Raw genomic sequence first — 253,608 nt, 5'->3', positions numbered from 1 at the left:
AGTCTTTCTCGGTTGGCTACACAAACACGTTACTGTTTAATTACCCGCCAACAAATTTAGAAAAAAGAGAGTATCGTGAAGAAATGCGACACTGTTTAGGTTACTGTGCAATCCAAGTAAGCAATCGTGTCCGCTTCCGAACCACGCCACCGGACGCGGCAGTCGCCGTCGGTCACTCTCCATTGAAAACAAAGAGAGAGAAACAGAGAACAGAGAAGAGTGGAAGTCTAAAGGATCATTTAGTGCACGGCACCAATGTTTGGTGGAGAAAGAGGAAAGTAAGTATTACTAGTTCATGTCGTGAATGTTGTTTTGGTTCAGTGCATCTGTGCTTCCACTGGTCGAAGTTAAGTGTCTGCATCTGCAACGAAGGATATACATGGACGACGACGGAGTTCTTGACACCAGCGATTGGTTCTTTGTCGTGCGAGAATTGTGAATTTTGGTTCTTCTCGGCGAGAATTAGGGCCAGTGGTAGTGGAACAATCAATGACGCTAGGCGTTATATAACTGCCCAGTTTATGGTTAATTGGGAGCTTTACATATATGGTTGATAGAAGGGGGATCGAACCGGGGAGGGGATAAGATACCAGTCAAGAGACTCAAACTCGAGACCTCTTGGAGAGCATGGGCATGAAACGCACCACGGCTCACCACGAGATAGGTATCCGGCACTGAAACCTGTATGTACCTTTATCTCCTGAGGTTTGCTGATCGGTACGGTTGTGCTGTTCCTCTCTTATGGGGGCTGAAATGACCATTCCACCCCCTGACCAAATACTGCCCGGGTGGGATCTACCACCTTTTTATTAGAGGCACTAGGAAACCGTAACGAGCAAGGAACTGTAGGTGATAAAAATTCCATTCTTCTTCATTCATGGAGATGATTTCGGTCAAAGGTAAGCTAAGCGGATTTGGCAGGATTTGGCATGTTTTCGATTTTGATTCAGCATTGGAAATGTTATGGGCTTAATGTGAGGCCCACTCTAGTGTTTGGGGTCTAGATTAGACCAGTGTAGTATATGATACGTTAAAAACTTGATTTAACGTCTTCCATTAACTATAGAACTTTTGATACTCAACATTTGATATTAGAGTCAATCATCACGTTACGGACTCGAGTCAGGGAAAGGGTTACCTAGGAAAAGGACTAGAGTGAAAATCCTCAAGAAAATACTATCTACCACCAGAGTGAAAACGTTAGATTGGGCGAGCCTATTAGCCAAAATAAATGATTCGGTTTTTTGAATCGAAGGAATTCTGTTGCCCAAACAATAGCTTTAATTAGTCATCTATCAAATTTCATAACTTAATTCATATATATATATATTTTCTGATTTCAATCTAGATTGGCCAATTTCTTCCCTAATCTTAGTTTTGGTAAGGGAATCCATGAATCCTGATCAAATACTCTCTTGTGTATTGCCAATTGACATACACCTTTGTGCATGTCCATGCATGCCTATGGGCTTTTAGGCCCTATCAGATTGAATCTGATCGAATAGATGCTTTGTGATTTTGATTTTGGGGTGTAATGAGATATGTAGGAGTTGGAATTTGAGTTTGGATGTGAAGGCGCTGGTGGTGCTTGAAGTTCGAAGGAAGGAGGCGAGGATGTGATGAGGGCTTTGGATGGTGACATATGTAGGAGTAGCTCACCATTGTGCGGGGCATCACGTGGCGGAGACTCAAACCTAAGGGAAAATAATCTTCTCCAATTCCCTAAAAGTGTGCAGTGCGACAGTGCTAGGTGGAGATGTCGACACCTAGCAGCTCAAACATCCAACGGTCCGAGTTCATTGATTTCTGTTGAATTCGAATCGTGGGATGTCTAAGGTACTAGGTGTCGATATCTCCACCTAGCACCGTCTCACTGCATATTTTTAGGAATTGAAGAAGATTAAAATCCAACTTAAAGCCACATGAGCAAGCCAAGCACGTGATCGGTTATGCCAAGCTCATAACCAAGATTTTTCATGTGGCTAACAAACTAGGTCAAATTGAAGGTTACGTGAACTCAATACATTTCTCCCTCATCTGATAAATAAAAGAATAGTACTCAAGTACAAAAGGTGAAATCATTCAATCTTAAGGCTATTGCTCTTTCTGCCTCTGTAACTATTGTTTCCTTGAATTCTGACTTAGGCATAAAAAAATCCCCCTAACCCACTCCAGTCATCTCTGTTGTGTGCAAGTTCTCCTCACGCAGCTTTCTGCGGCAACAGAGGGCATGATCATTTTGGCCATGGTAACCTTCTTTGTCAATTAGGTCACCCGTCCCCAAATTTTCATATGCATTTTTAGTGCCGAATTTAAAAAGATATTACCGTACCAAAAAATATTTAAAAAGATATAATTGAAATCAGGAAGATTTACATATACGATGTATACAAACACAACACAAACCAAGCCCCACCCTCCACCCCTTTTTTTTTTTTTGCAGTATCTAAACTTACCATTTGTGTAGATGGGAGTGTTGGACTGAGCAATCTCATCATTCGGAATTCAGATTATTTTTTTTTTCTGATTTTAATATCCATATCCCCTTTAATCCTCTTAATTTTTATATGAGAATTCTGAATATATTTTATGGGAAAGAGAATGCTACCTAGGGCGAGGAGTGACTGTTTCTACGCCCAAAATGACTGTCGCACCCCAAGAAATTTTTGCCTTTTCATGGAGACGTGATGGTCATTTTGCATGCCCCCTGTATCTGGACGCAGCGCCTAGGTAGCATTCTTTCTTCCATACTTTATTTTTGGCAAGCAAAAGTTTGACCAATCAACAACATCCACCGAAAAACCATTAAACTTTTGGAAATGATCTAAAGAAGTTTAAGGGTTTGGTAAACCTAAACACCTCCAAATTAAGAGGTCATGAGTTCAACTCTCATTACACATTATGATTGTGGACTTAATATCAATCGTCACTTCATCAGCTTTTGGAGGACTAATCCATGAAGTATAGATACTCTCCCACAATTTTGGATTGGATTTATTTACTGAATTCTCAGTCCTCTGGAGGCCTTTCTCCCTGTATTAGCCTTGGTGATCCAATGCCAGATACCATCTGATGGTTTGAATTGAAACTTTTAAACTCATAGCAAAATTACCGTTTCTTCATTTCCATGGGCAAAAAGAGTGCCATCAGACCCACAACAATTCTCTTCTTCTCTATTGCAATCACAGCAAATTTTGTTCCATTTAAAAACAAAAAAAGAGCCATCCACTAAAGATGCAGTCAGACTGAATTTATCATTATTTTGTTCTCGGATTCTCCCATCATCATGTATAAAACTTCTCAAAGCCATGTCAAGATCACTGTGCATCTCAAACCATGGACCTGACATGAAAGGTCCATGTTTGTGCATCTTTTATAGAAGAAGAACATAGATGATGAACTTCACCCACTTGAGGCCTCCTATTTACGGGGTTATTACCTTCAAAGCAGAGACGTCTTCGTCCCAACTCTTAAGAAATGTCCTGCAAACCTTGAGGAGCGAGCTTTGCTGTGTGATCTTGATTTCCCCCTTGACCACAACCCTGAGTATGAGAGCCAACCTCTGAGGAAGTGAGCTAATTTGAATTCTGTGTGGCAAACGATATCTCCGTTCTTGCCATCTTCAATTCGGAAGTACTTATCCATACTTTCTTGATCACCACTACAACCAGCTTGATCCTCATCATCTGCATGCCTCTGTTCCTCCTCTTCAAGAGAATCCAATCCTGATGAGGAACTGAAGACAACCATTTTAGGTACATTCTAACCATACTCACATGTAAAAAAAATTATATAGAAGAGGATTTGAGTTACAACTTCAAAGTGCTGACTGAGTTGGAGAATTTGCCATCAATGCATGAACATTATAATATTAATATTTTGGGAAAAGGAACGCTAACCGGTGCTGCATTGTGGCGTGTACCTGTGCCGAGGCACAGCCGCATGCAAAATGACCGGCGCGGCCCTGGTCCTTTCCGCCTTTCCAGGGGGGTGTGCCGGTCATTTCGTGTGTGGCTGTGCCTGGGCGCAGGTACACGCCGCGCTGCAGCACCGGTTAGCGTTCTTTCTCCCTAATATTTATATGCCTAAACCAGTGGGACTCTTATGGGCTGGGCTATTGGAGAAGATTTAGTGCCCACATCACTTTGAGAATAGACCCTTGATTTTGAGAACATATACAGAGGAGTAACGAAGGGCCAGTACTGATCCACATAGTCCACTACACATATACATTAAACTGCTATTGATAATGAAAATACATAACATGAAGAAGCTTACGTCGTTTCTTCTTCATAATAGGCATTACAACTTTTAGATTTCTTGATTGGGCTGTAGTTGATTGAGAGATGCCGAATAAAACAAAGCTGCACGAAAGCAAATAGAAGTTAACACATGAAAAACCCTGAACCACTGTTTAGCATGTCTAAAACATGAGAAAGCAATGCACCAAGATCCATAGAGGGGGAAAGGGGAAAAAAAAAGGCCATGCATCTGACAAGAAGACATCAATGAGACCAGTACACAAGAATGATTGTATAGACCAGTCCATTCTCCCACTGGTTAATATCACCCATGTCCATTCCAATCATATTGCAGATGCACCATACATTATGAAGACAGAAATATGTTTAATTCACAGTTACAATTAATAATTACTTCCATTTAGCACAAACTCTCCAGTCCATTTCCCTAGGGCAATAAAGTCAATGCCATACGTGCTCATTCAAATCAACATGCTATCTTTACTACTGTTACTCAACAAGATGGAGGTTAGAAGACATCTGAATCTTCTCTATCCTTCATGCAACTGCAACAAGTCAATAAGAGTTTCCACGAGTATACCAACCAGCCATTGCAGGAAAGACTCACCAAACAGTCAATTGAGAAGTCTTTGCTTCATCTCTTATCAATGCAAAGACACGTATATCAAGTGATAATTTCTACTATAACTTGGGAGATTTGTTTGAATAAGTTTTGTCAAAAGACAATGGAATGGCCTCTTCACAATCACATAAGTATGTTTTTCTACAACCATGCAAAGAGTTAAATCCCATGAATCCAGTCTTCCCCAGTAGAATAGGAAAAAACATAGTATCTACTTTATTAATTCCTCAGGAAACAGAGTACCTATTAAAGTAGTTGTACCAATGAAAAAACCAACGATAGATATTCACCAAAATACTTGCACATGAACCAGACAAAACCAAATGAGAAAGTTGTACAAGCTAATACCTATGAAACAGTTAGGGAAGTAATACTTAGAGCATAACTTTGCATGTTTGAGGGAGACATAAAAATACCATGCATATATCAGTACTTTTTTTTTCCCCCTTTAATTGGTCACAGAATTGTTAGATAGAAAGAGAGAAAGACCAAGCTATGAATCAACACGAATAACTGAAAAAACTCAGGAATCGAGTCTCCAATATGCAAGAAACATATTTAATAATTACTACACCTAGTGAAACACAACATGAAAGACAACTAGTATGACAATTAACCAAAACCCATTATCCAGAGAGGGAGAGAGAGAAGCAATGAGAATAATAGATTAAATCCAAACACACCTGGTCACCATCATTGATCCCAAAACTTCTGATATAAGCCTTGTCGTTAACTAGTTTCTGATCTTCAAAGCTTAAGCAGAAATGACCCCATACGTGTGACCTGCATGCATGGGATTGAAGGGAAGAACCAAATCTCAATCCAGTGTAATTTCGCAACAAAAAATAAATAAAAAATCTCATCCATATTCATGGCAAAAGAAGCAAAACGATGGTTTTCAACCACAGACACCAAAGTTGACAATTTTAAAAGACATATCGGATCAGATTATTTCAATGAATCATCAGTTATTACCTCCTGCCCTTTTTTAACTCAGATTGTTGGAAGAATTATTGTATTGAGAACAGTAATGTGATACAAAATGAGATGAATGGCATTCAACCTTACCAGGAGATTTTGCCTTGACCTTCCTTTGGAGACAAATGAAAGAAATCCTCTACCGCCTGCTTGAGTTCAGCGACTGAAGCCGTCTTCGCAACTTGAACATCTGAAGAAACCAAATCCAAATCCAAATCCAATTCAATCCAAATAATTCATTGCAATGCAGAACATATGGAGAGCGAAAGAGAGGGAAGCTACCAAAAGAAGAACCATCCAATTTCAGAATAGAGAGCTTGAAGAGAACTTGAGGAAGTTTGTGGTAGGAGAAGCTCCGGCGACAACCAATATCGGTACATGAGTTAATGAAAGTCGGGGAATCTCCTCGAAAACCATCAACAGAAAACCTAGGACTGCCAATTCGCACAATGCTTGACATTTCCTAACCTCTCCTACCTCTCTGTCGATTCCCAACCAAACCCCTAACAATTCGACGAACCTCTTATTCTTTTTTGTTCGTTCGACAGGTTTAACGAATTGGGTTTGGTTGAGAATCCTAAGCTACCTTAACTAGCTTGTGATGAGATCCCTGGAAGAAAGCAACACGCATTCCTTTTGAAAGGCTAGGGTTTGTGTTTCGCTTTTTCCCATTATATTTCTGCTTTCCCTCTAGTCTTCACAGTTTTCTAACGAAGGCGAAGAGTTGCAGAGGCAAAGAAAATGGTTGGAGGAGGCGAGAGAGAGAGGCCTACTATTTTTTTTTTCTTTTCTTTTTCCACTTTTTATTTTCCCTTTGTTTTCCGGTAGTTTGTTCCGCTTGGAAATCGGAAACGGTTTTTAGGATACCCGAGAATCTGTAGAAATACTGCAATGTTTATACACCTGAAAAGCAATGGGCCCAACGACTACATTTCATTTTTATTTTTTATGGGTTTTCCTTTCCTTTCGTGGGCCACTTAAAAACCTTAAAACCAGCCTCTTTTACTCTTTTTATGTCTTTGGTTCGGTCCGGTTTGGTTAGGTTGATAATAGACCAAACTAAGCCGTTAAGTTAAAAATCGGTTTCGGTTGGTTTCAATTTTGATCGGATTTACATTGATTTTTTATGGGGTTAATATGATGGGCTCTTATCAGGCTTATTTTGGGCTGCTATTTGTTCGGTTTTGGTTTTTTATAGACTAGTAAACTTACACGTGCATCTAGGGGTTAATATGATGGGCTCTTATCAGGCTGTTTTTGGGCTGCTATTGGTTTGGTTTTGGTTTTTTGTATACTGGTAAACTTCCAGGTGCAGATGCACGTGGGTTTTTGTTTTTCATTTTGAAAATACAAAATGTTCAAGGTTGACATCGATATGTATTGATCAAAATCGTTGTAGATCGATCAAACATTACCAAAATCCAAACTTTATGGGATCAATTATTGTATGGGGAAAAAAATAAAAATAAAAAACAATTCTAAAAAAATGGTAATCATTGTTTTTACGGGGCATGCCTAATCCCTAATTTTCTATTAAGTTTATCTAATCCCTATTTTTGTGTTGAGCCTATCTTTTCCACCTCCTCGACCTCACCAACTACCGCCATTATCTAAAGAAACTCCAACTTTAATTCCTAATAAAAAACGGTAAGATCCCTCTATGGTAAGATCTCTCCCTTTTCTCTCGATCATTTGAAGCTCTCAAATCTCTAAATCAGGGCGTGAAAGGCTAGGATGAAGAAGAATTAAAAATTTGAGTTTTAAAACCTTAACCACCTTAAACAGATCTATGTGTACATGGAATAAAGGTAAAAGTATGGGTTTTAAAACCCTTCTCTGCAAGTAATGTGTATCGAATCGGATCGCCTGTTTCAAATGGGTTATCCGATCTATTTACCGATTCACAAAATCTGGTCAGGATCGATCGATGTAATATCAAGATCGGCCTCGACCAATACCGATCTGATCCGAGATTACAAACCATGGTACAAATCCCCCCCCCCCCCCCCAATATAACATAAATAAATATTAGTGTATTACTTTTGTAAATAAGAATTTTTTGTTAGTTTTGCATTTCCCTGCAATACCTAATCATTGACTCTTTATGCCAGTCTATAATTTTTAGAATGAATCAGTCAATTTTGGTCGGCTCAATCAATCAGTTGGGGATAGAAATTGACACCCCTACTTATGCCACTCAAATGTTTTTTTTTTTTGAAAAATGCAACCGTACCTTCTCTTCATAATGAACCTTCCTTTAAGCTTCCTATATAAATAAGGAGATTCAAGCTTTGAAAAACTTGTAAATAATAACCTAAACCTAGTATTGGACATGGGATGGTCTGCATTGACTCCGATTTGAATCAGATCAAAATTGGTCAAAATCATCTTGGATCGGCCAAAATCCCTATAAGATGGAATCAGAAAGAAATCACGAAGATTTCCATAGATAGATATTGACAGTTTTTTTTTTTTTGGATAGAAATATTGACAGTTTTTCATTCAAAAGTCTTGGAGGTCTTTTTTTTTTTTTTTTCTTTCTATTATTTCTTTTAATTAAAATACGGAAAAGAAACTAACAAACATAAAATCTAAATGCATTAAGTTCAAAAGTGTTGGAAATCGAGCATTATCGGAATTAGAGTCAATCGGAATGACCACGGATTTGGGTCCTCTGTAGTGTGACATGGTGTGTAGCGAATCATTTGACGGCCCGTCGTGTTCGGGGACGTAGCCTAACACACAGGCGGGGTGTTGGGCGTGCCCAAGCACTGTGGACTATTGGATGTGCGCTAACACCATATTGCGCTACAGAGGAGCCCAACGCAATGGCCACCTCACCCCCATGATGCTTCTGCATGTGCTCTCACTGGCCTGTGCATGTGCAGGCCACCCAATCCTACAGAGAATCAAAATCAACTGAAATGACCACCCCGCCCCTATGATGCTTCTGCATGTGCTCTCATTGACCTATGCATGTGCAAGGCCATACTTCCCACAGAAAATCAGAGTCAGCAAAAATGACCACCCCACCCCCTAATGTTTTTGCATGTGCTTATTGGCACGTGCATCTGCAGGGCCACACTCTCCCCCCCCCCCCCAACTGAGAACTCGCTCTCTCTCTCTCTACCAATTCGTTTGATGTGTAAAATGCTAATATACCCTGTTCGCATGTTGATCTCTCTCCCTAACAATCAATAGGGTTTCAAAGGTGGGTTACTTTTTTTTAGAAAGTAATTTGCTTATATGTTCCACATTTAAGATGGATTGGGTTTAGAAATGGAAGCATCCGCCGCCCTTGTACATATTTCTTTATACCCTTCAACAATGGAATTCACACTGACATTTTCTCTCCTATTTTGACCATATGAGCCCCAAGTGGACCTCATATGGATAATACCATTTTCTAACCCATTGTTAGTATAGTATGCAATTTCCTTCTTACATTGCACTTGTAGGAAACTCTCTCCCCCATAATTTTTATGGGGCTCCTTAGTTCAAGGTCTAGACATGATTTGTTTTTAATTGAAAACTGATTTGGTTGTTTTAATTTTTTTTATTTAAAGTTAGTTGGTTCAAAACACAATAACCAGATTGGAATTTTATTATGGAGAAAGTTTTCCTCCACCCATAAAGGACGGTTCACCCACCATCCTAGGGTTCACAAACCTTTATAGGATTTAGTATTTTCCCAAAACACCCTCGCGATGCCCTTTGCTGCCCATCCAACATCCACGGTGAATGAAATCGTGGGTGGAGGAAAACTTGATCCTTTTTTTATTATTATTTTTCTTGATGAAGCAAGTTAAATTAAGGAAAATGAATTTAAGGTTGTGTTTGGTGTGCATTCTCAAAATAGATTTTGAGTCTAGAACGTATTCTGAAGTGAGAGAGAATAGAGAAAAATTAACTTTCGGAATGCATTCTAGACCCAGAATCTATTCCAGAAATGCATACAGAGAGAGATGAGCGAGAGAGAGAGTTGCAGGTTGGTGCAGAAACAGAGAGTAACACAGAGAGAGTGAGCGAAAGAGAGCGAGCTAGTGAGAGAGAGAGTGAGAGATAGCGAGAGAGAGAGAGAGAGATGAGCGTACCATGAGAGTTGTGCAGAAAACTTACCGTCTCCCTTCAGATCGTCTGCAAATAGGGTTTTCCCTTTACTTCCTTTCCCTTTGTTTGAGCGAGAGATGAGCGAGAGAGATGCCTTGTGTGATTTTGTCGGGTAACAGTTTTTGACATTGGGTTACAAAATGGTAATAACAACAAATAGTTGTTATGCCAAAAACATTTTTTTGGACATAAATTGTTAAAAATTTTGATTTTTGTTATCAAAAACACTTGAAACAAAACGGATTTATCAATCGGTTTTTCTGTGCCATTTGTGTGCTGGGAACATTATTGGCACAGAAACAAAACGTTGTCAAACGGTGCTTAAGTCTATATCCACATTTGTCATGTTCCCAGAATTTGCCTTCTTTTGCTAGCCAATGACCTAACTCCAAATGATCTACCAACATGGTTTGGAATACAATCATCCAAGCTTTTGAAACATTATATAAGTAATAAGTTAAGGGAAAAATCTTCACCAAAAAAAAAAAAAAAAAAATTAAAGGGAAAAGGCTCTCTAAGCCTAAGATGTACACTGCGCCTTCTCACATCACTTATTATGTTAGTTTTGGGAAAAAGAATGTTACTTGGTTGCACGCCCCTACCCCCAAACACAGGGTTGGCGAAATGACCACCCCACCCCCACGTTGGATGCTTGGTAGGGGTGAAATAGGGCCGGGTTTTTTTCAAATCCTTAGCCCAACAGCCCCAACCTTGAGTCCTCTTAGCTCAACCCAAGCCCAACCCGGCCCTAGGTCGGGCTGAAATATTTCAGCCCAGGGTCAACATATCTCAGGCATAACCCAACCCAGCCCGGCCTTGATTGACCCTGATTGGGCCGAGTTGGCCCTAATTGACTTGATTTTTGTTAGGACTTGGTTGGCCCTGATTGATCAGTCTCATGTGATTGAGTTTTGGTTTGTTTCCTGACCTAAGGAACATTGTATTTCGTCGGATCGGTAATGGCCTTACTACATCTTGTTGGTTTGATCCCTGGATCCCAGTTAGGATTGCAAAGGAGTCACCCCAGGTAAAATTCCCTTTACCTAACTACAGCAATGTTAGTGCATTTATTTCTCATAATACCTAGAATATTCCAACTTTAGATGGTTGTTTTTATCAATTCACTGTGCATCTGTTTTCATTGTAACTTGTTATTTTGTATGGTCTGAGCGGAACAAGGTGGTAATGTGTAATGTTATTGCGGACCCGATTGTGGTCCTTAACAATGTTTCCCGCTGGTTAGCGGATATAACTATTTCCCCCCCTTCTAAGGCTTGTGATGTGGCCACTTCACAATTATTATTGCCATCTACTCTTACTAATTACTCGCTTAACTTGAACTTATCTGGATTGGTGGTCGCATGAGTTTTTGAACTAGATTCTCAATTAGTCCGGTGGGATTATAAGGTTTTGTTAGATGATCAGGCTATCTTGACGAATACAGGTTTTTTGGACACATCAACAGCTCTGGACGCTGAAGTGTTTGGCTTATGGGAAGGCTGGGAAGCCGTATAGTAGCATAAACTTTCGATTTCTAATGTCTGGGTCTCAAATCCCACTCTACTTAAGATGCTTAATTTTCTTATAGGATCCCACATTTCACGAACTTATCTACCCTTTTTGCTTAGTTTTTTGGATACCACTGACCGTTTAAACGGTCTAACTTGTCAAATGTATAGAACTGATACTTCCTCCCAGCTCCTAGGATGTAATTACGTTACTTAGCTATATAATTTTTGCTTGCCATAAAAAAAAATAAAAAAAAAAAAAAACTTTGCCCAATCCTAAAATTTTAAATACTTTTGTTCAATAAATAATTAGTCTTTTTTTTTTTTTTGGGTAAACCAATAGATAATGAGATGCTAATAAAAAATTGCAAAATGTAATTAATAAATTGTAAAGCATAACCTTACACAACGTCGGACCGGGCCTTGTGCTTAGTGTAAGGCCTCAACCCTTGCCCAGCCGACCCTGATCCTGGTCCTGAAAATTTCAACCTTAATCTGCCCTCAAGGTTGAAAAATCCAGCCCAGGCCCTATTCGGGCTCAAGGCGGGTTAGTGAAGGCTCGGACCAACAGGGCCAAACTTACACCCCTAATGCTTGGGCATGCTCTCCCATTGGCCCCATGCTGACATAGGGACCACGTGACTAAGCAGCATTCTCTCTCCTGTTAGATTTTTGAAGGAAAGAGAAACAAATGATTTTAAAAGCACTGTAAGAGGGTGGAGAGTACCTGCTTGCTCCGAGAACCCTCTCTCATAAGTTAAAAAGTTAGAAAAATATTGACTATAGAGTTCGGTTCCTCCAACAGGTGAACGTACATGTGAGAGCCAGCCACCTGTCCTATTTTTGCCATTTACAAGGGGTGGAGGGGTTTTTATGGAAACAAAATTAAAATGTGATTGGCTCTGAGATGTAAGTTCACCTGTTGATACGTGCAGATGATCCATTCTCTATTCCAAGGCCTTCCATGGAACTGATACGCGTGAAGATCTAAAACTTGATCCAATGAACTGATCCAAGTAAAGAAGATCTGTAACTTCTTAACAGTTTGAGAAGATCTATAATCCTCAAAGTTTCTTGGGAAAATTACATGATTAGCTACTTTTGGGTTTTTATTTACAAAACTGTCCACCTTATGTTTGAGTTAACAAAAATAGACAAAAACAAGTTTAGTTTTACAAAACTAGACAAAACAGTGACTCTCCTTCTTTCCTCGGCAGTTCCCCTCTGAAAAAATCTCTTTTTTTCCCTCTATTACTTGGGGTAGCAGAGAATGGCAGTGGCAAGGACAAGGGTAGGGTTGCAGGGAATGGAGGATGCCTGGACGAGAAGGCAATGATAGGGGTAAAAATGTCTAAAAAAGTAAGTGTGGGAGGGAGTGACACTATTTTGTCTAGTTTTATAAACCTTAACTTGTTTTTGTCTATTTTTGTTAACTCAAACATAGGGTGGACAGTTTTGTAAATGAAAACTCAAAAGTAGCTAATCATGTAATTTTCCCAAGTTTCTTTGCCTCGGCCATCTCATCCAGTGCTACTCATTGTCCTCCATGCTCATACACAAAACGTATGCAAAAGTTATGCTTATCCTACCCAACAAGGCAATAAGTGAATTCCAATTTATTTATGATTCTGCTTTAAACCTTAAACCCATTAAAGTTTTTGTTATAGAACTCCATAATAGCATGGTTGAACTTTTCTTTGACAAAGATGGTAAATTGTGCCTAAACCAAATTAAATAAATGAAAAAGGAGGAGAGGGAAGGGGGCAAGTTGTGCTCATGTTCGCATCTTGGAAATAATTTATGGTAAAAGGTTCTTTGAATCGATAGTGCAAGGTATATTAAGCACCTCTGTGTTTGTCTCTCTCTTATTCATATGAGCTGACCTCGTTGTCCTCCTATGTACGATACCAATTGATCACATTTCAGTGGTGTGCTCTCTCCTATGCCGCTTGCTCAAATAACCCTCTCCATTTATTTTGGTCATGTAAATTTGCAGTAGTCATGAAATTCACAGATTACTTGTTAAAATGATGCAAAAAAATATGTCCAATTAAATCATTTTAGCCCAACTTTTGAGAAACTTACTTTGTTTTGCTCCCCAACAGCCCAATCCTATCATTAAGTCACTAATACACAAGGTGCTCTTCCCTAATTTATTAATAAATTTACAAATATAAATAAGGAATTCTATCATACCTTGACTCAGAAACCTCTTTATCACGCTCAATAATTTTTAATAACATCTGCATGGATTGATAATTTGGCAAGATGATCATTGGATAGACAAACTACCCCCCTTAATCGGCCATCTACCAAATACAATTATATGGTTCACCATGCATGGGCATGTCAGATTGGTTTACCCCCCCCCCCCCAACACTCCCACACACACATGTACATATATAGGATGTGGACATGTCCACTAAATTTGGGCCCATACAAACTGTCATTTAGTAATTATTCAAGGCATGTTGGAAGAAGTTTTGGATCCTCGTGTGGTGGAATCCTACTCCGTTTATCTATACAACTCAATTCAATTCAACACATACACATACACAAAAGATGTGGACATATCCATCAAATTTGGGCCCAAACAAACTGTCATATGATAGGTTATTCAAGGCATGATGGAAGAAGTTTTGGATCCTTGTGTGATGGAATCCTGCTCCGTTCATCTATAGAACTCAACTCAATCTAATCTCAACTAAAAAGAGTCAACTACATGGATCTTTTTTTCTTCAATCAACTTTATTCAAAGTCATACTTGTTACTAGTCCTAAGTTATGCATGTCTTTCCTCGTCACTTTTCCTAGAATCATTTTAGATATATTTGTGGCAATTTTAGCTCTTTCAATCTGAATCAAATCATCCTTCTATACTGGAGCATTCGAAGGCTTCTCTTGTACATGTCCATGCCATATCAAACAATTTCTCGCAGCTTATCATTTATCAGAGGCAAGGTTCAAAAACTCGTCCCGACTCGGTGTTTCGACCGAGTGAGACAATGTTTGTTCTTTTGGTTTGATATTTCAGTGGGCAAATGACCTTAGTGTGCTCCGAAACTTTAAAAAGAAACTTGTTTTAGGCTTAATAAATATATTTTTTCTTCTGGTTTGATATTTCAGCGGAAAATGATCTTAGTTGGCTCCGAAACTTTAAAAAGAAGCTTGTTTTAGGCGTAATAAATATATTTAAATCTTCAAATTGTGACGAAAAAAGAACACCGTTGATTGGCAGTAAACGTTGAACCTTTAATGTAATATTGCAACATGTAAATATTAAACCTAATTTTCATTGGAAAACTCAAATACAATCTCATCCCATATGGTTAAACATATCACCCTGGCCAGGCTAACCGGCAAAGAGCCAATAAATGGGTAATAGCACATTGGGTTTTAAACCCCATGCCCAAGCCCAAGCCCAGCCCAATTAGTAAACTAGGTAGGAAGTAGCATCTAATGTCCACACCCTACGTGAAGGTAAAATAATTAATGGTAACCCATGATTAATATTTGGAAGTCCTCAATTTGTGGACCTAAACCTTGGAAAGGGTTTAGTTTCAGAATCTTCTATGATGGGGGTTTCAATGGAAATGTTGTTATGTTTTCATCATCTATGGGCTACTATCAGTCATTACATGTGTATGGATTAGTGGATGAGTGTTAACTGATGAGCTTGTTTGGATGAAACTCAATATAGGAAGTGGTCTCCTTAATGAGTAATATATAGGCTTTCTAGTTAACTCACTCTAGCTTGTTTCATATGTGTGGGCCTATTAACAACTGAGCCCATTATGGGAGAGACATAAGTTGTTCAATCTGACAAGGTTGGCCCTTGCTCCCAGTCTATTTAATGTTAACAATACTCATTAGTTGTTAACCCTAGAAATTATTTGGACAAGAGAGCAAACAAGATCAACAAAAGGAGAGACGAGGGTCGCGAAGAATTCTTTGCCAAAAGCTATGGATCTAGGTACAAATTTCTTGTCGAATCTCATGTGTAATTTCTTGTTCAATGATTCAACATGTTGATCCTATAAATTTCTAACAAATGTTTGTTCCAGAACCGTGGATATTTGGATAAAGATTAGATGCTTTCTGTCTGTTTGGAATTGTTTCTCTTGAAATGTTGTCTTTAGATGGCCTACATGTTAAGCCTTGTATAGTTGTGTGGCTTCTTGATTGTGCTTTAATTTCTTTCTTTTGTCTGTTAAAAAAATTTTATGGATCAAGTTTTCCATCATCTATAATGAAAAGAGAATCGATCTCTTAATGTAATCAAAAGGGACTCATAAAATAGTGTCAAGGGCATTTTGGACATCATATGATAGGGGATAGAAGGAATAATGACACCTCAATGACTAGATTCCCTTCCCCACGATGAAGAAAAACTTTCAACAAATTCTATTGTTATAAAAATGAAGGAAAAATGCAATTGATAAGTGCACAACTTGTTTTACACTCTCCATAATCGTTTTTTCTACTCCTCAAAATGTTAATGCACCCCCCTTTAAAAAAACCAAACAAATATATATATCCATGATCATAATCTTTTAGAACATGTCAAAGGTGAGATGGGTTTTTTGGGTTTTCTCTTGCCTTAAAGAAATGACCTTGTAGGTCGCTCATGCTCTTATCCAAACATGTCACATGGGATATAGAAACTAAGATATGCGTGTTTAAAATTTTGAACAAATCTGGGTTGGGTCAGGCGTACGTACGTAGCCTAATCCAAAATGGAACCAGCCAACTTAAGAGCCTTGTGGCAAATTTTGAAGTTCAACTCTAGATGGACTCGGAAGTGACATGAAACAAACTTGATTCAATGTCGATCATGTCATATTCGACTTTGACTCGCTGTCAAAGGAGTTTTCCTCACGTTGAACAGAACCCATCCAAAGTTAGAATTCGAATAGATGGGTGTCAACACCCTCTAGGCTCTGTTCGACATTGAATGACCCTGAGTCAATGTCTCGAGTGTGCCTTCTTCATCGCATGTTAGACACCTAAGTTCATGCTTTGGAAGTTGAACTTAGCCCATTATGCATCGAATTCGGGGGTTTTCCAGAAATGTAGACTCTGGATTTTGCCGCCATAACACATTGAAACGATCTTAGGGATCCTAAAGCCTACCTAGGTTCATCCTTGGACCTCCAAGAAACACAAAGGACATCATAAACCACCTTATCCCATGAATTTTAATTGGTCAAAGGGTTTTATCCCTTTGTGAACCATTGATCGGAAACCACTTGGTTCTCATCCAAAATCTGACCATTTTGTATGAGATTTGATCAATAGCATTACCAAGAGGCTTGAGGAGCCTTCTAGTTCTTTAAATAGACCCCTCCCCCACATTTTCAAAAAAAATTGGATTGATTTTGGAAATCCTTGGAAGTGAATAAGAAATCCTAAACTACAACTCAAGTTTAAGGGCTTCGAGAAACTAAAGCAACCATCTGCCTGAGTTGTGGGCACCCTCCGGCCATCCTACTTCATGATTTCATCTACTAAGTATCATATTTACTTCTCTTATTTTGTTTTATTTCATTTTATATTGTGTTTTACTCATATTTCTTTCCTCACTTTGTATGATTCAAGGTGTGTATCAGATTTTACCCAAAAAAAAAAAGTGTGTATTAGGAAGTGGTGGCAAACACCATATTATGCTTTCAAATATGTTGTGATAATGTTGTTTATTTTGTATTCTAGATTGATTTTGTGATTAATCTATTTATGTTTATTGTGATTATTCGATCACATGTCTTCAAATCTTTGAATGATTTTGTTCTCTTCATTTTTTTTTCCAAATTTCATTTATGGTTTTCTCTATGTTAGTTCATGTATTGTAGTTTTTATGCCATGGTAAGGTTTTCTTTTCATCCATGCATGCATGATTTCAATCATTTTGATGGATTTATAATAAATTTTTCTTTTCATATTTTTTATGATTTTCCTGCATTTTATCTAGATTTACTAGGCTTCATTTAGTCCTAGTGATATTTTCGTTATTTTCAGCATATTTTATTATGCACGAATTTCTTATCATTTTCGGCATTTTAATGTTATTTTAATAACTGTTTTGAAGGTAATTTCCTATCTTGTTTTAGTTTTTACATGCTTTTAATATTTATTTCAATATTTTCATGACATGCATCATTAATAGTTTTGCATATTAATGGCATTTTTATAAATATATTTTATTTGTTGTTTTATTACATAATTATTTTATTTTAGTTTTCAATATACTAATCTTTGAATTGTGGTCACTCTAACCCTGTCCTTCTATTTATTTTTCTTATATTTGTTTGTTTTAATTTTGACCAAGTAAATAGGAAGACCGATTCAACAACAGGGTAGTCCAAGCTGCCTAACACCTTCCTTGGTCCGCATCTGACTCAAATCTATCCTTTGATTTGACTGACAACCATTGGAGCCACATGAAGTCATATTTTGTTTTGTGGATCGACCTAAACCCTAATCTAAGTGGCGACTCCTTATTCCTTCTCTCTCTCTCTCTCTCAAAGAGATTATGATATTTCCTATTTTGGGAATAGATTTTATTGCTCTCACAAAGGCCTGTTGAGACTAGCTTATCGAAATTGTCCACTATTTAAGCCATTTTCTGGGACATTGATTCTAACAATTGGATAGAAAGGTCTAGGTTTGGATTATCAAAAGGTCAAATTTCAGGATCTAATTCAATCAAATACCCTCCCATTTATTGGCATGCATCCTTGCATTTTTCAGCCATCCATGTGCCCATGCACCCTTCCATAGTCCCTAGAATTTCGAAAGTTTATTATGCCACTTTGCATTTTGTGTTTTGTGCTAAAACTTGACATGTAAGCAGGGGACCCCTGAGTCTATCTGCCCACAAAATGTGCCCCATCCGATGTGGCACATGGCAAAATATTTGGTCCATCCAGAAAAGCTTTGCCCTTGTCAAAATGGGCATGTAGGAATGGAAGCCTATTGTGGGTACATAAGAACACCATTCAATGCTTCATGAACTGAAAGGTAAAGAGAGATAAATGAAATGAATAGTCTCTTTACAGTCTACTAAAAAGCAAAGCTTCCATCTTAGGAATATAAGTCTAATAGGTTACCTGAAAGAAATGTAGTAGTTAGATGGGCTGTGAGTTTGCAAATCTTGTTCACATCTGTTAAAAGTATCTCCTAAATTCTAGCCAATGCATTCACCTTCAAATAACAGAAACACACAAAGTAATGTTAATTAAAAGCACCTTTTCTTGATCCATATTAGACTTTGAATCACCTTTCCTGTACCAATTTTCAGGTCAATGGTTTTTCCATAAAGTGGGGATCATAGAGGATAAAAAAATGAAAGCAATGTTTGATTCAAATTGCTCCTACCAACAGCAAAGAGAATATCTTTGAATCAATTCAACAAAAAAAAGCTATATATACCACTTGTCTGCATGAACACTATCATGATTATGAAGACTAAGATGAGAGGAGAAAAAAAAAGATAGAAAAAAAGTATAATGGAGATGGTACAAGTCAACAAAAGTTCCTAAGTGGAGAACCAGCTTATTTTCAAGAACAACTCCAATATCTATGTCACTTACAGAAGAAATGAAAGTGTGAAACAGACATCCACCAAATACTTTCTCAGTTACCCATTTATGCTGTTCTGTTTGGTTACCTGAGTACAGACATTTCTCAATTCAACCTAAAACAAAGAACCAAAGGAACAAGTATCTGTACTACTCGTAAACTCAATAGTGGCTAGGTATCATTCATGAACCCTAGAGCTACTTATGCATAACAGAATGACAGCTAAAGTAATTATCAAACTTTACAGGAAATCTAGTCCTTTCTCTTTGCCCTGACTGCTTGTACTTACATGAGTTTAGGGATATAGTTAATTTAGAAGATCAGTGACAAAAAAATATTTGGAAACCTATTACTTACACACCTCTTTCCAATTTCAGTAACCTCAGGTTATAGGTTACAAAATACTGGAATAATCAAGATCTCACCATTTAGTTTATTTCCATACAATGCTGCCGATCAGACCATCTTTCCCTTTTATATTTGGTTGTCCATGCTTAACACAAAGATGGAAGCCATTCACTTGTTCTGACATTTAAGCCAAAAAGAAAGAAAGATTAGTAACTTTTAATGAAACTCATATTGCATGCTTCTATAATAGCAAACCTGTCTCTCCTAAGCAATGAGCACTTGGCTGCCTTTTACCTGCATAACAGTGACAATTTTTTTAATGTTACAACCAAAAGCTATTGTCAATAAGAAACAGAAATGGTTTTAATATTAAAGTAAGAATCTTTTATCATCCATGTTTTCTGCAAGACAAGCTTGGTTCTGCATCAGAAGCTCTGGATGATATCAGCAGTACCCAAATTAAATGAAAATGAGCAAAGACAGAACAGATAAATAGATAGAATAGACTGATATATAAACATGGATGATCTAGAAAGTGAGTAGGGAAGGCCGAATAGGCGAAATAGGAAGTGATATTGGCGCGGCTCAATCAGAGATCGATTTACCATTCAATTGTAAAGCCGTCTTCGGATTGAACCGCACCAATATCGCTTTCTTTACTTCCCAATAATTCACAAGAAGAGCTCCTACCATGGCTGCAGCAACAAGGAATATATCATGGTGGTATATATGAACCATGTGTACTAATAGGTTGTTGGAGTTGTAGTTTTCAGGTCACAGGATCAATACCAACTTTCCAACCAAAAAAGGGAACATGAATGAATGAATAAAGGATATCCAAATCGCCCGTATCACGCGAAAGGACAACAGTATTATCATTAGAACTACAGGCAATGAAGAAAAGAGATAAGGTGGTGGAGCATTAGTTGGTGAAGTTGTTATTAGTGGTTAAGATGGTAGTGATGCCATGGGAACACAGAATCAAGTTTGTGAATCTAGGGTTGAGCCACTTGACACCCCCTCAGCAACTAATAAGGTATATAGTGACATGGGTTTTATCCTCTTGACCTCCTAAGCAAATAACAAGATTTAGGATATATAACTTGACCATATATACACTGAAGGGGAAAAGGAAGAGAAATTGGATCAAACAGGTATGAGACAGTTCAGTTGATGATCATGACATAGATCATGATTGTGCAATTTGAATAAATATTGTGGGGTTGGATGATTCTTTTGGTCTTCTAAGCTTTTGATGGAAGATTGATGATGATGATGATGATGATACCGACGATAACGATTGATCAGACAACTTTCATGGATGTAGGGTATATGACAATGAGAAAAGAATGAATATGATCCACTGCACTTGGTAGGGGTTGAAAAAACTATGACTTCAATGGTGAAAGTTAAAACAAAATAACTAAATGAATGAAAGAGGTCTGGTAATGAACTAGAAGGAATTATGGGTTAGGAAGGAGAGGGGCAGAGGTGATAAAGAGTAGAAGAAGAGATGAAGAAAGGTGGAAGATGAAATGGTGGTTTGTGGAAGTGAGGAGGAGGAGGGGAAGGAGGGGAGAATGTATAATGGATAGGGTTGCCTCGGGATGGCAAGGTGGAGAAGGTGAGTGGAATGATGTCAAAGGGGAGCAACTTACTTTAGTGTGACATGCTTAACTAGTACTCATAAAATCAAACTTCCCTTGCGCATGCACCTGCAATATTCTCCACCAAAAAAAACACAAAACCATTCCTTTTTGCTTGTACTTCTCTTTCAATTATTTTAATCACTCTCTCAATGTCTCATATAAACATTTTAACAAATACATTATATCTACATAAGAAAATTTTTGTATGGAATCATCTATAACCACTATGTTGTACTATTTTTAATGTAAGTGTGATTTCAAAAAATGGGTAATTCCCCTTTTTGAAAAATTAAAACTTTGAGTGGTTAACCCTTTGATCTCATGAATTGAAACACTGGCCTCATTTTAAGGGAATAAATAGAACCATGAACTACTTGGGCGTTGGGACACATTCCTTATAACCAGGTGTACTTTGTGTCATCCTTTGAGATACAAATATTGAATCTGTATGTAATAGTAGTAGTAGAGGTAGACAAAGTAGAGAGGAGGAAGAGACGGAGTAAATTAAGATGGTTAGAAATAATGATGGAGGAAAGAGGAGAGAAATGGGGGAATCTTGGAAACAGAAACGCAGAATGTCAGCGAAGGGATTGTCTAGAAATTAAAGAAGTTTCGGAATTGAAGGTACGTACAAATAAGCTTGCTGCTTTCTCTTATTAATTTTTAAACTCTTATGCAATCGCCAACCCAAAGCGAAGACACCGGCGCTAAAAGAGCCCTGCTTTGGTCCTGCACTAGGGAACACAAACATTGGGTTCCTCTCCTCAATTCCTTAGCTCCTTCATTTATATATCTTCTCTCTCTCTCTCTTTCCCTTTTGTTTTTCTAAAGCCTTTCTTAAGCCTTACCCTTCTCTTTCAAGATTATGGGAAAGGCCAAAAGCTCCTTTTAAAAGCCTGTTGAGAGGGAAAAAATTACGAGGCATCCTTCATTCATGCTCTCTCTTTCTCTCTGTCTCTCTCTCTCATGATTTAGGTGGCTCAGTTCGCGTGCCACCACCCAAACAGATTCCCCCACGCCTTAAACCATTTCTCTCCTCTTCTCTTCTCCTTCCCTCACTAGATCCTAGGACTCTTTCATCTCTCTCTCATATGGTGGGCCATTGAAATTTTGTTTTCTGTTTAACATTTTACTACTAAGAAACTAAAAATATTGTCCACATTAATTTAAGTGAAAGGTTTCATACAGAACCTTGTATGAACAAGTTCAATACTTCAGCCCTTGGATAAGAATACTTGATTCTCCTGTGCTAATGTTGACCGTATTTCATACACAACCATGTATGAAATCTGATCTCTTGATTTTACTTGGGTAAGATTACTTTCCATATTAGTATTATAGTATATCAACAAGAAGTGAACATATAATGGGAAAAAGAACTCTTGTGGGGGAAGGAAGCATGCATGCTGCGCTCAGATATAGAGGGGGTAAAATGATCAACTCACCCCCATGGAAGGCGGAAATGCCTCACAATTTGATGCTTCAGTGTGTGTTCCCATTGGCCCCGTATATGTAGGGCTTACTATATTATAATGGAGAAAGTTTTCCTACACCGCATGGGAAGGATTCAGCCACCATCTTGAGATCCTAAAATATCCCCTTTTACGAATGATTGAACATACCCCACTCGATACCCTCTCATGTCCATCCGAAAGCTGTAGTCAAAGGAATCCCCTTCACCGTGACTTAAGGAAAACTCGATCCTATTTTATAATCTCATTGTTTCATTTTGAACTGTTTTTTTCTTCTCTTCTTTTTTGTTCTTCCTAGACCATTTTCCATTTTTATACTTGTAAGTTCAAACCCACTAAATACTATTTCGGTATTTGGAAGAATCATTTTGATACCCCATCTCTATATTTTTCTAGGAGGCCCTTCTGCCACATGTAGCCTTATTATATTTCATTATAAAAGCATACCCTTGAGTGCTAATTTGAGATATCTTGAATATCCTTTTAGATTTTTTTTTTGGTAAGATATCCTTTTGGATTTGGATTGAGAGGCAGAATCTCTCTCTCTCTCTCTTGAGCAATGAAATGAAATCATAATATATAGACAAAATAAAAAGCTTTTCAAATATGGGAATGTTTCAATTATGGAGGGCACTTAGGCCAAACTTACTTGTCAGCTTGTGGAGACAAGAAAGACACCTCTCCCTCCACGAACTCGAGTTGCTACGCATCATAGAACCACTTTATACCTTGTAGAGTTCCTCATTACCCAGATTCTTCACTTCTTCTCCTTACAACAACTACTTGTACTACTACTATTAACTGTTTCTAGATGTAGTTTCCACACAGTCAAACAACCTTTTTCCCACTCCATTTTCTTTCTCTATTCCCTTATCAGTTCATTATAGATTAGACTTTTCCTTTCTACAAATTTAGAGAGCCTACCCCTATACTACCATCCAAGACATTTTGGAAACAGGGCAAGGACAAAGACACCACATTCGTTGGTCTGGAGTCTTGACATCCATCTGATCAGCCATCTGATACTGATCAGATGGTCTATATCTCCCAAGCCCAGCCGACAAGTGGGCATTATCTGTCTACCGACCAAGTTCTCTATATTTGAATTGGAATAAACAAAAAGGAAAAGTTTCTGTTGTCTTTGGGAGAGTGCAGACCATAGCCCAAAAATCACGTTGATACTCTAAAGTTTTAGGCTTACTTTTCGTCCCTACCATTAACCAAATTTTTCCAATTGCATTGGGAAAATTGTAGGGAATGATCTCACATTGACGAAGTTTGAGACCTTAGGTGACTTCATATACCAACTGGGCCTCGCCAACCAGCTTTTGGGTTGGATACTTTAACATGTTATCAGAACCATTACACCCAGTGTGTTAATGATATATCTTTGTACAGTCACTAAAAAGAGAGGCCATCATCAGATGGGTAGACTGGATTTCTTTGCTAGTAGATCCAAACGCAATAAGGAGTTTAGGTTGGATGTGGAGGCCATAATGTGTAACACATAACAACCCACATAACTTTAACAGAATCAAATCCAACAGATGCTGTCTCCCTTCCCAAATTTAACATTCCATGTCCTGCTCCTGAGTCCTGACCAATAATATGAAAACAAGAACTTGGACCATTCACCAAGCAAATCAATTATAAATAGGCCATTCTAAGTAAAAGTCCAGGAATAATGTAGCAGCAACTAATTACAAGAATGACAATGTTATATGATCAATGGTTACTCAAGTACTAACAGTCTACGAAATTTCAAGGAACACATGAGATACAGTTCAGAGAATTTAACTTGAACCTAGAAGACTCAGGTTTTTAAGAGTAAGATGTAAGGATGATGGTGTAGATTGTAGAAGAGTTCAATTTTAGCAACAATAAAGATACTCCAATGCCAAACCACAAAGGGACTGAGTTAATTAGACGATATCAAAATATAATAGAAAAACATATTTTAAGACTAAATTTGAACCAGTCAATGCATCTGATCAGAAGCCTGTGAAAGAAAACAGCATAATATTAGTATGTTTCACACTGAGCATAAATAAGACAACAGTACCAGATATCAGTGGATTATACAAGAAACTTGAGAATTAACTTCAGGGGTTTGCATGACATTAGAAGAAGAATCAAGAAGCAGAACAGAGAAAAAGCTCATCAGTAAACTCCCATCACTCAATATGCTTCAAAACCTGTATTCCATTGATACACCTTACCCAGAACCAGAAGCTTAATTAAGCCTTCCTCTACCCTAAGAACAAAAAATATATTAATTTAAGATCTCAACCACGTTGCACAACTCCAGCACAATAGGTGATGAGAGCTGAAGGTGCCGGCCAGCACAGCCAATAAGGTCCTCTGCTGGTTGTGATGAGGTCTTAGGATCAAATCTCACCTTCACCATGGAAGGGGGAGGTCAGGTTTTAGGTGATTTTTTCTAACCCCAACCCCCGCCCCCCCAAAAAAAAAAATGAGAACAACCTCCTTGATATGGTTTCTATATCTGTATATAACATGATAGACTTTTCTCTATATAATTTAACCTAAAGAGGCAAACCAATTCCAGCAACAAGTGCTTCAAAATCATCCATCATTGCATGGAAAGCCTCCTGGTTTCTCAAGGACTATAGCCAGCTAGCAAAAATTTTGATCCAACCCATTAGTTTAAGTTGAACTTTCTTCTCTAGACATCCATGTTTTCAACCCTTCCAAGGAACACATACAACCACATTTCAGAATCCTTCTCACCTTTATCAATGTGACATAATGTAATAGAAATCCTACATCAGATGTTACGTAGCAAGTTCTGTGTTGGTCAAATGATTAGAAAGAAAGAGCAAATGCGATTCTCATCTCACAAATGAAACGAATAGAACAGGATATGATCAAATTTGTGCACTATAGGGGAACAATGGCATTGATCACCAAACAGTATAAAGACTGAAATAGTTAAATATCCAATATGAGGTCCCAAAAACACAAGGAACAAGCATTTGTAACAGGCTTTCCATCATGGAAACCATCTTAAAGGTGACAACATGGAAGCTCTGTCATGAAATAGAACATTGCTCCCCAGGTCCACAACAGCTGATGCACTAAAGTTTTAATGCTTCATTGTGACCCAAAAGCATTTTGTAGAACTACAGAAAACATGGTGTCTTCTCTTGTAAGAGAGATTTGAATCCATATTTGCACCATTTGATGAATCATCAGGACTTCTCATTTCATCCAATTTTTCTATTTTCACAATTTTTTGGGAATAAAAGTTAGAATTAAAAAAAAAAAAAAAAAAAAAAAAAAAAAAAACTATATATGAGCAATAACCACCCATGAAATTCAAAATGAATTGCATCAGGTGGCAATCAACCATTTCTAAATTTAAGTTCTTATTCCTGACCCACTATAAATATTTCAAACGAGGGGCAGAAAAAAGGCCCCTATTCCCCTGTTACTAGGAACAGCTACTCACTTCCTATGCAAAAAAAGCTCTTCTGCCGCCATAAAGAACCTGGACCTACTCATAACTTATAAGGCAGTGACCTTTCAACCAAGATTAGGAGATGATGAAGGCATCAGCATCACCAACCCAAGTAGTACTTCCGACTGAAAATAAGCTCCTGAAGAATGCCTTGCTACTTCCCCTTGAGTTTACAGAAGGCATATAAACCAGAGCCAAGGAAGCCAAGAAGTTGCCCAATAACGTTCAACTGGAAAAAGAAAAAAACATGGCAGATAGTTTTCATGAGAAAAAGAAAACTGTGGCTAGAGGACATCAAATAAGACTGAAGAGAAACTTATACATACAAAATCAAATGGAAGACCACCAAATAGTAGCCAGCCCAGTCCGACAGTAAAAAGATCCTGCCACAGCAAAAAGATAAGCAATGCCCAGATCATGTATAGGGAATGATTAACTGCGCCATAGTAAATGTAAAGTCTAGTCTTATCTTATTTGACATGAAGTGAACTGATGGGATGATTGTAATTGGTAAAGATTCATATATGAAAATCTGCAGGACCATACAACATCATTTCTCGGATATCTGAAGGAATGCAACACAATGTTTTCGGTCATCCATCACATCAATATGTGAAGATAATCTCCTAGAGTCATCCTACCAAAGATGTCGACTCCATGTGACACATCTGAGCATACTTTGTTCATTATTGTCGCCAGAACTGCACAACCAGAGTCCGGGGGCAGCATATTTGGACTTCTTACCCAGTACACCTATCCCTAGGTGTCACCTCCCCAACAAAGAAAGCGACACAGGTCAGAGATGGAGAGAAGACTTTTCTTCTAATATTTCTACTTTATACAGTTTAATTACTTTCTTGATAACAATCTAACATCATTTCACTGTTGGGTTGAACAACGGGCCAAGAACAAAACTGTGGCTGACTTAACTTGCGATCCAGGTTTTAGAACATTCATTACATTAAAATTGTCTCAGGACCAAGATGGGATTTGATATGTATGCATACACATATAAATGTGCAAGGTACTACAAGAGATACGTAAACAAACCTTTAAATTACCGCACATTGTTTGTGTGAGTGCTGAATTGAGAGTTGTATTCAGAAATATACTGTAGTTCAATAAGAAAGCCATTATACAGGAAAGAAGCATGACAACCTGCCAAAAAATGCACTAGTTCTAGTTAGACCCACTGAATTATAATACATACCACAACAAGAACAAACAGCCTAGAAAATTTTTCGCTCTTCTTCTATGTTTAAACATGGAAGTAAACTGATTGCCCTGAACTGTGTGATAGGAACAATGCGAATTGAAGATTGAGATAAATGTACAAAATGTGAAATTTTGAATTTGTTCTGCAATAAGAAAATGTACAACACAAAACTCAACTTAAATCAAACCAACAAAGCCTTATGACCAACTACTTCAGGTTGGCTACTACAATCCTTTTCAGCCATTTCACTAAAGGTAGGGCCACACCTTATGTTAGATCATAAGCAATGCATTTCTTTTCTCATTACTTCAAACCAAGTTGTTAAGTTTTGTATATGGTTCCGCAGGGGTTAATATCGGGTTTTCATAAATTTCACATAACATAAAAGCTCATCAGAAACAACCTGATTTCCGACCTCTTGAATTGCATTACCATAACAAAAAGATAAAATCTATCATTCACTTAACCGCTCGGGAATCCCTAGATGCATTCCCTCATTTCATAGAAAGAAGAAAATGAGGAGAGATGGTGAGGCGGATCAGTTGTTCGCTTCTACATCCAAACTGATCCTTGTTAGAAAGAAAGGTGGTTTTGGACTGATGCCCATCTTCCTCATCATTGTCTTGACCGTTTTATTAAATGTTTCGACATTTGGAACACCATCTGAGACAATTGGCCCTGGTCGAGTTGCTTGTAGCGGGCGGGGTGAGGGTGATTCTCTTCTTCATCCCCAAAACGAAATAAGTGAGGGCTTAGTTGACTTTTTGTTTTCTCCGAAGCTTTTTTTGAGTTGGAAATGGGTTGGGCAGTGACACAAAGAGCGCCCGTTGAGGTGCTCAAGGCCCAGATCCAAAATCTTGCGGCTGAGTTCATTGTCCTAAAGAGGGCTGGGGCAACTACAATTAGGAGACTCTTCATTAGTGAATTACTGTCAGACCCTGCGGTAATCAGTTTTAGTTGGTTTTAGTCTTTATTGTTTAGTCTAACTAGTCTTCTACTACCACAAGGACTGAAGAGTATCCTTGTCCTTGCGGTATTGTAATTGTTCACCCTAATATCCTAATATATTGTGGTGAGAGGACTGCTGCAGGGTATGGACTGTTACTCTTTCTTGCGGCAGTCTTTTCTTCTTCTTCTTCTACATTGTTAGTTCTGGTTTTCTGTTTCTGGTATTGTTTCATGCTATCAGAGCATGGTTAATCAGTGCTTGCAATCCTCTCCATCTCTGCTCTGAGAGAGTATTTAGATTTCTTTCTTGTGGTGTGCAGCCACCTTTTGCTGCAACATTCTACTATGAAGACCTAGTTTATATCAATGAAAAACTAGTGTTTTTCTTCGGTTATGCTATCTACATGAATGATATTTCCTGCAAAAGAGATTCCATGCAGTTATTGATCTACGGGGATCAAATTACATTCAAAAGAGATTCCATGCAGTTATCTACGGGGTTCAAATTACATCAAGATAATTGCTCTTCTATCCTAGCTGTACCTTGTTTTCATGGGTTTGTACCTCTGCTATTTTTAATCTGCCCATCAGTTTTATCTGAATCTGTTGGGCATTATTGGCCCCACAGTTAAGGCTTTTCAATCCCAATTTGAGGTTGATCCCAATCTCTTTGCTACTGGAATATTCTGCAGGAAATAGGTCATGCAATACTCTGTTTTTGGGGTTTATCTTGGATCTGACCATCAGGTCCTTATGAGTTTTTAGGGCACTGTTTCCCTCCTATAATAGGTCCTTTGACCTTGATTTGGTTTCCATCTGACACCAGGATTTTCTGTTATTAAAAAATTCCCATATTCTGGTTTTTCAAGGTTCAGATTTGACTCTTTGTGCTGCTGGCATTTGAGTTCTCATCAGATAAGTGTTGGATTGAGGGGTTTGTATCCCCTACTTCTCTACTACATATCTCCAGGCTTCAAGACCAATTAAAGTTGCATACTTTTTTTGGTGAACTATTACTTGCTGGCCAGAGGTGTTTCTTCCTGGCTGTATTGATTCCTTATTGTATTGTTGCCGCTGTGCATGATGGCTGATCCCAAACCTACTTCGGACGATGCTAATGTCTAGATTACTACTATCAAACTCAATGGTGTTTCTAATTACTTGTTATGGGCCCAGACAGTTAAGGTTTTGATATAGAACAAAACATGAAAAAAGAGAGGCCAAAACACTGTTCACGTGAACAGTGTCACAGCCCCTTATTTTGGGCTTGGTGAGAATATTCCTTAAAGAATGTGGGGGCAGATTAGTCTTTTAAGTATTAGTTATTCAAGTCCTTAAGTTAAGGGCAATTTTGTCGTTTTTCTAAAGCTAATAAGTTGAACTGATGGAGACCACCGGCTGGAGATTTTGGCTGCAACAATAAGTCATCCAAGTGGGTCCCACAAGGAGATTTGAAGACTTAAGAAGATTTAGAAGATTTTATTATGTTTCTATTTTATTTCAGTCCTAGTTAATTAGAGTAGTTTCTATTTTCATATTGCAACTTATTATGTTAAGTTTCTACTTTCTTTTAACTTGAGATGCAAGCATAGCTCTCTATATATTTGTAATGGCTAGTAGAAGCCCCCCACGATTTCTATAGTTGAATGAAGATTGCTTTTAGCAAAATATGATACCTTTCTCAAGTTTTGATTGTGAACTTGAAGGACTGAAGGAGCCTGGCTGTGAGAGCCTAATCCACCTATCCCCCCCTACTTTCTAATTCTCTTCTTCTCCATTCTCTCCATCACCAATCGAGATTCCTGAGTGCTGCTACTGTTGCTGGACTACTTCAAGTCCTGGAGCTTCCCCTGAAGGCTGCAAACTCACCAACAACAAAGGTTGTTGTTGCTGCTGTTTTCCTCATTTGAGTACAGGTTGCTGTGTTCCTGGACTTGGATTTCTGCTGCAACTTCAGAGTTTGATATCTCCATTTTCCTCCACCAAACCCTGCTGGGTTTTGAAGCACAACACCACACCACACCATCCTTTCTACTCGATCCCCACTTCCATTCCATTCCATTGGCTAGAATCCTCCATATTCACAAACCATCTATTTTCATTTCACCTCCATAACTCCACTTCCATCCATCAGAACTTCACCAAAATTGCAGCAAAGCCTTCCCTCTATAGACCCTACACTTGATCCAAACTTGAGCCGGGTGGCTGGTTTGGCTTGAAGAATTTTAGTTTCTAATTTTGTGTTGCTGCCGTATCTTCCAATTCAACCATTAGAATCAAGTGAGACTTTCAGCAATGTTGCTCTGCCATACAAGCAGCATTTGATCCAAACTTGGTTAATTTCTCATGGCTGGTTTGATCTCTACTCACTAAGTTACTAAATCTGAGTTTGCCTTCTATTTTAGTGACCTGCTGGTATCTCCCTCTTCAGCCATCAATCGAAGCTGAGATTTCTAGGGCTTCATCATCCTTATTGGACCTTTACTTGTTAGTAGTATCAGTCCCATACGAGTTGGAACAACTGATTCCGGAGTTAGCAATTTTTTTATGCTAAACCTCCGTTTCAGACCTGCAGTTGCAGTGCTTTGGCTGCTATTTGGTTTTTTGTGTTGTGGGTAATTGGGACTAGGTTAACCCTAATCTAGTCTTACATTAGGTTTATATTAATATTAAAGGGAAGATGAAGTATCTCAAATCTTACCACCTTCTGATTCTGAAGATTATGAGGAGTGGATATGTGAGAATGACCCTCTCATCATATGGTTATGGAATAGTATGGGCCCCGCTATTGCAGCAAATGTCATGTTCCACACCGCTGCTAAAGGGGTCTGGGATGACTTGAAAGAAAGCTTCTCCCAGGAGAAGAATATTCTCATATTTATGATCAGCATGATACATTTTTAACTTTAAGAAGGGGGACAAATCTTTGAATGAGTACTTCAGTGCCTTTAAGGGGATGTGAGAGGAGCTCAATATTCATCAACCTCCCACTACTGATCTGGAACAGTTAAAGTTAAACAGGCTGAAGTTTAGGTTGCAAAATTTATGGCCAGGTTAAATTCTAATTAACAGGCTGTTAAGAGCCAATTGCTTGCTGGGGAGACAGTGCCAGCCTTGAATGAGACCTCCTCTTATCTTGAGAGAATTGTTTCTCTCATATGGAGGTTCTGCATTTGTTACTGGTTGTGGCCGAAGTTCTACCTTTCTTGGGAGAGGTCGGGTTCATGGGGAGATCGTGGTCATGGTACAGGTGGACAACAAACTGATCGATCCTCCAGATAGTTTTCTTTTTGTGGCAAGCCCAATCATACAGTTGAGACAGTTGAGCTAAAGATGGTAAACCAGAATGGGCTCAACAATTAGTTAATTCTGTTGTGTCAAATGGTAATACTGAGAAGGTAGTAACACCACCTTTGCCTCTTCATCTAGAGCTTCTCCATTAGGTTTTGTGTCTCGAGACGACTATAATCAAATAGTTGAACATCTCCAAATCTTGAGTCATCCACTGCAACTTCCTCATCCATAGCCACTCTGGCCCACATAGGTATGTCAACATTTCTTACTAGCACATCTTTGACTCCGTGGATAATTGATCTGGTGCTTCTACCCATATGACTGGCAAGTCAAAATTGTTTTCTTCCTTGTCCAAATCTCACAATCCTTCTCCTGTCATTTTTTGCTAATGGATTTTCTACCCATGTGGTCATAGTACGGTTTCACTGACTTCATTGATGATCTGTCCTCTGTCCTTCATGTACCACAATTACCTTTAAGTCTTATATCAGTCAGTCAACTTACTAAATTTCTTAACTATTTAGTCACCCTTCTATGTCCTATCCCTTTTATTTTGTTTTCCAGGATCTTCAGACAAGGAGGGCGATTAGTGGAGGGCTTAAGTAGGATGGATTATATTATCTTAATTGTGTTGACCCGCTATTGTTGCTACTACTACTTCTGGTGGTCTTTCCACTTTTCAATGGCACTTTCAGTTGGGACATCTAGCATATGGTACCTAGTTGCAAATCTGTCTCGCCTTGAGTGTGAAGCGTGTGAACTCGGGAAGCATCATTGGCCGTCTTTCCCTCTTGTAGTGTGTCTAGAAGTCCTTTATTTTCTTTAATACATTCTTATATTTGGGGTCCTTGTCGTGTCAAAAATAGGTTAGGATTTTCTTACTTTGTCACTTTTGTGGACGATCATTCTTGTCTAACATGGTTGTATTTATTGAGAGATCGTTCAGAACTTCTTTCTATTTTTAAATATTTTATAGTGAAATAAAGACTCAGCCTGATGCTTCCATTAAAGTTTTTCAATCTGCCAATACACTTGAGATATTTGTTTTTTGTTATGCTCATGGTATAATCTATCAAACAAGTTGTTCATATATACCCCAACAAAATGGAGTTGTTGAATGGAAAATAGACATTTATTGAAGATTGCTCGGTCTTTAATGATTCATATGAATGTTCCCAAACGTTTTTAGTGTTGCAATTCTCACTTCTCACTGCTTGTTATTTGATTAACCGAATTCCCTCCTTTGTACTAGATAACCGAACACCTTTTTCTATGGTGTTTCTCAAATCTCCCGTATTTTCTTTGTCGCCTCAGGTTTTTATATGTGTGTGCTTTGTTCATGATTTGCAATCTCCGATTGATTAGCTGTCTCCTAGGGCTGTCAAGTGTGTTTTTTCTTAGTCACTCCAGAACTCAAAAAGGCTACAAGTGTTATGATCATCTTACTCAACGTCAGTTTATCAGATCAAATAAGGGAATCAATATTTGCAGAGAAAATTTGTTCTAGACCTATTGAAAGAAACAAGAATGTTGGGGTGTAAACCAGTGACCCAATTGATCAAAATCACAAGCTTGGTGAAGATTGTGGCTCTCCTCTTATAGATGCAGGGAAGTACCAGAGATTGGTTGGGAAACTAATCTCTCTCCTTGACTCGACCAGACATCACTTATGCAGTTTAAGTAGTGAAGCAGTTCATGCATGCTCCCAAGAGTAGGCACTTGGATGTTGTTTATTGCATCATCAGGTACTTAAAATCTTCTCCAGGAAAAAGCCACTTATATGCCAAGCATAATCATTTGAGGATAGAGGGCTACACTGATGCCGATTGGGTTGATTCAGTTTCTGGCAGACAATCTACATCTGGTTATTGTACCTTTGTGGGTGGTAATCTAGTTAAATGGAGGAGTAAGAAACAACCAGTTGTATCTAGATCCAGCGCAGAGGCAGAATTTAGAGCCATGGCTCATAGAGTGTGTGAATTCATATGGCTGAGGGGGTTGATGCAAGAGTTGGTGTTTGACTTTGAGGGACCTATGCAGCTCTATTGTGATAACAAGGCTGCTATAAGTATTGCTCATAATCCCGTGCAACATGACCGAACAAAGCACATTGAAGTTGATAGGCACTTCATCAAAGAAAAGTTGGATTCTAGTTACATTTGTACCCCCTTTGTGAAGACAAGTGATCAAGTGGCAAATATCTTCACCAAATGTCTCATTCCTAACCAATTCCGTACCCTCTTTTGCAAGTTGGGAATGCATGACATTTATTCTCCAGCTTGAGGGGGAGTGTTAGAGTTTATGTTGTTAGGGGTACTTTTGTCACTAGCTTATTATAAGTCATGTTAAGTTGTAATTTTATCTTTTGTTCTTTTTATCTTTTACCTCCCCATGGAAGCATATGTAATTTCAAGAAGTTGTTAATGAACAGAATAGGTGAGTGAAGTCTATTCTCACTCACCACAATTTCTCCCAACTCTTCTTCTCTCTCCTTCTTCTCTTCTTCTACTTCCCCTAGCTGTTAATCCTAGTTCCCTTGTTAGAATCGATCCACACCTAATTTCTAATTGTCAGACCTTGCAGTAATCAGATTTATTTGGTTTTAGTCTTTATTGTCTTCTATTGCTGCAAGGTCTGAAGGGTATCCTTGTCATTGCGGCATTGTAATTGTTCACCCTAATATCCTAATGTAGTGTGTGGTGAGAGGACTACCGCAGGGTATAGAATATTACTCTTTCTTGTGGCAGTTCTTCTCTCCTTTCGGGTTTTCTGTTTCTGGTATTGTTTCAGAAGTCATTTTAGGCCTCGCACCTATTATTTTAATGCCTTGAACTTGAACCACGTCAATGTTAATTAAAAAAATTCAAAATGAAATAGTTTGCACCATATCACTTTATTGGTGCATAATGGCTTTTGTTCTACATGACTGAAACATATCAATTGTTCCCTCATGCCTCATCTTGTCTACTGTTTTTGCCAAAACAAGGTACCACAAATGCCTACAGCCTATGTTCTACATGACTGAAACATATCAATTGTTCCCTCATGCCTCATCTTGTCTACTGTTTTTGCCAAAACAAGGTACCACAAATGCCTACAGCCTATATTTCTAGTTACATCCTTTGAAAGCTTGCCACTCATCCTATCATCCATATCAATTTCTGCCTCTCAACTGCACTACTTTTATGCATGCATCGTTTCTTGGTTGCCAAACATTCTGCTCCATACAACAAACCGGTCTTATAACCCTATAAATTTCACCCTTAATTTTTTTTTAGTGCAGTTAGAGTCACTCCAAGGATAACCTTGTAAACCATAATACCTCCCTACTAAGAGAAAATCCTATAGCTCTTACTTGATCCTCTTGTACAAATCATTAAGTACAAGAAAAGTATGAGATATAGTAAGAATAAGCAGAAAATGGCAGAACAAACAAAAATATAAAAAAGAGAATCATCAATCGGCCCAAAGAAAAAGGAGCAGTTAAACAGAAGCAAAAAAATTGTGGCCCTTGTCCAAAAGTAACATCATCCCAACACCTTCAAGGTTCCCCAGTCATACAAAAATATGCACACAAAAAAAAAAAAGACTGTGAACAGGAAGCACCTGAAAGCCAGGAGTATATAAATGAGGAAAATTCATTGTCATCTCCAAGTCACCTCGGATAAATGTCCAAAACAGCAACACTGGTCCACATATTATCCCTATAAAAAATATTGGTAAAATCTAAGCTAAAGCAATCACAGTTTTTAAACTTTAGATGAACCAAGTTACCGAAAAAAAAAATATTGATCAGCTTAAGATACGTCTATCTCACCATTGCACCACATTAGACCAAAGCTATTAAGGCCACTAGATTTTCCTGTCAAAATAATAAATACCATTAGAATAATATAATGGTAAACTTCAGTAGGAGAGAATGAAACATTGGAAGATATAAGAAATACTACCAAGACGGGCTATGGTTGCAAGGTATATTGCTGTAGTGATGTTGGCAATGAATACAATAGTATAGCCATAGGAGTCAAATGACAAGTCTCGAGCACCCGCAATAAATGCACCGAGAACAATCAATGCCACACTGATGAAACCCTTGGATTTACCATCAAAAAGGAATTAGAAACATTAAAAAAAAAAAGTCAAAGACTTCATGATGACTTCCACCAAAAGAATATAACATGGACATTCTATCCTGAACTTTATACACAGCATGCTTCTGCAATTATGACTTCATATTAAAGCCGCTAAAAGAAATAACCCTGTATTACAACAAGTAATATAGTCTTTATAACATGGTCCACCAATCCACCTGACCAAGTATGACTAAAAGACACTTGTCGAAGATAAGTACTCTTTCCACTCCTGAACAAAATAAAGGGGCAACTAGACATCAATAAGCAGAAGCCATTTTTAAGACTATCACCATCTTAATAAGTTGAATTGTTGAAATGGAGTAAGATGGTTGCTTGTTTGATGAAAAGAGCTTAGATCTTCCCCAACCATGCGTGCCAGCCGCCATGGCTGGCCTCTCTGGTGTGGTGCAGTCACCACCCAGACCTCCCCTTTCCCACCCACCCTATCCCTATCACTGTTTCCCCATCTCAGGGAGGGATGGCCTGGATTGTAAAACCTAACACGATGTAGAGAAGAATGGAAATCGCAAACACAATCACACAATGCACACAAAGATTTACGTGGTTCGGCAAGGTTGCCTACGTCCACGGTGAGATGAGATCTGTTTCACTATCAATGGAGAATAGGGTTACAGTCGCTCGTTTCTCACACCTCTCTCAGATTTTCAATACAGAGAAAGAACTCTCGCTACAGATTTATAGCGAAACCCTATACAGGAAATTTACCAAAATACCCATATAGTCCTTAAGCCTCAACATGGATTGCACCCTTCAGTCAGCCCCCATTCGCCTTCAAGGGAGGGCCTTCCTCTCCACTATGTTCTCCTTCCATCGTCAGGACATCTAAGGTTGCCCTATGCCCGGTTGGCCTTCTGGTATCCTAAGCTCGCAAATGGGAAAATTCCTTGGTCAGACATCTCATCGGTAGTCGTTCTCCCTTCAACCTTGTCAAGCTCTCTCTCACCAAACAATGGGAAACTCATGGAAACTTTGATACTTGATGGATAATAACGGGTTCTTCATTTCAAGTTTGCCAATGAAATTGATAAGATGTGTGCCCTTGAACAAGGATCGTCTTGTATAAACCATAATTTGTGTTGAAATTTCTGCTGAAGACACTCCGCCATCCTCTATCAAGGGTTTTCTTTCAATCCAGAAGTACTCTACGAATGGCTGCCTCTCGCTGAAGTTGAGGTACCCCTCCCAAATGGTATCCTTGCCGTTGATGATGATATTCCCCTCCCTACTAGTAAGGTAGTACCCTTGTCGTTGCAACTGCTACCCCCATTAACCATATCTCCACCGTCTACCCTCCACCTCCCCCTTCCCTCACCAACCCTAAACCTTCTCCCCTCTCTGGCAACAGCTCCCTCAGTTGTGGCTGACGCTTGATTCGACAAGCAGCAGTAATCGTCTTCGTGGAAAAGCTGCTTCTGGCTCCCCATATAGCCATGCTATTGTTCCCATCTCCCTACCTTCAGTCCATGAATCTGCAAGGACCGATGGTATGAACCATTTTTTGACCTTGCAAGTACAAGACGACATCTCTACTGTCGATTGCAGAGCCATCTCTTGCCCTGAGCCCTCGACAGAACCTGCTTCTGGCAACCTCTCCCCTGTTTCTGCCCCAATCAGTCACCATCCAGCCGTCTGTCACTTTGATTGCTCATTTCCGCAACCAGTTCCCTCCCTCCCTTTCCCTGTTCCTCCGCCATCGGCTTCTCCGTCTTCCCCTTTTTCTGTCTCGAACCTCTTTCCTTAAGGATTCTCTGTCCCAAGGTCTACCTTACTCCCTCTTTTAGCCCTACCTAATCCAAATATCGGGGTGGGGCTCATGGTTGAGGTAACTCCCTTGCATCATTATATTCTACCATCCAACGGCCTATCCCTCTTGTTGACCCATCAGCCCACCCCAAGACTTCTTCTCATCATGACTGCAACTTTGCCCCATCTCACTTGGGCCAGTTGCCCTCCCCGGCCCACCGCCTTGGCCCAACTAGCTTATACCTCTCAGTCCAAGGCCCTCATACACCCAGTGGGCTGGGCCACAATCACCCCCATCACCCGTTGGGCACTAACTTAACATCTGTAGATGTGGAGCCATTACGGACCAACCCGTCCTATACTCCTATCAACCAACTGACCCTTTGTGTTCGCCCAACCCTCTGGGCTCTCCTCCCTCCCTCTGTTCAACGCCTCACCCCCTCCTGTCCTTAATCGTTCCTTGTCCCCCATTCAATTTTACAGCTGGTGCCATAAAAGCTCCCTGCCCTACCCCAAGAAGTTGTTCCACCTGGCCTCTTCCTTGCCCAGTCGTGAGAGGTTTTTGGTACTACCGGTCCTCCCTGCCTCACGATCAAGGGGTCATCTGGAATTCTCAAGATCTTTATTCCTCATCCAAACAGGACGAAGTACGATCTCATTTTAAGCTCCAGTGCGCTGTCCTCTGCTGCCTTGGTGAAGGATTTTGGCCTTCATTAGAGATTGGTTCTCCGTGGCTTTGTCATTTGCTGGGTATTTTCGCTATGTTATGTTGGACAAGCCTGAATTTATTGCAGCTATCTACAATTTCTGGTTCGAGCGCAATCTCTAACGAGGATCCGCAAAGTCCAGACCTGTCCAACAGATTTGGGTCTCTTTCTCATTTGATGTTAGTTCATTGCTAGCTTCGGCCCCCTGAATTAGTCTGTTTATAGTTTTGGGAGTCTTTCCCCTTCTCTTTTGCAGGCCCTTGCCTCCCTCCCTCAGTAAAGGCATGATCTTGTAAGTTGTATGTTGTTTGTCTCTCCCCTCCCCCTCTCCCCTCTTCTCTTCCTTCGGTAATGAATTTTTTATTCATCCAATATATATATATATAGTCTTTATAACATGGTCTACCAATCCACCTCATTTATTACATTATTAGGTTATCACACTCTATGACAAGGAAAAAAACAAAAACACACATTAGCATGTTTTCAATACCATCCGCATGCTCAATGAAAATGGACAGCTTATCTTCGAAGAAAAGATGAATATTAGGGAGAGAGAGAGAGAGAGAGAGAGAGATCAGAATATATTCAACACCCCAAAATATGCATCCTCTACAAGAAAACAACAGTGAGAAAGGGCCATTTACCTGCCAACAATAGAGGATGCATACTTCTGCCTTGTCAGAAGATACTCCACAATCATTGTAAATACCACAGTAGTCCGCCTAAGGGTTGTGTACATGGGAACATTAACCCCACGCACAGACTCCATTGACGCCAGCTTTCAACAGGTAAATATGATGATAGAGTAAGACATTATTTGAAGCTGACATAAGAGAACTTATAATTCTTCATCAAAGAAAATTGAAAACTGTAAGTAAAACCATACCATGTAAAGCAAATAAGTTATTGCAAGAGGTAATGTCTGAATCAATGTCTTAAGGGGAACAAGAGTTGGTGAGTTATCGGTCAGAACTCGGGATTCACCACCCATGAAAGAAATAATTTTCCACCGTCTCATTGTATAGAGGAGGGCACATGAACATATTATCTGTTGCAAAAAAAAAAAAAAAAGATAAAGACACTTCAATAAAATTGAGTAAAATTCTGTGGGGTATATTTCAGCAAACAGTTTTTTTTTCTTTAAGTTGAAAATCAAATTCTGGAATCAAACTTCAAATTATATGACTTGAAAAAACTGTAGCACAAATGCAATAATAGAAATGTCAAAAAAAATAGCTAATGAGATAAAATTCAAGAGTAAAAGGTATAGTGGAAAAACATTGAACTCTTCCCCCCATCCCGGGCTCTGTGAGTGTGTGTGTGTGTGGCAAGCTCTTGCGGAGATTTGCTGGTGTTGCATATATGCATCCATCAAACCCCAATTAAGCGTGTTAATTTGCATTATCATTTTATGTGAGATGCGTTCTCCTAAGGTTATACCTGTCCACAAGTAAGGACAATATTGGGCATATTGTTCATAGGATTGTCACATTGTATATTTTTCAGAATGAGATTCAAGAATATAGACGTGAGTATTCATATTGTGTGTGTGTTGGACATGATCATTATGAGAGTCTTGTATGGATCATCGTCAGTTGCTTATGCAACAAGGCTCTCTGATAGTTGTTTTTGTCTCCATACCTGAGAGGTCCCTACCACTGTAGGTATACTTTGTGCATCTTGGTGTGCCAATGATTGATGCCTACACTGGGTATATATCGGTAGGCCAAATTCATGATGTGTATCTGTGAGTGGAGGAGATACTCAATAGGGAATCCACTTCCCGGTCAGGAAGAATATCCTGAGAGAATTTACAAAAATGATTGGATGAAATTCCAAGCTCGGTGGCAATTTTGAAAAATGTTTGCAAATGCACTTAAATATTGTTATTAATAAATAATGATAGTATGAAAATGTTTTATATCCAATCAATGGTCAAGATTCTCTATACTAGCTGTTTCGACAGATTAAGGTTTTCGACAGCTGTATTTTCCATACCCGAAAATCCATTATGTGGTGTTGTTAAAGTGGAGGGACTTAAATGTAATGTTTTCTATCACTTAAGGGTTTACATGTTATTTCCAACTGTTGTTGTATTTGTTAATTAGTGTTATTTAGTGGGTAAATAATACTAAGTACTGTGGATGAGTTAGACTTACCTTGTGCAACCACAGTAGGAACACCCTATAAGGTCACACCACTTGGCTGGCACACTCAGCATGGGAGACTGTTAGATGGCAATCTATAAATACGTAGCTAGGGAAGAGAGAGACAAATCACATCATTATTAGCCAACGATTTTAGGGTTTTAGAATCCCCAAATCGTGGCAGCCTCTCTCTCTCTCTTCTCTCTTCAGGTTTGAGAGCTAGGGTTTGTGAAACCCTAATTCGGGAAGAACGCCTCCACTGCATTGATCTCCATCACCCATGTAGAGTAGCCATTTCAAGTGCTACAAGCTTTCAGAAAACCTGCACTTGTGGTTTTTAAGGTAACCCTAAACCCCATTGTATGTATTTATTCAAACCTATGTATTGCACATTCCTCGGTGCAGGAATGCAAAATTTTTGCCGGGCATTCCCTGCTGCCAACAGCTGGAGTCTATAATAGCACTTATTGACAATCTTACAATGAAGTGATGACTGCCTCTGAAGAGTTTTCCCCTCTATAATTCACAATGTTTTTTGACATCACAACCCAAGGTTTTTCATGCTTTAATAGCTATTTTAAGGGTTATTTCTATAGGATGCATAGTTGTCAAGGTGGCTAGGCGACCTAAGGCGGTGGAAGGGGGAAAAAACCAAGGCGACTGGATGCAACCTAGGCAAGGCCTAGGTGACCAAGGACGCCTTGACAACTATGACAGGAAGGAAAACCTATAAAGTTTCCGAGAGGGCTTTACATAGACACCCTTTACCAGCTTTATTCAGGATTGGTTAGTCAAAGGCAATAATTGCAAGAACATGGCAGCCCAAGTTTACTATGGACACACCCATGATATTGAAGCTTGATAAGCTTGATGGCCACAAACGAGTTATTCTTAGTGGATAACATAGAGAGGCAAACTTTTTGTTTAAATGACGAAGTGATACTCAGGTTTGCAGACCTAATGTGCGTCATGAACTTGAATCTCTTCTTTCTTTCAAAAGGGATTGGCTTCACTTCAAGAAGTTCCCAGGGTTGAAAGTGATATGGCTATGGCCAAGGTCTACATAACACTAAAGAGAAGACCCAACCCACCTAGGCACATCATTACCATTATTTGCATGGATATATAACGGTCTTCCCAGGTTTCATATTAATTTGTATAAAGTTGTCCTAATCATCTGTTAGATGACTGGTGTGCTTGTAAACTAGCAAAGATCCTATTCGTCATAAAGGACCTCCTTTAACAAGCTATTATGCATCAGCATTAAGTAATAACAACCACGAGGTAAATAGCATGAGCAACAAAAACTGTAACAACTCAACTATAGGCTGCAAAACCACAAGAAATTAGCTTAGTGAGAAGTTACCTGAAAGAGTGTGATGACATTTGCACATGGGAAGCTATATGAAGAAAGAGCAGCTTTGTTAAACATTATCAGCAATACTGCAAGCAGAAGTTGAAGTGTGGTAGTCATAAAGGTGGACAAGAGTAAACATGTTGGCAATTATAAAAACACAGAAATGGATCATAATCAGGATAAAAACAAAAGCCCCAAGTGACAAACAATAAGAACAGCATTTTCTGAAAGCAGAGAACAAATTTAATAGGTGAAAGCAAACCATATTGAAGTAACAGGTGTCATCTAAAGACTACTTCAAAACCGTACATCAAAAAATAAATAAATAAATAAAGGACCCAAGTCATTCACAAATGTGTGATAAAAAAGAAGAAGAATGGAAGAGGGAACCAAGAAAAACAATTAAATAATAATTCACCAAATGAAGCTATAAAATTGATCAGTTTGGAGATCCTAATTGAGAAGGTAAAGATCAATTAAAATGGAGAAATGTAGGGGGGAAGGATCAATTAAAATTAAGAACATATTTTTGACTAACAAATTATTTTTAGAATTAAAGAGATTTATAAAGAGACTGACGCAGATAAATCAGTAAAACTGGGCTTATTTTTAGGAAATAAGCCTTAGGTTGGGTTTTATACAGGTTGGGCCTTTGGTCCAATGGGTTTTTATTGTAATAGGCATAAAGGGTGGTGGGCCTATAATATAGATAGGAGGAACCAAATATGGATTTACTTTATTAGTTTGTCCAGTAAGAGTTATATTTCTTCATTTTATTTGTTATTAAGTGTTTGAATTAGGCTGGAATAGGTCTCTAAGAGTCCAACCTTATTTCAGTCTCTCTTTTGAGTTTGAGCATGTTTTTGAGTCTTCTATATAAGTTTGTAAAGGACTATAGCATTGTACACAAATTTGATGAATGAAAGATTAGCTTTTGCCTTTGGTTCTGTGGTGAATCAACAGGTTGGTTGGTGGTGATTCCAGCCCAGGCAGTGATTCTCAGGTCATATGCTCCTTTCTTCCCATCTTTTTACCTTTCTAAGTTGCTGAAACTCAGGTCAGTACAGAAAACTTTCAGTTCCTGCATCTACTATTCTGGTTCTGTTTGTGAATCTCAGTTTCGGACCCTAAAGCTATTGTTTCTGTTACCTATTTACCGGTCAGTCTTTTTATTAAATCCTATGCTGATTCACATCCGTGAATTACCCCACTACAACAACCGGAACTCTGTTCTAGTTGAGTTTCCTTAACTAGGATTCCTTAATACCTAACAATCAGACCATCGGAATTTGCTAATATTTTCTAGGGAATTCCTCTGTTTAATAGTTCTTTTAATCTGTTTTCAGACCAGATCCAACTATTGGTTACTGGTTTATGAGAGTCCTCTGCTTTCTGATCCTGCTGTTAGGTTGTGAATTTCCATGATTGAATAGGATTCTATCAGATCTCAGAATCTAACCGTCTGATCATCTTGAGAATTTTATACGTTATTCTCTCGTACCAGAACAGTCATACAGTATTCAACCAAAGTTTCAATCACATCTGAGCCTTTGGGTCCGTGTTATTGAATTTCCCTTGAATCCAGTATATCTTCCATGTCTGCAATTCTAGCTTGTTATTGGTGTTGGGGGTATGATGTCTTGTATTCCATCGCTTGCATTTGTGGGTTGATTCCGAAGGGCCGTCAAGAAGCCCAAGACTTTGAGGCCCGGAAATTTTTTAAGGACTATATGAGTATTTCGGTAAAATTCCTATATAAGGTTTCACAATAAATATGTAGCAAGGGTTCTTTCTCTGTAATGCTATCTAAGAGAGTTGCGAGAACGAGCGGCTGTAGCCCTATTCACCGTGGACGTAGGCAATCTTGCCGAACCACGTAAATCCTTGTGTTCATTGTATGATTGTTGTTTTCGATTCCCATTCTTTCTGCATGTTAGGTTTAGTTTTCTACAGTTGGTTTTCTGAAACCTAGTATTAGGTGGATTAGAACCACATTAGAGACTCGAAGGCAGGGAAGAGAGGGAGGTAAGCGAAGCTGCCATTAAACAAAGATTTCCTTGCACACCCTCTTGGACAACAAGTTGTTGCAAACATTAATGAACCTGATGCAGTTCATAAGTGCAGGAAAAGAAGAACTGTTTGGCGACATCACAGCTGTCACAGCCATTGTGACAGCCTGGGTTACTGTTCACGCTTACTATTCATGCCCAGTTTTTATTTCCTTACTATAATTGTTATTTAAGTGTTTTAGTTGGGCTGGAATAGGTCTCTATGAATCCAGCCTTGTTTAATTTATCTTGGTTATTTATGTAGAATTGTAGAGTTTTAGTCAGTTAAGACTACCTCCATAGCAAGCCATTGGATAGAGGAGTTTTAAACTTAGTTTGAGTCATGTTTCGAGTCTTCTATTTAAGCATATGTAACGGCTATGCCCTTCCTGATTAACTTCATGATCCTTGAAATTTAGCTGGTCTTACTGCATCTAATAGAACTGTTAAATATTTCCTTAAGTTTGATTAGAATGCACTGGCCAAGTGACAGTCTAAAATAAATCTCCACTTATGGCCACAACTAAATTTTGAGAAGATAATTGTTGATGTATACATTGATGCTGCCCTTTCCTAACAGTTCGAGCTTTTACGTGAAACAGTAGCGAACATGGTATCAGAGCAGGGAGTCAAGTGTTCAACTCCTGGGAAGTGCATCGGAAGAGTTTTGCCGACATTTCATCTCCCTCAGTGCCGTGTGAGCTCCACATACAAGGACCATGGGATCTTGGCCTACACGTGTGGGGAAGCGTTGATGTATACATTGATGCTGCCCTTCCCTAATAGTTTGAGCTTTTGGGTGAAACGGTAGCAAACAATAACCTCAAATATTTCTATTTTCGCATGGATTATCAAACAAAGATAGGAAAAAGGTTACTTCTGGCTATCACCCTTCAAGATTGCCTACTTCTTCAGACACTCTGGCTGAATTTCACTCTATTCAATCTGTGTTTGTCCAAATAAGTTAAACCCCTTCATTCCAATGGGAGTGACTACCCCTTGACCTAATATGCTCATCTTCTCTGTCTTCTTTTTTTTGGAGGTGCATTAACTATTATCTTAGCATGCAGGCATGTTTGATGAAAACACCCTCAATGTGCCCTTTCTTTCCAGCACACGAGGAAAACATCCACATGAAGTTACAGCATACAAAGACTAACCAATGCTAGGCACATCAGAAGGATCACATAGCGATTGTTCCCCTGATATATAACTTCACCGACAGCTGTTGAACAAGGAGAACAGTCACATTAATACAACTTCCCAGCTGTAAACCTTGCCAGCATGAAGACAAACTGGTCAGTGGTTTCTGATATTCATTTTACTTATCTTAATTGTTGCTCCACCACTATCTCCATGGATTTACAGTATAGTATCATAAGATTGATTTCATACTATTTACTGCAAATTTTGCATAACTTTTCTCCTAGTAAATCAGCACCCTAATACTTCTCCTAAATTGGTCTGGCATTATCTGATGCATACATCAAAATTCAGGATAACTGGTTATCCATAAGGGTTTAGCAAGCTACATCTTTTGCCCAATAATGATACATTTTAGGCTACCATGCTACAATTTGAAATAAATCCATTAGCCTAAAAGTTATGACTTAGGGACTATAGCAAACTTGACTATCTGCAATTGAAGGAGTATCGATAAAAACCACGTTTATGACAAGAGAAGTTACAAAAGCCAGATTTATTGATTAAATGGGGAACAAACTTAAATATTTCCAAATTTCAAGAATGATGAGGCAAGCTGCTCAATTAGAATTGTTAGAATACGAAACAAATGAAACTCCAGAGACACTTCGACAGAATCAAAACAAAAAAAAACACTTTTGACACAAGGATTGATTCTAACAGAGATTTAGAAGTTAGATGAGTCAGCTATAAAGGTGAAAAATGTGTAACAAAAAAAAGATTAATTCAAAAAGAAGAGAAAGTTTGGGGAATCATGTCCTGAGAAGGAACGAACCTGCACAAGCCATGTACGAAATTGCAGCATAGGCCCCCTTTTTACTCATGCCAGAGCCTTTGAAGAGGCTCTCGTCGCCTCTCGGAGGATCGGAAACTGGCAGCAACAGATTCTTCGATGAACCAAAGGACGCCATGGCGAGATATCTCAGGGGAAATCTCTCTCTTTCCGTTTCACGGATCAGAAAATCATGAACTCTGCCTCAATCCTTAATTCGCACAGTTGAAGGAAAGATTAACGACTCTCTTCTTTTATATAGCCTTTCACCGAACAACAATTATGCTACGTTCTCCTTTCATTTTAAATTCCAACTATGTTTCTCAACCAGCAACTCCTTGGTTTCAGTTGACTTGACCTGGAAAACGATGTTGACCAAATACAAAATAAATGACCCATGGGAGGATAAATTTCAATTCTTCCATGCTAGTTTTAGTGGTTTTTGGCAATATATCTAGAGAATCTACATATTTATGAGGTTTTTCCCTGGATCAAGTTTTCCTTCAGCCATGGTTGGTTTTAAAAGAGAATATCTCCTAAGATAGTGTCAATGATATTTCTGTAGAATAAGGGGCAGAAGGAAAGGAATAATATATCTCAATGGCTAGATTGTGTTAACCCGAAGTGAAGAAAAATATTTGTCTTTTCTTGAAGTATTGGATTCGATGTATCAGTTTATTCATATTGGTAACGATCGTATTGATATTGGTCGTGACTGATACTAATAGACGTCATAAAGGTTGTGTTTATCTAATTTACATATTGATATCGTAAATTCATATCGATATTAAAGTGACTAATATCGATACCATGAACTATCCTGCCTTAGTCGCCTTGCGTTACTTTTTCGATATGATAACAAAAATAGTCATATTGGACTGACTCACCTAGACTTGAACTAACTAGATTAAGCATAGTATGTGTAGAATCGATGAGAATTAGCATAATCAATTTCGAGTCGAATTAATCGATTTCATTGGTTTCGATTCGAATTTTAAAACCAAACACATATACATGCTCACACACCACATATTTGTCTAAAATTAATCCAATTTAATGTGTTAATAATTCCTCTTTTAATTTAGGGGATAGTATGGTTAACGAAGCACACAACTCAATGGTTGGGGATGTGGTTGGGGAGTATTCAAATACTTCATCCAATAGGGGGAAGTATTATTTGGGCATCAATTGCAGAACAGGAAAATTTTTCTCCTTTAATTTATATCCATTCTTAGTAGAAAATATTTCCATTTATTTCTATTGCCACAATTGTGAATTGTCCACTAAATATAAAAAATAAATTATTTCTCTCTAGCCCTGTTTTGTAAAGACATTTTTTGAAAGAGAGACAAAGTAATACTTCGAGTATCTATTTAAACGAATCCCTTTAAATGCCTATCGATCCTTCATGTTTAAGGTGTGGTGCTACCATGGAAACCAATGACTACACCTTCCTGGATTGTCGTTTTGCCAAAGCAACGTGGTTCGAAAGCTCATTTTCCATTACGGTTCCCACTAATGAAGGCCTAAAGTTCTCTTTGTGTCTCAAATATTAGGGTCGCATATCCAAGGCAAGAAGAAAACTGAGGAGGCCCTTAGCCTTTGCTCTATCATTTGTTGGTTTTTGTGGATCGCAAGGAATGATCTCCTTTTTAAGAGGAAGGTGTGGGCCCCGATTGATGTTTTCTAGGTCGGCCAGCGTGCTTTTGAGGAGTTTTGGGCTGCAAATGACCTTCATAAAACTCCTCTAAGTCTGTCGTCTTCCCAGTCACAAAAAGCTCATCAACACTGCAGGTTCCTCCTTGTATGGGTTTTTGGAAAGTAAAGTGTGATATTGCTCTCTTCAATAGAAAACATCCCAGTCCGGCATTGGCGTTATTGCCAGATCCACCTCTGGAGCTCAAGTACTCTTCAACCTTTTAGATCCAAGCAGCTTCATTGAAGTCCGCACGGAGGCTCTAACAATTCCTTTGGGTTTATCTTATGACATTCAGGAAGGTTTGTCTCGTATAAATGTTGAATCGGATTACAATAGTGTAATCCGGTTCATAAAAAATCCAACCATTCCCCCCCCCTCCTTCCTTTCGAGGCATAACTGATCCTCAATGGCATTATGCACTTGGCCACATCTTTTAAAAAAATTCAGGTGCATAGTTGTGATTAGAGTATTCATAGGTGTGCATGACAATACAAAACATATTTGATTGAGGGGAAAGCTACTGCTACAGCTAGAATGAGCAAGTGCGGTATAACACGTGGCTCCCAGGAGTTCTCGATTTTGACCTTCCTATTCCATGTCAAGTCCCCTCACCCTTATCCACCTTTGTCCCCTATAGATATAGGAGTGCATGGAATTACCGCCCCTATCCTTGTGAAATAAAAGATCACATCCATGTTAATGCCCTTGTGCACACTCTCATTAGCTACCATGCTGGTACAGATGCCACCAACCAGGCAAAGGTCTCTTGTTCTTGATTGAACTAGACTTTTTGAAATTTGCCTCGTGTCCAATCAAACATGTTTACTCTATCCAATTGTTAGAATAAGATGTCATTTCTCCACTTGCCAGAATGAGAGAGAGAGAGAGTCAAATAGGTCTTCCTACTTGGGCCATGCAAAAGCTTTTATTACTCTTATGAACTTAGGGAGAGGGTTGGGTACGCCACTAGCTTTCCTGGAACTAGTGGTTGTGCCCAATGGAGATGGTGGAATGGGGAGGGTAGGTGGGCCGTTCCATAGAGGGTGGGAGAGAGACAGTCTCAGGTTGGACACAACGCCGGCGTGCCCAACCTTTACCCATAAACTTATTATGGACCCAAAAAGTTTTGTGTGGGATCAACATTTACAACAATGAAGCATACAATGGATTTATGGCACAGTTACAATTTGGGTGATCCTTGAACTGTAGGCTAGCCCAAGTGTCCAGCTGACTATACCATACCATATCATACTTTAAATGTCACTGATTAATCATAGAAACTATTCTATCTGGACCAACCAAAACTAAAAATGTTTTTTCATACTCAAATTCAATCAGACACACTCCCATTTATTCGCAAATTCCTTTATATTTTCAATTCTCCATTTGTCCAACTTCATTTTTTTATTGAAACTTGACATGTGAGCAGGTAACTTTTGGGTCTACTAAGGGTGTCAAAACCTAGCTTGAATCTTTGAAACCAATCGAAAAAACCCAGACCGAACCGATCCAATCCTTATTGAATTGATTTTGGACTGGGGTACGGTGGGACCGATTGAAAAATGGACCGCACTGAACCGATCGATAACAAACCAAAAACCAAACCGAATGAAGAGGATAAAAATATCAATGAGTATAAGGTTATGAATAATTGAATTGATTTCAATATTAGTGAGCAAATTTATGGTTGTAAGGGGAATTGTTACAAATCAATGTGTAAGAGGTTATGAAAATAGGGAAATTGATTTGGAACAATGCTTCTTCCATTGATCTCCTTTTAAAGTGTGGGGCTAATGAAATATTTTATATAGTTGAAAAGAGAAAGAGAAGAAAATAGGTACAAACGGAATCCAACCCATTTTAAAAAATCTGGTACCAAATCAATTCAAAACGCTATCAACCCGTGATCATAAACGGAAAGCGACACGAAACCAAACTGCACCGAAACTGAGCTGAAATTGAAAATTCTTTATTGGTTCGGTTTCAGTTTCCCTAAAAGCCACATTAAAACCCAAAAAACCATCCCGAACCCGGACCGAACCAACTGATTGACACCCCTAAGGTCTACCTATCCATAACTTTTCAGTTTTCAGTCTTATTTGGGCCACAGCATCTACTCAGCTGAGCCCATTATTAACCAACCTCAAAGCCCACGGCCCTCAAGCCCCCAACACCCAAGGCATGAAGGTGAAGCCGTAAAGGCGGTTTCGAGAACCACATTCCACAGGCACAGCCGCACCGTCGGTTCCCGAAAGTGCTATATATATAAGCGTACCCAGTGTTTCTGCTGTCAGCGTGGGAATCTCGGGGGTTGCAGTTTGCAAACTTTACCCCGGCGTAACAGATCGAAACCCTGAAAGGTAGAGAGGCAAACGCCAGAGCCTCGAAATTTTCTTCAAGTGCAGAGCGGCGAAGATTGCACTTCGGCTCTGAAGAGTTCTCCACTGGACAGTATAATCGACTTGGACTATTGCAAAGTTTTGTGGATTAAAAACATTCACCAAAGCTTCGAGAGTTTCTCTGTCGAGGAACGAAGATTATTTTTTCTTTTTGGTAAAAGAGGAACGTAGATTTTGATAGAGGTTTGAAGAGGTTTCCAGTGACTGTAAAGTACATTTGGATATTGCTGAGATTTGGTAAATTGAGGAACGATGTGGAATAACGGGCAAATGGCTCCTCCTGGAGCTGGGGCAATACCTCCTCCACCGGCGGTGCAACCATCTTACACCGTCCCTCCGTCTCCTGCAGAGGCGGAGGCGCAGCTTGAAGAGAAGGCTAGGAAATGGATGCAGCTCAATTCGAAGCGTTATGGTGATAAGAGGAAGTTTGGGTTTGTAGAGACGCAGAAGGAGGACATGCCCCCCGAGCATGTTCGGAAGATCATAAGGTTAGTTCATCTCTTCTACACTCGTTCAATCAGTAATTTTGTCGTAGTTAAAACAAATTCTTCAACTTCCAAAGGAAGGAAAACTTGGGTTTGTGTAGTCACCTGCAACGCTTAATGTTCACGTTCTCATTGTGGTGTTAGTGTGTTACCTACTCCTTTCTATGGGTTTTAATTGTTAAATGATTATGGCAAGCCCAAGTTCCAGAATCCCTTCCATCAGACGACTTATTTTAATTTTCAACTTTCTTCTGACGCTTTACTTTAGAGAGCCGAGTTCCTTTCAAGCTCTGCTTCATTGCAAGGAAATCGAAAACATAGAGCGGATGTGGAAAACATATTATCTAGGAGAACTATAAATGGGGCACCAAATGACACTCAGTGTTCATCTAACCAAAATAAAAATTAAAAAAAAAACTCTGGGTTCTGAGCATAATTTTTGTACACCACCCGTTTGAAGTCTTAATAACTTTTATTTAGATAGTATCTGTACTTGTAACTGCTCATTTTTATCTTGGTAGAAGGACGGAACTTGTGCATACCTTCATTCTAGCTGTTCAGGAGTCTTAGCTTTACTTCGATTAGCTTATAGCATGGTCATGGGTGAGAGTTGGGAAGTGAATTATTTATTTTCTACCGGTGGTTGCTTTTGATGGAGTTGATTGACTATTTTGGTTTTCTTTATAGGGACCATGGAGACATGTCTTCGAAGAAATTTCGTCATGATAAACGTGTTTATCTAGGAGCCCTGAAATTCATCCCACATGCCGTATACAAGCTTCTTGAGAATATGCCAATGCCTTGGGAGCAAGTATTCATCTGGCTTTTTGATTGCTCATTTGTTTTTATCAATGATAGGCTACTTTAGTGTTTGCCATTTAAGTTATCTGACATGTATGTGGTAATTGTAGGTCCGCCATGTGAAAGTTTTATATCACATTACGGGAGCAATCACATTTGTCAATGAAATTCCATGGGTTGTTGAACCTATATACTTAGCTCAGGTATATTCTTGCTCTTGTTCCTTCCCACATTCTTATACCTTTGAATTCGTGTATGATTATTTATTACTTCTAATGAATCTGTGCAGTGGGGTACAATGTGGATCATGATGCGAAGAGAAAAAAGAGATCGCCGGCATTTTAAGAGAATGAGGTTTCCACCATTTGATGATGAGGAACCTCCATTGGATTATGCAGACAATTTATTAGATGTGGATCCATTGGAGCCGATACAACTAGAGATGGATGAAGAAGAAGATTCTGCTGTTTACACTTGGTTCTATGATCATAAGCCTCTTGTGAGAACCAAACTTATCAATGGTCCCAGCTACAGGAGATGGCATTTGTCTCTACCTATCATGGCTACACTTCACCGGCTTGCTGGGCAGTTACTTTCTGATCTGATTGATCACAACTATTTTTACTTGTTTGACATGGAGTCATTCTTCACTGCAAAAGCATTAAATATGTGCATACCTGGTAAAGCTCTGACATTTCCTGATCAAAGTAAAATCAATTGTACCATTTTAATCCTAACTTCTATTATGAGTTAATCTTTCTATTTGGACAGTTATCTTCTGTCATCATCAGTCATAAAAACTGTAGGATTAGTTTCTTATGATATTCAGAACAAGATGCTTGATATGTAATCTTATCTCTGGATAGTTTATTAGTGAAATACTATTATGAATTGCATAATCTATTAATCTTTTCTGGGATGTGTTGCATAAACCAGGTTTTTTAGATTTTGTTTTCCTTTCCATTCTACATCCTATAGATTCCCTTACTCAACCTTACTTTATAGAATCCCATTCCATTGCCAATTTTTATTTCTTCCAGAATAGTAGCTGTATTATTGCACATTCAAAAAGATAAAAAATGGGTGCAGAACTATATACATTACATATGTTGCACCAGTATGCTCAAAATCATTGCTGGTACTTTCCTATATGCTCTTTGGTATGCACGGAAGTCAAGCAGTTCTTCACTTCATTGGTCTATTGCAGGTGGCCCCAAGTTTGAGCCTTTGTATCGTGATATGGAGAAAGGAGATGAGGACTGGAATGAGTTCAATGATATAAACAAACTCATCATCCGTTCACCACTCAGGACAGAGTATAGAATTGCATTTCCTCATCTTTATAACAATAGGCCCAGAAAAGTAAAGCTTTGTGTATATCACACTCCTATGGTAATGTACATAAAAACAGAGGATCCTGATTTACCTGCATTTTATTACGATCCTTTGATCCACCCGATAACCACTACCAACAAGGAGCGGCGTGAGAAGAAACTTCACGATGAGGAAGAAGATGATGATTTTTATCTGCCAGAAGGGGTTGAGCCTTTGCTTGAAAGTACTCAGCTCTATACTGATACTACAGCTGCTGGCATTTCATTATTGTTTGCCCCACGTCCTTTTAACATGCGATCTGGTCGAATGCGAAGGGCAGAAGATATACCACTTGTGTCAGAGTGGTATAAAGAGCACTGGTACCTTTCGTAGCTTTGATTTATACATTCCCCCCCCCCCCCCAACTGCTTATATATGATATGTGCCTAACTTTCCTTTCTGTCTTCTTCCTCATTGTAGCCCTCCATCATATCCTGTAAAAGTGCGTGTCAGTTACCAGAAGCTATTGAAATGTTTTGTGCTGAATGAACTGCATCACAGACCGCCCAAGGCTCAGAAAAAGAAGCACTTGTTTCGGTCTCTGCAAGCTACTAAGTTTTTCCAAACCACAGAACTGGATTGGGCCGAAGCTGGTCTCCAAGTTTGCAAGCAAGGGTACAACATGCTGAATCTGTTGATACACAGAAAAAATCTGAATTATCTCCATCTCGATTATAATTTTAATCTGAAACCTGTGAAGACTCTGACCACAAAGGAGCGTAAGAAGTCACGTTTTGGTAATGCTTTTCATCTGTGCCGGGAAATCTTGCGATTGACCAAGCTAGTAGTAGATGCCAACATCCAGTTCCGCTTGGGGAATGTCGATGCCTTTCAATTGGCTGATGGTTTGCAGTATACATTTTCACACGTTGGCCAGTTGACGGGTATGTACCGTTACAAATATAGGCTTATGAGACAGATCAGAATGTGTAAAGACTTGAAGCACTTGATTTATTATCGCTTCAATACGGGCCCTGTGGGTAAGGGACCTGGATGTGGTTTTTGGGCACCGATGTGGCGGGTGTGGTTATTCTTCCTACGTGGTATTGTGCCTTTGCTGGAAAGGTGGTTGGGTAATTTACTGGCACGGCAGTTTGAAGGGCGCCATTCAAAAGGAGTTGCAAAGACTGTCACTAAGCAACGTGTAGAAAGCCATTTTGACTTAGAACTTCGGGCTGCTGTTATGCATGATGTTCTCGATGCAATGCCAGGTGATTATTTTTAAGTTTATATTGTTTCTTGAGGTTATGCAGTCTGTTCTGCTTTACTTATTATTATTACCCAATGAATATTTACCAACCCTTTGTTTAATAACCTTAAAAAATGATTACGTCACAGAGGGCATTAAGCAGAACAAGGCAAGGACTATCTTGCAGCATCTCAGTGAAGCATGGCGCTGTTGGAAGGCAAACATACCTTGGAAGGTACAGTCTTAAGTTTTAGATGATACTGTTCTTGCTATGTGTTCCTCTTTTTTGTATTGTCATCTCACGCCAAAAAAAATCCAGGTGCCTGGTCTGCCAGTTCCCATCGAGAACATGATTCTTCGGTATGTTAAGTCAAAAGCTGATTGGTGGACAAATGTTGCTCATTATAACCGTGAACGTATAAGAAGGGGTGCAACAGTTGATAAGACAGTTTGCCGAAAGAATCTTGGAAGATTGACCCGCTTGTGGCTGAAGGCAGAACAGGTATATACTTGTTTCTCATCTTCCTTGCATTCATCCCATAATATTGTAATGGTTACCTGCTGTGCAGTAGTAGGTGATGGACCATCATTCATCCAGGCAACCATTTATTTACGTTCCATTTGTGCATGCTTTATGGTATTTATTTAACTTTCTTGTTATTTAGGAACGACAACACAATTATTTGAAGGATGGTCCATATGTCACACCAGAAGAAGCTGTTGCTATTTACACCACCACTGTGCACTGGTTGGAATCAAGAAAGTTTTCCCCCATACCTTTCCCTCCATTGTCCTACAAGCATGATACAAAGCTTCTTATCCTTGCCCTTGAGAGGCTTAAAGAATCTTATAGCGTTGCTGTGAGATTAAATCAGCTGCAAAGGGAAGAACTGGGGCTCATCGAACAAGCATATGACAATCCACACGAGGCATTATCACGAATAAAGCGTCACCTTCTTACGCAGCGAGCATTCAAGGAGGTAAATTCTTTGTTTCTAAGAATCAATTCAAGACTTTTAACTACTCCTTGTTGAATTTTATGAGTTTAAACTGCATACATTTGTCTTGCAGGTTGGTATTGAGTTTATGGATCTTTATAGCTATTTGATACCTGTCTATGAGATTGAGCCTCTTGAGAAGATCACAGATGCATACCTTGACCAATATCTATGGTATGAAGGAGACAAGCGCCATCTCTTCCCTAATTGGATAAAGCCTGCAGATTCAGAGCCACCTCCGCTTTTAGTCTATAAATGGTGTCAAGGTATAAATAATTTGCAAGGTATATGGGACACGAGTGAAGGACAATGTGTTGTGATGCTTCAGACGAAATTTGAGAAGTTCTTTGAGAAGATTGACCTCACAATGCTTAACAGGTTTGAAATTTTATTTGTAGTTCTGCAGGTGCAGTCCATTGAAGCTTGATTTTCATTAAGTGATGACAGTTTTATCTACGATGATTTTGCAGGCTTCTCCGGTTGGTTCTTGACCACAACATTGCAGATTATGTGACTGCTAAAAACAATGTTGTTTTGTCTTACAAGGATATGAGTCACACAAATTCATATGGTTTAATTCGAGGTCTGCAGTTTGCGTCGTTTGTTGTTCAGTATTATGGGTTGGTCCTCGATCTATTGATTCTTGGTTTGACTCGAGCCAGTGAAATTGCGGGACCCCCACAGATGCCTAATGAGTTCATTACATATTGGGATACCAAAGTGGAAACAAGGCACCCAATTCGGTTGTACTCACGGTACATAGACAAGGTGCATATATTGTTCCGCTTCACCCATGAAGAGGCACGTGACCTTATCCAGAGATATCTTACGGAACATCCAGACCCGAACAACGAGAATATGGTTGGATATAACAATAAAAAATGTTGGCCTAGAGATGCAAGAATGAGGCTTATGAAACATGATGGTACTCTCTCTCTTCCCCACCCTTATCTTTATTGTATGGATGATTTTCATGAGAGTTGTGTAATATTGAGTTTTTCTATTTTTTTTTTTTCTTCCAGTGAATCTAGGGAGAAGTGTTTTTTGGGACATGAAGAATCGACTTCCTCGGAGTATCACGACATTAGAGTGGGAAAACAGTTTTGTTTCTGTTTATAGCAAGGACAATCCAAACTTGCTTTTCAGCATGTATGTATTTTCTGTGAACCCACTTCCTATTTGGTCTGTATGGTATTGCATCCTTTGTTGAGATGTTAAGTGAATGAACCAGTTAGTGTATGTTTTCTTTTGAGCTAGCCATCTAGGTTATTTCTAGGCGTGGTATGAAACTTTAGGTGTTTGATACTTTGGTTGATTATATGTTGTATAAATCATGTGGTTGGTAATATTCACTAGAACCATCACGCCTTTACAAAATTCTTTTGTTACAAGTCTTTTGGTGATCAATGGAACTGAAGCCTTGTTGATCTTGACCTGAACCTAGGATTAAGATAGCTTTGTTTATGATGTTATTTTAGTTTATCCTTTTTAAGAGAGCAGACCAATGTAATTGTTAATTCATATTGTTTTTTTTCTTCTTCAAATTCTACACCTTGGCAATGAAAAAGGTTGGATTAGAAAATCCACATTTTTCTCAGTTACATTATGGCTTCCTAATCCTCTTCTTGATCTTGACATATTTCAAACCTGAACTTTTGGGTATTGTTGAATGAGCTTGTCTTATGATATTCGCCTTTAGACCTCTTGCTGAAGAGTGGGCAGCGAAAATCCAAATTTAGGTTGTTTTAGATTCCCCTCCCTCCCTGGGAAAGGGTGTTTTTTTTTTTTTGGGGGGGGGGGGGGAGAAGGGGGGAGATAGAGAGAGATATGGAGGAAAATGTCTTCAAGGAACCCACAGTTACTCGTGCTAGCTGTTTCTTATTTCTAAACCTCTTTTTTTTTTAAAAAGTTCAGCGGTGCATGTTATTTTGGTGGTTCATCAATGTGACCGACTTATGAGTTCCTGTTTGAAGACTTGAAGCTTAGATTGCTGTAGCTGTAGCTGTAGCTGTTACATGAGCAAGTTATCTTCTCTTGTGTAGGTCTGGATTTGAAGTTCGGATTTTACCAAAGATAAGAATGAGTCAAGAAGCTTTCAGCAACACAAGAGATGGGGTTTGGAATTTGCAGAATGAACAGACCAAAGAGAGAACTGCAGTAGCATTCCTAAGGGTTGATGATGAGCACATGAAGGTGTTTGAGAATCGTGTGAGGCAGATCCTTATGTCATCTGGATCAACAACATTTACAAAAATTGTCAACAAGTGGAATACAGCCCTTATAGGTAAATTGTTATTTTCATAAATTTTAATTCTCCATTTCAAACCCTCAAAGAATTTAGAAAAAGAATATTTGTGCGACTTTCTTTTCTTTTTTAGTAGTCAGCTAAGAGCCAAAGACCACATTTATTGATAGCTTTTTTTTTTTTTTTTCTCTTTACAGGCCTCATGACATATTTCCGTGAAGCAACTGTACATACCCAGGAGCTGCTTGATTTGCTGGTCAAATGTGAGAATAAAATTCAAACCCGTATCAAGATTGGATTGAACTCAAAAATGCCTAGCAGGTACTTTTTGGTTTATACTGAAACCGGTAGTGTCTCTTGGTAATGTGTTCATGTTTCTAATCATGTTCTGTGCCTCAGATTCCCTCCCGTCATATTCTACACTCCTAAGGAAATTGGAGGACTTGGCATGCTATCAATGGGTCACATATTGATTCCACAAAGTGATCTTCGGTACAGCCAGCAAACAGATGTGGGTGTCACTCATTTTCGGACTGGTATGAGTCATGAAGAGGACCAGCTCATTCCTAATCTTTATCGCTACATACAGGTACTGTTATAATCTCTCTCTCTCTCTGTGTGTGTGTGTGTGTTACTGATATTCATGTTGGTTTCTCAACAGCCATGGGAGAGTGAATTTATAGACTCACAGCGTGTTTGGGCTGAGTATGCACTGAAGCGACAGGAAGCACAATCTCAAAACAGGCGTCTAACCCTTGAGGATCTGGAGGTGAGTTTTGTGCTGTGAATTGAAAATAAGTTGCTGTTTTGTATCTATTGTGATGACAATGGGTTGGGTTCTATATGGTGCAATCCCTCATGGCTAGACCACCCTGTTTGGCAATCCTGGCATCTGAGTTGCTATAATGAAATCGATAGAGTGATGAGCATGGACCTGGAGTTCTTGACAGAACAAATCCCCTAACCTGATAAGAGGTCCTTACCAGTCCTAACCTTGAGGCCCCTCCTTCCGTGGGAGTTTGCGTCATCCTGTTGCCATCACTATCTTTTTAATTCTGGACAGAGCATCTTCTCTTCTTGCTTGTTCCAATGCTTTATCACTTGGAAAATGGTACTTTTAGTTATTCTGCCACAGAACTGAGATACCAGGGGCCAATGGCAGGCTCGTTCAAGGGTCCTGCAAACCACAAGCCCCAACCCTGATCATGATTTGGAAAGAAAAAGTCCCTTGAGACAGTTGCTCAGCCTGTTTTCTGTCTGCTGAGCCAAGAAGAATCCCTCTTTAATAGATGAATGATGATCCACTCCAATTGCTTCCCTGATTCTCATGTCCTTCCGTACAATTTTAATACAGAATTTCATAATTCTTCTCCACGCACCTAGCCTCTCTCTCTCTTTGGGGAGGGTGGGGGGAGTGGTGGAGGATCCCCTACTCCAAAGTCCAAACCAAATGAAGCAATATAGTTTTAGAATAAACTTAACCAAACCTCTCAGTTACACCTTTCTGTTACCACTCTGTATCCCACTTGATTCCATCGGGACATGTTTTATGGTTTGTGATAACTGTCATGAGTTTATCATGGAAACAAAATTAGAAAGATTATCAATGTTGCATTAATATTATTGTGCATAGGTTCTTGATCAATTTTAAGGCTTGCTTTAATTATTTTTACAGGATTCTTGGGATAGGGGGATACCTCGAATCAATACTTTGTTTCAAAAAGATCGGCACACTCTGGCATATGACAAAGGATGGAGAGTACGGACAGATTTTAAGCAGTATCAAGTTCTAAAACAGAATCCATTTTGGTGGACACACCAGAGGCATGATGGAAAACTATGGAACTTGAACAACTACAGAACCGATGTCATCCAAGCTCTTGGAGGAGTCGAGGGAATTCTTGAGCATACCTTATTTAAAGGAACATAGTAAGTTATCTTCCATTAGTTGGTCTTTCTGTTTCATTTATTTTTTCAGTGAGGAGGAAAATTTTCCCCAAAAACAAGAAAAGTCCTGCATATGCATGGCAAAGTGCCTGCTGTATTTTGTACACTGGACCAATTTATACAAACCAAGAACACCTCATTTTAACAAGTTAGTGTTTTGTCTTCTAAAATTAGGTCTAAACTATAGACCGTGAACTACCTTTCAAATTATTTTTGTATAATTGACTCATGGTAATTGGCATTTCAGCTTTCCAACTTGGGAAGGTCTTTTCTGGGAGAAGGCATCTGGTTTTGAGGAGTCCATGAAGTATAAGAAGCTGACAAATGCACAAAGATCTGGGCTTAACCAAATCCCTAACCGTAGGTTTACACTTTGGTGGTCACCTACTATAAATCGTGCTAACGTTTATGTGGGCTTTCAAGTTCAATTAGATCTGACGGGAATATTTATGCACGGGAAGATTCCAACATTAAAGATTTCGTTGATCCAGATTTTCCGTGCTCATTTATGGCAGAAGGTACATGAGAGTGTGGTTATGGATCTATGTCAGGTTTTGGATCAAGAACTGGATGCTCTAGAAATTGAAACTGTGCAGAAAGAGACAATCCATCCTAGGAAGAGTTACAAAATGAACAGCTCTTGTGCCGACATTCTTCTCTTTGCTGCCCATAGGTGGCCTATGTCAAAGCCTAGTCTGGTAGCGGAGTCAAAGGATGTGTTTGATCAGAAAGCTAGCAATAAATACTGGATAGATGTACAACTTCGTTGGGGTGATTATGATTCTCATGATATTGAGCGTTATACTAGGGCGAAGTTTATGGATTATACAACTGATAATATGTCCATTTATCCGTCTCCAACTGGTAGGGCTTTTTGGTTTCTCTTCGTGCTCTTCGATGCTTTCCTTTCATATTTCTGGCTTTAATGACCACCTATTTCCTTGCATTTACTTGCAGGGGTAATGATCGGGCTTGATCTGGCTTATAACTTGCAATCTGCTTTTGGGAATTGGTTCCCAGGGTCAAAACCATTGCTTGCTCAGGCAATGAACAAGATAATGAAGGTACATTGATTTATTAACACTGACTGTTCATAGTTTCAAACTTTCAATATATATCAAACTTTAGCTGTTGGAACCTAAAAGGGATAGTCAATAAATGGAATATTGGTATTAACATGAGTTGAGTGTGATGGACTTGGATGTCTCTCTCTCTTTTTGTACGACATTTGTCAATGTCTGCAATGGATTTGTATACCTCTTGCACTAGAAACTTCTATTGTCATTGTTTAGTGTAGCTAATGTCCCATCTTCATGTGCAGTCAAATCCGGCTTTGTACGTTCTGAGGGAACGTATAAGGAAAGGTTTGCAGTTGTATTCTTCTGAGCCTACGGAACCGTATCTGTCATCTCAAAATTATGGAGAGATCTTCAGTAATCAAATAATATGGTTTGTCGATGACACAAATGTGTACCGTGTTACAATCCACAAGACCTTTGAAGGGAATTTGACAACAAAACCTATCAATGGTGCCATCTTTATTTTCAATCCAAGGACAGGCCAGCTCTTTTTAAAGGTTTGTTCTCCTTTTTATGGTCTTTTAAGTTTTTGCAGCCTTGTTGCTAAGAGGCAATGTGGATTCTTGCAGGTTATCCACACGAGTGTGTGGGCAGGACAAAAGCGTCTCGGTCAGCTCGCCAAGTGGAAAACGGCAGAAGAAGTAGCTGCTCTGGTTCGGTCTTTGCCTGTTGAGGAACAGCCAAAGCAAATTATTGTGACCCGCAAAGGAATGCTGGATCCTTTGGAGGTCCACTTGCTTGATTTTCCGAACATTGTAATCAAAGGAAGTGAATTGCAGCTGCCATTCCAGGCATGCTTAAAGATTGAGAAATTCGGTGATTTGATTTTGAAGGCTACAGAGCCTCAGATGGTCTTATTCAACATTTATGATGATTGGTTGAAGAGTATATCATCCTACACTGCATTCTCCCGTCTCATTCTGATTTTGCGTGCGCTTCATGTAAACAATGAGAAGGCAAAAATGTTGCTGAAGCCTGACAAAACAATCGTCACTGAACCACATCACATCTGGCCTAGTCTCTCAGATGATCAATGGATGAAGGTAGTGTATAAATTTGCATTTGGGTGCATATTTGAGTTTGTAAATGTGTGTGCATATCCATGTGGCCCAAGTGTAGCTAACATTGTTTTCCGGTTTTCCCTTAGGTTGAAGTTGCTTTGAGAGATCTTATACTCTCGGATTATGCCAAAAAGAATAATGTGAATACATCAGCGTTGACTCAGTCTGAGATCCGTGATATCATACTTGGGGCTGAGATAACTCCACCTTCACAACAGAGACAGCAGATAGCAGAAATTGAAAAGCAGGTAACATGTTTGGTTCTTTTGGTTGGTATGAGCTTAGAGCCATACCCTGCAGATTAGGGGTGTCAACAGGTCGGGCCTTAATTAGTCCTACACTTCTGAGGTCCAAGACCTAAACCGATTGATAAATTGATAATATAATCAGTCCTCGAAGCCAAAACTGAAACCGGTTAATAATCGACCGGTCAGTTATCAGTCCTTAATTGGTTTTTACTTATCGGTCTTAAGTCTTAACTGGTCAATCGGTTTTCAGTAATTGGTCAAATCAACAGAGTCATCTCACTGTATGTTACTTTCTCCCTTTGCTAATTTTTCTCTACTGAAAATTTGTGCAGGCAAAAGAAGCAAGCCAGTTGACAGCAGTCACAACAAGGACGACTAATGTTCACGGTGATGAACTCATTGTGACCACCACAAGTCCCTATGAACAGGCAGCATTTGGGTCCAAAACTGATTGGCGTGTGAGAGCTATTTCAGCTACAAATTTGTATCTCCGAGTCAATCACATATATGTGAACTCAGAGGACATCAAGGTACTGATGGCGCTCCTCCATTTAATCTCTCTCTCTCTCTCTCTCTCTCTATATATATATATATATATATACATATTGTGACATCAGGTATACAGGCAATTATTGAAATTGGGGTTGTGACTTGATAACAGGAGACTGGCTACACATATATCATGCCCAAAAACATCTTGAAGAAGTTCATCTGCATAGCAGATCTGCGGACTCAAATTGCAGGTTATCTCTATGGGATAAGTCCCCCAGACAATCCTCAAGTTAAGGAAATACGCTGTATTGCTATGCCTCCACAGTGGGGAACTCACCAGCAAGTTCATCTCCCATCTGCCCTCCCCGAACATGACTTCTTAAATGATCTAGAGCCATTGGGATGGATGCATACTCAACCAAATGAGCTTCCTCAGCTGTCACCACAGGTACTTGTTATAGTCTTTGTATGTCATATCCAATTTAAAATATTGTTGGGTAAATTGTGGTAGTTATTGCCAGGTGATTTGACCAAGACTGGTATCCCTCACTTTGGAAATTGCTTTTTGCAGGATCTCACTACACATGCCCGGATTCTGGAGAGCAATAAGCAATGGGATGGGGAGAAGTGCATTATTCTAACTTGCAGTTTTACCCCAGGATCTTGCTCATTGACAGCATATAAGCTTACTCCCACAGGTTATGAGTGGGGCCGAATAAACAAGGACACCGGAAGCAATCCTCATGGTTACCTGCCTACCCATTATGAGAAGGTTCAGATGCTTCTCAGCGACCGCTTCTTAGGTTTCTACATGGTATGCACTAACCAGTCCTATCCTAAATTTTGAGCTTCTAAGACTAGCATGTTCTGCTTGTCTTGTTTTAGTGACCTTTTTGTTATTACTTCTAATTAGTTGCACCTTCTCACATCTGTTTGAGTAATTAACTCCATCATTCTGGTGGTTGGCAGATTCCTGACAATGGTCCTTGGAATTACAACTTCATGGGGGTGAAGCACACGCTGAGCATGAAGTACGGGGTCAAGCTTGGAGCACCTAGAGAGTATTATAACGAGGATCACCGACCCACACATTTTCTGGAATTCAGCAACTTGGAGGAGGGAGAGACCGCTGAGGGAGACAGGGAAGATACATTCTCGTAGACACAAGATATCACCGGTGACGGTTTAATTGCAGGTTGTCTAACTGGTTCATAGCACAGAAATATTGTTAATCCACGGGCTAGTTGAAGCACCATGTTTTTGTTGTAATGGTGTAGGATTACCTAATTTGCTTGCAATGAGCAAGGTCAAACTTTCAATTGTACATATACTTGTTCTATAGCTAATTGTTACATGATGATAATTTTACCGTACTTTGCCTGTATTTCACTGAGAGCTGAATAGCAACAACCATTGTACTAATTAATTGCTATCTTTAAGTAACCATCAACTTGGCAAATAGGCCTAAAAGTCGGTTAACCTTTTGGGATTGGTGTGTGGTTCGTGTAATTACACTTTCATAAAAAAAAACTTGGCAAATAGGCCCCTTTTTTTGGTTTGATACATGGTTTTGGTTATAAGATTATAAGGAAATCTACAATTGTTGATTGTTTTCTTCTCTTCCCCCAACCCCTGGTGCAATGTGGTTATCCGTTCATAGTCATTTTGAATTTTTTTTGTAGTTTCAGTCAAGTCGCTTAGATGGGATCTGCCCACAGCGGGTGCCAAATCGTCATCATAGAACACATAGCAAGCTTCAGGTTCCAGGGGCTCATATCCTGACCAATCCACCTAAACTTACTGAGGCTGGAGTCACTAGAAACCATCAAGCAACGTCTATTAATATGTCCTTTATTCTCCATCTTTGTATTTTTCCATTTTCTTTTTAACCTTTTAAGCAATGAACACATTTCACATGAAACAACCCCAAGTTTTCAGGTATACACTAGTCTTTTTGGTAACCAGTCTACTATTGAAATTTGCTGCCCATCAGAAAAGAACCGACAAAACAAACTCTCCAGCCATTAAGACTATTAAAAAATCACATTACAAAGCCTGATATCATATCCACACAAAAAAGTTCCAAAACAGATCTCGAAATAGATATTACAATAGCTAGTATACTGACCAACCTTTCGCTGTTTAAGAAATTGAATGTAGGTGGTAGGCTTCAACCACCAACACGTTTTGGCTTTTCTTGAACCTGATAAACAAGGAAAAATTACAAACGACAAAACCACACACCTGACACTTTTAACCCAAAACAATGGTTTCAAATGGGCAGGCAGCTATACACCTGGCTATGCTTTTAAATGGGTAGCCAGTGACACCTTCCTATGGTAAAAGACCTTCAATACTTGCAGGTCATACTTCAGATCAAGCAGATTGTTTATACAAATTAATTATCTAAAATTTGAGAAAGTCGGGGAGCTTTAAGCTTCAGCTGCCATTAGACCCCTCAATCTCAGTTCGCGGGACTTCTTTAAACTCTTTTGGTTCCTTTTCTTCTGAGATGAAGTCTGAACCATCCTCTTGATGACCCTCTGAATCTTCCTCTAGACGTCCTCCAGCTGATGTCTCCCTGAATAATTCGTCATTCTCTAGATTAGCTAGTTTTTCTTTTGAGTCTCCCTTCAGCAGGTCCACAACCTCTAGCATGGTGGGTCTCTTCTCAGGCCGACTTTGAGCACATTTTAGTGCTACAAGAACTACCAGCTTCAACTCTTCTTCAATGTACTTACCGTTCAACTTTGAATCGACCACTTCATTGAACTTCTTCTGGCAGGCCAATGGCAACGCCCAGTCAGAGATTGTGCGCTTCATCGACACACTGAGTTTATCTATGGGTTTCTTGCCACTGGCAAGCTCCAGCAGAAGCATGCCAAAGCTGTACACATCACAGCTCTCTGACACTTTCCCAAACATGGCATATTCAGGGGCGACGTAGCCAAGGGTGCCCTTGACCCCTGTTGTGACATGTGTTGCACCGTCTGGGATTAGTTTTGCAAAGCCAAAATCAGCTACCTGGGCCTGGAAATCTGAATCTAGCAACACATTGCTTGCTTTGATGTCCCTGTGGATTATATGTGGAATCGCATGATGGTGAAGATAGCTGCATCCATTAAACCATAGGTTAATGGGAACACAAAAAAAGAGGGAAGATAGAGACGAGGGAAAAATAGAAATAATGCACATGGATTCTTGACATACGCAATTCCCTCCGCGGACCCTATTGCAATTTTCATCCGCCGCTCCCAATCAAGAAGGCATTCTGTGGAGTGATGGCCATGAAGATGGGACATTAAGCTCAAGTTAGGCATGTAGTCATACACTATAAGGCGCTCTTGCCCTTCAGCACAGTATCCACGTAGACTCAGCAGATTTTTGTGCCTGACTTTGCCCAATATTTCAACCTCAACAGAAAATTCTCTCTCGGCTTTATCACTCCAGACTTTCAACCTCTTAACAGCTATCTGTATAATAAAAAATGATAATTCTTTCCAGCAGATGGCACCTTATTTATCCAAGACAACTATAGATACTAAATGATATATAAAAGAAGAGTGGTTTGCATATACGAAGCATCCAATTGGTTAGAAATGAAATGAGTGAACGACCAAAAGTGAAGTAACAACTCACATATTTATCTTCATTTCACATCAAATTACTTTCACCCAAACATCCAGCGATTTTATTTCCCAATCCACATCACTTGCAATTGAAAGTTTTACTTCACTTCACTAACTGATCAAAAGGGATAAGTGAATATAACAAGAGAAAACAAAGAAAGGGGAGCATTAAGAGAGTCAATTTTGATTTTCTCTTAGTTTGTAAACTGACACCCATGTAACCAAAGGTATCAGGAGGAGACAGAAGTCACAGAACCCCAGCAAAGGCTACACGAGCTGATGGGATGCTTCTAGCGACTCCGAAATCCATAGGAAAGATTGGATCATATAAGCTGCTCAATGAGATTGCTTCTCTCTTTCTTTTTTTTTTCTTTTTTTTTTTTTTGGGGGTGGGGGTGGGGGAGGGGGGATTGGAGGGGAGGAAAGGAGAGCCGAATTAAAGGAGGAAAGACACTTAGGAACTTATATATAATAATAAAAGAGAACTAGAAACAAAGTTCACTATCATGAGATTAAACTTACAAGAAATAGTATGAATTGAAAGCTTGAATTTATTCTTACACAATATTGAAGCTATCTTCTTAGATGACAATTGATAGAGAAATCCTGGAATTGAGGGGGAAAGTTGCATGATATTTTTTAGTTTGTGATAGACTGTTGGTTTTTTCCCAATAATCCATAAAACCATACTGGTTGGTAATAACGGTATTAAAATTCCTTAAAAAAGGGCTAATACAAGCTTCTGTGAATCATTTCTTTTTTATTTGGCTGAAATTCCAGCAGTCCTCTCTTATATAATCTTTTGAATACCTCAAGTATAAAGGATTTGTCACTGATTTATTTGGGTATCCTTGCAGAAAACCTGAGGTCAGTTGGTTGTTTGAATCCCAAGATGGAGAAGCGTGCTATGAGGCTTACTCTAGTGAGAGGAACTATATCTCTATACGGGATAGAATAATCACCTTGATAACATCAATTATCTAATTTGTTTCTTTGTGCTTATAGTGACCACATGGGAAATTTGGAAAGCACACAACTAAATGCTTTTTCAAGACCGGTATCACAATAAAATAAAATAAAAGTGGTAGGTAAACCATTGGGCAGCTACTAGCGACATATCCTGAGGACGTCCATAGTCGATATGGTGAGGAATCGTCCAACTCATGCGCTTTCTCCTGATGGTGGTTAATGACTGATCACCTCCTGCAGAGGAGTGCATCAAATTCAATTTTATGGATGCTGACTGTGTAGCTCAGTGCCGTAAAGGCATTCTCAAGTCTCCCATGGGTTCTATGGGTCATGTGCATAGTTTTCTATTGTAATGGGCCAATTCTATATGCCTAAATATGAGGGATTTGAGAACTATAAGAAATTAGGTGTTTATTTCTATTTTCCTAAAGTAGCTAGAGATTTTCAATCTTCAAAAGTTAGGTTGCGATGGCACTTTCCTTAGCCTGCACATGGAGAGTTTCCTAATTCTATTTTTCCTTACTTCAATGAATAAAGAGAAGTTTTGATGCAGTATTAGGCCTTGATTTAATTCCTAAGCAGACCCATATTTGGGCCCATGTTTTGGGATGATTTAAGCACTGGTTAAGCCCAAGTTCCTGATCCAAGACGGCCATCGAACGGCAGGTCCAGTGGAATATTTGTCAGTTTAAGTGGGGTCCAGCTTGGCTATAGCGTGGGGGTATCTTGGGAGCAAGTTGCTGCCCTGCATGGTAAAGATTCTTAGAATTTATGTGTGGGCCCATAGCCAGATATATGAGATAGCAAGAGGGTAGAGTTTCTATTTCAATAGGTTGCTATTTCTTTTACTTTCTAATTTGTAGAGAGGGGGGATCTATATTGGGTTTAGCAGCCTACTATAGGCCACACATGTACTGGTCTCTATTTCTGGTTTTCTCTCTCTGTAATTGCAATCTATTAATAACAAGAAGGCAGAGAACCCTCCCTACGATTTGAAGTTGAGGAAATTGGCTTTGCCATTAAATGCTGTGAGAGGCCCTTCCCTGTCCCTCCTTCCCTTCTTCCTCTTTGATTTCTTTTGTTCTTATTTATTTGTTCTGCAATTATCAAGCACCTGTGAAGCAATGGAAGCCCTGCTGTGCTGCTGGACTTGTTGGATCTTTGAAGACTACCCTGTTGCTGATACGTCAAGTGCTGGCTGGAGAAGTCAAGAATAAGCCCTGAGGAATCTGGTATTTGAAGTTCTATTGCTGCTATTTTTGAATCCAAGGAATTGTCAATCTCTTGATCAGATGCAGCCCATGTTTCAGTATTATATTACCCTGACATAGATCTTCCTTCAACGGAGAAATTGGACTGATCCAATGGCTGGAAGTTGTTACATGCTGTGTGAGCCACAAATTTCAATTTTACCTTCTAATTTCGAAGACCTGTCATATCTCAATATTGAGCCATCAGAAGAGGCTGAGTTTCTTAGGAGTTCAACCATCCTAAAGGCACTACGACAGGAAGCTCTACTTCATCCAGTGTGCCAGTTGCTAATTCTGATGTCTGGTCATATCTCAGCACCCAACCATTCGATGAGGCTCTAGTTTTGACGTTTTAATCAACTTCTAAAGACCTATCTTCAGTAGGAATATCAGACCCATCCAAGTTGTCGACTTTCCCAATTCTGTTACTTGCTATTGTCTGGCTGTTGATGTGTTACTGTTATGTTCTGTTGCTGATTTATATGTCGTGATCTGCTGGAATCATTATGGGATGATCCTATTTTTGACATTATTTCTTTTTTGTATGGTTAAACACTGGTCTTCCACCAAGCTTTGCTTTGTTGTTCTGTGAGAGACAGCCTGGTTCTGTGAGATTCATTCAGACCTATTCTACTGAGGGATTCAGTAGAGAAACCTAGTGAGATTCTGGGATTGGAGCTAGGTGGGATTCCTGCCCTGCTGTTCAGGTCGGAAGCTTGAACATATCTTTTTCTCCTCTTTTCTTTCTCTTCCATTAACTGAGGTTAGTTTTCTGTTTACCAAACCTGTGACTGGTGAGTTTATCCTTCCCTGGTTCTGTTGGTTCTCTCCTCCATCGATCCAGGTTGCTAATGGTTCTGTTTGCTCAGTTACCATTGGTTTTTTGTTTCATTAGTTATTTCGCTGTTCTCATATCAGTTTCTATTTTCTGCCCAGATTATTTTCTAATTCTGATCCAAGTTTCTATTTTAAGTCTGACGCTTTATTTCCTGATTTCTGATTGTTATTCTTGTGACTAAACCAGGACTTGAAACCAGTACCTGTGATTGTGAAGAGAGAGAAAGGATGTGCTGAACCACGATAGGATCAACTTAGTCTATCGTGGTACCCTGCAGTTTATTTCTAACTTAGCAATTAGACTGTTAGTAGAAATCCTACTAAAAGCCAAAGTCTAATTACAAGAGGAATAAAAGTTAAGACTTAAACTAACAGAAAAATACTAACTAAGCTAACTTATATAACAATGGGACACTCCCTCTATCGTAACTAACTACTAACAACTAATGTACTGCAGTACATTTATTAACACTCCCCCTCAAGCTGGAGTATATATCAAAGGCTCCAACTGAGTACAACAAGAACATATATTAACTGCAGAGCCAGTCTTGAACATATATAGCAGTCGTAGACACCAATGAGCATAAAGAACTTCATTCTGGTAGCAATATCAACTCAAGCACACCAATCATCAACAACAATAGTAGAAAAAATCTGTGTCGAATAAATCCAAAATCCAAAATCCAAACAGCAACGAACAAAATAAACGGCAAAGAATACCAACTGCAATCCAAAATATCATAGCAGCAACAACAACATCATAAGTCCTACTCAAAGAACGCAAGCAGTAAGTAGTAATCTTCACAAAGAAGATAGATAAAAGTGCAGCATGCAACAGGTACATCATAAGCCCTTCTCAAGGAAAACAGGTAGTAAGCTTCACAAAGAAGATAGACAAAAGTGCAAATATCGATGCACTTATGAGCACCAAATAGAGGTCATAGATAAAATTGCAGCATATGTAGCTGTGAATCAAGTAAAAATGCAGTACAAGTTTGGTTTGTTTCTATTTCCCTTGCTGCTGGTTCGAGTCTGGTTACCTCTGCCATCAAGGAGCTTCTTCTGTTGTTCTTTGGAGATCTGAGACACCTAAAGAGGAAGCCCCCACTCGACCTGTATTTGTGAAGCAGCAGCCCTCAGATCTGAGAGCTATCAAAGTTCTCCATCCTTGCTGCTGGCTGGTCTGTTCTGTAGACCACTGATGCTGCTACTTCGAGGAATCATAACCCAGCAACCACTTAGTGGATTGAGCCCAAATTTGGAGGACTATCCTTACACCCTAAGGCTTTGATCCCAATCTGGCCCTCTTCTGCTGGCTGGTTTGGTCTATACCACTAACCTTCTATTTTCATTTCCTACAAATATCTCTGAATTTACAAGTCGTATTGGCCAGATATTTTCAGCAATACTTCACCTGTAATAGACTTAAACTTGATAGGGATTCAGGCCCTATTCCAGACCTACAGCTGCTGGATCTAAGGGTGTTAAATGGTCCGGTTCGATTTAAACCATTAAAATAAATGTCTCAATTTTGAAACCATAACCAAACCATTTATTAAACGGTTTCCTGGTTTCGGCTTAAATGGTTTGGTTCAGCTTCGGTAAACAGTTTATGTTTGATTTTACCAATTTATGTACATCTAAGATTAACGTTTAACCGAATAAACCGTTTTAACATTCTTAGACTAAGAATGTTAAAATGGTTTGTTCGGTTAACCAGTCCAGTTTGTTTGAACCGTTTAATTAATTTTGAAACCAAAACCGAACCATTTATTAAACGGTTTCACGTTTCGGTTTGATTTTGACACCCTTAGTTGGATCTGAGTTGAGTAATTTCTAATCATATACCCCTATTACAGACTTGCGGCAGCCCTATTTAGCTGCTGGTTGTTGAATCATTGACCTCTATTGTTGGGACTGTTAGACCTTATTGTGGGGGATATTTGGGGTTAGGTTACCTCTGTACCTAGCCTTACATTAGCATAAGGTTGCCGAGAACCAGACAGCATAAGGTTGCTGTGAACCAGACAACAAGGTTGTTGTAGACCACTGATAAATTGCATTGTTGCTGAATACCACAAATAACATCTTCATAGATAAAAAATTTTTGAGGACATGAGAAAATGACACGAACAAAATAATAATAATAATCTTCAGCTGATGACTTGAGCAAATAATAATAATAATCTCCAATCTCCCCCTTACGTGTAGCATTACACATGGACAAATAATGCAAAGGATGCAATAAAGAATAATCCTGATACGTGCAAGATAACCTAAAATATAAAATAAGAAAAAGAAGAGAGAAATAATAGGGAGAGAAAGAGAGGAGTTTGGCTTTACAGACAAAGCCTGACGTCGCGGCACAATTAGGAGGTCGCCAATCCTCTTCTCAAGATAACTCTAGAGATGATTTAGGATTTTCGTCCTTTTTCTTCTCTATTCGTAAGAGCCCATATAAATTGGCCTCCCATACGGTTACAACTTACTCGGTTACAACTACACCATAATCCCGCGTACTTCGCACAATCCTACAACTACTCCCCTCACATACATACAGTACAAATTTAAATAACTACACCATCGACGTAATACTTAAATTCCTAGACTCTTAGCTATACCATATCTCCCCAACATTCCATACATGTGCACTTAACAAATCCACCATCATATGGCAGCAATAACCAGCATCACGAAGGAGGAGCATCACATAAATCCCATAATCAAGAGCATCCGCAAATAAGATCCCAATAAAATAATCTCCAATCTCTCCCTTACAGTAGCCAAAAAAATACCAGATAGGCCAGATTTAAATAAATCTGAGCAAATAATCTCCAATGACAGCAATAACAACCATCACTACATGCAAGTATCAATCTTTAAATCATTGCAACTCCAAACTGGTGTGATCTAGGCCCACCAAAGCAATAAAATTGCAAATATACAACTAATGAAAATTCTGTAAATTTTGGCCACTTATGGAATCACCCAATCAAATATACCAATAATGCAATTTGGGGTTCCAAAACCCCGCATGGATTTCTTATGGGCCCACCCAATCAACAAGACTCCAAGTATTAAAAAGACAATGGCAGTTTGGTAAACAACCATAAATTAGCAATGGATATGTAGGGTATTAGTATTTATAGATTGGGGACAGATTTGGTAATAACATAAAATAAGGATGAAACAAGAAAAGATATTAAGGACAAAAAATATCTCACGCAACCGGCACACCCCCTTCCGAGAAAAGAGAAGAAGCTTCTTCATGAAACCAGCAACTGGCTTGGTTGAAGACAGTCATGCAACCACAGTCCACAGGAAACCCATCAACTACTTCAACCTTGCAACCGATAAACCAAACGAAGGAAAGAAGTTGCAGCAGAACCACGGAAAGAGCAGGAGATATGATGTAGATAAGTCACCTAAAGGGTTTATTTTATTGAAAATAAGCTTTGGGTTGGGTTATATATGTAGTGGGACTTTGATCCATGGGTTTATTTTGTAATTGGCCACTTTAATGAGCCTAAAATAGGATTAGAAAGTAGGAAAACGGGATTTACTTCAATAGTTTAGTTATAGTTCTGTTGAGTCTGTTTCTTTCATTATTTTATTTTCCTAGTCAATTTAGGTTACCTTATCAGTTAGGAATTGGGTTAGGCCTTTCTTTTTTAGTGTCTAAGTCTATTTTTGACTCTTCTATATAAGTTTGTAAGGGAGACCAACATTGTACACGAATTCAATTAATGAAATATTGGCTTGAGCCTTTGTGAAAATCCTGAGATAGGATGGGTGAGATGCCCAGGCTGAGATAGCCAACCCTTTCTTTTCCCCTTCTTCCCTACTCGATCCCCGTTCTTCTTCTATTTTCTGTTTTTTTTTACAAGCCATCGAGTGTGTATTCTGAAGTTTGCATCAAGCTTTTGAGATCCAAGAGTCATTCACACCACTGGTTCGATTGTTGCGACTTCTCTTTATTCAGAAGATTACAAATTTGTGGGTTTTTATTTGTCACTTCAACCAAGAAAATTGTTCTCTCATTTGAGTTCCCATTGTTCTCTTGGTTTCCTAATATGATTTTAGTTCCCATTGTTCTCTTCGACCAAGAAACCAGATTCAGATGGAGACAGCAGTGGTTATTTGTCCCTCAAATAACCACGAATCAACCTTGGCATAGTAATCTTTCCAGACTCTGCGAGCGGTCTGATACTCTGATGTCCTCCTAAATCGAAGGCCTTAAACTTAATTTTCCCAATACTCAGTTCCTCCAATGTTGGATACTGCGCCGGCTGATGCGGAACCAGTCTCATCTTTCAACATATGAAGAAGTTGTTTTCCCAGCATTATCAAGCCCTAGAAACAAGATCTTGGCCTCCTTCTGGCAAAGACCGAAAAAATGCAAGGACAACATAGAACCAATCGACAAGAAACATGATTCCTGACAAGATTTAAGACCCACTAATCAAGTAAATCAGTCAGAATCCACTGTCGAACCAACCAGAATCAGGTCAGAAGAACTACCAGATCAATGAATTGAAGACCTTAAGTTCATATCTTCGCTTGAATTGATTTATTTGAATCGATCAACAGCCAGAGGTAAGTTTTTTTTTTGGGGTAAGAGCTTCATACAAATATGAAACCCTAGTTTTTCTTCTTCTATCAACTAGCGTTTCACAGAGTGGAATGGACAACATAGGTGGTTGAACACCTCAAACCAGAACTTAGAACAACTCTCAAAACGGCTATCAAGGATAAAGCAAGTACTGGTTACAGCTATGAAACCATGTGACTAAATCAGGACCTGAAACCAGTACTTGCAATTGTGAAGAGAGGAGAGAAGAGAAAGAGAACAATAGGAGAGAGGATGTGTTCAACCATGATAGGATCAACTTAGTTTATCGTGGTAGCCTGCAATTTATTTATTACTTAGCAATTAGACTGTTAGTAGGAATCTTATTAACAGCCAAAGACTAATTACAAGAGGAATAAAAGTAAGACTTAAATTAGCAGCAGACTATTTACTAAGCTAACCTATATCACGATGGGACACTCCCCTATCGTGACTAACTACTAACAACTAATGTATTGTGGTACATGTCTTAACAATTTTCTTTCAGTTACTAAATCTAAGTTTCTATTTTGGTTACTTGCTATTTCTGTGCCTGCCCAATATCTTAAGATCGGACCATCAGATCTGGATCAGACTTCGTGGAATTGATCTCCATCTATAACAGCCTACTCAACCAGGTTTCTGGACACATCAGGCTTGTTTTGCTCCTGTTAAAATTAAATCAGTGTTTGCTGGTTTCTAAACCTGTAACTGTGATTCTGGTTTCATTGGTGTTCTGAACCCTAATGCCTAGGTGAATTAGAACCCATTCAATAGTGCATTCTTTATCTGGTTTAGTCTGCAACATGGATTTCAATTGAGCTGAGCCAGGATCTTATAAAGGCAGTTTTGATTGGTTTTTAGCAATATAATGGCAGGGGTTTGGGAATTATGGAGTGCTGGGGAAATGGTGGCTAAATGATAGGGAGGGTGGGGTTGGTTCATCTAGTTACAGTGCCTGCTTTTGTTAGTGAAAATTGAAAGGCATTCTCATTGATGAAAACTTGCTGGGGTTGGCACCTATCCTGTGAAATACATAGTTAAATAAACCTTCAACGAATTCCCAATCTATCTTATGTTGGATTATCTCTTCTATGCTATCCAGATAAAGAAGGTTACAATCAATCACTTTATTGATATTGGATTAGCTCATACCTGTACTCCAGAGAGACATTGAGTAATTATGCAGTAGACTTTCGCTCCTATAAATGATGCCAGAGTACCTCTTCTAGATACAAAGCTCCCAAAGGAAGAGACCAAGATTTCAGGGCAGAACAACGATCATGGCCATAATGGTAGCTGCAGGATTTCTAATTATCCTACATTATATACATAGAGAAGGTTTTCGCTGAGGTTTGGTCCAATTTTAATTTTCCCTTAGAGAAGAGGGACACTTGCTGCTGGAAAAGCGACCACAATGGAGAAACTAGGCCAAGATAACCAAGGTGATGATCAGTTTGTTAAACAGTTAACCTAGCCACACTGCAGAAAATGACATGGTACACTTACTTTTGGCACTATATTCAAAGTATTGGAGAAATGACTCCATGATGAAATTACAAGGTTTATCTTGAGAGTAAGGGATCCAATTACAGACAAACTGCTACTCAGCTCAGTGAGCTATATTTGCAATGGCCCATTGGCCATTGCTTCTTACTCTAATTCCAAGGATCATCAACTGCTGCCCCAGTAACAAGAAGGATATGACTATTAGTAGACAGCTCCAACTGTTCCCACCTTGAGACAAAGTAATGTCATACTGTTCATTATGTCCATCATTGGAAAAGGAATATCCAAGTTTCACTTTTCTTACATGTTCTCAATCTCCATGAAGATAATAACTTGTCTAAAATCTAGATATTACAGGCTAATTACATTTTTGCAGCTGAGGAAGTGGAGTTTGCTGTGAAAGGAGAAGGTGGGACGAAGGGGTAGATGTTTTATTGGTAGTGCTGTTTGCAGGGTTTTTCTCGGAATTTTTGGGCATTTGAGAGCTCTTCTTGAGTTATTTGGCTCTAGTCTTGGGGATTCTGCTGCCTGTCTCTGCTCCATGTTCGAGTTAATTTGTTTGATAATGACAAGGAAAAAAATGGGAGGAGGGCCAGACCATCTTTTGCTTCTGATGATTTTTCAAACAAGTCTGCTTTAAATAACTTTGTCTGTAAACACAAGCACCATTGCACTCCTTATTCAGTGAATGAATGTCCAACATTAATTTTTTTGTCCTTTCCAGAAGGAATCAGATCTCTCACTATCAGTTACTATGGACAAGGGACCATGACCCTCAAATGCTGATCAACTTAAGAAGCAAAACATTCAAGTTTTTTCATCATCATTCATGTTGAGTGTCATGTTTCTATCATGATTTACAGAGACTAATCTTCACACAAGTGATAATTGAGAATCTTTGGACAGACGTTGCCATGGTTACCAGATCACACTCTGACCTTCAATTTGAACATGAAACTGAACATCAAACAATTCTGAGCAGATGGGAACAACAATCAGTCCAAAACAGCTTATTTAAAGCAGCATTGATTAGTTCACTGAAAGAAGCATACCAATCTAAAGCTTTCCATGAGTTAATAAAATAAGATTTTAGTTTGATTTGCTAAGGAACTAATATAAATGAACACAACTAATAGTCTCTTTATATACTTCTTGACATAATAGACTTAATGATCAGTGCTCAGTTTAAGAGCCAATTTAGCTTTAATCAATCAAATACCCAATGTTTAAGAGCCAATTTAGATTTTTTCTAACAAATACCCAATAAATTAGTAAAACTAGCAGAAGAAATATAAGAACTTTACAAATGCAATAAAAGAGGTTTGAGTCATTACTTGAGATCCATCCCATAGCTGTCCCCAGTAAACGCTGCCAAATCCCCCTTCTCCGAGCTTGTTATCATAATTAAAATTATTTGTAGCTGCGTGCAATTCCTTCAAAGAGAATACCCTCCAAGTTGTCCGATTCTTTTCTTGCTTTTTCCTGTATAATCAGGTCTATCATGCATCAGACACCCTACAAAAAAGACAAACACACACACACACCCCACCCGCGGAAGAAAACAAAGGGAAAAGACGTCACAGCTAATCCAGTACCCTTTTACCATTAAAACCTATGCGGGCTTTCCCTGTTAATCTAACTTGACATCAGTCTACATTACATCCCAATGCACAAGTTATATATACATCCTTAATTACTTCTACTTTCGGAAAAACCAAAGATATATCCAGGAAGTAACAGAAGAACAGCCCAACTCAAACAATCATTCACGAACCGATCCGAATGCTTCCCCCCCCCCCCCCCCACCACAAAAAAAAATTGGAAGAAATCAGATCAAACGGGTAAGGGATTCTGATACACGCACCGATCCGAATGCTTCCCGCAAAAGAACTTAACGCATCCGAAAGCCATGAAAGTGTGACGAGGTACACACCGAATCAAGCAGAGTTGGTTTCTTTCGTCTCTATTTATTTTCTCTCTGACCACTTCCAGTCTTCCACCAAGTCTTCAGTCGAGTTCAGTCCAAGCAGAACTCGCTCAGAAATCGTAACGTCTCTTCGTATGTAACTATCACTCGCTTGATTTCGCTAATATGTCACTCTCCACAATCGGAGATATGAGCTGAACTGGAAACCCGCTTTTCGAACAGAGAAAGAGAGATTACAAACTTGCAATATACGAAAACGAAAACTTCTCCGTCTCGTTTGTTCAGCCTTTTTATTTTCAAAAAAAGGAGTGGGTGGTGGCCTAGTGCGGAGTGGGGTCCGATAAAGAAGAAAAATGAGGATATATATCTGATGCTGTCCTGGACTCCTGTCCTGAGTAAGGTAGAGAGAGAGAGAGAGAGAATTAGGATAGAATTATAAATTTATTATAGTTCCCAACCTCACAGGACACAAGAATGAATAGAACGAGAAAGAAAAAATATTCTGTGTGAAAAGGATTACGGGCTTATGAAACTTCTTAACAGTCAGATTGGCATCTGGAGATTACGGCTATGGGTTGGATTCTAATCTGATGGCAATTACTGCACTCTCTTTCTCTAGAGTTGTTAGGTGGGACCCGGATCCTCTCTCCAGTACCCAGCGTGCATCCGACGGTTATGCGCACGGCTCTGTTAGGTAAGGCATCCAATCATTGACATGAAGATGGGAGTTAAGGGGATGGAAGACAAGTCAACTAATGGACATATCAGGTGAAAAAAAAAAAAAACAGAACTTGGAGGCTCTGTAGCTTCTGTTACAGAGCTGATGTGTTTATTAATTGGTACTGAGGGAGGTTTTTAATAGGAAGTGGAGGGTGACAGTTAAAAAATTAGTTACGAAAGGTCAAGTAACCGTTGGAGGCATATCACGATTCACGCGCCAGGCTACTAGTGTCTTGTGGCTCCGGTTCTTTGGAATTAAGACTGTGAAATGGATTTCGTTTGTAGAATTCTAAAATGAACCTGCCCAATTTGAACCGGGCCAGGACTCAATGTGGTTCATTTTTCCATTCTGAATTGGCCGGAATGAATCAAGAATCAAGAATCAAGAATCAGTCAGAATCTATTTGAAGAATCGGAACCCTAGAAACATAGTGTGAATCGGCTGTTCTAGAGTGAGAGGAATCAGTATCGGTTGAATTTCGATTTTTTAAACCATGGTCCAACCTGAATCAGACAACCCAACTTACCCGACCTTTTCATTCTCAATCTTAAATTAAGGGGAAAGGCGGTCCCATTTAAAAGAGGGTTTTGCCAGGATGGTGGCTTCCGTTGGCAGTTTGATAATGGTTGTAATCCATGGTATCGGCACCAATGTCATTGCCGGTGATATCAATATCAATATCGATACGTATCAATTTTTTTAATTGTATTGGATTGATATTAATCACGATTTAAGATCTATATCGATACAAATCTGTAAATCTGCGAATACATTCAATTCAATACCGATACCTAAAACCATGAGTCCAATTTGACTTTTCCTTCCCAATGCTTCTCATGCTTGATGGTTTATTGATTTTTTTATTTTTTATAAAGTTAAAAATAGGTTGATAGTTGATTCGTTTAGACCTGGTTTTCTTTCTGCCGGCTTGACTTCCGGTCTTAGATGTCGGTCCGAAATTCTTGGCCAACAGCCACTGAAGGAAGGGTTATTGACACAAAACCTATACATGTCTTAACACCATTAGATAACAAAACAATAAGGTCCAATGGCCATCCTTTCTTATTGCCTTGAGTCAACCAACCAACCATCTCTTTGCGATTAGTCCAAATGTCTATCTCTTCCCATCCTTGCATTTTGCTTCGTGTAATTCCTGTAATATTCTTCTGATTTACGAGTCATATATGTTCCCTATAAATCCATGACTCATGGAGTTACAAGAAATTGAGATTTATGAAGTAAAAAACAAATGAACATATAAGTCTTGCTTGTTTTTTGATCATAGCGCGCTGTCATCAAATAGAATAACCAGACAATTTGCAGGTGTTAATCTTTGGAGTACCTCAAGATCAAAATTATTTGACATAGTCACAACATGATCATTGTAGGAGCCAAATCACCTATAAGATGAAAAAAAAATTTGAACTTGGACATAATGTAAAATTAGTTGAAAATTTTTTGTACGATTATGATTGAAATTTTTTATCCTCCTCAGACTGTGTAGTGGCGAGAGTCTCGTGCACTGGGTACACCCTTTTAATATGATTGAGATTTTTGAACACCACTTAATTCTTAATATACCACAAAATAAAATTTAAAATAATAGCAGCCACTGAAAGAACCTATCATGAAATAGCTGAAACAATGTCAAAGTACTATAAGATGTTCAGTTCAGGACCCTAATGATCCTACTGTCCAAATACGTTTACTAAAATCACATGATTACAAAACATGCCAATTTAGTTTTCTTTCCTTTTTTGTTGACGCTTTTACTTCCCAGGGTTCTCAGAGGGATGATGATTTATTGCAATTTATTCCTTGGTTGGTCACCGAAGAAGATAATGAAAATCTTCTTTCTCCTCCATTATTAGAAGAAGTGAGGAGAGCGGTGTTTGATCTATCGGCAGACAGTGATTCGGGGCCAGATGGCTTTTTTGGCTATTTCTTCATTGCTTGTTGAGAGATTGTGGGTAATGATATGTGGGAAGCGGTCAAGGATTTTTTTGCTGGTGGTTTCTTGCCCAGAAGTTACACTTCAGTTCATCTGGTTCTCATCCCCAAAAAGGACTGTCCGAAGGTAATGTCTGATTTCTGCCCGATTAGTCTTTGCAATTTTTCTTACAAAATTATTGCTAAAGTCATTTCCTCTAGATTGGCTTCTATTATTCCTTTCATAATTTCTAAAGAGCAGGGGGGTTTTGTCCAAGGCCGTTGCATTCATGATAATATTGCCTTAGTGCAGGAGGTAGTGCATGACATTAACAGGAAAACTCGAGGGGGGAATGTTGTTCTTAAACTAGACATGGCCAATGCTTACGACAGGTTGGAATGGGAATTTTTGTACAAAGTTTTAGAAAAAATTTATTTTTCCAAATTCTGGATCAGTCTGATTAAGAAAACTGTAGAAAATTGCTGGTTTTCTTTAATTATGAATAGAGGTCCTAGGGGATTCTTCAAATCCTCGAGGGGAGTGAGACAGGGTGTTCCCCTCTCTCCTTCTCGTTTCATTCTTGCGGAAGAGGTATTAAGCAGGGGCCTTCGATCCTTATTCTTGGAAGGAAGAGCGAGGTATTACCAACTGCCAAGGGGGTGTCCAGGAATTTCACATAGTCTCTTTGCGGATGACACAATCATATTCGCTAAGGGTTTTAAAAACTCTCTCAAACAAATCATTGGCTTTATTGGCAGGTATGAGGGGTCGTCAGGGCAGCTTGTAAATAGGCAAAAAAACTGTTTCATTGTGGGGAAGAAAACCGATGACATTAGATGCAGAATGATTGAGATGGTGACAGGGTTTTCCAGGAAAGATCTCCCATTCACCTACTTGGGTGCTCCAATGTATTCAAGGCATCTTCAAGTTAATTTTTTTGATGAGTTCTTGGCCAAAATGCAAAAGAAAATTTTAGGCTGGAAAGGCAAATTGTTATCTGCAAGGGAGAGAGTTACTCTAGTAAAGCATGTTTTGGCTTCTATGCCAATTCATATTATCTCCACCCTAAATCCCCCCAAGTCTGTAATTTCTAAGTTTAATGTCATCTACACTGATTTTCTATGGGGTCACTCTGAATGGAGCAAGCATCATCACTAGGTTGGATGGCAAAAAATCACTCAACCGGTGGTAAGGGGGGTCTTGGCATTCGCCGGTTAGAAGACACTAGTAAAGCCTTGAGAATTAAAGGCCTGTGGCGCATAATGACAGAGAATTCTATGTGGTGTTCCTTCTTTAAGGTGAAATTTTTAAAAAATCAGCATATCGCCTTGGCGGGGATCAGGAAAATTGGATTGATATCTTGGAGAGCAGCTTTACAGCACAAAGATTTTCTTCTTGTAAATTCACGTTGGCTCATTGGATCGGGAGACATCAATTTTTGGTTAGACAATTGATCCGGTTGGGGTCCGTTAATGGATTATGTCGATGGAGCATTAAATCTAGACTTGGAAATTCGAGTTAAAGAAGTCCTACACTCTGATAGGTCTAGGGGTGGTGAAGTCTTGAGGCAAATTGATTCCCAAGCAATTAGGGATAGCATTCTGAACACTAACTATTGCATCACAAATAAAGAAGATAAATTGATTTGGGCTCTGCAAAGTGATGGATCTTTTTCTACTAAATCAGCTTGGAATGAAATCAAGGCTACCGGTCAAGTAAAACCTTTTGCAAAATGGCTTTGGAACAAATCTCTCCCCCCTAAGATTGGTTTCTTTCCTAGCAAATCATGTGCGGAGATATCCCAACAGATGAGTCTCTGAAAAGATTGGGTATTCCTTTAGCATCCAAATGTTCCTGCTGCGCAATTCCAGCTTGTGAATCATCTTACCATTGCTTGATTGAGGGCGTGACAGCTACCAAGGTATGGAAATGCTTCTCTATAATATTTGATGTTGAGATTATCATGGCCCAAGGTATAAGAAGTAGAATGTTGTTTTGGCAAGAACACACCAGGAGAAAAGGTCTATGTGGGAGGATTATGGGGTTGATTCCTTCTCTCATCGTTTGGGAAATGTGGAAGGAGAGAAATGGCAGGAGACATGGGGAAAAACCCCGCCCTGCCAGTTCAATTGTAGAAGCGATTGAGGGTTGGGTGAGAGAAATCCCTGAAATTGGCCTCTTCAAAAAGACTCCTTTTAAAGAGAATCTGATCCTCCAAAATTTTAAAATTCCCCATTCCTAGAATCATTCCCATAGCCACGGGCTATCTATTGGTGCCCTCCTTTCAATGCCATAAAGCTCAATGTGGATGGTGCATGTTAAGGTAATCCTGGGATAGGTGGAGGAGGGGGTATTGCTAGGGATGGAAGATGTCAGGTGTTGGCTGCATTTGCAAATTACTATGGAGAGTGTACTAACTCAATAGCTGAATTTAGAGCAATTCCAGACGGTCTTTAGATCTGCACTGAGATGGGTCTCTTGGAATTCCATGTAAATTTTGATATTGCAATGGCAGTACACTGCATCACTAAGAAGAAGTGCAAGGTTTGGAGGGGGTGGTACTAGTTCCACGAAATTTTGTGCCTGATTCAATCTCTCTGTCCTATGATTTCGTTCACCTTTAGAGAAGGTAACAGAGCTGCGGATTGGTTGGCGAATTAAGCTTGTGACTCGTCCTCCAACACAGTGTTTCATGACTGGGACGACCTTCCCCCGGCTCTGAAAAATATCACACAGGAAGACGTGGCGGTCCTTCCAGTTATTCGTAGATGATTCTCCTTTTTTGTTCGGTTTTTTTGTTTGGGTAGTTTGGTTTGGTCCTCAGGGCCTATGGTGGTGGTGAGTAAGTGTGCATTTGTATCCTCGGCTTGGGGTAAGGTGGGTATGTCCCTCCCTTGTATTCTTTTGATTTAGTTTGAGTATTAATAAAATGGTAGGGGCCAGCCTGGGTCCCAGGTAATATTTGGGTTTTAAAAAAAAAAGTATATATATATATATATATATAAAATATAAAAAATATTAGTATTCATAAATTTTGAAATACAATGCTTAGTACAAAGACCCTTGTGTAAACTTTTTCCAAAAAATAAAAACAATTTAAACTTAAGATCAATGGGTAAGGATCAAACATATTTCTATAACCCATTAGTCATAATATTACTATTACCACTATCATTATTTTTAACTATACATTTTGCAACAGACTGAGTAGTAAGAGAATCATTTTAAGATATTCACCCATTTACTAGGCATGAAATTTGGTACAATAGGTATCATCAAAACCTCTTTATAAATTGAAACCGAAAAAAGGAAATTTAAAAGTGAAACATTCCATGTACCATTTAATATTAGCTCACTCATGCAAGCGAAAGAGGGATGATAAACTTAACTTTTATAGCAAAGTGAAATGGAAGTAGTACACCCGTCTCCAACCCTTTAACACACCTCAATCTTTAACACAAGTAAAATAGTGACAATACTATTTCAAACCAAAGAATCTCATATTCTCCAAACCACCGGATTTAATAGATCATTAATCCTAAAATATTTTGCCTTTAAAACTTGGCTCCATAAAGAAGATGTACCAGTAAATAATCTCCACCCTAATTTAACCAACAATGACTTATTATGAACCATCAAATCCTTAAAAGTCTAAACCACCTAATTGTTTTAGTCTACATACAACATTTCAAGCAGTAGGAGATCACTTCCTGTTATACCCGCACCCCGGGAGTATAATTAATTATTAATTCTTTCTCGTGACGTGTAGTTATCACTGCCACATATGCCGGTGAGTTGTTCTCACTGGTGGTCAAACCCAGCTATAAAATTATTGACCATAGTACGAGTTTGCCTGTGGAAACTAGTCGGGATCACGGAGGTTGCACCTTGACATGTCAGGGGTAAGTAGTTGACCAAATTTATTGTGTGCTTACTACCCTCTCAAAGCCCTCGAAGTGTGGTCCAAAGGCCCTGACCTCTTATGATGGGAACCACCTTCCTACTTGCATCGGAGGCAAGGTTACTGGCTGCCTCCGACCCTGCATCCAATGTTGCTGACAGGGACCCTTGTGGGTGAGACCCTGTGGCTAAGGTACTATTGGTGCCCTGCCATGTTTGACCCTACCCAAATAGATCCTAGGTTACACTTATGAGGCCTTATCCAAATAGGCCAATAAAGGTGCTTTTCTATATGAGAGAGATGAGTAGTACTATTCCTTATTCTCTTTTTCTTTCCTAACCTAATCGTGAAAGGAGAGGAGAGCTTTGAAGAGAGGAGGCAACAAGGAGGAGAAGGAGGGGAAGAAGAAGAAGGAAACGGCTGCTGGGTTTGGAGCTTTAAAGAGGGCACATCTTGTGTATCTCAGACCAGGTAAGCCAAGTGCCCCTTTTCCCCCCTTTTTTCTCTCTTTCCCCCTTGCTCGTTTGAGCTTGGGTGGTTCTTTGGTTGCAGCCCCAAGATGGGGATTTCTTTTTGGAAACCCAAAGGATTAGCTCGAGCCATGTGTAGTTTCCCTTGTGGGATGCTGTCTTATTTTCTTTACATCCCTTGAGATCTCCAACTAGGTCTCTTGACCTAAGGTTCCAACCACCAAAGGAAACCCCAAATCTGGATTTTTTGAGCTTTTGATCCTTTAAACTCCCCTTAAATCTTTGGATGTTGGGTGTTTCTAAGACCCAAATAAACTCCAAGACACCCCCTCCCTAGTCCCTTGAGGCTTAGAGAACCAAATGGGACAACCCTGGGCTTTTAAAGACCTTGAAATCACACTTGGGTTGCATCGGAGGCAGAGTCTGCGTGAGTCCGATGTTGCCTCCGATGTGTCCTGAGCTTGCAGGGAAGGTCGGAGGCAAGACTGCGTGAGTCCGATGTTTGCCTCCGATGTGGCCTGAGCCTGCAGGAAGGTCGGAGGCAAGCCTGCTGAGTCCGACGTTGCCTCCGACGCAGTTTTTAAGGCTTATAACTTATGTAAACTGTGGGGTTTCTCTATGAGGCCTCCCATACACTCTCTCACACTCTTATTCACTTCCATAGGCGCCAACATATGTGCAATGGAGTGATTTTGAGCGGGAATCGTTGCGCTTATACAAATTCTATTTGAAGTAATTGGTGAGTGGGTTTGGGTGACTGTTTGAGCTTGTTTACTATTGCTTATTCATGCATTTATGAATTATATTGTGACATTATCATTCAAGGATGATTGCATATTTGCATTTATTCTTATTCGATGATGATGATGATTGATTAGGATGATATGGATTTGTGTTGGGTTACGGTGCCAAAAAGTACTGGCACCAGAACCCCCGAATTACGTGGAATTATATATTGCATCTCATTCTTGCCTGTATGCGCCGTGTTGTGCTGGTACCCGGGTGTTAGATGGAATGAGACGTTGACACACCCGGATGTACCTCTCAACACTATAGGATTCATGTAGTATATCTGTGGTTAGGCTCAGTTCCCTATGCTACGACCCTTACCAACAGGGGTTTAGGTGTTGGGTAGCCAGAGCACCTGGCTGTGGAGAGTTAGAGAGGCCAGGCCAGGGGTAGTAATGGTTATCGGGTCCGCCTGCGGGTGGTGATGACTACGACCGGCACGGGCTCCATAGTAATAATTGAGGTTGCATTATGGTGAGAATGGAAGGATCCACAGTGTCTTCCCGAGTTATTGCAATAGCATATACCCATTGACTTAGCATTGTGTGTTAGGTGGTAAATGAATTAATAATGGCATGCACCATGGACTATTTGTGATTGTGTGATTGTGCATCCCCTTTTCTCTCTCACTAGCTCGATGGAGCTAACCCCCGTGTACACATTCTTTTTAGATTTTGATGCAGTTGATTACTGTGGAGCCAGAGACCGTGACTGAGGATCATGGCGATGGTTGCCCATGATGATTGTGCCTACGGGCTGTATTGATACTTGGGACTTGTTCTCTTCTTTTGTTTTTTTTGGGGCGACGTGCCTTGTATAGATATTTATTGTTATACTTGTTTTGGGGTAGTTATGCTATGGTCATTCGGGATATCCATCCAAACTATTTATGTATCACTTAGCCGTGTGAACATGAGGTAACTACTGTAAATGCTTCCGCTTATTTTATGATCGTTGGAAATGTAATATTCCTTTGTCTTTCGCACTCTGATATTATTGTATTGTAATATTGGTTTATGACTGTGAGTTAGCCACTGCATCGAGATCCTGGCGGTGAGGTGGGATGACGCGTGTCACCCCAATCATACCCTGATATTGTATCCTATCCCTTGTCGGGATAGGGATGTGACACTTCCGATACCCCAATTCAACACCTCTACAAAAAACAAAACAAATAGAATTTAAAGTATTACAAGTGTAACTGAGCATTAAAAAAAAAAGACATCCAATAGGTTGGAATCAAATTGAGAATTGACTTAATCAAAATCCCATGCTCAACTTATGATAACAATATAAATTTTCATTTACCCAATTTCCTCTTAATTCTAGAAATAACTTGATTCTAAAGAAGAGACATGATTCTTATTAAGAAAATAGGTGTACCCAAATAAGTCGTAAACTCATCAATAGTTTAACACATAAACATTGAAAGACCATACTTCTAGTAGGCTAAGATACAAAATTACCAAACAATACCCCACTTACAACTATTACTCTTTATATCTATTGTAAAATATGGGCATTTTTCTTCACCCATAGTGAAAGAGGTAACTTTTCACCTTAGGTAATGATAGTTGTGGAATGAAGGTCAGAAAACAAGGGAGTCTTTTCAGAATTTGTTCAAAAAAGGGAGAGTAATAATAACTCTATAGATATATGGGTTTTCTTTCTCCCATGTTGAAGAAATTTTTTTTCATAAAAAAATATATGTTGTCTTAGCCTCATCAAGGTCTTTGGGAGTCCTTTTGTTCGGAGGATGTTCTAATGCTTGTATGTATGTTTTTGTCCAATGAGGCCTAATAATATTTCCCTCTTTATGGTCGTGTTTGCACAAAAAAAGGGGGACTTTGTAAGCTAATCTTTTTTCATGGGAATACATGTGGGGGTAACTATACAAAGTGATAAACATACAAAGCGTCTAAGGTACATATCGATAATCATGCTAACATATTTTGAGATAAATTTTATATAGAGGAAGACAAGGTAGTGCTTGTGCATGAAATTAAGGTATACAGATAGTAGGTTCGAGGACTAGAAAATATGGCATGTGTCAGGAAAAATCCTATGAAACTTCAATGCTTAACAACAATGAAAACAAAATGATAAAAAAAAAAAAAAAGCCAACTTTTTTAAGATTTAATAATTTTCTATTATTTAAATTTTAATACTTTAATATTTTCCTTACTTTTTTTTTTTAAAGACCATGTTTCTCTTCACTCACAATGTTAAGAGAACATATTACACCATGACATCTAATTTTTGGATTGAAATGGAAATTTTGACTTCCAACAATATTGAGCAGGGGTTAATGATGAAATCCACCTGCCTAAGAGTCCAATCATAAAATCACATCATTGCAGATGAAGAGATTTTCTCTCCATCGTAGGTGACAAAAATTTTTCACCATTCTTAGTCTTTGAACTTCATTAGTCCATTGTACAATGTTTGTTCATTACTGCTCCACAATATGCGGTAGGCAACATATATAACATATCAACTAGAGGTAATTTATGAAAATATAAGCCTAATGTTTCGTTGTTTAAAAAATCTTATCCATTAGTAGTGTATAAAGCCATTAAAGCAATTTTAATAAAAGCATTGAAACGTAAAAAAATAAAATAATAAAAGCAATCATAATATAACAAAAAACATTATAACCAAAAAAATTGACTTGTATTTGAGAAATTTCAGTCGCTTAGGTCCATATAGAATAATCCAAAACACAATTGACAAAAAACAATAAATTCAACTTAATATGCAAGCATGTACAAATAAATAAAAAAAGGCATACCCAATGCATGAGGCCTCCACCACTACGGGGTTTGGGGAGGGTCATAATTAATATATGCAACCTTACCCCTACTTTCGCAAAGAAGTTATTTCCAAACTCGAACCCTTGACCACTTGGTCATAATGGAACAACATTTACAATTGCACCAAGGCCCCACCCTCTATGCATGTACAAATTAATAAATAACAAATAAACCTTAAGACACAAATCATAGAACCTAATAGTAGTCGCTACTTTGTGTAACACAAAATAATGTCCATGGCATGTTGTTTCCATGGTATGATACAAATTAAGTTCCTTTGAAATTTTGTAAATTGCTTATATTGAAGCTGGTAAAACAATGATGGATTTCAAGTATCAGTATAGTCTCATAGCATATTCAATACAATTAAATAGTATAAATGTTGAGATCCATATTGTGAAAGAACCCTACTAGAATGAACAATGATGTGAAGCCAAGACTTTCGAAGTCACTATTATAATATATTAAAAATCAATTGAAAACCAAGTTTATGTGGAATTGAAACCACATTAAGGTAAACTATGTTTTTATTTTATTTAATTTTTATGCTATATGAATATATAAAGTGAGAAAACAACTTAAACATTAAATTGCAAGTTTATTTTTCACTAAAAAAAAAAAAAATGGAAATTTAATAATATATTATTAGCATATGTTAGTTGAATATGAAAAATTGGAATTCACATGAAATTTGCCTAGTCATTTTAAGTAGATGAAGTGAGAGATAGCGAAATTCCTTATTCGTTAAGTTTCAACCTATATAAAAGTTGTAATGATAATAAATAATGTTGTACGCAATTTGCATTGGAGGTGTCAAAAGTAGGTTTAATCGAATCCTACTTATTAAACCCAAAATTGAAACCAGACAATTATAATCACTTAGGTTAGATTTTGTATGATTTATATTTCAATTTCAGATTGATTTCATGAAATAATCAATAAAAAAAATTTTGATCAAGAAATTAAAAAAAATAAAATTGCATTTGTAATTCAATATGAAATATTTCAAGAATAAAAATTTGCATTTGTAATTCAATTTTTGAGAATAGATTCTCTATATTATATATAGCGGTGGGGTCTTCTCCAATGGGAGATCGCCCAATGAGGCATCCAACGGCTGGCTAGCAAGCATACATCTTGGTGTGCGCCCAATCAGCACAGTTAGGCAGCCCAACTGGTGGATGCTCATTGGGCAATGCTCTTATTTGAGAGGATTCTATTCAGTTCAGATCTGCTACCTACATGGGGAAGGGTGGGGACAGATCTGACCCTTCCATGGGGGTGTGGTGGAGGGGTCAGATCTGTCCCCTCCCGTCCCCATGTGGGTGGCTGAACCGGATTCGGGTCGGTCTCCAATGACAGAAATTCAGATGCTTACCTAGAGATTCTTTTCCAAGCTGGCGCCGAGGACTTTTCCTCAGTTTTAATAATAAGACAAAAACTGCCTGTGTTTCCAATATGTCCCGTCTTGTCACGTTTCTCTCTCCTCTCTCGCGCTCTCTATCCCTTCGTGACTAAGAAAACCAGAGCTCCATCCCTCAGTTTCTCGTTCAGCGATCACTTCGTTCGTCACAAATCACTCGTGATGCACGAAACGGAATTGCACGATTTGTCAGACGATTCAGATTACGCTGCTTCACAGCAGCAGGTAACTGATCTCTTGATTCTCTTCCAATCTCTCTCACTTTTTCTCATTGCAACAAATTTTCTAGTTCGATTGCTATGCTGTTTAATCCTTCGTAAATCTAGAAACTGAAATAAAATGATCGAAGTTTCCTACAGAAACGTTGCATTGATTGTATACAGGCTTCCAATCTTATCGTAATAGAACCCCGAGCTTCAAAGTTTACAAGTAGTATTGTACTTCTTTCCCAATTGTTAATCATTTCCGTCTGTGTTTAAAGGGACCAGGAAGTATTTCACGGACTGATAGTGGTAGAAGAACTGCCGCGCACGTACCTGATGGAGCCGAAGTCGTCTATTCCAAGGATAATGTGACTATTCATCCGACCCAATATGCATCTGAAAGGATAAGTGGACGGTTACGCCTTATCAAGCAAGGCTCTTCCCTGTTTTTGGTATTACATCTGTTGCCCCTTCTTTAACTTTCTGATATTTTGTTAAATTTTTCGTGTGCTCTTTGATAATCTCCGTCCTCATGTATTTGATTCCGGTAGACATGGATTCCTTATAAACCCAGCCCAAGTTCGAATGAGGGTGCAGGACAAAGCATTATATCCGACAGAGGTGAGACGATACTTAGTGATGCTACGCATTACATTTATTTCATTGAAGTGCTAAATTAATTGATGTGGTACTGGTCCCTCATGCAGATAGGAATCTATATACTATTAGAGCTGTCCCTCTCACTGATATACGATCTGTTCGTCGCCACACTCCAACTCTAGGCTGGCAATATGTAATTATTGTGCTGTCAACAGGTTAGTTCTTCACCTCCTACTTGCAGATTTCTCAATTATAGACTTTTTTTGTCTTCCAATTAATTTGTTCATTAACTTTTCTCGTGGTTACTTGGTGAAACCTATACGTATGGTGTTTTTAATTGTACCACTTTTCGACATTTTGTTTTATCCTGTCTGCAATTTGTATTTATAGATTATTTCAGATATCCAGGTCTGACTAGTTTGGAACGGATATTCTGTACTGCTAAGCTGGTTGAATCTGTTCTACATGGACCCAACTAATTCTTGTGATCTTCAATTAACTGACTTCCTGACTGGAGCTTTTGCTAGAAGAGAAAGAAAGAGGCAACAGGTTGCCCAAGGACTAGATGATGGATCTTTTTCTTGATTTCTGCATGTCATTCGTACGCAGGGGCCATGCTAATCTTCTTTATTTGGTTCATCATATATCTCAAGGAAGGCATTAGATGATGGGGCTTAAAAGGTGAAAATTAATGACTCTGGAGCATAGTTGTCAAGGCGTCGTTAGGCTCCTTGACAACTATGGTTGCCTACTTGCCTTGTTCGCCCAGGTGGGCGCCTTGGTTGCCTTGTGCTCAGGCTTCCCTCCAATGCCTTGGGTCGCCTAGATGTTGTGACAACTCTGCTCTAGAGAATGGAGATAACTAATAACGGGAAGTGCAAAAAATATTATGTGCAACGAGATTTCTGGAACCTGAGTATGGATCGATCTCTACTATTACCGGGGAACGGAAGCCTCTTCTATTTATAGTGCGGGCCAAGACCGTATTAAAAAATTTGTAAGGGAAATTTTTGGACAATCTATAGAAAATGAAGTTCAACTGAGACACTTGGTTGTGGAATGAATAATTTCAAAATTGCCGTAGAATTAAGAGGCATAGTCTTAATGCATGACAAGAAGCTAAAAACAAAGAAACTTAGAAGTGTCTTAGGTTTCTCAGAGAGAAGTTAGGAAAGAAGTCGAGTCAAAACCGAGGCATGTGAGTATGTTATGATAACTTTAAGTTCCAGGGATAGCATGAAATATGTATGCGAACTAGCTGGAATGGGAAAGAGGAAAATTAGAGACTGAAATCATGACCGATGGCTTAGACCAGTTTTGGTATGATTTCTATTTCGATTTCGGATTGATTTCATGAAATAGTCAATAAATAGATTGTTGATTTATACATTTACGCTGCACTTTCCTAACAGTTCAAGCTTTTTGATGAAACTGTAGTGAACATAGATTTTTTTTTATCAAAAAATTGAAATTGTTTTGGTTGCATCAATCTGAAATATTTCAAGAATAAGAAATCTATTTGATAGTTCATTAATAAATTCTCTATATTTCCTTGGGAGAGGATGGAGGTGGTGTGGCAGTGGTGGCAGGGTGGTGGTGAGACTATCTTAAGAAGAAGAAGGGTGGTGTTTTATTTTTAACTTGAAATTACTGTTTTATCCACAAATTAGCCATGTGCTCATTAAAAAGCAAGAGTGAAATCAATTTCAATTTCAAAATTGAAAGAGCTCTTTATCTATTTCAGAATTTCTGTTCTAATTGATTTCTATTTCACTGAAATGAGGTGCAAAAATCAAACCAAACAATTTTCGAAAGAGAAATCATCCCATGAAATTGAAGTAAAAATCATACCAAATCAGGCATTAATGCTTTATGGATGACGAATAAGGAATGACATCAAAGGATTGGGATATTATATAAAACTAGATGATCTATTTCCAGCAACTACGAAATGAAACCCTTAAGGGAAGTGACACTTTAGTGGAAATCAGTCGTACTATAGAAACTATTAATTTGGATGTCTTCTGAGGACTGTTATGTTTTTGTTGAACTGTTCAATCCGGTGGTCAAGTTTGGCACTGTTGATGTCTGAAATCCTTGACTAATTTGGAAATTCATGAAGGAAATAAAGAACTAATTACTCGTTGACTACTGGAAATATTAATACTCCTTATGACTAAGGGAGTACCAATAACCAATTGATTGATGGGGTATGCTAATGCATTCTTGTTAACAGCCAGTCATATTTTCTGAGTTTTGAATCTTTTCTTAATTAATTGGGTTATTAACAACCGTTGTGAGCCTTGGCGCAATGGTTAAGTTGCGCTATTGCAACCATCAGGTTGCTGGTTCGAAACCTGGAAACCGCCTCTTTGCGAAGCGGGGGTAAGGGTGTGTACATTGCCCCTCCCAGACCCTGCAGTAGCGGGAGCCTCGTGCACTGGGATGTTCGTTTTTTTTTTTATTAATTAGTTTTAACAAAGAAAAAAAGCCATCCCGATTTCTGGGAATTTAATAGGTTTTACGAGAGAGATAATTGTGCTATTGCAACCTGTTGGTTGCGGGTTCAAAACCTGGAAACAGCCTCTCCTGCAAAGTTCTGGATCACCAACAGCTGTGGTGCTTTTTTCAATTTAAAAATGCCTAATATGCTCTAAAGCTTCAAGCTATTTTATATCCCTTTAGGATTTTTATGCTGTTGAATCCTGAAATAGCCAAAGGAAATTGTAGTGTGACTCTATTTTTACTATTCTTCCGATGCTAGTGTGATCATCTACCATCATCATATTTTCTTGTCCTCAAATTGCCATCCATGATACACCAAATACCAATGACACCTACATTTGACTGTAACACTGTTCCGATTCTTGCCACTTATTTTGGGCTGTATTTGGTTAATGCATTTCCAAGTTGACTTTTGCATGCTCATACACTGATTTTCTTAGCACAGGCTATGAATTTGAAGTTTCCATTCCTTGTCTAACTGGAACTCTTCTGCAGGACTTGCATTTCCTCCTCTATACTTCTATAGTGGAGGTGTTCGTGAATTCCTTGCAACATTAAAGCAACATTTTTTTCTTGTGAGGTTGGTTCTCTTTGTCCTTTATTATGCGTGTCTGTTAATGTTTCTGCTCTTCTTTCTTTTTGTTATGAATACGGCTATACATGTTTAACACAATGTTTTACTAACCTGAACTAGATGGGCAACATAGGAGGCAGGTCACATATAGAGTTGGTTTCATAACTGATCCATATAGTAGGACTGTAATTTGTACTTGTTGTAACAGGTTGAGCCAACCCAACCCAATCTAGTATCTCAACCTGTGCTGACAATCTGAGCTTAACCTGATTTTCCGACTTCTCAATGAAAGGACAAATCATGTTGTTCTCTTTAGGCCAAATAGGATTGTCAGTCAGGATATCCTTGTTTATCTCATAAGTAAAAAATTCCTATATCTTTTAAATATGTTAGGTTCAATTTCTCTTGTTTGGAACAGAACCATAGGGTTTGACTGTAAGAGCAATGAGAGGGATCTTTTAGTTAGTGACAAGGATTTCATTTTAGAAACAGTGGGAAGAGGAAGAATATATGTTGCATGGCTGTTGACAACAACAACAACTCTTCCTTATGCCCTTATCCCAACTAAATGTTGCTTGGCTGTTGAAATAATGTTATTTTCCTTCCTGAAATTTTCACCTCCAATTTCTATATTATTATTATTATTATTATTATATATATATTTTAAATATTCAGTCTTTCTTTTTTGCCCCATCCTTATGAGTTTGGCCAATGTTATCAGGTCAACCTTGTTTGACCTGAAATTGACCCTTGCAGCTCAATGGAATGGTGTGAGATGCAGGTTAGGTCTTGAAATTGGTTCCAAGAAAATGTCGGTTTGGTCTAAAAATGTAGGTCTTCAAAAATTTCAGTTCAAAATGTTGACTAAAAATTTAAAATGTTGCATTGCTGGCTGGTGATGGTTTGTTGCCTGTGATGTTCTTTCGCAATTCTCTGCTCTTTGCTTGTGTCCTTTTTTTTTTCTGCTAAATAAAATTTATTTTGTTGTTTCTGATCAAAGGAAATTTATAGTGATATAAACTTCTAAGCATAGTTCGAAAACTCGCTGAAATTTTGCTAATTTCGACCTGTCCGAGACGAAACAGGAGGCGGAATCCAGAATCAGCACTGTTTCGCTGAAATTTTGCTCATTCTGGTCAAAATGTCACTTTGCTCATTTTGGTCGAAATTTCGCTCACAAAAAAAATGCTCTGTTTCGTTGATATTTCAGTCGTTTGCCCCCTGAAATGGCCTAGCGAAACTCACGGAAAAACTACACTGTTTCGGCAAAATTTCGGTATTTTGTTCATTACGATCTGACCAAAATGAGATTTTGAACTATGCTTCTAATATGGTATGTTAATATATTAATAAGAATATATTATGAAGGTCTACTGTTTAATTGTCATTTTCTTTCATGGCAATCATTCAAACCAAGGAGAATCAAGGATACGAATTTGTTGATTATCTTAGAACTCTTTACTACATTCATATTGAGCTTTTGGTGAATAGCCATTATAACTTCAATACATTTATTGCTATTGGATATACCAAAACCAGCTTTATTGGCTTCTTATTGTAACAAACATATTTCCAGGTCAGCGGATGATGCAAATGTCTTTCTTGTGAATGATTTCCAAGATCCTCTGCAGGTAGGCATTATACTGCTTTAGTTACTAGGTCTGTCCCCTGATCAATTTTTTGTTAGTCAAACAAGAATACTACTCTTTTTTTTTTTAGATATAAGGAAACTGTAACATGTATCTCAAGTATTTCCTTTCTAAAATTTCATGAGATTCTGCATCTGGAAACTTCCATGCCATCTAAGATACCTTGTCTACATGGTTTGCATTTGTATTTGTTAATGCATATTTTTTATTCTGTTCAGTATTTCTTTCTGTCAAAACTGCCTGTATGGTTTGTATGGTTTCTACACTAATGTTTGATGCTGATTTTCTTTCCTTTGGTTTTGTTTAAAGTGAAGACTGAAGGTACAGAGTTATACCTTTGTTGTCCACCCCCCCCCTAAAAAAAAAAGGAAGAAAAAACTTCCGTGTTTGAATAGTTCGAGAACTTGCGAGATCTCGGCGAGTTTTTCGGTTTTTTGAGAAACCGAGACGAGATGGGATATGATTCAAAATAATACAAGATCTCGGGTTGACCCATGGAAACGACCCATCTACTATGTATTTACACCCCATTAGCAGGGGTAGTGGCCTAACTCGGCAGTCAAAACCTCATTTGTTGGGGAAGCACTAACTAGCCCTTATGTCCCATCTGACCTATGAACTGCGAGATTCCCCTGGACATCGAGGTCGCATCCGCATCAAACTCGATCAGGGTGAAACACATCGATTTTTCTATGGAAGAGGGGCTATCATTTATGCACCCAAGTTAGTGAAGTTACTACGTATATACTGGAAGAACTGCACTATCATGGGCCAATCTTCCTCTCCCGTATGGCGCCCCACTCGACATATCTTGGCAAGATCTCGGCGGGATTTCGGATCTCGGGTCGACCCATGGAAATGACCCATCGACTATGTATTTACTTACCTAACTCGACAGAACTCTTATATGCTTGCTGTGGAGCACTATATGCAACATTACAGCAACACTATGTCATGGGAAGACTATGTGACACTAGCGGGGACTGAATACTTGATTCAAAGGCATTTTATGTGATGATAGTTGTAACACTGTTAAACAGTTTGATGTATCACTTTAACATTTCTAATTCTTATTTAAGCTGTTTAGCTATTAATTGAATGTTTTGCTTGCTTTCTATTACTAAATTATGTGTAGAGTAGGGTATTTTAGTACGTCATCACCTACCAACCTATGGTCCGAATCGAAACTTATATTTGGACTTTGTTTTTGCAAAATCTGATAATGCCATTGTGTTTAAATGGCCTAAAATAGGCTGAATACCAAGTTTAAGACCTAAACTAGGTCTAAAACCCACCGAGTTGAGGCTTCGAGTTGAAAAAAAAAAAATGCACCAACTCGGCGAGATCTCGACTCGACTTGGTTTTTCCAAGGGCCGAGTTGGTACCGAGACCTGAGTTTTAGTACCTTGGTTTGAAGAAAGCCTGATGTAAAGCATCATCTTTTACATTTCTGGTCTCGACCAGCATTAACTTCTGGTATCAAAGATGCTTGGTAAGTTTTGGTTTATGTGATTGAGAGAGGTAGGGGACAAAAAAAAAAAAAAGCCTCAGTTGCTCAAGTTTGGTTGGAAACCATGAGACTCATTGAGCTGATCGGAGAAGTTCTGGATATCAATTTAGCTTAACCAATATGAAGGTAGTAATGATTCTCATGGCACAAGAAAGCGTAAACCCAAGTAAGTTGTAGTTCATGGCTCTGCACATGAGAATAAGTTGGAAGCCAAGTCTTGCAAATTTGATGTGATCATCACCAAGTTGCAAGGCTGTTGAGTAGAACTAACACTTTGTAAAGTTTTGGGAGCACACTTATAAGATATAATTTGGTGTGGTGGACTTTATACAGAGCTTTGCCACTTGGTGCTCAAGGTCATCTTTGTGCTTATGATGAATTACAGAATTTCTTGCAAGGCATATAAAGAATGCATTATTTTCATTCTCTTTGTTTGAAAGGCCAAAGGTTCATGTCCAGGGAATGTTGCAGTCTGATTTGCCTTTCAAAGTTCCAATTGAGGCAAGTCCTCCAGCCTTTGAGAACTTAGGTTTCCTTCCATTTGGGGATGATGAAGATGTTGTTGTCAGAAATTTTGAAGAAAACATGCATTCACATGCGATCACCATGTTCTGAGAATCATAGGATCAATGACCATGGGCCCACTTCTTTACTTTTTAGAACATCTTTAATGGTATCAATTGCATGAATACCTCCTTGTATTAGTATTTTTGAATGCGTGAATGGACCTCAGATGTTGTGCATTAGTTAAGTCCTTTGTCTACCTTCTAAAGAATTTAGATTTCTTGAATCTTTATTTTCTTACCAATTTCTTAATGAATAGTAGCACGAAATTCTTTGGCTAAAGATAAAATGGTTAAAGAGCTTCTCATTTTCTAGTCTTAGTCATAAGGTGCATATTGGCCTTGACCTTACATTACACCTTTATATTTATCATGATCAAGGTATGTATGAGGTCACGGTAACTAGCAGAAAACTAACTTGTGGGGATATGATGCAGGAGCATCTAAGACTACCAACACTAGTACTTATTTTGGCTGTAGTTCAAAAGATTTATCTCCATTTAAAAGAATCTATGAGATTCTAGTAGCTAATGGCCTTTTCAGTTCACTCCAGCGGCTTGTATTTGCATTCTGGAAAGGTGAAAGAGATGTTTGAACAGATATAAGGTGTTTAAGAGCTGAAGGTTGCTCCATTGTGAGTCTGTGACCAAGTGGTCACGGGTTCAAGTTTGGAAACAGTCTCTCTGCGAAAGCCAGGGGTAAGGCTGCGAACATTATGACCCTCCCCCAGACCCCACAGTGGCGGGAGCCTCGTTCACTGGGTACGCCCCCTAATGTAAGACTAAATTAGGGTTCATGTAGCCCCAAGTATACCCACAAATCCAAAATAGAAACAAAGGCAGAATTAGAACGTTTAGGAAATTAAGCCAAACCAGCCATGGAATGCAACCCAACTTGGATCGAGTGTAGTAGTAAGTGAGGGGAGCCTATGCTCCAAATGTCATCCAATTCTGATGGTTGGATGCTGAGATATGAAAGAACTCCAAAATAGAAGGTCATGGAATATCTCACAAACCAGCACTGTATTTGGCTCCCAAGTCCCAATGAAGATCGAGTGTAGACATTGATGGTGAGAAGCTTTGCTGCAAGTTCGGTTCAGTTCTGATGGTCAGAATTGGAGATGGAAGTTAAGAATGAAAATAGAAGGTTAGTGGTGTAGGGCAATCCAGCCAGCAGAATAGGATAGAATTGGGATCGAGTGGAGGGGTAGGTGGTATGGTTCTGTGCTCCAAAACCCAGCAGATTCTGTTGGTAGGATGCGGAGTTATGGAACTCAGGAGTGGCAGCAACAATTCAACTTGCAGCAGCAGCCTCAATTGAATGGGAGAAACAGCAGCAGCAACTTTGGTTGTGTTTGGAGATTGGTAGCAGCCTTCAGTTGATCTTCACAGCAATGGTATTGATCACTGGTAGTAGCAACACAAAAAGGAATCGATTGTAATGGACGAGAAGATAAAGAAGAGAAGATAGAAGAGAAGGGGCCAGGGGTATGGCTCTCTCAGCTTGGGTCTCTCACCTATAGCTATCCCAGCTATTGAAACATGGAATTTCTCCCATAACCGATGGCAACATGGCCTGAAAATTCTAGGATATAGAGAAGATAGAAGAGAAGGGAGTAGGGGAATGGCTCTCAGCCTGGGTCTCTCACCCATAGCTATCCTAGTTGTTGAAACATGGAATTTCTCCCATAACCGATGGCGACATGGCCTGAAAATTCTATTCTCCAAATTTGCTCCTTCCTTACAATAGGGGGCCTATTAATAGCTTAGGCAAGCTCACAATAAAAATAGAAATTTTCTAAATAGAAACTAACTGAAAATAGAAAGTAGGGAAATAGAAACGACTAAAACCTAACTAAAATAGAAGGTAACTAAAATTAGAAACTACTAGGCTTTATATTTCAGCCACGTGCAAGAATAACTAAAATAGAAACTGTTGAATTATTTATCCACCCATGTCCCCCTTTGGATAGTCCACCGTGTTAGAGCTCTTGTTTGATATACATATTGTTTCCTCCCTTTCCTACAAGGTTGGCCTTTTAGAGGAAGTGGTTCCAACATGGTATCAGAGCAGGCATGGGTCACGGTATCGAGTCCCTCTGGGAGCGGGCAGGTGTTGAATTATTTATCCACCCGTGTCCCCCTTTGGATAGTCCGCCGTGTTAGAGCTCCTGTTTGATATACATGTTTCCTCCCTTTCCTACAAGGTCGGCCTTTTAGAGGAAGTGGTTCCAACAAAAACTAATATATTTAGTAACTAAATACTTCTAAGAGAATAGTAACAAAATAAAATCAGACCTTCAAGTCTTCTAGCAGCTGATCCTCCTCCTTGTCAAAGCTTGGATTCTCATGTGGTCCCCACCAAGGATCTTCTAAGAATATTTTCACCAAGGAAAATAAGGGGAGGTGACATTGTTCGCGTGAACAATAACGTGAACAGCATTTTGGCCTCTTTTCTTCATGTTTTGTCCTACATCACCCCCTAAGAGCTTAAGGAGCCATCAGGTATTTGTGTTCTGGTTTAATCAGATCATCCAAGCCTGATGGCTGAACTGCTTGGCCTTGGGGTAGTTGGCAATATATGTCGTACTAAAAATATTTTTTTGTAGACACGTGGTTGTGGGGATTTTTTAACTTAAGACCTCCAACACCACAGAGCAATAGCTTAAGCTTGGACTGGGTGGGCCTTTGATAGTCAATGGTTTGTGAAGGACATCCAATCCTTGGAGTGATATGGACTGGGAGGTTTGGCCCTGAAGGTTTAGAATGCTCTGACCTGCAGGGGAACCACCTAGTCATCCAGAACCCTAGTTTGAACCTGTCTTGGATCACTGGTTGGGGATGTGATTTGATGCATGTACTGTTCATCATATTCTTTATTTGTTCTCTTATGACTGGTATTAGCATTATTCTAGGGTTTGTTTGCCGATGTTTATTTCCTATTAACTTATGATTAAATAATACAATCAGTGATATTATCTGTTGACTAACAGTTAATAGCATTTTCTTTTTGTTCCATTTTATGCAAATCCTTACTTCAGAGAAGTTTGTCTTCTTTGGAGCTACCGAGGGCTGTTTCTGTTACAAATTCCCCACCAGCATCAATAGCAGCCAGTCATGTTCCTTCAAACGAAAACTCAGAGACAACTATGGAGGATTCCTATGGTGGAAGTTCCAGTTCCCAATACAGTGGGAGGCCTAGGCAGAAGATACATGATCCTGCTCGTGATCTCTCAATTCAGGTATTGGAGAAATTTTCCCTTGTGACAAGGTTTGCCCGGGAAACAACAACACAACTCTTTCGTGAAAGTCATGGTGACAGCTTAAGCTCCAGTGGAAGAAAGAATCAGCACCAGTATCTTCCAAATAATATCCATGAGACGGGGCCCAATCATTCACAAAAAGTACCAGAAGAATCTTCAGTTGCCCCAGATCCTTTGGAGGTAACCATTTGATCCTTTTGGTAGTTTATTTTGAAATTCTCTTAGTAGTGAAATCTTGTTCTGAGCTACACTGGATCTTTGTGCTTCCAATGGATGTCAGTCACAGTGGATATAAATATACTTTAAGGTTAACATGGTTTGAAACTCTGACTGAGATTTGATTTATAATTGGATGTTGGATCATACGCTGGTATATCGTGAAATTTATTTTTTCTAGTTGTTTAGAATTAAAAAATGAGTCAAACTGGGTGCTTCATTAAAGGTTTTAAGTTATATATTCTAGAACTGTTATAGGTGTGGATTAATTTTGTAACTTTTGTTTGATAGACAAAAAAGGAAAAGATAAAATGAGTCATACTGGGGGCTTCATTAGAGGTTTAAGTTCTATATTCTACAACTGTTATAGGTTTTGATTAATTTTAAAATTTTTTTTTTTGATAGACAAAAAGGAAAAGAAAACTTTATTACGAGAACATGTAAAACTATTTACAACTATAACAGTGCGATTTGCCCCCTTGTCAAAAGGGGAAAAAGGAGCATCAAAGGTTTACAGTTCAAAACTGCACAAAAGGAAATTCTATTGACTTTTCTCTTATCAGTGTATACAGCCACAGGGTGCCCCTTGGGAAACCTTCCATGTGATGCAGTTACTCGTGGAACATTTCAGTTATTTTTGTAATGTTTTATACTTTTATCCTTTTATTTTGTTGATTGATAGAGTCGTAGGCAAGGTTCTAAAATTTGGGTTTCGACCAGCTAGAAACCGAGATATGGTCGAAACTAGTTGAAACCTGTGATTTTTACCCAGCCAACTCGAGCTGGTGGTTTCGAGGCCCAAAAATGTTTTTTTTAAAAAATCTGATTTTTTGTATACAACATATTTTTGACATTCTAACCACAATGCATGAACAATTTTCACACAAAAAACAATCAAAATAGTAGTTGTGGTTTTGACCCAAGTTTACTAGTGTACGCGCCGTGTACTGAGGATCGTAGTTGTCAAGACAGACACTTATTTATGCCAAATATCATTTAATTATATGATTTTCAAAATATGGGTTGTTTCGGTTGAAACTGATCGAAACCAGACTTTTTAAAAGCCACCCACATCTCGTCTCGGTTTCTTGCGAAACCAAGATATCTCGGTGGTTTCGACCGAGTTCTCTTTCCATGGTCGTAGGAGATAGGGTTGGGGAGTTCGATTCAAACTCTAGTACTGTACTTCATTCGTTGAGTTTGAATAGGTTTACTTTTTGTTACAAGTCTGTAAATGCTCGTGTAAACTATCGTAATATTCAGATTGAAATTTAACAGACTTACTTGAGTTTACGCTGCTGTTGTGAAGAGTCGGAGGTTGGTTCGACTGGTTCTTTTGTTCTCTTCTCTCTGTCTCTTCTCATTCTCAGGTTTGTTCTTCAAACCTACGCTCTATTCTCATTCCTAGTTTTCCCTTGTACCTTGTTTCCCCTTTATTCCTGCTATTTGCAGTACATCTGGGTTGGGCATAAATCGATAAAACTCCCTGGTTACTTGCCCTTTAAACCTGGGATTTGTACCTAAAGGAGCCTTCCCTTTGGTGACCAAACCCCTTGAATCTCAACCCATAAAACCTGCCCTGTTGTGAGAATCAATTTGAAACAAGAAGCTGGTTTTCCTCTTACTGCTGGACCTGAGTTGCTTGAGTATTATCTCATCTTGTGATTGCTGTTTGAGTGCCTATCAATTGGAATCGACAGATCATTGAGTTTCTGACCATCTCCTGTAATTTCAGCTCTATCAGAAGCCGTATGAGTGAGTTCCTACATTCGAACCTGCCCTGGTTCTACCGCCCGTAAGGTCAAGAGGTTGGAGAAGAAGAAATCATTCTACACATACGGGCCTGATTTAAGGACGTTACATGAAAGCCCTTATTTCTTTGAGTTTTATTTCTACTTTATCCCATCTTTACGTAAAATTCCAGAATTGTTCACTTCTCTTTAGATTAATTCCTGCTTAGTCCCATATTTTGTTACCTTATTCTTAGGGGTCTAGTTTATCTCGGAACTTATGGAACTGTCACTGATTCTTATATTTTTAATTTTATTCACTTGAGTGGGCCATAGTGGTCGTAAATTGGGTTTTGGGTTCTGTGGTGGCATTGATTGGTATCAAAGCCGAATTTCTTGTAGTTCAAACTATGACAGCATCTCTTACCTCACCAACACTGAACTCCTCAACCTGTACAAGGAATTACAGGAAAATCAGCGAAGGAGTGAGGCAAAATGTGACAATTTCATGGAAGAAACTCAAAGCACTCTCGTTGAGATTTTTGCCTTTATGAAGAGAACCAAAAAGCGAGGGCTTTACACCAGTTCTCCAGTTTGGTACTTTACGGATTGCGGATACGCCTCCAAGACAGCAACCTGAGGCAGTTATTTCCTAGGATGTCACACGACAATTCTCCAACTGGGATTATGGCATCAAGATTGAGGTTCCAGAGTTCGTCGGTGAGGAGGGAGCCAAGGATTTTCTTGACTAGTTGACTAAAGTTGAGAGGTTTTTTTTGCTTACAAATCCTTTCTAGACGAAAAAAAGTGCATGTGCATCCTCACTAAATTCACTGGGTATTCATGTGTGGTGGGAGGATGTGCTACAATCAAAGCTCATTAGACGACTTGGATCCGTCACAAATTGGGAGGCTACGAAATAGATATTGAATGTAAAATTCTTTCCTCTTAATTATGAGAAGATGCTCCTCCACAAGATGGTTAATTTCTATCAAGGTAGTAAAAATGTGGATACCTACACCATGGAATCCCACAAATTATCTTTTAGATGCATTAGACGAATCAATTGCATGTATTGAGGTACATCAGTCAGCTGAACACATAGATCCAGTTAGAGCTTACTAACGAGGATGTCATATCAGTTGATGTGGCTGCTGCATATGCCTAGAGCCCTAGACTACTGCATAAAAGTACAGTCATCTAAAGGAAATGATAAGACTTCCTCAGCCCACTGATTTACAACCACGACCGAGGAAAGGAAGATTGAGTCTCGTAAAGTTGATGAAAAGAAGCCAAAGATCTCTAGGGGTAGCGAGTGGCTAAATAATATCGTGTGTTGCAATTGTGTTGAGAAATATCACTTCAGGAACAAGTGTCCCAACAAGACCCATCCTCTAACCATAGTTGAGATGTTGGAAAATATGGACGATAAGGATGACATGGAATTTTATAAGTGTTGTTCTCCTGAATCCTGATCCAGATGATGACACTGATTATGGTCATGATAATGAGGTTGAAACCAATTCAGCTAGCCGTACTTCCTTCTCCAATGGACTAGTAGAGAAGGCTCCCCTTTTCTGACCGAAGGGTACTCTATTATATGGTGAGGATTCGACGATAGTCCACATAGGAGCGAAAGCTAACCTCATCTCCGCAAGCTTAGTTTGAGCACTTAACCTCCTGCCAATGCAGTTTTTAAAAAAAAAATTATGTATGAGGTTTTGGGCCTAATGCTAGAGAAGAGGCCGGTGTAGTGACCTACATTTTGGGCTGCTTCACTGCTAGGTGTCTTGTCTAGTCAGCCCCCTAGCGCATTATGACGTTCCATTAGGGTGACCTTGGCAACGAAAGGCTGGTATTCTCTACGATGGTGTACAGAACACCATCAAGGTGAAACAAGAAGGGCGAAATGTTTTGATGTTTTCTCATGCATTGATGTACGTGCCTCGACGGCAACAGTTCTCTCTCGTCCAACTATGGTTCACTCCTCCCCACTCATGGAGTTGTGGTTTGACCGTCTTCCTCGAGATATGTGCCACCTTAAGCTTGAGATCACTATAACGATATCTTGGGTTCATGACCTAACTTTATGGAGTTCAGTTCTTTTAAGAGCAGAAGAGCTGATGCAGTTACACATAGGAACATTTAGGTTATTTTTGTAATTTTCTTTTATGGGTTGTGGAGTTTGATTCAAACTCTACTTCAGTGTGTTTTTTTAGGTGAATAACCAATATATTCAATGAAGCACAGAAAAAGGAAAAAGGGGTGCCTTACAAGAGAAGTTGGGGAAAGCCAAAAGGAAAAAAAAAAGAGAAAGAAAACCTATACAACCATGACACCACCTTTAAGAAGGGGAAGCAACTGGAGCCACTAGCGAGTAGGTAATTCCAAGAGGAACCATGAATCCTTTACGGGGAGTATCCAAACATGATTCTTGTAGAGCTTGCACCTTATCCCTAACCTCAAAAGAGATCGAATCCCAAATTTGGTGATAAGTTCTATACCGCCTAGCCCAATTCTGAAGGTTCCACTCCATCCAAATATGATATATGGTAGCACCAAATGCTATCTTACCGATGGAATCTAAACAAGACTTGCCTTTGAGTTTTTCCTAATCCACCTCTACTCAACCTCAAAATCCCCAATCCTCTGATTATTGGACCAACATTTTTACACAGAGTCCCTTCCCAGAGAAACATTGAGAAGGGGGCAACAGCAGAATAAATGATGGATATCCTCCGCAGCATTCCAACAAAAACAACAAGATGGAGAAGGAACTTGACGATCTTGAAGGAAGGCTCGAGTTGGAAGAGATTTAGTCATGACTCTCCACACAATAAAACTGTCTCTAGGGATGTGGTTCTTGAACTAAACAACATCGAACCAGGGCACCGGCTCAGTCTATGTTCTCACCAAATTCCAAGGGGACGAGGAGGAGAAGCGACCATTATGGGAGGCACTCCACTTAGAGATGTAAACGGATAGTCGAAAATCCGTATTCGATCCGAGTTCGTATTTGTTTATGAGGATTCGTATTCGAAAATTCACTATCCGGAAACTATCCGAATCCATCCGAAACTAATCAAATACAAATATGGTAATCCATGTTTCCGATCTATTATTATCCGATTCGTTTAGCTATCCGACGGTATTAAAATATCCAAAATAAAATATTCGTATCGTCTATCCGATTAAGTTGCCTTCTTGGATTTTGTATTTTATTTATATTTATAACTTAGTAGCTAATAAGTTAGAAAATATGATTGTTTTACATGTATTACTACTTGACTATGATAGATGTTATCATATACCTATTAGAAAAACATATAAAAACAAAACAAAAAGTAGAAATACATAAAACAATGTAAATAAGATCAAAAAAAAAGAAGAAGAAGGAATTAGTAAAGCCAAAAGTCTAGATGGAAAGCCAAAAGTTTCGATGGAAAGCCACAAGTAAAAATGTAAATAAGACAAAAAAAAAAAGATAGGAAAGCCAAAAGTCTCGATGGAAACTTGGAAAGCCAAAAACCTCTTTGAAAATTGAAATCTCGGATTCTCGGTCTCTCAATTCTCAACTCTCAAGACTCTAAAGTATAACCCTAAAGCTCAACATTCTCTTTGCCTTCATCCGCTGTGACTACAAATCTATAATCCCTCTCTCTCTAGTTTCATATACATATCGTTTCATGCCTTCCTGCGCACATCTTCGTTGTTACAAGAGACGTCGTTCTGCATGCGCAATCATCACTAGCAACTGTCAAAGGTAACTCTCTCTCTCTATTGTTTCATATGCATCATTTTCTTCTTTATAGCATTACCCCTGATGCCATTTCTACCATTCTAATTTCTAGCGAATCCATCTCTTGGATCGTCCTCTGAAGTCCCATAACTCATTGTTCAGGTTGTCGATCTCAAGCCTGTCAACCATGATTTACGTGAGTTTCTATCTTTCGATTCTTTTTTTTTTTTTAACGTATGAATCTGGTTGTTGTATGTTGGATTTGTTATTAGTCTTATCTACAGTATCACCTATTGCTTTATATTTGTTGGGTTGTTCCATATTCGGATACTGCAGGTTTGGTTGGGTTTTAGATTAGGCTTTTCTGTTTTATTATATTCATGAGTGAAATCTTTAAATTGGACTTTGGAGGAACTTGCAAACAGGATTTAAGAAGAAATAAAGCTCAATAAATAGAAAACAGTAAGCGGACAATCGGATAGAAACATTCGGATATTTGGTATCCGTTGCTAAACGAATCGAACCGGATAATATCCGGAATCCGTTTAACAAGTCGAATTCGAATTTGATATTATGTTATTATATTCGGCGGATATTCGGATCGAATTCGGATAGCGGAATTGTAAACGAATTCGAATTCGGATAGTACCCAATCCGATTCGAATTCGATCCGTTTACATCTCTAACTCCACTCCACAAGATCCTTAGATCCACTAGGCTTCCTACTAATCCCCTCACAACCTCTACGCATCTTAACCATACTAAAGAGGGAACACCCAACCTAGACACCAACGGCCATCTATAAGAATGGAAGATTCCTTGGCAAGTTTGTCGGCATTGGACATGTAACGAATAGAATAACCATATATATTTATTAGGTTTACTTTTTTGTTACAATTCTTTAAATTCTCATGTAAACCATTGTAATATTCAGATTGGAATTGAACAAAATTACTTGAGTTTACGCTGCTGCTGTGAAGAGTCGGAGGTTGGCTCAACTGCTACTTTTCTTCTCCTGAAGCACCATCATGAACGGTACCGTGTGTCCGTCTGCAGTGCGGTAAGGCACCACCCTGTTGTGCCAGCAGCCAACTCCCGCGTGTCAGCTTAGTTATCCTCATCTAGCCACTTACTTGATGTTTAGCTTCCCAACTGGAAGACGGTTCCTTCGAAAGCCGTATGGGTTAATTCCCACACTCGAACCTTACCTGGATCTACCACCCAGTTGGTAAGGTCGAGACTTGAGAGGTTGAAGAAGAAGAAAGGATTGTTTTTTTCTACACATAAGGGCCTGATTTAAGGAAGTTACATAAAGCCCGTATTCTTTGAATTTTATTTCTGCTTTATCCTATATCTACATTAAATCCCATAATTGCCCTTGATAATTCCTGCTTTGTCCCATATTCAGTTACCGTACTCTTAGGGTTTAGTTTGTCTCAAAATTTACGGAACTGCCACTGCTTCTTATATTTGGAATTTTATTCAATTGTTGGCCCATAGCGATCATAGTTATCAAGGTGGTAAGGCGACCAAGGCATTGGTGAGGGTCCAAAATCTAGGTGACACCAACAAGGGCGCCTAAGGAGCCTGGATGCTTGGCGATGCCTTGATAATAAAGTCACCAATAACAGTAACTATATGAGACCAGTTTTGAGTCTTTTCATTGTAGATATGCCCATTCCTCTCATTCCACAATGCCCAAGAAATTCCAAAAGCTAACAATTCCCACACAACCATAGTTCTTGCTTTGAGCTTTGGAGAAGGTTAAGAGGTGAGGATCAGCTTCAACTGAGAGGGGAACCAACTCTAAGGGAAGAAACTCACATTGTAGAAACAAAGGGTCTGTCATTGCCGTATTACGTTTGCAGAAAGAGCATCTATTGGTCCGATTTGCTCCCCTAGATTGAAGTAGTTGTAGAACTTTGCACTTTTCAAGGGAACATCCCATGCAGATTTTTACCTGCAAGAGCTTTTGATTTCCGTAAAACAGCCGTCCTATGATTAGGCATTACATTGCACAGGGATTTTGTAGTTTCGTATGGATAGTTAAAGTTTTTTATTTTCCATTTTTTTTTCTTCTTATATTAATTATGGATTTAATTAGATCAGTCCTCCAAGCCTTCTTACATTTACTGGTGTGGTATCTATGGTATTCCTAAAGCCACCATCAAGACTATGGAACACCTTCTCTGTGCCTTCCTCTGGAAAGGGAAAGAAACTTTCACATTTCTCCACCCAATTAGTTGGAAATCCATTTGTCTTCCCAAAGCTGAAGGAGGCCTGGGCATTCGCCGCATCCGCGACTCCAATACCGCGGGTATCCTTAAGCTCATTTGGAAAATTTCCTCCAAGCATGACTCTATCTAGGTTAACTGGGTTCACTCCCATCTTCTCAAAAGGGACTCCTTTTGGACTGCCCCCATCCCCTCTGACTCGTCTTGGATTTGGCGTAAGATTCTCCTCCTTCACCCCCTCGCCCTTAGAGCCATCTCCCCCTCCATTGTCAACGGATCCTCCACCTCTCTTTGGTTTGATCCTTGGCATCCTCTCGGAGTACTTTACAACGTCTTTGGGCCGAGGTCGATCTACTCCTCTGGCATTCCTAATCTGCCCCTCTTTTAGTCATTATTTCTCAAGGCTCTTGGTCCCCTCCCTCCTCCCTCCCCACCATCCTTTCTCAGATCTGGCCGTCCCTCCTCCCCGGGTCATGCGGATAAGGTTATTTGGCTTCCCTCCTCCAACGGCCTCTTTAGCTCCAGTTCGGCTTGGAACTTTTTTAGGAACTCTGGCCCCCCCCTTGTCCCTTGGCACAAGCTAGTCTGGTTGAAAGGCCATATACCTCGCCATAGCTTCACTGTTTGGAGATCCCTTAGCCTTTGCCTCCCACCCAAGCCTTCCTCCACCGTCACATCCCTGTCTCCCCCTCTTGCATCTTTTGTTGGAATGGCTCCGAGGACTTAGCCCATCTTTTCTTTGCCTGCCCATTTACCTCTACCATGTGGAAAAAAGCCCTCACAACCATTTGGCCGTGCAGCAGGAGACCCCTCGCCTTTGATAGGGAATGGCTCTGGTTGGATATGATCTTTACTAGAGACACTATATGTGACACTGTCGGAAAGCTTGTTTTTGGCTCTGCTATCTACCACATTTGGATGGAAAGAATCTTAGGAGATGGACTTCCAACTCTAGATCTTTTGATATGATTTGGAAAGCCATCTCCTTCGATGTCTCCTCCAAGCTCAGTTTTATCCCTCATAGATCCATTATTGATACCCCAAGGAGCAGGAATGTTGTTGTATCCTGGGGTCTTGATTTTTCTATTTTGCAAGCCCCCACCTCTGCGTAGGTTGGCTCTCGGCTGCCCCCCCTCTCTCTCTCTCTCACCCTTTCCTCTTTGTATACCCCCTTCCCCCCTTTTTTTCCCTGCCCCCTCCTGGGGTTTGGTAATACATTATATTCACCAAAAAAAAAATTATGGATTTAATCGTGTGAGTATTTCGAAGATACTGAGTTTGAGTCCTACAAGCATTTTGTAAGTTGCTTTAATAACATATAATATATCCATTTAAGCCTAACCAACCTTGACCCAATGTAGCCCAGGACAACCAGGTTCAAGCAACAGATAAGTGGATAATTATACTTAGGAATACTGGGTTCATCCTTAGGTTAGAGGTTTACCTTCCCTTTTCTAGGGCTTGGCTTGTGTTGGTGTTGATCTTGACTTCACTCCCTTGAGTTGACCTCTAAATCACCTCAAGTTTCTAATATGTTATGGCATTTATTTTCTTGTCACAAGAGAATTGACAATGATGTGTAGTGAATCAAGTGGTTCAAGTTTGAGTTGGTCCTCTAGTTAATTCCTCTTGCATGATAATGAGTGCCAACAGACAACTCTCAACTGTTTGTCCAAACTGGGTAGATTGGGTAATATTTGATAGATCTACCTCTTCTTCTGTACGAAATCTTTGATTTTGGAGAATGCATTGTTATCATGCCTTTGCTTGGACATGATTTGGAATTTATTGAATTGGGTGGGGTCCTGTTCCAGTTGAACTTCCTAATTTTATGCATTTTATATACTAGACCTTTCTCATCAATTCTAAGGAGATATGGTGAAGATGTTGCGAGTGTCATGAGTGTCAAGACGGTCGAAAGTGCCTGAGTTCTGAAATGCTGTCCAAATAGTATGTTAATGTAATGAAATATTGCCGGCCTGTTGAATGTTGGCCCACATAAATGTTTGTCCTCTAGTTCACAGTCATTGCATTATTAGTTTTTAAGGATTTAAACATTCTATTTGGGAAGTCTAATAAAGACCTCTCGCCTTGTTAAACAGAAAACTACATGTAGGAAACAAAACCATGCTGAAGAAGCAGCCACCAGAGTGGGAATTTTTGAGCTTGTTGATTGTAAGGAGGTACAGAAAGGAGCCTTCAGTTCTGTTCAATTTGTTTAGTCTCTTCTCTCTCTCTCTCTGTAATCCTCATGGTCAGTTTTATTGTAAGAACGTGTTGTCAATGGTTATGAGTTATGTTAAGTTTTATTATAAGAACATGTTGTCAATGGTTATGAGTTATGCACATGTCACATGTTCATGAAAATTGCTCTTGCTGTCAGCCATCAGTTTTTCCCCCTATTGCCAATGTGTCAGACTCTCAGCTCAATGTCAGTAACTGGTGGATTACTCAGAATTTGTTGGTGTACGTACCGTGGTCCTCGGGACGAGGGTTCCTCAGCGTTATGGCGACAGGGATTGACTTCGGATGAATAATGGCGTATCGTTCCGATATATCATCATGGGGATTGGGATCATGCTTTATAAAGAAATGGAGTCGCCACCTAGGATTAGGGCCTAGGACCTAATGGGTGTAGCCCCGTCCGGGGTTAGCGGAAAGGGCTACGTGATTCCATATGGTCTGGTCAGAGATTCAGAGTAAGTAGTTAGGTTACGAGGGTGGGAAGGTGTTAGGCACCCACCTCGCCCGGATAAACCGGTCTTTCTACTAGATGCTGGTTTTCGAATATTCTCCCTTGATAATATATCCTATACTAATATGTAAGGCTAAGTTATGATGCACTAATCTTGACGAAGAAAGAAAAAATCATTTATTATGTACACTAAACGAGTTGCTTTAATTGTCTACATTATGCCAAAAATAATGAGAGGAAAAGAGACAGATATCTGTTTAGAAATACAAGAAATAAATGAAAGCGCACCGAGGGCGAAATATGTGATGTCCTGCAGCTCAGGTGGAGACGGACGATCGGCTTGTCTCTCTCTTTTCAGACAGAATGAGGCTATACGAGATGAGTTTTGTCACTCAGACTTCGGGCAGAGTAACGGCTATATAAGAGATTCTCGTTATCTGTATACAGACAGAATAACTGTTGTGAAGGGGGTTTTTCGTTATTCGTACACTTACGGGATAACAATACCTAAGAGCAGAATCGCTCTATGTTTGAATGGGTAACCGAAGGATCTACCCACGTCAAAGAACTCCACTCATTCACATACTCATGAGGGAAAGGCGGGGGAAAAGAGGGTGAAAAGGGGGCAAAACAAGCCCTGGAGTGTCTCCTTACCTGAGAAAAGCTTGTTGGAGGGAGGGGGACCCTCCTATTTATAGGGGAGGGTCTGTCCTCCACGACGCCGTGTAGATGTCCACGGCGCTGTGGGGGACTTTTCCACGGCGCTGTGGGTAACGTCAGCAGGCTGATGTCACACCCCTCCGTGGCGCCTTGGAAAAAGTACACTAGTGCCGTGGTGGGCCCCCACGGTGCCGTTGAAATGTCCACGGCGCCGTGGGAGCGCACTGTCACTTTTCCTTGATTTTGGGTGAGCAGTACCTCCTTCAGCGTTTAGTAAAAGGGTCTGATAAGTCATTTTAGGGATGTTAGGGTGATTTGGTTCAGATGTAGGGACAAGAGTCCTTCTTGAGAGAGATACCGATGTCTGTCCGTGTCCTGTTGCCATCATCGCCATGGGGTGACAAAATTCAGCGTCTACAATTGTGGTTGACTTATATGCTGTTGTATTCAACATTTTGGAGCCCTGTTCTATTCTGCTGAATAATAAATCTAGCAACATAAAAGGATTTATGGGAATTCAAACCAAAAATAAAGGGGATCAATTGGGGGAAAGGATTAGAGGGTTAGAAGAAGAAATTGGGTGTCAAACTTACTGGAGATTCTACTGGCAGCAGCTTAAACAGATGTGAAGGATAGAACCACCTTCGAATTGAAGAAGATCCTCCCAGCCGTCACGGCGTAAGGAGTCAACCGGATTCCACCAGTCCCTTACCACCTTGATAGAACCACAAGGATGCACACTCATAAGGAGCAACACTCAACAGAGCAGGGCAGCAGCAATAGCAGCAAACAAAAGCTTTTCATTAATCAAATTCGTATCTAATGCTGGCCTCCCTTACAAACTTATATAGAAGACTTAAAAATAGACTTAGACACTAAAAAGGAATGGCCTAACCCTATCCCTAACCTATTAGGTAATTTAAACTGACTAGGAAACTAGAATACTAAAGGAAATAGACTCAAAACATGGCTGGACTTATAGAATCCTAATCCAGCCCAACTTACATCACATGACCACTTAACCAAGTCACATGATCACTTAAATTGAACCAATTAGATGCAATCAATTTGAACTGGTTCAATTAAAAAACATAAAAATAAACTAAGTATTGGGCTAATCCCGTATGCAACCTATATACCCCTAGTTTAGGCTCATTAAAGTGGCCTATTACATAGAAAACCCTTGGGATCAAAGGCCCAACATATATATATCCCAACCATAGATTTATTCCTAATAAAAGAAGCCCAGTTTGGTGATAATTCTGCATCAATAGCTTTGCCTTTGTCTGACCTTGCTAAGTTGCTAGTGACTCCAATTATATTGGAGTAAGACTAGATAAGACATGAGAATGGAGTCACCACTTTAGTTGAATAATCCATTGATTCCAAATTGACATGGATTCCCACGGATAGCAATCAAAATGAATTTGGTGTTATCCCTTGGTTATAAACTCATTGGAAAATCACCTAGGCTATTAAAAGCCTTTGTCCCAGAGATCTTTGGACGTTTACTGGGAAAATTCCCAGTATATCTCAAGAGGCATAGAACAATTAGAAATTCAGACCATTGTCAAGCCCATGATCTCTTGGGTAGTTCTCTATCTCTAGTAGTCTTGTTCCTTCGCTCTTATATGATGGTCCATAGACCATTCACCAGAGTAAGCCCCATAAGAATAGTTTACTGCTTTTGTTGGCTGAGTGGAAAGCCTTTTAATGATCATAAATGCATATGAGCGGGAGTATACCGTGTTGTAAGAAGAGATGATCAAACAAACGTTTCAGCAGATGTCAATTGGGACTCAGCTACTCGTTGAAAATTAAGGCTGCGTTTGGAAACGTTCTTCGACAAGAACGGGTGTTTTTTCCCAGAAAAGATTTTTTTTTGCTGTTCTTGGTCTTGAACAGTGTTCTTTGTCTGTAATTGACCATTTGGCAAATCCGTTCCAGAACTGGTCTCAGAACAGTTTTAGAACAACTATGGTGTTTGGTAAAACCTGTTCTTAATAATTTACCAGTAATTACAGTAATGCCATTACCTTCATTATTATACCAAATAACACTTGTGAAAGCCATTACTCCCTTAACCAACCTTAACACAAAATTACAAAAATGTCATTAACATTCCAATGTCCAAAATAATTATAAAAATATGTCAAATTCTCGTTTTTCAATTGAAATTACAAATTGGAGCACCTAAAGCTAGAAGCATGCATGAACAGCTAAGAAAACACAAAGAAGAACAACCATTTTACACTAATCTACAAATAAAAAGCTAGAGGCCTCGGAAGATGCATCCACCTCCATTTCTATCAAATTCAAACCCAAGGTGCAATCTAAACATTTTTTCCCCTTCTGGATAAGCAACCAAATTTTATTGATAGAAGAAGAAGAACATAATGGTACAAACTACGAAGGACAGCAATCCTAACCCCTCTCTCTTCCTTATCCTTGCACAAAAATGGAATTTTAGTTCTGAAGAGGAGCAGTTGCAGACTCTGAAGAAATCAAAATTAACCCTTCAACCACATCTATTAGAACAAACACCAACCAAAAACACGAACAGAAAACAAAATAGGGCAAGGCGACACAGAGATTTAACTGGGTTCACACACCAGTATGGTGTGCTGTGTCCACGGGCGAAGGCGAAGCTGTTTCACTATGTAAATCGGAGAAAATTACAATGGAGATCTCTCAAGGACACCCAAAACGGCGCTGCTTCTCTCTCCCAGAAACCCTAAAACGAAAACCCCAAATCTTCACTCTATACAACAAAGCGGGTAAAGAACATAAATACTCCTCCATCGGATCCGGGTCGATCCATCGGGTTGGGTCGAATCGTACACGGGGGTTTCGCCCCCGCACCCCCAATGAGATCAGTGATGGGCCCAAGCCCTTCGCTACCATCATAGATCTCAGAAAAGTTCCATTCGGGTCGCCACCAAAAATGTCGGAGCGGGTCATTCTTCGAAACGGGTCCAGGAATTCAAGACATACATAACAACATCTCTACATGCAACAAAATTCATTCAAACTATCAACAAAAAAGAAAGGAAAAAAAACACAGTAGCAACTCAACTGCCTCTGCCAGTGCCAATTGAACTCCATCATCTCCTCTCTGTCATCAGAATCAAGTGAGACACAAGAACTTCTCTGATCCTCTCCCCACTCTCACTCTCATTCCCCAACCCATCAAACACAGGAAACCTTTGGTCCATCGACCAATCTTTACTTTCATTGGGTATCTACTCTTTACATTTCATCAGAAAATTATGCAGCAGCCAGGCAGTAACAATCACAAATGGCAAGAACTCCATACCCTATTCTTTCCACCTCATCGAAAGAAGCTTCCACCGTCCCTCAACCCTCCTAAACTCCTTATCAACCAATTTCATTCCCCTGCTATGAACAGAATTAAATGACTGTTGCGAGGAACTGAGCTCGTCGTCATTGTTTAATTCTGAAAAGGTGTAAGAAGCCATGGAAGTAGAGGAAAACAAGAATCTCCCAGAATGTACTGAGGTACTGATTTGCCATCGCCAAGCTCAAGCGCATACCCATTCAACAACGCCTTCAATTTCTCGACTCATAGAAATAGCTTCGTCTTGCGGAGAATTGTGTCTGGTCTCATGTAACTCGGCCAACCAGTGGAGACATGCAAGTACCTCCCTTCCGCATCCACCAAACCCTGCGCAATATGGTCCCATCTTTCTTCCCTAACGCTCCTCCATTGATAGGAAACCTGCTGAACCCTAGAATGCCACAACAATTAGGGAGTGAAGTTCAACCAAAACAATCAATGATCCTCCTCAAATCCGAGGGGAAACCAAACAAATGCAACAATTGATCGTTAACTGCCTTGCAGAACGTATAGAAAGCACGGCAAGCAGAGGCTGAATCAAGCCCAAATTGCCTCCCAATAGACTTGAAGGAAGCAGCGTGAGCCAAGCGGAAAAGGGCAGCTCCGAGGGTGTAATCGAGAGGGCAGTCCTCCAGTTTAGGGTTTCAAGGAGGAGAGTAAAAGAGGGTTTGGACATTCGAAAGGCTTCGATCCAACGGGGATCAGAGTCGTCAGAGGCAATTTGAAGAAAGCACTGGAACCAGCAGGAAGGGGAGAGAGAGTTTTGCCAAACATAATTTACCTGTTCTTTCGTTCTTGTAGAACGAAAAAACACAAAAACACATTCCGAAGAATGTTACCACACGCAGCCTAAATGTTTGTGTTTCATAAATGGTGTTCTACAAACCAAAAAGCTGTCTGGTTCGTTCTTTAGGAACAAAAAAAAAAACAATTTTGCCAAACGCAATTTGCCTGTTTTTCTATTCTTGCAGAACGAAAACACGCAAAAATACGTTCTGAAGAACGCTACCAAACGCAGACCAAGTGTTTTCATCTACTGTTTGAATCTGTATAATGTTCTGCTAAAGATAGTATAGGTTTCTTAGGAAGTGGGTAGTAGAGGATAATCTTCTGAGCTCCTTGACCTCCAAAAAATGAGGAGTTGGCTTACAGTTTGGTAAAAACTGGGTATTGTCTTTACAGGAGGCGAAGATTTACGCAAATAAGCTCTTCACTAGTTTTGAGGAGAGAGATGAGTCGCAATCAGTAATATTCTGAAGATTGTGTGGCCTGGTTAAAAAATAATTCAGATGAAACTTCTAGTTTTGCGTACTGTAGCTGTCTTTGAAGACCCTCGTATGACACAATATGGATGGATGGACACACTTTTTGAGTTTTGTAGTGACTCGTCATTATCATGAAGTGGTAGAGGTTGTAGGGACTAGGTACAATTCCCCAGACCAAACTTTTGTCTTGTGGTTCTTCTCTCTTTTTGGTTTAATAAAGGTGACTTGGATCGAAACATGAAGAATAAAAGACCAAAACACTGTTCACGTGAACAGTGTCATAGCCCCATGTTTGCCTTGGTGGGAATATTACTAGGACATCCTGTGGGGTCCAAGACCAGATTACATGAAGGCTTTATTAGAAGGTTCAATTTTGCTTATGCATGGGGGTAATTTTGTCAAATTTTTAAAGTTGTTTTAAGTTCTCAGCTGGGCCGATGGAGTTGTTTTAAAGGTGGGGACCACAAGACACTAGAGCCGGCAGCAACACTTAAAGTTATTTTAAAAGTGGAGACCACAAGGAATCAGAATCGGCTGCAGCATCTAGAAGACTCCTAGAAGATTTGAAGATCTTAATTAGTTCTATTTTGGTTTTTAGTAACTTAGCCAAGTTAGACTTTCTATTTCAGTTACTTACTTTCTAAGTCAGTTTATTGCTTGTAAAGCAAGTCTCAGCCTTATAGGAGACTGCTATTTTATTTCTTTCTATTTCTGACTCAGCCTTTTGAGTCTAAATATTTGTAACCGTCCATGGAGACATCCCATGATTGTGTTGGTGAATGAGAATATGCTTTGAGCATTACTATTGTCCTGGTGAGAGGATGAAGGGCTGGAGAGCCTGGCTGAGAGAGGCAAAACCATACCCCCCTTATTTTCCATCTTCCCCATTCAAGTTCCACCTTCTCTGTTGTTTGAGACTGCAATCGAGAGCTGCTGGTACATCTGTGAGGGACTAGAAGCCATTCTAACCAACAACCAGGCCTGCTGTTGCTGATCAGAGTCAGGGAATATCTTCAGTACACCTGCGGCTGCATCCCTTTCTATTTCTCTGTTGCTGCAATCGAAGGGTCTTGGTCCAGGCGTCCAGCATCCTCTGCTCCATCGAGGGTGATATTTGGAGGGTTGATTCAGACCTGCAAGAGGTCCACTCGAATCCAGTTTCAGAGCCTCCTGTTGGCTGGATTGATCTGCAGCACCTATGTTCTATTTTGGTGTTTACCTTCTAATTCTGATTTGCTTCAATTATTGATGATCTGCTGCAATTATTATCGATCCTACTGTAGAGTGGTTCTTAGTTGAATCTCTTCTGCATTAAAAGGGGCTTTGTTCTTACCTCAACATAAGGTTTTTTTATTCATTATTTTTTCATGGGTGCTGGGTTGTTTCTTTTTGTGGGCAACAATGAATGTGGAGAAAGTGAGATTCCTCCTACCCCCGGTGGGGGGTGGTGGTAGGTGCTGTTGGCTCTTGTTGGAAGTATGATGCTGATGTTGAAGTTATGGTGTGTTGAGATGGTGATATTTTGGTTGGGGGCCTACATCTTCTTCCTTTCTATTTGTGTTACTTTTTTCTTTGGTTTTCCTCTTTTTGAGACCCCTTCTTGCCTAATTGTATAGATTATGTCCTGTTTGATGTAATATAATTTTTTTTGTTTCTATTCAAGACTAAAAATTTCCTTGAGCAAGAATATATGCAACATTTGATATTGAAATTTTAATATACAAATTTTTAGGTTTTAATTTATTCACGGATCATTGGGGATTTCATATGCTTTCCTCCTTCCTGTTTTAAATATAATTTTTTCCTTATCACCTCAGATTATTTATATTTCTTTTCAATTTTCCTTTTTACAGTTCGATAAATTGTCGCTAGTATGGGGAAAACCACGACAGCCTCCTTTAGGGTCTGAAGAGGTATGCCTTATTGTTACACCTTATTTGTTCTTCAGATTGTTATTTCAGGTGTGAAAACTTTAGCAAGTCTTCCGTCATCTTGCCAAAAGTAACTGTCTTACAGAACATGATGAAGTCATTGAGTCGATATTGGATTTGGCACTTGATGCTTGAAAAATCATAGCAATTTCTTAGAGTATTTCTTGTGATAATTTCTTTAATGAACTTCTATTTGAACCTTTGTGGAATTTCTGCTTTAGCATTCTGTGCTTCTGTTGTTGATAGAAAAAATATGCCTTTCCATTTGTTTCTGTTCTGGTTTAAGTTTTTTCATTTTCCATTTATTAGAAAGGTGTTGAATAGTGTAAACCAGAATACCGGGGGGGTATTCTGGTCTTTTTGGTGTTTATTTTTATGTTTTTAAGTGTTTTATGTACTGTCTAGCTATGTCGGCTATGGCAGGGGTATTTTTGTCATGTGGATGTAATTTTTAAAGTTATAAATAATAGGCTTGGCTGATCACAATCGATCATTCAAGCATTCTTCAGTTCTGGTTTTGGTCTAGCTATATCGGCTATGGTAGGGGTATTTTTGTCATGTGGATGTAATTTTTAAAGTTATAAATAATAGGCTTGGCTGATCACAATCGATCATTCAAGCATTCTTCAGTTTCTCGTTTTGATAACATGGTATCAGAGCCATCTTCTCTGATCTAGGGTTTTTCAAAACCTTCCCCCTCCATTGTTCTTCTCTTCCATCTTCTCCATCGATTTCTTCTCTTTCTCTTCTTTCCCCTTCCTTGGTTCTCTCCATCCTTCAAGGGCAGCACTAATGAGGTGATCCTATTATGATCCAAGTGCTGCCCTCCATCACACCTCAAATTTAATGCCCTAACTACAGATCACGATAGCTGCTGTGTTTTCTCTCTGCGATTTTTGGACTGCTCCTATTTTTTGGAGATCGACCTTATAGACTTGGAAGGTTGATTGTTCACCTTGAAGCACCACTGGCAGGCCTCTGGACAGCATCTATCACACCTGAATCATCACAAACTGAAGCCCTCAAGTTACAGCCCCTCTTCTCCCTTTATCGATCTCAACTGTTAGGGTTTTTCAAAACCTTGACACCTTATCGATCTTGGCTTTCTGGGTTGCTGTTTGAGGAGATTTTTTGAGGGATAATTCCCTAATTATACTGCTGCACTCGACCTGTCTTTCAGCTCCAACTGCTGCAGTTTTTTTGAAGCTCTGATTTTTCCAATTTAGAGGATCGATTTCTGCCTGGCTGAAATACGGGTGACTCAGAGATAACTTCGGCTACTTCTGGAGGAGATTAGACTAGGACTGATTTTCTTCCCTATGCTGCTGCCATTAAGCTTGATGGCACAAACTATTTAATTTGGGCCAGATCATTATCCTTGACCGTGGCTGGTAGGGGACTCGCTGGCCATCTTACTGGCACCACCAAATAGCCTACTGAAGAAGGTGCTGCTCGTACTAAATGGGCTGCCAATGATGCAATGGTGATGTCCTTTGTTCTGAACTCCATGACCACTGACCTCTCTAGTTAGTATCTTCTCTTTGACACTGCTACTTAGATATGGACTGCTGTCAAGGGTACTTATGGTCGTTCAGGAAGTGGTGCTCAGGTTTATGAAATCAGGAAGGCACTTCAAAATACTACTCAGAAGGAGATGGCTGTCACTAAATATTATGCTGCCCTCAAGTGTTTATGGCAGCAATTGGATCACTATGCTCGGTTCCAGCCTACTACTATTGCTGACATTGCTGCCTACCACACCTATGTAGATCAGTTTCGGGTCTATGACTTTCTGGCTGGCCTCAATGATGAGTATGATCCTATTCGGGTGCAAGTTCTTGGTCGGGTTCCTTTCCCCACTTTAGAGGAAACCTTTTCTTATGTGCACAGTGAAGAGACAAGGAGGGCTGCTATGATGATTACTCCTAAAATTGATAGATCAGCCTTACAGACTGCTAGCTCCACCCCTGATACTTCTTTTGACAGTGTTGCTGCTACTGCTACAGCTAAAGAGCCTGTGAAGTGTGATCATTACCACAAACCATATCACACTAAGGCTCAGTGTTGGAAACTTCATGGGAAGCCTACCGATTTTGAGGCCAAACGTGGTCGTGCTAAGCCTAAAAACAAAGCCAATCACACTGAAAGTGTAGCTCCAGCTCCCACTACTGACGTTGAACACATCCGCTGCCCCTACTACATCTGCTGCCAGTTCAGGTTCCTTCTTTGCTCGTACAGGTATTTCCTTTGCTGGTCATTGTGCATCAGTAGTTTCCACTCCTTGGATTATAGACTCCGGTGCTACTGATCACATGACAGGTTCCTCCAGTCTTTTTAACACATTTTCCTGCTTCTTGTAAGGACAAAGTTGAAATTGCTGATGGGTCCCTCTCCTCCATATCCGGGAAAGGATCCATTGGCTGTTCCCCTTCTCTTACATTGTCATCTGTGTTGCATATTCCCAAGTTTACCACTAATCTTCTCTCCATTAGCAGTATCACCAAATCTCTAAATTGTAAAGTGACTTTTTTTTCCCATTCATTGTGTTTTTCAGGAACTGGACTTGAGGAAGATGATTGGATCGGGTAAAGTGCATGGCAGATTGTACCTGCTTGATGGAGATCCTGCATCTACCCAGGCTTTACCTTCTAGGCTCTGTTCCCCAGCATCCTTCTCTTCTGAACTACACATCTGGCACTCTAGACTAGGACATCCACCTTTAGGTACTTTATCTACTTTATTTTCAGCATTAAGTAATAATTGTAATAAGGAAGTTTTTTTTGTGAGCCTTGTGTCTTGGCTAAACAGACACGTTCCAATTATCCAATTTCTAATAAAAGGTCATCTTCCTTATTTCATATTGTTCATACTAATGTGTAGGGTCCTAGTAGAAAAGTTTCTCTTTCGGGTCATCGGTGGTATGTAACCTTTATTGACTGCTATTCTAGGTTCACTTGGGTCTACCTTATGCACACCAAAAATGAAGTTTTTTCCTGTTTTTAGCACTTTCACCAGCTGGTTAAAACTCAATTTAATGCCCCTATTCAAATTTTGAGGAGTGATAATAGGACAGAGTATATGGAAGGTCAGTTCCAAAAATACTTTTCTGCCCATGGAATCCTCCATCAGACCAGCTGTGTTGATACTCCAGCCCAAAATGGTATGGCTGAGAGGAAAAACCGCCACCTCTTGGAGGTTGCCAGAGCTCTTCTGTTTGCTCGCAATGTCCCTTCCGTTTATTGGGGGGATGCTATCCTTACTGCAGCCTATTTAATTAATAGGCTGCCCAGTCGGGTCCTTAACTCTAGACCCCCTGTTGAGCTATTACTTGGCTCTTCCTCCTTTATAGTTCCCCCTAAGGTTTTTGGCTGCGTTTGTTATGCCAGGGATACAAGGTCCCCTGGTAAACTTGACCCACGTAGTCTTCGCTGCATTTTCTTAGGGTACTCTGCTACACAAAAGGGGTACAAGTGCTATTACCCTCTATCCCGCCGGACTTTTGTTAGCATGGATGTCGTGTTTCATGAGAGTGTTTTATACTATGTGTCCCCACCTCTTCAGGGGGAGAGTGTTAGTGAAGATGTGCTGACTATAGACTCTCCACCTCCACTCCAGTCTATTTACAATGAGTCTGAACCAGTTCGGCCTGCTCCTAGTACTTCCCCTGAGATTGCTCCTAGTACCCCCCCTGAGTCAGGGGGAGAGATTCCTATGCAGGGGGAGCAAACTACCCCAATCCAGACTCCTGTCCAGAGGATTATTAGTGAATTTCAGAGGAGGATTGATGCTATTAACATGAAGACCTATGCAAGGAAACATAAGCAGGTTCAATCAACTGTTGCTCCAGTACCCATCCAATTGCTGAACCTGGATCCAACACCTGCCTCTCCACCTGGGAATGTTCCTTCTCCTGAGTTACCTATTGCTCTTCGCAAAGGTGTCAGGACTTGCACTCAGCATTCCATATCTCATGTTGTTTCTTATGACTCCCTTTCCCCATCCTTTCGTGCTTTTGTTTCTTCTCTTTCTTCTGTTCGTATTCCTAACAATTGGCAGGAAGCTCTATCAGATGGAAAGTGGATGGCAGCCATGATGGAAGAAATGGAGGCTTTGAAGAAAAATAACACATGGGAGCTTGTGGTTCTTCCACCTGGGAAGAAAATCGTTGGATGTAGATGGGTGTTTGTGATGAAACAGAAGGTGGATGGCACTGTGGATAAGTATAAGGCACGGCTCGTGGCCAAGGGGTTCACTCAGACATACGGCATTGATTACCAGGAAACCTTTGCACTTGTTGTGAAGTTAAATACTATTCGTGTGTTGTTATCATGTGCAGTCAACCTTAGATGGGATTTGCAGCAGCTAGATGTCAAAAATGCCTTCCTAAATGGAGCACTGGAGGAGGAGGTGTATATGGACATTCCACCAGGGTTCTCTTGTGACAGAAATAAAGGAAAAGTGTGTAGGTTGAAGCGTGCACTGTATGGGCTGAAGCAGTTACCTCGAGCTTGGTTTGGTCGATTCCACAAGGCCATGATTTTTGTGGGCTATAAGCAGAGTAATGCCGATCACACACTCTTTATCAAGAGGGTTGGTGAAAAACTCACTGTTCTTATAGTCTACGTTGATGACATAGTGGTTATGGGCACTGATGGTGATGAGATCAGACGGTTGAAGACCTTCCTTGGCCAAGAATTTGAGATTAAGGATCTAGGGAAATGAAGATACTTTCTTGGGATTGAAGTGGCAAGATCTTCTAAAGGCATATTTCTCTCCCAAAGAAAGTATGTCCTAGACTTGTTGGCTGAAACAGGGTTATTAGGCTGCCATCCTTCAGATATTCCTATGGATCCCACTGTTCGGCTCAAGGAAAATGAGGGTGAGCCTGTTGATAAAGGCCGGTACCAAAGACTTGTAGGGAAGCTGATTTATCTTTCACACACTCGTCCTGACATTGCTGTCGCCATAAGTGTTGTGAGTTAGTTTATGCATGATCCCTACACTTCTTATATAGAGGCTGTGATGCAGAATGATCACCAAATAGGGCTTATTTCTTTAGAAATAGGCCTAGGGTTGGGTTATATACATGTTGGGCCTTTGTTCCCAAGGGTTTTTTATGTATTAGGCCACTTTAATGAGCCTAAACTAGGGGCATATAGGTTGCATACGGGATTAGCCCAATACTTAGTTTATTTTCCTATTTTTAGATTGAACCGGTTTAAATTGGTTGCATCCAATTGGTTCAATTGGTCTAATTTAAGTGAAGTGATCCTATTGGCTAAGAGGTTCTTATATCCTATTGGCTAGTAGGGAATCTTCTTTATTTTAAGTAGTTTAAGTTGTTTTTAAGTCATTAGGACTCTATTTTGAGTCTATTTTAGTTTCCTAGTCAGTTTAAGTTACCTAATAGGTTAGGAATTGGGTTAGGGCTTTCCTTTTTAGAGTAAAAGTCTATTTTTGAGTCTTTTATATAAGGTTGTAAGGGGGCAAAGCCTTGAACACGAATTTGATTAATGAAAAAGCTTTTGCTTGTTGGCTGCCATTGTTGCTGCTCCTGTGCTCCTTGTGAGTGTGCATCCTTGTGGTTCTATCAAGGTGGAAAGGGACTGGTGGAATCCGGTTGACTCCTTACGCCGTGACGGCTGGGAGGATCTTCTTCAAATTCGAAGGTGGCTTTATCCTTCACAACTATCGAAGCTTGCTGCCAGTGGAATCTTCAGTAAGTTTGACGCCAAAATTCTTCTTCTAATCCTCTAATCCTTTTCCCCAATTGATCCCCTTTATTTTTGGTTTGAATCCCATAAACCCTAACTCCATTAAAGCCCAAAACCTGCAACTCAATTCTGTCCAGAATTGCAGAATTTCAAAACTCATCCAAACCCTAACTTTTTTATACCATATTGACCCCCTAGACCTGCCCATTAATACCCTATAAACCCCATTCCCAAATTCCCATCCTAAACCCTAATTTTGCCCTAAAACAGCCCCTAATCAGCCCTAAACAGCAGACTTACCCTAAGCTTGGTTCTACTTGGTTCCTAGTGGGATTAATTCCTATTCTAGGACTACATTAGGCTGTTCTTCGTATTTTGCACTATTTGAAGTCAGCTCCTGGAAAAGGCATTCTTTTGTCTGCACATGGTCACCTACGGATAGAGGGATACACCGATGCTGATTGGGCTGGTTCTGCAGATCGCAAGTCTATTTCTGGGTATTGCTCCTTTGTAGGTGGAAATCTTGTCACATGGCGTAGCAAGAAGCAAAATGTAGTTGCTCGTTCTAGTGCCGAAGCTGAGTTTCGAGCTATGGCACAAGGTGTTTGTGAGTTACTTAGGCTTAAAGGTTTGCTACAAGATCTTGGTATTCCTATTCGCCTTCCTAAGATGTTGTATTGTGAGTCTGTGACAACAAGGCTGCAATCAGCATAGCACACAACCTAGTACAGCATGATCGTACCAAGCATGTTGAGGTGGATAGGCATTTCATCAAGGAGAAGTTAGAAGATGGGCAGATCTGTATTCCCTTTGTGACGTCTGCTGATCAGCTTAATGATGTCTTCACCAAGGGGCTGCCTGGAAAGTTATTTCATCCTAATCTAGTCAAGTTGGGCATGATCGACATCTTTGCTCCAACTTGAGGGGGAGTGTTGAATAATGTAAACCAGAATACCTTGGGGGTGTTCTGGTATTTTTGGTGTTTATTTTTATGTTTTTAAGTGTTTTATGTACTGCCTAGCTATGTCGGCTATGGCAGGGGTATTTTTGTCATGTGGATGTAATTTTTAAAGTTATAAATAATAGGCTTGGCTGATCACAATCGATCATTCAAGCATTCTTCAGTTTCTGGTTTTGATAACAAAAGGCGATCTATGCAGCTTTAGTTTTATGGGTACTAGTTTGTTGCTATAACAAATGCAAATCCGTAGAATCAGATCTGTTCTAGTGGATAGGCACATAAATCCTTTTCAGTTTTGTTGGGATAATGTTGTGGTAAATGCTTATTGAAAAGATCATTGATGCGACCTGCAAACTCACCTAGAGCAGTTGAAGGTATGGAACCTTATAAATATATCCTTCATGTTTTCTGTCATCAAGTTTTAGCCGACTAGTTTAAATGAAAATATTCAAATCTTTTTTTCTAAAATTTAACCTTTAATGCCCGCATGTGACATATTTTCTGTGCCTTTTTTGTTATTTTTGTGTTATGAACTCATGCCAGGTAGATTGCTTGAGCTGGTGTGATGCCCTTTTTTATTTTATTTTATTGTTTTTGTGAATGTCATGTTCTGAGTCAATAGAAATCATTTGTTTCTGAATCACTTTTGCAGTGGGCCACTTTCTTGGATTTTGAAGGGCGAATAACGGATTCAAAGGCTTTTAGAAAGAGAATATTTTATGGAGGAGTTGAGCATGACCTGCGAGATGAGGTTTCTGTTTATTAATTAGTTTATCTTCTTTCAGGATTAGAGTTTATATTTTGTATTATAGAAGGTGCACAATGAAGATTTTTCCTATAATTTGTTTTTAGTCAGTATTTGTTTGGAACTCAAACTCTTCATTTTGGTTGCAGGTCTGGAAATTTTTGTTGGGTTACTATGCATATGATTCAACATATGCCGAAAGGGAATATCTCACCTCAGTTAAGAAGTCAGAGTATGAGACCATAAAGCACCAGTGGCAGGTTCATTCACCATGGACTCATACTGATTTGCTTCACTTATGGGCCAAATTTCCCTACTAAACATTAGATGATTTTGTGGAATCTTCACCTAGGAATTTCTCTCTCTTCTAATGAGCCCCTCAAAATGATTCCTCTTCTATATCTCATTCTGTTTTCCCGATCTGAATGTTGAATTGTAGATTGGTGGTTCAGAATTTAATTTTTCTGGTTTTCATCTTCTTTTTGGAGGTTTTGCTCATTGGATAGCTGAGCATTTCCCCCCTGATGCATGTTGAATTGTTTGTGACATCCATACATGCATGGAGGTATTCTTTATTCCTTCTACTGCCACCTTCTCATAGTGGTTTGGCTCTTTGGGACGTCTGTGGACTGTTTTTGAGGTATCTGTTGAAATACCATGAATCCCCCACCCCCAAAAGGTGAAACGATAAATGAAGTTAATCCTCATTGCAGCAATTGGTTTGACTTAATTTGTTGCCTGCATAGATCACCATTTCAAAGCATGACCTTTTTTGGTGGATAAAAGTTATTATTTTCATAGGATTCCCTATTCCCAATGTTGGCACAGGTCACATAGGATAAGGCCAGTATCTCTTTAATATTTTAACCATGGGTCGTCTATCCATGCTTTCTAATCCTAGATACTAGATAATATAATCCACTTTTCTTTATTGATGAAGGGAAATAATATGTGTGCAACCCTCCTAAGAGGGATAGTAAAGAAAAATAGTTTCTATCTACTAGAACCATGAACCCACTCCTTTGCCTAGATTCTCTTGGGAAGCCAGCACCTATTGGACCTGAAATCTTACCTTATTTCTATTCTGACAGTAAAAAATCTTTGAACTTATTTCTTTGTTAACATCCCAATCTAGAACTCCAATTTCTTCCTCTTCTTTAGGAGCTCTAGTAAAGCCCCATCACAACCCTAGATTTATTCCAGTCAACCAGTGCTAAAAGATTGCATAATGTAGACTGGTCACAAGTGATAACCAGTCCACAAGTGGATTGCAAACTTCAGGTCCAACAACAGTAAATACTTCGATCGGTTCTCAGATTTGCAGGAAATTTCAGAACAATAATAATAATAAAAAAAAATTGAAGAAAGGAAGAAGATAGGTTAGTCTCTATCAGACTCGGGTTTCTCACCCACAGCCTCTCACCAATGGCATCTCACCGTACTCTCTCACAGAGCAAAGAACAAAGCTATGCTTTTTTTCTTCTTCTCAATCTCATTAATCAAATTCATGCACAAGGCTGTAGCCCCTTACAAACTTATATGAAAGACTGAAAAACAGACTCAAACACTAAAAAGAAAAGACCTAACTCAATATACCTAACTCAATCATTAACTAATAAGGTAAAAAAATTGACTAGGGAACTAAAATAATAAAAGAAACTGACTCAAAACAGGACTCTAACTAAACTAATGAAGTAAATCCCGTTTTCCTTCTTTCTATCCATATTTTAGGCCCATTAAAGTGATCCATTACAAAAAAAACCTAGGGGATCAGAGGCCCAACACCTACATAACCCAACCCAATGCTTATTTGCAATAAAATAATCCATCTAGGTGACTTATCTGCATCATTGCTTGACATAACAAACCTAGTTTTTGAACTCCTCTGCTATTTTGGGACTGTTGTGGCTATCTACTAATTGCAAATAGGCTTTATCAGTATTCTCCTAGTCGAATGATTATTTTGCATCAAACTCCGTACATCACATTTCCTTTTTCACCTTCCCCCCCCCCCCCCCCCCCCCCTGCGGCACAATTTTTAATTCATCTTCCTCTAAAGAAATTTTGCTGTTAAACAAGGAGATTGTCAAACCTGAGTGTCAGAGAGTAATTGCAAGTTTTTTAGATATATAATGTGATCTTTTTTTATCACAACTGGATTGCTTGCAAAGATATTCCTCCATTGCTGCATTAATCGATGAAATTGGTTTTCTTGCATGCACTGTTAAACTATTTGGTCGTAGTTTGATGCCTCTGACTTTCTGAGATTGGAAAGGCTTTACTTTTCATTTTTTATGTTAGAAGGAAGGACACATTGCTGATTGTAGTTGTTTAGATTTGCACTTACGTTGTTGGCTGGTGCTTGTGGTTTGGGTTTTCCTTGTCAGCCAAAGTTGCTGATGTTGGCACTTGGCAGTGCAATAAACAAATTTTAGATTCCATAATGATAAGTTTCCCTCATCCCTACTGTTTCATGGAAAAGCTGAAACATATATGCGAGTATAATATTTACATTCCTTAAGAAAAATGTTGTGCTTGTTTTATGTTATTCTTATGGAAATCGCTGTTAACTTTTCCCCCTTAATTATATTAATATGCATCTTTTGTGTTTTCCTTCTTCAGAGTATCTCTCCTGCTCAGGCAAAAAGGTTTACCAAGTTCAGGGAGAGGAAGGGTCTCATTGAGAAGGATGTGGTAAAATTACCATCACCTTTTGTCCTGTTTTTCTGGATGGGCAAATTAACCACCATTTTTTGAACTTGTCTATTACCTTAATAAGATTCAAGTGCATAAAGCGGGTTGAAATGGAAATGGAAGATTTTTAACATGTTTTCCTTTTTACCTTTTCAAGGTAAGAACAGATAGATCTGAATCATTCTATGATGGTGATGACAACCCAAACGTGATGCTTCTCCGGGACATACTGCTGACTTACTCATTCTACAACTTTGATCTTGGTTACTGTCAGGTACGTACTTATATCATTTGGTGGTGACATGGTCGTAAGCTTTCTGAATGGTATTCTTCTATTAGTGGCTGTGATGTGTCCTCCAGTGTTATTTAGCCAGTTTTTTTTGTTTTGTTTTGTTTTGTTTTTTTTTTGTTTTTTTTTTTATGAAGAGAAAATGCATTTAGACATTAACGCAGTAAAAAAGTCAGAGTAGGATCCATCAACCATATTTACAACCTTGGATATACGAGCTCTATTAACTAGTATGTGTGCAGCCTTGACTATAGCCCTGTTCACTTTCTGAATTACAATAGTTTCAAAAAATTTAAAAGAAGAGACAATGTCATATGTAGAAGATGAAAAAGCTTCCATGAATTAACAGTCAGGTGCTTGATGCCCTTTTCTTTTGCTGATCGGGATGCCTTGTTCAATTGCCTGTCCTGCTTCATCTGCAGAATCTACAAATCCATAATCTAATGCAATCACAAAAGTATTGGGAATTGACATAGAGAATGGATGCCCAATCCGCTTTCCTTGGTATCATATTTGAAACTTCCATCCGTCAAAAGTAGAGTGCTTCCTTGAGGAGGATTCAGAGCGGCTAAGGGGAGAAGGCTGGGGGTTGAGGAGAGGTCGGGATCATTATGCAGAGGATCCAAGTTAGTATTTAAAGGCTGAGAAGGGGAAGCAGAATTTGCTTGAATGGTAGCTTCCCAAGTCTTGATATTAGAGAGCACTTGATAGGGGTTGGGCTAAAAAAAGTCTTATCTACTGCCCTCCGAAACAGCTAACCTTGTGAAGGTTGATTTGACATTATATGGCTTACTGATATATTCCCTCCTGTAGATTGCTTAATCTTCGGTGGTAAATGAACACAGGGGGAAAGCTTACTTTCTTTCTTATGATTCCAAAATGTCAATATATTTTTTAATCTTGCAATCTTTCGTGGTCATTTTTTTTTGAGAAAATTCCCTATTTCTAGCTTGGTTGTCTTGAAAACTTTGCATGCAATTAAACAAACTGTTGCTAATCTTGGCGAAGGCCAAAACTGTCGGTAATTCTATTATTTACACCATGCATATCGATTGTATCCCACAATTCTCCTCTGATTTTCATATCACTGAATGCTGATGTGTTTATGTTTTTAATCATCAAACACATTTGTTCTCATTCCACCCCTTTTTTTATTGGGATGTAGGGTATGAGTGATCTGTTGTCTCCAATATTATTTGTAATGAGGGATGAATCAGAATCATTTTGGTGTTTTGTTGCACTCATGGAGCGCCTTGGCCCCAATTTTAATCGTGACCAGAATGGCATGCATTCCCAACTTTTCGCACTATCAAAGGTATGTATGCCCTTGTACTTCCTGTTATAGATTTTGGTCCTCGATTGGTTAAAGTAGCAACGTATGTTCCCTTAATACTGAATTCCAAATTCATTGGTTGAGACCTTGTAGAATAATTCCTTTGCTATCCCCCAAGTAGTGAAGTGTTGAATTGAAGGAGTTTTTCAATTATTTATTTTTCTATTTAAGTAGTTTTTACGATTGCTTATCCCAAAAGCTCGAGCTGTTAGGTGAGGACTACTAGACCACAACTTTGTATATCAACACAACACCACCCCTGTACATGCAGGGGCCCCCCCCCCCCCCACGTACACACACACACAGCTCTTCACCACACCATTACATGGCACCAAGGGGCACAAGGGGTAGGGGCAAAACACACAAAACCCCTCGTACATACTAGGGATCGAACACCCGACCTCCTGGGTTTGATACCATGTTACAATCGCTTATCCCAAAAGCTCGAGATGTTAGGCAAGGACTACAACCATAGTTTTCAAGGCGCTGCGTAGGTGACACCTTGGTTGCCTAGGCGGATGCCTTGGATACCTTGGTCACCTTGCATCCTGGACCCCTCCAATGCCATGGGTTGCCTAGATGTCATGACAACTATTACTACAAAAATGTTTATCAACACAACAACAGTAGTCCAATTTAGGATTGTTTTTTAACAGTGTTTGTCTTTTTAATTATTAAATTTTAATTGTTCTAAAAATTATCTCCTTGGGTTTGATATTTCCTTTTAAAGTATTAACTTTTAGGGTTTTTATTTTTTGGTCTGATGTATGTCAATTAGTGAGCCTGAGGTTAATAGGTCCATGTTATAAATAAAATTGTGAAGAGTTGCAGAAGAATAAGAGAGTAGTGATAATTCACCATCCTCTTAACCGGTAAACTGAATGATATCCATATACTGAATTAAAGGTCTGAATTACATTCATATTACTGAACCTCTACCTAGCTTCCTGCAATTCTTACACAAACTAGTAAAAGTATGTTTCTTAAAAAGTTTCTATTGAAATTTGACTTTCTAATGATAATGAAGTCTAAAATAGTATGTTTCTTAAAAAATTTCTATTGAACTTTGACTTTCTAATGGTAATGAAGTCTAATATAATTCTATGTACAATTTGGAAGCCCGTATGAGCGCATAGCCCTTTCTGGAACAAATAAAAATATCAATTTAAGTAGACTAGGTCAAATTCCTAGTCTAATGGAACTTCCTAAAATAAAAATCCACTCACAGAATGAAACCCAATTAGTATACTGCTATGAAAGGCAGCTCAGAATCACAAGATCTTCTTGTTGGAAAGGCAACTGAATAAAATTACAAACTACCCCAGAACCACACTAAAAGGATAGGTTTTGACCTTCCAAAAATTTGCTTATGCCATTCCACACCCTTGTAACTTCTCTTGGATAGAATTTCGCCTTTTTAAAAAAGAAAAATCATTGTTTGACGCTTGCGATCCCCTCATAATTATGCTTCTTACGTACTTGGAGGCATAGGTGTATGCCACATTGGCTTTCAGATTTATTTTGTTGAGGAAGGAATTTCTATATGGCAATTTCTCAGATAATTGTGCCAGGGTGACATTGTTTTATCCTCTTGATTTAACTTTAGCTGCGTTGGGTTTTTACGAGATTTTAATTTCATATTTTGGAACATATACTCTTTGGTTGGAGTTTAGATTCAATGAAAAGGGGCTTTCAGCTAAGATAATTTCAGTTCCAGTGCCAACGCTAATTTATTTCTACTCTTTTATATCCTTTTTCTTAATATGCTAATTTAGTTTTACTTTTTTATATCCCATGTTTTTCTAGATTAGCCATATCTGACTGAATTGCTTTGCTTGACTGAAGGATTATGTTCTCCTAAGATTTTGTTATGATTTTCTTAATGAAACTGCACTTTATGATTGTTGCAGCTGGTGGAGTTGTTAGACAGCCCATTGCACAATTATTTCAAACAACATGACTGCTTGAACTACTTCTTTTGTTTCCGCTGGATTCTTATACAATTCAAAAGGCAAGTGAGACTCTCAGTGAGCACACAAATCTGGATTCACTATGTGTGCTCCCCCCCCCCCCCCCTCTCCCCAAGAAAAAAAATGCAGTTTTTGTTTTCTACATGGAAATCTGTGATCTATACCTTTTTGACACAGAATTTGTTTCTCAAAATAGTAGCTCTGTCTTTCTAAGCAACTTTTTAAGATGAGTTTCCATTATCCCTTCTTATCTTCGACAGCTAAGGATGTAATAATGCTCTAATATATTGCTCAAATGGTTGTGACGGGGTGATAGTTGGTATTTTGTATAGCAAATTATGTCAACTAGTGGGACATAATGGAGATGATTTTTGTGTTTGTGTTAGTAGTAGCCTTTATTATTGCATAGAACTTATGAGTTATGAAGGAACCAAATAAGGATGAGGGTTGGTGCGTCAGGTAGGCAGCTGACACCCAAAAAAATTTTAGCCAAACCCTTTTTCCATGGATTCTAGAACCTATTATTTTCGACTTATAGGGTGGCCCCCTGCAAGCGACACTAATTTTGATCTGGGTGTAGCGAATAGTGAGCAAGGGTCAGCTAGGGCATCCAGTTTAAGTGATACATTGTGTCGGCACCTAGATGCGGTGACAAGTAGGCAAGGGTTCTCACACCGTGGACAAGTGTGGGTAAAGAAGCGGGGTCCATAAACGTAGGTTTAGATCAGCATATTGGAACATAGGATCCTTAATGGGCAAGTGTCTATAATTGATAGATGTTATGAGGATAAGAATGATTGACATAGCTTGTATTCAAGAAACTAGATGGAAGGGTAAAAAAGCCAAGGAGTTGGGTGACCTTAAACTTTGGCATATGGGATAAAAGTAATAGAAGTGGAGTGGGCATAGCACTGGATAAATATTTAAGGAATGATGTGGTGGATATTAAAAGATTTGGTGATAGGATTATATTCGTCAAGCTTGTGTTAGAGAATGAGGTTGTGAATATAATTAGCGCTTACGCACCCCTAAGTAGGATTGTATGAAAGTAGTAAGTTACAATATTGGGAACACATGGATGGATTAGCGCAAGGTTTTAGTCAAGGAGAAAATATTATTATAGGGGGTGATTTGAATGGACATGTTGGGAGAGATCGTAATGGCTACGAAGGTGTACAAGGAAGATATGGTTTTTGAGAGAGGAATGAGGAGGGGACTTCAATTTTAGATTTTTTTGTGGTTTATGATTTATCCATTGTAAACACATACTTTGAAAAGAGAACAGAATTTACTAATCCTTTAAAAGTGGGCATCATAGTAGCCAAATAAATTTCTTTCTAACTAGAAGGTTTGATAGGTGGTTATGTTGGGATTGTAAGGTTATACTGGGGGAGAGCGTAACCACACAACATAAATTAATGGTCATGGATATGTGTCTCATTACGCCGAATTGTAAGAAAGGTGAGCTTATTTGCCCCAAGATAAGGCGGTGGAGCTTCAAAGGAGTTATCTTGAAATCATTTTACTGTTAAATTGGTCAAACAAGGAAGGTGGGATGTTGATGGAGACATTAATATGATGTGGAACGAGATGACTACTTGTACTACTAAGGTTGCTAAAGATGTCCTAGTCTAATCGGAAGAAACCCGTCATTCCTTTAGGGAGACTTGGTGGTGGGATGATGATGTTCAAATAAGCTATTAAGGCTAAGAAAGCTAGTTTTAGGACATGACAAAGGACTAAGGATGTAGAGGATCTCAAAAGGTATAAATTTGCCAAAACTGAAGCAAAGAAGATTGAGAGAAAGCAAGGGCAAAGAAATATGAAGATATTTATAACAATCTCTGCATAAAGGAAGGGTAGAAACTATCTATAAGATTAGCTAAATTAAGGGAAAGGAAGAGTAGAGATTTCAACCATGTTTTTTTGGATGAATGAATATATTACCATACCCCAAGAGGGGGCAGGGAGGGAAAAAAAGGGGGGGGGGATATACAAGGGAAGGAGAGAGAGGGGGGGAGGGAAAGACGACCAGCCCAGCCTACGCAGAGGAGGGGGACCTCAAAAGAGACAGATCATGACCCCAGGAAACAAAAATATGCCTGTTCCTAGGGGAGTCCAAAATATGATGAATGCGACCACAGTTGACTTTAGAAGAGACGTCAGAGGAGATGGCCTTCCAAATCAGATCGAAAGATCGGGAGTTGGAAGTCCATCTCCTTAGGTTTCGCTCCATCCAGATATGATAGATAGCAGCACAGAAAACCAGCTTATCAATAGTGTCACAGACAGACTTCCCTGAGAAAGTTTTCACCAACCATCGCCATTCTTGATCAAAATCCAACAATCTTCTATTTCTGGGCCAAATGAGGGAAAGGGCTTTTTTCCAGATGGTGGAGGAGAAGAGGCAGGCAAAGAAAAGGTGGGCTATATCCTCATGACCACTCCAACAAAAGATGCAAGAAGGGGAGACAAGGATGTTGCGGTGCAGAACGAAGGCTTGTGTAGGAAGGCAAAGTCTAAGGAATCTCCAGGCAATAAAGCTATGGCGAGGGATGTGGCCCTTGAACCAGGTTAGGGTGTGCCAGGGGACGGTGGGACTGGGATCACGCACAAAGTTCCAGGCAGACCTAGAGGAGAAGGAGCCAGTGGATGAAGGAAGCCAAATTATTCTAATAATAGATGAGGACATGAAGGTGAAGATCGCAAAATACTAATAATAGATGAGGACATGAAGGAGAGATGGATCTACAACCCACTAAATGAAGACATGTTGAGTAATAGTGTCCCAGAAGGCTGCATTACCCATCAAGACACCACATATCATAGATACATATGGAAAATTAGGGTGTCTTAAGTGAAAGAAGACTTAAGGAGGATGAAGTAGGCAAGACCCCATGTCCAAATGGGGTCCCTATAGAAGTGTGGAAGAGCTTAGAAATTTGTGGTTTAGCTTGGCTAACCAAGCTGTTTAATAAGATTATGAGCACAAGCTAAATGCCAGATGAATGGAGAAGCATTGTGGTGCTGATTTGTAAAAATAAAGGTGATATTCAAAGTTGCAATAACTATAGAGGCATAAACTAATGAGTCATACTATGAAATTATGAGAGAGTTATTGAAACTTGCATGAGACAAGAAACTACTATTACGGAGAACCAATTTGGTTTTTTGCCAGGAGATCTACAACATAAGGTATTTACTTAGGAAACTTATGTAAAGATTTAGAGATTGCAAAAGGGATCTCCATATGGTCTTTATTGATCTAGAAAACACTTATAATAGAGTCCTTAGAGAGTTAATCTGCAAGTACTAGAGAAGCGAAGTGTTTCAAGTAAATATGTGGATATAGTTAAAGATATGTATAATGGTGTGATGACTAGTGTAAGAACTGGGGGGGGGGTTCAAGGGAGTGAATTCCAAATTACAATTTGTTTACATCAAGAATCAGCTTTAAGCCCTTATTTGTTTGTTGCTTGTCTTAGATGATTTAACTAGAGACCAAGGTTTGAAGTATCGGTATCGTTTCGTATTGGAAGGGTGATTTTAAGAGGTGAATCATAACATATCGTATTGGAGATACGCTAAAGATACAAAGGGAAATGGTCAAGATACATGGAAATATACTTTTGGAGCAAAAAACAATATCAATAAGAAATATAACATGTATAGTTCATAAACACTAAAATGGAGAACAACGTATAACAAGACAAGTGCATTAAGTTGAAATTGTTATAAAAGATGAGGTTTTTTTTTTTTTTTTTTTTTTTTTGGTGAAACCGACCTTTTTCTATGAAATCTTCTTCAATCTTTGCTTTCAGCTTGTTCAATGAGAAACTTAGGTTTTTTAGCACCCCTTGAATCGTTTTTTACTATAGATTAAAACCCCCAACTCAAATCTATGCAAAAAACTTGGTTAAAGGGCCTTTTTAGGACTCTCGGTTGAGAGTTCTTGGCCTTTTTTCCCCTTTTTTTTTTTTTTTTTTTTTTCTTCTGAGTTCTGTACCGAGACTGAAACCAACGTGGGCCTTTTAATGTCTGTATTGAGTTGTATCAAGATATATCACATGTATCGTATCATATCATATCAAGCCATAAGGTCCAATACGGCTCAATACTCACCAATATTCTCACCAAAGGCTTTAATAGATGTATCGACAGGAATCGGTACGTATCGAGCCGTATTGGCCGATACAATGTGATACCAATCGATACATAATTTTTTTTAAAAAAGAGATACGTATTGGCCTATATCGTATCGGTAACCATAGATGCCGATATTTATCAGACGATACGATACGAGCCAATACTTAAAATCATGCCAGAGACATTCAAGATTACGTTCCTTGGGGAATGTTTTTTGTTGATGATATTGTTCTAGTGGATGAGATAAAAGCGGAGGTTAATGCCAAGTTGGAGTTATGAAGATCAAACTTAGAATCAAAAGGTCTTAAAGATAAGTAAAACAAAAATGGAGTATATGTTGTGTAACTTTAGTGACACTGGGACAGACAATGAGGTGGTGAATAGTGATGGAAGGGAGGTTGCACAAAGTGATTATTTTCGGTATCTGGGCTCAATCATAAATAAAGAAGGTGATATAGAGGATGATGTTTCACAGAGAATTAAAATAGGCTGGATGAAGTAGAGAGGTGTGTCCGGAGAGTTGGATGATCGACGTATTCCTCTAAAACGTGAGGGAAAATTTTATAGGACAGTCATGTGACTGGCTATGATGTATGGTGCCAAATGTTGGGTAGTTAAGAAGCATCATATAAATAATCTCAGTGTAACTCAGATGAGGATGTTGCGATAGTGTGTGACAAAACTAGGATGGATAAAGTAAGGAGTGATCAAACTAGAGCTGATTTGGGAGTAACTCCGATGCATGATAAGCTACAAGAAAGTCATTTGAGGTGGCATGGCCATGTTCAACGGAGGCCTTTAGATGTTCCAGTATGGAGGAGTGATTTGATTCAGATTGAAGGAGCTAAAAGAGCCAGGGACCTAAAATGACTTTGGGAGAAGAAGTGAGGAAAGACATGCATTGCTTAGGCCTTGTATCAAGTATGACCTTAAATAGAGCTGATTGGAGGGTAAGGATCCATGCAGCCTGACTCCATTTAGTTGGGATAAGGCCGAGTTATTGTTGTTGTTTAGAACTTAAGAAGCTCATGTGATGTGCTGTGAACATGGAACCATATCCTCCCTTAATCTCTAGGTAACGCTACTCGTATTTTGTTGATCACTCTGAATTGTGGGTAATATTTTGTTGGTTAGGCCTTAAGGGTGATATTACAAATCCATTACCAAATTATTTGTGTTTTGATAATCTGACCTGGTGGAGAAGCAAAAAGCAAACAGTTGAAGTATGGATGTTATTTGGTTGAATCAGTTGCTGTCTAAGATGGAATCCTTTTAAGGAAGTTTCACAGATTGAGTATTATGGTGTGAGTGATATCTAAGTTGTGCAATTTTTTTTTGAGTCACAGAGAGAACAAAAAGCTAGGAATTTGACATTATTGCTGTGTTGGATAAATTGATGGTAAGTGAAACCATGATCCGTTGGGGGGAAGCTCATAGGGCTTGTGTGTTTGGGAATGGAGGTGTTTGTTGTGGGAACTCCCCCCCTGCCGGCAACATTTTCTATTTTATATTAACAATTTAATTTGTATGTCTGGCAGTGCTGTATGTATAGATGTATAAATGTAAAACCAAAGTATAAAGTGTTTTTTCATTGATATACTTTATTTTAGAGATTGTCTGATTTTTAGAATGGTAAGTGATAAGAGCTGCAGTTACTTGGTTAATGTTAAATAAATGGATTCTTCAGTTGTAGGTATGGACACATGAACAAAGTCGTCAATTTACTTTAATGTATGGCTCACATTTTGGCAGTGGTGTCCAAAAAGTCTCTCCTCTTATGAAGTCAATTCATTTCTTTCTGTGTGATGTATAATCATTTATGGAGAGACTTCCCAGATAATTATCTTTTGAAAGTAATTGAAAAATGTTGCCACTTTTCTGCTTGATTTGTTATATTGGTTGTCAATCATGCGGATCTAGCAAATTGTCTATTCCTGCTAAAATCCTTTTACTGTGATTTTGAACCAGTTTGGAAAATTTGTGTGTCAAATGTTACAACTGCATACAAGGCAGTTGCAACTTCATTTTGCTCCAGACTTACCATTTTTTCAATCTTTCACATTTCTCAGGGAATTTGAATATGATAAGACGTTACGTTTATGGGAGGTATTGTGGACTCACTATTTGTCTGAACATCTGCACTTGTACGTGTGCATTGCGATCCTGAAGAGGTACCGCCACAAAATCATGGGCGAGGAGATGGACTTCGATACGCTCTTGAAATTTATCAATGAATTAAGTGGTCATATTGATCTTGACGGAGTCCTTAGGGATGCGGAGGCTCTGTGCATTTGTGCTGGTGAGAATGGGGAAGCTTGCATTCCACCTGGGACCCCACCATCCTTGCCCATCGAGACTGGTTCATTCTACCCTCAACAATATGATGAAGAAAATTAGTTCTTGTTGACCTTAAACATCAATATACTGTATGATGATTTGTAATACCGGTTGTTGGATGAAACACCATTTCTTCTATTGCTATTTGTGTACTTTACCCAAAAAAAAAATTTGCTATTTGTGTATATCTTGCAATCATGCTATCTGGTTCCAACTTTTGCAAAGCAAACCTAATATGCTAATATATGGTTTCCCAGCTGAACTAGAAACCTACCTGGCCAACTCACTGAACCTTAGTTCCAATTGCTCGGAAGTTGGCTATGCAGATCGTGTCCTGCAATCCATTTTGTGTAGAGCTTCTTGACTCTGTTCTTGCTACTTCAACTTATGCTTGGCTCTTTGCACTCATACCCTGGTGTCCTTTTTTTTTTTTTTTTTTATTATTGGGGACTATGTCTTCTGTTCTGGTTGTTTAGACAAGGAATGCATGCATTAAAGTAGAGAAAAAAAATATTTCAAGGTTTGTGGTTAATTAAAGTAGCTAGGGGCCCATGGTTTGGAAAGTACTCTTGCCTCTTAATTAATTCGTCATATCTTAATTAGTCATAGTTGCATCGTATCTACCTTAGCGGCTTACATTTTCCTTTTAACCAGTCTTGTAATTTGGTTGGTCAAGAGTCTAATCATTCCACCACTAAAGCAATGAATCTGATTAGTATATATGGTTCAACGTGCTTAGACGATAGTAGTGTTTTTTGTTGGTTAAGCATTCAATCATACCATCACTAAAGCACTAAAATCTGATTAAAATACATAATTTTTTTTTGGTAAAAGCATAAAAAACTAGAACATCATTAGTCACTAGTCCCTCATTAAAATACATAATTAAACGTGCTTAGAGTATAGTAGCGTTTGTATGGATATCTATTGTAACTTTCTGCTCGAGGAAAAAAAAGGTGGGGGGGGGGGGTGTTGTTGGTAGAAAAAATATCTCTTGCGATTCCCTGATCGGTACAGTTCCCCTAGTGCCTCTAATAAGAGGGTGGGATCTCATCCGGGTAGAGTGTTCGGTTAGGGGTGGAATGGTCATTGCGTCCCCTTGTTAAAAATTGTATCGGACAAGGAATTATAGGGGATAAAGATCCAGTTTGATAGATTCAGGTGGGGTTGGTAGAAGATTACTTTGTCCATTTTGGGAGTAAACCATTGTCTTGTGTTCAAGCTGAGTTACCCCCAGTCGTCTGTCTCTTTATGACTATGCAACCTTCCCATCTCCTCTCTCTCTCTCCCACAAATTTAAGGATCCGGGAACACAAATCGGCTGAGCCTAATCTTGATTCCGATTCGATCTAATATCCCAATGGGCCACACTTACTATTACACCACTACTACTACTACTACTACCAGGGTGAGGGTAAGAGGGGTCGAACACAAAACCATCCCTCGGGACTGCCTGCCACTCCGCTAGAAGTGCTTCCCCATGCATGATTCATGTTAGGTCATTGGTGTTGAAAAGAAGGAAGACTAAAGGTAGCTAGGTTGCTGTACAGCTGGAGAGGCTGCAACCTAAAGTAGAACAAAATGTTTAGAGAATAGAGTTAAAGATCCTCCTGTGCACGTATCTTCAAGTGCAAACATCTGTCCATATTTTTGCTTTCATTCATTCATAAATACCCCAGCACCCACTTCACACTTTAATTGATAGTAAGTGTTACAGGTGTTGACACGTGAACCACCCGTAATGGGATATGAACTCGATCTAACAGAGTTGAATTAACGTGCGTGCATGTGTTGGCAAAATATTAAGGGGAGCTTATTCTTTCACCTTAACTACTAGGGTGAAGACAGATTCTCAATTCATAAAATGTGATTTGATGTTTTGATTAGAGAATATAGAATGGAATAGTGAATATATAACATCATAAAGGACATACTATTTGTCCAATGCCGATGCCAAAGGATCCTCCTGTATAATGTGTTTATATTGTCCTGTGAGTTGTGACCCCTCACATATTAGTTTGTCAAGTTAGTGAAGCCTTTTACCATTAGAAAAAACCCAAAACACCAAAAAAAAAGAAAAAAAAGTGAGTGAAGCAACTTTGGTTTTTTCGTTACTACTACGTACACCCCGCTGATTGTGGAAAGAGAAAAGACGTAATACTTTGGTGTCCACATAAGGTCAGATGTCTTGTGGATCCTACCCCTACCCCTCGTGGTATGGTCCTTGGGTTTTGTGTGGTTTGAATCCCAAGATTTTCATATCCAGAGGAGAGAAAGAGATAAAAAGAGAGATATATTTTGTTATTGAGACATTGTATTTCGTTCTTGTAGGTACACTCTTAAGTATTCTTGCGAGTGATCAGAAGGAAAAAGCTTTCATGGCATTTTGAAAGCAAACCAGCAGACGAAGTACATAATATGACTTACAACTCTTTCATTCAACTAAGTGGCGCCACATTGATTGATTGATGACCTGTTAGAGAGAGAGAGAGAGAGAGAGAGAGAGATGACTGCATAAGAAGGGGTGGTGGAAGTTCTCTCTGCTGCTGATGCCCGTGTGACTACCGTGCAGTCTCACACAGACAGGCGTAAAATGACAGTCCTATCCCACCCAGGCAAAGTGCTCAGGCAATGGATAAGGCAGTCCTTTCGCCTCTGCTGTTTGTTGCGAGACTGCACGCCCACCAGGGCCGGCGGCAGCAGAGGATCCAAATTGTATACATTATACTGATGGGTACATAATAATATCCTCAGGGAAGTAAAAAGGAGATTCCAACCAAGACCACCTCTCTAAACCAATTTCATCATCAAATGATTCCACCCAAATGGAACTAAAGGACTCCAACATGGGCATCACCGAAGGTGGATTCTCGTATACTGCCGCCCCATCACCATCTCCATTGCTGTGACTACCATTAATGTTGATGTTTTCTGTGACAACTTCTTTCTTATCACAACCATCACCTCCACCACCACATCCATTGGAGTTGCTACAATTGGGAGTCTGGATTATTGTTGAAGAAGGATTTGATGGTGAATGAGGAGAGATCATCAGTTTCCTCCTCTTATTGTTACTACTACTGGACTTGTTGGAGCTTACCACCCTCTTATTATTATTATGAATGCATTGGGAGTAGTGTGGGTACTTCTTGATGAGATATGTGTTCCAATAATTCTTTACTTCGTTGTCGGTTCGACCAGGAAGCCGACCTGCAATCAATGACCACCTTCACCACCACCATCCCCCCAGCCAGAAAGGGTCAGCTATCTATATAATGATCAATTAGGGTTTCATTATTTTTGCAGAGAGAGAGAGAGAGTTTTAAAAGAACCAATTAATTGTTACCGATTGCCAAGAAGGTTATGCATTCTGATGATAAGATCTTCTTCTTCCTCTGACATATCTCCATGCTTTAGATTTGGTCTCAGATAATTCTTCCATCTCAGCCTACAGCTCTTCCCTCCTCTCATTAAACCTAGGCACCCACCATAGGAAACCATAAGATCAGAGACAAAAAAAACCTAAAAACTAAAAAAAAAAAAAAAAAAAGAGAGTGAATTGTGAATATAAAGAAGAGATCGAAAAAGATATTGACCAGATCTCTTGGATACAGTTGCCCACTTCCCCTCTCCATGAGTCTCTACATATCTTGTAAGAAGCAAGTCTTCTTCTGGCTTCCATGGACCTTTCTTTAACTCTATCTCTTGCTTGCTGCTTCTTTCTTTTTCCATCTCCATCTATCTCCCAAAATTAAAGGAATAATAGTAAGTGAATATACTAATTGGTTTTTTGTGACAAAAAGAGAGTTGTAAGAAAGGGTTTAAATAGATAGAAGGAGAGAGGTAGAGGTGGATGGATGGATGGCTTCCCTTCTAAACACTCACTCACTCACTCACTCACTCCCTTGATTCACTCGTGCATATCGCGATCGCTAGCTATTAGTGTGATGTTTCAATGATAGAAGAGAGGGTCCCTACGTTTTTGCTTTCACTTTATCTTTTAGTGTCCTTATAAAGTATATAATTTCGCATTCCAATCTATAGTTGTGGGATAAGGAAGGGAAAAAAGCTGAATTTGCATTGTATGGACAATATAATGCTAACAAACTAAAGCCCCACACCATTAATTTCACTCTTATTATTTTTATCCCCACTGCTCAGACTTTGTTAGCCATTTTGCCAAAGATCGAGAGAGAGAGAGAGAGAGAGAGAGATACTTATACTCCAATTCCACATTATACTTTATAAATTTTCATTTTGATTGGGTCTTGGGATTTCATCCTTCACGGGGTCCCACATTGCCCACATTGGATGTTACTAGTCTGATGTAAAGATTTATAGGTACTTTATAACCAACTAGCTTTTCAGGATGAGTTTTATCCAAACCCCTAACAAGCGTAGGTACCAGATCAGGATTAAGGCGGTCCAGGTCAACGCGGAAGATGAAAGTAATAATCATACATCATGAAGTAGTCCGATGTGAATAAAAGAACCATATGCATATATGAATATATTGTTATGTGTGTCTTAAATTCTTGTACCTATTTTGAAGTTTACGCCCCTCTAACATTTTTGGTGGCAACCCAAAACTGAAATTTTTTGTGAGGTTTATGATCCTAATAGAGTGTCTAGGTTGACTCGACCCGAATTGGAGGAATATTTATATGTTATATCGTCTTGTTGTGTAATCAAGTGAAAGAAGTAAAACTAAGGGATTTTTGAGTTTTCTAGGGAGAATTATTGTTGCGATCACTTGTACTTTTATTCTATTACATAATAAATCATCTTCAACTTTCCTTGTGGATGTAGCACATCATATTGGTGTGTGAAACCCGTTAACTCTGTGTCATCTTTGCTCTGTTTTATTTTTTTCGTGTTTCCTGGTATTTGCATTAACATATATGCATATATGCATCGACAACAACGATCGTGCATGATGTACGACTATACATACAGCCATCAAATCACTCTAGACCCTTATCCCCCATCTAACAATTTTGTGCTTTACCAAACTTTAATTACTACAAAAAAAATTTTTTTTTTTTTGGGGGGGGGGGGGGGGAGGAGGTGTGGAATGGTGATCAATTTCACATTCCATGTTTATGACTTATAGACCATTAGGTATTTTATTGGAAGACAAAGTGTAGGTCCCATGGCATGACAACACCTGAGTGGATGTCCTCAATAATGAAATCTTACCTGAGATAATGGTCTGGAGCTTCTGTTTGTTGAGGGTATATCTAAAGAGAATGGTGTCCTTATTTGTACAAAGAAACAAATCACAGAGAGAATAAAGTGTCTTGATCAAGGCAGCAGCCCATCCTTCATTCTCTTCCTTTCCTACCATAATTGCTTTTGTAGAATTCCTTTCCTTTCCTTTCCTTTCCTCCCTTGCTTTCCGCAAACATCACCTTTCCCACAGAATCATTTCGTCTTCGTCAATTCCTCTCTTAGTAACAACACATGATTATATTGTAGTAATTCATACATAATTAACTCAAACTAGAATATATTGTTTATGGGGTAATTAATTTCAAATATATACACATGACCCTATTGATGATCAGATAATCTTATTTAAATGATTGAACCGGTAATAATACACAGCCTTACCCCTGGTTCGCGGAGAGGTTATTTCCTAACTCGCATTTGCGACCACTAGATCGCAAATATCATAATCGCATCGATGAAAACAGTTCTTAGCAAGGGTAAATTTGTAGAAAAAAATCAAATTTTATTTATTTATTTATTAAAAGGGAAGGTAAAATCGTTCGATATAACCTGATAAGATCGATATGTATTAGTATCATGGGAGACCGAAGCAGATACCGATATCAATATTTAAAACCATGATCCGAGCAATCTGGATCATCAGATAAAGGAGATCACCTAGATAAGAGATTTGGGGCCGGGGTTGAGCCTGATATATTAGAGGATCCCATTTAAGGGTCCCTACCATGGAATGGAACTCTATATATGTATATATAGGACAATACAAATAGACAATATATATCATCAAATCAGTCTAGATTCTTTTCATATTGAACACGTGTACGGTCAAGATAAAACCTGATTATTCCTTCTCCTTGTTACTTCCATGATGTGAATATTGACTTTCTCATTTCTACTTCAGGAGGCTCAGCTCTTAATCATGAACCCCTACTATCTTACCAAAAACAAAACAAAAAAAAATCATGAACCCTACTACGGTACTAATTGAACTATGAGTTAAACTCCGTGAGGGTGAGGGAAGGGGGATAGTGCTTTAGTCAGAAAACAGTACTGGGTTGCATGTGTAGTGTAAGCTGTGTGGGTCACCTTACAATCTAAGACTCCATTAATAATATAGATGTATATAACTAATCAACTAAAGGGTTTTCTTAAATCCAAATCTATTAGTAATCATACTTAAGTCCTAGATTAGAGAGAAAAAAAATAATATTCACCTCCTACTAATCATGTTGTTGGGTTTGTACATGTCTTGTATTCTAAGGGGTCACATAATTGTGGGTTTGTGTGTCTTGTATTCTAAGGGTCCACATAATTGTAATTGGTCTATATTTGTAATTGGGACGAGTTCTGAGTCAATTACATGTATATGGGTAGAATTATAATTGTGTGGAGATTAAGGTTTTGGGTTTCCCTATATATTGTCTTCATATGAAAAACCCTAGCTAGTAACAAACAAAGGGGAACACTTTTTGGGGTGTGGAGAGTGGTATGTGTAGAAAGTTTTTTAGGAAATAATGAAAATCTCTGATTCTCTCAGGTGGATGTAGGAAATCTTATCGAATTATAGTAAATTTCTTAAATTGTACATGATTGTTTGCTTGAGTTCTTCCTTGTGGATGCACATTCGTCCCAACACATGTTTCCCTTTCCTTGTTATGTGAGTCGTTCAGAAGAAGAAGTAGAAGATCTATGTTTGAAATCTTATTTCATTATTGAATGATCAATTAAAAATCTATGATATAAATCCCTACTCCTCATGCAATGGCATCGGAAGAAGCAACAACAACAACAAAATTACAAAATAGTACATTAATTGATGTGTGGCATGGGCATCTGAGAAAGCTTAAAATGTGCCCTCATCAGGAGGTATTCCTTCTTCATAACCATTATTGTCACTTAGTAAGGTTCATCATGTGGGGAATTGGATACTTATAATTATGGTGTTGAAGGTAAGGGGAATGATCACAGAGAGAGAGAGAGAGAGAGAGAGAGAGAGAGAGAGAGAGAAGCAACCAGTGAGAAAGATGATGATGAGTTCAGAGACAAGCCAAAGCTGCAAAAAGGAAGGCAAAAGAGAAGCTAAAAGAAGGCAAAGCTTAACACTGTGTGTGTGTGTGTGTGGTGGTGGTGGTGGGATTAAGGAAATATGATGTTAACACATTGGCACCCCACAAAGTTAATTGGAAAAAGCTGTCGCTTTTAAGCTGGCATACTATTAGGCTTTAGATTGGGATCCTTACTTACCCCCTTTTTGTTTTTTTGTTTTTCTGTTTTTTTGTGTTTTTTTTTTTCTCTTGGTTTCAAGCAATAATACTCCACTTTCTATTCTGCAACAAGGTACCCCTAACGAAACTTCCTCCAAGATAAAGTTTTGTAAAGAAAAGGGCTAGGTATGATAATGATCATTAGTACCTCTTCACCCATATTCACTATTTGAATCTAATCTATGGATAATGAAAGATCGAATCTGTACTACTTATCGGTTCACATGGTTAGCCAACGAACTCATGAGTAGTGATCGATCATCTATCTATGGTCTCTCTACTCCCAATATCTTTCCACCTTATTTTGGGTAGTTTCTTAGGGATGAACATGGCTGGGTTAACTCTCTAGGGTGACTCAGTTTCACCTTTTTCTCTCTTTTGGATTTGATTTCTTTTTGGCATAGCTAGTTTGAATGGATTATACCTAGCTAGTTAGTGTAGCAGTTAATTGGTCTAAAGGTAATAATGGAGTAAGATATGTTAGCAGACTACAAATGAGTGATTAAAGATTCATTCTCTGCTACACATGAAGGATTGAAGGGTGTTAAGAGTTAATTAAAACTCTCCTACAAAAAAACAAAAAAAGGGTGTTAATTAAGACTCATGTTAAGCACACACTGTCTTTTTATTATTATTATTATTTTGCTATGTAAATTTGGCAAAAAGGTTATATTATTTTAACCTATGTGTCTTGAGTCAGAAGAGAGGGTTTTTTTTGTTTTGTTTTGTTTTGGGGACATGATGTTATCTTAGGACTAAAGTGTTTTAGGGTGAAAGGATGTTTTATTAGTAAAAATTAAAAGAGATCTTTTGGTATCAAAGTTTAAGAGAAACTTTATCAGAGGGGAGAGGGATATATTTTTTTTGTTATGAGTAATTTCCATGGTGAAAAAATTGGTATGATATTCTATGAGATTTTTTTTTTTTTTTTTTGGGAATTGGGAGATTAGTTTCAATGATCCATTTGAATATATATGAAAAAATTTAACATTTTATGTTATTCCACCCTTATTATATAAGTAAATTTATTTACTTACTTTTGAAATATGGTCTAACCTCCAATTACTCACTGTTATATAGATCTACATATTGATTTTTTATTTTTTTTTTGAATGTTGTGTTAGGAATTTGGATAGAACTCATCTTCAAAAGCTAGCCATTAAAGAGATTGAGGGTGTTCAAGTACTTATAAGTCTTCACAGGGCACTATTTACTTCCGATGAAGGATTGTTGTTCTTGCGTGGAACCCCAACATGTTGTTCCTCCTTTTTAAGGTGTAAATTTGTACTATTACCACCACCTATATATAAAACTATGGGAAGAAAAGAGCAACACCAAAAGATGTGAATGAGATGAAAACCTTCATCATCTTAGCTGATTATAACAAGCTTCGAAATGTGATCTTGTTGTGTTGTGGTCTAGATTTATTGCACTTGAAGTGGTGGAAGCTAGTGCAAACTTCTCTACTTTTAGGTTGGATTATTGAAGCATCTTTGAGAATTATTGAGTTCTTCTTAAACTATTGTTTTCTTGTTTGCAATATTCGTGTTTTGTGAGTGTAAAGTATCTTTTCAATCAATGTCTCTTCTTGCTTTGTTTTATGTTTATAATATAGGGATCGAGTTTCCCTTCACCCATTCCTTCACCATGGGCATGGGCATGGTATTGTCGGATGCCCAAGGGGAAGGATAGTTTAATTTTGAACCCAAAGAAATAAGGGGTGAGAGCTTGTGATGGGACAAAAGTCCCATAATATTGTTACATCATCAGTGGTGAGGGGATTCTCGCTCCCTTCCCCAACTTGTGAGGAAAAACTTTAGCCTTTAAGTTAGGTGTGCTTTTTTATTTTATTTATTATTATTATTTTTTTTTATTTATAAATTTTACATGAGAGCTTTCACCCCTCTTTACAGAGTTTTACTTTGGGTTGCAGTGGATTCAATTCTATTAGAAAGTATATATGTAGTTGGAGGATGATGGGTACATTGACTTGGATGGCTATATGATGGATGGATGGTTGAAAATACAAGAAAAAAAATTCAATATATGATGGATAATACAATTACCAATCCTAATAAATCACAAAATATGAAACCAATATTGATTCAATCGCCAATATTGATTGATCTGATCCGAGATTATGAACCATGCTGACCATACCCCATCTCTCAATTTTTATTAGACAAAAGCTGTTTTTTTTATTTTATTTTTGGGTAATACGACAAAAATTGTTTTACAATGCAAAGGTCCTGAAGCAATGAGAACACAATCATAATAAAGGTAGCTCAAAGCACAATTAGGTATCCCACATATCCCTTGACCTAGAAAATTGTAAATTACTTGGGGGCAAAGACATGCACGTCCACACCTATTTGAAAGAATGAAATTTTGAGCAAAATGGGACCAAACATGACAAGAGTGGGATACCATCAACTTGACAGAATGAAAGATTTGATGTCCCTTTAGCTAGCTTACTCCTTTCATAATTGAGGCCCAAAGTTAATCTTTTGCATTTTGCACGGTGTTTAATTAAGTCAAAAAAGATGGTCTTAATGGAGTTACTTGAATCAGATAATGTGATCTCTGTCGTATCCCCCAACTAATGGAATAATGTGATCTCTGTCTTATCCCTACTAATGGATCTCATCACTGTAGAAACACCTCACATTTTTGCGTAGGTTTAAGCATGGAAGAAGAACTCGTTCGAAATCTGTCGAAAATAATTTATGGATTGTGTTTAAAATATCAAAAATAGGTTGAATACAAAAAATAAAACCTAAAGAAGCATTTTTGGGCATCGAAACCAAGGTTTCCCCATCAATGGGAAAAAGTACCAGGTATCGACCAAATCTCAATTTCAGCCAAGTCGAAACCCCAGTTCTTGATCCTTGGATTTAAGAAGAAAATCCTAATTATTATGTTTTAGATGCAAGGTTTTAAAACTCAGGTTTCGACAAGGTTTCGATCAACTAGAAATTGAGTTCGTCTCGATTTCGACCATATCTCGAAACCCCAGTTCTTGATCCTTGGATTTTTTTTTTTTTTTTTTTTTTTTGTTATGAATAATTTTCATGGTGAAAAAATAGGTATGATATCCTATGAGATTTTTTTTTTGGAATTTTTTCATATTATTCCACCCCTATTATATAGGTAAATTTACTTACTTACGTTTGAAGGATGTTCTAACCTCCAATTACTTACACTTATATAGATCCACATATTGATATTTTTATTTTTCTTTTTGAATGTTGTATTAGGAACTCGGATAGAACTCAATCTCAAAAGCTAGTCTTTAAGGAGAAGGTGTTCAAGTACCTATAAGTCTTCACATTGGGTTATTTACTTCCGATGTGGGATTATTGCTCTCGCATGAAACCCCAACATGTTGTTCCCCCTTTTTAAGGTGTAAATTTATACTATTACCACCAACCACATATAAAATTATGGGAGGGAAAGTAGAAACAACAAAAGATGTAAATGAAATGAAAACCTTCATCATCTTAGCTGATTATAACAAGCTTCGAAATGTGATCTTGTCGTGGTGTGGTCTAGATTTACTGCACTTGAAGTGGTGGAGGCTAGTGCAAACTTCTCTACTTTTAGGTTGGATTATTGAAGCATCTTGAGAATTATTGAGTTCTTCTTAAACTATTGTTTTCTTGTTTGCAATATTCGTGTTTTGTGAGTGTAAAGTATCTTATCGATCAATTTCTCTTCTTGCTTTGTTTTATGTTTATAACATAGGGACCGAGTTTCCCTTCACCCACTCGTTCACCATGGGCATGATATTATCGGATGCTCAAGAGGAAGGATAGTTTAATTTTGACCCCAAACAATAAGGGGTGAGAGTTTGTGATGGGACAAAAGTCCCATAATATTGTTACATAATCAGTGGTGAGGGGACTCTCGCTCCCTCCCCCAACTTGTGAAGAAAAACTTTAGCCTTTAAGTTAGGTGTGCTTTTTTATTTTATTTATTATTATTATTATTATTTTTTTCTGTAAATTTTACATGAGAGCTTTCACCCCTCTTTACAGAGTTTTACTTTGGGTTGCAGTGGATTCAATTCTATTAGAAAATATATATGTAGTTGGAGGATGATGGGTAAATTGACTTGGATGGCTATATGATGGATGGATGGTTGAAAATACAAAAAAAAAAAATTAAATATATGATGGATCATACAATTACCAATCCTAGTAAGTCACAAAATATGAAACCAATATTGATTCAATCGCCAATATTGATCGATCTGATCTGAGATTATGAACCATGCTGACCATACCCCATCTCTCAATTTTTATTAGACAAAAGTTGTTTTTTTTTTTGTTTTTCTTTTTTGTTTTTTGGGTAATACGACAATCAAAAACTGTTTTACAATGCAAAGGTCCTCAAGAAATGAGAACACAATCATAATAAAGGTAGTTCAAAGCACATTTAGGTATCCCACATATCCCTTGACCTAGAAAATTGTAAATTACTTGGGGGCCAAAGACATGCAAAATGGGACCAAACATGACAAGAGTGGGATACCATCAACTTGACAGAATGAAAGATTTGATGACCCTTTAGCTAGCTTACTCCTTTCATGATTGAGGCCCAAAGTTAATCTTTTGCATTTTGAACGGTGTTTAATTAAGTCAAAAAAGATGGGCTTAATGGAGTTACTTGAATGAGATAATGTGATCTCATTCGTATCCCCCAACTAATGGAATATAATGTGATCTCTGTCTTATCCCTACTAATGGATCTCATCACTGAAGATACACCTCACATTTTTGCGTAGGTTTAAGCATGGAAGAAGAACTTGTTCGAAATCTATCGAAAATGATTCATGGATTGTATTTAAAATGTAAAAAATAGGTTATATGCAAAAAATTAAATCTAAAGAAGCATTTTTGGGCATCGAAACCAAGCTTTCCCAATCAATGGGAAAAAGTACTAGGTTTCGACTTGATTTCGATTGGTTTCGACCAAATCTCGATTTCAGCCAGGTCGAAATCTAAGTTCTTGATCCTTGGGTTTAAGAAGAAAATCCTAATTATTATGTGTTAGAGGTCTTATATATAATATGGTGATATAGGAAAAAAAATGTTGTTAGGTTGCGTAGCTTACACTAGTGCTTCTCTCTCTCTCTCTCTCTCTCTCTCTCTCTCTCTCTAGATAATGCTATCTAGCTGGATGGGGAATTCAATTCCATATTATCTAATGCCACTAAAGTAAAAACAGTTTTTCTAGGTCGACAGGCCTGCAATGCTTACCTAGACGGGTCATCTATTTCTACAACGTTGAGGTGTGTAGTTGTAATGCAGACCATTGGATATTTTAAAAAACTTTAACAATTTATGGACTGGTCGTGGCGTTAGCACTTTTATTTGCGCATTCTTTTGTTTAATCCTAGCAAAGAAAAAATATTTTTTTTTATTGCTTTGGACTTGCCGCTTTCCCTCTTTTTTCAATTAGATCAAGATTTCATTCCTACAATCACTTATTCGTTGAGACAATACCCCACGGGAGGGTTTGATTTGTGAGGATGACGAATTAGCGGATCCACTCATTTTCTTCCTTCCCGCCCTTAGTCTTTTTTAATAATTTGAATGGATCCATTGCAAATTTCAGATTCTAATTTAAGGGAGAGGGATAGGCACACCGTCCGTGTGTGGTAAACTAACAGACGACACCAATGGGGGTGCAAGATGAGAGATAGACATAGTTAAGAGTGTCAATTAGAACCGGAACTAGACCAAATAAACCAAACCGAATCGAATAAAATCTTGTTAGATTTGAGTATAATATGTCAAAACCGATTTGGTTCTCGGTTCAATTATGAATCAAGCATAGGAATCGAATTCCAAAAACGAAACAGAATAATACTAACATGTTACAGTATATATTACTATGTTAGTATTAGATTTTATAATATTATTATATTATACTATAATATTATAATATATATATATATATATATATATTATAGTATATGGACTGAATAGAGGAATTGGAACTGAACCGTGTAAGAACCTAATAGAATCAAATTCAGAACCGAATAAAAGCTAAAAATTTCAGAACCGTTTCTCGATTCAATTTTGAATTACAACAACACTCACTGAAACCGAATTGAATAACCAAAACCAAACAGATTGATACCCTTAAACATAATGGACACAAGCTTACGATACATTGGTGGTGTGGGTGACCTTGTCTCTTTAATCAAAATATCTTTACATGCATCTCTTTGGCCTATATTTTTTTGAAGTCATCCAACCATGTATTGGAATGCACCTTTTTCGATGTTTGAGTAGTTGAACAATTCCTATTAGACTAAAATTTGATATGACAAAATTTTAACCTCATTTAATGATCCCCCCAAAAAATAAAAATAAAAAAGAAGTTTTAACCTCATATGACTTACCATTTATAAAGGAGAAATTCTCTAGATGTTTCTTCCTAGGATTACAAACTCAATTGCTCATATAGGAGGCCAATGTTGTGATTCACGTTTTGCCTTAGCTGTGGTATAGTTGCTTTTGTTTTTTTGATTTTTACTTTATTTTAGGCTTTTGGAGGCATTTGCCTTTTTACTTTGTTTTTGACTTTTCGCCTTTGCTTCTCCTTTTCCCCTCTCGCTCTCTCTCTCACACACACACACACACACACACAACTTGCTTCTTTTCTAGTCGAATATTCCTTTTGCAATATTTGATTGAACCACTGGATCAGAAGATAGAAACTATTACCGGCCAAGAAAAAATAAATAAAATCAGAATGAGAAAGTTTCTCTTCGGTGAAGAGAGAAACAGTCTAAACTAGAATTATTGTTCATTGCTTCACAAGGTCTTTCATCTATACAATATAGTCACTGTACATGGGGCATGGTTGGCATGATTGGTTTTCTCTGGGCTTGGGCTTGGGCTGTTTTTGGGTAGGGATTAGGTAAGGTTTTTAAGGTTCGGGGGTTGGTTTCAGTGTTTGGTTTGGTCTTATCGATTGGACCAATCGGTGGCCTATCGATTTAACCAAAACTGAATAGTATTCTAACCCGCAAACCAAAGCCAATCCCTCAGACATTTCTGCTTGTGCATATATCGCTGAGGCTCTTGCCATATGCCAATCCCTTGTCATTTCTGCTTCTAGAGGTTATAAAAATATTATGGTGGAAAGTAATTAATCTTGTCAACCAAAGCTATACATGATCGATCCTCCTTGGTGGATCTCTCTTATATTATTAGACTGTAAAAAGTCTTTTTAAGAGAACAAATAAAAGTTTTTTTTGAAGAAAACTAGGGGGGAAACAGGGCCAGGTTGGGCCGGGTTTTGTAAAACCCTAGCCCAAACCATGAGTCCTCTTAGCTCAACCCAAGTCCAACCTGGTCCTAGGTCGGACTAAGATATCTCAGCCTAGGCCCAACCTTGTGGGGCTCAGCTCAGCCTAGTTCGGTCTTGATTGACCCTGATTTATGCCATTTACATCATCCTATGCATTAAAAAAAAGGAGACACATGTGATTGGGTATTGGTTTGTTTCACACTCAATTGACTATTAGATTTTTGTTTGGGTTAAAAAACTTAGCTTAATCTTAAAATTGTAAATATTTCCGTTCAATAGAATACTTAGCCATTTTTTGGTAAACCATTAGATAATTAGATACTACACAAAAATTGTAAAATATAAACAATAAATTGTAAAGCAAAACTTAACACAAGGCTGGGTCGAGTTGGGCTTTGCCAAGGCCTCAACCCTAGCCTAGCCCGACCTTGATCTAGGGCTTGAAAATTTCAACCCTAACCCACCCTCAGGGTTGAAAATTTCAGTCTAGGCCTTGTTCGGGTTGACAAGGCCAAACTTTTTTTTTGGGGGGGGGGGGTAAGGATTGAATTTACTGATGATAAGCATGTGTACAGCCAGTGGCTCCACTCAAACAAAGGTCATGAAGCCATGGAATGGTAAGCTACCAAACTGTCCTACACATGATAGACAAGGCCTTCCGAGCTAGGGTATCTACAACAGAGTTTAGATCCCTTGGAATACAAAGAAAAGAAATAGACTCAAAAGAGGAGGCAATACGCCTCACATCGGCAATCGTGATTGCAGCTTCAAAGGGGCGCACACGGTTAGGGTCTTGAATGAAGGTATGAAGTTCCTTGCTATCCATTTCGACTTGCAAACGGAGGTGTCCATCTTCAAGCGCCTGGGTAAGAGCAAACCGTACTGCCAATGCTTCTCCTTGTAGAGCAGAACTGAGATGATGGGGGATTGAGAGAGCTTTCACCTGAACACCTCTATGATCACTGAGAACAACCCCCAAACCTCCTTTGGACTTCTCCTTTGCTAGTGCTGCATCATAATTGGCCTTTAATGCACCTACAGGAGGGGGTACCCAACACACCTGGCCAGCGGTTGGTTAAGATGTGGTTGAACCTTGAGACCTTATTGGCACATCCAAGGCTGGGTTGTATTCACAACAAGCCTTTTCCGCTACTAAGATGACTTCTATAGGCATCCAAGACTTGGTTTTGAAAACCAGGTTATTTCTAACCCGCCAAATATACCAACTTATGAAGGAGACTCTAAACAATGATTCATGGGCCAGACATTTATCTTTGCCAAACAAAGCATCCCAACTACTTAGCCAATCCGTTAATATTGGAACTGAGGTAGAAGAAGGTGAGTATGTTAGAGAACTTCCAAACCACATTGCTCTTGAAAAGGAGCATTCAATTAACATGTGATCCACAGTTTCTCCCTTCACACCACATCTAATGCCAACCGAATCAATTGAAAGCTTCCGAATGGCCACCCCATCACCCGTGGTTAATCCTTCATTAAATGCTCGCCAGATGAAGGATTTTATCTTTGGTAGCGTCCTAATAACTCATATGCGCTTCCCATATATTATCTGGAACAAGATCCCAACTATGCGACCTTGAGGAGATGCACTTCCAGCCCTAAAGAAAACATGATCGATCCGATACGGACTGATCCGAATCTGTATCGATACCGATAACTATTACTAATTTGGTAATTTTCCTTTAACCTTCAAAGTGCACACTGCACACCATGAATGGATTCCGCTTCGACGTCTCTGTTCCTGTTACAATGAAGAAGCTCAGACCAAGACCTGTTCGTGCACATATACAAAACGAAGAAGTCGTCACTTCGCCACTTTGTAAGGACGAAGGGAGGAGGATAGAATCTGGCATTGGGTGACGATGATAGTAGTGCCATGAATTGGTCTTTATCTTCTAACTAATGGAATTAACCCAAATCTTGATCTTCAATCGGTATTTTATAGGGAAAAAGAAGTTTTGTGAAGGTTGAAGAAGAATTCATGATGGTTGAGGTTGTCTTTGTGCAAACCCTAATTACTTTCAGAGGATCCGAATGAACCGAAAGACTCTGACGTCTATTTCAAGCCCAGGCACAAGGGGAGGACGGGTTGTGGGGATGGCTGCCAACGTGGCGGTAGAGATGATAAGGCACTTCCACTTGACTTGTAAGTTCCAAAAAAATTAAGAAAAATCTCTACCTTAATCGTCTGAGATATTTTTTGCTGATTTTGTGTTTGTGGTTGGCTCTCACTCACTATATCTATATTGTCCAGTAATGGATTGGGGGCAAGCTCACAGCTCAACCCCATTCTCTCTTCCTTTCCCACACTCTTGGAAAAGTCCAAACTGTAACTTAGCAGCAAAATCGGTGGTAACAGGTAGCACTGAATTGAAGTGTTCTAATGGCGGCCTCGACTGCTTCAATCTTCTCCTCCACGTCGCAGCCTCTGTTCTCTGTCCGGTCTATGTCTAGTTGCAAAGCTGGTCCGTCCGTTTCCAACACTAATGGTGAGTCCCCTGTTTTCCGGTACTTTATTTCATTTTGTTCGATCTTCTGGAAAATCTGAATTGGCAGCTGGGTTTAGTCTTTCACCTTCTTTTTGAATTCTGCTGGGTTTTTGAAGTATCTTAGAACTTAGAACTAGTGTCTTTGGATTCGCAAATCCTATGTTCTGAACAACTTTAAATTCAGACTTCATAGTTGAGACCGTTCCCTGGTTTTTTCTGGACTTGATGATGCTGCAAATAATAGATTCAGTTTTCATATCTAACTATTTAAGTAGTGGAGATTAGACTTTAGATTGCCGATTTTTAAGTTGCAGTGGAACAATTCAACCATATCTGAATTTTAACACAAATATGCTCGACTGCAGCAAGTAATTTCACGGGTGCTCCCTTGCCGCTGTATCTTCCAAAACAGAAAGTTGTCAAGATAACTAGGCAAGTAAGGGCTGCTGCTGTTGCAACTCCTGCTGTAGAGGAAATCAAAGAGTACGTGTCTTCTTTCATGGTTCTGCCTTTCAATACCTAATGAATGCTTTGAGCTTCCATAGGTGTTTTTGCTAACAGATTTTGTAGCATTGCCTTCACATTTTTTGTGGTTCTAGATTCATTAGCATGCAAACTTCTATTAAAATACAAATAATTGGAGATGACCATTTGCTGATTACCACTGCTAAGATCTCATAGGGCAAACAATGACCTGGTAAATGTCTAGTAATTGGGTACATATTCATAGTTTTAATCATCATATCTGTCATTATTTGTGATAGCCCAAAAGAAAGTTGACTACAAAATGTTTTGTTGGTTAGGGAGGGCAATATGTTGAGGTCATTTTTTGATCTAGAGCATATACTAGGATCTATCTTCTATCAGTTGTGGTGGTATGTTTCAATTCTTACGATCATAAATATTCTAGATTTTTATAAATAGGGAATGAACATGTAATAGAAATTAAGCAACTCATTTATCCTTTATAGGGATCATATCAGATGATTCTTCACATTTTTGTGAACATTAAGAGTATTATCATTGTTGAGTACATAACGGTACCATTGTTCAAATTCTTTACAAAATATTGCTCGAGTTCTGACACAAAGTGTCTACTGTAGAGCTTACTATTATTTTGTATCTGTCTTGTATTCCCTACGGGTAAGGATGCCATCCCTCTTCATGCCCTTTGGCCCTGACAAAGAATTCCTCTTTGTATGCTTTGAAACATCTTCAAAGTTCAAATATTATCAATTCAACCTGCATTTGGGGTTTTCCGTGGTTAGTACTGCCATTCCTTACCCAGGTGCAATTTACATGAATATCATGGTTGCAACCTTGGCTCCTCTTGTCGTCAAATTTCTTATGCTGTATCTTTTGCAGAGCTAAAATTTACGAGGCTATTGTACTGCTGTTCTACAGGTATTCACTTTCAACATGGGCAGAATTTGACCTTGGAAGTGTTCCTGTCTTCTGGAAAACCATGAATGGTCTTCCTCCTACTTCTGTATGTTGGGCACTCAAGCTGACTGATTCTGCTTGACTGGTTTTTGGTTTATTTGATTCCAACATTGGGTATTTCAACTTTTGACAGGGAGAAAGGCTAACACTCTTCTACAACCCTTCTGCAAATAAACTTACTCCCAATGAAGAATTTGGAATTGCATTTAATGGTGTGTTCTTCTATCACTGTATGGTTAATTGCATATCATTTTAGCTACTAATATATCACAGTTTCATTTGATTTTTTATTTTTTGAATCAAAGTTTCAGTAACTTTGTTGTTGTGTAATGTGTTCTTTAATCTAGGGATGTGTAGGGCTCATCTTGTTGTTTTGTTTGCAGGGGGATTTAATCAGCCCATCATGTGCAGTGGTGAGCCTCGGATGATGCTCAGGAAAAACCGGGGAAAAGCTGATCCTCCCATATATAGCCTCAAAATATGTGTTCCTAAGCATGGTTTGTACTGTTCTATCAACATTTATGTATTCTGGTGTTCTTTTCATTTTGTATTCTGGAAGTGGAATGATTTTTACCTTGTGGATTCATGGAAATACCTTGTGGCAGCTATGAACTTGATTTTCTCATTTACAAATGGAACCACATGGGATGGTCCCTACAAATTGCAATTTCAAGTTCCCAAGGCATGGCGAAACAAACAAATAGATTTTTTTAATGAGGTATTACGAATATTACTGCTTGAGCTTGGAGTGTTAGTAGTTGATAGCTTTGCTGATTTTCTACTGAATACTTGGGGGTGCTCCATAACAGAACGGAGTCTAGAGATGGAGAGGTATCCTATGAATTTAAATATGTAAAAGAACACTCATCCTGTGTGCAGGGTCTAGCAGAAGAATTGGGCACAGACGGTGCTTGTGACAGAGCAATCTTTCCAGACTCAAATATTGTTGTCACTCGCTGTGCCATGATTGGAAACTTAACTCTGGAAGGGGTAAGTATGTTATATGCTTATACTATGTCTTTAATCTTCTGCAGACTATTGAGATCATGACTACAACATCTTTGTTTTCTGAAAATGTGCTGATACAGGGAGATCGCTGCAATCTGGACCTTGTACCAGGATGCACAGATCCAAGCTCACCCTTTTTTAATCCGCTGGCTAATGTTGATGATGGATCATGTCCAATCGATTAGACACTGAGGAATGACATTCTTAGCAGCCTTTCTTCGGGGTTCCCACTTATATCACTGTATCATAACATGGTTCTTAACTCTTTTTTGTAGCATATGTAGCAAGAAGCAGGAGTTACTTGCATTGCAATGATAATCACGATGGTCTTTTATGGAGCTTGCCTCGATTGTCAGTTCTAGCAAATATGAGTGCTGAATGGTAAGGATCATCGTCTGTTTTTGCTGGGTATTAGGATCAATCCCACCTCCATGGGAGGTTGGGTTGAAGGTCTATGGGGAGGGGGGAAATCCAAATTGGTTTATCAGAATTATTACTTTAGTCACATTCTGCTCAAGCGGTTTGATATCCGCCCCCTCCCCCCAAAAAAAAAATAATAATAATAAATAAACAAAAAATAGTTATCCAAGCTGTGACTAAACAGGTGAGCCTGTATTGAGTAAGGTGGGATTATTTTACTCAGAAAAAAAGGAAAATTGGGGGAGAGTGATCCAACTACTTGGCCGCATTCCTCTCCAACCATCCATCCAACGGCTAGGAGGACTTGGATATGCGTCCCAACACCTAGGGATGTGTCCAAGTCCTTCGTGCTTGTTGGTACAACTCCAAGGGTGACAATTCAGTGTCTACATACATTGCGCTCAAGATGCAATGGGCTCGGCCTACTGTGCATACGAGGTAGGCAGGTTTGGGGTTCGCATCTCATCATCATGATCACTATCTTTGTTTATTAAACTCATTCATACACACACACATACACAAAAAAAAAAAAAAAAATACAGCCCATTGATTCTTCCGTGTCTAGTTTTGATACCATTGATAGAATAAACATTCAAAATAACGGAGAGAATACAATACATGATAATCAATATAAGTGAAAAATGTTTCACATACTCGGACCCATGGTTGGAGAAGATTGCTTGTGAGAATGCTCTCTTGTTTGTGATATTACTCTCTTCTCTTTAGGTTTTCTAAGTCATACACTTAATGGACCAATGTGGACTATATAAAAAGTGAAAATGGAGACTAAACCTGTAAAATGAAATAAAAATCCAGTCTTTTCCCATTAAAAGAATAATTTATTTAGGTCCACAATTCCCCACACATTATATAATAGGTTAAATTACACATAACCCCCTGGTTTTCAAATGAAACTCAAATCACCTCACAGTGTTAGTCTGTTGTTAGTTATTGGTGTGAAAGGATTATTTTACCCTTGTACTAAAACATTATAATTAAATTTACTACCTTTCAAAATCTATGTTTGGATGTCAAGGGTAATTTAGGGATTTAAATTTATTTAACTGGCTAACATCATCACTTAATAGCATAAAACTAACGATAGGGACAAATTTGTCCTATTGGGGTGTAATACAGGAGGTGATTTGAGTTTTGTTTGAAAACCAGAGGGTGACGTGTAATTTACCCTATATAATATTATTTAAGGTGTGCCAATTAAGCCTTATACCTAATTGGGGTGATCACCTTACTAATATTAGGTTAACCAGACTTAACACCACAAAACATAAACTCCACCAATCTGGTTTTCATAAACAAAGGCATTGACTATGCTAGCACACCAAAATAAAAAATCTTATGAAGCGCTATTCTTTGTGCCACAACGCAGGCTGTGCCCAGGCACATGGGGGTGGGCACAATGATCACCCTGCCCCCCTGCACAGGCTGCCATGTGTTTGGGCGCAACCTGTGCTGCGTCACAGAGAACATTCTCCCAAATCTTATATAAAGAATGGGCATTCCGATGGTTCAAAGAATTAAATTGAAATTGATTGATTCAAATTGGAATCTTCAATCGTCCTTAATCCCTTTTATGCTCGATTTTCACACCCTCTTTTGAATCGCCTATGAATGCATTAAGATCTTTTTTCATTTTTTTAAGTGTAAATTAAAGCTCAGGTGTCCAATCTTTGTGAAAAGGTCATTTTAGGTGTCTAATCTTTAAAAACTGATGTTTGAGGTGCTTTTTAAGTTATTTCTATTTTAAAATGATATAAATTTCTAAATTTGTCCCTCTCAACCCACCCCTCCCCAATTACTATCTCCATCACCATTCTCTCATGCCCCTCAACCCCTAAAAGCCCACTTTGCCCCATCCTGTGGGGGATGGAGGGGTGGCGGGCAGGGGAGGGCAGCGCTGCCCTCCTTTGCCCAACATTCCGTTCCATAAGTCATGACTGGTCTTATAACTATCTTGTACAATTTTTCCTTAAGCTTAACAGGCATGCGTTTGTTATATAACACTCCCGATGCACCTCTCCACTTCATTCATCTTACTTTAATTCTGTGAAAAACATCATCCTCTATATCGCCCTCTTTGTTAACGATAGAAGATTACCCTCTCATCCCCATTAAAAATATTACAATCCATCACTTTTGACTCAGTAGAATATAAAATACTTGAGAACCCATCACTCTATTTCCTTGATCTTCAATCCTATAGAGTTGGGTTAAGAGAATCGTAGAAAGATTCGGACTTGCATGGGTAATTGACAGAAACCAAACAAGGAAGAGAAACAGAAAGGAGAAAGCTACAATGAATTCTTCAAATTTCTCCAAGACTCACTCAAACAATTGATAGATAAATACGAATCTAATATTTTAAAGATAACTACCCCATTCACGACATGAAAATAGAAATTGAAACCAAACCAAATATCTAATTACATCAAAAAATATTGACAAATAAGAACCCACATAAGAGAATAGCATGTTGGATAATAGATCTCAAACGATCAAAATATAGACGAATACAGCGACATTATCAGACCAGATCGAGTACGAAGAAAAAACAAATTTGGTTGATCTAACAAAGTACCAACCAGATGGAAATCAAGTAAGAAAGAATTTACCAAACAACATCGATAAAAGATACCACAAACAAATTATTAGCAGCTAAAACTAGATCAAAATCAAATCCAACAATAGTACAGAGTCATAATTAGAAAATCCCAATCGAATCCAAAAATAAAACTAGAAGAAAAAAATACCAGTAGAAAAACGGAGAACATTACCATGTAGCAAGACATGCTTGAGATGTGTAAGCTAAGAAAAAATTTCTTAATAATTACTGGTGTGACTGGGCAGGGGCAAGGGAGGGGCACGGTGGGATGTTAATAATTACTGGTGTGACTGGGCAGGGGCAAGGGAGGGGCATGGTGGGGTGGGGACCAGGGGACTAGGGAGGGCAGCGCGGGATGGGATGGGGCGGGGTGGGGTGGGGTGGGGTGTTATGACTTATGACTTATGACCAGTGTAGTTAGAGGGAGAGTAGTTTGTTAGGGAATGATTGGGTAGGAATATTTCTGTTAGAACTTAGAAATGGGTCAGAGTTGTTAGGGAAATGAATGGGTAAGAATGATCTTTAGGATAAAGGATGAGTGATGGCGTAGTTGAGGAGGTGGAGGTGATAGTGTGGTTGAGAGGGATAAATTTAAAAATTTACATTATTTTGAGAGTAGGAGTAACTTAAAAGTTAAAAGGCATCCCAAATATCAATTTTCAAAAATTGGACATCCAAACTGACCTTTTCACAAAGATTGGGCATTTGAGATGTAATTTATCCTCTTTTTTTTTTTTTTTTAATTAATAAAAGAACAAAAAATCAATAAAATTTAACACTTGTGACTAGATTTACAAGACTTTATTCTGTGGAAATCTTTACTTGTACTATACTATCCAATTCTAATTTCTAGACCAATCATGACCAATTCAGATAGATACCTTGGATGTTCCTTGATAAGTTTAACTAAAGTGTACATTGCTTGTGTTGTGACTGAGAACTCAAGATTGGTTGAAATGGTTCCATCTTTCGGAAACCTAAGATTTAAAGTGAAAAAATGGTCATAAAACATAAAGAGAAAGTTTTACTCCATAGCGTGGGAACATGGTTCATAATTTCGGGCTTGAATCCCGAATCGAATTGATGCCAACCAAGACTGATCCCGAATATTAACCAATCCTTTCCCAGTATTGTGGATCGGACTACCCGGTCGGATCGTCTGAATCCAATCCAATACATTGAAACCCACATAAGGGTTTTAAAACCCAAATTAGGATTTCCAAGCGCAATTTCAGCTCCAAAGAGGCTCAGCTCCCATGAAAAAATTGGGTTTTCTTATTTTTTTTTGACTGGTGAATTCATCTAAGATAAGATTTTAACATTTTGTTGGCTGGAATTAGCATTCAAGAGAAAAAAAAAATAATAACCGGATCTTCTGAGGCTCACATCATACACCATTGGATGAAACATCTTTTTTCATTTGTTGAGCTCGTAGACCAAAATTGCAAAGTCACCACAAGATTAAGCACTAAAGAGGATTTTTATCCCATGCGGCATGATTTTCGTGGAACTTTGATCCCATGCATTGTAAATTCTATTTCTTAATGTTATGTCTTTCACAAAATAAATAAATAAAGCATACAACTGTAACGTACAGTTTTATTTACATTCATTAAAAGGAAAAAACAATTTTTTTTTTTATCAATACTGGCCGATACCAGAACCGATCGGGCAAAACCTGGATTTTGGTCATTTTAGGCCTAATGAGGCCGATTTTGACCGACCAAGAACGGTCTCGGATTGATATCTGCTGAGATCGGCCGAGACTATCCGAAACCACTGAACCGTGCGTAGGAAGGGTTCATCCACCTGTCCCCTTGAATGATGCAGATGCTACGTTTCACACTCCATTAGTGCCGCCGGTTAGCTCACCGCACGCGGGCTATGTTCCTAACCCTAACTACTGCCTATCCCTTCCCTTTCAAAAAAAAAAAAATCTCAAACCGTTCAGATCTGAGCGCAGTATAGCCCAAGACGAAGGTCCGAGAACTGCAGCCAAGGCAAATGGGAGCCATTGTTGGTCGGTTAACCTTGAGAGAAACAATTCAGATGGCCATGAATGGAGGTGTTCATGCCCATTAATACAGCACATAAAACGAAGAAGGAATAAAAACGAAAACCCCATTAATGGAGCATAGAAAAGTACGGCAAGAATTAAAACGAAAGCCCCCACCTGTAGTTGGTACTAAGAATGCCATTGGTACGATGTAATTGGGATCTTCGTGGGTTACCCCTATTCCAGATTTCAGATTCATCAACCAATTAAGCAGATGTAATGGAAACCAGAGAAAAATTTGCAGAAACATCGAAGGGAAGTTGAAAGAAGCAAATTCCCACATTCAATTTCCACCATCTCTCGAAGTTTTCTCTTCTTTCAATTCTCCGATATTAACTCTCTCGTCCCCTGGATCTGAGTCAAATTATAATAATTACTTGAGTAAATCGACCTGAAGAGGATTTGCAGCTCTCCTACGCTTGCTCTCCTTCAAGTATTTTCCGGCGAAAGAATCGAAGAGTAAGCCGGCACCGACACCGACGACCAAATCAATAGTGTAGTGACCCCTAGTGCCGAGCAACCTAACCCCCTGCAACACGTTAAGCGTGTCGAACAGCCAAGCCAATTCCTTCCTCTGCATCCGACGCATGTCTAGCGACGCTATTACCGATCCCGCAACGTGTCCCGAGAAGAACAGAAAGAATGAAACATTCCCCACCGGAAAATCCACTCCCGACCCTAAGAACCCCTCCGGCAACGGCAGCTGCGTTGAGTACCCAAGTATCCCTCTGCATGTGAACATGAACAGCGTCGATATGGTCGCCCTCGGCCTCGCTTCCACTAACAATGTCCACAGAATATACGTCATTTGCATTCCCACAAACACCTGTGTTGTTAATATTAGAAACAGATCAGAAACAAAAAGGTATCACAAAGAATCGATTAGTTCAGGCCATTATCACTTACCGTGTTGAGAGCAGCGAGGAAAGTGTTAAGGGAAGGGCGATCGGCCATGTAGCGGTGGAGGGAGCGGGTGAGGACGAAACCGAGATCGAAGGGAGGAGATGAAGGAGGGATCATGAAAAGGGTATACTCTACCGCCATGAAGAAGAGGAGGGAAAGGGCAAAAAGGCATGGGATCGGGTGGTACCTCACCACATCCACCGCATCCTCCATTGTCCAACCCATGAAAGCAATTGTGTTACTGTTACCCACCTTGAGATTTTTATTCCTGGTCATGGTTTCTCCTCTTCTTCCTTCGCTGTTAAAGCCGTTACAGGATATGGGTTCCTTAGTTGTCTTGTCGCTGTGAGCACCATGAGAACGACAATGGCACCCGACCCCCTTCATTGCCATTACTGTAATGGGGAATCTCCATAGGCGAATGTATGGTAAATCGTTATAAATGAGATGAGGAATTGAGGGAGGGGGCGGCGGAGGTACCAATGAGAACAGATGGGACCTTGGACTTGGAGGCTCTTTCTGCAAAATTTTACAATTCGAAAGTCTTACCTGCCGAGGTTGGATTTTCCATTTGTTTAGGGTTTGGAGAGAGACACGAAAGGATTCATGGTGTCCATGTATATATATACTGAGGAAAAGAAACCGACCATTTCTGGTGTTTGATTGGTTTACAGTTCCCAATTCCCAGCACCGTACGATTCCGAACCAGTTTTTCTTACTTTCTTATGGATGGGTCACCAGCATCATGAATAAAAATTGAAATTGATTCATCCAAAAAAAAAATAAAATAATAATTTAAATTGAAGAGAGAGTAGGTCACACGAACTAGGGGAGTGGGGGACCTAGGGTTTGGAATTCATAAATTAATTACTCTTTTGTGAGTCTTAAGAGTGGGTTAGGAGACTCAGAGTCTCACGACATTAACTTCAAGGAATCACCTTCCTTTTTATTGGTATATTTCAGTCAAGGGCTGTAAGTTTGGCTCTTTTAGCCTGAATCCGGGTTGAGACCTCGGGTTAAGTCTGGCTCAGCTCGATCTAACCTTGTTTTAAATTATACTATACAAAATATATTGATATAATATATATATTATAAACTTTTAACGTCATCTATATTTTATTATATAATATATTATATATGAAGACAATAAGTGATATAATATATTTTATTATAGTATTATTTTACATAAAATTGATAATTTTCTTCCCGATCCATTCTAGCCCATGTATTTCCTTCCCTCTCTCCATGATCAGGGCCAATCAGGGTAAGCCCAACCTGACCCTAAGGGCGGGTCAGGATTGGATTTTTCTGGCCCTAAGTTAGGATCGGGTCTGGCCTGAGCCCAACTCAGGGGACTTAGGGTTGGACTAGGGTTCTATAAAACTCGGCCCAACCCGACCCTGTTGCAATCCTATATCAGTCATTCTTAGTCATTTGATGTTATGTGTTTAACGGATTACCAATGAAATTATTTGTAGTCAATGGTAGTTTTAGTAGTATCAAATTAAAAATGAAAAAAGAATTTCTTGAGTTAGTTGGAATTTTACGATTTTTTTTTATTTTTTTTTTTGATAGAATTGGAATTTCATGATAAAAGCAAAAGTGAATGAGGATCAGGCTTTAGGAATCCATTCATTGAAAGTAAGGGTTATTTTCATAATTCCTCTTTTCTACTTGTCTATATTCTTAAAAAAACCTCTTATAGTTGAAAGAGACCATCTTTTAAGGGTATTAGAAAGATCATTGGCAGTGGCATTGTGGTTAATATATGATCTGGACTTTGGGTTCATTTTACCCAAGATTTTAAAATTCAAATCATCCTAAGCCTGAGAATTGTAATGTGGAGTTTGTTGCGGACCTTATTGATCCAAATAGTACGGAATGAAAAGTTGACCTCCTTTCATCAATTTTCTCATCTGATTTTATTGATAATGTGGCAAAAAATTCCTTTGATTTCCACTGTTTTTGAGGATTATTGGATCTAGCTTTTTGAAAGAGATGGTGTTTTTTCAGTCAAAACAGCTTATCATGTTGTGCTTGATTTTCCAAATCAAATATTCTTCCATCCTCTGTTTTGAAAGCTCTTTGGAATTTGGATAGTTCCTCTAAAATCAAGTCATTTATGTGGAGGTCTATCATGACGCTTTGAAATTTGATCTCCGACCCATCTAGTCCTTGTTGCAATTCATTGTTTATGTTTTTCACGCCTTTTTATTATGCAACCATACAAATTGACTTGTTTGGATCATCTCTGTCTTCGCCACACTGAGACTAACCTTTCTTTTGCTGAGTGGGTTAAATCTTGGTTTGAAGTCCCTAGTTTGATTAAGAGAGATTGTAGAAAACTAGTTTTTTTTTTTTTTTTTTTTTTGTTGAAATTATAGAAGTTAGTTCAATTCAATGTTATTCTCTCACGGGAAATTTAGTGTACAAGAATTAGAAGAACCATTAAAGGTGTTTCATCTAACCCTTGTAAACCTTGAGTTTGGTTACATTATGTTTTAGGGCTTGAAGTGTATATACATTAATAATATCCTCTATGGGAACTTCTTTCTAAGTATACTCATAGGTAAGGTCATGCAAAAGTGAAAACAGATGGTGCCTTCCTAATTAGAAGGCACATCCACTGGTTATGGAGCTCTTATCCAGGATGATTAGGGATAATTTTTTGGCAGTTGTTGCTTTAAGAGTTAATCTCAGATCTACCTTCTTTGTAGAATGTGCAGCCATAAAATTAGGCCTCCTTTCAGTAAGCTTTGGAGTTGGATATTTAAAACATAGTGGGGGAATTCAATTGTGTGGAATTAGTGGAATACATCAAGTGTGCATCTCATCTTTTTTGGGAAATTTTAACTTTCATTGATGACATTTGGAGTTTACTTTTAAATTTCAGTCCTTTATTGTTATGTATGTTTTGAGGAGTGCAAATTCCTCCGCTCATCTCCTAGTTTTTCTTGTTATTTCTTGTCATGTTCCATCTCTTTGTAAGTTTTCTCGTTTTATTGTTTGCCATTTTTCTTGTAATTCTAGAGAAGCGAATAGTGTCGCTGATTCTCTAGCTCAGAATGCCCTGTCTCTGACAAGTAAGATAGAGTGGCCTATTTCCTCTCCTTGGCTCCAGGATTTATGTAATCAAGACGCCTTGTGCTCCTCTTGTCTTCTTCTTCAATATATTCGGCTTTTACAAAAAAAAAATAAAAATCCATACAATTTAACAAATGTTTCTTGTCTGCCAACTAGGTAACTGACATCATGGTTTGGAGCATCAGACCATGGACATGGAATAAAACTTTCACCCCCTATTTGACAAATTGTCAATAATAACCTCTTGTGGTTTTCTCTTCCTATTTTACCCGTACAATTGTATGGTCGGTGGACCTCTAAACCCTTGCCCATAATGTGTGTAAAACTAATACTCTATATAAATCAAATTCAAGTTAAATAACAAAATGACACACCAACTTTTAATATGAAGAAACCCTTCCAAGGTGAAATGGGAAAGACTACATAACTTAATCTAGATAAATCTTCTAAAATATTAGGGTTTGCAATCCTGTATAGTCAAACTAAAGGAGTAATAGCCCACTTTTGGATTACAAAAATAACTTATGAAAATAATAGATGGATCCACTTAAATGCACCATCTCTTTTTCACTTTTATATTGAACCAAATGAGAGAATTATTAAGGATCGACAGGTGAGGGAGGCCTTTAAGTTTTCTTTCTCTATAGCAAACATTTAAAATGGCGTTGACTTAATTGGGATCTTCCACTATACTCCTTCGTTAGACTATGCCAAATAATGCCTCAATTGAAATCTACTATGGGACTCATAGGAGGATTGGAATCCTTATGGCTGGCCATGGAGGGCCTTGGACGATACTTGTACAAAAGACACGCTAAGAACATCCTTAATGGTGCAGTGTCAAACAATGAAAGTCAACGCGGCAATGCAATAGAGAATTAGCAACTTTTTGTGGCCCATTAGGAATTTAGAACTTACTAAAGCCGGCCCAGGCCCAGGCCCAGGCCCAGACCCAGAGGTGTTACATCCAGGGCCATCGTATCCCTGATTCCCTGTCGGTGGTGTTGGCGTGGCACTCACATCTTCACAATTATCCTCTCAATCAAATCACTCCACCTTTGGCAGCTGGGACATCTCTTTCCCTTGGGCCCTCGCATTAAATTTCTTTTCTATTTTTCCTTTTTTGTAAAAAAAAAAAAAAGCACTTTAAAGCAAAATGTCAAGGCACATGCATAGCCTCATATCGTATACAATATGGAAAACCTTAAAAAAATAAAAAAAAATTCTTACAAAAAAAAAGAAAGATCGTTAATACAAGTTCCAGCTCATGTTCACATATGTGAGCGTACGGGAACGGCTCCCAGCTATTTGGATGGAATCCACTTTGTGGGACTCACATGGTTGGATTCCATCTGAACATTTGGGAGCCGTTTTCGTACGCTCACTTGAACGGGGGCCCAACTCCATTAACACATCCCACAAAAATATTTTACAGCTGGGCCATGATATTTTCTACAAACCTAATGTGTTGTGTGACTGTGACTTCGCAATTTTTTTAGGGAGAAAGTACTAACTGGTTGCGTGGTTTCTACACCCACAAGACTATGCGAAAGTATGACTCAACCCTTAATGAAATAAAAAATCTTATTCAATCAAATCCTTGTGCAAGCAATTTTATTGACCCATGTTAATATAAGATGTCATGACCGCGATGTCTTGCTTTTTTTATTTTTTTCATTAGAGTGGTTGGATTAGAAAAAGAGAATAGAGGGTCCAGATCTTCTATGCAGGTAACCACCCCAACCCATCTCACTGCAGGGGAGGGGATCCAAATTGGAGGATGAATTGGGGATTCAAGGCCAAGGCATGGCCACAACAATCCAAGCGACAACTCTAATTTTCTTTTCTATTACACAAAACATGTTAGGATGTGAGAACACATTATTAACTCATTTCAACCAGAATGGCTATTGAATTAATTATTTCTTCCTCTTTTGAGTCTTGATAGATTCAGATCTGAATATGTTTTCTTTTGGAGTAGAATCAGTTCTGAACCAGAACTTGCATATCCGAATTATGAACCCAACTGCATATGGACGTTTGCCACAACTTAGTATTGGACTCCCTACAATGCCGCTTGGCTTTCCAAAACTTTGAGTGAGTATAGATCAACCACAACCATGGTTTTAGTGGATGGTATTGTACCAATTCTGATACGGTATCAACACAGATTGATCGTATGATACAAATTTATTCCTGATTTTTCTTAAAAAACGGGTTTCTTACTGTTTTACTGATTACGGTATTGATATTGATATTGGTCACCTTCAAAACCATGCAATATCCATATATTGGGCAATCTGATACCAATACCTTAAACCATGGCCACAATATATCTTTGTAGATTTGAAGGTCGGTTAAAGTTTGGAAGTTAATCAAAACTGTCGACAAAGAAGCCATGTCCAGATTATTCTTTGAATAAAACAAGAATAAAACGCTACCTTCAAAAAACGGAATCAGTCAGAGAGGATTCCATTTCGAATCAGCCTAAATCAGTTAGGAATTAGGAATCTACGCTGTTTAATGATGAAAATTGAATTGATTCAGCATTAAAGAATCAGTTTGATTCAAGATGGTTTATACAGAAAATGACTAAGAATCAGCCGCTCCGACTCTGATTCATGAAGCAATGAATAAGAGCGGTGAAAATCGACACCGTTTATGATCCCATTCCCCATTTTTTAAACCATGGCTACCTAAGCTGTATTTGTTTTCATGAAAATGCTACCTTAACTGTTGAATCCTAGAAAATGGGCAATAGGTCGGTTCCATTTGGTCTTAGTGATGGTTGGTTAGGAGGCTTCTGCCACAAGCACCATTGACAACGAAACGAATAAAAAAGGAAGAAATGAAACTTCTCTCCTAAAGCTTCTCATTTTGGACAAAGAGAAAAAGGTTAACATATAAGACAGGGACATGGATCTATCAACAGTTTCCTCTCTGGAACTGGGATCTTTCATTATCCATCGTACTCATTGAGATCCCACAACTTATTTCAAGTATGGATGTAGATGGGTATCGAAAATCCGAATTCAATTCGCATTTGTTTAGGGTATTCAAATTTTAATTCTAATAATATAGAAAAAAAATTATCCGATCTGAACGGATATCCAACGAATGATATAAAGGGTTTTTGAAGATTCGATTATGAAGAATGAGGAAATGAGAATTATAAGACTAAAACATGGATTGAGAATGATTCGTAGCCATTGGGGGAAGAAAGTTTGGGTTACACAATCAGAGATGTAAACGGATAGTTGAAATGTTATGTGTCCAATGGGATCCACACTAGTATATGAGCGCTAGATTGGACCAACCTAATACGAGATAGGTTAAAGAGCTTGATTTAATGCGTTCCATCAACTTTTGAGCTTTTTACGTATCGATCAAGTACCTAACACGAAAATCTGAATTCGATTAGCATCCGCATCCGGGCAGAGAATATCCAGATCTGACCACATCCGATCCATATTACATCCCTAATTTCAAGCCAACATGGAGAAGTCTTGCGTTTAGAACACAATTTTGGATCCTCAGCAATGGCTGAACAGATCACCAAAACTAATATGAAACCACAGGGAGGGTATCAGAAACCTAAGATGTCAATATAATTTTTAAACATCACAAAGAACGAATAAGATTTCTGATGGATACATATTCAACAACTATAACAAAATCCCAGGTAAGATGAACACAGCTCTTTCTCCCGTCTCCCCTTTCCTCCGTTCCCAAAACACAGCTAAGTACCCAAATAATAAACATACATAACCGAAAGGAACAGGAACAACAAATGCAAAAGACTTTGCAGCATCAATTCATACACGGTTTGGGCAAAAAAAAACAGAGAGTAGTGTGAAAAATCAGTAGGGTGTATAGTAGTACCCGCCGGCTCCCATGCCATTGACCGCCGGTGGCATTCCATATGGCATCATTGGTGGTGGACCTACGGGGTAACCAGCGCCACCGATCTTGGCCAAACTTACTTGACCTTGCATCCCATCCCTAGCGTATTGCTGCCAAAGCTGCTGCTCCTGTACAAGCAATTGCTGTTTCTTCTCCATATCTACCATCTGCACATATGATGGCGCTGGGAAGTTCAGGGATGCGGCGAATGGGTCCTGAGTACCCACTGTCTGGACTGTGCCGTCTGGAGCTGGAAGGGCCAGTACCGGTGTAGCACTCTTCCCAGGCCCAGGCAATGCCACACTGCTCGCACTTCCTCCGGTCAATTGAGCATTGCTCGTGTGCTGCCTCACTGCACCTTGGTCGTACATGCCGTTCAGTAACAATGGATCCAACCCACCACCCAATGTGGCTTTCTGCTTTGATAGGTTGCTTGCAGTCTCCACCAAAGCCAATTCCCAATCCGCCTTTCCAGGTTCAGCCGCCGGTGTCTGCCAGGCTGAGGTTACTTCATGCTGTCCTGCATGTCCATTTGACGGGAATGCTTCCCAAGACCCATTTGCATTGCCATTAGCCGGTCCAGAAAACAAAGCCAGGGCCAACCTGTTTCCCTGATCTTCAGCAGATACGCCATCATCCCTTAGATCTACCAAGTCCTGTGCGACAGGTGCCGGTGGTGGAGGTGGTTGTGGTTCAAACTCGGGCTCAAGCGGTGGAGGACTGTAATTCTCTGGTGGAGGGAGTGCTTTTATTTCATTCATACTGGGAGCGGGTTCCTCTTCTTGAGGAGGTGGCAGGATCTCCTCACGAACTCTCTCCGGGCTCTTGGGCCTCCTTGCTCTGTCCCTCATAAACTCCTCCAGTGTCTCTAGGAGCTTGTCGGTAATCTTCTGCACCACTGGGTACTCCGACGACCTTGCAACCCCAGTGTCCTTACACCAACCGTAGAAAGCTACAAGCTCATCTATCTGCTTCGCGGCGCTGGCGTAGGCCTCAAAAGATTTCACACAATCAGGGTATTCCATGTCAAAGAACTTATCAAGCAATACCGCCAATATCTCACAGATCTCTGCGTAGAGCTGGAAACTCTCCTTAACGATGGGGTACAGCGCAATAAGCACCATTCTACTGTTCTTAGCCGTTCCCGTGGGGCGACAAGCCAAGAACCGATCGAGAAGTCGTTGCAGCTGACTCGTCTTACCCAAAACCCTCTCGGGCTTCATGTCCCTGAGTGGAGTAGGCGGCTTCTTTTCCTCCCGTCTCGATTCGTTTACATCACCGTAAGACCTCGACCGACGCATCCCACCATATCCCGGTTCATCTCTGAACTCTCCATAATCATAATCATAGCGCGACGGTGGCGATCTAAATCGATCCTCTCGCTGTCCAACCCGATCATCTCCGCTACGGCTACCACTACCACTACCACTACCGCTACCTCTCTGTTTTTGCTCGTACATTATACACTCGAGACGCTGATCGAGATACAGGGCGTAAGTCCGAACAAAAGCAGAATGATCCCATGAATTAGAATGAGCCTCATCGCGAAAATCAGACATGTTGAGAAGGCGAGTCCCTCGCCGGGTGGCGTAAAGGACTTCCTGCTGAAACACGGGATCTCCATCGGCCAATAGCCGATGCACGACCATCAGTGCCTTGAGCGCCACGATCCAATCACGAGTCTTGCCGAGCCGCCTAGACACCATAGCCACACAGGCGTTTACATAACCTCTCGAATTGGAAGTAAGGTTCAAGATCTCCCTCATATACTTCTCGTCGGCCGGATCGTCATCGTGGCTCGTGGCCTTCACGATAGCGACCTCCAACTCCGGAGCCGTATTACTAGCAACCTTCGCTAATCCGATACTCGTTTGGTCCTTAACGGCTCCGATCGCCTTCCTGATCGTGCTCGGTGCCATAACCACTGACTACCGCCACCACTGCCGCCGACGCCGGTTGCTGTTACCAGCCTCCTCTACTCCGCTACTTAATAGACTTATTAAAAATTAAGCTTCAACACAAGATCTTCGAAGTTCATAAATCCGAAACAACTCCACCGATACTTGTAATCTAAATCCTCAACAAAATGCGACGAAAAAATAGAAACAGGGAAGAGGGAAAAGGAAAGTTAACGTTTTTAGGGGTTTTTATAAATCTAACCTGCCGAAACTCCGATCTGCGGGTTGACCTGAACAGAGAAAGACAAAGACCGAACTCGATGGAACTAAGCAGAGCTGAATCAGGTAAAAGAGGACGATAGCGGCGTGCCTGCGAGAGAATCGGAAAAGACTTGAGAGGGATCCAGCAATCACGGAAACTCCGCTTCTGGATAATGCTTTTCCAAGTTCCTCTCAGATCTGCCTTTGCTCCTTCAGATCGAGAGACGGGACTCTCGAGCGAGACTATAGAGAGAGAGAGAGAGAGGGATGCTAAATTGCAGAAGACCGAGCAAGGAGGGAGTCAGAGAACTGGGGTATTAAAATACAAACTTGTAAATGGGGGATGTGTTGATTCTATGTCAGCCGTACGAATAGATCAAAGATTTGATCTCTTTTGGGGTGGTGGGGGAGTGTTTTTCAACGAACGGCCATATTTTTTCTAGGGAAAAAGTTTTTATTACCTTTTGTTTTTTTGGGTAATAAATGAAGTTTTTATCACCGTACACCGCGTGGAGTTCACGCCTTCACGGGCCTACGTGAAGGAAGGTCATAAATTTCAAGAAAAAGTACAATCGAGAAACTCCTTTGGATACTTATGCTTTATGCTTTGCTTCGCTTTGGTGACAATTAATAAACAAACTCCCTTAATAAGCCTTTTAAACTTGGGAAATTTACACGTATATCCCTTGAGGTAAGGCCTAATTATAGATCCACCTGTAAGTTTTGAATATTTGCATATATCATCCTTGTTTTCCAAAATAATTAATAAACAAACACATTCCGTATTGACCAAACTGCCCTTCCTGTTAAAATAAACCTCTTCTTCCATTATCCGCCCTACCTTGTCACACCCCCTATAACCCTGCCCCACTCCATCCTCTGTTACACTCCTCTTCCAAAATGGATCATTTTTGCAGCTTAAGGTACTAGAATATCAACTGCCAAAATTTCTCTAACAAGTTATGGTTAGAGTTTTCAAGCTTGCCTTCTCTGGAGAAATTCCGAGAACCTATAAAGTAGAAAGAGTAGATGAAGAAGAACAACAATCGTTGCAACCACAGCATGAACAAGATCAAGAGCAAGAACGAAAAGAAAAGAAAAACAACACCACCACTAGCAGCAAGAGGAAGATGTCATCTTCACCTCAAATTGGGAAATTTCCACCACAAAAGTGGAAAGACCCAATTTACAAAAACAATCGAAATTCAAAAAAATTTACAAGCTTGTTCATTTATCTTTGTACCCAAAACAAATTCCCCCAACCAAATGACATTCTACTTTTTCAAGGGTATATTGATCATAAAATGTCTAAAACACTCTTTCCAACTAATTACAACAACTAATGGAATGGGTTTGCTTATTAATTATTTTAAAAATAAAGGATGATATATATAAATATATAACATTCATGGATGAATCTATAATTAAGACTGATCTCAGAGAGATACATTTAAATTTTCCTTTAAACTTTAAAGTTAACCTCTTATGGCCTGTTATCTACTTTTAAGGTTCCCTTCTTTATTTATTAATATTTTATTAATATATTGGAAGGTCATAATAGAAATTAGAATATACCGGGTCCACACCATGGACATGGACCCCAATCACAAACCGATATTTTGGAATCATTGTACATGAAGGATTCCATGTTTGTTCCTTGTTAAGAATCTGCTTAAGAGTTGAGACTAAAGTTTAAGGATATTACGAGGTCTCCATCAAAATGATACACCAAGTTTAAAACCTTACTTTCACACCTCGGGGATTTACGTTGTTAGATGTTAGTTTTACAATGTAAGAGATCAGTCTGGGTTTTTATGCATCACAAGCTATGCATTTTCCACACTTAGACCTTCTTCTTTCTTTGATGAACTCTGTAGCAACTCTCACCCCCGTCCCCCGCAACCCGACCCCACTCTCCTCCTTTGCAAACAACGGGCTTCACCGCCACTTTCATGATGGCAGGATGGTATTTTTGTGCATTCATGTGTCTTGTATTTGGGCACAGGAGCCATACGATCATCATTTTTTGCTTCAAAAGAAATTGATACATTATTTCTTTTAGGCTCCGTTTGGTTGTAAGGGGAATTAAAGGGAAGGGAAAGAAAGGAAAATTTTAAGAATGAATTTTTGTAATCATTACCTCATGTGATACCATGTGATAATATCAATAATTCTAAATCATTTCATATGTAGTTATTAAATTTCACTTTACTTTGCATCCAATTCCCATTGGTTTAAAATGTAAAATAAATATTACATGTGAAATGTATCTTTACTATATATGATAAGAAGTTTAAGTAGTTTATACAATCACATGGAATAATGATTATAAAATTTATTTTTTTTAAATTTAAAAAAATTTTCTTCATCTGTTTTTAATTTTTCTTGCAACTAAACAGAGCCTTAGTTATTTTTGATCTGCAAAAGAAGATCAGATTAACAGCGGAGATGAATAAATAGAATCCGTACACGAAACAGGCCCAAACATTGTTTATGTGTTGGACGAATCAGGAGTTCAGGACCAGTACAAGTATGGGACCCACCTCACCGCCCCTAGAGGATAAATTAGAACAATCAGATGATTGTTAGCCATCTGATCTTCCTGTAGACGATTAAAGATCGTCGCTTTAATTAATTTTCGGTGCCAACTATTTTAAATTTGAGGGACACGTGTCAAGAAAATAGGCAGATCCAAGATATTGACTTCGATTTATATCATATGTACTGTATTATATATATAAAAAATGAGTAGTTGAGTACAGATGTCTACGAAGCCGTATGCAGCGCCGACAACTTGGGGCTCGAGGGATTAGGTTCTCGTACGTGAACACCTCACAGATGGACCCACATGGTAGATTCCATCTGTACGGTTGTGAGGCATTCTCATACGTCTCCTGATCCCTTCTCCCTGGGCTCTCTGATAGTCTGATCTGAAAGGAGAGAGCTTCGATAAGGATAAATAGGGACTTTACAAAAATGTACGGTTTTCTAGTATTTTCTTGTTTTTCTTGCTGGTTGGAACGTTATTTTACCAATAGAAACATATCTATGGTAAATGGGATCTCATTCAATGTATAGCAAAAAGTATATCTAAAAAGTATTTTGGAACATACAAAAATCCTAGGAGGGTTTGTGAACTGTAGGATGATAGGTGAACTTAGTCAAAAAATGGGGATAGTAAAAGATTTCTATGGGGTGGGAGAGAAAGGTGGTCTTTTCCACATCAAGAGACGTGAGATTTCTCTCTTTCATGAGATGAGGTGATCATTTTGCACCATCATGTATCTACCATGAGTTACACTCCCAAACAAAGTCCTTTTTCCGTTTATTTGATTGGTTTTGTATTATCTATTAGTGACCATTGAGAATTTTGAATCCTTTTTACTACACCTAATTGAGTGGAGCCTGGTTCAAGGTACGTATGTGTATCAAAAATGAGCCCAGGTCGATTGAACTGATTGGATTGAATTGCAACTTCAATTTGGTATTTGTTTTTATTTTCAAAAACTATTAAAAGATTGAAACTGACTAGATCGACTAAAACCTGAAATACCCTAAGTAGCCTAATAAAATCTATAAAAATTCAATATTTAAAAGTACCCTCCACCGGTTCACCACCCATCCTAGGGTTTTAGTATGATTCAAAAGTACCCTTCCAAAGCCTTCTCCTGCCTATTCCACACTTGTGGCGAATGAATTCCCATTCACTATGGACGAAGGGAAACTTAGTCCTATAATTTTAGGGCAGAGGATTGCTGCCAGATTGTGTGCCAAGAGTGTGCACATGAGTTTTAACATGTAAGGTATTTTTTATTCAATGGGGGTGCGAGGCGATAATATCATGCATTCATATATCCCTACGCCAGTGCAAGGGCCAATGGAGCACGTGCCCAGGCATCAAACGTGGGGAGCAGGGTGGTCATTTCACCACCCCTTGTGTTTGTGCGTAGGGGCATGCTAAGTAGTGTTCTTTTTCCCTTTTTATATATATGAAAAATCGAGACTGAACAATCATTAGACCGATTAGAGACCATTAAATAAAGTTGATAAGAGACCAAAACCTACAGGACAGTAATAAGACCAGCTATGCCATATGGGGCAGAATGTTGAGCAGCTAAGAAAAGTAATATAAATAAGATGAGTGTAGCGGAGATGAGGATCTTGAGGAGGATGTGCGACAAGACTAGGAGGAGAGAGAATAAAAAATGATTTTATTATAACCGAATTGAAAGTTGCACCAATCCAGGACAAACTCTGTGAGAGCCACTTGAGGTGGTATGATCATGTACAATGGAGATCCATGTATGCACCAGTAAGAAAGAGTGATCAGATTCAGTTTTTGACGAAACTGTAAGAGGTAGGGGTAGACCTAAAATGATTATTAGAGAAGTGGTCAGAAAAGATATGTATGTGGTAAGGCTCATCCTAATATGACCGCGGATAGAACTGTTTAAAGGACAAGGACCCGTGTAGCCGACCCCTTATAGGGGGATGTTCTTAGGATGCTGCTTGTGACTACTGCTTGGATTTCTTCTTCTACTTATTTTCCTTTTTCACTTCTTTTTACTTTTTGTTATTGTTTTTTTGACTAAAGCTGTTTGTAACCTCTCTTTCTTACCCTTAACCATATCTCTTATATCCGCTTTTACATAAGGTGCTTTTTGTAATTTCATAGTCATTCTCTCTCTTCATTTCCTTGTTTGAGAATTGCTCTCTTCCACCTCCGCCCCCACCGGCAGCTCAACAAGTAATGGATCTCTGACTGAAAATTCGCAACAGCAGGAGAAGGATCGCTGACGAAACAAAGTAGGACACTGATTAGACTTTGCACTTATTGTGACATGTCTCTGATTAGAAGCTATGGCTGAGAGCACTCTTAAGGCTTTTGAGTTTGGAGTATGGTTGCAAGTAGCAGGTTTCAGTTATGACTTAAGGTCTGATAAGAGTATCGAAAACAGAGCATGTGGAGACCAAAAACAGAGCATTTGCCAACCATAACTTCAGCCCTTAAGACTCTTCTTTATTTTCTCTATCCGTGGATGACTTTTGGTATTGGATGTTGTTTTCGATGGTTGCCGTAGTGCCCATGAGCATGAGGATTGGTTAAAAGAAAATTAGATAGGAGCATCTCTCTCTCTCTTAGTGTGCAAATGAGTATTGTCGGAAGTTGCAGCAGCAATCTTTTTTTTAGAAAACCTCACCCTCTACCCTCTGCTCATCCAAAATTCACGCCCCTTTAGAGAGAGTTTCTGAGAAAAAAAAAAAAAATAATAAATGCATTCTTTGAATGAAGAAGTATAGAGGCGGAGCCCATTTCCGGCGTATTCCAGTAAATTACATACTGTTCTCTTCCTTGGATTTGCGTCGCCGGAAATGGAGATGGAGAGAAAATCTGAAACCGGGTTTGGGGATTGATGAGAGTGATTGTGAATTTACATTTTTAGACCCTACAGGTAATTGGCAGGTCACCTTCTAAAAGCTAAAAATGTCTGTTTACAAAGTTTGCTGGGTTACAAACAGACGATTTTTGTTTACGTCTGTTTTTTTTTCTATTATTGTCATAACCTCTATCAAATCTATGTAGCTGATCTCATTTTGTCGAGATAAGGTTATTGTTGTTGTTGTTGTTGTTGTTGTTGTTGTTGTTGTTGCTGATCAAAACTAACAAATAGATAACTATTGATTTCAGGTTTTAATTTTTATATGACAAACAAGAATCTGGCTTGATATATGAAAAAAGAAAAACAAAAATTCAGATCGAACGATCATTTGATATCCCTAATTCAAGAATACAGAATCAGACATGAAATTAACCTCCATTTAGATTCGAATTAGAACTCAGTTTAAACCCTAAAAATTTTTAAAAAAATAAAAAAAAAAAAAAGAGCAAATATTTCTTAAATTTATGATTTTTTAGGGTTTTCTATTATTGGATATCTTGCTAGAGGAAGTGAGATCCATTGATTTTCTGTTATTTACCTGATAAAAAAAGAGAGCTCAAAAATCAAAATAAAGATCAAACATGGAACCAAGATGATTCGAAAAAAGAAAAAAGAGTTTCAAAAATCAATCGAACTCGATTGATTCTGATTCAAATAGAACGATTCACTCGATCCAATTCCCTATTCTTCAAACCATAGGTTAAACCTATCACGATAATCACTAGTGGTTAATTAGGGGTTTTTTTTTTTGGTAGAAGTGGTTAATTAGTGGTTACGCATAGGATGAGGGAAGATTACTGGATTAGTAATAGTATTTATTTAGCTAAAGGTTGGAAAAGGTCGGTTGGATTAGGTGTATAAGGTCCCCCATTATTATTAATAATGGCGAGAGACGTAGAGAGTAGGTACAGTGGTAAAGAGAACGCGGACCGAAATCACTGTGTACTAAAGCAATTAAATGCAGTGAGGTGACCTAGTCGAACATAATCATTCTCTCTGTTCCACCTTCGGCTTTGGAAAGTCTACGTGTTCTCAGACCCCTGAGAGTAAGTTTTTTTTATGATGACCCCTTGAGCGTAAGTTTATTTATGGAAAAATTACATGATTAGCTACTTTTGAGTTTTCATTTATAAAACTGTCCACTCTATGTTTGAGTTAACAAAAATAGACAAAAACAAGTTAAGATTTACAAAACTGGACAAAATAGTATCTCTCCCTCCCACACTTACTTTTTTAGATATTTTTACCTCTATCATTGCCTTCTCGCCCAGGTATCCTTCGTTCCTGCAATCCTACCCTTGTCCCAGCCATCGCCATTCTTTGCTACCCCATGTAACAGAGGAAAAAAAAACAGAGATTTTTTCAAAGGAGAACTGTCGTGGAAGGAAGGAGAGTCACTATTTTGTCTAATTTTGTAAAACTAAACTTGTTTTTGTCTATTTTTGTTAACTCAAACATAGGATGGACAGTTTTGTAAATGAAAATCCAAAAGTAGCTAATCAGGCAATTTTCCCTTTATTTATCCTTATCCCATCCGGGACATCGGTCTAGGATTGATGGTTGGGACCATTGGTGGTAGTGGTGCTTGGAGTACGTTGGTCTCGAGTTCGAGACCCCTCCTTCCCTATCGCCTGCAATTCTCTGTGGGCTCCTCCTCCCCTATCGTCTATATTTCTTGATCAATGTAGGTGGTGAGTAGGAGTGTCAACTGATCGAGCTTGGTCGGGCCTAGCTGAGCCTCACCAATCTTGCAGACTGCACTGTGTTCGACCGTTTAAGCATTCAGGCCGGGCATGGACGAGCTCAAGCTATAATCGAATACTTAAATTGGGATGGATCCTGGTATTTGAGACGGATTTGTATCGATACCGGTACCAAAGGTGCCAATCCCAATACCGTCCTGTTAAGTAAAAGGGATCAAACCTAGGTCACAGTCCCGATTATCAACGGGATGAGACGATATCAGTTCTTAAACGGTTCTACAAAAAAAGGAGTACTTTAATGTTTCCATTATTAGAAAGCAACTTAAAACACGAAACTGAGATAAATCTCATGGTTTTACTTCAAACTTCTTAAATTCATATGTAAAAGTTTCTCAAAATGATGTCTAAAAATTAATGAGAACCAAATAAACAAGCCCATATATGACCTTAGTGCCATCACAAAACAAGTTTACAGAAATAGAATTTAAGGCCCATTAGTTGAATCTTTTATAAGAGAAAATACCACTAAAATACATCAAACTACAGCCATAAAACTTCAATACAAGAACATGAAATATAACCTTTGACAGGGTACTAATAATTTTGGTACGTACTGGTATTTTGGTACTAGTACCACTGGGAATCCTATCTCAAAACTATCTCATCCCATTTATTATGCAGTACCAAAATCACATCCCAATACCATCTTGTTTATTAATGGAATGGTTCGGTACCAGGTTTTAACGGGACAGTTCTGGTTCTGGGGCCAAATTAACACCCTTACAATGAGTCCAATTCCTCCTTCCACTACTCTTTTACTAACCCACATGGACATGACAAGGACTTTAGAGTCTAACACCATAACTAAATGTAATAATAACATAAAGATAACTACTAACCCAATGAAATAACAACATAAAGATAACTACTAACCCAATGACGGATTTTCATCCTCTCAAGTCACTTAAGCATCCAACCGTCATCCCAACACCTGAGAGGATAAAAAGATGTCACTGCCCATGCTTCTACGATTGAATTCTTAAGTGTGGTGCACGGCGACCTTGCACCACACTTGAGAAGATAAATTTCCTCCATTATCGAGGATTGTGAATGCGAGGTGAGATCACCTTTTCTGATCAGCGGCAAAGCCCTCTTGGCGAGAGCAGGAGCAGAGGCGGCCTGGGAGACAGGAGGAGAAGTCTGCTGGCGGAGTGATTAGCCGGTGGTGTTGTTTCATCATAGGAATCATTGGGAGTGGCAGTGGATGGAGGGATTGCCTAGGAGGAGGATACAACTGCAACGGTCGGGGTAATTGAGATGGTGTTAGGAGGAAGAGTATGGTGTGACAACAGATCTTTATCCCCTCAATTTGCTTACCCCTCAATTTCCTCAATTCCATCTAATAGGAGGGTGGAAATGATCACCCTACCCCCTGCCTGGAATGGGGTCCACCTCACTCTATTAGAGGGACTTGAGAAAATTGACGGGCAAGCAAATTGAGGTGATATTTTTCCGTGTGACAATGCTTCACAGCTATCGTTCTTTCTTTGCAACTCTCTATCTCTCTTCCAAAAAAGAAAATTTATTATCAAAACTCCCGTTATCGGCCCCACGAAGAGATTTGCATTGTTGTGGTGCGAGAAAATTGTCTTCCCCGCTCTGATTTCAAATTTGAAACAAGGGAAACCCTGGATAACATTTAGGCTTATGAACCCAGTGAACCTGTAATTCACTTCATAATTGAGTACCCAGAAGTAGAAGATACCATCCACAGATACCATTAGGAGATTTCATAAAAACACTTCTCTAGCTTTAGGGGTGCAAGTTTGGCCCTGTTGGCCTGAAGCCACTTTGGCCCACTCTGAGTAGGGGTGTCAATGGATCGGGTTGGGCCGGGCCTGCCTTAAACCCTAACCCAACCCTAGAGGCCTTAACCTAAACCCTGACCCGACCCGACCCTGCCAGGGTTTTCTTGACCCGACCCGACCCTGATTGTCCCTGTTAGGGTCGAGCAGGGTCGGTTGGCCCTGATTGACCCTGACCCTGACCCTGACCCTGACCTTGATTTTGTCTGTAATCCCATGTGCCTTTAGGGCTTTTTTTGTCTTTTACTTTTTAATTTTTTTATCAGGCTATATATATAAATAAATATTAGACCAAAATATATATATATATATATATATATATATATATATATATATATATATATATATGCAATATTATATACTTATAATTAATACAAGGTCGGGTTGGGCCGGGCCGGGCTAAGCCCGGGATCTAAACCCTAACCCGACCCGACCCTGCCAGGCCCAGACTATAACTAAACCCAAACCCGCCCTCAGGGTTGAAAAATCAGGGTCGGGTCCGGGCCGGGCTCAGGGCAGGTTTGGGCGGGTTCGGGCCAGCCAAACTTTATTGACACACCTAACGCTGAGCCCGAACAGGGCCTGGGCTGAGATAACTTAGCCCTAAAGGTGGGTCAAGATTAAAAATTGCTCGCCTTGAGTTAGGGCCGAACTGGGTCCGGATTGAGGCCAAGATTGAATCCGGCCTGACCCTGTTTTAAATTATATTATAAAATATATATTATTATAATATACATTATAAACTTTAAACATCTCACACATTTTGTTATAATAATATATTATATATATAAAAATAATAAATAATAATATATTTTATTATAATATTATTTTATGTAAAATTAATAATTTACTCCCACGCCTAGCCCATCGCATGCATCTCCCTTCCCGGATTCGGCTCGGATAGTGCTATATCTGCATCCTCATTCGATTAGCTTTCGGACGGATTCGGATAGTACTAAACGGATACGGACACGAATACGGATCCGATATTTTTTCTGTTTACATATAAATATAACTTTTTGGATAGCTATAGCCTATCCGTATTCGTATCCGTTTAGCTTTCGAACATATTCGAATAGTGCTAAATGGATACGGACATGAATACGAAAACGGATTTCGGCGATTCATTTACATCCCTACTCCCCATGATCAGGGTCAATTAGGGTCAGCCCAGCCTGACCTTGAGGGCAGATTAGGGTTGGAATTTTTAAACCCCGCCTCGAGCCAGGCCTGGGCTAGCTTAGGGGACTCAGGGTTGGGCTGGAGTTTTACAAAGCCCGAACCAACCCGACACTATTGCAACCCTACCTAGCTTCCTTCCCTGAATCCCCTCAAATACAAGTAATTGGACAATCAAGACCAAAATAAGTAATCAATCAGGATTTTCTCTCTTAAAGACTCCTATCAAACATAATTCGAAGGACGTATAGCAAATAGTTGTGACAAACATTCTGAAGTACAAATTGTAAAGATATGTACAACCACATACATGGGATGGATACACACGACATATCTCTCAAGTCTCTAATGATGCGAGCGAGACTCTTATCATTCGAAGGATGTCTGTAAGGGAGACGATCCCTACGAGCAAACCTTGTTTGTCCACAACCCATACTCGTTGTACATGTCCATTCACAGCCTTTTCAATCACTTTCCCCAGGCTCGCCTCAGGGAAGCAAGTCACTTGACTTGCTAAGTGACTTGCTTCTCTCGACGAATGTGAAGCATCGACTCTCGCTGTTGATACTTTCTCGGTGAACTCCATGACATCAAGCGGCAGCCATGACTGCAGCAAAGAGATGGGACATTCTCTAAACAGTTGCAGAGAACGTCCCTATGAGCTTCCTGCCCTTCCCCTGCACGAAATGGATTGATTGATTATAAACATTTTAGAAAGGAATACATACAGGTTACAACATAAAATTATATATATACACACGTCTATAAGTTGTTTATGATCTTCTTGGGGGTCTTGAGAGGCTTCAACAATGGGGACAGCCTGCAGAGAAGCAGTGGTCATGCATTTAATGGTATCAATGGCTTTGGTGTGATTGGTGACACCAAAAACATATAAGGCAATCGCTCCCAATTCCCCAACAGGGCGAGACAGAATCTCCTTCATCTCAGTTGCGTTTGTAGTAAAGAAACGCAAGACATCCATCTGGGTGAGCATCCCGTAACTGGTTGCTGACTCTGCGAATTCCACTCCAGAGATGTTCTCCACATGGCCCTCCACTGGAACCAGAGCTCGATGAATGCCTCTGCAAAACACTTCCATACAATCTAGAAGACTGCACAGTGCACACGATATCACGAGTTGGGCCAAGAAAGAACAGAGGTAGAAGAAGAAGGAATTAAATAATCAAAAGGGTTATTGGGTCATTCGATTTCATGCCTGGTATTAGGGTTTAGGGTCCAGAGGCAGAGACTTTCAAGGGAGTGGCCGATGATGGAAGAGACAGGGACCGACATGCGCTTGTTCAAATCGAAGCTTTGATCTGAGTCGGCGTTGGGGATTTGTTCAGCGATGTGGGCGAGGATGTCCAGCATGGTGACCATGCCGATAAAATGCTTACGGACGGCACCAGTGTTCTTATCAGACTCCATGATCATTGACCCACCGGCACCGATACATTGGCCAGCCGGCGCCGCCACAGGGACCGCCGAGACTCGGTTGGCCACCAAAGCGTTCATGGTGTCTGCCAAGGAGGCCGTGTAGGGAACCTCCACTAGTCTCCTCTTCTCCAACATCAGATTCTGCACCTTCTTCTCCCTCAACCACTGAGCTTCGCTAATGGCTTCTCGGTGGCTTCCCATCATCACTTTTTTTTTGGGTAAAATTGCTGGTATAGTGTAACACATTGACGATTCTGAGTACCAAGAGAAGAAGGGGGGCCGAGATAAGCATGTAAACAGGATAACTGGGGCTAAAGTGCTAAACCCCAGACGTCGGTCTAGGTATTATTTTAGTGATTTAATCTTACAGTGTTGTAGTACGTGTCAGAAGCTATCCTTTTCATGGCAACTCTACTCTGCCACCTTGGCGATAACCCTAACATGTTGTTATCAGAAAAAAAAAGATAAGCCCAACAAGCAAGAGAGTCGTCGTATATGACCTGTTACTCTCAACCGCAAGGCTCAAGCCAACTCCAATGAAAGGAAACAGTTCTGCCATTTTCGAGACACATGGAGCTCCTCTCTGCTCAATGCAAATTTGTAATATGAGGGCACGTCTCATACTCCATTTTGGGATCAGGTTTGTTTCTCCCTCATCCTCTAATGATTAGATGATACGTGGCAGAGAGAGAGATCGGATCAGAATCAGTGGAAATCTGCAGATTCAATTGAGTTAAACCAAATTTCTGTTGAGTCGAACCGGCTCCAGACTGAGTACGACCGATTCCAAGAGGATTCAAATTAGAATTGTATCAAAATCAAGGTAAAGTAAAAGAAAGTATAAGGAAGGTAACAATGCAAGTATAACTTATGAGTGTTGAGAAAAAATGAATAACAATAATAATAATAATAATAATAACCAAATTACCTATTCAAATACAAGAGAAAAAAGGGAACCCTAGAAGGAGCAATCCATTGTTTCACTCCAAACCCTGATTGGTAGTTTGAATGGCAAATTTCCAGTTTCAAACACCAAATCCTCAACCTCCCCTGCCTGCCTGCCTGACCTACCCTTGAAAACATTTACATCAAATTGATCATAGTTTCTACACTAAACATTCTTGTCATATGTATCCTACATTCTACCATACCTACATCCTGCAGGTTCCCCATAAACACAAAATGGGGAAACACAGATTGGTGAGATAATTCAAGCTGTCATTGGTCAATATCATTAGCCTTCTCCGTTACCTTGACTGTCGATCTGAACCAACAATAGCAGAGGCAATACTACTAGGCCCTGCACCATTTTCTGCTGGTGGCATGGTTCCCCATTTTCCTTCTGCTTCTAGTGGCTCTAGAACATGGACTCCCCCATCTGTAAGTCCTAATGCAAACTGATTTGGTTCTGAAGGATGAGCCGCAACAACAAGTGGATACGCCCTCGAGCTGTTAAATAACACCATTACATGATATTAGTACCAAGGAAATAAAGGATAGGCATATGTTCATGTAGTGATCAGCAGGGATGACATACCTGCTGGGGTTAGAAGGCAAATAGGCAGAGGGACTGATCCGACACCTCAATCTGAGTGTTGTGGAAGCAAAAATCCCCACACTTCCATCTTCAAAGCTGGCATATATTGATTGGCTATCACAGGAATATGTAGCATGTGTGACAAGACCACCTGGTTCTTGGGAAATCGACTGGTGGAAAACAAAATTCAATAATCTGATACATGAATATCTCTATTTTTTTAAAAAACACATACACAAAAAAAGAAGAAAGAAAAATTGCTATTCCTACATGACATGACTTTGTAAGCCAACCCCTCATTTTTTGCTTTTCTTCTTTTCTTTTTTTTTTTTTGGGGGGGGGGGGGGGGGGGGGTAAGATATGAAGATGATAATGAGTAAACCTGTCATGCAAGGGCTTAAGCCTAGTGGTTCTTTTCAGTAAACCAACCTGATCTAATGGTTGTGGAACACTAAAAGAAATTTTTTGAAGATAGACCACAAATAAAATTGGTTTTTTTTTTTATTTTTTTAATACTTTTCCCAACTCGGAGAGAGACCTTTCAAATGGGCTAAAAACAGTTAGGTGTGGTGGCACCACAAACCAACAGGTACCGATTTCCTTCCATGAAAACAAGAGTTCCAGGCCAGCAATATCGGAATTACAGCCAACTCATGGGAATGCCCCTAGGACATCATGGAAACAAGAAGGTACTCATGCACAGTAACCACGCCCAAAGGTTTTTTTTTTTTGGGGGGGGGGGGGGTGGAGGGCGAGAGACAACAGGTACATTCATTCATGCTCAAATACTTTAAGCAAACACAAGAATTTGCATGAAGGCAAATTGAATGAGCCACAATATCATCTAACACTTTATGCGTATGCCATCACATATGGATATTTCACAACGAGTGGCATCATAATGGCACAAAGTGACAAAAATATTTTAGTGCAAAAGAAACTAACATGTAAATCCTAAAGTATAAATATTAAAGTATTTGCATCATACCTGCTTAAGGCACTCAAATTTAGATACATCATATATGGCTATCTGCGTTTCATGGACAACGAGTAGGTGTATCTGATCTTGGTGAAATTGGACACGCGTCTCTGCAAGAGGAGATGGCACACGTCCTGTTGGAATCTGCAAGAATTTACTACCTTGCTTCTCCCATTTATCGGTGCTCCAAATACAAAGCTGAGGGGGGGGGGGGGAAGGAAGGATGAGAGACGAATTCCTTAAAATCCAAACCTAAATTTGCAAATTATTGCTTAATTTCTCTGATTTTCTGGTAGAATGAGACACAAGTTTGTATAAACAAAGCAAATGATTCAACAATATCTAATTGTAGAAAACCTAGGACCTGTAACCAGTAACTCTCGAGAGAAGAAAAGAGAGAAGAGAAGATGGAAATTGTAAAATACTTGAATGAATTAATTGATAGGTAAGCCCAGGGGAAATTACAAATAGACTAAACTAGGCGATATGGGACTAAAACCCACATAGCCGACATAAACTTAATAATATAAGAAGAGTAAAATTATCCCAAAAAGACCAGAATACCCCCATGGTATTCTGGATTACATATTCCAACACTAATTTTAGATTATATAACAAACTCTCAGCCCACCCACCTAAAAAAAAACAGATTCACCAGCCCACTATGACATCCAAAGTAACTCCCAAAGCACATGTGGATTTAAAGTAGACAAAATCCACTGATAATCTTTCTTTTTTCTTTCCTTACCATGGGAAGGGAGGTTGTTCATGCAATATGCTCCAAGAATGAATGCAGCACAACCTAAAGTCGGAAAGGAAACTACAAAACAGGAGTACACAAATTTCTAAGCGATGTTGTGGGTCCCAACCTCTCTGTCAACAGCACTCTCCCTCACACATGGTTAGCTTACATATATGAATACAAGTAGATAACAGTATGAGCATGCATATATAAAAAATTGGCTTTCTTTGGTGTTCTAAACATGGACCATGATAGAGGTCATTTCCTACCTTCTAGAACAACCTATTACTTAAACCTGACGAATTATGAGTATTACCTTTATTCCGGTGATCAAACAAATGAAATGCACCAACCAGGTATTCAATTTTCTTGTCCACTACAGCTTTATAGGCCGCCATGTACATAAAAATGTTTAAAATAGGGGACTTCATTTTCAGGCTGTAAAGTACCATATGGAATCCCTTGTAATACTAGCCATCAGATTTTTTCAGAGCTTCGAGGTAGAAAATAGACAAAGAAACAGTCTTTGTTTGGCTGCATGCAGTGTTCACTAGGGGCTACAAGCCCATAACTTAGCACATGCAGATAAATACATAAAACAAACTTATTAATAGCATTATTAGCAAACCTGAGCATCAGCTCCCGATGATACAAGCACATTTAGAACATGGGAGAAGGCAAGGCCGGTTATTCTCTTCTGATGACCTTTGAGCTTGCTTTTAACCTGCGGAAATTACGGAAGCAGGATGACAATACTTTCAGTTTCCAGTAATTCATAAGTATATTCAAGTCACCAAATGTAGGCATCAGCTCAAAAAGAAAATTACCTCATCAACCCGAACATTGTAGATTTGAATTGATGAATCCTCCATGCCTATGGCAATGACATTATTGTCCTGCGGATGGAAAGCAAGAAAAGTTGCTGCTGGTGGTGGGGGCATGAATGTTGTCATTGTCTGCAGTAGAGCTAAGCACTGTTAAAATCCATAATACTGGCAAGAAAGGACCAGGTATATGCAATACCAAACTCACCTTGAATGTCATCATATTGAAGAGTGAAATTTTCCCTCCTGATGCTGACATAACATAAGAATCATTCTTCGAGAGCGCAAAGCATGGAACAGCATCTTCAGGAGTGGTATTATTTATCTCATTGGTCATTAATATTCCACTTGAAGGTTGCCACAATTGTGGCGCTACACTAGCAGTTGCCTATGAAAGACAGTATTTGATTAGACCAAATTCATGGGAAATGAGACTGAAGGGGACAAAAAATAGAAAACCAACCAATACCTTCCCTGAGGAATTCCTTTCATTCTTTGACCATTTCCAAAGCTTGTGTACAGCATTTGATGATAATGCCAAGATGGCAAGTCCTGAATTAGTGTAAATCAACCTAGAAACCTGAAAAGATTGATTAAATTATTACCCATCTTATATACAATGTTATACAAACCTTAATTATCTAAAAGGAGAGAGGGATGGGCGGGAATGGAATGGTTTTAGAACATCATTGCACAAGAATAGGGCAAGCAAAACATCAAAATAAGATGGAACAATATCAATCAGAGTGGAGAGAGACATATGGGGGGGAGGGGGATGGAAAAATAATGCAAGCATTATTCTTAAACAGAACAAAAGCAGTGTTAATTTGCAGCTGCGAAATCAGTCTTGCTATTGAAAGTTGAGCCCCTCAATTGAGGATTGAATTTACAGAAAGCAGAAAGGGTGGTCTACGATCAGCAGATCAATGCAAACAATTCAAGGATGGGAGGTAAACCCCAGACTGATGAGCAACTGCAAAAGAAATAGCAGGAGCTGGATATCTTTTCACAGTAAAGGCCTGAACCAAGAAATGATAATCAGACAAGAAAACCAGGCCCAAATCAAAATTAGTTATTGAGACACGTCAAAATGAAGCTTAATAGTTCAATCCCCAGAAGAGGAATATTAATGAGACCGGAGAAAAACAGCCAATTACCATGCCCACTTTCACTTAATGGCCGGTGCTCAAAAGCAGCTATCTAAATTTTTTCCACCATGGAGGAGCACTATAAATAGATACCCACTTCTCATATAATAAATTCTCACTATTTCTTAGATTCATGGACCAAATTTTATTCAATGGGAACTTACACTCACATTTTTTTCCACCAAGAACATTTTATGAAACTCTTTGACCCCCGAATTTGGAGTATCCTACTTTCACAAATGTGCATCTAACTAAACACGTTGCAAACAAGAGATTATGAACACAACAGAGAGAAAAATGTAGTGGCTAAAGCCAGTGGGTTGGGTCAGCTTTTTCAGCCAACCTAAGCCAAAGCTAAAAACCCTACAGCTTGTCCCCAATCCAACCCCAAATGAGTCTGATTCAATTAACCATCATCATACTGTATTGGATTGACTCAGATTGGTTGGATTGGGCTTGAGCTATAGTGATAGAAGCTCAAGCTAATTTTGACAAGATCTAGATTCTGACACCAGTTTTCTCACACCCAGTGGTACACCACTACACTGAATAAAAGTTGTCTATGCACTCGCACAACACTTGCACATTAACATCATATGGAAAATAGCTCACAAGGCTGGTCCACATGCACTTCCTTGAGGGGTCAACAGAAGGTCATCCTGTCTTTGAATAGTCTTTGAATAAACTCACAATTCTCAGTTAAATAAAATCTACAGACTAAAAAGCTAGTACAACTAAATCTGAAGTTGCATTAGACCAATAGGATCAGGTTGAAACCTGACCAAGTTGCATACTAGGGATAAAAAGAGACAAAACTCCCTCCCCCCCCAACCAATATCCTGGTAGGCAGAGAGAACATGTTATAAGAATGAGAAGAGTATTATATAAAGGAACGGCAACACATGGAACATTGTAACTAATAGTTCAACTAGACCCATCATCTCCTGTTTATTCCAAGACAGGGTTCAAGCGTCCAATATATAGAGAAGTCCTTGATCCATTTGAAACCAAAATTAACTTTCATGGGTTTATCAGTAAGGAAGTACCAGTGCATAACGTGACTTACCCTACCAATAAAGAAAATTCACGAACATATACAAACATGGTGCAAACCATACAAATAGCACAGACACAATAGTTTATTTCATCTACCATGCTTATGTGAATCATTAAGTAAACTAATTAGAACACTACTTTAGCCTCTGGATGTCCCACTTCTTGAAATATAGACTCAGATATAACACATTTTATCTTTGAAACACAACAGCAGCTGCCAATGAATATCTTATTCATAATAACAAAAAAAAGTTGCACTTCCCATCAACAAAATGTCGACAGACAGATTTAGAAAATAAGTATGTTGAAAAATGAGATCTACTTGTGCCTTATGACCCAAAACCCACAGGAGATTATCGATAAAACAACTTTATTCAGTAACTCTCAAAGCTAGTACATAAGAGACCCATACCTTTGCTGCCATCAAGTTATCAGGGAGCCTCATGGAGCGGCACTGAGATGGTTCATTGATTTCAGTCAACTTCCAAATCTTAGGCTTCTCTAGAGAATCCTCTCCAACTCTGGGTGGTTTCACATCAACCATTCCATTCTAAAGAACATTGAAAGGAAGTTAATAATTGGCTGCATAAATATTGCAAAATTGCCTCAACTTATGAGCTGATTCACTAAGTACAAGTTAATAAACATTGACCAACAAATCCAAAGCTTTCTTCAAGAAGCATGCAACTATCCATATCTTATAGATATTAACTTACCATTCCAACCATTGCCATTACTGGAGTACTTCGATCTACAACACCAACATTTGCACTGGTTGTTCCTGTGGCAGGAACAAATGTGTTGATTGTAGGTGCCTGCATCGTAAATCATCTTCAGTTAACAAACAAACCCACATCTTTAAGCACAAAGTTTTTTGAATAAGTTACCTTCATGACTGAACCAGAAGCGATCCTGGTAGCATCAAATGGACGGTTTTCAAGGGCATGTAGCAACCGCAGCCCATCTGCATTTGCTAGAATTTTGATTCCATTCTCGTTTGTTGAAACAGCCAATAGTGTCCCTTCCTTATTGAATCGAATAATTGGAGATTGCTAGGACATATTAAAGATAAAATTGGTTAGAGACATGGAGTGGAACATCCTCTGTTAAAGGTAGTAACATACCACTTAGTGCATCTCCCTGTGGCTATCACTATTCACTTACAGGTAATCCACCCTCTGCATCGGTGGTTGTCAAGAGGTTGACATTGTCCATGTCCCAAAATTTGATCATAGATTCATCACCAGCAGCCAAAAACCGATTCCTAGTGGTATCAAACTGCACAATCCCCACAGTTCGCTTCCCAATACCATGATATGTCCGTTTCACAGCCCCTTCGCTTTCGTTCCATTCCACGATGTATGATTCTGAATCTTTACTTGTCCCACATGAGAATAGCCTAAGAGTTTTCCATTGGTAATGGAGACAGATGCTTCAGTTTAAGATACCATAAATTGAAGAAACCAAGCTGTCATTCAGGTGACAGAAGCAAACCAGAATAACAAAGAAAATATATGGTATCATATGTAAACCTTGTCCCATCAGCACTGTAGGCCATCCTCATACATGCATGTCCTGGTGCGTCATAGTCAACTCTCGAACCCAAGTTATCATACAACCAGGCCTTAATCTTCCCATCCAATGCTGTTGAGAAGACAAACTGAAAGAGAGAGAGAACCATTAGGACTTGAAACAATCTACACATTCCAGTAGAGACTCAGAGCAGAAAAGATTAAATGGTTAACAAAATTAGTTGTGCAGTGGAGTATGTGGCTTTGCAAGAAATGATTTCAGAGAACGATGATACCTGAATGTTTTCTTTATAATGTGGGCATACAGAATAGACAGGTGCTTCGTGACCTTCAAAAGTATAGAGCTTGGAACCATTGACTGCATCCCATACCTGCACCCACAGTGAGCTTCAATAACAGGGTCACAAGCTCAGCCCTACCATCAAAAGCCATGGTACAACAAAACAAACCTTGATAGCCTTGTCATCTCCACAAGTAATAATACACAATTGCTTGTTTGGGTGTGAAAAAGCAAGATCATTAACACCACCTACGTGAGCATCAATCTGCATAATCACATGATTTAACGATGAACTATACCATATTTATGTGACAAATATAATTACCCACAAGTAGGGAGAGGTGTGAAAGAAGGCAAAAGACAATTGTCCAATGGTATAGACCGAGTAATGAATAAAATTTTCTGAACAACCCTTGTAGATAAATACAGAACAGCTGACAGAACAAACCTCAAGGTGCTGCCGAAGGTCATCACCACCACTGTAGGAATATACATGCACTATGTGCTTTGAGTATGCAACACCTGAAGCGGAAGGGGAAAAAGGGTTGGGGGGGGGGCAGAATTAGCAATGAAAGCAAGGTTCTCTCATTTTAGAATATTTTAATGTCAAATGTTCCAGCATTCCATAAAGTTTTTAGCATATAAACATGAATATCAAATTAGTCAAACAATGGCAATCTCTCCTGCATACATACCGAAAAGAGTGCCATCAGGAGACCACATGACACGGTTGACAGACAGAGAGGTTTCTTTAGCCAGAACTCCCTATATAAATAAGAGAAGAATGTGAATCACCTCAATGGTTGGAAGTTTTAGCCATCATTAAACATAGGATTTATGATCGTAAAAGTTTATTAGGAAGACATACCTGCAGACCCACCGAACATTCGCCATTGTCCCAAAACTTAAAATTCTTAAGAGCAAGCCTTTCCCTGCTGCCAACCTCCCAGACCATGATATCACCAATGGATGTTCCAACTGAAATTTAAATCCAAGCAATAATCAAAAGATGACTATTAAGAACAGATTTTGCCAATATCCAATACCCCCCACCCAACTGAAATTTAAATCCAAGCAATAATCAAAAGATGACTATTAAGAACAGCTTTTGCCAATATCCAATACCCCCCCCCCCCCCCCAAAAAAAAAAAAAAAAAAAAAGAGAAACAGTAACAGATGCTTTCAGGCAACAAGTGCTAACCAAGAAGTAATGTCTGCTGCATTGGGTGGAAATCCATGCTCCTCACAGCAGAGCCTTGATTTAGAGTCATAACAACAGTCTTAGGCAAGTCATCTGGAGAGTATACACTCTGCACATGACTCTGGCTAGTGTACGCAACAGGCAAAATATTTACAGGCAGATTGTTAACCTACAAAGAGTATCACAACATGAAAGAGAAATGAGAAATTAAAGAATCAAAGGCTCCAAAAGAGTACTTGTAGAGGTCAAAAAGTCCAAATTGATTTTCCATGAAGAAGACAAAGAAGTACTTGAGAGCCTAAAATGAAATATGAGTACCTCATCCTGCATTCCCAGAGGTCTTGGCCTCTTTAATGCATGCTCAGAATCAGCTGTTTGATAATCCACAGCCAAGTTGTTGGTAGGAGGAGTTCTAGGACGCTTTAGGATAGCTGCTGCCATTATCAATACACAAACAAACAGGATGATTGTACCATTCAACAAATTTTGCTACAGCTAAAACAAAAAGGGGGGGGGGGGGGTTCCAACAATGTAGATCATATCAGATGAATTCAACATAACAAGCTGACAAGCACACTCAAAATAAAAATGAAATAAGCGATAAGGAATCTCAAAGACTCGGGCCTGACAAAACATATCATCAGAACTCTTCACATATCTCTTTGTTTTTTATTTGTTTTTTCTTGCATATGAACCACACAATATCTTTTCTACAAGAAAAATATATAGTTTGCTAATATGATATCAAATTCACATCTATTTTTGCACACATTTTTTTATATTGAATATTATATCTCAATAACATCAAATTAGCAACACAAGGGATGTGCCAACATGTTGAGTTGTGGAGAGAAAAAATGACTGGAAACTTCAGATAGGTGTGACTCAAATCACATGATTAGAATCACATCAAACAGCAGCTTCAGGAAGAGAGTTCACAATGAACAACTTTCTACAATATTTACCTGCACTATTAGGAGCAGTTAAGCCTATTGCCCCAGCAGAAACTGGAGGATGGGGTACAGGGGATGGACTAGCCATCCATGCAATAGAAGATGGATGAGGTGTTGGTGCGGCTGGAAACGGCTGAAAAAATTAACACCAAGTCAGATTTCATGAAGACAAAGAATTTAGTCTCTGAGTCTCTCATACGAAACATAAGCTGTTCCTTAATTTCACTTACACCATGAGCACCCAGTTGTGGGAAACCTCCTGCCTTAGGAATGGACGCCATAATTGGGGCAGGGGATGGAACCCGAGCCCCATTTGGTTGTCCACAAGTATGATCCACAAAGAGAGTCTTTATGTCGGGGTTAGGCCTTGGATTCTTGCAAAGCTGGTGTTGCCAATTTAAACTGTAAAGAGGTACAAAGAAGGCAGGAAGAACAACCATCATCTCAACTATCAGGGAGAACTCAACTCAACTAATAGATGAGAGACAACAACATAAATCCTGCACTAACAATTACCTCTGATTGATTAAGGTCCTTAACCTTGAGTTTTTCAGGCTGGGAAACTGAAGCTTATCACGGAAAAGAGGATTTGCCTCAATCAACTTTTTGAGTTCAGCAAGCATTATACCCCTAGCAGACTTGGTATCTCCATACTTAGAAAGCTGCTCATTCTCCCTGTAGGTAAGACATTTCGCCTATGAACTCGAAGAGAAACAAAACAACAGGTTCTACTTGTACTTAAGTCACACTAAAGAAAACAGGAACTTAACGGTGTAATGCTTTTCCACACCTGAAGTTCTCTAATGTGAGAAGCTGCGTTATTTCCTTGAAAAGGTCTTCATTAAAAGCCGAGAACACTTTCAAGTCCTTCACAAGAATCTCTACTGCTTTAGAACGATCATGCCTTCAAAAAATTAATAAAAGAGAGAATCATTATCCCTCAAAATTTTATTTTTTTTTAAAAAGTGCAGACCAAAAATAGGAAGGGGAAATTTAAACCCCCAAAAAAACCCCATTAAAACGAATATATAACAAATAAATAACTTAAACAAGAAAAGAAAACCATTTCAAGCCATCCACCACCTACTTGTCTAGGGCTTCAAGGTATTTCTGCTTCCGGATCTCGAAAAAGATCTTCATCGAGTATCTGTTATCATCCACCTTCGTGAATCCAGAGAGATACCTCTCGACGTCGTCCCATTCCCCGTTTGTCACGGCATCCTCAAAATACTTCATATTGAAGAAAAACCCAGACTCCTGCTCCAACCTGATGAGAGAAGAGAACAAACCAACGCAATTCATTAAAAATGATCCCAAATTCTAAGCAAGAAGACTGCAGAGACATTAGAATACAAACTTTAAGGGAAGAAAAACCAAAATCACGGAATACCCATCCTTACTTGTGAACAGTTTCCTTGAATTTTTCTTCATCAAGAAACTGGAGTATCAAAAATACCAGTTCTCTGCTAAGAGAAGACATGTTCGTCTCCTCCAAGATGAACCGAAACCGCCTGACAAATTAAAGCCCTTCCGGATCGATGAAACTCGAGTGAGAACCGACTCCAACAACAAAAGCTTCAGAGAAAAAACTAATCGAAATAGGGTTTTAACTCCCACCAATTCAGTTCTCAGAGAATGATTAAACCAGAATTCTGCAACAATAAATAAATTATTAAAAAATATGAGAAAAAAAAATTAAAAGCAAAATAGAAAGTCGAAAAAACAAACGAGAACGTCCGTGTACCTCTCCTTCGATTGATTGAGAGAGAGAAAAAGAGCAGATCGGACCAAGAACTGCAGAAGACGATAACAATGACAAAGACGACGTTTTAATAGTCTTTTCTTCTCTCTCTAAAGACTTTTCCTTTTCTCTCTCTACAAAAACGGAATTGGGAGATGTGAAACACCAAAACAGTGTGTCAGAAAGAGATTAAATACCCCAAACCGAAAGCGAGATGGCAGTATTGAAAAAGTGATAAGCTCGTTCACCTATGATAAGCGCCTTTACATTTCAATAAAAGTTTGATAAGCTGAATGACCGATAAGAGCATTGTCTTATAAGGGTGTTATTCAAATCGCCGGAGATTAGGTTATCCGGCGAGATTCGCGGGTACTTCGAGGAGAAGCTACCGGGTGTTCTTTTTCTGAACTCAACCTTTTACCCAAAAAAAGCCCCGTGTGACCTGACCACTTTTCTAGGAGGAGCATTTATTCCATGCGTTTAACCTGTATCATACTCGGTGTAGCGTATCCCACACCTCCATCACGGAATTGAGTTTGAATATTGACGGTGTTACAGAGACTGTCTTGTCATGAGCAGGTTCTGACAACTGATTCCGATTTGACGTAACCTAGTTTTTAAGTTTCTGAAAAAGGTCACCATCACCTTTCGTATTTTGATAGAATTTCTGACCTTGGGCATCGAATGGTTTAGAACGGATCTAGGTATTTGCAGTTGGACGTCGTACAGAAGGGGAAGTAATGTAATAAAACAGCTCGCGATATACGAGAATGATTTTGGAGGAAAAAGAGACAGAAAGGAAAGTTGAGGAAAATGGATGGGGAATGGAGGAGAGAGGACGGCTTGGTAGTGAGAGTAGTAGAGCTCACGTAAGGTCGTGAGGAATGACTTCACGAGTTTTGTGGGTCCCAGGTGTCGTCTTCGTCTGACGCCTCGGTGTTTCCTTATAATTCTTGGAAAGTTATTTCTTTTTAGAGCAATGTTACAGTGGAGACTACCTACATCACAAGACATAAGTCCCTCTCTCCAGTGGGTCCCACTTCATAGATAGCTTGCTTTTGACACTTTCGTTATCTTTACCGTAAGCTTTCCCTGTTTGTTTCCACCAAGTCCAAATTCCCTCTTATTTAGACACGTGTTTAAATAAGGGCGTTTTCGGTAATTCACTCGAATCCGAAGCGTTTAAGTTGGTCGCATGTTTTTTTTTTTTTTTTTTTTATAAGTTAAAAAGGGAGCTTTTAGTATTAAGGTAAATAGTAACAGATTACATTCTTAAATAAGCCTTCCCATTGGCATTATTCCGAATTAAACCATAAAGCGCCGCTGCTGGTAGGTCACCCAAACTAAAATCGATAACCTGGTCAGCATATGTAAACCCAGCCAGGTAATCAGCACAACAATTAACCTCCCTAACATGGTAAATAAAAGTGCAACTTTGGAATGAATCACGCAGATCACGAATTTCCTCCACTAACCACAGAACAGCCCAAGGGACCTTGTAAGCACCAACAATCATCTGCACAGCTACCTGAGAGTCCGACCGAACTTGTATCTGAGGCAACCTGTAAAGCTTAGCTCTCTGCAAACCACTTCGAATTGCATATAATTCCACACAGACAATGTTAGTCTCTGCTATACCACCTGCTAGCGCAAATACCGGCTGCCCCAAGTAATTCCTTCCAATAGCTCCATAACCACCTGCTCCATTCTTCACTGATCCATCGCAGTTAACAAGCCACCCATCTAACTGGAGGTATAGGCCAAGAGTACGTGCCATGAACCCGATTGAAGTACAAAAGATATTGGAATGCCCCACTTTCCAAAAAAGTCCCTATTCCTGCCGGTATCATCAATCTTCATAGCAGGACCAGAAAACTTACCCCTTACATCACGTTGAATGCGAAGCAAAACAGCAGCAGCCGAACATTGTCGCCCATGGCATTCCTTTCCTGCCAAATACGATAAACAGTGGAAGTAAAACTAAACTTCCGCACTGAGTCTAACAAGGAGTTCCCCTTAAAGTGAGCAATCAGCCAATCAACCTCATCCCTCCAAGAGTTCAGCGGGCCCCTATCAAAGCCATTAAGGCTTAACACACCACACCAGACTGAAGAAGCAAAAGCACAACTGACTAACAGATGGTCAGAAGTCTCAGTTGCACAACCACATAAATAACAGGTAGCATCACCCCCAACCCCCCAACCAGCAAGCATACTCCTCGTTGGTAATCTGCCCCATATAGCCACCTAACAAACAAAAGAGAACCTCGGCTGTGAGTGAGTAAACCACACTAAATCATGCCAACTCACCCTATCTCCACGACAACGAACAACTTCCCATGCTGTTCTTATACTGAACCTCCCATCCGAGGTTGGAGACCAAACAACCAAGTCACTCTGAATTCTCTTGTGAATCTTTGTTGATCGGATTTCCTCCCATCTTTCAACTAGTGCAATGTCCTGAGTTGGGTTAACCCAAACTTGATCAATGCCCAATACACGATCAACACACTCAAATGGTTGTCGACCAAGCGCATCCGCAATCAACATACCTGGCTAAGCAATGGGCCCATTCGGCAGCCAGGGATCATACCATAGCAGGGTGTCTTTCCTTGAGTGAATGAGCTTCCGAGTACAGCCTGCTGCAAAACACCTTGTCTTCAATATCTCACGAAAAGAGAGTGAGCATTGACATGGTTGAGGCAATGACCAAATCGAATGCTTCTTCAACTACTTTTGACTAATAAACAAAGACCAGCAATTTTCTTCACTAGTGGCAATCGTCCAAACATGACGCATCAATGCATCCGTATTCCAATCACGGATACGCCGCAAGCCAAGTCCCCCCTCTTCCTTCGGCCGACAAACAGCACTCCAAGCTACCTTATGCTTCCCCGTTTCATTATTCCCTTTCCACAAGTATCTTGCCATCAATCTTTCTAATACTTCAACTGTGTATTGTGGAAGACGAAAAACACTCACCCAATTACTTATACACCCCATTACAACAGATCTAAGAAGTGCCAACCTACCCGCAAAGGAAAGTACTCTAGCACTCCATGAAGGAATCCTTCGCTCCACTTTAGCAATTAGCTGTTGGAAATCACTAGCCTTTGGACCTTGAGTTGCAAGTGGAACACCCAGGTATTAAACTTAATAGGGAGACACCCTTCACACATATTCAACGTCCCCTCAAATCAGCCCTTGATCGCCACATCACAATTGGCAAAGAACAAAGAGGACTTCCCATGATTTATAAAAAGCCCAGAAAAATCATCAAGCAATTTCGACAAAGTCACAGCATTGGATGAACTTGCTTTCCCAAAAATAAAGAGGTCATCCGCAAAACAGACTGAAGTCAATTTAGGCTTTTCACAAAATTGGTGATACTGAAAAGTGCCCGCCTCAGCCATCGTAGTCAAAGAGTCCGTAAACATTTGCAACACAATATTAAACAAAAATGGGGATATCGGACACCCCTACCCCTTTCGCAATCCTCGATCTGCTGAAAACATTGGGGATCGGAAACCATTGAGGGTAACAACATAACTTGGATTAATTATACAATTCGAAACCCAAGTTATGAAGAAGGGTGGAAAATTTAACTGAATGAATAAATGTTGGATTTTTAATTGTATTTAAAATTAAGATGTGTTAGAGGGTTATGCCTTTCCTTATAGACACCTAAATAGCCAATAGGTGTCTATTGGAAGACTTGTTTGAGTGGTTAACAAACAAGCCTTATGGGAAAAGACATGAGTTGGGACATATCTCTTGGAGACATCCCTTAGGGGTGTCTCTTCCTCTCCTATATAAAGAGAGGAGGTCTTGCTCATTCTCTAACAATTATTTTTGAAATACATTTTTTCTGTCCCACCGTAGTCGGTCAGTGTCGATGAATTAGTGAATATAGCCTTTGGACGCCCTTTGTAATCACATTTGGAACTGCAACCTATGTGATTAGAGAGTTGTTTTATCTTGGGGGTATAGATGCATGGTCAACCCAGATTGCAGAATTGGGGCATCTAAAAACCTTAAGGAGAGCATCGTTTGATGCGACTCAACTCTACCATTTATTTGTTCAGGTTACACAAGAGGACGTGTATTGTTGATGCGGTGCGATACTATTGCCATACCAATCAGATAAATCTTGTATTTACTATTTGTTTATTGTATTTCTAGTCTTATACTTACTGCCCATGATATTTTACTCTTACAATCTTAAGGTTTTTAAGATGGGTATAAGACTGTAGAATTGCTTGATTACTTGCAATTCTGGTTTTCTATTTGAATCTCTATTATATACACTGAACACGGAAATCAAAACACATGTATTTGTGAAATTTGATTGTTCACAAAGAGGGTGCGGCGGTTGAAAGAATTGGTTTGTGGAGAGTACTCAAAAGAAAGAGGGTGCTGGCTTATTTCTTGTCTAAGAGTGAGTGGGTAAAGATATAGATGTCTACCTTATTATAATATGCTCAACAGTTCAAGGACAGATTGCAGCCACCCATTCAAAAGGGTGCATGGTTTTTACCGTTTGAAGAACGTTGGATTGGGTTTTGAGGTATGCACAGATTGGGTTTTTTGTTTTGTGTTGCATGGAGTAATCCATGAAGATGAATTCATGGCTGGAAAGGACTGATTTCTCCATTAACATTTTTAGAAAATAAGAAACCTTGAAGCCATTAAAGGCTGCTACAGCCGTATGGGTCCGTGCATAGCCGTCCAAGTTAGAAAACTTGGGAAACCAGTGAATTTTCAGGGCTAGAGATGGCGGTAGCATTGAGAATGATCTTTGGTTGCCAACCCAATCGATGTGCCTCTTAGATGCATTACAGTTCCATGAATTGATTTGAATGTGCAAGTGGCGTTTACATGTGAGTTTGCATGAATAACGTGCATTTGGCTGTTGGTTTATACAAACCGGATACAGAGATCATATCATATTAGTAGTCATGTTGTTAATATGGTGGATAGTCATGATGGTTCACTCAAGTTGCATGATTGTATGTATACATATGTTTGTTTATTACTTCATGCATCCATCTTTAAACAAAGAGCTTTGTATGTCTTATCTGTACCGTCATATCTTTTTAATAAATAGTTCTCTTAGTTTCATTGTGTTTCTGGTTTATTACGGATTGATTAAATGCCAGGAAGCCTTGTTTCGTTTATTATCATATGTTTTATGAATCGGTCCCGTCGTTTGTCAAGCGGTGCATATGATTATCTTGATCTATTACTCTTTGACATGTGACTTGTTTTTGGGTATCGGATTATTTCATATTTCGGGGTCAACCATCCAAGAAGAGGGGGGGTGAGGAAAAGGTTGTATTTGATGCACCAAAAAGGTGTGGTCCGTTGGAATTTGGGGCAGGGTCAAGGAAAAGTAGCCACCCGCTACGATGGTTGAGGTGAAGGGATATGAGTTAGAAACCTCTTGAAACAATAGAGGGAGAGGATGCGAGATACACATCTCTGGTTTGCATCGAGTATTTGGGAGTACCCACTGTTGCACTATTCTCTCTTCTATTTTCGTTTGAATTTTAGAAGGTGAAAGAAATGTTTAGTATCTTTTAAATTTTGTGGTACGTATAATGAGTATGAGAGATGTTATTGGGTCCAATCGTAATCCGATATGCCCAATGCAGCCATATCTATTTGTTTAGTTTTTTTTAATTTGGTTTGATCCAAATTATCTATTTATTGGCTAATAAAGCCGTGTGATCAAATTGGTTGGCTTGGTTGGTTGTCCTTTGAGACAAATGGCATTGTTTGATACATATTGGTCGAATGCTTATTCTATCAGTATTATATATATATTTGCTTGGGAGCATGAGTTTTATTTGAATGCTATGCTATATTTGATATGCAAGTAAAATTGCATGGGCAAATTAGTATAGAAGTGTGGGGGTCACAGTTTTCTCACAAGGACATTCTTATTTTGTATTGGCTTATATCTTTGAATGTGATAAACCCAATATGTGGGGATTATTATGAGAATTTGTATATTTACATATTGAGTCTCTTTTAAGAGATATATAAAGCCAAGTAGAGTGATAATCTCTACTTGAAAATTGAATCTAATAGATATGTTTAGATTCGGTTATATAAATATTTGGAAGGTTACCTTGGTTCAAAGGTAGCATGTAAATACATGTGTTGGTGGGGGTGATTCATGGAATCAGTAATATAAGCCTAAGTTGTGATTCATGGAATCGGTAATATAAGCCTAAGTTATAGGTTCTACCATGGTTTTATTTTTTATGGCTTTGTAAGAAGGTCGGATCTGGAGCCATAAGGCTATGAATATAAATAATAGATATATGGTGATGACCAAAGCCAAATTGTGTTATGAAATACAAAGGGTATGGTCAGTAGAGAAATAAAGACTAATATGTCTTGATTACATATATCTGGTGAGGCTAAGGTAACATTACCAGCTCAATATAGTCGGGACAAGAATAACTAATACTATTATATAGCCTCTGACCATTATTTTGGTATACATTTAAGGAATGAGTTTAAAGCCTGTGTCATAGGTCATGTGATGGACACCCAACCTATGTGAAGAGGTTTAACTCCTAAATTAGGTTCAAAAGGTACAAACGAAGTCACCGAATGACTTGACTAGTACTACTAAAATTTACTCATTCTGGTTAAATGGGAAAGTAGTACCACCACAATGAAATGAGGATGAGTTAGATACTCTTAACCAAGCCAAATCCTACGAAAATGTGGGGGGGTGTTAACTGTGGTGCACATTGGCTGACCTTAATGGATGTTGGAGGTGAGACCGCCTACCGATGAGAGTTTTAAAGGCGAACTTTTTAAACGTCTATGAGACCAAGATAGGGGACAAGGCCGGTTAAAAATGTCCAATTTTGTCATGAACGGGTTAAGTCACGTAAGGTCAACTGGTAGGATATGGATGGTGAGCTTGCCGACTATGCCAATGAGGAAAGGTTCAAGAAGTCTGACTTCACCCGTACTCTGTAGCGAAGTTCATCAGACCTAGTGTAGGTTTAAGTCCGAAAGACACCTGCAACGATATATCCTATTATGTTTAATATATTCACTAGTCCAGTGTTTTGTTTTATCAGTGTTTTGAATCTGTGGGGGATTGTTGGATTTTTAATTGTATTTAAAATTAAAGATTCAAAACACATTTTTTATGGATGTGTTAGAGGGTTATGTCTTTCCTTATAGACACCTAAATAGCCAATAGGTGCCTATTGGAAGACTTGTTTGAGTGGCTAACAAACAAGTCTTATGGGAAAAGACATGAGTTGGGACATATCTCTTGGAGACATCCCTTAGGGATGTCTCTTCCTCTCCTATATAAAGAGAGGAGGTCTTGCTCATTCTCTAACAATTGTTTTTGAAATACATTTTTTTCGTCCCACCGTAGTCGGTCAGTGTCGATGAATTAGTGAATATAGCCTTTGGACGCCCTTTGTAATCACATTTGGAACTGCAACCTATGTGATTAGAGAGTTGTTTTATCTTGGGGGTATAGATGCATGGTCAACCCAGATTGCAGAATTGGGGCATCTAAAAACCTTAAGGAGAGCATCGTTTGATGCGATTCAACTCTACCATTTATTGTTCAGATTACACAAGAGGATGTGTATTGTTGATGCGATGCGATACTATTGCGATATCAATCAGATAAGTCTTGTATTTACTATTTGTTTATTGTATTTCTAGTCTTATACTTGCTGTCCATGATATTTTCCTCTTACAACAAAATGAATAAAAAACTCCACTACATAGATACATAGAGTCATATGCTTTCTGCAAAATAATCTTCACAGCAATCCTAGGCATCCCTATGCAATGATTGTAACCATGTATAAGCTCCGGACACAATAAAACATTATCCTCAATATGCCTTCCTTTCATGAAGGTAGATTGATTGACATCCGCCAACTTATGCAATACAAGTTGGTCGCATGTTAAATCTCGGGGTTGCTCGTGGAACCACCCACCGCTTTTAAAAAAGCATTCTTATTTTGGAATAAAAAAAAAACATTATTAGGTAAGTGTTACTACGCGCATCAAAACCGCGTGGTTGCCATGCAATGCTCATGGCTTTATTAAAAAAAAAAAACTTCAAATGCTAAAGGGTGAGATCCGCTATGGTTATACGTCGAAAATCTATTGTACGGTTAGATTTAGCCCGTGGTGATCCAGCATTCGACATTTATTGTACACTAGCCGTACAATACTACAATGTGGGTCCCTTGCGAGATACATGATAGATCGCGTTGCCTCAAACTCTGAACACTTCTTAGGACTTGTCAGTTGTCATCGATCTCACACTTTGTTTTTTTCCCCGGTGAGAACTGAGAAGTCATCGATCTCACACACAAAAGCAGAAACAACATTATCGACTTAAGTAAATCACTTATCCAATAGCATTGACACACGTGTATTCAGTTTTCTGAGACTAAAAACAAACTAGAAATATTGCTATCTGAAAGCTATAGAGGAATGGAAAGATTCATACCAACCCTAGACTTGGATTCGATCCCTTTAGGAACGCACCAACAAATGATGAGTGATTGAGGTACTGGGATTAAATCCTATGCGCTGCGGGCATCTTGCAGTGCAATGTAATGCAGGCCTGTGAGACACTTGGAAGAAGTTTTCATTCAACAGTGTAACCTCAATGCAAGGTAGGTTTTTTATGTTTTTTTCTTTCTTCTCAAGCTCAGTACTGTTGGATGTAGCAACTTCCACAAGTCAAGCTCTTAGGCCTGCACTGCAATGCACCGTAAGATTAGGACACAGCGGAGGATTTTTTCGGAAGTAGTAGCCTTTGTGCGTAAACAGGGGCCAATGAGAGTGCGCCGAGAGACATCAATAGGATGGTCATTATCACATTTCATGGGGGGCGGAAGTGGTCATTTTGCCCCCCTCTGTATCTGGACGTAGGACGCATACCCCCTATAATAGTAAACTTTCTTGCTCACATAAAAGACAAGATGGATTGGGATTGCTCGATCACGTGACTCTCACTAACATGGGGCCCTATGAGAGTGTCCTAAAGGATCAAGATGGATTAGGGTTTTGATTTTAGGAGGATGGGGTGATAATTTTGCATGCTCTTGTGTCTGAATGTAAGTTTTACACGATCAAGCAACATTCTTTTTGCCTTATAAGGTTGCTAAAAATTTATTAAGAAAAATATCTTTAAAACTTTTTCTTTATTAAGAAATTCCAAAGTTAAGGCGTTTGTTGATAATTGATATAAGAGCTGCCCAAGCAAGATTCAAACCTGCAAATAGCAAGCCTAGCTTTCTAACCCTAGTGGGCAAAGTAATCTTCACTGGTTGGATTGTTCAAGCCTTGCGCAAAGGCGCCATTGCAGCTTTCGCACTTGGGATTTGACGATTTATTAACCTCAGAGAATTTGTGGCCATAGTTTGAGGTATCGGTATCGTTATCGTATCAAGCGATACGTAACAATTTTACTAGTCATTGATTCTAATATCGTGTCAGTGATATGGTATGGAGAAGGGGTAAAAAATCAAAAGATCCTGTTTTTTTATAAAGGAAAATCTGGGGCAAATTTGGCCGATCCATGCCGATAAACCGTATCAGTATTGTATTGGTTTTGCACGTGATCGATACCTGATCCAATACTGTGCACTAAACCATGTTTGTGATAACCCAATACAAATATACCACATAGGATCCTTTTGGGTAAACTAGAGATATAAAAAATAATTTTTAAAGAGATTTTTTTATGTCAAACAAAGTGTAATCTTATTTTTATGCCCTTTAAATATAATAAACTTTATTTTCAATAAAAGTAATTCATGTAATTTTATTTGTGTACTTGAAAAATGTGCAAAACCATGACAATTTTTTTTTTTTTTAAATCCTTTTATACTCCTAACTTAAATAACTTTTGGGAATAGACAATGAGAAATTAAATGAAGTTGTCAAATTCTAAATACATGTATATAGGTATCATTTAGACACTCCATTAGACAATTTTTGATAAGGACATAATAATAATAATTTATTTTTTTTTACTCTTAACTTAGAAAGCCATTTCTTTAAAGCATTGGGATCCTCCACTGCCGAGCTGTCCCTATTGCCGTATGCGCCCTAGACACAGCAAGGCGGAGAAAAAACTGCCTTACCCCTGCCCGAGCGCCTTGTCTGAGCGGGAGTAAGGCAGTCTTTTCAGCCTCGCTTTGTATGGAACCCACAAAAGTAGGGACAACTCGGCAGTAGAGAATCCAGATCCTTCTTTAAATCGATGACTTAATGAGTCATAAATCATAATTTGCGAGCAACGTAATTTTGTTTGCATTTTAAAAATAAATTAGTCAAAGAAACTCTTAATGTGTCTTAACTTTGTGTTTCCAAATCCTTCAAAACTCAAAGAACTAATATAGTATTGATAAATTTTCACGAGGAAAGGAATTTTCACGAGGGTTAGTGGACTTCCTAAAGTCTCTAGTTTCGACTTCATATCACATGACACATGTTAATTAACATTGACTGGGTCCTTGTTATAGAAGAAATCCACCCATCTTACTGATCAAGTTTTTAATCCAAATTGACATGCTAGATGGGCTAAAAATGTGCCGGCCAAAGTTTTGGAGAGCTATGAAGATGCCATTAGTTTCCAATATTACGTAGTAGTACGTAGTTGATATTATTTCTATAATTTAGTAAAACTTTGAACCATGTTTTGACTCTAATAACAAAATGTTGTATTGTATAAAATGAAGTTCTAAAATACCTCATTGTGTTTTCGGTTATGTTCGATATTGATCGATTTTGATTGATGTCGATATTTTTCATTTTGTCTCTTTAAGGACACATCCCTTGGGAAGGGTATTTCCAAGGGGTACTTCTTATCTTGTTTTTTGACACTTTGTATGAGAATTACAAGTTTTGTTACACACTCTCTCTTGTACTTTATTTTTCTTAAGTTTTCTTTCTAGTTTTTATTGTTTTGAGAGGTCCTGTTATTCCATTCATGTTATTGATTAAGCACAATCGAAACGTGTCTTGACGGGGCTCAGTAAGAGAGTGCAATGACTACTGAAGAGGCCTAAGAACTGTTTTATCTTGAAGGCTGATTCGCAAGACTCTAGTTTGCATCATAGGGGGTATCTACTGTTGGAATTGTGTGTCCATCAAACTAGAATTATTAAATTATTGAATTTAATTTTTACATTTTATTATTTTATTTGGGCTTATAAGAATCTTCCATAGGTCTTTTACCTAAAACTGGTCTGAACTGGAAACGGGACTAGACATCCTATTTATATGGTTTTCATATCGCATGTCACGAGAAATGATGATTTCGGTGCATGGATGTGGGTCCATGTCGAGAACGTGTATAGATGAGAATCAGGTACGTATATCTTATGTTTTGCTACTGGTTGTGTATGTGATATATTTACCCGCCACTCGATGGCCCTTTGACCTGAGAGATTCCATTTGTTGCAGTGTGGCATTACGAATTTTGATAAGCCAATGGTTGATGTCCAATCGGACTATAAACGGGTATACTAGATTCGTGATCCTGCATTGTAAGCAAAGAGGTTTCTCAACATAGAATCCACTGCCCGTTTACGGGAAATATCTAGGAGAGAGAAAGTCAGTGATTGGTCAGATAGAAATTTGGATCTAGTGTTTATTCGAAATGTTTTATAAATTTATTTTCAATAAAAATTATTATATATAATATATTGAGAATTGATTTCGAAGTTTTTCGGCCATTAGATCACAATCACATATTCTCTCGATCAACGTACATGATGAATTGGGGATTAGTAGCATTAAAATACATACCCTATAATTCACTATGAGGTATTAGGAAAGTGAAAGGGCTTATGTGCAATAAAAGAGTTTATTGGACACATGGCATTGTAGGGGAGAACAAAATATTTATGGTTAAATATCTTTTGTTAATATCTCATGAACCATAATATAGAAAGATTGTATCCCTTTTGAGATTCTATGTCTTCACTTTAGTAGCAAATTAGAATTGCAAAAATGAGAAGATTCACAACACCAAAATGAAAAATTGAGCCAAGGCCAAGATGGAAGGAGATTACTTGAGACCCAAGGATCTCCAAAACTATAAAAGAGGGAGAGGGAGGAGCCTCCAACGATTTTGGCAGTGCTCTCTTCCCCTCCCACAATTTCTCTCTCACCCCTCACTTGTAGTAGTGTGTGTGAGATTTGAGTTAGAGAACTCAAGAGGCTTTGGTGTTTTTCGTGTTTTTCTAAAGAGTTGCAAGAATTGATCAAGCTTTAAAGTATTGAACAATTTTTCAATCTCCAAGTTTGCACAAGTTGGAAGACCTATTATTTATAGGAGGAGTTTCACTTGCGACTCTAAGGTAATCATGAATGTTATTTTGAAATTGTTTCTTCCCTACTCTTGATCATTAACTACAAGTATTGACCCGATCCATATTCCGCTGTGCATTGGGTTTATTCTCAACATCTACAATGTTAAGGAAAATGTCTATTGCCACAACTCAGCCCCTTAAGTTTCTGAATGTAATTTCTAGTTCTTTTTTTGGTAGAAGGAAGATACATTGAAGGATAGTATGTGTACAACCTAAAGCTTCAGATTCACAAAGATCATGAAGTCACGGAGTGGAATTTGACCAATCTGTCATACACATAATAGACAGGGCCTTCCTAGCCAAGGCATCTGAAAAACCATTCATAGACCGTGGAATACATTGAAATGAAATGAAATCAAAATAGGAGGATAGTCTCCTAATATCTTAAATAATGGTAGAAAATTCATAGGCTGGATGTCGGTTTTGGTCATGGATATAGCCGATCACCTCCTTGCAATCTGATTGCACCTAAAGTTTAGTGAAATCAGCAACCACCACTTCTATAAGAGCACATCGAATTCCAATAGCTTCACCTTGAACCGCCGATCTAAAGTGGTGGAGTTGAGACCGCCTTCACCTGATAGCCCCTATGATCTCTGAAAATGAAACCTAGACCCCCCTTTGAACTTCTATTTCCAAACGCTGCATCACAATTGACCTTACGGTAACCAACCGGCGGAGATATCCAATTGAGAGTAGGAACAGACACACTATAAGATACATATGTTGTTGCATGACCACTAGCAGAAGCAGATGGAACTCAAGAAAAGCTCGCTCGGCCACTGTGATTATCTCTTGCGGTGTTCAATTTTTAGTGTGTGATGCTATATTTGGTGCTTGAGTTTGTTGACATCAACTTTGGTTTGTCTACAAAATAGATAAATAATCTAATCCTCTTGTTACATGCATTTTCATGTATGATTTGGTTGATATATTTCCAACATAAACTCATTTTGATTTAAAATTTGATAGATGATTCTACAAAAAAAATAAAAAAAAATTTGATAGATGAGATCGGTGCAAGATCTTCTATGACATAGATTCACTTATACTCTGCATCACTTCTCACATGGCAAATTAATGAATTTTTGACAATAGTTGTGAATGCTATTAGGGAAAAAAAAAACCAGGTTGCTAGGCTACATGCAACCTGCATCCAGACATAGGAAGGGTGAAATGATCACCCCGCCTTCTGTGATATGAAAAATCCTACCCCTATTGGATGCCCCAATATCTGATCTCATTGGCCCTGCCGCTAGTATAGGGTCCATGTAGCCTCAGAGCAATTTCCACCCCATGCTATTATTGCCCAAAATATTAATAGTTGTTTGTCAAACCCTCGTAAAAAAAAATAGATCGGTACAATTAGGATCATAGTTTTCAAAACCAGACTAGAGGGAAAATTGAAAGCTACCCCGAATTTCAAATCATTACCGCCTTGTATGGGGGGCGGAGTGGTCATTTTGCCCCCTCTGTGTTAGGACACAGGGTGCCCACCCCCCATAGAAAACTGTCTTCCTTAAATAAAAGGTAAGAGATCGTTGCCTAATCGCGTGACCCTCACCAGCGTGGAGCCCAATGAGAGTGTCTGTAAAGGCATTAACATGAATGGGGTTTTGATTTCATGAGGGATGGGATGGTAATTTTGTGCATTCTTGTATCTAAGCGTAGGTGCCATGTGACCGGACAACATTCTTTTCTCTTAAATAAATCATAATGAGAAGGAACAACTGTAAGCATAAGTAAGCAATTCCTTTCACTTCATGCACGGAAAGAAATCATTTTTTTTATATATAAAAGGGGCAACTCCAGTTTCTAAATGATGCTTGTGTCACTCGATAAAATATGTGTCTCATAGAGAAATGGTGATTAGAGCTATTACTAAATATTTATTAAGAAAATATCTTTAAAACTTTTTCTTTATTAAGAAATTCCAAAGTTAAGGCGTTTGTTGATAATTGATATAAGAGCTGCCCAAGCAAGATTCAAACCTGCAAATAGCAAGCCTAGTTTTCTAATTACCCTAGTGGGCCAAGTACTCTTCCCTGATTGAACATTTTTTTTTTTTTTTTCGGTAAATCTTGATTGAATTGTGTTTTTTTTTTTTTTTGGTAAATCCTGATTGAATTGTTTAAGCCTTGCCCAAAGGCGCCATTGCAGCTTCCGCATTTGGGCTTTGCTAGCCTCATACATGAGAACTAGGAGGCTCGACCGTAAGACCTCCCTGATTAAATTGTTTCATTGCAGCTTTCGCATTTGGGCTTTGCTAGTCTCATAATCTATTCTAAGGGGGACAGGGAAGATGAGAACTAGGAAGCTTGAACATGAGAGCTCCTAGTAGGGTAGGATTTTACACATCACACTCTATCAATTGCGCTAGGTAGTTGTTTTCATAATCTTATTTTCTTATCCTTTAATATAATAAAATTTTTTTTTTTCTTCAATGAAGGTAAATCATGTAATGTACATGTGTACTTGAAAATGTGAAAAACATGGCGACTATCTGATAATGACATATTGTGAAGTCTCTTTCAAATTAATTTTGAAAATTTTTTTATATCTTTTAACTTAAATAAATTTTGGGAATCGACAATGGGCAATTAAATGGAGGTGTCAAGTTCTAAATACATCTATAGAGGTCATTTTGACATCCCTTTTTTTAAAAGGATTTTCCAATCAACACTCTTTAAGGTATCAAATAATTTGTGTCCTTATTTTGTTGCTCCTTTTAGTATAATCTTTTTTTTTCAATGAGGAATTACATCATGTTAGAAAAACACTGACATCAAAAGAATAGGACAAAGAGATGGCCTGAGTCGAACGAGAACGCTTTGTCCTTAAGACAATATTTGCACCCTATTACTGCACTGGGTTGCAGTAAACCTGTCTCCCAAGATAAAACAGGCTGGACTGATTACTGATTTGCAGAAACAATAATCACTTGAAACTATCAGAGAATTGAGAATTTATTAATGTCTGACTGATTGAAATCGCCCCATAAAAATTGAATTATTTGGGCTATCCATTTCACCTCTATTTATAGTGGTGGATGTATCCCTTCAAGACACCTCATGGAATGGGTGTGTCCATTGACATGAGTGGATAGGATTAAAAGATTCTAATCCAAGCACTTATATTTAAATGTCTCTTGAAGATACCCCATGGTGTAAGTGTGTCTCTTGGAGATACCCCATGGTGTAGATGTGTCTCCTGGATCAATGGATTAGATTATAAGATTTCAATCCAAATGTTATGAATACACCTATACAAATGAATATGTCTCTTTGAAGATAGATGTCCTTTGGATATGTCTTTTTAAAGATACATATTCCTTAGCAAAAAAATCAGGCCAACATTAAACCAAAGAATGACCCAAAATCATCAAAAAACTAGGACAACATTGAACGAAAGAATGACCCAAAACTGTCCACACAATTATTGAAAAAATCCCAACACATCATTTATATGTAAAATCAAAAAAATATGACAATGACAACTTTTGATGATAACATAATAATAAGTCACTTTTAAATTATTTTTTTTAAAAGGATTCACACCCCATAAGCAGAAACCTTTGGTGCATTAAGATACAATCATTATCGAACGAATTCTTGGTTTATCTTAACTTTGTGTTTCTAAATCCTTCAAAACTATAAAGGACTTAAAGAATAAGACTGTGTTTCCCTCCACCCATGGTGAATGGGATCAAAGGGCGAGAAAGGATGTCGAGAAGGTATTTTGAAATATACTAAAACCCTAGGAGAGGTTTGTGAACCCTAGGCTAGTGGATGAACCGTCCTCTATGGATGAACTAAAATAACTTTGTCCTTACGAATATACTTGATAACATTTCACAAAGGTTAGTGGACTTCCTAAAATTCTCTAACTTCGACCTCATATCACATGTTAACATTGAATGGGTCCATGTTAAAGAAGAAATCCACCCATGTTACTAGTCAAGTCTTTAGACCAAATAGACATGCTAAATGAGTTAGTTAAAAAAGCACCGCCCAAAGTTGTGGAGAATTATGAAGATGCCATTAGTTTTCTAAATTTGGTAAAACTTTGAACCATTTTGGTCTAAAACTTAATAGATGAGGTCAGTGCAAGACCCTCTATGATGTAGATCCACTTATATTATGCATCATTTCTCACATGGCAAATTAATGAATTTTGACAATATTTGTGAATTTTATTAAGGAAAAAGAAGGCTCTCAGGCTGCATGCAACTTAGGTCCAGAGACTCCTGACATAGGAAGTTGAAATGATCATCCCGTCCTCCATAAAATGAAAATTCCTACACCCATTGGATGTCCTCAATATGTGCTCTCATTGGTTCCATGTTAGTGCAAGGCCTACGCAGCCTCGGATCCCCCACCCATGCCATTATTGCCCAGAAAATTAATAGTTGTTAATCAAACCTTCCGTCAAAAAGTAGGTTAGTAAATCCACAATCATAGTTTTCAAAACCAGATTAGTGAGAAAATTGAAAGCAACCCAATTCAATTCGAATTGGTTAGTTCACAAAAAACCAAACGATACTTAGAAACCCCCTGATTTTTTTTTTAGTCTTTTAAGGGATCAGGATCGTCTCCAGGGAGCAGGGAACGTCCAGGGCGTTGCCAGCCGTTGGGCTGTATCGTATACATCCCTAGGCGTGCATCGAGATATGTGCGGTACAACTCAACCGTTGGATGTCCCCTAGCAGCACCCTGGACGCACGCCTCCCAGGGGACGAGCTAAATTCTCTTTTAAGAGGCCGGTTCTTACTCCTTAGTGAAGACTAGACTAAAAATAGTGGTTATACTTTTCCGGTTCGACTGCTGGTTCAGTCTAGTTCCAGCCTTTTAAACTATGTCCAGAATCAGCCTTATTTCTCATTGATTAAGGCTTATTACTTTCTGGGTGAAAGATCATTATTGGGATTCAAGCTCCTTGGAGATTTGACCCAGTTTCTCTTCATCCAATCTCTTCCCTCTGTAGATTTGAACCATTTGATCATTAGCATGTGAAAGGGTATTTTTAGCATGTGAAAGGGTATTTTTAACCATGTATAATATGTGATGGAAATTAATGATGACATAAGAGTCCGATCACAAGGTCATATCATCAATCGAGATGAGATTCTCTCTTCTCCATGGTGAAGGGAAACTCATTCCAAATAATGTAATCAATCATGATGGAATGGAGAAATACATGGAAAAAAAAGAACATATCAAGGTTTAGGTTCATACTTGGTGAAATAAATGTTCCTTACTTCCTCTTTAGAAACAGCGTTACAATGATTTGAATGTATTCTATGACACATATTTAGGTGTATTTAAAATTTTACACATTTTTTTAAATGTCTTTCGTCTTATTCTCAAAAGTTATTAAAATTAGGGGTATAAAAGAATTTTCAAAAATAATTTAAAAATAAATGATCATTATATCATTATAAAAAATTGTCATTGTCATACATATTTTTCAAATACATACATATGTGAAATGATAATATTTACCCTATTGAAAAAAAAAACGTGTTATTCTAAAAAGTCAAAAAGCTATGGTAATAAAGTATTTGACACTTCATGGGTGTCAAACTGTCAATAAGAAAATCCATTCTTGTAAAACTAATCTCAATAATTTCCCATGCTGATAAACCAACTTCTTACATGACGTAACATCGTGATGAAAATACTACTTTTAATATTTGATTTCGAAAGGTCCCTTAACTTGTGTAGTAGTTTAACATTAAAATACCTAAATAATATAGTATGACTCTTTATCTAAATGAATCGAGTCAATTACATATCCAATTGAAATTAATCTTTTATCAGTTGTTAAACAACTCAGGCTATTACCCATGTCTTTTTATTAAAATGTATATAAAATAGGAGAAAAGATTGGGCACACTGCTGGAGTACCATAAGTTAGCCCTCTCTCTCTCTCTCTCTCCCTTGAAATGACGACCCCTTGTCCCTCCTATATGATATCCCATCCTGCATCCCATTCATGCTGGTATGCTGCCTGCTACTTTACCACATACGGATGGTGTGTCTATCCTTCTCCCATAAAATTATTTAGTTTCTTTGTTCTTATGGGATTCGCTAGGTCACCATAGCTAATTTTAAATGACCAAAAATCCAAAAGATACATGGAAACAAATGCAAGTGTTCAAGTCTTGATAGTAATTTTTTCTTGAGATTCTTAAGAGTATTTTATTGTTCAATTATTGGAGAAAGTTTTCTTCATGTTGTATTAAATGAATTTATAAAAAGAAAGTAAATTTCAAAATATCTTTTTTAGTGTCCTTGTCCTTGCCTCTTACAAGGTTTGAAATCAAGATTTTTCCTATGTTTGCTTCTTAAAAATTAAAGTAGTGGAAAATCTTTAGTCCCATATTGCTAATGGAAGAAAGTAGAGTAAGACCCATATTGTATAATAGGAACTACAAGGGTAGGGTTCCATGGAAGAAACACTCACTATGCTTTCTTGTCTTTGGGGTTCAGGTTGTGGTGAGGCGAGACGAGGCCTTGGCGTAGAGTGGAGTTTTAACGACATTGTCCGACTTTGACCAAGGTTTTAGTGTATCATGTCGGGATTGGTATCGATTGCTGTCAATACCAATACAGATCGATTGGATCAGACACTTTTGCCCCCCTAAGATTCCAATATGGTTTTTTTGTACTATTTTTGCAGTCCCTGGTTTTGTACCACTGACATGGCCGATTTGAACCTGATACCTAAAATCCTACGTCTAATGCGTCACCAAGGTCAGTGTTCTTGCGTTGCATGTCATTCAAAATGCATTCGATGCCCACAATGGCTAGTTTTCTATGTCTTCTCTCCTAGAGATACAAGTCTTTTGGATAGGTATTTTCAATGGGCATCTCTTCTCTATAAATAGAGCACGTCATGGACATTTTAGATGATTATTCTAAATGTTTTGTGTGTGTGTGTGTGTGTGTTTTGCCTTTTACTAACTATTTGAGAGTTCTCATAGTTCCATTTCTGTGTGTGTGTTTTGCCTTTTACTTTCTATTTGAGAGTTCTCGTAGTTCCATTACTGTGTGTGCGTGCTTTGCCATTTGCTTACTATTAGAGAGTTCTCATAGATCCATTACTTTGGATTGTTGAGCACAACCTAAGTTTGTCCCGATGTGGCCCAATAATAAGTGAGTGTAACAATTACTGAAAGACCAAAGGAGATGTTTCATCTTGGAGGTCAATTTGCAAGACCCCGAATTGCACCATAATAGGTGACTATTGTCTTAAAGACAGTGACCGGTGGTATAACTCAACCCCACCAAATGTTCATGTATCAATCTTTGTTTTTGTACGTGATTGCCTCATTCAAGGTTAAGCGGTTGAGATAAATTCTATATTCTCAATTATTTGATAATATTTTCTAGGGGCACTGTTCTCTGTGCCGCAGCCCAGGCTGCGCCCAGGCACATGGGGATGGGCACAATGACCACCCTGCCCCCAGAGTGGCAGGCCTATATATGTGCCTGAACGCAGCCTACGCTGTGGCATAGAAAACATTCTCCCTATTTCCCAATGCTCCACCTATGGTGAAAAGAATTCTATCCACACAAAAAAAAAAAAAAAAAATCAAAGTCCATACCCTCCCTACTAATTGTAGGAAGTCTATTTCTTCCCCTAGAGTAACAACTGAATGCCACAAAGATAGGGAATTTGTTCACCGTTGTCGCCTCGTCGGTAAAGAGAAACTTGGTCCTTGATTATTCTAAAATGCAAGCATTGTCCACGTAGGTTGATGATTCATGCCATTTTTATGGTTCTCTTCTCTCTTTTCGTTCAAAAAAATGTTTTTTTTTAAAGGCCAAAGATTTCATACACAGCCTGCTTGCACGGTCGTGTCCCCTCTCACAAAAAGTAGGAAAAATCATAAGCCCCCCACCCATATTTAATGCCTCAAAAGTCCCACCCTCTCACATGCATGGTTTACACAGCCGTATATGAAAACTTCTCCCTTTTTTAAATTTATTTATTGTTTGCTTCATGTATATAACATGTAAGTAGTTGGGAAAGGCTTAGCAAGCTAATTAAGCTGATGTATGTGCTATAAATGCCATCACGTAGGGTTGAGATTGGAGTGATTGGTTGTGTGGTGGAGACCATGAGAAGAACAGCACTACATTAATTGTTATTCATCTCTCACTTTTTTTATTTAAAAAAAAAAATCAAATTAAGGGCATTGTTTTGGGTTTTTCCTTCTCTGTCTCTCTTTTTTTCTTTTCTTTTTTCTTTTTTCTTTTTTTTTTTCTTGTTAATGGAGGTATCCAGGCTTTTGGCCTGACTATTTCCCAGGATCGGGTCATTCAAGAATTTAAGTGGAAAACCAATTAAATCCAAGGTCATCGATTTAGACCAACGCCCATGCCAACTCCTCTACCCTCTTGGGGTTGTCTTTCCTTCTCCTCTATATATAAGGAAGGTTTAGAAGATTTCCTTCCAAGACTGACACTTATTTGCACATCTTTTAATCTTGATTTAGTGGGTTTAGGTTAGGTTTGCTGTTCCATAATGTCAATATATGGGTTGATCTTACCTTAATATATATAGCAGTCAGCTAGGCACTAGATACAAGACATAACAAAAGCTTATTAATGTCGTTAGATCAGCTAATTAAGTACTATTGAATGAAGAAGCTGAGATTAGTTCATTCCACTGGAGCAGCATTTATTTGCTTTGGAATTAAAATAAATTTATATCATGTTAGATTGGGCATTAGCTGTTGGATTTAAATCCTTTGCGGTGCTTAATCATGTGGTGCTGCCTTTGCAGTTCAGGTCAACGTGCTCGAAACGTGAAAGATGTTTCATCCAACAATGTGAGCTCGAGCATAAAGAAAATGATGATAATAATAACAACTGGGTCTGCTCGAGCTCGCACCGTGGGATGAAGCATCTTTCACGTGTTGAGCTCGCAGACCCGAACTGCAAAGGCACTGTAAGATTAAGCACTGTAGAGGATTTTTATTCATTAGTTGTTCAATCTTTCTATACTTGGAGAACTGTCTGTTAATTTATCATCTCAAGTGTAAGAATTCAACACTTGAGAGGATAAAAAGACACCACTGCCCACGTTTTTATGATTGCATTCCACCTATAAGAAGGTTTAGTTTGATTTATCCTCAGCTAAACGTATGTGATAGGTGATACCGAAAGCCATGAATTAAAGGGATTAATTAACGTTGGAGCTGGATATGTCTAAGTCAATACTCGGAATCTCTTTCATGCTATTAGTATCCCACTTGAGAATCACCATTAAATGGCCCACCAATTAAGACTTTTTTTATCCATTATATTTAAGATTGTTTTTAATTCTATAGGCAATTTGCAGGCATGCCTAGTACTTGAATGACCATTAATGGCGTAGACTTTGCCTTTCGCATTAGATGATCCATCTAATCCATTACGTGAGCTTAATTAAGCCAAAATGGCATATCTGTCTACAAATTTCCAAGTCATACATTTATTTTATTTTATTAGTTGGTAGAATATATCTTATGGGAGGGATTATTATCCTCTTCAATTCCTAAAGTATGGTAGTGTGGCAGTGCAAGATGGAGATGGTGTACTTGGCAGCTGCCATATCCAATGGTCTAAGCTAATTGATATGGACGGTTGGATGCGGCAGCTACCAGGTGTCGACATCTCCACCTAGCACTGTCGCACTGCCACACTTAAAGGAATTGAAGAGGATAATTTTCCCTTATGGGAGAGAGTTCTCTACGATGACATTAGCGTGGGAAAGAATCTGCATGTCACACTAATGGTTATACTACAAAAAGTATCATCCACATGTGATCTATATATTCAGAACAGGAGAAAAAAAATTAATTAATAATCCATGTGAAATAGAATTAAGGGAAAAAGTTCTCTGTCCGGGAGTGTGGCCTATGCTAGCACTCCCATGAGTCTATCTCTCTACTCCCCATATGAAAAGACACCTCTGCCCCCTTGTTTTAAGGAGGAGATAGACACATGGGAGTGTTGGCGTAGGCCACACTCCCGTACAGAAAACTGCTTCCCTAGAATTAATTACACTATGATGACATTGTGGGAATTTTTTTATATATATTTTTTTCTCTTCAAATAGCTAGAGCTTGATTGTTTTGTCCTTGGTAATTGGTGAGGCCCTTGTCTTTAGATTGGATCTTAAATGTGTGATTAGAGCTAGTCTAGGACGAGATATTATTATGTGTCTCATGTGGTCCATTCTAGTGTATGAGCGTTAGATTGAACCAACCAAGTATGGGATAGATTAAAGGGCTTGATTTAATATGTTTCATCAGCTCTAGAGCTTTTGGCGTATCGATCAAATACCTAATAGATACTATCTACTTTGATTGTTAGATTTTGATCCAATGCCTCTCTAATCCTGCATGACTACCGTCAAAGATTTCCACCTTTGTATTGGGTATTGTTGTATTATTATTTTATAGAAGCACTTTGGGTCAAAGCACTTGTTTCAAAAAGCACTTTTTCAAATGTGTGTCAAAGTTTCAAAATTGTGTTTTGTTTCATTCCCTCCTTTTTTTGTTTCCCTCCTCTATTTTGTTTGAAATTGGTTGTACTCTCTTGTGTGCAAGAGGCTAGAATTGAGCTAAAGAATAGTCCCACATTGGTTGTGGGAGAGTTACTTGAGGGGTATATATATAGGATTGTTTCCTTAAGGTGTGAGCCTTTTGGAGAGGAAGACACCCTACTCTCTAGTGTGTGGGGGGTCCTTGGGGTGCTTTTGAATCGCGCCGAGCCGAGCCGGGCCGTGGCCGAGGTCGAGGTCGAGGTCGGGGTCAGGGTGTGGACAAAACCTTATAGGAGTTTTAATGTTTTGTTTAAAACTCGATTTGGTTCACCCGTGGTTCATCTATACGGTTGAACCACACTTGTCTATTCGTACATATATATGAATAGTTACACCCCCTCCACCTCCCTGTACGTGGAGGTATACATACGGTCACACCTCCCATGTAAGGGTTACACCCCTGTACGTATATCACCTGTATTCATACGACTGTAGGGTACTCCAGTATTATATAGATACACCATGTCATTCCTGCATTTGATATAGACAACAGAAATGTATTGTCCCTGCAACAGTCCGTTCCAGAGACAGATACTGTATTTTCGTTTAAGTAATAAGAGGGTTGTATAGCCGTTTGGTATCCTTGGTACTCGTATTAGGTTCTGCAACCTATACGTTTAGGAGTTGTATTTATCTTGGAGGGTAAGGTGCAAGGTCAACCCCGTTGCAGAAGAGGGGGCATCTAAATCCTTAAGGAAAGTATCTTACAGATACGAATCAACTCGATTGTCCGTGCTTCTTCCTTTCTGGTTCGTTTCACTCTGCAACTGGTGTGCGATAACAGGTATTTCTCTACTTCTGTATATCTGCTTTGTCTTACAGTATATGCCTAGTATAACAGGTATCCATGTTCTGTAGATTTGCTTTATAAACTTCTGCTCTTTTATTCACATAAGTAGGTCTGTGAATATTATTGCCATGCCATTTTCTAAATGGCCAATTTCTTACTCTCATCATGGTCTTTGGGAGTCCTACTTTCAGGAGGATCTTCTGAAGCTTGTAATTCAGTTCTTGCTCCATGGAGCCTAATAAATTTCCTTTTATTTGGTGGTGTCTGCAAAAATAAGAGAGCAAAACTGATTAATCAAGAGGAATAATTAGAAGATTTTAATTATAAATCTTCTCTTATTTTTATTTATGATCAAGTTTTCCTTCAACTACGATAAAGTTTTTAAATGACGTTTAGAGGATATCACGTAATAATAAGGATAATTTCGACCATTCATAAATAAGGGACAAACATTTAGGGTTAATGATGGTTGTATGGTTCTTTCCTTCACCATATGATGAAAGATAATTTTTCCTTTTTATTTTTCACTTTATTGATAAGCAATAAAGGGATAGGGCGGTCCTCACCTGAGTTTGTATTATTTATTTTTGGTGGGTAGACCATAAGGGTTGATCATGTTGGTTTTACTTTTATAAGATGGAGGGAATAGATCCCCGGTATGGGCTGCAGTGGCCCACAAACTTCACCAGGAAGCTCGTTCTTCTTTTGCATTAACAAAATTCTGTCTTTATGGAAGAAACCCAAGAATAAATAGTTTTCCTAAATAATATAAACAAGTCTTTACATCTTATCGTATAGTATCCTCTCTTGTCACTGGAGTGCTCCAGTGAGAGAAAGCCGGAGGCCCGGCCCACAAACCCACACACCCTCCTCTTAACTTGCATTTTTCTCTTACTGGACCTCTCCTATCTTTATTTGCTAGATATAACTCTTACACGTACAGTTACAGTGACCGTCAATTTCCTGTCATTCTCAGTTAAAATTCAAATCTGTTTGGAAGTAGACTGTGACAGTGTGTCAGCACACATGGACAGAAGGGTCCACATGTTCAAGGAAGAAACAGAATGTAAGAGAGCATGTACGACCGACAATATGCGGACCATTCAGCTTATCTAATCATCAATGTTGGATCCCAATCTGATTGTTCTATCCACCAATGCCATAGAGACTGCCCTTAATTCCTTGATCGACATCAGAGATTTAGTAATCGGTAATCGATCTTGGCCGTTAATGATCGAATACTGATCCGGATTTGTTTGCATCGGTATGGATCAAACAAATTTACCCCTTGTTTTCTTCAAAAAATTTGGATTTTTTTATATTTTTACCCTTGATCTATAATGATCCATCGATAAGGGATCAACCAAGAATCAGTATCGGTCTCCACTGATACCAAAATGAACCGACTAATTCGACCAATCCAATACCAATTCCTCAAACCGTGATTGCCTTTCGATACATATATACAAACAGGGATGAATGCCATGTATGAGAAATGATAATAGCTAGCTAACATATTGGTTTTGGTTTAGTATGTAAGATTTTTGTGATGACCCTCCTGTGTAAAGGCAGACCAAGACCCCATCACATGAAGGCAGAATACAAGATCATCTTACTTGTAAAAATTAAGATAATGAACAAGGAAAAAAACCAATGAACCATGAGCTGTGATATCATATTTGAGGGTCCCATCGAAATATTTAAGGCCGCATTAGATGAAGTAAGCTCTCCTCAAATATATAAAGACACACCAAAAATCTTAACAAATCAATGTGATACTATAACTTTGTTATTGGTGAAGTCGATTTTGGTCAAGAAAGTGTATTTGGGATCTTCGGAGGGCCGTTTCAGCCTTGAAACAACTTCAGATTGTCGAAAAATGGCATACATCATCGGTATATTTTGGGATATATGTTATGTTTTGGTCCGATCCTATCCGGTTTGGCATTTTTTGGTCTGGGGGCATTTATGTACTTTCTTGAGTTAGGGTTTCTCTATATAATGTTCTTATCTTTGGGAGGACTGTATGAGAGGTTTTGTAACATTTCCAAAGGATAGTGAAATCTGTTCTATTGCTCGACCGTGGATGTAGTTTCCCATTGTGGGGATGAACCTCATAAATTTCTGGTGTTGTGTGTTGTGTGTTGTGTTTTTTCGCTGTTTTTCGTTTTTTCTTCTGTAAATCGTCATTCTGGGCGTTGTTTTCTTAACAAACTCTATAACTCTCCAATATGGCGACACATATCCATTGTATTGGCTGATTGGTATCTACCAATATGGATCGATCCGAATCCATCTCTAGCTAGTATCAAGGTTCATATCCTTGCATGCAAGACAATAGTGTTTCACCATAAAATCTAGTTCGAGGTTAGTGTGTGGGCTGGCCTAAGATAAAGGTGTGCTCCCTCATGCATGCTTCAGTCATTTTTTGTTCCATCAGAATTGGATAGCTGGAAAGAGTGGACAGACAAGGAAAGGATCATTATATTTTCTATAAATATCCAAATTTTGATGCCTAATACACCAATATAGATGTTAGTGAGACCCACCTGATAATGAGCATGAGGTAGCCCATGGACCAATCTACATTGGCCTGGATCTAAGAGTCTAAGATCCTCTGATGGGAGAGAGTGAAGTAGCACACAAAGTCGCTTAAATTGGGGTGTAGCATTAATTCTTTGTTTTGTATGAAATATGAATTGCTGTTTCCTACACCCACAGTGAATGGGTATCTATTTATCACACGTATGGCTTCGGGTATCGTGAAAGTTATTTTGGAGAAAAATTGTTAAAACCCTATAGGGGTTTGCGAACCCTACGATAGTGTGGTGAACTTTTTTGTATGGTGAAGGAAAACTTTCTTCATTATTATTATACATTAAAATCTATAAAATAATATAGATAAATATAAATAGAGAGAGGGTTTCCTAAAAAACAGCGTGACCCTAGCGCCAGCACCGTGGGAGTGGGGGAACAAGTGCGTGCACAGAAGCATCAATAAGAGTGGGATTTACGCTTTTCATGGGGGGGTCATTTCTTGCCCCTCTGTGTTTGAGCGCAAGGTCAAGTTGCCTTTCAAGGTTCTTTTTTCCATATAAATATATAAATACTTTTAATTTATTTCACTTTTATGATTTTCACCTTCAAACAAATAGAATCTCTTGTAAAATCTGATTTTCACGAAACAATTTATTTATTTTTTATTTTTTTTGGTGTGGGAAATATCTATTGTACGAGTCACACATATTTCCTACCACATGGTAAGCCAAAAAAAGATAAAATTTTGTAGACACATAGATCCCAAGGTCTTTTTCTCATGTGTTTCATCTCAAATGAAATTGATCAAGTTAAAAAACAAAGCTTTAATTTGAAATTACGATATCACCCTTCCACATTGCAAAAATATGTATGCGTATGATAGAAAACATGGACTTTTTTTTCCTTTTCGCTCCCCTCCCCCCCCTCCTCCCTTTTTTTTTTTTTTTTTTTTTGATGTTTTCAAAATAAGTTGAATTATCAGAAACATAAATAATTGACCTTGGGCTATTTTTTTATAATAGAAAAATATATATTAATAGAAACTAGTCAGAACAAAGTGTTTTTGTACAAAAAATTATGCCCTTTTTTAGCGGCAAAGTTAGATAGAAACTTGGAGAAAACCAAAATAGAGGGGTCCTGGTTTACTAAAAACCTACATTTTGGTAATAGGTTAGTGATCTCGACAAAATGCATTAAATCTCAAGGCCAGGGATTCTTCGGAGGTGGCAAAAAAGAGTAGAAATCCTTGTTGCAGCACCAGATTTCTTTAAAATCCACAAAATCATAGAATTTTTTACTGTTTTACCTCTTGTCCATATTGTGTCATTGATATGGTACCTGATATCACAATCGACCACTGTTAAAACCATTAAGTATCACCCGATACAAGCAATACGATACCGATACCTCAAGCCATGGCCATCACCCCCTCAAAGTCAATATAAAGGAAACTATGAAAATGAAGATGAAGCCACTTGGAGGAGCCATGCACTTGCCCCTAACAATAAATGCCTTAGATTGTTGGGGTTGGGTGATAGGATGGAATCCTACTTCACCTTACTTCTTTTTTCTTCTAACCATCCAATCACAATTTCTCAAAAGAAAATTTCGACTTTAAATTCATGTAGTGAGAGTGTGAGATCCAAGGGACCACATCACATTATGAGAAACATAAGCTTTCCTGTGAAAGACATTAATAATTCACTTATACACTCCAAAGCCAATTCATCTCCATTCTTTTGACTTTGTCTATTAGAATATGATCCAGATAGCAACAACGTGTATCATTTATGCATCTGGCAAAATAACCATATCCAAACAAACACACAATCCTTTTAATGGAAGAATGCGATAAATGTCAAATCCAAAAGAAAATATCTTAAAAGGATTGCGAATGAGCTTAAACATGCATGTTATTGCTAAAGTCTGATTTCGGTCCAGAATGTGTGGTTGAGATTTTTGGAGGGCGATTTTGATCTTGAAACGATTTTGAATTATCGAAAAATAACGTACGTCATTGGCAAAGGTTGTGGAGTTGTGTTGGGTTCGTCGAGATATTTGAAACGGTATATTTTGGGATATATGTTATGTTTTGGTCTGACCTGTATGATTTAGTAATTTCTGGGTCCAAGGGTATTTCTGTACTTCCTTGGGTTAGAGCTTCTCTATATAATGTTCTTATCTCTGATAGGACTAAAAAGTGAGGTTTTGTAACATTTCCAGAGAATAGTAAAATTTGTTCTGTTGCTCGACCATAGATGTAGCTTCCACTTTGGGGGTGAATCCACATAAATCCTGTGTATTTGTGTGTACTTGTTCTTATCTGTTTTTTGTATTTCTTCTACAAATTGCCATTTCTGGGTGTTATTTTCTTAACAATAGATCTATGAATTCAAGTCTCCCACAGGTCACAAAGGGTTTGATGTTTGTGACTGTTCCAGTTGTTCGTACTCTTCCGATGACGAAGATATTTAGAAAAAGCCTCGGAAAAAGAAAGAACGTTCCTCTTTCGATCGAGAATTATGGCAACGATACAGGGCAAGTGACCCTACAATTGGCCCTTTGAGTGAGGATTCCAGCGAATACCAATATTTGGGATAGTATGGCAATTGCCACCCACCTCTAGGTCTGAAATCCAAGGAATGGAAGGTGGCCCAACGCAAGAAAATCTTGGGTTCAAGCTCTGAAAATGTGCAAAAGCAATATAATAGGCTGCATCTTGAGTTTGGTTCCGTAGTTACTTAATTTGAAGTTAAAAAGAAAATTAAAATTTTGCTCACTTATCATTTTCTGGATCTTTATACTATGTTTATAGCAATGAAATTGTTTCATTTCCAACTCCATTGACACTTACATATAATATTATTGATTTGGCACTAGTCACAGTTCAACCATTATCTCAATTGCCTTGGGTATATCTGTCCATACTTTCCTCTGTTTATATACACAACTTCTAAAATTTTGGGGATTTGATTAAAATAAAATCGTCTTTTCATTCCATTAGGGAGGTGATCGAGGTTTGAGGAAAGGATGAGTTTCTTTCTATTTGCCTTTTGTTTTTATTTGGTGGGGCATGGGGATTCATTAAGCTATCATGGAGAGGAAAAGAATGATGTAACAAATAGACCAAATGTTCTCTGTGCCGGGGGCATAGGCTGCACTCAAACAATTGGGGTCAGGGAAAATGACCACCCTGGCCCCCTGAATGACAGCAATCCTCAGTCCATGTGTCTGGGTGTAGCCTACGTTGCGGCACAGAAAACATCAATCCTAACAAATATTACTATACAAGAAGAGTATTAGCCAAGGTTTTCTCTAGTCCATAACAATCATTTGGTGGTGGGTGTTATTCTTCAAAGACTACGTATGAGGGTTCTTTATCCAAATTGTTACTCCTTTTTTTAAGGCAATAATGTGGTCGTCGAGTGTGAGAGACTACTTATGAATGTTCTCTTCTTTTTTTTCCCCTCAAATATTTTGAGAGGAAGGGGAGGGACTTCTTGATCAGTTCTGAATTAAGACCTGAGTTACCATATCATTAAGTAAGTTAATCGTTATATCGCAAATTAATATCGTTATTTAATTTCTCAAATTCATTCCTTCTAATCTCTCTCTATCCCTTGTTACATTCCTCTCTATTTCTCAGTCTCTCTCCTTTTTCTCTCTATCTCCAAAATTCCCCTATTTGAAGATTCAATGTGGGGAGCCCTCCTTCGCCCGAATTACTACTCAATGCGTAGGAGGGAACCCCGACCCAAAAATAAATCATCTGACAAGTCAATGGATTGTCAAGTCATTTCCTTAGCAACGATCAAACCGAGTCAACTGTTGAACAAAAACATTTCTAGTGTCCAAATCAGTCAAATCAAAGCTGAGAGCTTAGACTGTAGATACACAAAAAGTGGGAGGCAATAGCCAATACAAGCACTGACCATACAACCCCAATTGGGAAAAAAAATCCACCATACGATTGGGGTTTATCTATTAGGCTAAGAGTATCTAAAAATTGAGATAGGGAGAGAATTTTCCTGTTTCAGACAAGTCATTGAACTGGAGTTGAATGGAGAGAATTAGAGACTGGAGGTTTTTTATGGGTTTGCTTACTTAGAAGAACGGCAACCTGATATTAATAGGACATAATCAATCTAAAGCAGACAATCGATATAGACACATAGAATAAGTTACTCCTTTCATCAATCATTCCAAACCAACATGGTTATAACTGAAATGAGACAATGACCATGATTTTGGAGGCCAAAACATTTTAGAGGGGGGAAAATCAAGAAAACAGTGACACAGTAAACAATTTCACTTAGTTTTATTTCTACGGCATTATGAGATGGTTTTGGAAGTCACCAAGTTGACCATCGACACACTTGGAACCATGACAAATATTCAAAACCATACACAAGAATGTTTTGGTATTATCTACTATTCAAACTGCTTGATAGGCCAAATAGATTTTTCATCTGCAACTTCGGCCAAATAAGTCCAGATGGAAGCTATCTAGTTTGTAATGGAACACTCCCCACCCCCACCCCCACCCCCACCCCAAAAGAAAGAAAAAACCATTGAGGCTAGACTAAGTGAATCAAGATGGAAAAATCAAGCTACTTCCAAATCTGGCAAAAATTGTGAACCAAGAAGAATGGTTGGAAAATTTGTCGCACAAACAACAGCGAGGAATGTTCACAACCAATATGAGGGTAAAGTTCAGAGAGTTCAAATAAGCTTGACACCAGCCTCCCTAACAGAATCAATCACAGCCTTCACTTTACCATGATATTTCTGTTCTCTCTTCAAGAAAACAGAAATTGCAGGTATTCCCTTGAGCAGCAGGCGCTCCCCCAAGAGCTTCCCAATCTTTGCTGCAGCTGCAACATCACGAGTATTTTCCATGCTTGACCTCAAAGACTTTTCCTGTGAGCTTGCAGACGAAGCCACTGTAGCTGTAGGCGAGTGTATTACTTGGGCGCTCACAAACTTGTTGGTGAAGTGCATCTTCAAGACATATGGTTTGAGAAACTTTGTGATCTGAGGTGGCCTGACGGGGGGAAGGATAACCATTTTTGCTTCCCTAATGATAAAATAGGCAAAGAAATTATTAGAAACACCTGAACACACCAACCGAAAAATAGAAAAGCCATACAGATTCCAAGTGATGATCCTCCCTTTTGAACAAGGGGTCCCAGTCGATCAAATCTGAACATAGGCTGATCCAATCTAGGAATATCACAAGTAAAGGAGGACTCCCCCCCCCCCCCTCCTCTCTCCCCTTTCTTTAGGAGTGGGTGGAAGAATTGGCAAGTCCTTTAGGAGTTCTCCCTGGCCGAACAGAAACATGATTGGATCATCGTGACTTAATTCACTGTAATTTCCTAAAGCATTCAAATTAACACATCAGTTTAGATGATTAGGAACATCCTTTTGAATGAAATTAGGGTCTAAGAGATCTCATTATAGGACACTGATGGATAGTACGTCTCAACCAGGGCATACAACACAAGCAGAGAGGACATTTGCATACATACTATATGGGAACCTCTCTCTCTCTCCTACATATGAAACCATTCCATCGCAGTGTGATCCTATACGTAGCTTGCTCAAATAACTCTCTCCATACTATATATAACATCTTTGAGCTTTAGCCCAAAGCCCAATCCGTTTGAATTATAGCCCTTTTTCAGATCAGCCATTAACATATGAGAAAGATTAAAAGATTCAAAAAATAAAAATTCATTTGGCGATTCCTCGAATCCTAAGTCCCTAACTCCCCATGCACTCCCATCTGCGTACTCATGACATCTATCAATTCAAGATTCTTACCCGTTAAAGATCCAATGTTCCAAGATGCTAATCTAATCCTATGCTTAGATTGTTTCAACATCTGTCTTACTTGGAATCTAATTGATAGATGTCATTTGCTAATCTCAATTCTAGACTCTAACCCGTTAGGGTTTCATACATGCCCAATTTGCGAGAAAAAAAAAATCTCAAAAATTTATTTCACTTCACATAAACAGCACAACATCCAAAATGCTAAGCCATTTTGCTCAGGGAGAAAACTAGAGAGAAATTCCAGTCAAAACAATTACTAAATACATGTCTGAAATATTGGTTGTGCCAGTTTTTTCTGTTTTGATATATATATTTCTTGGTGATAAAGATTAACATCTCTTTTATTTGCAGACTACGCCTGCCTGTACTTTTGGGACTTTGTCCCTCTTCTTTTTACCGTCCTCAATAAATTTCTTCTTTCAAAAAAAAAAAAAAAAAAAAACCAGAAAAGAAATTAATTTGTTTCCAAATGTAAACTCAGACACATGAATGAAATTTCAAAACACCAACTAAATAGCCAAAGAGATCCCAAAGGCATTTTATCTTCTCTACCTTATGAGAAAAGCCTGACAATTATTAAAACGTTTACCAAGCTGTTCTATTGAGCTGTTGTTAGATTATATAAGAGAACTCTCCTAAGCCCATTCACAGAGATTCAATACATTAACCCTCTAATCACAGGAGGAAGAAGCCCTCAGTCATCGTAGCACACTCCCCAATCACAGATAATGTGTAAATCCATTAACCCTCTAATCACAGAGACAGTCAAGACAGGGAAAATAAAAAGAGCAAAAAGCAAAATACTTACCTGGTTCAGAAGAACTGCAGAACCACCTAACTAAGTTTGCTATCTTTGGTCGCTGCCAAGGGTTTGGCCTACTGGAACACAACAAAAGCATTAAGAGAGAGAGAGAGAGAGAGAGAAGATGCAAAAATAGTGGAAAAAGAAAGAAGAGTAATGGCGTCAGAAGGAGAGGAGTAACCTTGGGATTTTTGTTTGCTCTACTCTTCGCAGCCGACAACTCCAATCTTCGATCGAGTACGTAGACTGAAATGGAAGCAGATGGGACTGCAAGGGGAGTTAGTGGCTTAGGGTACAAGGAATCGTGGAATTGGTTTTGGTTTTTGAATCTTTTATTTCTCATATGTTAATGGCTGAACTAAAAAGGGCTATAATTCAAATGGGTTGGGCTTTGGGCTAAAGCCCAAACATGTTATACATATTGTATGGAGAGGGATATTTGAGGCAAGCAGCATAGAGGAGTGCACTACACCAACGAGGTACGACGGAATGGTTTCAGTTTCATAAGTAGGACAGCAGTGAGAACATTTTAGGTGAGGAGAGAGATAGAGAGAGGGTGCTAGCGTATCCTCCCTTGGTGGTTTAGAGAACCTTTTCCCATATAGTATATATGTGTTAATACCCCTATATAAGTTGGTAATTCTTCTGCATCCAACAACCAATTCAAATTACTTCTTGCTTCCTCAATTTCCATTAAAACATATTGATTTTGGTCAAGAGATTCCAAGTAAGAAAAATGTTGAAACAAACCCATCTTCTTTTGATGGGCATTCATTCCCAAACACATCCTTATTCCACCTTAATAATGCTACATATCGAGACCTTAACCTTTTCAAAGGTATTCGTATTGCAAGGCAGGCACCAGAAGTATCCCACCTCCTCTTTGCAGACGACACTATGATTTTTTGTAGGGCTACCCTTGAGGATATTGACACTATCCAGACCATTCTACAACTCTTTGAAGACTTATCAGGTCTTTCCATCAACTGGACCAAGAGCGAAGTCTTTTTTAGCAAAAATACTTCATCTGAGTTACGAGTCCAAATCTATCGTCGGCTCAAATTACAAGAAATGTCTTCTGATTCTACCTGTCTTGGTACTCCTCTTATACCATCTAGGAAAAGAACAACTCACTGCCACAAGCTCATTTCCAACATCCAAAGAAAATTATCTTCATGGAAAGCTAGCATGCTCTCTCAAGCTGGTCGTTTGGTTCTTCTTAAGTCTGTCCTTTGCTCAATGCCTACCTTTCTAATGTCCTGCCTCTTACTTCCTAAGTCTGTTCATTCCACTCTTAACTCCATCAATGCTCAGTTCTGGAGGGGGTTAAATCCAGGTGAGAAATAACCAACCCTCATCTCCTAGAAATCAGTTTGTCACCATAAACACTCAAGTGGGCTGGGTTTTCATTCTTCCTCTGTCCACAATGAGGCTCTACTTGTTAGACTGGGTTGGCGAATGCTAAAACAAAGTAACTCACTTTGGAGCAAGGTGCTTAAAGGAAAATATTTTCCAAGATCCTCCCCTCTGAGTATCAACTTTAAACTTAAGAAGGGTTCTTGGGTTTGGAATAGTATTGGTCATATTCTCCCTTCTTTGAGGAAAATGATACTATGGAAAGTAGGGAAGGGCTCTCTTATTCCTATCTAGGACAACAATTGGATACCTGGATTCCAACCTCACCACATAAATAATCACCATAATTTTCAACACTTTTATACTATGGTTGCCGATCTTTTGGTGGGAGGAATTTGGACTCTACCCCTCCTTCAATCTCTTTTTCCAACCCCCACTGCAACCAGCATTACAAAAAATCCCTTGTCAAACTGTCCACATCATGATTTCATTTCTGTCCTTTTACCAAAACAGGGGAACTCACTACAAAAGTGGCAGCTCGTCTTCTAGATGAGGTACCTCCTATGGATCCTTTCAAACCAATCTGGAAACTAATTTGGACACTCAAGATCCATCCAAAATTCAAACTTTTCTTATGAAAAATTCTCCGAAATGGATTAGGGACAAGATCAACCTTAGCACAGTTCCTACCCATCCCAGATCACTGTTTGTTTTGTAAATCCCATTCTGAAACACCTTGGCACCTCCTCCTCTCCTGCGATTTCTCCAAACATATCTGGTCTGCTGGACCATTGGGGTTACACATTGAAAGTTTAATGGTAAACTCTTTCATTGAATTTTTTCACTCTTTCCATACCAACCCCCCTTGGCCATCATTTGATTTAAAGCTTGTTCTTTACATTTTCTCTATCACGTGTTACTTCATTTGGTTAGAAAGAAATCGCTGTTGGGCCTCTCTGTCCAATCCAAACCCTGACACCATCATTAAGAACATCCAACAATGGATTGCTGACCTAAAGCTTTTCTATGCACCTGTGAAAGACTTCACTCTTATCCCTAACTCCTCTCAGCCTACTCCCACTATCACTGATATCCTTAACCTTATCCCATCTGATTCATTGACTATAATTTGCGATGGTAGTTTCCAAAAAGAAACAGGGGAAGAAGAATGGGTAGCAAACATATTTCTCAACAAACAGTTTTTCTGTGCTTGCTCTGGTTTTGGTCATGCAGGGTCAGCTCAGGAAGCAAAAGCAAAAGGACTTCTAATCGGTCTTCAACAAACAGGAGTAGAAAATGGCACCACGCTCAACATCTGGGCTGACTATGGATTTGATCCAATGGCTCACTCAAAAAACAAAGCAATGGCCGTGGGAGATCTTTACAACTTTGTGGGACATTAAAAACCTTTTGAGTTCTTTTCTTGAATTATGTATATCTAAACAGCATAGATGTTTTGTTCAGCTTGCTAATGAGTTGGCTATCAAGGCCAGATCAAGTAAGAAGACTATGTACTTGTCAGACATTTCCCTTCTCTAGTTAATATTATTATCTCTTTCTACCCCAAAAAAAAAAAAAAAAAAGTAAAACATCAATCCATTTTACTAAGATGGAATAGTGGAACAAATCCAACTTCTTTTAATGGACATTCCCAAAAACTTTTATCCCTATTCCACCTTACTAAGTCCCAAGGTAACTCCTCTCCTTCTTCTGACGTCATTACTCTTCTTTCTTCTTCCACTATTTTCGCATCTCTCTCTCTCTCAATGCTTTTATTGTGTTCTAGTAGGCCAAACCTTTGGCAGTGACCGAAGAAAGCAAACTTAGTTAGTGATTCTGCAGTTCTTCTGAACCAAGTAAGTATTTTGCTTTTTGCTCTTTTTATTTTCCCTGTCTTGAGTCTTGACCGTGTCTCTGTGATTAGAGGGTTAATGGGTTACACATTATATGTGACTGGGTATTTGTGTGCTACGATGATTGACGGCTTCTTCCTCCTGTGATTAGGGGGTTACTGTATTGTATCTCTGTGAATGGGCTTAGGAGAATTCTTCACTTATATAATCTAACATGAGCTCAAGAGACCAGCTTGACTATAAACATTTTAATAATTGTCAAGCTTTTCTCATAAGGTAGAGAAGATAAAACGCCATTCCTGATTTCTTTGGCTATTCAGTTGGTGTTTTGAAATTTCATTCGTATGTCTGAGTTTACATTTGGAAACAAATTAATTTCTTTTCTGGTTTTTTTTTTTTTTTTTTTTTTTTTGAAAAAAAGAATTTATCGAGGGCGGAAAAAAGAAGAGGGACAAAGTCTCTGAGTAACCCCAAAGTCTCTAACACTGAGACTCAGCTTCTATGGTTCTTCTTCAATCAATTCTTCTTAGTTTCTTACACCCAAGACCACCCACACGCTTCATACCTTTTCTCCTCCCCTCTATTTGAGTAAGATAATAACTAACATGTGGTCTCTCTGTTGTGCTGCCAGAGCCTGGCCAGGAGTCCCCATCTCTCTCTCTCTCTCTCGAAACTGATTCTCTGCAACTAACCATCCAAACCGGATAATTTCCGAATATCCGATTATTAGTCGGATTCGGAATCAGAGAGTGCTTTGACTGTCCGGCGGACAATCTAACCGAATACGGATATGACTTGGAACAATCAAATTCGAGCTCGGATAACATTCTATTCAAGCCGAATTCAATCCGTTTACATCTCTAGTTTCTGATAGTACAGGGCAATAATCATGACAATGCAATTTTCAAGGGTGCAAACAGCTTCTTGAAGATCATTCCATCCGTGATCAATCTGCTGGCTCCAATCAACACCAGTGGCCATTAGGACCTCAGTAGAGATGGGATCACAGAGTCCAGACAACAAGTTGGAGACTGGAGAGGGATCTCATGGCTCACGCACATGACGGTGAATTGCAGTAGAGATAATATTAGCATGGACGTCGGCAGCTAGAGATTCATCAAGCACCATAATTCCAGTAGCTTGTTTTTTGTTCAAAAATTCAGATCAGTTAAATGGATTTTAGGATAAGACACAGTCAACTTAAAGATTAGAGTTCCTTGAAATGGTATAACGGTAAAACCTAAAGGTATTTGACCTTGTGGCAGCAAGAAGAGGTCTAATTCATAGGGATAACGTCACTATAACACACTTATGAATGCGATTTTCACCAAAAGCAAAACCAAAGTAAAATGATGTACCTGTAATGGCGATTCTGGATGTTCTACTGGAACACAGGAACAAAATATGATTGTGCTTGGAGATCTACTGTCATTAACAACCACGAACTAAAAGCTACGAGCAGAGAAGAAATGGTTCTTCGGTGACTGTGGATCAACTATCATGGGCATGAGGAAGAAAGAAAACACTCAATAAATCCCTGCTTCAAACAAAAAGAGGAGATAGACTGAGAGAGAGACTTTGGGGTTTCAGATCAGAGAGATAAAAGAACATACCAGAGGAAAACCGAGCGCTCTTGGGGAAGAATGGAAGATGAACTGCTGACAGCCTGAGACCGTGAGACACAGAGATGTGATGTTGAGAGAGTCTGCTAGTCGGGTATCTTCGATTTCGAGGTTTTTTTTGTCTAGGTCAAGAATTTGGAAAAGACTAGGGTTTATCCGTTTAGACAAGGGTCAATTTGTACCGGGTTGGTTTCAGATTTTGGGTTGGTTTGTTCCAGGTTTGGTCCTGTTCGATGAGTTAATCGGGAGCCATCGGTTTAGTCCGAAACCGAATATGCATAGAACATACAAACCGAAGCCGATCCATTAAGAGATCGGTTTGGTCTCAATCGGGTCAGCTTTAGATTTCAGGTTGGTTTCTTCCAGCATTCCATGATGAAGGTATTTGCTCCCCTCCAAACCAACGCATTAATATTCTTCTGTTCTCCAAGACCGCAAGACGTCAATAGAGTAGGGGTGTAAATTTGGCCATGTCGCCCGAACTTGCCTTAGCTCGCTTTGAGCCCAAACAAGGCTGGACTGAGATACTGTGGCCCTGAGGGTGGGTCAAGGGCAGGAATTTTTTGCCCTAAATCAGGGTTGGGCCTAGTTTAGAGTTGAGGTCTTAGGCTGAGCCTGGCCCGACCCAGCCCTACTCTGTCTTCTTCTTCTTCTTCATGGGTGTCCACTGTCCAGTGACTTTTAATTTCAATTTCAAGTGGTCCTGTTGAATCTATTATGATATCTCAGCCTATGGTGTTCTATAGGTATTTGTAGTTCCAAGGGCCGGCATGACGTGCTTAGATCTTTTTAACAAATGTTTGAGTATCAATATTTTTTCATTTGTAATTGGTAAATCCTTTATTTGAGTTCTGATTCTAATCATCCAACCAATCTGGAGGCTTAGCCAATTCGAAAGGCCCAGAATAGTACTCCTCATGCATAAGGTTGTTTAATGTCTAGGGTCAATAAGGGTCAGCTTGGCCCGACCCTAAGGGCAGGTCAGGGTTGGATTTTTTCGGCTCTAAGTTAGAGCCAGACCGGGCTTGGGCCCAACTGAGGGGACTGAGGATTGGACTAGGGTTTTAAAAAAACAGTCACTTGTGACCTTTTTTTTAACCACAATTTTGTGAGACAGTGATTTAATGTTCCGTGCGCATGCAAATAACATGATGCATGTACTACACACCGCAACAAGCAATACTAGCAACTTGAGCTCGAATCTTTATGGGAAAGAACTCAGCTTCAGGAATGCTCAGTATCCAATGATGTTATAAACTGTGTTCGCCATGCTCTCCAAGTCTCGAACATTATTCATCCAAAGAGGGAAGAATGAGATTTGCAAAAATAGTAAGTATTTTATGGCATATTTGGAGCTCCTATATGGGCTTTGTGCATGGAGAATGTCTTCAACTCACCAACCCTTTAGCTTTTAAAGCTATACACCTAACAATACTCCAACAGATCGATCATTTTCCTCTCAGGCTTAGTTAGTAAGTTTGGGAACGGCAATTAAACGGGAATGGATATATACGACAATTAAATGGATTAGACGGCAATAATAATTTTAAAAAATCCGACTTAATAAAACGTATACGGCAATAATATGATACACATTTAATACGTGTTTAATACGATCACTTTATAAGTAAAAAAAGGGCATATATTCACTATGCAATAGACATTCATCACCTAATAAACAAAATAATAGCATATACACAATGATTTTAGTGTGCGGTTCTTTTAGAATCTTTAATCAAAATCAGAAACGATCTTCGTATCTCCAAGATAATTGAAGTATTGGGGAACCAAAATTTTCTATCATTCTCTGTTCTCAACTTGTGTTACTTCCATTAATTACAGCCTTAAGCTTAAATCTTCAGATTAACATTCAATGTACTTTAAAAAAAAAATAAAAAAAAGAAAGCAAATCGAACCAATGCAAGTACACCTTTATTCTGGGTTAAAGTGGGTGGTTCTTTTAGAATCTTTGTCCTGTAGCATAGCTTAACAGGGTTATTTGTTCTATATAAATCTTCAAATCTGCAATTGCCATTTCCTAATCTCTAAAGCAATGGTGCTTGATTTGAGTATAATTGATTAAAAATTAGTCAAAACACTCAGGCCACCACCACCTATTCCCATTACTTACGCTTCAAATACTTCCAAAACGGAAAGCTGTTTAAGATTGAAGAACTTATTGGGTTTGAAATGATGATCAGAACTTGGGTTCTTTCATTAATTCACATCTGGGTTTTGAATTGAAAAATACAAAAGATGTTATATTGACTAACACAACAATGGAGCCAAGAGAAAAAAGAGGGGGGTTGAGGAGTAAAGAAATAAGAAGCGGTAGAAAGACATGGTCACCTGAGACAAAAAAAAAAAAAAAAAAATCACCAAGGGCTTAACATTCAATAATGCTATTTACAGTCACAGCAGATAGTATAACTTACAAGAGCAAGAGGAGGAGAAAGGGGCAAAGAATGGAAGAGGAACAGAGCTTGTCCGCCACTCCACCGCTGCAATTAACCTTGAACAGAGACGGAGAATGGGAAGGGAGCAGGGGCTAGGGGGTACTGAACATTATATGAAATCTCGTCGGCCGCCGTTGAATGGAGACGGAGACGGAGACGAAGCAGGTGATCGAGCGGCACTGCAGCAGACGGCTAGGGTTCGAAGAGTGAAGAGAAGACCAGAGCTTTTTGCCCTTTTTGCGAACTGAAGGGGTTTTGCGTGTTTTCTCACTTTACCTTTAGGTTTTTTTTTTAAAACATATTATACGCATTTAATACGTATTTATATGGGTATAAAATGGCCCACTCAAAAAACGTGTATTTTTTTAGCAAATATACGAATATATACTGCATAATACGTTTTTTTGAAGTAAACGTTCGAATACGCGCATAATTCGCAAACTTACTAACTAAGCTCTCAGGTTCCCTGTCCGGTACAGTTGTCCAATTCCTCTCATAGGGGGGCAAAAATGACTACCTAACCTCTTGCCCGAACACACTGCCCGAGTGAGGTTAAATCGTTATTTCCGCCTCCTATGAGAGGAACCAGACTACCGTATCGGGCAGCGAACTTGAGAAGAAAAAAATCTAGACTCCAACATCATCCTATCAACAATTAAATTAACTCTCAAATTTGTTGGAGATTGCCCCCTTTGAGAACATTTAAAATAAACATTGCTGGTGCAAGCAAGGAACTTAGGCCCTCCAGGTATTGGAGGAGTTGGTAGATACTCTACTGGAAATTTCTTATTTGGTTTTGCTGCATCTATTGGCACAACAGTCTCAATCGTGGTTGAGGCTTTATCATAAAGGGTGAAAATCTAATGGTGATCAAATTCTCTCATGTATGATTGTTTATTTTGTTTTTCTTTTATTGTTTGTCCTAATTGATATTGCACATATCATTTTCGTGTGTTGCTCACATTGGAAAGAGGAGGTTGTTTCTCAATCCCAACACTTTTAATTAAGGTCATAAGTCCAGTAATTGTACACTATCCCACCAATGTGATTAAAACCCCTCTCATTCTTGACTATGGAGTGTATAAAAAAGAATGAAAAAAAAAAAAAACTGAAAACATGGATTCAAAACCATATAATAAAGCAAAAGTCGTATAATAAATGTCCTTATATTTGAGTCAAAAGAAAATAATAAAAGAGGATCTTAGTTTTTTTTTTTTTTAATAAAAGAAGATCTTAGTTGCATCAGTAGTGGCCGACCTTATAATCCAGGAAGATCATCCACTAAATATGCAAATTTTTTTCTTGTACTGTTCTCTGGTCAGTGCGGTTCCCTAGTTCCTCTCACAAGAGGAGGGTGGATCCCATCTGGGTAGACTGTTCAGTCAGGTGTTCCGGATGGCTCCCACCCCCTCTTGTAAGAGGAACTAGGAAATCGCACCGATCAGAAACCAAAGACGATAATTGTTCCTAAATATGCTGCCGAACAAAGGAGAAGAGAATTGGTCAAAAGAATTAACTTCATTAATTAGTAATATTCTCCATTATCACCGTTGAAAGGGGTGTATCGTTCAACTTCAAACAGGAAATTTACTCCATATAATCAGTTTCAGAAAGCCTTGGGAGTTGGGATATTTGGTATCTGCCACGTCATACAACAGTCAAAGAGGAAATCTTAGGATACAAACAAAAAATAAACAAAACCAAGTGAGCTGACCTCAAAAGAGCTCCAACCTAATACGACTTTGAAAGAAACCTAGCTACCTCATTCAATTCCATGAATTAGCATGTTAGGGTTCCTCAAGGCTCAACTCAAGCTTATAAAAAAATACAGATTCTTTCAGAATATTAAACTTCCATCTTAAAATCAATTAGTTCAAAGTGGAATGGTTTGCTTGTAGCTCTTATACGTGATAGTCGAAGCACCCACAATCGATGTGGGATTATCTCAATACAGAAAAACATTTTTAAGGGCATGAGAGCAGAAGGAACATTAAGAAACTCATCAGGTAGCTAGGACTGCAATTTTCATGAGGTAGAAGGTTTAATGTGTACAGAGATCAGTTCTTTTCATTGTTCTTTGTGGGGGTGGGGTCTCTTAATCAAATTGGGTCAAGATAATATCCTTAATTAGGGAATTGTAAGTGTCCCTACATAACTTTGCTTGCAAAACAGGTTTGGAGAGACCTTAAAATAGAATATTTTCCTTGCCATTGAACATGATAGACAGAGGTCCTTTAAGTGAGGAAACATTTTCCAAGACAAAGAGCTTTCTTCAAGTTTGGCCTGCCTCCTGGAGCTATTTTTGGGTCATTTGAAAGAGAGAGATAGAAAGATGAGATGTCTCAACCATGGCTAGCTTCCTGGGAACACCGAAAGCTTTTCTATGGATTTGTTTGTTTATCACATGATGATTATGTTGTAAATTTGGTAGCAGCTGAAGCAAGCCAACAGGATAATGCGACAACAGTTGGGTTGGGATCCCATGAATCTGGTTGTATGTTTCAAATCACAACCCACACTAATGGAGGCAGTAGAGATATAGATCAAAAACCAAAAAGTCACTCATGCACTCATAGGGCCCAATTAATACTTTTCATTTTGTCTAGACATTTACCCTTCTCTTCATTAGTTGGTAATATAGGAGATAAGCACTTCTATATTGCTAGATCAAAAAGTAAATAAATAAAGAGAAATAGGTAGTATTTCAGTCTTCTGATGTCTTAACCAAGGATTTAAGTTCATGGTATCGAATCCGAATTTGATCCGCATCATCCCTATTTGTTTAGGTATATCTAGATTCGAATTCAGAGAATTCAGAAAAATATAATCATTCAAATAAATATTTAATTAATAATAAAAAATTAACCGATGATCTTGAGGGTTTTTAAAGATTCAACAGATTCTAGCATATGAGGAAAAGAGAATCATGAAATTAGACAACTAAGAGACATGGATTGAGAGTAAAGCATGTCCGCTTGGGGGAGGAAGGATTGGGTTACACAAGTAAAGGGTGTAAAAGGATAGTCGAAATCCAAATGAGATCCTCATCTATATTCGTTTAGGGGTATCCATATTTGCGTAGGGAGTATCTGGATCCGATCACATCCATCTGTATCCGGTCCGTATTCGATCTGTTTACATCTCTAGTATCGATCCAAATCGACTGAAATTAAAAAATCACCTTTTTGGCCGAGATCAACAATACGTATTGATATCATATCAGTCATTATCGATATTTATGACCCTAAAACCATGTCCAAAATGGAGGAATATAATTTTTACTCGTGGTTAAAGTAAGAGAAGTAATGAGGAAAGACATGCCTAGTTTGAGTCGGTCTTGTCTCAAGTATGACTGCAAATAAAGCTGTTTGGAAGGCAATGATCCATGTCCAACCCCATTTAGGTCGGATATTCTTGAGTTTTTGTCGTCGTTGTTGTGCTCTTTCCTTTTACTGTTATGTTAAAAGTGTTTTTATTTTTACAAGGATCCATGTAACCGACCCCATTTAGTTGGGATAAGGCTGAGTTGTTATCGTTTGATTAGCGTAGCCTAGCTAACCTGAACATTGAGAAGTTTGCCAAATAATAGCTTAGGTGGCACAGAAAAATGCTCTACATTCAGCCGAAGTTGACTTAATTTGCCAGGTGGTAAAAAAAATGTTTTTAGAGAAAATAATGAGAAGTCAACAGTTTGAAGAAAATGATGGTTAATCCAGAAGGTTCCCTGGCCATTTATCCAATAGTTGGGTTGACCATGTCATCCCTCATAGTCAGATCGAAGGCCCACATGGCCAACCTTGGGTAAGTGTTTGAATGGGTTGAGCTGGGTCCATACTGTTTCTCAAGACCCAAAATCAGATGGACTGGACTGATGTAAGCTAGGCCCAATAATAACCAATTTGGCTCTCCTCCAGTCGTGGCGGGAGATAGAGGGTCCAGCCAAGCAAAACAAAGGTGGTTTTGATCATTTCACTAGTGGGACCCAAGTGGGCCCCAATGAAATGACCATACAACTCCCCCTATTTTTGGGTATTTTTGCTGGGCTGGACCCTCCATCTCTCGCCACGACAGGAGGAGAGACAAATCCAAAATTTTCGTCCACCAAACTATTGCACTATGGATCTGGGCAAATTTTCTCCTCCTATTTTTGGGTACCTTCTATCTTATATGCCAACTCCGCTCATGTTTGTAGCCCATTAATAATTGTTATACAAGGCAAAGACTATAAGACTAATCTGTAACACGGTAATAGAAAAATACCTGTTAGTAGCGCCGAGACACGAACCAGAGAGGAGAACTCCGAACAACACAAACAGAAACAAGCACGAACAGGGTGAGTTGAGTCGTATTTAACAGATACTCTCCTTAAGGTTTTAGATGCCCCACTTTTGCAAACTGGGTTGACCTTGCACCTAGCCCTCCAAGATGAAACAACTCCTAAACGTATAGGTTTGCAGCATCTAATACGAGTACAATAAGATTCCAAAGGCAATACTATCACTGTTATACCCGCACCCCGAGAGTATAATTAATTATTAATTCTTTCCCGTGACGTGTAGTTATCACTGCCACGTATGCCGGTGAGTTATTCTCACCGGTGGTCAAACCTACTATATTGACCATAGTACGAGGTTGCTGTGGAAACTAGTCGGGACCACGGAGGTTGCACCTTGACGTGTCGGGGTAAGTAGTTGACCAAATTTTGTTGTGTGCTTACTGCCTCTCAAAGCCCTCGAAGTGTGGTCCAAAGGCCCCGACCTCTTATGGTGGGAACCACCTTCCTACTCGCATCGGAGGCAAGGTTACTGTCGCTCCGACCCCGCATCCAATGCGCTAACAAGGACCCTTGTGGGTGAGACCCTGTGGCTAAGGTGCTATTGGTGCCCCGCCATGTTTGACCCTACCCAAATAGACCCTAGGTTACACTTATGAGGCCTTATCCAAATAGGCCAATAAATGTGAAGTCTATATGAGAGAGAGGGGTAAGACTATTCCTTAGTCTTTCTTTTTCTTTCTCTTTCCTAACCTAATCGTGAAAGGAGAGGAGAGCTTTGAAGAGAGGAGGAGAAGGAGGAGAAGGAAGGGAAGAAGAAGAAGGAAACGCAGTCTGGGTTTGGAGCTTTAAAGAGGGCACCTCGTGTGTACCTCAAACCAGGTAAGCCAAGTGCCCTTTTCCCCCATTTTTCTCTCTTCCCCTTGCTCGCTTGAGCTTGGGTGGTTCGTTGGTTGCAGCCCCAAGATGGGGATTTCTTTTGGAAACCCAAAGGGTTAGCTCGAGCCATGTGTAGTTTCCCCTTGTAGGATGCTATCCCATTTTCATTACAATCCTATAAAGACCTCTATTTTGACCTCTTGCTGAATCTATTTGATTCTAAAGCTTCAACCACCAAAGAAAACCCCAAATCTGGATTTTTGAGCTTTTGATCCTTTAAACCCCCTTAAATCTTTGAATGTTGGGTGTTTCTAAGACCCAAATAGACTCCAAGACACCCCTCCCTTGTCCCTTGAGGCTTAGAGAACCAAATGGGACAACCCCGGGCTTTAAAGACCTTGAAATCACACTTGGTTGCATCGGAGGCAAGATCTGCGTGAGTCCGATGTTTGCCTCCGATGTGTCTCGAGCTGCAGGAAGGTCGGAGGCAAGGTCGGAGGCAAGCCTCGCTGAGTCCGGTTGCCTCCGATGCGTTTTTAAGGCTTATAACTTATGTAAATGGTGGGGTTTCTCTATGAGGCCTCCCCCCTCTCTCTCACACTCTTATTCACTTCCATAGGTGCCAACATATGTGCAATGGGGTGATTTTAAGCGGAATCGTTGCTTATATAAAATTCCATTTGAAGTAATTTGTGAGTGGGTTTGGGTGACGTTTGAGTTTGTTTACTATTGCTTATTCATGCATTTATGAATTATATTGTGACATTATCATTCAAGCATGATTGCATATTTGCATTTATTCTTATTCGATGATGATGATTTGGATGATATGGATTTGTGTTGGTTACGGTGCCGGAAGTATCGGCACCGAACCCCCGTATACGTGGAATTGTATATTGCATCTCATTCTTGCTGTATGCGCCGTGTTGTCTTGGTACCGGTGTTAGATGGAATGGGACGTTGACACACCCGGATGTACCTCTCAACACGATAGGATTCATGTAGTATATCTCGTGGTTAGGCTCGCCTCCCTATGCTACGACCCTTACCAACAGGGGTTTAGGTGTTGGGTAGCCGCAGCACCTGCGCCGTGGAGAGTTAGAGAGGCCAGGCCAGGGTAGTAATGGTTATCGGGTCCGCCTCCGGGTGGTGATGACTACGACCGCGCGGGCTCCATAGTAATAATTGAGGTTGCATTGTGGTGAGAATGGAAGGATCCACAATGTCTTCCCGAGTTATTGCGTAGCATATACCCAATGACTTAGCATTGTGTGTTAGGTGGTAAATGGCTCAGTCCTATGCTACGACCCTTACCAACAGGGGTTTAGGTGTTGGGTAGCCGAGCACCCGCCGCTGTGGAGAGTTAGAGAGGCCGGCCAGGGGTAGTAATGGTTATCGGGGTCCGCCTGGGTGGTGATGACTACGACCGGCGCGGCTCCATAGTAATAATTGAGGTTGCATTGTGGTGAGAATGGAAGGATCCACAATGTCTTCTCCGAGTTATTGCGAGTAGCATATACCCATTGACTTAGCATTGTGTGTTAGGTGGTAAATGAATTAATAATAGCATGCACCATGGATTATTTGTGATTGTGTGATTGTGCATCCCCTTTTCTCTCTCACTAGCTCGGTGGAGCTAACCCCCGTGTACACATTTTTTTTAGATTTTGATGCGTATGATTACCGTGGGAGCCGAGACCGTGGCGAGGATCATGGCGATGGTTGCCCATGATGATTGTGCCTACGGGCTGTATTGATACTTGGGACTTGTTCCCTTCTTTTTTTTTTTTGGGCCACGTGCCTTGTATAAATATTTATTATTATACTTGTTTTGGGGTAGTTATGCTATGGTCATTCGGATATTCATCCAAACTATTTATGTATCACTTAGCCGTGTGAACATGAGGTAATTCATCAGAACGCTTTCGCTTATTTTATGATCGTTGGAAATGTAATATTCCTTTATCTTTCGCACTCGATATTATTGTATTTTAATATTGGTTTATGACTGTGAGTTGGCCACGCATCGAGATCCTGGCGGTGAGGTGGGATGACGCGTGTCACCCCAATCATACCCTCGATATTGTATTCTATCCTTTGTCGGGATAGGGGTGTGACAACATGGTATCGAGCAATGATGCTCTGCACCACCACGCCTTGCGGACTCTTGATTTACTCTCCACAATTAGGTTCTAAACTAAAAATCTTCAAGAACATAAATGATTGTGTGCGACATAGGAGAAGACTGATTGTGGTGAAACAAGGACTTAGAAGATAATAGGTAACATGGAACTTAGGACTTGAACCTTAGTCATTAAGCTACAACTATGTAATTGCTTGGTTGAGTCTTAAGTAGGTCATAGATGGACAATTATATGCTATAATTCATAAACACTAATGAATCAATCATAACTAAGCACAATTATCAAGAATGATTTAAACAAGAGAGAATTAATCAAATACATCGAGATACATATAAGATTAATTACAAATATCCAATTATTCCAAATCTTCTTGGGAGGCAATCATATCCTTCCCATTTTAACATTCATGATTTCATCTTTTTCAACAAAAACATATGACTCCATCCTCTTCAATCAAGAGATACTAATCTAAACACCATAATTGTTCGATTCTCTGCTTGGGCATAATCGTGCCTTTCCCAACTCGAATGCAAGACCCCATTTGTTCCAATTCGAAACTTTTGATTCTGGTTATCTCGATTAAATATACAAGTCTACCATTTCTAAAAGTTCCCAGTTGTTCATCCTAAGACAAGAACTAGAAGAACTGATCCGGATAACTTCAATTTGTTGAGAGAAAGTTGGGATAGTCATTTGCACCACCGCCACCATCGCGACCAAGAAAGGTGTTGATGTCATCTACCCTCTCTCTCGATACCCTCTAGGCGCCGAGTCCGGTCGAAGAGTTGCTTCGTGACCTCATCGAAGCCATCCACCACTCGTAGGTTCAATCGCCTTATGGTCGCCGAATGTCAATACCTCCCACCTAATGAAGGTATAGGATTCCTTCTAGGTGAACAATAGGTCTTTGCTCCTCCAATGGACATTGATAATGTCGGCCAACCGTCGCAGTTGAAGGCTATAGGAACCCCTTTACATATGAAACAACCCGATAGTTTTGTGTGCCCGGTTCTCGGTGTTCGATTTGCATAGAAATGCCTCGATGAGTTTTGGGTAGTATGGTTCGGAAGGTTGAGAATATTGGTCCACCCCAATGCCTCAAATCTCTGCCCCACCTTATAAGCTTGAGATCATCCAACACTACATCCCGCCCTTCCATTATATTTCCGCGGAAGTAGTCTCGGTAAAGCTCTTGGTCCTCTATCTTTTGGAACCATAGTGGATCTAGGACAGTTGGTGCAATTTGTTCAACGCATGCACGTTGTGTTCTTGGAGCCATTGATTGTTTTAACTGCAGCCAAAAAGCCAAGTAGATAGCAAATTAATACCTTGAATGCTAAGGCCTAAGTAGATGATCAATGTAAGGTTATGGGGTTTAAAACCTAGCCTTTGATTCTTTTCCCAAGGCAATTAAGTTACAAAGAGATTCTTAGGCTAGAAATTTCTGATTTTTTTATCAAATTGTGATCTAAGAAGTTGGAGAAAAGGAAAGGCATGGCCATTATGTGAATGACATGATAAATAATGAAGATTCATGGTCATAATATGCCTAAAAAGTAATATTTTATACAAAACAGTGGGTTCAAGCAAGAAATGGGTTTATTCAATCATGGAGCATGCCTTGAACTTCAAAGAAATTTTTTCAGATTTTGTGGTTGAAAGTTTGAATATTGGGAAACAAGTAAATATGGTTTGTGACAACTCAGAGAATGTAAGCTAAGCCTTATCTAGTAAGACCGAATCAAATATGGCAAAAGAGAAGAGGAAAGATTCTAAGGATTTTATCAACAATCATGTATACAAGAAAATATGTTTGAAGATAAGACAATGTGATAATTTTCTATGAGATTTTATGGCATGTAAAAGAATTAGATTTGAACTTGGAGAGTTTTCCCAAAATATTGTGAATTGATAGCTTTACCACAATCAAAACCTCAACATAATCCTAGTAAAATTCAACTAGACATGACAAACATAGCAACAATCTCTAAAATGTTTGCAAAGACTTGAAAATTTATAAAAGATGCAATAATCAAACGAGGATCCAACAACTTAGTGCCATCGATCAAATAGGGCTTGATTTACATCTAAAAACCCTAGTTCCGACCAATCGATTTTGGCATGGACTTGGTGTACATGGCCATGGGATTTCAAGCAAAATCAAGACATGATCACAACTTGAGATGATTCATCCCAAATCCAAGAAAGAGAAAGTAGGAATGAGAAGAAAGTCATATCATGAACAAGTAAGAGTTGAACCTTGAGGCTTAAGATTACAAGAAAACCACCTAAGGGGAGCTTGAACGAAAGTCCCTGTAGAGCTTTTCTCCCTACTGGTTATGTCCTTTTCTTTGAAGCCAAAAATGAGTTTTAAAACTCGTGGCTCTGTTTTGTTAAAATTCTACGAACAAACGAACGAACGGATCCACTTGTCGTGAATCCGCTCCGCACAAAACTCGAAATTATCATTTTAAAACGTGGGATCAACGAATGATCCACACTCATGCATCCATTCGTAGATCCGCTTTGACTTCAACTCTCTCGCTTTGAGACTTCGAGACCGGACGAATGAACGGATTTGCATTCCACATCCGCCTGTTAATCTGCTCTACCTATTTTCACGGAGGAGTCACGAACGCACCCGAATGCGACGTCGCTGTGAGTCCACCCGATTTCTTTTAAGATTTTGAGCCTATTTTGGAGACCTTTTGACCACACCTATATGTGATGATCATGTGCCTATACCCTAGATCGGACACCCTGCCAGTTGTGTGACCCATTTGTGGGAACCACCTAAGTCTAGTCAATACCTTGAATTGAAAGAGGTTAGGACTTGTACCTGATCGGGCCAGCTAATAAAAAGTAGCAGGCATTGGTAACCGTTGTGACTCCTCTCTTACATAAAGGAAGAAGAGTTACCTTTGAGGATGAAGATCCTTAGACCCTATGAATGTAAGGACTCAAACCTTATGGATAGGGAAACCTAAATCTATGCGGGTAGAGACCCTTAAGGGGGTGCGTAGAATCTAAACCTGTGGGTAGGTACTAGGAAAGGAAAGTAATAGGCTGGTTTGGGCTGTTTATTTGAGTAAGCCATGAAGGTCACGTGTATTTGGAAGTCACTCATAACACCTCAAGCTAGTGATGACTCTATTTGGACTTTACTTGGTCCATCCAAACCTTGTTTAGACTCATAGAGAAAGTCCTACACCGTGATTCGACTTTCCAAAGAAAGGACTTAGCGACCATACCGAGAACTTCTTGTTCGGTGGATTGACCTAGATGACAGATATGTCCATAGGGATTTGAATGTAATTATTGAATCTATGCCTACATATTGGTGTGATAAATATATATATATATATATATATATATATATATATATATATATATATATATATATATATAGATATCCCTTAGAACCTTGGACTTGTGTGACTAGAGCGAGTCTCTGGTACTACAAGTATGACTTACCTCGACCTTCTTTGTGAAACTAGTTGAGCCCGACCTTGGTTGACCAAACCTTAGGGTAATGAATAATGAATTTAATGACCGAGTAGGTTAATTTATTGAGACTTGCTTGAAGAGTTGACTTGGACCAAAACTATTGAAGGGTTATTGGTTCTCGAAGAGGACTGATGTGGACTCTTCCTGTGGGATAACGGTAGTAGGTTTAAAGGTTGTGAAAGCTGAAATCGAGGGATGTAACAAGACCTTCTCCAACGCACGATATGAATGGGGTAATGGATCACCAAATGCGTTCCCTCCGTCATCGGAGTGAACAATAGGAGATTCCATCAATATTCCAAATCATTCTAAAGTTGGGTTAGGTAATGAGACAACCGGATGTGAAAGCCTTCGAATGTAAACCCTATGTTGGGTCATGGACAGTTAAATCCTGTAACCCAAGAATGACCAGAGTAGTGAAGGCTAGAGTGGTATCACCTGGTTTGGAAGATCTAGGGAACCTTTATTCCTTGAGACTTAACTTAGTAGTTGGAACCCCGTTTTTCTAGGGTTATTGTGAACCACACCCCGTGGTAATGTGACCTGTAAGGAAAAGAGAATTGTGGAACCCGACTTGCGGTGACATGTAGGCACCGCCTCATCTTGACCCGACCTTTGACTTAGTTTAAGATGTGGGTGACTTGGGATGTTGTTATCCAATGCCCTTATCACTTGAGACCCTAGTCGCCTCAAATTTCGGGGACAAAATTTCTTGTAAGGTGGGGAGAATGTTATACCCGCACCCCGAGAGTATAATTAATTATTAATTCTTCCCCGTGACGTGTAGTTATCACTGCCACGTATGCCGGTGAGTTATTCTCACTGGTGGTCAAACCCAGCTATATTGACCATAGTACGAGGTTGCCTGTGGAAACTAGTCGGGACCACGGAGGTTGCACCTTGACGTGTCGTGGGTAAGTAGTTGACCAAATTTTGTTGTGTGCTTACCGCCCTCTCAAAGCCCTCGAAGTGTGGTCCAAAGGCCCCGACCTCTTATGGTGGGAACCACCTTCCTACTCGCATCGGAGGCAAGGTTACTGGCTGCCTCCGACCCGCATCCAATGCCGCTAACAAGGACCCTTGTGGGTGAGACCCGTGGCTAAGGTGCTATTGGTGCCCCGCCATGTTTGACCCTACCCAAATAGACCCTAGGTTACACTTATGAGGCCTTATCCAAATAGGCCAATAAATGTGAAGTCTATATGAGAGAGAGGGGTAAGACTATTCCTTAGTCTTTCTTTTTCTTTCTCTTTCCTAACCTAATCGTGAAAGGAGAGGAGAGCTTTGAAGAGAGGAGGAGAAGGAGGAGAAGGAAGGGAAGAAGAAGAAGGAAACGCTTGGGTTTGGAGCTTTAAAGAGGGCACCTCGTGTGTACCTCAAACCAGGTAAGCCAAGTGCCCTTTTCCCCCATTTTTCTCTCTTCCCCTTGCTCGCTTGAGCTTGGGTGGTTCGTTGGTTGCAGCCCCAAGATGGGGATTTCTTTTGGAAACCCAAAGGGTTAGCTCGAGCCATGTGTAGTTTCCCTTGTAGGATGCTATCCCATTTTCATTACAATCCTATAAAGACCTCTATTTTGACCTCTTCTTGAATCTATTTGATTCTAAAGCTTCAACCACCAAAGAAAACCCCAAATCTGGATTTTTGAGCTTTTGATCCTTTAAACCCCCTTAAATCTTTGAATGTTGGGTGTTTCTAAGACCCAAATAGACTCCAAGACACCCCTCCCTTGTCCCTTGAGGCTTAGAGAACCAAATGGGACAACCCCGGGCTTTTAAAGACCTTGAAATCACACTTGGGTTGCATCGGAGGCAAGACTGCGTGAGTCCGATGTTTGCCTCCGATGTGTCCCGAGCCTCGCAGGGAAGGTCGGAGGCAAGGTCGGAGGCAAGCTCGCTGAGTCCGACGTTGCCTCCGATGCGCTTTTAAGGCTTATAACTTATGTAAATGGTGGGGTTTCTCTATGAGGCCTCCCCTACACTCTCTCACACTCTTATTCACTTCCATAGGTGCCAACATATGTGCAATGGGGTGATTTTAAGCGGAATCGTTGCGCTTATACAAATTCCATTTGAAGTAATTTGTGAGTGGGTTTGGGTGACTGCTTGAGTTTGTTTACTATTGCTTATTCATGCATTTATGAATTATATTGTGACATTATCATTCAAGCATGATTGCATATTTGCATTTATTCTTATTCGATGATGATGATTTGGATGATATGGATTTGTGTTGGGTTACGGTCTTGGAAGTATCGGCACCGAACCCCGTGATACGTGGAATTGTATATTGCATCTCATTCTTGCTCGTATGCGCCGTGTTGTCCTGGTACCGGTGTTAGATGGAATGGGACGTTGACACACCCGGATGTACCTCTCAACACGATAGGATTCATGTAGTATATCGTGGTTAGGCTCGGTTCCTATGCTACGACCCTTACCAACAGGGGTTTAGGTGTTGGGTAGCGAGCACTGCCGCTGTGGAGAGTTAGAGAGGCCGGCCGGGGGTAGTAATGGTTATCGGGTCCGCCTCCGGGTGGTGATGACTACGACCGGCGCGGGCTCCATAGTAATAATTGAGGTTGCATTGTGGTGAGAATGGAAGGATCCACAATGTCTTCCCGAGTTATTGCAGTAACATATACCCATTGACTTAGCATTGTGTGTTAGGTGGTAAATGAATTAATAATAGCATGCACCATGGACTATTTGTGATTGTGTGATTGTGCATCCCCTTTTCTCTCTCACTAGCTCGGTGGAGCTAACCCCGTGTACACATTCTTTTTAGATTTTGATGCGTATGATTACTTGTGGAGCCAGAGACCGTGATCGAGGATCATGGCGATGGTTGCCCATGATGATTGTGCCTACGGGCTGTATTGATACTTGGGACTTGTTCCCTTCTTTTGTTTTTTTTTTTGGGGCCACGTGCCTTGTATAAATATTTATTATTATACTTGTTTTGGGGTAGTTATGCTATGGTCATTCGGGATATTCATCCAAACTATTTATGTATCACTTAGCCGTGTGAACATGAGGTAATTCATCAGAACGCTTTCGCTTATTTTATGATCGTTGGAAATGTAATATTCCTTTATCTTTTGCACTCGATATTATTGTATTTTAATATTGGTTTATGACTGTGAGTTGGCCACTGCATCGAGATCCTGGCGGTGAGGTGGGATGACGCGTGTCACCCCAATCATACCCTGATATTGTATTCTATCCCTTGTCGGGATAGGGGTGTGACAATCACTCTGTTTATAAGAAAATACAATAAGATAAAACAGTCTCTAGATCGAACAATTGCAAAGACAGAAAACGAAATCGGTTGTGTGTATGAAATGGCAGGCAAGACATGATATTTATAGTGCTGGAGTACCCTTTCATGAAGGGATATACCCATACGAATACAGGTGACCTACATACAGGGAGCAACTCTTCCAAGGGAGGTGTGATAGTACGTATTTCCTTCACGTACAGGGAGGGGTGTATCTATTCGTATATGTGTACATCATATATGAATAGACATGTACCGTATAGATGAACCATGAGTGAACCACACCGAGTTTTAAAATGAAAATTAAAACTCCAATGCAAAACTTCTACTATCTAAAAAGAAGGTTTTGCCCACACCCACACCCCGACCTCGGCCACGGCCCGGCCCGGCTTGGCTCGGCGCACGTGCGATTCAAAAGCACCCCAAGGACCACCCACACACAAGAAAGAAGGGTGACTACCCCTCCAAAAGCTTCACATCTTAAGAAACCAACCATATGTATATACCACTCAAGTTACTTTCCCACAACCAATGTGGGACTATTCTTGAGCTCCATATTGCCACTTGCACACAAAAGTACACAACAAATTCAAACAAAAAAAATGGAGGGAATGAACAAAAAACACTTTTTGAAACTTTGACTCTAAAAGTACTTTTAGAAGTAATAATACAACAATAATACTAATGAACCTTCTCCCTTCTATTGCTCGTGCATATTCTCCTGTACTCCAGGATTAATGATAGTGCCTCCTTTAGTTGTAGACCTCTTCATTCAATGGCTCAGCCATGATGGCTTTCTCATTCACATAATTTGCACCCTTAGTCTAACGTACCCAGATCTTCTACGGTGCGTTGCCTGTAGCGGCGTGAGCGGTACACAAACAGGGCGCAGTGCAATGATCGCCTTACCCCTACCCGAGCGCCTTGCCCAAGCGGGGGTAAGGCGATCATTGCACCACGCCTTATTTGTGCGCCGCTTAGGCCCAACACGCCATAGAAGATCACGATCCTAATCCAACTCCCATGGTCAGTTCACTAACTCAATCTAAGGATCATTGCTCGAATTGTAATATTCTTGAACACATCGAAGACAATTGTTACATACAAACACAATGGATATCTCCCCACCACAAAGGTGGGAAACGTTGAGTGGGCCGCCGCCATTTGTAATTACCATCACATAGCCTGGTATGACTTATTCTATCAGCCAATTCATTTGCAAGTTGCCCTTAGCGTTGTTTGTTACTTCAATCTTGCTCGGGCTCTGACATAGTTTTATCATCATCCAACCCACATATTTAAGAATTTTTATCTTCTCAAGTGCAATGCATTGCCCAGTGTACCTTTAAAGTGCATCGGACGATGCACCACACTTGAGACTTACATTTTTATCCTCCTAAGTCCTAAGTGCAGTGGCCCAATGCACTACACTTGAGAGGATGAAAATCCCATATTTAACATTCTTATTTTGACTCAAAGTAGGGCACATGCTCCACTTCCAGGTGCTTCATTACATGTTATTGCACTTTTCTTGGTGATTGTCTCATCTCATGGAAACCCAAGAAACTACAACAAATTGTATAAAGATCATTCGCAGAGGCTAAAATGAGAGCCGTTCAATGGAGATAATCTACCATAGAGGTCTTCGTAAGCGGCGGCAGAAGCGATACGATATCAGAAAGATAACAAAAATTTTGTGGTAATAGGATTTCGATGAATGCATGTGATAACGAATAAATTCTGGATTTAGTAGGTTACCTAGAGCATACAAGTGACACGTTCCTCCAAAGGAATGCAGCACGAGGTCACGAACTTTGTTTGATTGCACCAACTCCAATGGCAGAAACCATAGCTTGAGGAAGAAGAGTATTCTCTTTTGTCTTTCAAGTTCTTCCTCTCTCTTCTCTAAGAGAATATTGTGAAAACAATAATTGTTGTCCAATTTAGGGTTTGTGTCAAACTTCTCTTAAATAGAGAAAGTTTACTTAGGAGATTACAATCTAACGGGCAAGATCACACCAAAAGGACATCTCTACAAAAGGCAGAACTTGAAAACCCTATGTGATAAATATTTTCATTATACTTTCTCCCCACTACAACCAACATCCACATTGACCTTGCAACCATAATACAAAAATCACCGCTATGCAAACAAGTCTATTGCAATTAATTAAAGGAGTGTTGTGACGAGTGACTGGACCAAAAGAAATTTGGAAACACTTTTCAAATATATTTAATTTTAATATAATAAAATAAAATTATTTTTGCAAATTCTTTACAAAACAATTACCTAGGCCCAGGATTTCAATTATTACACGGTCCAACAATTCATTAACTTGGATGTTCTCCCCTAACGGGCAGTGGTAATCTTGTTGAGTGTTACCTCAATCACCATTCATACCGTGTACGCCATGCGGCCAGTGTGTAGTCAGTCTTGTCAATAAACATCAACCATTGACTCACCACAAGCACACAATATAAAAACGTAATTGTAGATGCCTCTCAGGTATAAGAAAACGTAAATACTATAAATTCTTGTTACCAAAAACAACCGGCGGTGAAACCATCAGGAATCTCAAGTGGATTAATTTTCAACATATTAAAGTGTCTCATATTTATGTTTCCATCCAATCATTATTGATGAAACATAAAATACGGAAACCCTAGAATAGAGTGCCCAAGTTTGTCCATAGTTGTAAAAAATAAGTGGTATTTTTGGTCTGTTGAACAAAGTATTACAATTACAACAAACACATAACATAAGAAATGTAATTACTCAATTTAATCAAATAAAATTGGATTTGATGGACACATACATCAAATGCAATAAATCTAGTAGTCTTATCATACAATGGTTGCATAGTCCAAATGCAAGACAGAAGGGGCCATATTGTGATGAATGGAAGGGTTGGTGGACGAATGTTTGGGGATAGTTCTGTCGACGAAGCACGATGTCATGTCATGTAGTTGGATGATGGTTGAAATATTATAGACAAGTAGAATGCTCTAAATTCCTTACCCACATGTCATGTTTCAGTTTGAAATCGAAATTTGCTAAGTAACAAAACAAAACTTTAAAAATAAGAAATTATAAGTGTTGTGAATGAAGCGAATCTCAGCCTCTCAGGGCATTGGTTCTTGAAGGACTGGGTTTTCAACAAAGAGGGAAAAAAAATGCTACCTAATTACATGGCTTGCGTGACTCTTGTGCTTAGACACAAAAGTGCCACTATCGCTTGAAATAAAAAATGACATATATGTTCATGCGTATGTGACATATATTCTCATTGGCCCCATAACGATGTCTTGCAATTTTTACAGATCTTACATATTATCCGTTTCCCCACCATTGGAGTGGTGTCATTTCCCAACATTCACGCCTAGTTTTATCTCAGAAAATCACAAAAAGAAATCTACCACGTCAAATGTAAAAGAGTTTCCTGCTTGGTTACAGTTGTT

The 253,608-nt window shown here is 39.1% G+C and overlaps 11 protein-coding genes, 1 long non-coding RNA gene, 1 other non-coding gene and 1 pseudogene across 15 annotated transcripts; 4 read left to right on the top strand and 10 right to left on the bottom strand.

The window, feature by feature from the left end:
* Window positions 1-3,244: 3,244 nt before the first annotated feature.
* Window positions 3,245-6,348, bottom strand: LOC122652122. Its single transcript, XM_043845795.1, has 5 exons — window positions 6,145-6,348; window positions 5,953-6,052; window positions 5,568-5,667; window positions 4,279-4,364; window positions 3,245-3,736 (listed from the first exon to the last, which is right to left on the bottom strand). The coding sequence occupies exons 1-5, from the start codon at window positions 6,320-6,322 to the stop codon at window positions 3,442-3,444; spliced, it is 759 nt and encodes a 252-aa protein (XP_043701730.1). The 5' UTR covers window positions 6,323-6,348; the 3' UTR covers window positions 3,245-3,441.
* A 19,513-nt stretch (window positions 6,349-25,861) lies between these two features.
* LOC122653274 (UDP-N-acetylglucosamine transporter UGNT1-like) lies at window positions 25,862-45,800 on the bottom strand. Its single transcript, XM_043847248.1, has 10 exons — window positions 45,603-45,800; window positions 41,586-41,662; window positions 38,959-39,120; window positions 38,717-38,850; window positions 35,416-35,546; window positions 35,283-35,327; window positions 35,072-35,169; window positions 27,058-27,165; window positions 26,334-26,390; window positions 25,862-26,236 (listed from the first exon to the last, which is right to left on the bottom strand). Exons 1-10 carry the CDS (start codon window positions 45,736-45,738, stop codon window positions 26,162-26,164), a joined length of 1,023 nt encoding a protein of 340 aa, XP_043703183.1. The 5' UTR covers window positions 45,739-45,800; the 3' UTR covers window positions 25,862-26,161.
* A 4,089-nt stretch (window positions 45,801-49,889) lies between these two features.
* LOC122652166 (pre-mRNA-processing-splicing factor 8A-like) lies at window positions 49,890-62,989 on the top strand. The gene is made up of 26 exons (XM_043845844.1): window positions 49,890-50,185; window positions 50,870-50,993; window positions 51,094-51,186; window positions 51,273-51,663; window positions 52,191-52,677; window positions 52,778-53,568; window positions 53,696-53,781; window positions 53,866-54,048; window positions 54,212-54,526; window positions 54,618-54,922; window positions 55,015-55,469; window positions 55,567-55,693; window positions 56,587-56,828; window positions 56,987-57,110; window positions 57,189-57,378; window positions 57,451-57,558; window positions 58,465-58,718; window positions 58,984-59,600; window positions 59,694-59,800; window positions 60,058-60,312; window positions 60,385-60,858; window positions 60,963-61,124; window positions 61,457-61,654; window positions 61,786-62,064; window positions 62,188-62,430; window positions 62,586-62,989. Exons 1-26 carry the CDS (start codon window positions 49,950-49,952, stop codon window positions 62,775-62,777), a joined length of 7,038 nt encoding a protein of 2,345 aa, XP_043701779.1. The 5' UTR covers window positions 49,890-49,949; the 3' UTR covers window positions 62,778-62,989.
* A 671-nt stretch (window positions 62,990-63,660) lies between these two features.
* Window positions 63,661-76,337, bottom strand: LOC122652075 (PTI1-like tyrosine-protein kinase At3g15890). Its single transcript, XM_043845745.1, has 4 exons — window positions 76,284-76,337; window positions 75,754-75,901; window positions 64,827-65,089; window positions 63,661-64,728 (listed from the first exon to the last, which is right to left on the bottom strand). Exons 1-4 carry the CDS (start codon window positions 76,328-76,330, stop codon window positions 64,056-64,058), a joined length of 1,131 nt encoding a protein of 376 aa, XP_043701680.1. The 5' UTR covers window positions 76,331-76,337; the 3' UTR covers window positions 63,661-64,055.
* Window positions 76,338-88,424: 12,087 nt separating this feature from the next.
* On the top strand, window positions 88,425-137,347 carry LOC122651391 (TBC1 domain family member 17). Of its 2 annotated transcripts, XM_043844771.1 has the most exons (16): window positions 88,425-88,618; window positions 88,875-89,048; window positions 89,148-89,217; window positions 89,304-89,411; window positions 92,197-92,281; window positions 93,852-93,906; window positions 99,038-99,439; window positions 109,281-109,361; window positions 117,010-117,069; window positions 124,415-124,513; window positions 124,657-124,767; window positions 127,130-127,201; window positions 127,359-127,475; window positions 128,656-128,805; window positions 130,734-130,834; window positions 137,009-137,347. In XM_043844771.1, exons 1-16 carry the CDS (start codon window positions 88,556-88,558, stop codon window positions 137,334-137,336), a joined length of 2,076 nt encoding a protein of 691 aa, XP_043700706.1. In that variant the 5' UTR covers window positions 88,425-88,555; the 3' UTR covers window positions 137,337-137,347. The 2 variants fall into 2 exon arrangements, with proteins under 2 accessions (XP_043700706.1, XP_043700707.1); XM_043844772.1 differs by lacking the exon at window positions 109,281-109,361.
* On the bottom strand, window positions 89,760-89,862 carry LOC122653331. Its single transcript, XR_006331764.1, has one exon. It is a non-coding gene; the product is annotated as a U6 spliceosomal RNA (small nuclear RNA).
* On the top strand, window positions 131,514-132,291 carry LOC122651393. Its single transcript, XR_006331445.1, has 2 exons — window positions 131,514-132,141; window positions 132,173-132,291. It is a non-coding gene; the product is annotated as an uncharacterized LOC122651393 (long non-coding RNA).
* Window positions 137,348-139,998: 2,651 nt separating the features above from the next.
* LOC122650960 (transcription factor MYB1-like) lies at window positions 139,999-141,014 on the bottom strand. The gene is made up of 3 exons (XM_043844315.1): window positions 140,873-141,014; window positions 140,623-140,752; window positions 139,999-140,503 (listed from the first exon to the last, which is right to left on the bottom strand). Exons 1-3 carry the CDS (start codon window positions 141,012-141,014, stop codon window positions 139,999-140,001), a joined length of 777 nt encoding a protein of 258 aa, XP_043700250.1.
* A 13,427-nt stretch (window positions 141,015-154,441) lies between these two features.
* LOC122652597 (protein POST-ILLUMINATION CHLOROPHYLL FLUORESCENCE INCREASE, chloroplastic) lies at window positions 154,442-157,415 on the top strand. The gene is made up of 8 exons (XM_043846382.1): window positions 154,442-154,608; window positions 154,974-155,091; window positions 156,013-156,097; window positions 156,185-156,263; window positions 156,435-156,548; window positions 156,657-156,769; window positions 156,931-157,041; window positions 157,140-157,415. The coding sequence occupies exons 1-8, from the start codon at window positions 154,503-154,505 to the stop codon at window positions 157,242-157,244; spliced, it is 831 nt and encodes a 276-aa protein (XP_043702317.1). The 5' UTR covers window positions 154,442-154,502; the 3' UTR covers window positions 157,245-157,415.
* A 5,096-nt stretch (window positions 157,416-162,511) lies between these two features.
* Window positions 162,512-163,345, bottom strand: LOC122652598 (phosphatidylcholine:diacylglycerol cholinephosphotransferase 1-like). Its single transcript, XM_043846383.1, has 2 exons — window positions 163,062-163,345; window positions 162,512-162,981 (listed from the first exon to the last, which is right to left on the bottom strand). The coding sequence occupies exons 1-2, from the start codon at window positions 163,332-163,334 to the stop codon at window positions 162,529-162,531; spliced, it is 726 nt and encodes a 241-aa protein (XP_043702318.1). The 5' UTR covers window positions 163,335-163,345; the 3' UTR covers window positions 162,512-162,528.
* Window positions 163,346-169,782: 6,437 nt separating this feature from the next.
* On the bottom strand, window positions 169,783-171,983 carry LOC122652596 (probable clathrin assembly protein At4g32285). Its single transcript, XM_043846381.1, has one exon. It carries the CDS (start codon window positions 171,962-171,964, stop codon window positions 170,003-170,005), a length of 1,962 nt encoding a protein of 653 aa, XP_043702316.1. The 5' UTR covers window positions 171,965-171,983; the 3' UTR covers window positions 169,783-170,002.
* Window positions 171,984-182,686: 10,703 nt separating this feature from the next.
* LOC122650959 lies at window positions 182,687-184,030 on the bottom strand (annotated as a pseudogene).
* A 674-nt stretch (window positions 184,031-184,704) lies between these two features.
* Window positions 184,705-195,981, bottom strand: LOC122651572 (topless-related protein 4-like). The gene is made up of 27 exons (XM_043845012.1): window positions 195,826-195,981; window positions 195,699-195,733; window positions 195,482-195,608; window positions 195,169-195,348; window positions 194,872-194,985; window positions 194,598-194,756; window positions 194,312-194,483; window positions 194,096-194,214; window positions 193,447-193,567; window positions 193,129-193,297; window positions 192,796-192,905; window positions 192,623-192,692; window positions 192,376-192,449; window positions 192,097-192,192; window positions 191,923-192,018; window positions 191,648-191,775; window positions 191,280-191,514; window positions 191,003-191,167; window positions 190,831-190,930; window positions 190,528-190,667; window positions 188,381-188,491; window positions 188,120-188,299; window positions 187,915-188,043; window positions 187,716-187,811; window positions 186,355-186,543; window positions 185,367-185,536; window positions 184,705-185,278 (listed from the first exon to the last, which is right to left on the bottom strand). The coding sequence occupies exons 3-27, from the start codon at window positions 195,559-195,561 to the stop codon at window positions 185,077-185,079; spliced, it is 3,405 nt and encodes a 1,134-aa protein (XP_043700947.1). The 5' UTR covers window positions 195,562-195,608; window positions 195,699-195,733; window positions 195,826-195,981; the 3' UTR covers window positions 184,705-185,076.
* Window positions 195,982-226,744: 30,763 nt separating this feature from the next.
* Window positions 226,745-228,888, bottom strand: LOC122653287 (50S ribosomal protein L18-like). Of its 2 annotated transcripts, XM_043847264.1 has the most exons (2): window positions 228,789-228,888; window positions 226,745-227,217 (listed from the first exon to the last, which is right to left on the bottom strand). In XM_043847264.1, exons 1-2 carry the CDS (start codon window positions 228,878-228,880, stop codon window positions 226,866-226,868), a joined length of 444 nt encoding a protein of 147 aa, XP_043703199.1. In that variant the 5' UTR covers window positions 228,881-228,888; the 3' UTR covers window positions 226,745-226,865. The 2 variants fall into 2 exon arrangements, with proteins under 2 accessions (XP_043703199.1, XP_043703200.1); XM_043847265.1 differs by lacking the exon at window positions 228,789-228,888 and having other exon boundaries at window positions 226,745-227,372.
* Window positions 228,889-253,608: the final 24,720 nt, after the last annotated feature.

Source organism: Telopea speciosissima, chromosome 2 (genome assembly GCF_018873765.1).
Source record: "Telopea speciosissima isolate NSW1024214 ecotype Mountain lineage chromosome 2, Tspe_v1, whole genome shotgun sequence".
Taxonomy (NCBI): domain Eukaryota; kingdom Viridiplantae; phylum Streptophyta; class Magnoliopsida; order Proteales; family Proteaceae; genus Telopea; species Telopea speciosissima.
Note: the sequence above shows the minus strand (reverse complement) of the source record. Positions and strands in the feature narration are given on the sequence as shown.

Coding starts and splice junctions, on each gene's coding strand:
- LOC122652122 (XM_043845795.1), bottom strand. CDS start 6,322: ATGTCAAGCATTGTGCGAATTGGCAGTCCTAGGTTTTCTGTTGATGGT. Junction 5,668..5,952: donor GGTCAAGGCAAAATCTCCTG/GTAAGGTTGAAT, acceptor CCATGCATGCAG/GTCACACGTATGGGGTCATT. Junction 3,737..4,278: donor TATTATGAAGAAGAAACGAC/GTAAGCTTCTTC, acceptor GGTTGTCTTCAG/TTCCTCATCAGGATTGGATT.
- LOC122653274 (XM_043847248.1), bottom strand. CDS start 45,738: ATGGCGTCCTTTGGTTCATCGAAGAATCTGTTGCTGCCAGTTTCCGAT. Junction 41,663..45,602: donor TTCGTACATGGCTTGTGCAG/GTTCGTTCCTTC, acceptor TTCTGCTTGCAG/TATTGCTGATAATGTTTAAC. Junction 26,237..26,333: donor GTGGTCTTCCATTTGATTTT/GTATGTATAAGT, acceptor TTCTTTTTCCAG/TTGAACGTTATTGGGCAACT.
- LOC122652166 (XM_043845844.1), top strand. CDS start 49,950: ATGTGGAATAACGGGCAAATGGCTCCTCCTGGAGCTGGGGCAATACCT. Junction 55,470..55,566: donor GAGGCTTATGAAACATGATG/GTACTCTCTCTC, acceptor TTTTTCTTCCAG/TGAATCTAGGGAGAAGTGTT. Junction 60,313..60,384: donor CAGGCCAGCTCTTTTTAAAG/GTTTGTTCTCCT, acceptor GGATTCTTGCAG/GTTATCCACACGAGTGTGTG.
- LOC122652075 (XM_043845745.1), bottom strand. CDS start 76,330: ATGGCTTTCGGATGCGTTAAGTTCTTTTGCGGGAAGCATTCGGATCG. Junction 75,902..76,283: donor TGCGGGAAGCATTCGGATCG/GTGCGTGTATCA, acceptor CTGATTATACAG/GAAAAAGCAAGAAAAGAATC. Junction 64,729..64,826: donor GGGTCCGCGGAGGGAATTGC/GTATGTCAAGAA, acceptor TAATGGATGCAG/CTATCTTCACCATCATGCGA.
- LOC122651391 (XM_043844771.1), top strand. CDS start 88,556: ATGCACGAAACGGAATTGCACGATTTGTCAGACGATTCAGATTACGCT. Junction 89,218..89,303: donor AAGCATTATATCCGACAGAG/GTGAGACGATAC, acceptor TCCCTCATGCAG/ATAGGAATCTATATACTATT. Junction 92,282..93,851: donor CAACATTTTTTTCTTGTGAG/GTTGGTTCTCTT, acceptor ACATATTTCCAG/GTCAGCGGATGATGCAAATG.
- LOC122650960 (XM_043844315.1), bottom strand. CDS start 141,014: ATGGAGATGGAAAAAGAAAGAAGCAGCAAGCAAGAGATAGAGTTAAAG. Junction 140,753..140,872: donor AACTGTATCCAAGAGATCTG/GTCAATATCTTT, acceptor GTGGGTGCCTAG/GTTTAATGAGAGGAGGGAAG. Junction 140,504..140,622: donor CATAACCTTCTTGGCAATCG/GTAACAATTAAT, acceptor GTGGTGGTGAAG/GTGGTCATTGATTGCAGGTC.
- LOC122652597 (XM_043846382.1), top strand. CDS start 154,503: ATGGCGGCCTCGACTGCTTCAATCTTCTCCTCCACGTCGCAGCCTCTG. Junction 154,609..154,973: donor GTCCGTTTCCAACACTAATG/GTGAGTCCCCTG, acceptor GCTCGACTGCAG/CAAGTAATTTCACGGGTGCT. Junction 155,092..156,012: donor GCTGTAGAGGAAATCAAAGA/GTACGTGTCTTC, acceptor GCTGTTCTACAG/GTATTCACTTTCAACATGGG.
- LOC122652598 (XM_043846383.1), bottom strand. CDS start 163,334: ATGACCAGGAATAAAAATCTCAAGGTGGGTAACAGTAACACAATTGCT. Junction 162,982..163,061: donor TCCTCGCTGCTCTCAACACG/GTAAGTGATAAT, acceptor TTAACAACACAG/GTGTTTGTGGGAATGCAAAT.
- LOC122652596 (XM_043846381.1), bottom strand. CDS start 171,964: ATGGCACCGAGCACGATCAGGAAGGCGATCGGAGCCGTTAAGGACCAA.
- LOC122651572 (XM_043845012.1), bottom strand. CDS start 195,561: ATGTCTTCTCTTAGCAGAGAACTGGTATTTTTGATACTCCAGTTTCTT. Junction 195,349..195,481: donor TTCAAGGAAACTGTTCACAA/GTAAGGATGGGT, acceptor TTCTCTCATCAG/GTTGGAGCAGGAGTCTGGGT. Junction 194,986..195,168: donor TACCTTGAAGCCCTAGACAA/GTAGGTGGTGGA, acceptor AATTTTTTGAAG/GCATGATCGTTCTAAAGCAG.
- LOC122653287 (XM_043847264.1), bottom strand. CDS start 228,880: ATGCTTTTGTTGTGTTCCAGTAGGCCAAACCCTTGGCAGCGACCAAAG. Junction 227,218..228,788: donor TGCAGTTCTTCTGAACCAGG/TAAGTATTTTGC, acceptor TATCATTAGGGA/AGCAAAAATGGTTATCCTTC.